General features: G+C 43.2%; 7 protein-coding genes, 4 long non-coding RNA genes and 2 pseudogenes across 28 annotated transcripts; 7 read left to right on the top strand and 6 right to left on the bottom strand.

Moving 5' to 3' along the window:
• The first annotated feature begins 17,776 nt into the window (after positions 1–17,776).
• Positions 17,777–18,448, top strand: LOC146232679 (zinc finger BED domain-containing protein 5-like). Its single transcript, XM_084690007.1, has one exon. The coding sequence runs from the start codon at positions 17,777–17,779 to the stop codon at positions 18,446–18,448; it is 672 nt and encodes a 223-aa protein (XP_084546133.1).
• A 26,001-nt stretch (positions 18,449–44,449) lies between these two features.
• On the bottom strand, positions 44,450–66,257 carry LOC146232678 (uncharacterized). The gene is made up of 4 exons (XR_014742305.1): positions 66,112–66,257; positions 65,783–65,871; positions 63,261–64,479; positions 44,450–44,539 (listed from the first exon to the last, which is right to left on the bottom strand). It is a non-coding gene; the product is annotated as an uncharacterized LOC146232678 (long non-coding RNA).
• An 11,249-nt stretch (positions 66,258–77,506) lies between these two features.
• On the bottom strand, positions 77,507–122,291 carry LOC146232677 (TNF receptor-associated factor 2-like). Of its 3 annotated transcripts, none has more exons than XM_084690101.1 (8): positions 122,163–122,291; positions 79,926–80,087; positions 79,763–79,837; positions 79,576–79,650; positions 78,943–79,419; positions 78,648–78,825; positions 78,407–78,555; positions 77,507–78,258 (listed from the first exon to the last, which is right to left on the bottom strand). In XM_084690101.1, the coding sequence occupies exons 2-8, from the start codon at positions 80,058–80,060 to the stop codon at positions 78,040–78,042; spliced, it is 1,308 nt and encodes a 435-aa protein (XP_084546227.1). In that variant the 5' UTR covers positions 80,061–80,087; positions 122,163–122,291; the 3' UTR covers positions 77,507–78,039. The 3 variants fall into 3 exon arrangements, with proteins under 3 accessions (XP_084546227.1, XP_084546225.1, XP_084546228.1); XM_084690102.1 differs by lacking the exon at positions 122,163–122,291 and having other exon boundaries at positions 78,125–78,258; positions 78,407–78,449; positions 78,544–78,555; positions 79,926–80,602; XM_084690099.1 differs by lacking the exon at positions 122,163–122,291 and having other exon boundaries at positions 79,926–80,594.
• Positions 122,292–123,988: 1,697 nt separating this feature from the next.
• On the bottom strand, positions 123,989–125,840 carry LOC146232676 (uncharacterized). The gene is made up of 3 exons (XR_014742228.1): positions 125,611–125,840; positions 124,208–124,286; positions 123,989–124,087 (listed from the first exon to the last, which is right to left on the bottom strand). It is a non-coding gene; the product is annotated as an uncharacterized LOC146232676 (long non-coding RNA).
• On the top strand, positions 125,066–153,528 carry rabl6b (RAB, member RAS oncogene family-like 6b). 11 transcript variants are annotated; one of them, XM_084690090.1, is made up of 18 exons: positions 125,066–125,231; positions 125,872–125,937; positions 126,126–126,281; positions 126,445–126,579; positions 127,019–127,066; positions 128,232–128,261; positions 128,990–129,042; positions 129,164–129,252; positions 133,135–133,275; positions 133,371–133,476; positions 133,714–133,817; positions 133,926–134,335; positions 135,697–135,841; positions 150,145–150,345; positions 150,441–150,717; positions 150,832–151,018; positions 151,231–151,286; positions 151,376–153,528. In XM_084690090.1, exons 3-18 carry the CDS (start codon positions 126,152–126,154, stop codon positions 151,565–151,567), a joined length of 2,304 nt encoding a protein of 767 aa, XP_084546216.1. In that variant the 5' UTR covers positions 125,066–125,231; positions 125,872–125,937; positions 126,126–126,151; the 3' UTR covers positions 151,568–153,528. The 11 variants fall into 11 exon arrangements, with proteins under 11 accessions (XP_084546216.1, XP_084546220.1, XP_084546217.1 ...); XM_084690094.1 differs by having other exon boundaries at positions 125,067–125,231; positions 126,162–126,281; XM_084690091.1 differs by having other exon boundaries at positions 125,067–125,231; positions 126,152–126,281.
• LOC146232675 (E3 SUMO-protein ligase ZBED1-like) lies at positions 142,805–143,936 on the top strand (annotated as a pseudogene).
• An 85-nt stretch (positions 153,529–153,613) lies between the features above and the next one.
• Positions 153,614–155,389, bottom strand: LOC146232673 (uncharacterized). Its single transcript, XM_084690103.1, has 3 exons — positions 154,812–155,389; positions 153,813–154,414; positions 153,614–153,646 (listed from the first exon to the last, which is right to left on the bottom strand). Exons 1-2 carry the CDS (start codon positions 154,874–154,876, stop codon positions 153,868–153,870), a joined length of 612 nt encoding a protein of 203 aa, XP_084546229.1. The 5' UTR covers positions 154,877–155,389; the 3' UTR covers positions 153,614–153,646; positions 153,813–153,867.
• A 2,439-nt stretch (positions 155,390–157,828) lies between these two features.
• On the top strand, positions 157,829–255,581 carry cfap77 (cilia and flagella associated protein 77). Of its 4 annotated transcripts, none has more exons than XM_084690410.1 (7): positions 157,829–158,029; positions 158,953–159,034; positions 171,040–171,139; positions 174,073–174,313; positions 204,386–204,482; positions 205,429–205,530; positions 255,010–255,581. In XM_084690410.1, the coding sequence occupies exons 2-7, from the start codon at positions 158,972–158,974 to the stop codon at positions 255,136–255,138; spliced, it is 732 nt and encodes a 243-aa protein (XP_084546536.1). In that variant the 5' UTR covers positions 157,829–158,029; positions 158,953–158,971; the 3' UTR covers positions 255,139–255,581. The 4 variants fall into 4 exon arrangements, with proteins under 4 accessions (XP_084546536.1, XP_084546538.1, XP_084546535.1 ...); XM_084690411.1 differs by lacking the exon at positions 157,829–158,029 and adding an exon at positions 158,771–158,833; XM_084690412.1 differs by lacking the exon at positions 157,829–158,029 and having other exon boundaries at positions 158,696–159,034; positions 205,429–205,537.
• On the top strand, positions 186,754–188,793 carry LOC146232672 (zinc finger MYM-type protein 1-like; annotated as a pseudogene).
• LOC146232671 (uncharacterized) lies at positions 191,704–197,222 on the bottom strand. 2 transcript variants are annotated; one of them, XM_084690413.1, is made up of 8 exons: positions 196,348–197,222; positions 196,072–196,199; positions 195,814–195,930; positions 195,670–195,711; positions 195,270–195,336; positions 194,946–195,076; positions 194,366–194,570; positions 191,705–192,472 (listed from the first exon to the last, which is right to left on the bottom strand). In XM_084690413.1, the coding sequence occupies exons 4-8, from the start codon at positions 195,670–195,672 to the stop codon at positions 192,369–192,371; spliced, it is 510 nt and encodes a 169-aa protein (XP_084546539.1). In that variant the 5' UTR covers positions 195,673–195,711; positions 195,814–195,930; positions 196,072–196,199; positions 196,348–197,222; the 3' UTR covers positions 191,705–192,368. The 2 variants fall into 2 exon arrangements, with proteins under 2 accessions (XP_084546540.1, XP_084546539.1); XM_084690414.1 differs by having other exon boundaries at positions 191,704–192,472; positions 195,270–195,333; positions 196,072–197,222.
• LOC146232670 (uncharacterized) lies at positions 199,809–201,044 on the top strand. Its single transcript, XM_084690415.1, has 2 exons — positions 199,809–200,354; positions 200,514–201,044. Exon 1 carries the CDS (start codon positions 199,942–199,944, stop codon positions 200,350–200,352), a length of 411 nt encoding a protein of 136 aa, XP_084546541.1. The 5' UTR covers positions 199,809–199,941; the 3' UTR covers positions 200,353–200,354; positions 200,514–201,044.
• A 19,695-nt stretch (positions 255,582–275,276) lies between the features above and the next one.
• LOC146232668 (uncharacterized) lies at positions 275,277–277,546 on the bottom strand. Its single transcript, XR_014742311.1, has 2 exons — positions 277,388–277,546; positions 275,277–275,993 (listed from the first exon to the last, which is right to left on the bottom strand). It is a non-coding gene; the product is annotated as an uncharacterized LOC146232668 (long non-coding RNA).
• Positions 277,547–277,780: 234 nt separating this feature from the next.
• Positions 277,781–281,344, top strand: LOC146232667 (uncharacterized). 2 transcript variants are annotated; one of them, XR_014742312.1, is made up of 4 exons: positions 277,781–278,761; positions 279,531–279,685; positions 279,904–280,032; positions 280,138–281,344. It is a non-coding gene; the product is annotated as an uncharacterized LOC146232667 (long non-coding RNA). The 2 variants fall into 2 exon arrangements; XR_014742313.1 differs by having other exon boundaries at positions 277,786–278,761; positions 280,979–281,344.
• Positions 281,345–288,358: the final 7,014 nt, after the last annotated feature.

Below are 288,358 nucleotides of genomic sequence, written 5' to 3'. Positions count from 1 at the left end.
GTTCTATGGGCGTATGTGGAGCCCTCTGTGACATGCTTGCGTGTAAAAAGGGCTATACAAATAAATTTTATTTGATTTGATGGACAACATAGCCTACATGGACAGGCTGGCCGACCTTGTTGAAAACAAAGATTTAATTCACCATATATGATATTTGGATAAACAAACATGTTATAAAGATTTTACTACGTTAGTTGTGGGCTATCACTTAACACCCAACTTCACTACGCTGACCGGCCAACCATGTGTTTACCCCGATAAAAACGTAAACATTTAAAAATAAAAAATCCTTGTTGATTGTCAAACCAACATATTTGTCCTGTGTGTAAGAGCGAGATAGACAATCTGGCATATAGCCCCCAATCAAGCAGAAGAGAAATTTGTGAAGATTGACGACACAAAGTTAATCATCGAAGATGAAAAGTAGCTTAGTCCTAAATGGAGTTGTATGCCCAATAGCACATATTTTACAAAGACTTCGGCAACAAAAGCCAAACGTTGCCACGTTATGTTGGGAATGGGATGCCGTTGCGACGGTTATTGTTGGAGCAACAAGTTGCCTAAATAGCCTGTAGCCTATGCCATGTTTATGTACATGTCAGCTTTACATGTAGAAAATAAAATCTCAGAGAAGGTGAAAGGCTTGGTGACCGGCGTGGAGAAATGCGCGTCTAGTGTGAACAGCATCGCACCATTCGTAGTATATTGTGGCGCTCCAGGGCGCTTCGCAGCCAGTGTGTCCCAGGCGTTAGCTAGATTGAATCTATGGCTCTGGATTGATTGCAATGTCTGAACATCAGTTTCCACGCCTACTGGCCTCCTCTCATTATCATATTGGGAACAATGAATGAATGAATGAATGAATGAATGAATAAATAAATGAATAAATAAATGAATATATAAATGAATGAATGAATCAATAAATCAATACATAAATGAATACAAAATAAATAAATACATAAATGTAAAATATATGTAACTATTGATTGACAATTGTGCATTAATTAATATATATATTCGTTTATTTCTGTCTAAATGCATGGATGTGGACATTTATTTATTCATTCATTCATTCATTTGTAAATATGGCAGGTTTAGTCCTCCATACTACTGAGCACTTCATAGAAATGAATGGGGACACCATCTTAAAAAAGCAGGCTTGCTGGTCTTTGTATTTAACCCATAGACTTCTATACAGCAGGGCTCCAGACTAACTTTTACCCTTGGTTGCACTGGTGCACCAAACCTTTTTATTTAGGTGCACCAGCACAAAATGTAGGCGTACCCACATTTTTCCTTGCGTCGCCACAATTTCAAGGTCACCTTTTTGTCAGGCTGCATATACATTCATATATATTATGTAAATGATCGTAAACAAGAATAAGGTGTAGGTAAATCGTTTTTTTATTTGAAGCACAATTATACTATATATACAAATATTAATATTTTAAGTGCTTCACTGGGCTGCCAAACTAAAACATTTTAAGCAAAATAAAACATTTCAAAATAGAAAGTGCTACTGTTTAAGTGTGCTTCCCTGAACTAAGATCCTAACATTTCATGGCTCAAAGTATTATAGCGGGTCTCCCCTTGCTGTTGCATGCCCGTCAGATGGCCAACACCTGTGATTTGGCCTTCATGCCCTTTGGCCTTGGCTAAACCAGCTAGCCACACTCTCCCTAGCATCAAAATCCCAGCTCCATGGGTTAGCTCCACAGCTCCATAACTCAGGGGTGGGCAATTAATTTTTACAAGGGGCCACGTAAGAAACCTGAAATGTGTTGGAGGGCCGCTTCAATGATAACGAACTTAATTCTCCCATTGAAAAAAGCAGTAAAGTTTATATTTTGATTAGCTGCTACTGGTTATCAGAAGAATAAGGATATTCTGTAAATATTTATATAAATATTGTACATTTTGGTGTAGGTCAAATAGGAAAAGACTATAGAAGTAACAGTAAAAACAAAAACATTCATTACATCAGTGTTTCATTTGATTTGTAACCAGTTAATCTTCACAAACACTGAAAAGTTGTTTTGCAGAATGTTAAAGGTATGCAATTGATAAACTTTATACAAAAAGAAATACTTTTTTCAGTTCATTTTGTTCTGTAAGAGAAATCCAGTGGGCTTGAACCAGTGCATCAAAATCTGGCTGAATGTCTGAGGTGGATATGCGAAGGACTTGGACAGCAGACAGGTGATGATCAAGGTCTGCAGTTTAACTAGCAAACCATCAGCGGCCCGCGCCCACTGAATCAGCCAAGTTCTTATTATGTCCGCGTTCGTTTTTTTCTTTAGTCCCTTAGTGCCGATTCAAATTATAATCCTTCAACACAGCGACCTGTTCTCCACAAACTAAGAACACAGGTTTGACTTTGACCTCAGTAAACATATACTTACAATCCATGTCTTGTTTAAAACTCTACATTCTGTATCAACCTTTTGTTTTTCATTTTTCATTTTCGAGGGCTTACCAACAGCTAACTCTTCTGTCGGTAAGGTTGTGCAAGCGCTCATATGTAAATCGCCTGATCACTGTAGTCTTTCAGGACTACATATTTACTACCGCTCATCACATTTATTTTTATTTTTTTATTTACCTCACGCGGGCCGGATTGTGACAGGCCGTAGGCTGGTTGAGGCCCGCGGGCTGTACAATGCCTAGGTCTGCCGTAACTGATTATCTGGTGCTCAGGTCGTGATTTCTATCACACAGCATGGAGCATGTCAACAGCTCTGTAATATTTTAGTTCTCAGATGTCTTGATCCATGTAAAGGATGGCCACACGCTATGGCCTCAGTCACAAAAACCAGAGGTCTTCAGCAAAGCACCACCACCCATGCTACAATCCATCTTCACTTTAGTTTCTACCATGCATGATCCTCTTGTAAACAGATTACAAGGACATTCTGGAGTCTATCAAATACAGAGGCAGGCTGTTCTGCATGACCTGTCTTGAAACAATTACTGCATGTAATTCAAACACAGATGCTTTGGCACTTACTGAACCCATACGGGAAGTCAAGTTGTAGAAAATAAGATAATGGTGTAAAATTCCTGATTTAATCTGTTTTATCACTCAGTGTAATTACCTTACTGTTGTGCTACCCATCTCCCACTGTGGTAGGCACTGTAGGCAGTAGGAATGCTTTTGATTAATGAGTCGTGTTTTTAAGGTTAGGTGATAAAGTGGTCAATTTCCTGTCAAGCCAGACTATACTAACAGTGTGTTGGCCACCTTCCAGATTAGAAATGAATTCCAATGAGTGCAGTGACATCGTCCACATACAGTAAGTGTGTTTCAAATAAAAATAACAATCTATAGCACTGCAACAATAGTGCCTCTGTGATTTTAAAGGAACCATCATTTCCAATGAAAAGTCACTGGCAGCGTCTGCTTCTGAAGTATGATTATAAACATATCAGAGATGCTTGGACCAGTACTTTTGGTGTTTTCTCTCATGGATGTCTGATCTTATGCTACTGAAAAATGTATGCGAATGGCCACATGGTAAGAAAAGGAGGACACGAGAAATATCAAAAACATCCTTCTTCAATTGACTTATAATTCAAGATGTGCCTATTGACCAAACCCCTCTTCCTTGTCACAATTTCTTCTATATATTTCATGCACACCTATTTGCTCTTTCATATACACAGCCTTTCCCTTCTCCATTTGCAACACACAGACACATACTGTACGTCTAACTTTTTCTGTGTTTCTCTCTCCACCTCTGTTTTCAGATGGTTTCCTCATTAGCTGCCCACCTGCTAGAGAGAGCAAATAAGAGTTCACCCATCAAACTCGAGGTAAACTACAGGAGGAAGTGTGGTGGCCCTGGGGGAGCCTTCATCCTCAAGTTTCCTCCACAGGAGCAGGTAAAACAGAACTCTCTGTTCGAAACCAAAGGCTGTTTGAAGCCAGCAGTGCTATGGGAGAAATATCCCCCAGGCCTGCCTGCGTCCAGCCCTGCTTACTCTTACTTATGTATGCATTCTAAATGTTGCTTATTCACTGTTCCCAGTATATTTTTCTTCCAACTATCCATCCGGTGCAATACTCCTTGGAGTGGATTAAGTAAGTTGCCTTGTGGTTGTTTGAAGGCGTTGTAAAGATACTGCAGATTCCATTCATGCAGTGTGATTTAAACCCCAGTAATCCTGAGGCCCCAGTTCCCAGGAGACAAATATTAATTGGCTTGAGTCTCACCTGGCACCAATGTTAACTCTAAACTATGCGCCTGCGCGACCGCGCAGACCAGTTGAAGGACCCGCGCGCTAGATTTTCCACACAAAATATAATCTGTATTTTTTTTAATAAAACTATAACTTAGGTTTGCATAGGGTCCATAGGGACTAGTCACAACCAAAGTTAGGGAAAGATACAATCGTCCCCACAAATATTTTGTTACATTTTCGAAAAAAATATTTTGCACAATATATTTGCAAAACTCATTCGTATTATTATCTTTACTATCTTCGTCCCCCAGAAAAGTGAAAAATACATTTCCAAGTTAAACAATGCGCCCTCGAGCCTGCGAGACAAGATTATGTCATTTGAAGTGGCAGGCAGAATCAGAAACACTTAGTGAATCATGACTTGCAGAAAGAGAGCTGGCAGTACGCCAGGAAATAATAAAGCCTCATTTTAGTATTTCGTTTGGTCTCAGCATTGATATTTTTGACCGTTGTGTGCTTTATACATAGGAAAATGTCACCCAAAAAGAAGAGAGATATCAGAAGTTTTTTCACCACCTAGAGAGTAAGTAGCTATCAAGAAGGTTGTTGTTAGTTAGCTAGTAGGAAAACTACACACACAGTACAGACCTGCTAGCCTTACACTGATACCCATTCTACAATGGAAACATGTTTTGAAAGTTGTAAACTAGTGTAGTAGAGCATGTAACTTTTGCTTGTATTAAATATATCCCTAGCGTCTGCAATCTATCGACCAGTGTGTTAGCAGCAGCGTGTCTTGTTGAAGCCAGAAGGATAAAGCTAACCTACCCACATAATGGGACCATGCTAGTTTAACCTAGTACCAGCAGGCTAGCAACTCAAAAGTGATATTAACTGGTAATAAGTAGGCCTATATGATCCCTTGACATAGCCACGGGAACATATTTTATCAAGGGCGTGCTGGGGGGGGGCTTAATGTTTTGGGGCGGCAGGGACGTACTGGGAGTAAAAATAGGGCCTGGACTTTGATCCAGACCGGCCCACCAGAACTGGCCCCCACATACGCCACCACAGCTGGCCTGCTAATGCAAGCATATTCGGTGTTCGATGTGATGCAAGTTTGGGAGTTCTCTCCTTAATGCAAGCGCGCATAGCGCGCAAGGCCATTTTTTGGGCCTTTATTTAAGCACAAAATATTTGAGCTTTATGTAAGATAAACATAACCGTTTTTCAATTGGTAAAACCTTGTCTAGTGAAGGTGATTTCTTTGTCTCTTAATTTTTCAGCCCCAACCTACGTTTCTTAGCCTGGTTTTCCATCGTTATTCTTCTCCCGGTGCTTCCGATGGCCAGTCCGCTACTGCGGAGCTGTGCCACGGTGGTGGATTTTTAAGTGATATCAATTTAAATGCTCGTGCTGTAAGGGGGTGCTGCAGCACCCTCAGCACCCCTAGTTCCCTCGGCTATGTCCCTTGGATAGTAATAGGCCTATCCCTGTAATCTCGACCAATGTCAGCAGTCAACTAAGCATGGTTAGCGTCTTACTACTGTGCAGGAAAAACAGCACCCTGAAGATACAGATGTAGAGCAGGTTGGTGATGAATCAGCATCAGGGGTTAAGGTGAGAAGTTGAATTTTCCATTTTGGTAAATATTGCATTAAATTGCAGTTTTATAAGGGATGTTTAGACAATGTTACCCATGAATGTTATCATTCACAGTTATACTTTTAGATATTAAAAAGGTGCTATAAATTGGGATGCCCAAATGTATGCATCATATATGATTTAATTGCTCAGAAGTCCAGTACAGATGATGTAACTGCTAGACCTAGTACAGCTCTATAAAACCTGAACCAATTACCTACCTTAAAAAAAAAAAATTCTGAACAAACAAGTGTCCCTAACAAAGCTGAGACCAAACCTGTCCTTGTTACAGGTGCCCCAAAAAAAGGGGAAATTTTACATTTAAACACGAATGGCTTGATGAAAATGTTCAAACGGACACAAGCGATGGTCCAGGTAGGCTGGTGAAGCTTTCTGATATATTTAGCTACGAAGGAGCTAGCGGAGTTCTCTGCAAACTGGTGGAGTACTGAGGTTTGTGCTCAGAAAGATTTTCTATTTGCTCAGTGCGGAATTTTTTTTAAGGGAACATTGCCTGGCACCCTATTTATGTGTGACTATCTATTCTTATGTGTTCCTTTTTCAACCTATTTGAACTGATAAAGAATAGGAAGTGAGAGACATGTTCTGTCTCTTTACAGTGTTATATTTGGTGGCCAAGCCGCGAAGCGGCGAAGCCACATAAGAGTTTCTACCTTTTCTTATAATTATTATTATTATAATTATTATTATACATCTGCCATGGGAGTCTATGGCAGTCCCTAGAACCACATGCTCAGAAGTTGTGAAATTTGGCACACTCTTTGGGACCTGTCCCCTCATCACTTTCACCAAGTTTCATGTCTCCCATTTCAACCCTCTAGCGCCACCAATGGGTCAAAGTTGAAGGTGTGTTTACACACGTTACCTTTGAACCATATGCCGCATTTTCCAAAATGAGGTATCATTGGATTCCCTGGATCAAGACAAGTTCAACGCACTCTATGACGTCATACCCAGTCATATAGATTCTCCGCCATTTTGAATGTTAACGAAAAGCGTTTTTTCGCTACTCCTCCTACAATTCTTGACGAAGCCTCACAAAAGTTATCCCCTGGAGCTTTGATTTTCGCAACCGTTTGTTAGTTACAGCCAATCAAATTCAGCAACTGATCCGGAAAAAGGGAAGTGAGGTCATATCTTAGTGAATCTTTGATGCATTGACTCCAAACTTGGTGTATGGATTCATGACCCTGTTATTAAGAGGTCCGTAAAAGGTAGGGTCATTTGAGCTCTAGGGGGCACTACAATAAGCAAAACTGTGTTTTGACCAATAACTGTTGATTTGTTTGTCGTATGTAAGTGATTCCTATGTCTCGTGATATCTTAGGAGATCCCGTGTCTTGCGCATGTTAACGCATGATACCAGACGAATTGATGAGGCCGCCATTTTGAATGAATGAATGAAACTTTTTTCCCTACTCCTACACAATGTATCCAATATTCACCAGATTTGGCACAGACTATCTTCAGACCACAATCACCTTGACATGTCAAAATAGGACTAAATTACAGCTGTTGGGGCAACAATCTGGGCCAAATCTGACCACGCGTGCCACAGGAGAAACAGCTTACTTTTTGTACACAGTAACTGTACACAGCAATTCCCAGCGCTGAAAATGGCTCACTGGGATAAGACGGCTCCTTTGAAGTGCAAGGTCGTAGGTTCGAATCCAGCCAAAGTCTTAAGCATGTCATGATACTGGTTTATCTGTTTAGTGATGCCAGGTATGCGACAGTAGCTGTCGAGCAGTATAATCATAATGGTCACGATAATGGTTCATTCTCAGGGGATTTATACTCAGAGTCAGATATATTGTGCTTTGTCGATATAGTGATGCTACATCTAGCCAGTGCATCGGATTTCTTGCATCATAACTTCTAAACAGATTTGTCATAAATCACAAGATTGGTCTCTTCTGATTCTATGTGGCATACTAAGTCAAAATATATCACACTGTCCCGTGTCTGCCATTTTGGGTGTCATCCATTTGGAATTTTCATAAAAACAAACTCCTCGTTCGCCGTTGCTCCTATTTTCATGGACATGTAATCAAATCATTTTCAGACCACAATCACCTTGACATGTCAAAATAGGACTGAATTACAGCTTTTTATACTTGGGTCAAATCTGACAACGCTTCCCACAGGAGAAACTGCTTACTTTTTTTTATACAGTAACTGAACACAGCATATCCCTGCAGTGAGAATAGCTCACTGGGATAAGACGGGTTCCTCTGAAGTGTAAGGTCATAGGTTCGAACCCAGCCTCAGGCATGTCATGACACTGGTTTATCTGTTTAGTGAAGCCTGGTATGCCACAGTAGCTGTCTAACAGTATAATGGTAATGATCATGTTTCATTCTCAGGGGATCTATACTCAAGAAGAGTCAGATTTATTGTGCTTTGTAGATATGTGTCCTCTAACCTCTAGGGGGTCGATCCCGTGTCTGACACATGTTAACTTGTGATACCAGCCGAATTGATGCTGCCATTTTGAATGAATTAATAAAACTTTTTTGTTCACTCCTCCTACAAAATGTTAGCCTGACATTGTCATACTCATAATTCTAGTCAGAATATGAGTCTGAGAACTCTCCGTTGGGCTGTGACTATGGGGCATGTTTCAAACAAACCTGGAAAACAAATGCCTCTTCGCTCAATTGGATAGATCTACAACCAATCAGAGCAACATAGTATGTTAACTTTGACCAAATCCCGTAGGAAGGACGGCAAGAACATATTTTCCATCGACAAATGCCTTGATTGCGTTTCTCTGTTCCTCTTTCAAAATTAATGCGCTGTCGATGTCTTCTAAAACAGACTCGATGGCAGAATCATAATTGGTGGCCAAGCCGCGAAGCGGCGAAGCCACATAAGGGTTTCTACCTTTTCTTATAATTGGTGGCCAAGCCGCGAAGCGGTGAAGCCACCTTAAGGGTTTCTACGTATTCTTATTATTATTATTATTATTACACATCTGTCATTGGAGTCTATGGCAGCCCCAACCACATGGTCAGAAGTTGTGAAAATTGGCACATTCTTTGGGATCAGTCCCCTCATCAATTTCACTAAGTTTCATGTCTCCCATTCCAACCATCTAGCGCTACCAATGGGTCAAAGTTGAAGGTGTGTTTACACATGTTACTTTTGAACCATATGCCCCATTGTCCAAAATGAGGTATCGTTGGATTCCCTGGATCAAGACGAGTTCAACGCACTCTATGACATCATACCCAGTTCCATAGATTCTCCGCCATTTTGAATGTAAAGAAAAAGCTTTTTTTCGCTACTCCTCCTACAATTCTTGTTGAATTTTCTTCAAAATTGCCACAGATGATATTCAGACCAAGCCTCACCAAAATTATCCCCTGGAGCTTTAATTTTCGCAACCGTTTGTTAGTTACAGCCACATCAAATTTATGTGGCTGAATTGATATGGCCGCCATTTGGAATATACCGTTTTTTCGCTACCTCTCCTATAAGGTTTGTCCAATCTTCACCAAATTTGGCACAGATCATCTTCAGACCAAGCCTCACAAGTTTTTTTGATTATCTAAACCTATTGACTGGAACAGCATATCAAAGTCGTCAGCCAATCAAAGTCATCAACCAAGCCACCATAAAAGAAATGAGGTCATATCTCAGCACCTTTTTACTGCATTGACACCAAATTTGGTATAGGGACTAGGGACACTGTTCTAAAGAGGTCCAAAATAGGTCATGCCATTTCACCTCTAGGTGGCGCTGCAATAAGTAAAAATTTTGCACCATTTATCTTCAGATCAAGCCTCACAAAAGACATCACGTTTTTTTGATTTTCTACACTTTTGACTGGAACAGCCAATCAAAGTCGTCAGCCAATCAAAGTCGTCAACCAAGCCACCATAAAAGAAGTGAGGTCATATCTCAGCACCTCTTTACTGCATTGACACCAAATTTGGTATAGGGACTAGGGACACTGTTCTAAAGAGGTCCAAATAGATCATGCCATTTCACCTCTAGGTGGCGCTGCAATAAGCAAAAAATTGTCATTTATCTTCTGATCAAGCCTCACAAACACTTTCACATTTCGGTAAAGCTGATCAAATTCGGCGATGAAGCCGCCAAAACAGGACGTGAGATCATATCTCAGGAAATATTTGCTGAAACGACATCAAACTTGGTACAGGTGCTCAGGACCGTGTTCCAAAGACGTCCACAAAAGGTTGTGTCATCTAACTGCTAGGGGGCGATCCTGTGTTTGACACATGTTAAATTGTGATACCAGCTGAATTGATGTGGCCGCCATTTTAAATGAATGAACTGTTTTTGGTAAATATCATATATTCACCTCATTTGGCACAGATTATCTTCAGACCACAATCACCTTTACATGTCAAAATAGAACTGAATTACAGCTGTTTAAACTTTGGACAAATCACATTTTTACCCAGTAACTGAAATCCGTGATTTCCAGCACTGAGAATAGCTCACTAGGATAAGTTGGTGTCCTGGCAATGTCAACGTCAGAGGTTCGAATCCAGCCAAAGTTGACAAGCTTGTCATGTCTCTGATTCTCTGTTTAGCAAGACTGTAAGCCACTGCAAAGGAAGCCAGGTACAACGCAGTCACTAGATGTTGAAAGTTCCTTCTGGGTCATCTGACCTGCTTGGCCACCACATTGCTGCTTGCAGCTATATTTTCTTATATTTTTGCCAGGGTTACATAACAGGTTCTGAGTCAAACTGAAAACTAGCTCTGTGAAAATTTTTCTAGAGTCCAAATATTATCAACAGCAGAAATTATTATATTTTGTTGCTTGATTGTACCTCACTAAATTGCATCTACCGTCATGTACAGTAGACAAAAGTGAAATGTACTATACTGAACTGTATATCACTCTATTTAAATGAAAATGCCTGCCTGAACACGGAATGCATCTGAACTGATTGTGTGTCTTCTGATTTGAATATTTTTAGTGGTAGCAAACAGAGATAAATGTTTCTTTATTGAGGGTTTTAAGCAAACGTTGAATGTCATTCCACTTAAATGTATTTTTAGCTCTCCAGATTTTTCTCCTTCCCAGTCTGTAATCAGGCTGTCTTGGTGAGCAAGTATGTGCCCCTGTGTAGCCGCAACATTATGGAATGAGTCATGATAGCTAAATTCAAAAGGCTGCCTGTTCTGAGCTGAATGCTATACACACGTCTATAGTGTCCCGGGGGATAGCAGTCCGAGTTCTTACTCTCAGACTCCAGGAGAGGTAAACTTTACATCAGTCTCTTTCAACTAGATAGGATCTCCTTTCAGCTGCAGCACTGATCACCTTTATCCAACAGCAAAACATAACCATGCAGCTTCACTACTTTAAATGCATTAATGTTCCTGAAAAGTCAAGCAACCATATATCCCTCTCAGGGGTTTGAATGTGATTTATCTCTGGTTTCAGTGCTTTTTCCACAAAATTCCTTTGAACAACTAAACTAAAAATCCATTTTTGGGTACAGTATGTGTGCTCAAAATGTATTTTTGTCAAGGATTCTTGAAAGTCCTCTAATCCTGAAGATTGGAGAGTTTCAAAGCCACATATCTGAATTAAACCTTCATTTAGCATTCAGATATACTGTTGAAGGGATGGATTAACATAACCCGATTAGCTTCAGAATGGTCCCACATCTGTGCGAAAGGATATGTTAATACACCCTTTTACACAAGTCAAAGTTTCCAGTTGACTTTGTACAGCTGTTGAATGTTATTCTATATTCCCATAAATTATTCACTAATAGTAGACTGTGAAAATTAACTTGGTTCATTATTCATTTCCATCTTTAAATAACATGGTTAAAAAATAGACAACAATTTTGTATACTTAAAGACTGTACAATTTGTAGATTGATGCATGCATTATTTTTCGTGTCACAGGAATATTGCAAAATACATTACATTCCAAATATGCCATGCAAGCAGCTTGTTACATTTTGAACAGTATTATAGATACAGTATTACACATTGTATTTAATATCTACTGAAATACTGCATTGGCTGCTAATGTTGATGAGGTAAAGTGCATGAAAAGCCTGGCTACTTAGTGTTGTCAGCCAAGTCAGCAGATAGATTCATAAACCAGATGTTTAGGTGGAGAATCCACCACTATATGTCAGTTAAATGTTCAATTAGTGAGGCCAATGCAAAATGAACTGAGACAGCCTTTCATTCATCATCAGAGCACAAACAAGGGCTTCTCATAACTCATTAGTCCACACTGGTAACAGGATCTGGTAGGAGAGACTGATAGTGGACATGTAGGCACTTTTTCATCTCTTCACGAGAATTACATGAAAGGACTGAGATGAGTTGAAGGACTGGATGAACTGAGAGACACCGTTACCATGACAACTGCAGAGTAGGTTTGTTCATTTCTAGAGGAATGTTACAATGATGAGTTTGTTGCTTAAATCAGACCAAAAAGGGAAATCCTGAAACTGAGCCAATTGTAATACAATGTATGATAACAAAGACTAATTTGTAATTTGCTCAGCACCAACACCCACCCACCAAAGCCCCCTTCAGAAAAAAAATACTTGGCAGAGATCAGAAGAGAACTGGTGAGACCCTCACAATGTAAAATGGAGAGTAATTGGATGAGGTATGCATGGGATCCATTGTCTTTTGAACAGTCTCAGCAGGATCCCTCTTGAGAATTTTCATTAGAAGCGTGAGGGCGCAGCAGTGGCAGTAGGGAAAGAGGCCCAGACTGTAGCGTTTCTTTACAATTGTTTATTGAACTGGCTCCAGGGAATGACCAAATTTCATTGTGATCCCCAGTGAGGCTCAGTATCTCTATAGACTGCCACTGCCTCCTGCCTTCCCTCATGCCCACATCAAGTCTCTCCCAAAAGTTTGGATTTCTTGATCCACCCACTCAAAAACGAGGAAGAATGGACTTAGTGTGTTATAATTATGGACTGATAATCTATGGGTCTAATGAAAGAAAACAGAGCAGGAGAGGAGTGTCATGGGAGAGCAGAAACACTACAACTTCATCTGGGTATCAGGAGGCGTGAAGAATGCCAAACGACAAAGGCATAGTCTGGTGGAGGATAGGAATGAGTCGATAGTAAAAAAACACATTGGATTGAGGGAGCACTGATCTCCATGAGTGTCTGACACCATGAGGGAATCACATCAGGTTGGCAGAAAGTGCAGTATGAAGAGCAGAACTCATGTCTATCACAGTAATTGTCCCTCTGTTCAAAATCATTGCAATTTGTTGAATCACAAGTGTCTAAGATGAGGACGTTCTATGTGCTTGCCTCTGGATATCCCACAATTATCCCCTACCAGGTTCAAATGCAAAATCTAAACCATTGTCTTCATGGAGAGATTGTTGTTGGTGCCAGAACCTTCATTGAAATTAGTTAAAAATCTTCCAAATGTCTAGCATCCGAAACATAAATACGTTTTTGATGTGTTCTTATATCTTGGCTGCAAAGTATGTGTGAGTGGAGGAGGGTGTCCTTATCGCTTCCCTTAAAGGTGTGTATTTATAAAAGACAACAGCTGGTGTACAAAAGCAGGTCGGGAAATCACTATTTTCTGATAACTAAAATCCCATTAGACATAGTTCTGTGGCTTGCAATTTGACGTGTCAGGTTGTTGCTGCAAGAGGATCACAAACTGTCAACACCATTGTCCAACAGATGAATCTTCCCTCTACTGCACTGACTACGGCAGTGACAAGCCTCATCAAACAGGCAATCAAATATGGTCTTCCACCAGGGGAATGGCACAGAAACAATTAAGAAATGGACTGCCATGAAGCTTATTACACCCACTATTAAAATAAGGTAAAAAGGATCACACAATACTGTTGGCTGGAGGTGTAGACAACCAACTCAACTGTGTGATTGTAACGTATGTAATTTAAAAGCGCTGTACGAGCAACTGTTCTGGATATTCTGTATGCAAACAGTGTTTATGTAGTCAACAAGATACACACAGTACAAGTTACATACTCCAAATGGATGGTCACCTTCAGCCATTGTCTCAACAGCACAAGAGACACTTACATAACTCTTAAGACATGAGAGAGGGCTCTGACCCCCTCGTTCACAAGGGAGGAGTCAGCTCCAGACATACAATGCCTATAAAAAATAACTCACCCCCCTTGGATGTTTTCCCCTTTTGTTGCTTTTATACATGAAATGATGGTCCATATAATTAGTTTTTTTTGGACAGGAATTAAAAAAAAAAAAAGCTTCTTTCATGTCAAAGGGAAAACCGATTTTTACAACCTAATGTCAATTATAAAAAATATACAGTGTAAAATAAGTGTTTGTTTTAAAGTGACTGACCTAATTCAACAGAAGTCCTGCTAGTTGATGCAAACAGTGTCACAATTAGGGAAATGGAGATCACCTGAGTGCAGTTGATGTGTGTCAAGTGATTGTAGTATAAAAACACCTGTGTCTGAGCGGTCCAGTCTCTGGTTCATCAGTATTCCTACTACAATTACAACATGAAGACAAAAGAACACTCAAAGCAACTCAACTCAATGGACATCCCACGGAGTTCAGTTAAATCCATCATTAAGAAATAGAGGGAGTATGGCATCTGCCTAGAGCTGGCCGTCCACACAAACTGAGTGACCGGGCAAGAAGAAAACTGGTGAGGGAGGCCACCAAGACACCCACGAACACTCTGAAGGAGTAAGGGCCAATCCCAATACTCCCCCTTACCCTTAGTTTACCCCTAGCCCTTGGCCCTCGAAACTGAGTGGTAAGGGCTACCGTACCTAGCGTACCAAACTAGCAATTTTTTGAAACGTTTCACTTAGGAAAATGGTTGCAAATATATGTACAGGACTGTGTATACCACAAAACAAGACTGTCTTAATTTTTTTATCAATGACATTAAGCCGAAAATATTACATTTATCGGACTCTGGATGATCTGGCCGCCATTGTTGCCTGTCGCGCAGTATTCACATAGCCCTAGGTTTCAAGTAAGCTCCCGATCTTACTTGGTTTTAAGGGGTGTATACCCCTTCGTTTTAGCCCTACCCCTAGCTCAAAAAGAGTATTAGGACACCACTAGCTTAAGGGGGAGTATTGGGATTCGGCCTTAAAAGCTTAAGTGGCTCCGATGGGAGAGACTGTACATACAACAACTGTTGCCCGGGTTCTTCACCAGTCAAAGCTTTATGGGAGAGGGGCAAAGAGAAAGCCACTCTTGAAAAAAGCTCATTTGAAATCTTGCCTGAAATTTGCCCAAAGGCATGTGGTAGACTCAAAGGTCAATTGGCAGAAGGTTCTTGGGTCTGATAAAACACAAATTTAGCTTTTTGTCCATCAGACTAGATGCTATGTTTGGCAAAGACCAAACACTGCACATCACTACAAACACACAATCTCCACCTTGAAGCATGGTGGTGGCAGAATCATGCTCTGGGTATGCTTCTCAGCAGCAGGCCCTGGAAGGCTTGTAAAGGTAGAGGGGAATATGAATGTAGGACAATATCACCAAATCTTGGAGGATAATCGGACTCAGTCTGCAAGAGAACTACGACCTGGGAAAATAGTTATTTTCCAGCAAGACAACAATCCTCACCATACGGCAAAAGCTACACAGAAATGGTTCAAAGACCACAAGGTGTTCTGGAGTGGCCAAGTCAAAGCCCAGATCTAAGTCCAATCGAGAATTTGTGGCTGGACTTGAAAAGAGCTGTTCACTCCCGATCCCCGAGCAACCTGACTGAGCTTGAGGTGTTTCGCAAGGAAGAATGGAGAAAAATTGCAGTGTCCAGATGTGCCAGCCTGATTGAGACATATCCACACAGACTCTGCTGTGATTGCAGCCAAAGGTCTACTAAATACTCACCTGAAGGGGGTGAATATTTATGCAATCATCTACTTTACCTTATATTTTTAATTAATTTATATTATTTTGTAAAAAATCATTTTTCACTTTGATATTAAAGTTTTTTTCTTCAAATTGTTGTCAAAAAGCCAAATCATATTGACTATGATTTCATGTATAAAAGCAACAAATGTTGAAACATCCAAGGAGGGGTGAATACTTTTTATAGGCATTGTACATGGTGTACCGTACTTACGGCTCGGTAGCTGCAGCCAGCCAGGGTTGAGATGTCGGCCAGGTGTCTAGAGGCAAGGCAGGGGACATGATTTACGCAGATCTGGTCTAATCGCTGGACCAGACCTCAACCGGGCTACGGTCCAGGGACATCCCACGGTTTGAGGCAAAAGCCAAGCAATGCAACCTGTACGTGTGTGGGTCCTGGAACATCAACATCCTTTCTGTAGTTTCCATTCATTGGTAAGCAATGTTTCTTTTTCTTACAGGATGGATAATAATGTATAGCACACTATCAAGATGTTAAATTACATTTTCCCTCAAATTCCAATGTTCTGCTCTGACATATCCTCAATATACAGCTAATCCTTTATTTAAGACTAGGTCACAAACCATTAGTAAACGGAGCAGTTGTTGTGCCCTCCTCCTCTCTATAAGTTCATAAATACAATTCTAACTGTGCATGATGAAACACTGAGTCACTTCTTTAAGAGGCTAAGGGAGTGAATTGAGGTCTCGGTACCGTTGCATTTGGAAAATAGTGCCATGTTCCAGACTGGGCCAACTTCAGACCCCCAACCTTCGGCTTCTATTATTTTAAAGGGATCATTGATAACTAAACCGATTTTACCTTGTCATAGTTGAATAACGACAGTTCAGTGGATAACATGGACATGCAGTGAACCTCAAAGTTCATTGACACCTCTTTCCTATCTAAATTTCACAACTTGAAACTGCAGCTTTAATACGACCGATTTCGAAAAAGCGGAATTTGTGTTGTCACGAATTCCGCATCACCTTTATCACACCCCAACATTTACATACAGACCAGCCCTCTGGTGTTCTGGCCCAGGATCTCAGATACTAGTTTAGCTGCGCGCTGCTTTGTGTAGGCCCTACTTCCACGCAAACAAAAAAGAAGAAGGTTTGAAAGTTATTGAAGTATATTGAAAATTGACCATTGTAAATGCAGTGTTCCAGAAAGAAAAAATCGGCCTTGGTGGTGGCACATACAGCGTACAAGTAAATTAACTTCTCTTCGTCTGTCGGGAGAAGTTGGCTAATGCTAACATGGTGCCAAGTAAATAGAAGAGGCACTTGGAAACCAAACATCCCTTTCATGTTGAGAGAAACTTGGCCTTCTTTAAAAGAGCGAGGGATCTGAACCAGAGGCAGCAAGACCGTTTGTTTTTATTGTTTAAAAGTGTCTGATAAGGCTATGGAGGCAAGTTATATGATAACGGAGCTTATTGCAAAGCGGAAAAAAACACACACAATAGCGGAGACGCTCATCCTCCCCGCTTATTTTTTTTCAGGTGTCATGCTGGGTCCAGATGCCGCAAATGCCTTATCAAAAGTGCCTTCGTCAGATAATACAGTCAAAAGAAGGATTGACGACATGTCAGATGACATAGAACAACGGTTGAGGAGAAACTACAGGTCAGCGGCACATTTTCTCACAGGTAGACGAGTCAACTGACATAAGTGGGGCTGCCCAACTTCTGGCAAACATCAGATATGTTGATGGTGATTCAATCATAGACTTTTTTATTCTGTAAAGAAATGGAAAGCCACACAACAGGGGAAGAGATATTTAGGGTAACTAATGACTATTTAAAAGAGAAAAGTCTGACCTGGGAAATGTGCGTCAGTCTTTGTACAGATGGTGTGGCATGCATGATGGGGAGAGTGAGAGGTTTTATTGCCAAGGTGAAAGAAATAAAACCCAAATATTGTGACAAAGCACTGTATTTTACATCGAGAGTCATTAATTGCCAAAACCATGCTCTGTGCAGGTGGTGAATTACATCAAATCAAGGCCACTAAAGTCTCGGCTATTCTCCCAACTGTGCGCTGAGATGGGAGCTGACCACCAAAGCCTACTCATCCACACCGAGGTACGTTGGCTGTCACGGGGGAAAGTCCTGTCCCGTCTTTATGAGCTGCAAGAAGAGGTTTTGGAGTTTTCGAAAGAACACCCTGTCCCTCATAAGGACAAGCTCGCGGATCAGAGATGGTGCCCCAAGCTGACTTACCTTGCAGATATATTTGGGCATTTCAACGAGTTAAACACCAAGCTTCAGGGCAGGAATGAGAACATTCTATCGTCCACAGACAAGATTCAGGGGTTTATGGGCAAGCTTATCCTATGGCAGGAGGCTTTGGAACAGGGTTCCATGGAGATATTCCCACTGGCATCAGCCGCGCCACAGGCAGCTAGGGAGCGCGCTTTATTTGCTGAACACCTTCAGACATTAAAAGAGAGGTTTGAGCGCTACTTTCCACTTGTGGCCGACATCGAGGACTTTGACTGGATTCGAGCCCCATTCAATCAGGAAACCTCAACAGAAAAGCTCATTTTGAGGGAAAGAGAGGAATGTGCAGAGCTCCAGATGGACCGCTCAATGAAACTCAAATTCAGTGAGCTCCCACTGGATCAGTTTTGGTTGTTTTCTGCATCAGAGTACCCAACCATCTCCCGCCACGCGATTGAACAACTTCTTCTTTTTCCCCACTACCTGCCTGTGTGAATTGGCATTCTCTACTCTAGTTTACATGAAGAGCAACAGGAGGTCACGCCTCTCCGTTGAACAGGACTCGCGAGTGGCCCTCTCTTCAGTACCACCAAGAATTTTAAAAATCTGCGAGCAATTTCTGGCACATGTTTCTCACTAGCTTGTAAGCAGGAAAAATAGCAAAGGTTAAAAAGCACATGTACAATATAAAATGTTTAAATTAATCATTGAATTATTTTGTCAGTAAATATTTAATAAGTAGTAATATAGTTTTTTGACAAATTGTATTTGGCATTAGATGTTAAAAAAAGGCCATAATAAATTGTTAAGTTGCCTAGTTAAGGTGTGTCTATTTAAATGACCATATATGGAAATCACGTTGGTCACATGACTCCACTCCATGTAGCTCTTTGTATTGAAGTATTTAATACAAAGAGTTATCATTCTACTGGATATCCAAGTCTCCCTTTTTTTCTTCATTCTAATTGGACCCTCAGCGATTGTACCTTTCCCTATAACATCAGTAAATAAAAATAAACGTTTACAGAGTGATAACACGTTATAGAGGCGCTTTTCACAGATATGAATACAGGTGTGCCTTGAGATTTTGACTTGCCTTTTGGTGTGCTTTGGGCACAAAAAGTTTGAAAACCACTGGTCTAGCCTATTGCTAACGCCTGTCTAGATTATCTATTTGAAAACACTGGAGAAAGGCAGGTGGTAGATACAGAATACATTAGCATTGCTAATACCTGTTACCAACACAATCACACTACAGCTTGCGGTTGTGATGAACATAAGGTCGGAACGCACCTCTTTTTAGCAACAGCTTCACAGCAAATCCTGCTTTACATTGTCCCAGGTTTTCAAAACCTGGTGAAATGGTTCGCGCAAATGTGTCGAGGGTCGAACTGCACACGGATCTTCTACGCTACGATATAGACAAGCATCCATGCCTGTTGAGTCAATGTTAGCTATAGACTCTAGCTCATCTGCTTTTTATTAACGCTGATTTGCAAGAAATGCAAGAACAGCTACATAGCGAAAACCAGGGCTGGCGCGAGTACCTTTGCCACCCTAGGCAAGCACCCCCCCCAACACCACCCCCCCGGGAGCGCAAATCGGAGAGACGCCCACCCCGCCTCGGCGCCCTCTGCTGGTGGTGTGGGACGGTTACTTCATGGACGCGCTTCGGTATTTGGCGCCCCCCTCTTCATGGCGCCCTAAGTGGCTGCCTCATTCGCCTGTAGCAAACGCCGGCCCTGGCAAAAACACTGTATAGGTGGTGGGCCGAAGCTCAAAATTGGGCATTTGAGCGATCCCTGGCGATGGAGGAGCTGGCTTTTTCTGTATCGCTATAAAAACGTTTCTACAACCCTTAAAAAATGTGTTGACATGTCCAGTTCTTGCACATTTTTCAAGGAACAAACATTTTGCTTCTTTATCGACACAGGCATGTTTTCCGGACAACTATGGTCCACATCCAATAAGAGTTCATATACCTGACACCTTCATAAAATCCACCAATCGTATATGTTGGGAAAATTGAAGATGTAACACATTTATCCTGTATATGAATGATTCTGTGTTCAGCATTCCTTGTGTGTAGAGAGAGGCCTACCCCCAAATCTGAACTTTGGGGAACACGAGGCATATGTAAACAAGGTGACCTGGGCTGACCACTCTCTTACTGGAGAGGCCATAAAAGATGTCTGGCCTTATCTGTGTTGGGTGAATCATGTGGTCAAGCTTACAGGGGTCAAAAGGCACACACACTCTAACACGCACGCACACACGCGCGCCAGGTCTGCAAGGAGCCAATGAAGAAGAGCAATGGAACATTTGCATGCCTTTGTCTTAACCAATGACTGTAAAGAGCAGTTCTGCTTAAATAGCTAGCTAGCGCAACAATCTAGCGGCCAAACTTTGTAGCACAATGGCGTGTGATGTTTTTGTCTCCTTGTGGGCCGGCCGCAAGCAATAAAGCTTTCTTAAAATTGTTCATCGACTGACTGTGCAATGCTTGATAGATTAATATTTCTGACACAATGGTCCTTCGAGCCGGATTCCAACATCCATTTCACCATCCAGAACCCAAGAACCAAGAATTAAAAATTGTGCAGACTTGCATGACGATGGAGAACCTCGCAGCAAATATGGCTGTTTAAAAAGAGGCCAATTTTTTTGGGGGGGGAGGGGATGGTGGAAAGGTGACAGAATTCTGGACTAGCTAAGAGGCACAGCTTTTGATGGACAAGGTAAGAATACATTGTATATATATAGTCAACTTTGTTTTATTTTAGGCCTATGTTGAGAAAAATTACATAGTGTAGTCGTTAAAGGTGCACTCTGGTCCCTATCAGCTAAGATCTGGTTAAAGCCCAGTGCAGCGAGTAGGGCGTCATATTTACTGAGATCCGTGATCTGTGACGTAGTAGGAGCAGAAAGATCGGTGAAGTAAATAGACTGTAGGTTTTGCTAAGAATATGGCGCCGGGAGATCCGGGAAACAGAATCAGTTACGGCCTGACCGACCAGAACTGAGATATTTGAAACATATCTGAGTTTGGTGGTAGTTAAATACCTAACCAAATGGAAAGATTATTGCTGATTTATGTGGGAATGCCATTGCAGTAAAACTGAGGGATGAAATACTACGCTGTGAAGTTGTACACTAAAACTCTAAATGGATCCTGACCTGTAAATGTATATTGGTTGAATTTGACACATAATAACTGATTGTTATTGCTGATGAATTGGGAATTGTAATTTACACATGGTAAAGGCGTTTGACATGCCATTAGAGAGTGGAGTTCTGCATTAGTGCGTTTATTGTTGCTGAGATGTAATTGTTTTGATAGATCTGGGTCTGGTGGTAGACACGTGCCTTACAAACATGTGTTATTAAATCCTAGCCAAACGAACAGGTTGAGGCCTGGGCGACCAGGACTCAGATATATGTGTGAACAAAAGATAGGACTTTTCAGTGTACATTGCAGAATTTGAACTCTCGATTTTTAAGTTAAAGTTAAATTAGACGTGCAGTTCTATCACCTACATTTGCTTAATTCAGATCCAGTTGTGAGAGAGTGAAGACTAATCACAGAGTCATACTCGCTAAGATGTGGTGCCGGAGTCCGGGAAGCAGCGTTAGTAACCTATTTTACTAAGTTCTGTAGAATACCAGTGAAGCGGGTAGGCTGTCCACAGCCTGTGAGAAGGCTACAGGTAAAAGATATCTCCGTGCGCCCGTAAAAAAGATCCAGTCTGAAGGACTGAAGTGTATACAAGGGGAAATAATTCGCGATTGTTGTTAAGGCCTAATTTTTATGTTGTTATTAAAATAGAGTTGATAGAATTGTAAATATCGAGGTTCTATATAAATATAACCATGGTTACTTGTTTTAAAAGTTGTACAGTGGAAGTGTGAATTGCTTAGAAATATGGAAACCAAAAATCGGGTTCAATGGTGAAATTGAAGTTTGAATTCCGTTTTTGGGGTTAAAGAGTGAGGATAATGTGGTAATTTGTCTCAAATGAATCACAAAGAGGGCTGACATGATTCTAGGAATTTGCCAGTCCGGTGCCTGTTGAATAATGTCAGAAAAAATTGCCAGAAAGACAGCGCTTGGATCGGAAAGATCAAGGCTGTGGTTTTGTGAGTGTCCAGAGAGACAGGAAAAATGGCAAAGGTCTTGTCATAGTTTACAGACAGAATCAACAGCGATGGCGGCGGGTACAGGCTAGTAAAGGAATTGCAGCTTGACATATGAGATCAAAGATGAGTAACCGCATGACGCACGCGCAGAGAAATTGAGAGATTGAAAAGACGCAAATTTAGAGAAATAGGCGAATTTGATATTAATTTGGTGATTTTTAAAACATGTTACGTGATGAGTATTTTGAAATATTTGCTAACAAGGTTTTTGGTTGTTTGAGTACATTTTCTGGGGACATCGGGGGGGGTCCCTTCTATCTCTGGGGCCGAGGTCGCCGAGGTGGTTGAAAAGCTCCGCGGTGGCAGGGCCCCTGGGGTGGACGAGGTCCGCCCGGAGTTCCTTAAGGCTCTGGATGTTGTAGGGCTGTCTTGGTTGACACGACTCTGCAACATCGCGTGGACATCGGGGACAGTGCCTCTGGACTGGCAGACCGGGGTGGTGGTTCCCCTCTTTAAAAAGGGGGACCGGAGGGTGTGCTCCAACTTTAGGGGGATCACACTCCTCAGCCTCCCTGGGAAAGTCTATTCAGGGGTCCTGGAGAGGAGGGTCCGCCGGATTGTCGAACCTCGGATTCAGGAGGAGCAATGTGGTTTTCGTCCTGGCCGTGGAACAGTGGACCAGCTCTATACCTTCCGCGGAGTCCTGGAGGGTACATGGGAGTTCGCCCAACCAGTCTACACATGTTTTGTGGATTTGGAAAAGGCGTTCGACCGTGTCCCTCGGGGGCTCATGTGGGGGGTGCTCCGAGAGTACGGGGTACCGGATTCCCTGATCGGGGCTGTCCGGTCCCTGTACGACCGGTGCCAGAGTTTGGTCCGCATTGCCGGTAGTAAGTCAAACTTGTTTCCGGTGAGGGTTGGACTCCGCCAGGGCTGCCCTATGTCACCGATTCTGTTCATTACCTATATGGACAGGATTTCTAGGCGCAGCCAGGGTGTTGAGGGGGTCCGGTTTGGTGACCTCAGGATCGGGTCGCTGCTTTTTGCAGATGATGTGGTCCTGTTGGCTTCATCGGGCCGTGACCTTCAGCTCTCACTGGAGCGGTTCGCAACCGAATGTGAAGCGGCTGGGATGCGAATCAGCACCTCCAAATCTGAGGCCATGGTTATCGACCGGAAAAGGGTGGAGTGCCATCTCCGGGTCGGGGAGGAGATCCTGAACCAAGTGGAGGAGTTCAAGTATCTCGGGGTCTTGTTCACGAGTGAGGGAAGAATGGAGCGTGAGGTCGACAGGCGGATCGGTGCGGCGTCCGCAGTGATGCGGGCTCTGCATCGGTCCGTCGTGCTGAAGAAGGAGCTGAGTCGAAAGGCGAAGCTCTCTATTTACCAGTCGATCTACGTTCCTACCCTCACCTATGGTCACGAACTATGGGTAGTGACCGAAAGAACGAGATTGCGAATACAAGCGGCCGAAATGAGCTTTCTCCGCAGGGTGTCCGGGCTCTCCCTTAGAGATAGGGTGAGAAGCTCGGTCATCCGGGAGGGGCTCAGAGTAGAACCGCTGCTCCTCCGCGTCGAGAGGAGCCAGCTGAGGTGGCTCGGGCATCTGATTAGGATGCCTCCTGGACGCCTCCCTGGTGAGGTGTTCCGGGCACGTCCCACTGGGAAGAGGCCCCGGGGAAGACCCAGGACACGCTGGAGGGACTATGTCACTCGGCTGGCCTGGGAACGCCTCGGGGTCCCCCAGGAAGAGGTGGTGGAAGTGGCTGGGGAGAGGGAAGCCTGGGCCTCCCTGCTCCCGCGACCCGATCCCCGGACAAGCGGTAGATGACGACGACGACGACGACGAGTACATTTAACATGAGTTTCAGAAATTCAGAGGAAAGGTGACTCCAGAGGGTAATTCTGCATAATTATGTGAGTATTAATGCTGAAAGATGTGTTCGTTGGATGAATTCGAAGTTTGGTGGTTAACAAATGCGTGATCAACATTTGCTGTAATTCCTAGCCAAACAGGGAGGTTTTTGAAACCTTTCCGACCAGAACTTGTATTTATAAGCGGCATATCTGTGTGAAGGTATTCAATAAGAATGCAGAAATTACACCCCTGGTTTAAAAATGGGTTCTAATACATACAATCAGAAGAGTTATAGAGCAAAATTAAGTGAATAGAAGGTAAACGCCAACCATCTGTGTTGTTCAAAGAAAAATATGTTTTTGCTTTGTTCCAGAGCGCGCTGTTTGTTTGATTCGAGTTTGAAGCGGGCGCTGATGGAAAAGATTTGAGTTATTAAAAATTAAGAGTAATTGAGAAAGTAACAAGAGTGTTGCATTAAATCATAATACAAACTATAAAATATTAAAATTAAATATTTTCATTTAGGGTTTTTGGTCCGCAAAATTGAGATTTGAAGAATTGTCCGTGCATTACGCATGCCGAGGGCACAATGGCTGGTAAATATAGGAATATTCAAAGGCGTATTCTGTATTACATGCTTTGATAAGACTTTTGAGAAGTTATAGAATAAGGTTATGTTTTACATGCTTATGTTACTCTTGTTAAATTGTGAATTTAAAGGTTTAAAACAGAAACAGTTGACGTGATTACGAAGTGTAATACTGGCATGAGTGACTTAGGTCTGGGAGCAGTTTTAACTGTCCGAACATTGATTTGGTGACAACATTATGATAACGATAGTAGCAAATTGAAATGTGACTCAGAGAATTAGTAGAAGGCTAATTTTGAAATCAAACGGTGAGATTTAGCCAATAATGGCAGCCTTGGGTGTTATGGGAACTTATGGGAAGTTTGTGTTTACACAGTGGTTGTTTTTATTTGGCAAAGGAATGCGTTTTGTTTAAAGATTTGATTTAATTTGTAATTGTAACTCTATTATCTGATTTTAATAACCACGTGCACCACAAATCAATTGGAATCAATTGATGGCACTTTTTCAGTTGGGTTATTTTGAAGCTGTGTTTTTACAAATATTTTATTTGGTTTAAGGAAATTTGAGTAAAAAAGCAATTAGAAAGTTACATAAAAGATTGGTTTAAGAGGATCATGGAAGGTTATGAAATGAAACAAGAGAACGTTTTGTGGTTGTGAAGAGATGATTGGTTTAAACACTTTGATGTTCTGAAAAGGGAACTATCGCATATACTTTAGGTATATGGGAAAACATTTTAAGTCAAAATAGTCAAATCTAGGGTTTTTAAGAGTTTTGATAATGCAGTTTGGTTATAAATGAGAAAGAGAAAATTACTAAAATATACTTTTATTTAGAGTTTGATTGTAATTTGGCTTTAAGTTTTATTTTGATGTTTTGTCAAGAGCATGACACAATGGTTGGGATAAACAGTTAGACTGTGGTGAGATTGTATTAATGAATGGTATTAGTGCATAAGGAGGGTTATTATAACCTTTGTTCTGAAATAATTTGGGAAGACTCATTAAGTCTGATAAATTGTGGTTATGATGGTTCGTGCTTATTAGCTTGTTTTGGACTGCAGCCAAAGCACGTTATGAAGTTCTACCTATCTGACCTTTATAGAAAATATAGTTGGGAAAAAATGTTTGGTTAATAGCTACATTAAGAACATTATGTGGTTTATATTTTCATTTGAGAAACATACATAATAAATTCTGGTTTGGGATGACGATGGTTTTTATCATATCTTCGACAAAAAGAGGTGTGATTTGGTTAAACAGAGAATCTAAAATGATATAGGTCTTAAACTTAACAGGTTTTAAACAAAGAAAGGTTTTTGGAGTGAAAGAAATTAGACTAACAGTTGATTTTGTTTAAAAGGGAACAAAGAAACAGATTTCTAGAAATAAGTAATAGGAGTTGAATATCAAATGACGTGTTATTGTCTTGTCATATATGTTTGCTCAACAATGGATAAATAGGGCAATGATCACTTGGAAAGATAAGAATTCTGAAGAACTTGTGTTGGTTTTACTAGAACTAGTCCAAATTCCTGAAGAGGTGGATCAAAAAGTTAACCGATTGTATACAAAATGCTAACTAGAAAAAATATATCTTCTGCTAAATTCTGTTCCAGGTGAAGCAGTAAACCAAAGCGTGGACGAGTCAAACCAGTAGATTGGGTATTGATTAAAGTTATTAAAAGAAAGAACTGGTCCAGCCCAGGTGGGAGGGACCATAACAGGTACTGCTCACCACACCCACTGCAGTCAAAATAGCAGAGAGGACACTTTGGAGATGCTTGTCACATTGTAAGAAAGTAAGGGACATTGATACAGGGACTGATTAGTTACGCACCACAGTCTTGAGGCACAAGTCTGACTACAAAGGGGAGTCATTCTCTTAAAGAAAGGCGCGTCTCAACCTCAGTGAAGAAACGGCCAACAGAGACATAGGGTGTAGACTAAATAGGCTAAAAAGATAGGAGACAGTAAGCAGGGAAAGGTAGAAAAGATCACCCATTTCCTTGTCCGTAGTATTGTGACATCCGTGCTACCATATTTAGCTTACTGTTGCTAATATTCATAATAGTCTTCCCTATACTATGGTTTGAAAAAGTGATTGCTCCTGTATGATGCCCCTAGTGGAAACAATAGGACAGATAAAGACAACACCGCTGAGACGAGCAGAACACACTAGTATTAAGAACTGGATTTACTGACAGAAAATTAGTGGTTGGAATGGATAAAGTTTAAACTTGCAAAAAGGGAAGTCCAACTGTCTTGCATGCACCAAGCTAGACCTCAACTAGGCACAGTGCTATTCCGGCTGATTCAACAGATTACACAGGGTATAATGTGTGCTTCAACATTATGACAATAGTTTTATGTTTACTGAACAATGAAATAGCATCTCATTACTGTTCGCTATGGTTAAAAGATGCAATGTTTTAACCTCAGTGACTATCTACAAGGAAAGATATTGATTATGAAGAATTTGTTTGCTCAACTAGAAGTTCATACTGATAACATTGATTTTATTTTTCTGGGAATGCTAAAACATGTGTGGCAGCGAAAGAGGCAGCCATACAAGTCTGTCTGTCTTGACATTAGAAAAGGTATAATGGGGATGAGACTGTCTTGAGAGATATGCAAGAATTGTCACCAAAATGAGGGGTTGTGTAAATCCACAGGAGGAACTTATGTTACTGAAGAATCTATTTTGTTATGCTATAATATTGAGCCATGAGATTCATCATGTCTCAACAGGAGGGAGTGATAACGAAAGAGTGTTCACAGCATATGGATTTGCAAACTATTCAAGAAAAACTTTAAGAAAAAACTTTTTTAGCATACCCGATTTGAGTGAGAACAAGATATGCATGAACTTTATTGAGTTAAAGAAATGTTGTAAAGGTTCAGGAATGAGCCGATGATGAGTCAGTTGCTTTCAACTGACCTCTGTGAGAATGTAATTTTAATTGCTGTGTAGTCCACTTCTTCTGAAATTCCAGACAGGAGAGAGATGCTGTCTAAATCCAGGGAGAGGTCCCTGACCTAAGGAGACTGGATTGTGGTGACGGATTTGACACGTTAAGTCCTGGAAAATGACCCAAGGTGAACAAGGAGATCACTTCGGGGGAGGGGGAGAAGCTTTTGCCACCTATAAAATGGAGATAAGGTTGACTGGAGGAGTACATTTGGAGACAAAATCTGGGGTGACTTAAGGGTCAAACAGGTTTTTGTTTGGGTAACTGAGGTTTATGACTCCCTGACCTGGAGAGAAATGCATATCACCTAACCTGGAGAGGAAGAGCACAATCAGGGCCTGTCTTAGAAAAACCTGACTGACAGTGTACTGAATGTTTGATGGTTTTAGAGATGATCATGTTGACAACAAGTAGGCATGCTCTTATATCCTGATAATTTCTGTATTGATTTCTTTGTTGCAATCTTTGTTTCTATTTTGATTTTGTGTGAAGGAGATCTGAGATGACGTCCAGGTCTGTTGGTGACTGCAACAGACGTCAAATGATCACTGTTGAGTGATGACGGGTTTTTTATTGAAATTTACACATTTTTGATTTTTATGAATTATTTTATTTTATGTATTTTTATTTTATTGACTGTGTGTAGGCGTGGTTTTGGAATAATACATTTTATTCAGGATAAACAGGAGGGATATGTTGGGAAAATTGAAGATGTAACACATTTATCCTGTATAAGAATGACTGTGTTCAGCATTCCTTGTGTGTAGAGAGAGGCCTACCCCCAAATCTGAACTTTGGGGAACACGAGGCATATGTAAACAAGGTGACCTGGGCTGACCACTCTCTTACTGGAGAGGCCATAAAAGATGTCTGGCCTTATCTGTGTTGGGTGAATCATGTGGTCAAGCTTACAGGGGTCAAAAGGCACACACACTCTAACACGCACGCACACACGCGCGCCAGGTCTGCAAGGAGCAAATGAAGAAGAACAATGGAACATTTGCATGCCTTTGTCTTAACCAATTACTGTAAAGAGCGGTTCTGCTTAAATAGCTAGCTAGCGCAACAATCTAGCGGACAAACTTTGTAGCACAATGGCGTGTGATGTTTTTGTCTCCTTGTGGGCCGGCCGCAAGCAATAAAGCTTTCTTAAACTTGTTCATCGACTGACTGTGCAATGCTTGATAGATTAATATTTCTGACAGTATACCCCGATATTCAAGGCGAGTAAACAAGGAAGTAAACATTCACATGTGCATTTTGGTGAGCCGGTATATATTTAGTGTTTCATCTAATTTGCAATATATTTTGTATGTCAATTAGGTATTACATTATATAATTACAAGTATTTATTTATTTTATTTTGGCCCCTATAATCCTCCATACTGTACATCTTGCCATACAAAATACAGAAAACCTTCTCCAGACCTGTATTTTTACTCTTGCATGCGTTAGCTATATTTGTTGTGGCGGTGAAGTTACTGTAACAACCCTGTGAAATCCAGCATTATCTAGCATAGTGGTTCCCAACCATGGTCCTCAGGGCACCCCTGTCCTGCAAGTTTTAGATGCAGGGGGGGGGGGGGGTGCTTTTTTGTTTTCTGCTATTTTTCTACACAGGGTGACCACTGGCTAAGAAATTGTGAATGACAAGTCATGTTCCTTAGTATGTGCAAACTTATTTTAAGTCGCAGACACGGTCAGTCATAGACAACGGTCGGTCAGCTGTAACAGTTGCTCCCGGCAACGTTGTGGTAAGTTTGAGTGCACGGGCAGCGGCTCTATGACATGACGAGCAAGCACTTTCTTACCGCTGCTGGCATATAGTAGCTTCCTCGAGCAAAACGTGCAGAAACAAGCACCAGGCTCTCTCAGTTTCTTGCACCAACTGCCAAATGGCTCGCCGTCTCTACCTTCTTTTATCCATGTGTTTACCTGCTCCAACACACCTGATTCAAACGACTGGTCATAAGCAGGCTTCTGCAGAGCTGTCAATATGTATTGATAAGTGTTAGGCTACTGAAGTGGTACACCTATTCTTGGCTAATTATAATTACCTATGTCATTGATTCATGTCATTATTAAATGTTTAGGCAACACACACATAAAACAATACTGTACATATATTTGAACAATGTTCTGCACATGTCATTATCACTTGACTGTTAACTTGCTCTGATGACTAATAGCAGCGCAATAATATAACAAATATGCTAGTTTAAGTGGAATGTTATAATGTTTATTTTTCCATACATTTGGAGCCCAGTCGACCACTGACAATATAAATGTTACATGTATTTGTGTGTATATATATATATACGTTTTACTGTGTTCACATTTATTTATTTATCCTTACATTATTTATTTATCCTTACATTTATCCACAGTGTAACGTGCAGCAAAATAAATCCGTTGTCCGCCGTCACCAAGTCAGGGGACAGGTAACCCTCTGATTGGTGAATGAACAGTCCTACACACCAGGCAGGCTCAAATAGTCGATCAAGCTCTCTTCAATCTAGAGGGATCCTCTATTGCCTCACTCTGCAGCTGCTAGGGGTGTGTGATACAGCAAAATGTGGTATTCATCCGATACAAAGGAGTAAATAGGGGCCATACGGCGCCCCTGCCAATATTGCTGATTTGCAATATAACTTTTTACTTAGAAAAGTAGTTTATCTACTTTCGTGTTGAGGGCGCAATGCCTCATAATTTATGAAATGAATGCAACATCAATATGAAAATCTGAATTAAAATTTGAATTTTCATGATCTTTTAATGATTTTTCCTTTAATAACTTGTTCATGATTATGATCATGATAAAACACAGGACAAAGAGTTTTGTAAAAAATACTGTTAGTGTGTGACGCTGAGTCGTGTTACTGCACGTACACGCCAGCAACAACTCACAGCCTAGCAGGGGAGAAGCAAAGTGAGTTTGAGCAAAGTTAGACCGTGTTTGCACAAGTTATATCCACTATGATGTAAAGGGAATTTTGTACTGAATGGAGAGAACAGAAATTGAAAATTAAGTATCGATCATCTTGTCACGCCAGTATCAATCAATAGGCTACTGATATCAACGTTGGTATCAGGGTCGGACTGGGATCAAAAAACAGCCCGGGACTTTGAAACAAAGACCAGCCCACCCCCCCTCACTTTCTCCCTCACTTTCTTTTTCCATACTTGTCTTTGTTTCTGCATCTGCTATTTGATGTTGCAAAAGTACAATAATCAGTTAACTATATTCAATAATGACATTCAACAAATGAATTTCCATATAATAACCCTGTTAACAGACTAACTATATTGTGTACAGTTGCAGTGCTGCACCTGACATAGTCTCCACTGGACCCTGTCATCACAGCAGCCTCCATCTCTTGCCCTGTCCCACCTGTGGCTGCTATATTACACTGAACAGAAAATCAGGACAATTACATTTGAGCCACATTGCACACTTATTATTTAAAGTCCAAAAACATGTTGTGCATATTTAAAAGAGTGCCTTTTTCTCTTGGCCATTTATTTTACTTCATTTAAAATGTATAGCCTATATATTTACTCACAGTATTACCAAATGTATAATGTTTTTAGAAAAATTAAAACTAAGATTGATATTTGAATTTTGTAAATGTTGAAAATACAGCTGCTTACAGCTGCTTACAGCTGCTTGCACCTGGCGCCTCTTGTACAGCCTCATCGTCGGGCTGTAACCTCTCCTCCTCCGTCTTTTGACGGCCTAAACATTTATTCTATACTTCTACATTGTGCAGCATTTGCTTGCAGTGCCATTGTGTTTTTTTTAATCTCTAGCATTTCCAGCGCCACTTTTTTCTCATTTTCTTTTCCTTTCCATTTCTTTGCTAAAGAACCAGCTAAATTAGCTCCAACGAACTGTCTGTACCCGGAAAACGATTGATTTTTGACCAATCGTGATTTGTAAAATGGACGGACAAGTCCACCGTTCAAGTTTACACGGGGGTAATGCCCACCCCGACCTTTGGATTTGCTCCAGTTAAACAGTTGCCTGGATATAGGCCGTCCTCAAGTGAGCGTAAACTATTAGGATTTTTTTTCTTGAATAGTGCCGTGGCCGTAGCGGCCGTTTGTTTGACCGGCCGTTCGGGAAATCTCCCGAGTCTCCCGATGGCCAGTCCGACCCTGGTTGGTATCGATACTAGTGAGATCGATTCGCCCACCCCTATGCTGTACCATCTCGCCGAGGATCGTGAGCAAATTTTCAATGATGTCTGTGTCAGTCAGGGCCGATATCATTGTTATAATTTCAGCGAAGCTCTCAATATGATGTAAAAAAAAAAAAGTGAATTGGCAGTTGCCTCCATCTCTTCATCTACCGACAACATTTCGACCACTGTAGCATGCAATATTTAATTCATTGAATCCGCACCAGGTGCCGCCATCTTGAATGGGTCAAAAGCAGTCGATTCAAGTTGAACCACCAATCAAGACACTTTAACCTGCTCCCTGACTTGGTGAACGCGGGCGATTTATTTTGCTGCAGCAAGTTACACTGTGGTAGCCTGACGTTGTCATACTCATAATTCTAGTCAGAATATGACGGTGCTTTCACACCTGACATGTTTAGTCCGTTTCAATCGGACCATGGTCCGTTTTCTCTGAAAGTACGGTTAGTTTGGAGAGGTGAGAACACACATTCGAACTCTAGTGCGGATCAAACAACCGAACCATGGTCCCCCTAAAAAGATGGGACTCGGTCCGGTTCCAAGTGAACCATGGTTCGGTTCGCTTTACGTCTGAACGAAATTGGACTTAATATTGACCTATTCTAGGAAGCAAACCTAAATGTAGTGCATTGTGGGTTGAAAAAGGAATTTACACTTGGCGGAGACAGCCGTGCCACTCATTAACAGCGAAATGAGTTGAGGGAAAACGTGGGGGAATGATGAAGTGAAGGAACGGCAAATATGGGCTGATGATCATATTGCAGAGATACTTGTGGAGACACATTAGAGTAGCGAGGTATTTAAATTATTTAGTGATATACTGAAATAAAGCGTCATTATTGCACAGTGGACCAATGTTGGTTGAAAGTTAAAAACGTAGACAGCTAAAAGTGCTTGATGTTCTATGGAAAAGTGGTAGCTCGTCAGACGAAAACATATAGTTCCCATGGTTTGATAACCTGGATATAATCCTGAGTAAAAGACCAACGAGCTACCCAAAAACTGTGGTCGTGCAACACCAAATCATAACAATTAAAGATAGTATTGCAATCGCTGCTGTCCATTGTTGTTCGTGACAAGGAAGGGATTTTCCCTCACACATTTTCTGTCCAATAGATTAACAACCTGTATGACCGCGTGTCATTGTTTTTTTTAAATGTCAGTTTTTTTTTTTCAAACGTTGGTTCGCTTAAAACGGGACCGTGTGAACACTAACCGGACCTTATGAAAAATGCAACAAAGTAGCAACTCATCCACTGATTCAGACCAAGCAAACTGACTAATAGGTGTGAAAGCACCCTGAGTCTGAAAACTCTCCGTTGGGCTGTGACTACGGGGCGTGTTTCAACCGAACTCGTAAAACAAATGCCTCTTCGCTCAATTGGATAGACCTACAACCAATCAGAGCAACATAATGTGTTTTTTGTTGAAAACAATTTCAACCCAAGGGCTCTTTCGTGACGTTGTTGATTACGTTACTGTTGATCATCTGTCCATCATCGTATAAAGCCCGGCCTGGCAATTTCATTGATCCGTCCTGATCCTGGTTTTATGTAGTTGTTCCCAATACGAGACCCTCCAGATCCAACTTCCCGACCAAATTTTTGTGGGCGGGGAGAAGTTGGGCTGGCAGCCAGGCTAACACTGTGGATAAGTATAAATAAATAAATGTGAACACATTAAAACGTAAATATATATATTCAAGCGATTACAATATTTAATCACGATTAATTGCATTATTTCATATGATTAATCGCATTTAATCGCAAAATTATTAAATCTATTTAATCTGTTAAAATGTTACCCCAATAAATTATTTTTTTGTGGAAATAACATCAAAAGGGTGTACCTAACTTCAGATAGGCCTAACTGGATGATAATGTCAATATAACAATTTCAGATGGAACACAACAATTGTGAGGGAGTTTTATTCACTCACAAACTGTATAATACACATCCACAAATGTATAATAAACATCCGGCTGTATAATAAACATCCACAAAATTTGACTTATTCTGGAATATAAAATACATTTAAGACATGTTGTCCCATAGCCTACGATATCCTGCTCCATAATATTCAAATCTCAGTTAAACATACTTCATATTTAAGCAACCACAGATTGACCTTAATATTGAACAATACAGTTTCTATCTTGTTGAACCCAGTCAGCTGCTCGGTTATTTTACAAGTGTTGTCTGCCATATATTACCGGAGCGAACGCTACTGCTGCTACCGCTAATGCTGCTGTTAGCTGTGTGCTTTGCTTGCATGTGATAGTTTAGGCTGGAAGTACTCCGGTGATAACTAAACTCTGCCTGACAATCAGTCAACCGAACCGTCTCGGAACTTTTTGAAGAGGAACTTCCCATCTAAAATCCCTTTCTCCATCTGCTACCGTCGGCAGTTGAAATCAAGTGACGATAGGTGATTCCCAGGGTCAAAAAGAAACCTGCGTTTCCATGAGAATTTTTGTGGGCGGGGAGAAGTTGGGCTGGCAGCCAGGCTACCGAGCCAGTACCAAAAACTGCGCCAAGTCTTAAGAAAAATTGAAGATTAAGAGATAATTTGAAAGTCAACGAGTGATTTGATGATTTACGTGTGTGTACTGGCTTCAGGTGGCTGAACAAGAGGACTTTGAAGGATGCTCACCCTCTGCCGCATCAAGCCAATTGCTTGGCAGCACTTGGTGGTAATTCACTGTTCAGCAACATGGATTTGACTTCAGGGTTTTATAACATGCCCTTACATGAGGACGATAGGAAGTATTCAGCATTCACTACACCTATGGGGCTCTACAAATACAACAGGCTGCCAGAGGGGCTCTGTAACAGTCCAGGGAGCTTTATGAGAATAATGACTTCCATTTTTGGTGATCAAAATTATCAAAGTCTGTTATGCTATCTAGATGATATTTTGGTTTTGGCTCCTGATGAAAGTTCTGCCCTTGCACGTCTTGAGATGGTGTTCAACAGACTCCGTGCCCACAACTTGAAATTGGCTCCTAAGAAATGCTACTTTTTGAGGAAGTCTGTCAAATTCCTTCGTCACATCGTGGAGCATGGAGTTTCCACTGACCCAGGCAAAGTTGAGAGCATAAGCAGTATGGCTGTGACTGATTTGATGGAGGCTGATGGAGTGACGCCGTCTGAGGAACGTGTGCGGTCCTTTCTTGGCATTCTGAAGTTTTATCAGTAGTTCATCTCAGGATACTCAGCTATTGCGAAGCCCCTGTTCTCGCTGCTGGCTGGTCAGAGACAGAAGAAAGGCAGAAAGCCGAAGTGTGCTGTGGTGGGTCGCAAACTAAAGTTGACCGACTGGGTCACTGACCATGACTGGGCATTTGCTGAACTTAAACAGGCCCTCATCGATTCCGTTGTTTTTTGCTCACCCAGACTTTAGTCAACCATTTTTGCTGTCCACGGACACCTCATTAGATGGCCTCGGGGCCGTTTTAGCTCAAGTGCATGAAGGTGACTCCGTGGCTAGACCAATTGCATTTGTCTACACAGGAGGTCACTGCTGTTATTCAGTCACACACTGAATGGGCCTCTGGAGCAAGAACTCGTACAATACTTTGCTGTTGGAGATCTCTGTGAGGCGCAGTCTAGAGATAGTACGTTGTCTCGCATCCGTTTTTTTGTGGGGAGATCCCGGAGACCATCCAGACGGGAAAGAGCACAGGAGTCAAGTCTTGAGGCTTCTGAAACATTGGGAAAAGTTTGTTCTGAGTGATGACGTCTCATACAGAGTGTCTCGTGATCAGATTTCAAAGACGAGACGCCAACAGCTTGTCGGTCCTGATTGCCTGAAGGCTAAAGTCTTGAACGGAGTGCATGACAGTGTGGGTCATCAAGGTCAGTCAAGGACCCTGAGCATTGCCAGACAGAGATTTTTTTGGCTGCACTTGGATAGAGCTGTTAGGGAGTACGTTCGCCATTGTCAGCGTTGTATAGTGAGCAAGATGGCCAAGCCTGTAGGAAGAACGATAGTTAATGGCGGTACCTCCAGTTCTATGAGTGGAGCGGAGCCCCATAGGGGAGCTCTGCTCCTATTGGTTTACCCGCTGCCTAGTGCAGCCAATGACTGAAGATCAAAATGTATACACACCTGTCCCTCACACAGGTGCCCTATATAAGGGGGTGACAGCCGTCACTCATCCTCCCAAAAGTATTAAATACAGCCGGGTTGAATAAATCGAGCTGGGCCTGCAGCCCTATGGGGCTCCGCTCCACTCATAGAACTGGAGTTACCTCCATTAACTATCGTTCTATTTCTTGGAGCTCCGCCCCATACGGGAGCTCTGCTCCTATTGGTTTAGACAGAGCGAACAAGGCCAAATATACCCCCAGCGAGACCAGATCTAACAGACACATAATCTCACAAGGCACCGAAGACAGACCTGCTGATGTAAATAATACACAGGGTCTGTCCTCCCGGTCAGGCCACTACTGTGACACAGAGAGCCGTCCAGGGTGAAAACGGGAGAGTTTACTCAAAAACTCATGTCGTTCCTCTCATCTGCACAACAGCTAAGCTGGAGGGGCAACAGAACACATCCAGTATAGGCATCTCAACTGAGAATGTCTGACTGTCCCACATTTGGCGATATAACCAACAAACAACTCGCATCTTGGGCCCACAAGAACTTCGCGAGTTGTCATCTCGCAACACCTGATCCACCAGCCATGCTGAGGACAGAACGCGCAAAAGATGAGGAGGAAACGTCCAACAGATAATATTGCACAAATGGTGAAGGCGTTGGTGAACGTGGTGGACGTGGTGAACGTCCAAGACGCTGCTTCACAAATCTCCTCCACTCCTCCACCCCTGAGGATGGTGGCTGATGCCGCCACTCCTCGGGTGGAATGAGCCCGAATGCCAGGTGGCACGGGACATCTCATAGACTCGTACGCGAGACCAATAGCCTCGCAGAGCCAGTGAGAAAGTCTCTGTTTGGAGAGTGGCAAGCCAGCCCTCGATCCACCGTAGCAGATCAGTAACTGGGGAGAAGATCTGATGCTTACTGTGCATTCCAGATAGCGCGAGAGAGCGCGCACTGGGCACAGACTATGTGAGCGTCTTTCCTCCTCTCCGCTGTGCGGAGGTGGGAAAAAAGCTCTCTGTTCGCAGCTGTGTGCCCTGAACGCTCGGCCAATCACCTTGGGGATAAAGGCAGGGTTAGGACGCAACACAGCTCTTGTTCGATCACCCGAGATGATCAAACAATCTGCGCGAGTTGACAAAGCGCACAAGCCGCTCACTCACTTAGCTGTAGTCAAAACGAGGAGCAGACTTGTTTTGAGAGAAAGCAGACGTAACTAGAGAGGGTACAATTTCTGGGGAAATTGTAGGGTGTGCTTTCTTGCTTCAGATGCAGGTGGGTCCGTTTTCCCCTTCTAGTGATATTTTCAAGCATTTAGCCTACTCATATTGCATGATTCATTAAGAACAGCCTTTGAAACAAGCTACTGTAACAACGTTGTCACTGGCAGTATATCAGATAGAATTGCGATTCAAATAGTACCGTCTGCTAACTGAAAATAAGCCACACAAAACAAGTTCAATATTAATTTAGGGGGTAAATTCAAAAGCAGTTTGCTAGAGGCAAGCTAGCTGCCGTTCCTATCCACACTCCAATGATTGTTTGAAAGCGCAGGAAATTAGAATGTTTCTTTTGTAAGGGATAATTAAGCAATAAGCCCCAAGAGGCCGTGGTTTGCGCTGATTTTTGAACAGGTAACGAAAGTTGTTGGGCACGACGCAAAGCGGAGTTTTCGCCAGTTTTGTTTCGCCATGTAGGGGCTTATTTCCCAGATAATGACCGGCGTTCTATACATTATCCCGCTTATTGCACGGCTACTTAACACAGTGTGTCTTTTTACAATGTATTTGTTACCATTCATATTGATGATCAGCAGAGAAATAGTTCGCCAAAGACGTTGAACTTCATAGACTTTGAGCATTATTTTGGCTTCAAATCAGCTGACGTCGCTAAGCAACAGAGTACGCTGTCGTCAATGGAGGCTGACAGGCTCTCACGAAGCAAACAAATCAACGTTTTTACAGCAATCTATATTAAAATCTCACCACCTGGCTGTTTTCACAATAGTCATATTGTCATAAAATTTCCCTCTCAGTTTTTTTGTGTAAAATTAAACTATGAAATTAGCTACAAAAAATACAACTATGATGCTTTCTAGCATGGCGGCCGCCTAAAAGACGAGGCGGTCTCACGGGCGACCTGCACTCGCTCAAATTTCAAAGACTGTCACAACCTAAAACAAAAATGCGAGATTACAGTTCCACTCAAAATCGCTTTCTCTACAAACTCAAATGTTTGGGATTTTTTGGGGGTGGTATTTTTTCACTAATCCAAGCTCCAATTTGCGAGCTAGAAAGTCTCTATCACGTTGTATCCATGCGTCGTTGCTAACGTGTGTTGACGTGGTGACGTAGCTAGCACAGGTTACCCTTCGTCGACAAAAGGCACTTTGTCCCCACAAAAATGTTGTAACCTCCTAAACTGTGCAACGTAACGTAAATCCAAATAGAAGCAACGCAATCGAGACCAACTATTGGACTATGTAGTCCAAATATTGACTGAGCCTTAGGGGCGCAAAAATGAACAATAATAAATAATAATAATAATATATATGTGAGATAACAATGGTTTTTGCTTGCCGAAGGCAAGCACACCCCAATGAGAAAAAATTGGTTGAGTCAAGAAGTGGAAGTGCAACAAACCACACACACATAGGATTAAGAAAAGTAATGTGACACATTACTTATATGCAAGTCTTAAATTACTTATAAGGAATTACAAAGAAGAATGTTTTGATTTATAACAAGGATATAAAAAATGGACCACGGTTGTAAATGCTGTGTTCCAGGCTGTACAGGGAAGGCTAACACTCACAGTCTTCCCAAGGAGCCAAACATTCAACAGGCATGGTTGCTGTTGTCTATGAGAAGATCCCGGCGAAGTTCGACACTCAATCATTCATTTGCCCTGAACATTTCACCCAAGACAGTTTTGACAACCTTGGACAATTGCAAGCAGGATTTGCTAGGAAGCTGAACCTGGAAAGAGGTGCTGTTCCGACCGTATGCTCATTGCAACCGCAAGCTATAAGAACAGTATGATGTTGTGCTAACAGTTATTAGCAATGCTAACGTTTCCTGTATATAGCATACCAGGTAGAATGCTAAATGCGTTTCTACACACATCAAATGACTCTAGCTAGACTAGCTGTAGTTGGCATTAGAAGGGAAGCTTCCGAAAAATAGCCAGAAAACAAACAGCAGTCTGGCTTATTGCTAACGCCTGTCTAGATAATCTATTTGAAAGAACTGGAGAAAGGCAGGTTCTAGATACAGGATACGTTAGCATTGCTAGTAACTGTTGCTAGTAACACCTAGACTGTAAGCATGTTAACAAGTTTAGCTTGCTAGTTAACGCAAGACCATAGGTAGAATGTGTGATAATTTAGCCTAGTTTATTGGCAATGGGGCTAACGTTGATTCATGTTCCTGACTGTGTTTCATTCAAATAAATAACCTGTGTAATGAAAATCTCCAATTCACGATGCATGTTTGTCCAGATCTTTGTCATGTTATTTTACAGCAAGATTTCTAGAGCTAGCCTAGCTAGCTAACTGAAGCAGAGTAGAATCACTATATGGTTTTGGTTGCTAAGCTGTAGCCTAACGTTCTACCCACCTAAGTCAATCCAGTTTGCTTCAACAACAGAAGTGGAAACAAGTAATGTTATCATTTCAAATGATATATAGTCAATCTGTTGAAAACAGTGTTGTGTAGACACAATAGATTTATTTGCGCGTTTTTATTTCAAGTCTCCAACTTCGGTGTTTCAGGGAGTGCTGCTGTTGGCTGTGTTGCGTTTTTGCTCCCAGCTTCACTCGTTGATAACTAACCAATCAGCGCGCAGCTTATCTAAATATTAATGAGCGTACCATAAAAGGAGAAAAGCTAATGTTTTTTCCAGGGAACATTTCAGAGGATCTGTCAGAGGGCATAGAACAGCACCCGGGCCATTTTCAACCCAACCAATGTTACATACCCTATTCGGAGACCTTAAGGAACAGTGTGAAATACCCCCCAAAAAGGGTCAATTGCCCCTTTAATGTAAAGGTGTTCTTTTCCCAGACAAGCTGTCAATAAAAATCCACCCGTTTAATTTGTGTTATATTGAGAATTTTGTTTAAAGTAGGCGAATCTAATCACAATATCTGATTGTCCATGTGCAACTGATATACTTTTCCAGACTTCCCACCTCAGCAAACCAGACAGCAGAGGTCTCACACACAGGTAAACACAATAGGACACATTTCAAAAGCATTGAAGTGTATGACTGCAGTTCCAAGACCAATATGTTCCCTGGATAATATATATTTGTAAAATTACATATATTACTCAGCTGGAGGAGTGGTGTTAGCCTGCTGGTTGGTTGGAAGACAAGGAGGCCGAATGAAGAGGCAGCGCTCAGGAGGAAACTTAGAAAGTAAATTCTAATCAGATTTTAAACAACTTGTTGGTTGCCGAACATGAGAAAGACAGCCTGCTTCTTCAACGACTAATTAGTCCTCTCAAGGGAAAATGATTCAAAAATGAACACCCATCTTTGCTGTATTGAAAGGGTCCCGTGTAAGCTATGGGACGTATATTGCATTTGTCTATTTGTAGGACCGTGTTTCTCAAGTGGTGGGTCCCGACCCAAAAGTGGATCGCAAGCTGGTGTAGGTCATGTTGATTCATAAAAGCATTTTAATACATATGTTTTATGTTATTTAAAAGCAAGCTCAGAAACGTATGAATGTAAAAGGCATCTTTGTAAACCACTCTGATCTGTTGTAATGTGTAGGCCTGTAACTATGTAAACCGAACATTTAACTTACTTGACTGTAAAGAATGACTTTGTATTCTAGCTTACCAACAGCGCAAAGACAACAAAGCTGACTAGATGTAAAAAATAAATAAATGTATATACATATCTGGCTACTACAGTAGCTGGACGAATTGTCAAGTAACCCCCAAAGCGTTCTGGAATGGAAGACGAAAGGTAGAAAATTAGCTGTTGGATTAACTAATTTGTCGTTATACCTGCCACTCGTATTGTACAGTAACGTAGGCTACCTCCCCAGGCTGAAGCGATCTGGAACGGAAGACTACAAGGTCGCAAATGAGCTCTAGCTCTAACTTATGGTCTAACACTTTTGGTAACAGATAGTAGCAGAGATGTGCTGGGGAAACAGCTAGAGCCAACTCCTCTGTGAAAATAGGAGACCGTTTAGCGTTACTGTACACTGTTTACAAAAGTAGAGCTAGACTAGCTAGCCTAGCTATAATCATCAGATTACACGTTTCACAAGTGTTTCATATCACACTTTTCTTTTGCTAGTCAAATGGTTTACTAATGAAATAATAAATCGTTTACTAATTAAATAATAAATCCAAAAACGAAAATGTATTTGTGAGGAATGTTTAATTAAAGATTGAAAACAGATGTAGAGTTATGTTGTATGTATGTGCCCTGTGTCGCCCGGGCAACAGAAGCTATGTCAAGACTCATGAAGCTAACACCTCAGTGGCAGACTATTGTTTCCGAAAATAGATGTACTAGCTTAAAACAATGCGTACATCATATTGTACACTACATTTAATAATTTTGAGTAAATAGTTATCACCCTGGTCTCTTTGCTTGTGGCGTTTCTAGTTAGCCTATCATCTCCCAGAAGTTAACGAGCTGCTAAACTGATGTTCTGCTACAGGTAGTCAAGCATGTTTTCGTGACGTTAGCAACGTCAGTGACTGTGGCTAGCAAGTTAACCACCGTTGGCTTCACTTTTCGCCACAAAAACGTAATTTCTACTTAAACCGTGCAACAGAACGTAAATCCCAATACAAGCATCTCAATCGCTACCAAGACGAAACGTTTGACACCTAGGTTGTCTATGTAGTCCAAATATTAACAAAGTTTTAGGGAGGTAAAAGAATAATAATATTAATATATATGTGAGATAACAATGGTTTGTGCTCGCCAAAGGCAAGCACACCCCAATGACACATTGTCTATGGGCTCGAAAGGTGGTCCAATAAGAGCGTCTAACACCAGAGATAAATCCCATGTAGGGGTTGACGCTTTTGGAGGTGGCCTGAGCCTACACACCCCAGCCAGAAAAAGCTTGACCAGCGGGTGGTTGAACAATGTTGTCTTGGCAAACCCTTAGTGACATGCCGAAATGGCAGCCGCGTAAACACGGACCGTGCTCAAGGCTAAGCCCTCGTCAAACAACGATTGTAAGAAACACAAGAACATTTCGACCGGACATGAGACCAGGTCAAGGTTCTGTTTTCCACACCATTGTGCAAAGGCTCGCCAGCCCGACGCGTACCCTCTTGCAGTAGATTGTGCGCGCGCACCTTGAATGGTCTGAATGACAGCATCAGACAGACCCCTGCGCTCTAAGAGCTCCCAGTAGCCAAGCCATAAGTGGGCCTCCGATCACTGGAGGGCTCTTCACCAGGCCTCCGGCCTGAGAGAGCGCATCCGTCTGCTGAGGTATGGGCCAAGGTCCGCCTACCAGCATCCCCATCATCTCCGGGAACCACGGGGCGATCGGGGGCTATCAGAATGACCGACAGCCCGTCCGACCACACCCGAGCCAGCAAGGGAAGGATGGAGACCAGAGGTGGAAATGCGTACAGTAGACCTCATGGCCAGGAACGGTGCGTGAACGCATTGACTCCCAGCGGACGTCTGTCCTGTGCGCGCAGAGAGAACCATAGATGACACTGTGTGTTGGCTCGTGACGCCAACAGATCCACCTGTGCTCGGCCAAAGCGCGCCCAAGGAAACGATGGACGGTTTCAACCTCCACTCGTCCTCTCTCGGGCCGCCCCTTGACATCAGGTCCGCTCCCTCATTGAGCAGACCTGGAATGTGCTGAGCTTTGAGGGAGCATAGGTGCGTGAAACCCCAAGTCCACACTTCCTCCGCTAAGCAATGAAGTGATGGAGAGCGCACCCCACCCTGTCTGTTGATGTAAGCCACCGTCGCCCTGTTGTCGGATCTGACGAGACCGTCTTGATCCTTCAACACAGGCGCGAAATGGCACAGAGTCAGTTGAACCGCTTCGAGCTCCAGGAGGTTGATGTGACGTGTCTCTGACGGTTCCCATCTCCCTCCTATCGAGCCCGCCTTACATACTCCACCCCACCCGGTCAAGGACGCGTCTGTAAAGACCGGGTAGAGAGATGTCACTCTGCCCATGTCGACTCCGCGCGTCAAGACACGCGGGTCTCTCCAATGGTTCAGATCGGCTTTGACTGATCTCGGTCCAAATGGATACCTAGGTAGGTAAACTGTTGAGCGGGCCATGGAGCGCTCTTCTCCCAGTTGACAGCGAAACCCAACTGGCTGAGCTGACTCACCAGTGAGGTCGCGTCCTGGATAGCTCTGTCCAAAGACTGAGCCAGAACTAACAGGTCATTGAGGAATGCCAGAATGCATATACCCCTCCGCCGTAACGGTTCTAGAGCTGCTTCCACGCACTTGGGGAAAGTTCGAGGAGCCAGCGCGTACCCAAACGGCAGGCGCGTACTCGTACTTTTTCCCCCTTGAAGGCAAAACGTCGAAATCTCCTGTGCTTCAGTTTGATAGGCACATGGAAATACGCGTCCCTCAGATCTATGCTGATCCCAAAGTTGTTCCGCTGTACACAAGTCAGCAAACGTTTTATCGTCAGCATGTGAAAGGGCCGTTTGGCCACACTCTTGTTGAGCACCCTCAGGTCTAGAATCGGTCTCATCCCCCCGTTTTTCTTGTGAACCAAAAAATAAGGGGAGTAGAGACCCGAGTTCTCCTGATCTCTGGGGACAGGGATCACCGTCCCTTTGGTCAGCAAACTCACTATCTCTTTCCGGAAAGCGAGTGCTTTCAGCGGGCAGGACAAGCGTGTCTCCCTCACTCCTCTGAAGGGAGGGGGAGTCTGCATGAACTGGATGGCATAACCCTCTCTCAGTATCCTGTCTAGCCAGCTTGGCAGTGAGCATGACTTTTGCCACTCTGCATAACGCAGAGAGAGCGGCCGTGCATTCAGCTGCGGAGCCGCAGACAGGAAACGGCCGTACTCTCGTCTGACCCCATTTATCGGCGACACAGCCCAAGGTGGGGTCAACTCGAAAGGGCTGGAGCAGCGTCTCAAGGCCAAAAGAGGTCTGAGTGCTGTCCTCATTATGAGCCTTGAGAGGACTCACAGCACGACCAGAGATCTGTGCGTACTGTTGCAGCGGTGGCTCATGTAACGTGATAACACACGCTCTGTTATGGTGAATGGGGATGGCTAGCAGTTTGGCCACGCGCTTGCTAGCTGGGCCAGACTCCGCTATGTACGTGCTTGATGGTTCGGCATCGTTAGTTGTGGAAAACCCGTGAACCGAAACCAACTCATTACTCCGCTCGACAACAGTACGAGTGCTCAGCTCAGTAACTGTCGAGATTGTAAGAGGTACTGGATGGAACATTTGTCTTTCTAGGAAAGAGTAAAGCGGAGGTCCAAGCCTCTTTATTTCATCCCTACACACAGGGTTGGGAACCGAAGCCTCGGTCCCCGCCGCCAGTCATGCCCTCCTCTTCTTCCCACCTCCGCCACCACGCCAGCTGGGTTTAGGTGGACGGCTGTAACCCGCTCTCTCGGGGGGAACAGCCAAAGGTGGAACAGGCCGCGAGAGGAGCATCCTGCGTCGCAGTGGCCGCTCGTGCCACCGGACGGCGAGCTTGTTTCCTCCTGCTTTGTGTGGCACCTGCAGGAACAGAGAAGAGAGCAGCGTTAGCCTTCTTTTGGCATATGCCCCAGCAGGTGCTTCCTCTCCTCGTCCAGGCGCGAGAAGCGTTCGGATGCAGCAGCCACAGCCGGTCCGAACAGGCCCTCGCCTGTCACTGGAGCATTCAGCAGGGCGGACTTGTCCGCCTCTCTCATGGCCGTCAGGGACAGCCACAGGTGGCGATGAATGACAAGGCTGTTGCCCATTGCTCTGCCAGCGCAAATAGCCGCCCCCTGATTCAAGTGGAGCGCCGCAGACGCCATCCTGGCCACCCACGACGTCTCCTCCGGCGACAGGCCCTCAGATTTCTTCATTGAAAGTTTGGAGACCGCCGCCGTCAAAAGGGCGGCGTTGCGGCAGGCCGCCGCTGCCTGCGCACCCCAGACATAAGCCTTGTCTGCCAGAGAGGCAGTAAGCTTGTCATGGGAGGACGGCAGGGTTGACTTCTTAGCCGTCATCCATGCGCTGGCCAGGTACGCCGCGAGGGACGGTTCTAAGGGCGGGGGGCCGGCCCTTACCGCCTCTCCCAGCCCGGTCACCCTCGTAAAAAGGAAGCAGCGCTTTGACTAGCGCGTTAGCCATCAAAGGCGCTTCCCAGGAGCCCTGCACGTACTCAGCCAGCTTTGGCATGGTGGGGCACAAGGGTTTTCGAGGTCTTCATGCGTTTCGCATGGGGGCCAACCTCCATATGGGTCCTCTTCCTCCATAGGAGGAGAGACCGGCAGGGGAACGCCCATGATCTCCACTGCTTTCTTAATGACAATAAAGGCTATAGAGTGAAGAGATTAAAAAACATAATCTTTAGATGTTTAAGAACAGAGGGTTAGACGAGTCAGCTCAGGATCCCATCACCAGCCAGCTCAGTCTACCATCTCAAGTCAGCTCACTGTAACGGATTAAGAACCGTGAAACTTTTACAGGGTTTTTAGGGATCACTTGCACCCTAGGTCAGCCAGTGTCGATTTTAAGAGGAAGATCTAAAACTACATAAACACTTTCAACACGCTACATTTTATGGTATTCGTTGTATAAAAACGTCTCAATAATGTTCTCATATTTCTTTGTGTTTTTGGGCTATCCTGAGCACAGCCAGATAAGTCTCCAGGTCAGTGAGTGCCCAAGAGTTTTAATCACCGCCACTGATTTAAATAAATGAACAAAATAAGGTACATTTAAAAAGCAAGTATTTAATTAAAGCTCACCGAGCTACCATTGTGGTGCCGAGACTTGTAGGCTTACTAGGCTAACTACTTGACGCATGGTCACCTAGGTTGTTTTTACTATCAGCTGATCCTGTTACGAACCATTCGATTAGCTAAAAAGATGATACACGAGTTCTGGTTGGTTGGAGACTTAGGTAGTTAAGACAATTGCCTGATAAAGTTGTTAACTTTGAATTAACCTACAGAAAAATGTGCAAGAATTGGCTATGCCAACAAACAAAAATGTTTTAAGAAAAAAACAATGTTGATAATATCAAAAATCCAGCTCCTCCATCGACGGTGACAGGTCATTTAAGAAACTAAAGCAGATACGCGGGCTCGGCCCACCACCTAGTAGGCATGTGAACCAGTTAAGCTTGCTAACAGAAGAGCATAGGTAGAATGTGTGATGATTTAGCCTAGTTTATTGGCAATGGGGATAACGTTATTTCATGTTCCTGACTGTGTTTCATTCAAATAAATAACCTGAGTTGAATCCCAATAGTTTGTTTGCTAAGGAGCTGTAGAGCTAAGTTAGCCACCTAAGGCGATCCTGTTTGCTTCCACAACAGAAGTGAAAACAACTTACGTAATCATTTCAAATAAAACCGGTGATATCAACTTTACTTGTAGGTCTAGGTGCTACACAGTAGCTAAAGTAAAAGTTACTTCTTAGTAACTTAACTGTAGATAGAAATGAGATCAACAGTTACTATGCATTTACCGGTAGTCTAGGTACCAGCGGTAGCTGACGCATAAATAACCTTCATGTTTAGACTGCAGCACAGTAGCCTAACTGTGCTTTAGGTGTGGGGTGGGTTAATTTATAGTTTTAGCCATAAACTCGGCTATGTAAGGGATGATGCCCGATGAGGTGTCCAATATCACCTGATAATGAACAATGCGAAGGTGTCCAATATCAGGTGATATTGGACACATCGAAGGGCATTATCCCGCTTATACCATGTATCACTTGTACCGCTTATACCATGGTCACTCATAGAACCAACACTGGCTTTCCCTTGTCTGAGCTATTAGCACGAATGGTATAACATCTTGATCTTTGTTCGTGAACATTTTGATATTGATTTTGGGAGTGACATGGCTGGTTAGCACTACAAATATTATTGTGAAACATACTGTAAAATTATATTTATTGTTTGTCAACCGTACACAATGTTATTGCCTCTGAATCTTGCTAGCATGGACTCTGCTGGGCGTCGGACAGTTCACGCCTCCGCATCGTCCCTTTATCAGGTGATATTGGACACCTCGTCGGGCATTATCTGTTACATAATGGCCACCACTGCAGCCAATCAGAATCAAGTATTCACCCAGACCATGGTATACACAAGTTTATGCGCCAAAACCAGGGGGGCGCCATAACTCTACACGTATGCAATTCATTTCTACAGGAAGTGATTTGCACAGCGTCTGCCGGTGTAAACACAGCGATTTGTCTATGCTAGCTTGGGATCACGGTTCTACTACTTTGACATACTTGTCGTTTGACATTTACTACTGGATAAGTTGCCAACGTTGTCACATGTACTTGTGGATAATGTTGTCGCCATACTTTTAAGTACATTTTACAGTAGATTTATAGTTATAAAGCTTTTGCCAGTCCATCATTTTGGAGCTTTTAACATGGAGCAAAGGCAATGCCAGAAGATGACTTTAGTCGGTGATTCATTAGAACATTTGTTGTCGAGCTCTTCAATCTCTCAGCTGTAGCATAATGTTCTTTATTTATTGCCAGGACACGGTCCAAGTAGCCTAAGCATACGTAACATTGAAAGCTAATTCGTTTGGAATTTCTAGGCTATACTTGATGTTACATGTTGATGTTCAGCCTATTCAATTTAACAACTTAAGAAAGACAAGACAGGCAGTACACTGTTATTATGTGGCTTATTATGTGGCTTGTCACTGCCTGAAGTGCCTACGTAGTGCCTATCTATTCTTCCTATGAACCTTTCGCTTCCTATGACTGCTTTAAACAAGTACCGGTTGGCTACACACCTCATGCCGAGCTTATACAGATGTGTGTATTGGCACTTTGAAAGGTTTGAATTATTATATCCACATATCAATGTATAATTATTAAATCCACTGCAACAATAGGACAAAGGAACACCAACAAAATGTGAATAGCCTACAAACAATAAGCATACTACTGTTGTATAATGTAACAGGCTAGAGGCTATTCTAGAGGCGATTCTAGGTTTTAGAACTGGTCGTAGCACTTTCTATCCAAGCACTCGTTCAGGTGCTTTCTCGAGTGTTTGCAACCGACTACCGCACACGTCGTTCCCAAACCACTTTTCTTCATGTTGTAAATTTGATATCCTCTTTGTCACTGCGATATCAGTGCTTTGTCGGCACAACAGAGTTAGCTAGCAAAACAAACCTAGCCCGCTAAAACGGAAGTGGATTGCATATAGGGGAGCAGTTCAGGAAGTAGAGTGGAAACGGCTCAAAAACTTGTCAGAGAAGTCAGAGAATGTCTAGTAAAGGGAGAACTCCCACTCTCTGGAAACTTCGGCTTCTGAACTGGTTGCAGTTCCACTCAAGTTCCATATGAGGGCTCTAACGGTCGAGTGCAGAATGAATGGCGGTCTATGGAGCTAAATCCATCAAAATCCACTTTTCTAAGGATATAATTTTGTGTCTAGTAATTTTTAATTCTGAATTCTAAGGGGGAGGCAAAAAAAATACCCACCGCTGGGTGTTAGATTTTTTTAAAGTCGCTTTTCCGTTCTAAAAAGCCTTTGAAAATGTAATTGACATCAAACACATTGTACGACCAGAGCTACTGCTTGACGGCAAGCTCTGGTTACTTCCACTTTTCTCTCGAGGCATCGACAACACAGTTGACAGGTTAGGCTCTCCCTGTCAATACACATGCTAGAAAGAGTTTTGGCTTGCTAATGTTGTTGCTAATGTTGCTAATGCTCTGACATTCTGGTTCTGCTTCGAATGCCATCAAGCGGGATCGCTGGCATTCGTTAGCAGAATGTTAGTGTAGTATCCTGGAGTAACCACTAGGGGTTGTTTTGGGTATCACTGAGGTTGTGTTCTGGCTAAACAAGTTAGTTGAAGAAGACGTGCCATGCGAAGGTTTGCAGAGTTCTGTCTGCTACTGTAATGTTGAAACAGTAAAGTCAATTCAACTCACTTCATGTAGTGGTCTGATTAATCTGAAGATACTACATTTTTGGCGACGAGGATAAGGCAGAAACCCTGAGAACACCAGTGAATCCAAAGGGTTGAAAGGAGGACAGGAATCATGGCTACAGGGGCTATAGGCTCGCTAGTAGCATTTGATGCAAAAGCTCAAACGTGGGAAGAGTATTCAGAAATACTTGAGCAATTTTTCGTGGCTAATGAAATTGTGGATGAGGGTAAGCAAAGAGCCTTTCTGATAAGTGTTGTGGGACCACAAACTTACAGTGTGATGCGAAATATTCTTAGCCCTACGAAACCAACTGAAAAGACTTATGAACAACTCGTTGAAATGCTCAAAAATCATTTCAATCCTAAACCCAGTGAGATTGTGCAGAGATTTTAATTTGATTCCAGAACAAAGAAGCCGACAGAGACTGTGACAGAGTATGTAGCAGAGTTACGTCGTTTAGCACAAGACTGTAATTACGGAGCAACTTTGGACCAAATGCTGAGGGATCGACTTGTTTGTGGCATAGATGATGATCGGATGCAGAGACGGTTGCTTTCGGAAGCAAATCTGACATTTGAGACTGCTTTTAAAATTGCAGTAGCCACTGAAGACGCCAGCAGAAATGTGCTTGATTTGCAAAACAGAGCTAGCGTACAGGCAAGTAGCAACGTCATGTTTGTAACGCGAAAACCTGGTCAAGAAAGAAAGGGGACACTGGTGAACAAACAGAATACAGAGAATGCTATAGATGCAGGGGGAAGAATCACATAGCTAATGACTGTAGATTTAAGACGGATAAATGTTATGAGTGCGGGAAGATAGGCCATATCTCTAGGGCCTGTCGCAACAAACAGAGGGGACGCGCGATACCTGAAAAAAGTAGAAAAGGAGTGCGCCCGCACCGAGCGTTCCATGTCAGTGAAACTGTTGAGAGTGATGAATCTGAAGAAACATTCACTTTGGCGTGTGTAAAAACTGATGCCTGGAAGAAAGTGAAACCCCTCACTGTTGAGTTACATGTTAATGGTAGACTTGTAAACTTTGAAATTGATACGGGATCTAATGTCAGCCTTATGAATGAGGGCATGTACAAGGGCATCTGGAAAGGCTCAGAAGCTCCCAAACTGAGACTCACAAAAATCAAGTTGAGAACTTATACAGGAGAGCCATTAGAGATAGTGGGTGTGGCGGATGTTTATGTCTAATACCAGCAGCAGGAAAGGACAATGCCACTTGTCATAGTGAGAGGAACAGGACCGTGCTTACTAGGCAGAGCTTGGCTTGACGAGATTCAACTACAATGGCAGGAGATAAAACTGGTACAGTCGGAGATGATGACATTGCAACAGGTGGTCGCCCAGCATGAGGAGGTGTTCAAGGAGGAGCTGGGGACGTTAAGAGGCACTACTGCTACTCTTCATGTGCCATCTGATGCCACACCAAGGTTTTTCAGACCTAGGTCTGTGCCATATGCCCTGAAAGCAAAAGTGGAGGGGGAAATTGATCAACTGCTGCGGGACAAAATCATCTCACCTGTCAAGTATTCCGAGTGGGCAGCTCCTGTTGTTCCTATCTTGAAACCGGATGGCAGTATAAGATTATTCGGTGACTACAAACTCACGGTCAACACAGTGTCGACATTGGAGCAGTATCCAATACCAAGAGTGGAAGATCTTTTAGCTCTGTTGGATGGAGGAAAGCAGTTTACAAAACTGGACATGAGTCACGCATACCAACAAATCATCATAGATGAGAGCTCCAAGAAATACTTGACAGTGAATACACTAAAAGAGTTATTCACATATAATCGTCTGCCGTTTGGAGTTGCTTCAGCTCCTGCAATCTTCCAGAGAACAATGGAGGGATTATTGCAAGGTATTCCTGGAGTAGTTGTTTATCTGGATGATATATTGGTGACTGGCGTAGACCAAGAAAGTCACTTGAAGGCAGTGGATGAAGTATTGTCTAGACTGAAAGAAGCTGGATTGAGACTGAAACGCCTGTTCCTGGCAGATGAAGTGGAATATTTAGGCCACAGAGTGGACGCACAGGGTCTCCATCCTCTAGAAACAAAAGTGAAAGCCATTGAAGAAGCACCAGCACCAAGGAATGTCACTGAGCTTAAAGCATACCTGGGGTTGCTAAACTATTATAATAAGTTCCTTCCAAACCTGGCAACACTGCTAGCCCCTCTACATCTGCTGCTGAGAAAAGATCTTCAGTGGGTGTGGAAAAAGCCCAAACAAGAAGCTTTTGAGGAATCGAAAGCTCTACTAAAGTCAGCAGAGGTGCTAGTGCATTACTCATCAGATTCGGAACTGACTCGCCCTACGGGGTTGGTGCAGTGCTCTCGCAGCGCAGAAAAGGAGAGAGTGTAGAGAAACCCCTTGGGTTCATGTCAAGGACGCTAACAACTTCAGAAAAGTGTTATTCACAGTTGGACAAGGAAGGCTAGGTTGTGATTTTTGGCATCCGTAGATTTCACAAGTACTTGTATGGTCGTGCATTCACAATTTGCACCGATCATAAGCCCTTGATCAGTTTGTTCAATGAAGCGAAGGCAGTTCCTCAAATGGGATCACCCAGAGTGCAACGATGGGCTGTGATGTTGCAAGCATATCAGTACAACATTGTGTACAAGCCAGGAAGGTACCATCAAAATGCTGATGCGCTCAGTAGACTCCCAGTGCCAGGAGAGGGAGAACCTGATGACACTGAAGAGCATGTGCTGATGATGGATTTAATGGATGACTCGCCTGTAAGTGCAAAATAAATTAAGAAGTGGACTTTGCATGATATAACGCTCTCTGGGGTACATGAGTACATCTTAAAGGGTTGGCCTGAGAAAGTGGAACCACTACTGTTACCGTACTATCACAGGAGAGATGCTTTGAGTGTCAAAGATGGTTGTGTGACATGGGGAGCGAGAATCATCATACCATCACAAGGTCGAGCGGCTGTGTTGGAACAGTTACATCAGACCCACTCTGGCATGTCCCGTATGAAGGGATTGGCCCGATCGTATATGTGGTGGCCTGGTATGGATCAGGAGGTAGAGAGAGTGGTTCAGAATTGTGAGGTGTGTCAAAGTTTCAGAAAGGCACCTGCTTAAGCTCCTTTGCACCCATGGGAGTGGCCGGCTACGCCCTGGGAAAGACTTCATGTGGACTACGCAGGGCCCTTCTTAGGAAAGATGTTCCTCGTTCTGGTAGACTCTCATTCAAAGTGGATGGACGTTTATCCTGTCACAAATGCCACTTCTCAAATTACAATTGAGAAACTGAGAATGTGTTTCAGTATACATGGATTACCTAAAATGTTGGTGTCTGACAATGGAACATGCTTTACCAGTGAAGAGTTTGAAACTTTCATGAAGAGAAATGGCATTCTGCATGTCATGTCGGCTCCTTATCATCCTTCGTCGAACGGCCTGGCTGACCGTGCTGTTCAAACTTTCAAGGAGGGGATGAAAAAGATGAAGGGTGACACCGTGGAGACAAGAGTAGCTAGATTCTTGTTTACTTATAGAATCACTCATGCAACAACTGGGTTGTCACCTGCTCAAATGTTAATGTCAAGGAAGTTGAGGTCCACATTTGACTTACTCATTCCTGAGGTGAAGACTAGAGTTCTAAAAAAGCAACAGAAACAAAAAGAAGACCATGACAAAAGTTGCAAACTCAGAAGTTTTGAAGATGGAGATTCAGTGTACGTGAGGAACTATGGGAGTGGACCCAAATGGGTTCCTGCCGTGGTGGAATGTTGTACAGGACCTCTTTCATACAAGACGACTCTAGGGCATGGACAAACTGTGAAGAGACATGTGGACCAAATAAGACATCGCAGTACGGGCCAGACGCTTGAGACTGTACTTCCCACAAAGAATGACCAGGATGGTGACACTTCTGCGTTGTCTAGTGCAGATGTTGTCAATGCACCTACAGAGGAGAGGTCTGCCCTTGAGAATAGACAGTCGCTGGACTTGACGGTTGGTGAAACGGACACTTAACAACCTACAAATCTGAGCCGGTCTGCAAGAGAGAGTTGTTCTCCGGCTCATTTGAAGGACTATGTTTCATAAACCGAGTCTGACACAGATGCATTGGCTGCTCTTCACTTAGATCTTTAGAATGTGTTGTTGAGTTAAAGTGTTATATGCTGTCTGTAATGTTATTGGTATTTCATTTGTGAAAGGGTGATGTAATAATACTGATATTAATTTAAGCAATAAGCCCCAAGAGGCCGTGGTTTACGCTGATTTTAGAACAGGTAAGGGGAGTTGTTAAGCACGATGCGAAGCGGAGTGCCGAAAACCCCCTTACCTGTTCTAAAATCAGCGTAAACCACGGACTCGCGGGGCTTATTGCTTTTCTAAAACTGTCACTACAAATATTTGATATGGTTTCATCAATAAAAATAGTTAGAAAAAAATAGTTTAATAATAAACCGTCATTCTTCTGCTACTACAAAGTATAGTTCCTACATAAATCGTTGCCACGCAACAGCCAGATGGACATCTTTGCCGTCTTTTTCAATTTAAAATATTCGATGCGCAGTGATATGGAATGTTAAAGAATGTTATGAGGACAACCTGTGAGGTTATGCTGGATTTTACAACGGCATGGAACGAGATATAGCCAATCACAATCAAGGATGGGAACAACCAGTTTTAGACAGAAAAAGTAAGACACCCAAGTAATATTTTTTTTTTATAATACTAGAAAAAGACGGCAACACAAATTGTTTAGCTTAAGTGGGAGGGGATGTAGTATCCTGGAGTAACCACTAGGGGTTGTTTTGGGTATCACTGAGGTTGTGTTCTGGCCGAGAAATTTTGCCGTTAAGCTCCATAGACTCCCATTCATTTTGCACTCGACCGTGACCACTTCCGGTGGAACTGCAACTAAATTCGGTACAATGGGGCTTAATAGGGAGTGGGCAGGCTCTCCTTAAACAGGCTCTGGTATAAGTTGCTGTAAAGAATGTTTTCTTCCTTACATTGATTGCTACGGTCTTGCTACAAACTTTGATGGAATCCTTAAGAGATAAGGAAAAAACCTTGAAATGCTCAACATTTTATAGCCAATTCTCTGACCTGAATACTCATTATCATATTGGGAACAATGAATGAATGAATAGATAAATGAATTAATAAATAAAGTAATAAATAAATGAATGAATAAATCAATCAATAAATGAATGAATAAAAAAAATACATACATACATTTAAAATATATGTAAATATTGATTGACAATTGTGCATTAATTATTATAACCTTTATTTAACCAGGAGAGACCCATTGAGATTAAGAATCTATTTTTCAAGGGAGACCTGGCCAAGATAGCCAGCAGCATACATACAAATATAGTTACAAAAATACAAAAGGAGACAAAATATAGGAGTTAGTGTCGTAGCCAGGTGAATTAAAAACATTACATTTTGAGGAATCTGTCTCTAGCTCTTACATTTTTTATTTAAAAGCATTAAGCGAGATTAATTCCTTTCGTTTCAAGACATTTTGCAACATATTCCATGCAGAGGGTGCGGAGTACAGAAAAGCCCTCTTTCCAATTTCCGTACGGGCATGAGGTATAGATACAGATAGCATGACACAGTCCTGCGAACGCAGAGAGTATTTTCTGTTACTCTTCTGTTTTTTAAGGACACACAAATAGTATGGGAGCAGACCAAGAATGGCCTTATATATAAAGGCATACCAATGACAGAGCCTACGGGTGGTCAGAGCTTTGCAGTTTGTAATGAACCTCAAGGAAGCATGGTATGCTGTGTCAACCTTATGAAGACACTGAGCAGAGGAGTGCATATACAACAGATCTCCAGATTAATACATACATCTGTTTGTTTCTGTGTAAATGCATGGATGTGGACATTTATTCATTCATTCAGTTGTAAATATGGCAGGTTTGGTCCTCCATAAAATACGTCCACTGCAAACATTTATCATACTCTCATGTATATGTTAGTGCATGTAAACCACCAGATAATATTTTAAAAGAATAACTCCTGCGTTCAAATAATGCATTATGATAGTTTGTATGATTCGAAATGGTAATTTTTTTTATCACAGTAACATTTAAATATCACGGCAAACATTTACACTGCTCTGAACTGTAATTGTAAATGTAACGTGAAAATAACAAAACCAGTCAGTAGGCTATGACTTGTGAACAAAAATCATTCACGTCTTACTATATACTAAACACAGCGGTCATGCGAAAGGGAATGAGGTATCTGTTTCCTCTACTAAACCTATGCAGGTCACGTGAAAAATGATCCCAAGACTCGTACCCGAAGACCCAGTCGGGAAATGAACAAATTATTTCTGTTTCCTCGACTGAGCCTATGCAACAGTCCCAATGCGTGGCCACGAGAAAATGAACGAATCACTCTTTGAGAGGACTCCAGAATAATTTAGATGGGTGTTGAGGCTTCTTCTCACAGTTGAACCCTTTCAGCCCTACCGGCGGGGAGCCAAGTGGGAGCTCCTTATGGCGTCAGGTGTGTCATCACCTGTTTTCATCACCTTGTGTCTCCACAGGGACAAAAGCATTCCACTGGTGGGCCGTTCCACCGAGGCTGACCGTAGCTATAAAGAGATAAGATTGACCCCCTCTTCAGAAACCACAGACATGAACATTATTAGCTGGATTGATTTGGGGACCTGGTGTAATGTGATCGTCAGTTCAGTTTAATATTGACTGTTGCTTTTCAAACTGCCGATCGTAGCAGCTTCACTGTGCAACACTCGCATCGAGCTCTTTCCCTGTGTACCTGTGTTCAATTCAAAATGGCCGCAAGTGCATTTTTCCCTCCAAAATGAAGGAATCGTTCACGAACGACATCACTACAACATAGCCAAACATGCATCGTGAATTGTACATTTACATGACAACACAGCTTATGTATTCGAATGAAACACAGTCAGGTAATTGAAATAATGTTAGCCCCATTGCCAATAAACTAAATCATCACACTTTCTACCTATGCTAGAGACTGGATACGTTAGCATTGCTAATAACCGTTAGCAACTAAATCATACTTACAGCTTGTGGTTGTGATGAGCATACGGTCGGATGTGTATGTACATTTTGTGGTGTGACAAAGGTAGAGACCAGAGCCAAAAAAGGTGGAGCCACCAATCTGACATTAATTCTGTGACTTTTTGGAAACCGCCCATTTTACAGCGGCAGTTTCAAATTGTGAGATTTGCATAGGAAAGAGGTGTCAGTGGACCTTGAGGTTCACTGTATATCCATTTTACCTAGCGAACTGTTGTTATTCAACTATGACAAGGTAAACTCGGTTTTGCAGTCAATGACCCCGTGTTTTGTGCAACCGGCCCCTGGTCTTCTACTTATTCCATACAGTCTGGACAGTTTTCTGACAGGGCTAGAGGTCTATTAATGACTTAGCTGGAGGGTTCCTTTATCAAGAAATGAAAATGTGTAAAAGAGTATGCTTGGAGCTATGGATTCCTTTCTAAAGTACGTGAGAGTAAGTTTAGGGACAAGGTCTGCTGTGCCACTATGAAGAGAAAGCAAAGTTGAAGGGTAATCGATAAACCTGATCTCCTAGTTCTCCCAGACGTACAGCAAGAGGGCGGTCTAATTATGCTTCCTGGGAATTCTCCCCAACTTCACACTGAGTCAATAGTGTTCTCTCATTTACAGATTGATGAGAATCTTGTTCTGGTCCATATCCTACTGTCTAGCTATGCACATTTCAGTAATTGTCGAACCAGGTAATTATGTTGTTAGTCATTGTTTCATATAATAGGTGTATATAACATATAACATCAACCTCGAACAGCAGCTTGGGAGTTGCTTCACAAACATTCTGGAGCAGTAATTAGCTGATAACAATTGTGTTTAAATATCAAATGTTTCTGTAAAAACTGTATAATATTTTTGGGTATAAGTCCTGTAACACTGAATGGTTCAGGTGTGCAAGGCATGACTAGGACTTTTGAATTTAATGGAGACCCAACCAGAAAGTATGATTTCTCCAAGCAACAAATATTTTACATGTTGAGAGACACAAAACTGTCGGTTATGGTAATTTATAAGGTTTATTAGGTTACAAGGTAAGTATTTAAAATTCTGAATAACCAGCTAAGCATATTTGTTCAATAATGTCAGATGGGCTGACATTGTGCTTTTTAAAGATTTGTGAGTTACGACAACCTTACCAATCAGTGACTAAGAAACCAAACAAAATAACATATTTTGATTCTGATTTAAAGCTCTGTACAAGCTTTTTATTTAAAACATTTTTTATCAAGTTTGTTCATTTTTTGTTGTTAAGAGTTTTTGTTATCCTTAGCTCTGCAGATGTTCCTACAGCAATAATTTTTGTTTTTCTAGCAGGCTATAAAGTCAAGTCTCAATTTCAGAAATGCTCAAAATACAATTGCAGATGAACATCCATGGTCAGATCTGGTTTCAGACACAGATAAGACACCCCTGGTTAGATCCCTGCAGGGATGACCTCTGGAGCTGGGAAAACACATGACATCACACTTAATTGGCCTTCCAGAGCCTCATTAAATCACTTATCTGGTCATTAGCAAGTTGAGAAAATGTATCAGGAGGTAATAATACAGACCAAATCTGAGGCAGGGCCAAAAGTTGGCCACTGAAGGTTTCTTAAGACTTCTAAACTTTAAAGACAGAAACCAGCTCACTGCTCAGCCACACTAAGTTTGGGCTTCAGTTTGATAAATGATGGCAATTAAACAGATGAAAAAGACTGCAGGAGTAATACATTAATCAGGGTTTACAGCATTGGGGAGGCTTGAAAAACATCCCAGTGGCCGGCACTCCTAATTTAACAGAATAAATCACCGAAAGAACCAGAATTTTAAATCAGGGCTTTGGTCCAATTATTCCACTATTTACCAGACACAACAACAACTGAAACTGACTACATGTGTTCTCCTATACACAAAGGCAAAGTCATAACAACTAATGCTGAAGTAAAAAGAATGTGTCAAAAGAGAAGTCTTTCCGTTTCAGATCATCCTTCTACCATGTTTCATCTTGTGGCTCGCCTTACTTGCAGGTCACTTCACATGGCACCTATCCAAGAATTCAGTAGTTGAGAGGAAAACTGCTTTCGTCCGAATGAATGGGTCCACTAGGGCAACCACTCAGAGATTCCAATGTGTAACCATGACCTAAACTGAATAGCAGCTGTGGCTGGTGACGCAACGTATCCTGATATTGAGAGATCCCACTTAGTGTTGACATAATGAGACCCCATATCTTAAAAGATCGGAAACATGCTTTAATCTCTTGCTATTGAAGACAAAACTTGAAATATTTAGTAGCTCTCCTGCTAAATCTTCAAACCAAGGTTAAACAAACAAAATGATGCCCTCATACACTCAACTTTTCATACTTCCCAGTTGTGTACCTAAGTCATGACTTGCCCCATTAATAATAACAACTTTGCTAGACTTAATTTTTGCCAGTGACCCCAGTGGACTTGGGAATGCAGATCTCAATGGATTCATTGTCTACTTAAGTTGACCATTCACTGGGAGTGTGCTTCATGTCATAGTTCACGGTTTATGGTTCACAGTTACAGGCAGGAGGTGCTGTGTTTGTCTTGACCAGCTACACACAAATATGTACAAGACACTGGATACAGGGGTGCCCTTCCACCCCCACCGTGACCCCTGAGCACCCATGGCTTCCAGCAGGCGCCCTATAAAGAAGTCATTCTTTTCTGGAAGAAGAGAGGATACTCAGGAACAGAGGGGTCTTTGTACGCTCTCATAGTGGTGACCTCCTGAGCCTGTGGTCTGCAGCAGAACTGATGGATAGCACCACTGGTAACTTGAGGGGAGCTCACCCTCAGTGCCCTTCACTGTATGTTTATGTAGAGCAATGTGCCATGACACCGCTTCTCAGACCCATAGATATCAGCGGCCTGACACCTCTTTCATCTGACAATTGTTACAATAAAGTTATTTATAACATGCCAAGTGTGAAGACTATGAATACTTTTATAAAGACTAAACGGTTGCATTATCAGAAAACTGGGAAATATGCAGTACCAATTTACAGTACAGTATATAATAAATAATAATACAGGTACAAAGATGAAACTGCAGAATTTAAGAAACAAAGAATATGGCATTGCATAAAGGGTTGTAGACTCAAAGAATTAAGGCATATTTCATTTTTGGTATATACAGCACTAAAGGAAGGGATATTTGTTTTGTTTGGTGTGTTGTCAGAGCCATTTGTCTCTCAAATCTCTGGTATCATGAGGTTGTATTGGTCAGTATTTCAGGCTTATCCTGGATCCGCGAAGAAGAATCCAATCACTTTTTCCCTAGCCTTAAATGGACCTCTTACCCAGGCAACAGCGCCAATTGTTACGTCATGTTCAGATATCCCCATTCCACTTTAACTCCCACCCTCAAAACAGCAGTGGACAGAAATAATAGCTATCATCATTTCTGCCACAAAGTCTCACCTTTAAAGTCCAGGTGCTCAGAGTCTCAACAGTCTTTGAAACTGTAAGATATAGATGATCAAAGACAAAAAAGGGAGGTTTCAACCCCACCAAAAGTACACATCTTCTCATGATGTAAGGGTCAAACAAGAGTCTATATTGAGCTACTGTATTATAGTACACAGTATATCTCCAATGAAAGCATAACCCTTTGTGAATAGTTCACATTAGCTCCAGTGAATGACCACTCAACCCTAGGACTTTTGAAGTATTTGCTTGTCTAGATATATCTTCTTCCGGGCTAGAGATTGTGGTTTGGACAAGATGGGGCATCTTCAGATTTGTGGTTCTCAGCTGTAGCATTCCCTTTGCTCAACCACAAATCTCCATCTCTGCCATGGACGATCTGTCTCCAGACCGGCTTTGGGGACGAAAACCAGCACTATTAATCTGTCACCTTCTTCATGGCCTTCTTCTCCAGTAATTCAGACAAACCACAATAAGCACAACAATGAAAAACACAATTGTAGCTCCAAATATTGCCTGGGACGTGCAACCAATGCCACAATGTCCCATTTTCTTCCTTCCATCAGGTAATTTAATTTTTAAATAGTAACACATCTGCAGGATGTGAAACACACAGACCGCATGCAGGAGGACAGGCATAGGAAAAAAGGTTAAAAGTTTAATTTGACAATTATCCACATCAAATGCTTAACATTTATGACTATATCAGTCTTCAGGCATTCACTCATATTTTTTTTTATATCTGTGTAGCAGTCTGCTCAAAGAGGGACGAAGAGCCAAGCATACATGTCATGAATTGATATTTAATGTGTGGAATAATGACAGGAGTGGCAAGCGCCTCTGAGTCAGCCAGGCTCCATCAGCGAGAATGTAAGCTCTCAGAAAGAAAACAGTAACCGTGGACAAACATGGCCCCCATGAGAGGCCCTTGGTGCTTCATAGGAACACGGCAGCCTGGAATGAAAATAAAGACATCATGTCCAGAGGGCTGAGAGACAGCCCACTCCACATCTAACCGAACAACCATCAGGGAGAGAGTAATGTTCTAGCGGTTATAAAACTACCAAAGAATAGTACCATTGAAAGAGCATCTATAGGGACCCCACCAGAGACAGAATGTGTACATTCTGTTTTTCATATAGCCTCTCCATGGAGCAGTTCAGTGACTACCTGGAGAGTCAAAGTTTAATGTATTTTCTACCCCATGCCAAGCAACCACGTGACTGTATCACAGGCAGTCCTTTGTTGAATCAAATTGACATGCAATTTTGACACTGTTTATATAAAAATTGTAGAAAGGTGAATGAAGGCTTGGTTAAATCTTGAAAAAGTGCACACCATCAAGTTGAATCTGCTAAGATTATCAACCAAGCCACTGGAACATGCTAAACCTCTTCTCTAGGAGATATATTTTGCACCATGTATTCCTTGATTCCTATCAATCAAACCCACTGAAGAAAGGCACATTTGAAAGCCTATTATGTAAAAGTGTGGCCATGTTTCCTTTCAGACATATAGAACCAACACTGAGAACTCTAGAGACCCATTCTTTAGTGTAACTGGTCTTATTGCTATTTTGCGTGAGCATATACTTGGGATTTCCATGCTTGGCTTAGCGTTTTAATAAATGCCCCATTCATAGTTTATAGTTGAATTGTGTCAGTGCATTACTGGGGACCTTAAACAATTTTGCGTTGACACATTTTAGTTTGACTTCAATACATCTTTTTTGTAAACCTATTCCGGAACCATACAAAGTTGTGGTCTGCATGTCACTTTTAATAAAGTGCATGCTATACGGTCCACTCAGTCTCATGGCTGTATTCAGGAGGGAAGTGTGTGGAGTGACTTGTGCTACTTTGTGTTGAATGGCAGATAGATTCAACAGGTCTCAGTGGCCTATATGGTGTTATAACACACACCAAACAAGGGAAAACAAACCGGTCAGATTGTTATCTGTGTCAGATTCCTATAAGTGTTTTGCTGTACATAGAAAACATTATTTTCCTCTTTGACAGGTATAACACAGATATTGTAACTCCTATTCATGGCATTCATATTATGTGTGACATGTGAAACTGAGGTATTCCTACCACACATGGACCATTTGGACAAGGACAATTCATGAATTATATGTTGGGGTGTCACTTTTACTGGTTTATAACATTAGTATTATGCTTAGTACATATGCTTATTATCCAAAATGCATTAATAGGCCTACATCCCCAATTTGACAATAGCATGTGAAATTAATTGGGGTGTGCTTGCCTTCGGCGAGCACAAACCATTGTTCTCTCACATATATATTATTTATAATTTTTATTATTTATTTTCCCACCCCTAAGGATCCCTCAATATTTGGACTACTCAGACAACGTTGGTGTCAAAAGGTTTGTCTTGTTAGTTATTGCGTTGCTTCTATTGGGATTTACTTTCTAGTAGCACGGTTTAGGAGTTTACAGTTTAATTTTTGTTGCAAAAAATGCCTTGTGTGCATCAAGGGACCTCACTGCTAGCCTAACATCACAACGTTAGCAACGACGCATAGAAACACCGTTCTAGTAAGAAAGACAGCGATATCAGCGAGCCTTCAGCATTAGTACAGTTGCTAAAAGTCTAGGAAAGTTGAGGCACCTACGAACATGTCTTAATCTGCTACACAAGTGGGTTCCCCTTTGTTCTTTGGGTGAGCAGTCTCACAAGCTACATCTCTACCTACAGTTGGCAGCTGTGCTCCATTTTCTCCTAGATTCAGACCTAGCCCCGGTACTACTACACTTCTGTTGTGTGGGAATCGCAGCAGCTACCCAGTCAAAGGGCGTAGAACAATACAGGAGCACACCCCACAATTTCTCCAGAAATTGTTAGCTACCCTCTCTAGTTCACTTTTGTTCCAACTAAAATGAGAAACACTTGCACTCTTGGGGGTCCTTGACTTGTTATTACGTGAAAAAAAGCTTAGGGGGATATAGACAATGTACAGTATTTCCCCAACACTCAGACAGCCACTCTATCACCAGCAAGAACCAATTGAGATGAGGTGACTCCCTATTCAACACCACAGACAACATACAGCCATCCGTGTATAGTCCCACAGCCCACAATAACCTGCCCTATCCAAGCAAGGCTTGAAAAATAGACAGACCCTGGCCACCTGTGGTCAGCATTTTAAGTCTCCATGGCAGCAATATGGCCTATCTTGCAAGCCATAGTTGTCATTGGATAGCCGCGTTCCCAGAAAGCTGAACTTTGTCTGTCTCTGATCAATCTAGAAGGCCAGGAGGTGAACCCTGACAGTGACCGGAGGTTAACCTTCCACCATCTGTTTCTGTCGCCAACACTGACCGGCTAGCTGGCTGATGAGGCACAAAAGTCCAGGACCAGACAGGACACTTGCCCAGTCAGTAGAGGCTGAGGGACACACTACAATTTAACCACCAAATGGAACCATGCTAATATGCCTTTCCAAGAAAAACTCAGATTTGATGTGAAGAAAAGACACAACAACAACAACAAATCTTTTGAAGAGCATTGGTGTAGTCATGGAAGCCAGAGCAGAATAATGCAACTAAGCCGTTTAGGTGTGAAAGAAAGTGAATGCAGGTCGCAGTCTCTGTTTGTTCCATACCCAGAGGCTATTACCTTTTGTGTGCATCTGTTTGAGAGTGTTTGCCTCAGCCTAATTATGGACATTAGGAGTGTGTGTTCTCACCACATGAGAACACCAGCCACATGATGAGTTTTGGAAGTGAGTTCAGGTCATGAGAATGTGTCTGAAACTGTTAAATACCACATGAAAGGACTTACCAGGATTTTGTGGGGAATCCCTGCCTTCCTCTCCAAGGGTTTTCCAGTCATAGGCTAGTCTTAATCAGAGTTGAAAGAAGTCTGTGAACACGGGCAGCCTAGCAACGCAAACATACACATCCCCACTTGGCTTTTGCGTCTTCAAAACCAGAACTGTTTTTTGTTATTATGTTATACCATAGATTAAATACATATTTAATAAATGTTTATATTGTTTGGTAATACAGTGGTTATATACAGAGTACGAAGAAAATGGGGATCTTTGTGACAAAACACAGATCACAGTGAAGTATTCTTTCAGATCTACTGCATAAATTTGCTAGAACCCCATGGTGAAGAAAAAATTAGAAATGCTTGCTGACTTTGAGCAGTCACAATTTTTCCACCTCAGCAGATAAAAAATGAGTTTCTGGTCACACACACGTTAAATCTGTGAAGAAGCAGGAGGAGGGGGGCCTTGTGAATGAGTAGGGGCGTATCCGCCTCCCTCGGCAGGTAACCCAGCAGCAGAACGGTGAACTCCCAGCAGGTAGACAACCTGTGAGCTCCACAGCCTCTACAATGTGCCAGTCAGTTTCCCTAGAGCAATAAAACAGTATCTTCCAGAAGTAAAGAAGGCAAGAGACATATGTTGTGGTTTCTTCATAACTGTCTAAGAGTCACGCCATTACCTTGTGGATAAACGGTCAGTGATCTTAAACAAAGAAAATGGTGACAGCATGATGTCCCAATACTATCTGTCACCCGTAGAATAAATGACCTCAACCGTACTCTACAGGCAAAAAAAGACAGTTTACTTTTAGCATTGAGAAGGTTGTCTATGCTTTGAGGAGAAACCTGAAAATCGTTCCTCAAGACCTTCTCTGGCCTGTGGGTAACCAGGAAACAAAACAGTGTCAGGCATTCTAGACTGAGCACGAGTGAGATAAAATGGGTTGTGACAAAGATAAAATAAATGTATATAATCTTGAAGCACAAGATTCTGAGCGCCTTTTCCTTCTTTCCACTGTATATCAATACAAGCCTGCCCTCTGTTGAAGAACATGGGGCAGTGACCTTCACGTTCATATTTCACAGTTCATCACAAGTGCTCTCATACAAAGATTTGTATTTAACAATGAATGCATCATGAAAATACCAGTTATTACTACAGACTATTGGTTGAATGAAGTCTTTGCGGAAACCCAAGGTCAGGATGCAATATGTGACTGTCTTCTCACTGTAAAAAAAGAAACATACTTAATGCATACAAATTAATTTACAAGCTTAATTCATCGTGTCCTTGCTTATTCTGTTGATACTGTGTGGTGTTCTGTTATTTTAGGTTATGGTATGGTAACTTAAAAGAATAAAGCTTAAAATAAATGTTTTATCTTGAATAAACACCTCATGCTTTAAGTATTTTAAATAAATAATTATCTTTCTACAGAATACACTATAATGACCATTTTACTGGCTGTGGTTGATTGATTCACATTGTTTAGATTATTTTGCAGAGAGATCAGATGCATTTTCAAAAACAACTTTATTTACAAAAAAAAAAAACTTTATCACAAAAACCCACATTACTGTTTTTGGGCCCTGGCACAAAATGACTAGCTAACATCATTTCACAAACCATGTCATTAGCACATGGGAAAGTGTGAACAAGTACAGGCAAAATCAGAAAGGGAGTCAAATGGCTCAGGGAGTCAGGTAGATAGGTTAGGGATTCGGGCTAGTAATCATAAGGTTGCCGGTTCAATTCCCGGCTATGCAAAATGACGTTGTGACCTTGGGCAAGGCACTTCACCCTACTTGCCTCGGTGGAATGTCCCTGTACTTACCGTAAGTCGCTCTGGATAAGAGCATCTGCTAAATGACTAAACGTAATGTAAAGGTAAATTCACTATCATTTTGATTACATTATACGAGCAGACTGAGGAACTCATTACATTTATTTCATGTTATTGCCAATAAAATCCTTCAAAATCTATGAAATGCTTTTCATTGCTTTCTGGTATACCTTAGACATTTGTGAATAATCTACAAATACTGAAGCCGCAAACTTTGCAAAACACAAATTGAAGTAATTGCCTATACTTTTGGCCATGACTGTATGTAATACAATACCCTCTCCTATATTCCATACACAATGCCATTGTTGTAGACTCTTAATCCCCAAATTAATCCATTTCTCCCATCTTGGGCTCAATGATGACTGATGGCATTATATAGACTACAATTGCCCTGTCTACTATTTTCAAAACAAACATCAAACTCTGTAATGAATCTATTGCTAGTGATTACATATATTATTCCATAGATTTAAAAGGTAACTCTTTCATTTGTTTCATTTGTATTCCGAAACACGAAAACCCCTCATTAGCACACAGGATAAGGCCTAGTACAATATCTACATTCAATGATTTTGAATGCTTATGCTAACAAAGTCAAGTGGCGAGCACCTCTCAAAGATGCTCTTCTGCGGACTACCATGGGCTCATTCATGTGGATGTGAGGTAATGTTTTCCCATCCTTACCTTGAACTATCCATTCTTGAGTACTTGTTAGTGGTCATTTCCTCAGATCCCAGGGGTGCCAGCTCAAAAGCAATTTCCAAACTTTGAAGCTAAGCATTCAAAAAAGCATTACTGAACCTCTGAACCCAACCTGAGAAAACGTTTTTTTTTCCCCAAACAGTATTTATATGGGTTTATAGCTTCAGGATTGATCTATTTTGTTAGATTAAACTGATGAGCTAAACAAGTATTTTAATTTTGAGTCCATCGATTCATATCATCCCTAACTGGAAGAACTGTAAAATGTTCAAAACATTCATAAATAACATTCACATATTGCTGGTACTTACATGGGAAAGTCTATTAAGACCATGGTAGATCTTTCCCAGATGTCGGGAGACATTACTCTCTCCACAGCCTCAATGGGTCCCACTGTTAGCTGTTCTCTTCAATGACAACCCATGATGTACACACAGCAGCAGTGAGGTGGTATAATCATAAGTCTAAATATGTCATATTTGGGATGTGATGAACAAGGGTTCCTTTGTGTGTGAAAGGAAACACACATAATTCACACACACATAATTTTGTATGGAGAAGAAACCTACAAAAGACAGACCCAAACCACGCTAGTTGAGGAGAGTTCTGGGAAAGACATGGGGAAAGTGCATGGGGAGACTTCCTCTGTTATGTCTGAGGGGTTGGGGGAGGGTTTAGGGTGGAGGGGGGTGAAAGAGCTGAGAGACATGAGTCCTCTGTAGGTTTTGATTACCTTGGTTTAGCCAATTGTGTTACTTAAAATATGATATGCCATACATTTCCCTGCATCTTTGACAATCAACGGACCAACGGACACCAATTGAATTGCAGGAGAACCAATACTATGGGTAAATTAATTGTAGTGAGATGAGAGTGCCTCCATGTGGCAAAAACATGTCACATCTATGACATGATACAATTGCTATTTTGTGTCATATAAAAGGTAATGAAGATCCACTTAATATAGGTCTGAGGTTTTCCAGTGTCATCTAACCAAATAATATGAAGCTGAAGCAAAGATATTCACAATGTTCACCTGTTCAGATGCATTCTAGGAAAGGTATGGCTCAGTAGTAAAGCAACAGAATACAGATTCAGTTCAGCCCCTGTCATTTAGGATAAGTGTCTGCAAAAACATTCTTAACTAATATTATTTTCAAAGAGAAAATATAGTTCAGAAATACAGTTCCTTTTTCTATTCAATGACAGCATTTAAAATAACCCTTCGGATGTAAAAACGGTGTATTTTGACGAGACTTGTGACAAGGAAGCCTCTGATGAGCTACATACTTTGCTAACTGGTAAGTGTCTCATCAAGGGCTCATCAATTGTGTTGCATTTTTCCAAAGCATATTGATCAACTCAAGATAACAACATGATGCCAATTTCTGCATATTTCTCTTCACAGAATAACAAGTATATATTCGAGGATGTAATGTAAAAGGTCTTGTCCACCCGACAGTACAGTACAAAATGTCACTTTTGAATACAAAGAAATGTTAGAGAAACTAGCTTATTGTACATCAATTAATGATCAATAAAAATAAATATAGCTGCAAGCAGCGATGCGGGTTCCTCCTCAAAATGGCAAAATATTATAAAAATGTACAATGTAGAAGCAAAACGATTTCATGTTTGGCCAACAACAATAGGCTGAATGGGGATTTGAACTCATGAGCGTAAGGATACAAGTCAGTCTCTCTATCCTCTCTGCTACACACCAACTGTTGGGAACCATGAGTGATGTCTGAGAGGTCTTGTGCAGTTGTCCCACGTTGGCAACAGATCAAACTAAACGTACTATATTTAACCATGTTGGTTAAAGAGTACTAACTAGTTCATTCACTGTGTTAATGAAATGCACTCCACGGCTACAAGCTAGCTAACGCTGTACACGAGTCATTAACTTAATCATGCAAGCCCAGGTAACGAAACAATTGAGACCCATTCCCTCTACCTCTAGTCCCAATACCTCTGCTGTTAAGACCGTTTAAGAAATGTTGCAAAAGGCTACAGTCTGAATCACGGATATAACTCTATGACATAAGTTACAATCAGGGGGTAAATTGGGGTTTGATATATCGGGGGGCTCTGTGGTTTCTGGGTTTCGATGGCACATGTGTATGCAATGCCTACTAAACAGGTATCCTACTCAGTTTAATGACTAACGCAGACTACCTAACTCACTACCCTTCGAATAAATTTGTATAGTACTACTATGTGCCTCTTTCAATTATATCTTTAACATATGAAACGTTGAGATTGTATCATCTTGCCGAAACAACATGAAAAACTGAAACTAGCAACAGCTAGGCTAGGCTAGCTCATAACGTTCAGTTCTCGTTCTCGCCAAACAACGGTTAGGGTCTACTGAAATTATTACCAAACTTAACTTTACGCTAGTAGCCTAACAAACTCATTCACTGTTGACTATATATATATATAAATAATATTTAAGTTGTATGCATAATTTGTGATGACTTACTTTGATTTAGTAGCTGATTCTCTTAGATGCTTGTTTGCCTTCATACCTCGTGGCAGAAAATAACCGGAAATGACCAGGCTTCACACCTGTTTTTAGGTCACTTAATGATTCAATCATAGACATTCTTTATTATGTCTATATATTTAATGGCCAGACATGGTAAAACAACAAAACTTTATTATTCATCAAATGCATACATTACATTTTTCTTTGGCATGTGGCAGCACAGTAAGAAAAAAGGCAGTAAACACATAACTGACAGCACACAAGCCTATAATACCAACAGTAGACTACATAGTAAATGGCAAACCAAAAGGGTAGACAAGCAACAAGTGAAACCAACGATCAATTGTGTTGACATTCTATAGAGCAAGCAAATCATGACTTTTATAGTTGTTAATTACGAAAGGCAATTCACCTTTATATTAACTATAAAATAAACAATTAAACTAAACATTTAAGTCAATTGCATACCTTTGAAAAGACTGACTTATTGTCTGTTCTAAACAAGAAATGTTAATCTTTCAAGAAATGTTAACCTGTTTTAGTAAATATATATAATTTAGTGACTTTCTAGAGAGTTTCTGAGAAAACTGTAGCCTTGTGTTTTGATACTTTGTGCTAATAATATTAGCACAAAGTATCAAAGGAAGCAAAAGTCTGCCACCCTCTCCACACTGATCCGGCTGATAGTCAATGGTGTGATCTCGGTCTTCTATCTCCTGTAGTCTATTAAGAGTTATTTTGTCTTTGCAGTGTTAAGGAGAAGGTTGTTGGCCGTGCTCCAATTCGACAGCCGCTCCACTTCTTCTCTGTAGGCGGGCTCATCCCCCCCAGAGATAAACCCCGCCACTGTGGTGTAATCTGCAAACTTTACAATGGTGTTACTGTGATGGACAGGGGTGCAGTCGTGTGTGTAGAGCAGGGGACTGAGCACACAGCCCCGGGGGGAGCTAGTGCTGAGGCTAAGGGCTGTGGATGTGTGATGGCCCACTGACTGTCTGCGGCCAGAGAGGAAGCCGCTGATCCACCTGCATGTGGTATAAGAGAGCCCAAGGTCCCCCAGCTTAATCACTAGCTTGTGTGGGAGGATGGTGTTGAATGCAGAGCTGTAATCCACAAAGAGCATTCGCACATAGCTCCCCTGCTGCTCCAGGTGTGACAGAGCGGCATGGAGTGCTGCCGCCACTGCGTCTCCTGTGGATCTGTTCGCTCTGTAGGCAAACTGGTGGGGGTGAAGGCTTCGGGGCATCCTCTGTTACACTCCTTATTTTTTGTTGAGCAGGCCTCTGCATGACCCTCCACACCTGTAAAAGTGAAGAAAAGATCCATGTCATTTGTGAAAAATGAAGCTTTTTACATCTACACTTGACATAAACTACAGTTTTGACTGTGAAATGCAATGGCATTACTTGAACTTAAATCCAAATGTGTTGAACTGATGGAGACCCCGCCATGCAAAGTCACTCCAAACATTTGGCTCGATTCCAGGCTCTGGCAAGAGTATTTAGCTTTAAACTGGTCAATATACACATCTGACCAAAGACCAACAACTTGCCCTTTGCCTGTTAACAGTGATTCTGACTGTCAGAGACCTTTAAATACTCTGACCGAGTGAAACTAGCCTGGCTAACGTAGGTCGCTTTCTCAGGAAAATGACAAATGAAATAGGCTTGTTTTGAAAGATCTTATATACTGACTATCTTCAGCAGACTACTGTCTACAAAAAGCAGCCCTCCCTGACGTTTTAGGACTAGAATTTAGTGAATTACGATATTGTTTACACTGCCAGTGAGTGAGTGAGCGAGCCGAGTCCGTCACTGAGGCTAAGTCAAAACAATGTACCCCCGGGACGCAGTCTCACTTTCCACAAATCACAAAAATTATCGGAGCATCTGGCTAAAAGCACAATTCCCACATCTCCTAAAGGCTGCCCTCCTCGACATTTTTGGTGTCGACCGAACTGTGAAATGGTGAACTTATGAACATGACGCGACCAAAACATGGCTGCCGCCTAAGCCTATGCGGTCTCCCTGGCGCATAGGCTTATTACAAAGACTTTCACGAGCCAAATCAAAATTCTGAGCCGACAGGTCTGTGGGGAATCGCTTGTTCTCCTAAAAGCTGCCCTCCTCTTGCTTTTTGATGAATTCGCCGAGATGCTAACCTACATGATTCAGTACTGTATTTACACAGAGGGAAAAAGCTAGCTACTTATCGAGTTCGGTTTTCCGTCACTTCAAACTGATCTAAAGGTCTCAAAGTGCTCAAACCTTCACAATAATTTAAGAGTAGTGTACTTTCACGAACTCAATCATTGATTCTATCTTAAAATGTGTAAAAATAGGACTTACCGAACGTGGCTGCCTCAGACACGGCTTTCAGGTGATTCCAGTTGAAAACAACAATGGCCGCCAAAAAATAATTTATATTCGTAACGGCGAGCTGCGATTGGAATCGAAATGAGGGTGAGGGTGGGGCTTGGTCAGCACACCATTTCCAGAAAGGATGTGTGTGCGTCTCGCCAAGCTCGCGCGTGTGTCAAGTAAGTTGACCACCTGTCCCTCTTTCGCTGTAGCACAGCATTTCAATATGCGACGTGCGGAACAAGGGGTGAAAATGCTGTGCGACACAACGCAAAGCGGGACGGGTGGTCACCCTAGTGTCAAGGGGCAGGATGAGTCTGTGAGAATTTGGAGCTCGCGCACTGTGGAGCAATTCAATTGAATTCAATCATATATTGACATACCAAGGTGAAATTGTTTATGGTACTTCAGAGTGATGTCGTCTTGAACCCTATTAGGTTTGCAAGACAATCAGTCAAAATTATATTTGATTTATTAACACAAACATATTGAGGCAATTTGGACATTTACATAAATACACTTCTTTCAGCCATTTTGTATTGTATTTCTTATTCCATGTCACCCTATGTAAAGACATATATTCTACGCATCTGTAACAAATTTCAAGTCGATTGGATCTATGGTTCATGCGGAGAAGGGTTTTGAAAGTTGTACCAAATTTGGACAGTACAGCAAAATCTATCATGGCGGACCTTATGGGTTCTTGAGGCTTTTTTGTTCCCCATGAGAAAAAAGGCATGTATACCAATTTTCAGGCATTTTGGAATAATGGGGCGCTGGGGAAATCACGTAGACTTTGGGCGTGTTTTATAGCGCCACTTATGGGCGTACATGGGCCACTAGCCGTCTGGGAGTAATGAGTGACCTGTTGAATCATTGGGCCAAATTGGAAAAAATCGGATCCAGGACTTTTTGAGCTATTGGACCATTAAGCGGAGAAATATAATAATAAGAATAATAAGAATACTAACAAAAACAATAGGATTTCTCCTACCGGAGGAACCCTAATAAGACTGAATGAACATAAAGCTTAGACAATGTATTTGCATTTGCATGCAATGCATTTGCCCTCACAAAAGGACACATGCAGTGGCGGCTGGTCAATAGAGGGCGCTAGGGCGCCGCCCTCCCTGGTGAAAAGTGTTTTAGATTTTTGTTTTTCATGTAAAATATTTTCTAAACAATAACTACTCATTTTAAGCATGACTGTGTCAAAAATACAAAATAAAGTGTTGTGTATATATATATACTAAAATTCTGTTTTGGGATAAATTTACTTCATGCTCGACATCTGGGGCGCTAGAAAAAGCGCCCATCGAAACGCCTACCAACCGGCTGGCGATAGGTGAATTGCTGACCGTTGCTAACAAGAAACATATTTAGCCAATCAGCGTCCTCAAAAATGATGCCTAAAGGGTGCTGGAATTAGCGCCCCAAACAGAATTAGAGAGTGTAGAAGTGATTTTGCGACCGTACGGCCTACTTAATGTTATTGAAAATGATTGACTCCGGACCGGACTTCAGACATTCTCATTTCTCAAATTCTGTCAGATATCCTCTCCAAAATCCTTTTGAGAGGAGAACTTTGGTGGAGGAAATAAAATTAAAAGAGTTTGGCCCAACCTGACATCAAAATTACACAACAGTCGAGCTAAAAGGATAGAGGTAAATCATACACAGAGGTTTCTCCCACAATTGGCAAGCTACAACAGAAAGGCCTGGCTAGCTGGATGCAGACATGTCAATGCCTTATTTTGCTTCCCGTGCTTGCTTTTAAAACATTTGGAACAGATACAGCATGGACTGTTACAGGAGTTAAGGACATTAAACATTTATTTGAGAAAACAAAACAAGTGCACAAAGGCACACATGGAGAATACAATCAAGCTAGCCTTAAGGCTAGCAATTGCTAGGCAGAGACAATCACTATGCAACTGGACGAAGGTCACCGGATTGAGGTGAGGAGAAACAACGAAGAAGTGGATAATTACAGGAACGTTCTATCAAAGATAATTGATTGTGTTAAATTCATTTATAAATCCTTAATATTTAGTTTTACAGTAATAGTTGTGTTGTGTTTCCTAATAATAGGGAGAGTGGCACAAGTGCCCAGGGGCCCGTTCGTTGAAGCTAAGTTAATCAATTGACAATTAATATGTTATATATGTAATATAGTAATTTATTATCAATTTTAATTTTAAACACAGTTGCTTATACAGCCATATAACATTTAAACTGCATTAAACAAACATGTTCATATGTGCAATAATAAAAAAAAATAATCCTGAAGCCCAGACTCATCACTGTTCCATATATATGTGACGGTGTGCCCTCAATACCCAGCTCGACCAAAAGGCTCTCATACTGGTTAAACCACTGGCTAACCACCTCTTTGTTGAGTCCAGCAGCCCATGCTGCAGACAGGACCTCTGGCTTGCGCATCCCAAGCTTTGGGTTGCGCTTTAGAAAATTCTTAAACCAGTAAAATCCAGCCCTCCCTGCTGTCTTGGAGAAACCAGATATGTTGTTCTTGGCTGCAAAATCAAAGGCCACTTGCTGGACATCCCGTTTTGTGAAGGGAAACCCCCTCTGCGCCAATGTGTTGAGGGTGGCAGCAAGCTCCTTTTCCACCTCCTGTGGAAGGTAGGGCTTCCGCCCTGACACATGTTCACTGCCACTCACCTTTCCACTGATGCGTCTTTGCAGTGTGGATTGCGGCACACCCCATGCTCTTGATAAGAGGTGCACACTCACTGTAATTCCTTTGTTCTCTCCCTCCATGTATTCATCTAAGGCCCCCTTTATCCTCTCCTCTTTCCACAGATTGTAATTGTTTGGCCTTCCTTTCCATCCCTGTTTTATCTTTGTATCCTTTCCTCTCTGGTCCTTGCTCCTCCTTTCTTTTCTCTCCCTTTCCTTCTCTCCTCTCCTCTCGCTTCCTTCTCGTTCGCCATACTCACTGTACATAAAATATCTACAACCATTATTACTGTTGGGGGGGTCATGGTATGACACAAAAACACACCCTCACACACACACTCACACTCCAACACATGTGTATGTGTGTTTGTGAGGGACACAGATGATGGCTCATTTTACCTCAGTGGGTTAAGGTAAATTGGGCCACCAAGAAAAACATCACTTTTGCAAAAAATATGTTAACATACCAAACTAACAACATTATTTCTGATTGATGCCATCAAGACAGATATTATGCATCGTTTTTTTATAGATGCATAGATTTATCATCCTTATAATAGTTAAGTTAGATTTGGTATGCCAGGCTACTTACCATGCAGCTTTCTGGTGCAGTCTTGTTTTAATTATTGGACCGCCCACCATAGCAAACATAAAGCAATCAAATCCCCTGTTACTTGTCAGGGCTGGGACCCCCAAACCTTAAATGGCCCATTTTACCTGATGGCCCATTTTACCTGATATCATATTTGTATATGCATGTAGGCCTATGTGTAAATCCCTCTTTGATTTCATTGACTGGGACATGTCCAGGGAATATAAATTGATTCCTCAGCTGTTTAAGCGCCCATAGTCTACACTTTTCTTACAGCAACGCATGCTGCGGCTTTACCAATGTTTTCTGCATCGCCTATACTGTATAATGTAGCCTACCTGACGCAAAAAACCTCAAGGCTATGCATAGAATCTGAAGCACAGTAAAAGTTTCAAGTAGCTTTATTGTCAATTTCTTCACGTCAAGACATAAAAAGGAATCGATATGACATTTCCCACTCTCCCACAGTGAAACATAAAAAGCACAGGCACAACAGAAGACATTTCTTAAAACATATTGTTACATATTCACATACAGCAGCATAAGCTCATAATGCATAGCTTGCTGCGGCGTGTGATATTTGCAATGTACAGCCCGAGAAGGTCTTGCAAATAAATGAGTCCTTTTCAGCTGAATCGATACCGCTCAAACAAGAACTCATCCGTGTGAAATAAAGGATCTTTGCGATCGCGAAGAACTCTATTGGTATGGAAAGCTAATCGAACTATATATCTCCTTGGTCAGCTGTGGGTCTCTCAAAAAGGGAGTTGCCAATTATTTTCCGGGGGTGTGGCAAGCTTATCCAGCTACACTTACGTTAGCCTGCTCTCGAGCAGGTTAGTGCTAATTGATGTTACTATGGTGATTTATTTAAACTTGCTTCCACGAACCAAAAAGAGGGGCGTGTTTTATCTTAGCCTGAAAATTAGCTCGCTAAACTGCTTAGCGAGCTACGACGAATACCCCCCAGATGTCCGTGGTTTGCAATATTTCTGAACTGAGTGTAATGATATTTATAGTCAGGGGTGCACATAACTTTTTCAGTGGGTTACGGTGAGTACCAGGTGAGTACCAGGAGATGGTGTCTGGTACGCAGCCCCTAAAATTCAGCAGACTGCAACTTGGCACATAACTCCCCGCTGATTGTGTGAGCGATGCTCTGATCCGTGTGCCCCCTTCACGTGGATGATATACATATGCACCTCCGACATTTACTCCTAGCTGCTTCAATAAAGTAATATATTCAGAATAGGAAGACATGGGACGTGCGTGTTTAGCTTTAAGGAAGGCGAGGAGAAAAATATTAAACAGAGTCTCGCCATCTGGCAAGTGGGCGACTAGACATTTCTCGGCTAGCTTGTTTAATAGCGATGGCTTGCGCCACAGTCGTGTGCTGCTTGCTATTTTCATTTTTATAAAATAAAGGATGGTTAAAAAGGACCTGTTTTGTTTGCTAGATGTGGATTTGAGCCGCAAATCTTGCACCACATTTCAGTGCGCTCATGATCGTTAGCTTAAAGCCGCTGCACATCTTGGAGCTGCACATCTTGGATTTTTTTCGGCTCTGGCTCCAGTTGCCGTTTCTTTGTAGATGGCGAAACGCCAAGGAAACTGCTGAATGTCTATAGATTTTTGGACATCTCTGACCATAGTTGACAACCAACATGTCATGTGTAAGGTTAGATGTTATCAAGCAAGTACGCAAAGGCGCGCCGTAATACAAGTGGCATTACGCATTCCTGGTTTTTGTCGCGCATGCGTACCTGCGTACCACTTATGTGCACCCCTGTTTATAGTCCACAAATGTGGACATTTGCCTATAGCTGTGTGCATTAATTACATAATTACTATTTCACAGAGAACTCGTATCATGCAGTTTGTGTTCAATTGTATTAGGATGGTTACCGAATTGACTGAATATTTCACAGCCCCACCTAGAATAATTTTCACCAGCCACCACTGGACACATGCAAAACACACCAGTAATATAAATGTAATATTTTTGAAACACAAAATGCTGAACTAATAATATATTTAAAGCCCAATTTATACTTAGATCGCAGACACTTTTGAAAAGGTCGCCGACAGAAATGACGTCACGGTCGACACTTTTAACCGTCGCTTGGAAGTGACAACTAGGAGAAATTTCTACTGGCGTTGATGTCGTCACATAGTGAACATTTAAAATTGTTAGTTTCTCCGATCGATCACCTAGGCTTCAAAGCGTTATCAATGTAACCATGGCTATGAATGTAACGGTAAATTGATTCTGTTTACGTCACGCAAACCTTGAGCACAGGCGACTGTTTGCCGAAGTATAAATGCAGCAGCCTGAGCGACACTTTTTTTTTTTGTCTGCGACCATTTCAAAAGTGTCGGCGACATGAGTATAAATTAGGCTTAAGTCTTTATTACAAAAATAACTAGAAGGAATATGTAAACAGCTGACCATTCCTTGGTTGGACAGCTGGCCATATTACGCAATGGAATACTTTTCTCAGTTTTGTTAATAGACTGTGAAAGCCTACTTTTAGACATTAAATTAACCCAAACATAGTTCAAACCATCTCAACATATAGTCAAATATATGATCAATAAATAAATACAATCTATGAACTATACAATTAAGATTAATAACATAATTCCATTCTCAGTATGCATCAAGTGGATTGAGTTGAATCACACATGTATCCACTATATAGGCTATTATAAATAACAAATAGATACAAAATAAATTCTGGTCTACAATGTAAACCTATCTTTAATGATATGTATCTTTATTGAAACATCTTGTGCACAGAGAAGTTTTGATATTTGTTGAGGCTGGTTGGAAAACATGTTAGGCAAATTTGATGCATTGAGGCCAATAATTGCTTGTTTAGAATGACGTTAAGGCGATAACTATATAACCTGAAATTAAGTTATATTCCTAGTAACCTACATCTGTTTTATTTATGAGCATTCTAGTACATTAGTAGGCCTATGTCACAGTTTCAAGGTAGAATACTGTCAGATCTAAAAAAGCTAATCTCAAGTTTTTTACTTTGATCCATGAAATTTACAGTAAAGAACATACACAGCTCCAATAACTCATTTAACAGTCCCACAAGAAAAATGGTGCAGGCACTTATTGCAAAAATCTAGGTCACATTTTGATCTGCCATCAGTGAACAGCTTGAAGCTGTGAAGAAAGCCAAAATAGAGAAATACAGATGGCCCTTTCCCATGAAAGTACTACAACTTTTCTCATGCACTAAAGCCCCTGCTGTCAGAAACTACTAACATTACCGGTAGTCTTGATGTCAACAATCTTAGCCTGGGCCCTTGGATTTACATTTCAACTGCTGGTGCTACTGTTGAGGTTGTTAGACAACCCTGAATGTGCACAAACTACAGTTTATCTTCCACAGATCCAACATGCAAGCTAATTCAGAAAAAAAAAATCTAGAAAATACACATTAAAAAACTCAAATACTGCACCTAGAATTCATGGAATTCAAGCAATGTCCACTACTACAAATATTTACCAATCATGAACACAGGACTTGAGATCAGAGGCAAAATAATGTTTAGAAAATTCACAAACTTTATTAAAAAAAGTAAATGTCTACTCATGACGATACTGGAATAGTGAGCCAAGCTGCCCAATAGCCAAAAGGCAAACTTATGGGCACTGACCGATATTGTTGGGACTCGCATAAGTCTATGTGAGGTGCATAAAAACAACTGAATGATTCACTTGTTATCAAGCACCAAACATGTTAGCTATACACACAAGCACCTAGCACCAGGATAATGAGATAATTACAGCTCTGTTTAATATCTAAAAATGTAAAGTGCCAGTAGTTGATAAAGTAGCATAATTACCACAGCAAACAGTTATCCAACAAACTTGAGCAAAAACACCACACTTAGCTAGTTCATATTTCCTAAGAAACACACCATTAGTCATATTAAGATTAGTGTTCAGTGCTGTTTGTGGTGTTCTCTTAAATGACAATCCACAACTCAACAAAATACCTAGAATGGCAGGGCATAGCTAAAAAAGCTGAAAATCTTACCCCACACTGATTGATAGTGACCGCTAAAATTCCAATTACAGCCCAGTAAGGTCTACGATAGCCTTGATGAATATGGTGTCATCACGGATGTACGAGTTTTTGGAGTCCAGTTTGGAGAGTGGGCAGAAAAGTGGGCAGCCACTGGCAATGTTCATGTCACTGACCGGCCTCTGGAAGGAGGATGAGGAGATGTCGGGCCTGAAGGCATCAATGATGTGTTCTCGGTTGTTCTGGTCCAGTAGCATTAGGGTTACCTTGACGCAAAATCAGATCCGGTCATCAGAATATGTTGACCACAATCCAATCTGTATGAACGTCCAGTTAGCTAATAAGGAGCCGTATAAACTTTTGAGGAACAATAGAGAATTCCAAGCTGACCATGGTGTACTAGGTTAGCCTCACCTTCTGGTTGAAGGGCCACTTGAGGAGAGCATCACTGTGTCCCCTCATCACCACAAAGAACAGAGATAAGTGACTACTTCGGCCTGTCCCATCTCCATTCAGATAGATGCGCAGACACATCTTGTAGCCATACTTACTGGTGTAGAACGCTGAAACGTGTTTGTTTATCAACTTTATGACATGGTCATGAAGACCTAAAGCATAATAAGGAACATAATCATGACGGGGGTGTCTGTGTTACCTGGAGAGAACATGGCCGGGGCCCGTCCAGCCACAGCATCCTGTCTCTTCTTAGTGAAGTCAGAGATCTTCCAGACAAAAATACCATCAAAAGTGGCTGCGGACATCTCCCTTATCTTCCCCTCCATCTCCACAATGGACAGGTCCCTCAAGCCTACCGTCCTCTCCAGCTGACGCACCTGGAACAGATGTTGTTTGCTATAACACAACTGGAAACAGTTTCCCATAGTATATTTCGTGTATGTTGGTGAACGTGTGGCTAAAATGATTTCATATCACTGATGATGAGCGATCACCTTGTTGTTGAGGATCTCGATCTTGTCCTGGTCCAAGCGATGTTGACGATTGTAGGCCTCCATGTTGGTGCAGGAGCGCTCCATCTCTCGGTCGAGGACGCACACGATGTTCTCAAAGGTGCCCACCTTCAGCTCCAACTCCTGGCACCTCCTGCTGAGCTCTGCCACCTTGGTCTTCTCACTGTGGAGCTGTAACTCCAGTGCTGCACCCACAGTGCTAGGCAGCGGAGTAAATGAGGTGCCCAGGGCAGGGGCGCAGGCTCCCTGCACAGGGTTGCCCCCACTCAGCTCACCCAGCTTGGACTCAAGTTCCCTTAGAGACTCGTGCAGCTCATGGAGCTTGTGACTGGCCACCTCTAGGGTCTGAGGCTGCAAGCTCTCCAGACTAATCTTGATGCCCATGATGAAGTGCAAGAGCATGTTCAAGTGTTCGTAAGAACATGCACGTTCGTGGTCGTGGATCTTCTCCTTTTCCATCTTCGGAAAAGGACAAACAACATTCAGTTTTTAAACAAAATGTTTAAAAACATTTAACATTTGGTTACATTATTCAATGTCTCTGTGTAGTAATGTGGATGGCATCTACAGCATGGTTAAGGATAATAATAATGATGATTTTAAAAAGTAACTTACAGACATATCGCAGCCAACAACATGAAATCTGCAAGGTGCTCTGAATTTACTGCAGAACTTAATATGGTCCATGTACTACAAGAAAATTAAGCGATGACTAGTGAACAAGCACCAAATGCTCATAGTTATATGTCAATCCTGTATAATGAATGTTTCAGTCAAGATCATTGTATCATTGCATGCTTGCCTTTTCTCTGGGTATCTTTTTCTTTGCGCAGCCTTCACAAATCATGGGGTACTTTGGACAAATTTCATCATGAGCCTAGAAAACACATCTAAATCAGTCTATATGATATGACAATATCCACTTCATACAAAATATAAAACGATGCACCATAGCTTCCTTTTACCTTTATGTTTTTGAAATGAAAAGGTTCCTTGCAGTACTTGCAGTTGAGAGTCCTCTCTGGACATTCGCGGTCATTGTGGCGCTCCAGTTCATTAGACCTCATGAGCTCTTTACATGAGTGACAGAGGATGATCATGAAGTCACACTTACCCTCATGGTTCAGCTACAGAAGATACAATCACAAATATCGTTCATGAGACATAGTATGGAGGACCAAACCTGCCATATTGAGAAATGAATGAATTAATATATAAATGTCGACATCAATGCATAAATAAAAAGAATACATGCATCAATTAAAACCTAAGTAATGTAATGTATTGATTTATGAGTGAGGAAATATTAAACAATTATAGATAAATAGTTCACTTTACAACCAATATTTATATATTCATTCATTTATTTCTGTATTTATTCATTTATTTCTGTATTTATTCATCCCAATATGTTAATGAGATGTGCCAATCAAATAGGCGGTATTTGACACACCATCACTTTTAACATGTTGTATACGATTATATAAGCGTTATATCCAAGAAAATAAACATATTGCTGTCATGGACGGAATAAAGAGAACAACTGCCAGAGTCTCCAAGAGACTGCAGACCTCTCTCCTCAGGCTCCTCTCATGCAGGTGTTATCGTCCGTGCTGGTCAAAGGATGTATTGTTTAGCATAAATCAATAGTGTTTAACATCATTAGAATTGCATCATTATGTAAGGAGAACATTATCACAAAATATTGTATTATTAAATGATCAAAGTAGTTGGGCCAGACCCACATTTATGCCATAATCAAGAGAGAGAAAAAGAGAGATAATTTCTCATTTTAATTTTGCGGACATTTAGATTAGGTAATTCCTCATTATCCCCAGGAATAGCTATTTGACCATATTCCAGAAAAATCAACCACCATTCAAACTCCAGAAGCGTATCACTCATGTTCGAATCCCATTGCTTAATGGAATATACCAATCGTGAAAGCCACGCCCCAAAACGGCTTTGACCAATCCTATTATAGCTACCGGTCACTACTTGAAGGTCGTTAAGGCGCAAAATTCCATACGGAACATACAAATCCGATAGCAAGTAGGCTACCACAGAAGCCAGTTGTTCAAAAAGTTTAATCTAGATTTTAATGATCTAGATTTTTAAATCCCATTTTTTGCTATGCAGGATCAGGTAATCCATTTTACATTTGTACTGGTTTTTCAAAGCAACATTGGATTGGATCACCATCAAGATACAAACTTTTCAAGATTACCAAATTCGGATTCCCAGTGTTGTAAATGGGACTACATATAACAATGTAGGCCATTGTAATAGGCGAGCCAAGTAAAGAAGACGTTCAATAGCCAGCATGGGGTCACTTAAGTGTTTTAATTTGAAGAGACAGAAAAAGGTCAAATAAAACAATCCAAACAGTCAGAGACATCATTTGACCCACAAACAAATATACATTCTTCACAAATACAATGATAATATTGTACAAAAAACACGTGTTTCAAAATCAGAAATTTGCCCTTTCAGAGTTTGTCTTAAGCAGGAGAGACCAGCTTTTTGAAGCTCTCCTTTTAGCAGGCGGATCTCAAGTCTGGCTTTGGTTTGCAAGTTTGGAAAGTGTGAAATGTTCCTCTGCAAGACAAATCTGTACTTCTGCTCTTTCAGTTTCTCTTTTAAGAAGACTTCTAGGCATCATCATAAATCATATTTGTTTGGTAAAAAACCTTTCCAGCCTATTTTATGACCTTCTGTGCCAATTACTAGTGGCTCCACTGCTGAAAATCCATCCTCTTCATCAATAACAGGGCTGAAATCCAGAATAATTTCAGTTTCCTCTGTATTAGGAAGAACTGGCTTGCTTCCCTCTGGAATGGGCTCACCGTCCACTACAACCCCTTGAATCACATCCCAACCTTGGAGTTTTCACCTCAAATTGTCCAGAATCACATCTGTGTAATCGACTCTTATAAAGGGCTTGTGCCTGTTTGTATGCTTTTTGCTTCAGTATGGTCCTTTGTAGCCCTTGCCTTCAGATTCTTCCATCGAAATCTCACTTGGCCCTCTTCTGGCCAAACCCCGTGGCATTAACATTCTGGGTGATTTGGACCCAAATGTCTTATTTCCCCCTTCCTTGAGTCACCACCTTACCGCGGTGGAGGGGTTTGCGTGTCCTAGTGATCCTGGAAGCTATGTTGTCGGGGGCTTTATGCCCCTGGTAGGGTCACCCAAGGCAAACAGGTTCCAGGTGAAAGACCAGACAAAGCGTGGCTCAAAAAAAAAACAACCATGAAGAAAAACATTGTTTCTCAGTTGCCCCTGCCCGGAAGCGGGTCACTGGGGCCCCCCTCTGGAGCCAGGCCCGGGGCGAGGTGGGCTGGTGGCCGGGCCTTTTCCCATGGGGCCCGGTCGGGCACAGCCCGAAGAGACAACGTGGGACCCTCTTCCAGTGGGCTCACCATCCGCAGGAGGGGTCATGGGGGTCGGGTGCAGTGTGAGACGGGCGGCAGCCGAAGGCGGGGGCCTTGGCGGTCCGATCCTCGGCTGCAGAAGCTAGCTTTAGGGACGTGGAATGTCACCTCGCTGGCGGGAAAGGAGCCTGAGCTGGTGCGCGAGGTGGAGTTTCCGGCTAGATATAGTCGGCCTCGCCTCGACGCACAGCACAGGCTCCGGAACCAGTCTCCTTGAGAGGGGCTGGACTCTTTTTTTCACTCTGGAGTTACCCTTGGTGAGAGGCGTTGAGCTGGGGTGGGAATACTTGTTTCCCCTCGGATCGGCGCCTGTACATTGGGGTTCACCCCGGTGGACGAGAGGGTAGCCTCCCTCCGCTTTCGGGTGGGGAGACGGGTCCTCACTGTCGTTTGTGCTTATGCACCAAACGGCAGCTCAGAGTACCCACCCTTTTTGGAGTCTCTGGGGGGGGGGTGCTGGAAAGCGCTCCTCGCGGGGATTCCCTCGTCCTCCTGGGGGACTTCAATGCTCATGTGGGCAATGACAGTGAGACCTGGAGGGGCGTGATTGGGAGGAACGGCCCCCCCGATCTGAACCCGAGTGGTGTTTTGTTGTTGGACTTCTGTGCTAGACACGGCTTGTCCATAACGAACACCATGTTCAAGCATAAGGGTGTTCATATGTGCACCTGGCACCAGGACACCCGAGGTCTCAGTTCGATGATCGACTTTGTAGTCGTGTCGTCGGACTTGAGGCCGCATGTCTTGGACACTCGGGTGAAGAGAGGGGCGGAGCTGTCAACTGATCACCACCTGGTGGTGAGTTGGCTTCAATGGTGGGGGAAGACGCCGGTCAGGCCTGGCAGGCCCAAACGTAATGTGAGGGTCTGCTGGGAACGGCTGGTGGAACCCTCTGTCAGAAGGAGCTTCAACTCCCACCTCCGGGAGAGCTTCGATCATGTCTCAGGGTGAGCCGGGGACATTGAGTCCGAATGGGCCATGTTCCGGGCCTCTATTGTTGAAGCGGCTGACCGGAGCTGCGGCCGCAAGGCGGTCGGTGCATGTCGCGGCGGTAACCCTCGGACCCGGTGGTGGACTCCGGAGGTGAGGGATGCCGTCAAGTTGAAGGAGGAGGCCTATCGGACTTTATTGGCTGGTAGGACTCCTGAGGCAGCTGATGTGTACCGGCAGGCCAAGCGGTATGCGGCTTTGGCGGTCGCTGAGGCAAAAACCCGGGCATGGGAGGAGTTCGGCGAGGCCATGGAGAATGACTTCCGAACGGCTTCAAAAAGGTTCTGGACCACCATCCGGCGGCTCAGGAGGGGGAAGCAGTGCTCTGTCAACACTGTATACGGTGGGGATGGTGCGCTGCTGACCTCGACAGGGGACGTCCTGGATCGGTGGAAGGAATACTTCGAAGACCTCCTTAATTCCACCAACACGCTTTCCGACGTGGAGGCAGAGTCTGGGGACATCGGGGGGGGCCCTTCTATCTCTGGGGCTGAGGTCACCGAGGTGGTTAAAAAGCTCAGCGGTGGCAGGGCCCCTGGGGTGGATGAGGTCCGCCCGGAGTTCCTTAAGGCTCTGGATGTTGTAGGGCTGTCTTGGTTGACACGACTCTGCAACATCGCGTGGACATCGGGGACAGTGCTTCTGGACTGGCAGACCGGGGTGGTGGTTCCCCTCTTTAAAAAGGGGGACCGGAGGATGTGCTCCAACTTTAGGGGGATTACACTCCTCAGCCTCCTTGGGAAAGTCTATTCAGGGGTCCTGGAGAGGAGGGTCTGTCGGATTGTCGAACCTCGGATTCAGGAGGAGCAATGTGGTTTTCGTCCTGGCCGTGGAACAGTGGACCAGCTCTATACCCTCCGCGGAGTCCTGGAGGGTGCATGGGAGTTCGCCCAACCAGTCTACACATGTTTTGTGGATTTGGAAAAGGCGTTTGACCGTGTCCCTCGGGGGCTCATGTGGGGGGTGCTCCGAGAGTACGGGGTACCGGATTCCCTGATCGGGGCTGTCCGGTCCCTGTACAACCGGTGCCAGAGTTTGGTCCGCATTGCCGGTAGTAAGTCAAACTTGTTTCCGGTGAGGGTTGGACTCCGCCAGGGCTGCCCTATGTCACCGATTCTGTTCATTACCTATATGGACAGAATTTCTAGGCGTAGCCAGGGTGTTGAGGGGGTCCGGTTTGGTGACCTCAGGATTGGGTCGCTGCTTTTTGCAGATGATGTGGTCCTGTTGGCTTCATCGGGCCGCAACCTTCAGCTCTCACTGGAGCGGTTTGCAACCGAATGTGAAGCGGCTGGGATACAAATCAGCACCTCTGAATCTGAGGCCATGGAAATCGACCGGAAAAGGGTGGAGTGCCATCTCCGGGTCGGGAAGGAGATCCTGAACCAAGCGGAGGAGTTCAAGTATCTCAGGGTCTTTTTCACGAGTGAGGGAAGAATGGAGCGCGAGGTCGACAGGCGGATCGGTGCGGCGTCCTTAGTGATGCGGGCTCTGCATCGGTCCGTCGTGGTGAAGAAGGAGCTGAGTCGAAAGGCGAAGCTCTCTATTTACCAGTCGATCTACGTTCTTACCCTCATCTATGGTCACGAACTATGGGTAGTGACCGAAAGAACCAGATCGCGAATACAAGCGGCCGAAATGAGCTTTCTCCGCAGGGTGTCCGGGCTCTCCCTTAGAGATAGGGTGAGAAGCTCGGTCATCCGGGAGGGGCTCAGAGTTGAACCGCTGCTCCTCCGCGTCGAGAGGAGCCAGCTGAGGTGGCTCGGGCATCTGATTAGGATGCCTCCTGGACGCCTCCCTGGTGAGGTGTTCCGGGCATGTCCCACTGGGAAGAGGCCCCGGGGAAGACCCAGGACACGCTGGAGGGACTCTGTCTTTCGGCTGGCCTGGGAACGCCTCCGGGTCCCCCAGGAAGAGCTGGTGGAAGTGGCTGGGGAGAGGGAAGTCTGGGCCTCCCTGCTTAGGTCGCTGCCCCCGCGACCCGATCCCCGGACAAGCGGCAGATGATGGATGGATGGACGTCTTATTTCCTTTTTTTAGTGAGCTCCCCACCGTAGAATTGAAACGTCCTGTTATTGAGGAATAATGGCACCTAACACCCTCCAGCAGTGCGTGGGTTACCGCAACAGTGAAATTTGTTCCTTTTGAGTCCATGATTCTACCTTCGTCAGGATGGGGGGGGGGGGGCAGGGGTGGCCATGGCCCCCCTGAGAAAATTAGCCTATAGAAACCACAGTCTATGATTTAAACATTTCGTCATAGAATTCCACGTATCCCCACACTCTGATCTTGACACCCCTCCCCCCACAATAGGTTGCACTGGGCCAGGTGAGAGTGCAGTCTATAGCCTAATGGTACATAGAACTTCAGGGAGCGTATCGTTGATGAAGGCTAGCCCAGTTGGATGCTGCTAAGTGGAGATACCAAGTTAAAGAAAAAAGTAGGCCAAGTACAAATATTCAATAAACCGTTTTTGGATTTTAAATTACCTATTTACAGTAGGCAACCTATCTTACGTTGGTTAGCTATAGTAGTTAATCGCTGCACGATTAATCGAAATTTAATCACGATCTCGATTTCGGCTTCCCACGATCAAATTCGCGTGATCGAGCGATATTTAAAATGCGTCATTCCGTTCATACAACGCTCCATATCAATTTTTTTTTTTTTGGCAAGGCCAATCTAGCGTTCCGTAAACCAATAGGTGCATTCGACATAGGCTGTGGCTGCATGAAATGACCAGCGAGAGTTGCCGCTTGCTGTCGGGGAGGAGTTATAAACGTCTCCTTAAGTCGGAAAATGTGTCATTTAATGTATTGGGCTATGGTAAACTCTTTCTCCAATCTGCAGGCTGCAGCCGGCTGCGGCGCTGCATGGAGTCGAATACACCTAAAGTCTGATCACGTGCCTCCATGAGCCAGTCAGAGTTGTTCCCTGCACAATACAGCTCAGTTTCTAGATGTAGACGGTTACAGACAAGAGTAACGTGAGGAAATTCTGCAACAGATAGCAGTCAGTCATAAGGCTACTATCTTAACAAAGAAAACAAAAAACTACCTGTGACCTGCCTTCGCTAATCCCTAAAGCCTTATTTTAGATACAGTATGAGTTTAGATAGCTTGCAAATACAGAGGATAGATCGAAGTTGAGTTAGCCAATGTCGTTAGCGATGCTAGCTAACGTTGGTTTGCTAGCTGTATAATATTTAACTGGGTCTTGCAGCGCTGCTTGATTTACTGAAATTATTCTGAAATGTCTACTACTTCTACTAGCCATTAGCCTACTTGAGCGAGGCACAGTTTTCCAATTCCTCTTTCAAGTAATAAGTCCCCGTTCAATTGTTGAGCATTAAATTAGCTGCAAGGTCTGTAGAGATCTTGGGACTAAGCCACTCGAGCGAACACAGATCTGTGTTTTGCAAATGCAGAATTCAGTCAAATAAAATCGGTAAAATAAATGTAATGAGTGGAACATAACATGAAGTAACGTGGAATTTTATTTTGTGTGAGTTTTAAATTGTCCAGTGGGGCAACTACATTTCTCTTCCACTTGCCCTACAAAAAAATCCACTTGTCCCGGACAAGCGAACAAGCCTTAATGTCGAGCCCTATGTATTAGTTTTTTATTGATGGTATATTTTGAGTTTTATTCACATCCATTATGCAGGTACAATGCATTGGTACAATAACATTTGATTAGGTTAAAATCAACAAATAATCGTGATAATTAATCGTGATCTCAATAATGATCAAAATAATCGTGATTATCATTTTGGCCATAATCGTGCAGCCCTAGTAGTTAGTCTAATTAGCTAGTAAAATTTTTTATTTTGGGAGGGCTGTCTTAGCTTGCTAGCTATACAAACGAAAGGTTACTTCAATATAGAGAGTAGCTATTGCTAACTTTGGCAAATCGGGCCGATCACACCGAGAGCGTATTTTTAAAACATTGAACTTAAAACCCCATTGTTTGTAAATTGAGCATTTGACTTGACATGGCTTGAAAATCTTGCTAGCTATGTAAAAATAAAAGGTAATTATATACTAACTTATATATTATATAATTTTAAAGTGTTATATATGTTATATATACGTTTAAGGTGTTAACTAAACAAAACATAACAAATCTCAATTTTGACAGAAAACAGATATTCAATATTTATTTTAATAGCTTATAGGCAAAAATGAGCGGCCACAACATCCAACGGGTTCTTGCAGACTGCCACACATGCGTTTTTTTTTTGTTGGCTTTTACATATACATACCGTTTTTTTGAGGCAGACACTTTTCAAAATTATTGTTAGGCTATGTGTTTTGATTTTGGTGCCCTACCCCAAGATTTTCCCTTGCCCCATCTGGCCACCCCTATGAAAAATGTCTGGGAGCGCGACTCATTTCAAGTCGATCAAACTCATTTTCACAGAGGACCACATCAGCATTACGGTTGCCCTTAAAGGGCCAGTTGTAACTACAATGTAACAATGTTTATGATGTAAAAACATCGTTTTTAGCTATAGCCTTTTTGAACATTCTGTGGTGATTGCAGTCCGCCTTTTAATTCTTGGCCAACCTGCTGTTTTTCTTGGAGGCTAAATTTGGCATATTTATCTCTGTGTTTGGTGTCAAAATGCCACCTTGAAGCACAAACATGTATTTATTTTCCTATCTTTCTTGAAACTGCCTTTCATCCAGATGCAGCCTGCTTTGACTGGTGGTGCATTGAAAATATTTCTTATATTATTATTATTAAAATATTTTGCTTCTATGGAAGCAAATCATAGACAAAATGTTTTGAATTTTAAAAAGGCATTGAATACTTAATATTGAAATATTAACAACACCGACTTCTGCAATTAATATATTTAAATGTAAATTAAATTCAGGTAGCAAAAATTTGAGCCTAAATATAGGCTAGGTAGAGCAATCGAGCCTCAATGCAAGATTTGATCACATCGGAATCACTGAAGCATGGTTGTTTTCCCTGGTAGTCATCATAAACTTTCTCTTCTCTATTGGTCAATTGCTCTACCTATTCGTGGTATCCCACATGTTGCAATCAGATGTTTTTTGCCACAAATTCTTTTGTCTCAAATTTGCAACTCAAAAATTTTAAGTTTGAAATGTTTTGCCTCGAAAGCCACTGGCGAAAAACATTGCAACCTAAATTTCCGAGCATTGAGTTTTTGGATCAGATTTTTTTTACAAAGAAATATATATTTATATGTGAATTCGATGTTGTTTCAATTTAAATATTAAAGGGGTCATTTACTGATTTTATAGGGTCTTTCACACTGTTTGTTAAGGTCTCTGAACAGGGTTTCAGAATCAGAATTTGGTTTAATTCACCAAATGTACACAAACACGGAATTCACTGTGGCCGGAAGGTGCAAACAATAAACATATACAGATCTTCAATCAAAGTATGAAAGTACAGTAGTCTAACTCAGTGGTTTTCAAACTTTTTGTGCCCAAAGCACACCAAAAGGCAAATCAAAATCTCAAGGCACACCTGTATTCATATCTGTGCAGAGCGCCTCTATAACATGTGTTATCACTCTGTAAATGTTTATTTTTATTTGATATGCGCAGCTAGTTCTGGCAGGGCAATCGGGCAGCGCGCGTCAGTCAGTCATCGGGGACGTAAGGCATCTTACTCCACCTTCCTTTACTCCACCCACTACCACACCCATGTTAGCAGCGCATATCCATTGGGCCACTTCCGATAAGGCGTCTTTAAAATACGCGCGGATATGCACACACTCACCCCGGTCGTTGTATGATCAGTGCTGCTGCCACTCTCCACCGTCCCCTTCTCCCCCATGCTGTCTGTATGTCTATCCATCAGGGGGATTATATCTCTATTGCTCCCCGCCTCATATGTCATTTATGTATGTGTTGCATCGAGGAGGCAGGGAGTGCTTCCCTTAGATCATCCACTCCGCCAAAGTTAAATCTACGTGTCCATGTCATGTAACAATAAATGCTCAAATCTAATACGCGATTGTCTTGACTGAACTGATGATATAGGGACAGGTGCAATCACTGAGGGTCCAATTAGAATGAAGAAAAGAAGGGAGACTTGGATATCCAGTAAATTATAACTCTTTGTATTAAATACTTCAATACAAAGAGCTACAAGCTGCCACTCCATCCGAATGTGCCGTAAAGTAAACCAAAAACATTTGTAACGTGCGGAGTGGAGTCATGTGACCAACGTGATTTCCATATATAGTCATTTAAATAGACACTTTGACAGTTTGTAAACTTACAACTAATGTATATTTGAATCAGCATTTAAACATTTTATATTGTACATTTGCTTTTTAACCTTTGCTATTTTTCCTACTTACAAGCTTGTGACAAACATGTGCCAGTTGTTGCGCGCAGATTTTTTAAATTCTTGGTGGTGAGGGCCACTCGCAAATCCTGTTCAATGGAGAGGCATGACCTCCTGTTGCTCTTCATGTAAACTACAGTAGAGAATACCAACTCACACAGGAAGGTAGTGGAGAAAAAGAAGAAGTTGTTCAATCGCGTGGCGGGAGATGGTTGGGTACTCTGATGCAGAAGCCAACCAAAACTGATCCAGTGGGAGCTCACTGAATTTGAGTTTGTGCAGTCCATCCGGAGCTCTGCACATTCCTCTCTTTCCCTCAAAATGAGCTTTTCTGTTGAGGATTCCTGATTGAATGGGGCTCGAATCCAGTCAAAGTCCTCGATGTCGGCCACACGTGGAAAGTAGCGCTCAAACTTTTAATGTCTGAAGGTGTTCAGCAAATAAAGCGCGCTCCCTAGCTGCCTGTGGCGCGGCTGATGCCAGTGGGAACATCTCCATGGAACCCTGTTCCAAAGCCTCCTGCCATAGGATAAGCTTGCCCATAAACCCCTGAATCTTGTCTGTGGACAATAGAATGTTCTCATTCCTGCCCTGAAGCTTGGTGTTTAACTCGTTGAGATGCCCAAATATATCTGCAAGGTAAGCCAGCTTGGCGCACCACCTCTGATCCGCGAGCTTGTCCTTATGAGGGACAGGGTGTTCTTTCGAAAACTCCAAAACCTCTTCTCGCAGCTCATAAAGACGGGACAGGACTTTCCCCCGTGACAGCCAACGTACCTCGGTGTGGATGAGTAGGCTTTGGTGGTCAGCTCCCATCTCAGCGCACAGTTGGGGGAATAGCCAAGACTTTAGTGGCCTTGATTTGATGTAATTCACCACATGCACAGAGCATGGTTTTGGCAATTAATGACTCTCGATGTAAAATACAGTGCTTTGTCACAATATTTGGATTTTGTTCTTTCACCTTGGCAATAAAACCTCTCACTCTCCCCATCATGCATGCCCCACCATTTGTACAAAGACTGACGCACATTTCCCAGGTCAGACTTTTCTCTTTTAAATAGTCATTAGTTACCCTAAATATCTCTTCCCCTGTTGTGTGGCTTTCCATTTCTTTGCAGAATTAAAAAAGTATCTGATTGAATCACCATCAACATATCTGACGTTTGCCAGAAGTTGGGCAGCCCCACTTATGTCAGTTGACTCGTCTACCTGTGAGAAAATGTGCCGCTGACCTGCAGTTTCTCCTCAACCGTTGTTCTATGTCATCTGACATGTCGTCAATCCTTCTTTTGACTGTATTATCTGACGAAGGCACTTTTGATAAGGCATTTGCGGCATCTGGACCCAGCATGACACCTGCAAAAAAATAAGCGGGGAGGATGAGCGTCTCCGCTATTGTGTGTGTTTTTTTCCGCTTTGCAATAAGCTCCGTTATCATATAACTTGCCTCCATAGCCTTATCAGACACTTTTAAACAATAAAAACAAACGGTCTTGCTGCCTCTGGTTCAGATCCCTCGCTCTTTTAAAGAAGGCCAAGTTTCTCTCAACATGAAAGGGATGTTTGGTTCCCAAGTGCCTCTTCTATTTACTTGGCACCATGTTAGCATTAGCCAACTTCTCCCGACAGACGACGCACTCGGGATGGGGGCAGTTGACATCCCCGGTCCAGGTGAAGCCATAAGACAGGTCGCTTTCATGATACTGTCTGCTGACAGTTTTTCTTTTCTTCTCTTTAGATGGTTCTTCTACGCTGACTATCTGTGGTTTACTCCTCACAATAAAGCGATCCATGTTGTTTCTTATAATGAAGTGTGAGCAAAACTAGTTAACCGCAAGCCGTTATTGTTGTTTGACAGGACATTCGGAGGTAACATTCTTTGCGCGTCTGTGTGTTGCGGCTCTCGCTCTCTGCGCGAGAGCGGTTCCAACAAGCCACCAAGTTCATTTACTTGTACGCTGTATATGCCACCACCAAGGCCGATATTTTGTTACAAATCTAACTGGCACTAAGCCATCAATTTTGATAATATTTTGGCAACATTTGAATGGCTGTCACAAAATCCCACGGCACACCTGGCCTTGCCTCACGGCACACCACACACCACCACACTGTTTGGGAACCATTGGTCTAAGTCGTCCTAGGAAATACCAATAAAAAAAATCTACAATTTAAAATGTAAATTATAAAATATATATAAAAATAAGAGTTTGAATATGAATGGGCAATAGTGCAAATAAGTTGGCTTGTGCGTGGTGCAAAAGGTGTTGGATGGACTAATAATAGATTATAGTTAAATGTCAGTGGGAGTCCTTGGCATTGTTGAAGAGGCCAGTAGGGGATGGAAAGAAAATGTTCTTGTGGCGTGAGGTTTTGGTCCTGATGGACCGCAGCCTTCTGCCGGAAGGGAGTAGCCGAAACAAAGTTTCCAGGGTGGGAGGAGTTGGACAAAATCTTCCTCACTTGCCTCAGGGTCCTCGAGGTGTGCAGGTCCTCAAGGGTAGGAAGATTGCAGCCAATCACCTTCTCAGCAGCGCGCATGATACGCTGCAGTCTGCTCTTGTCCTTGGCAGTGGCAGCAGCGTACCAGATGGTGATGGAGGAGGTGAGGATGGACTCAATGATGGCTGTGTAAAAGTGCACCATCATTGTCTTTGGCAGGTTGAATTTCTTCAGCTGCCGTAGGAAGTACATTCTCTATTGTACTTTCTTGGTAAGGGAACTGATGTTCAGTTCCCACTTGAGGTCCTGGGAGAGGATAGTGCCAAGGAAGCGGAAGGACTCAGTCCTTGACAGTGTTGACTGGGGAGCCACACAGGGGTGATGGGGGTGAGTGGGGCTGTGTTCTTTCTTTAGTCCACAACCATCTCCACTGTCTTAAGAGCATTGAGCTCTAAGTTGTTTTGGCTGCACCAGGTTACCAGGTTGTCAGCTTCCCACCTGTAATCAGACTTGTAATCAGACCCAATGAAGATGGTGATCTCCGCAAACTTCAAGAGTTTGACGGATGGATGACTGGAGGTGCAGCTGTTGGTGTACAGGGAGAAGAGCAGTGGGGAAAGGACGCAGCCCTGAGGAGATTCGGTGCTGATGCACCGGGAGTGAGAGACGCGTGTTCCCAGTTTAACGCACTGCTTCCTGTCAGACAGGAAGTCTGTGATCCACCTGCAGGTGGAGTCGGGCACGTTCAGCTGGGAGAGCTTGTCCTGAAGCAGGGCGGGGATGATGGTGTTGAAGGTAGAGCTGAAGTCCACAAACAGGATCCTGGCGTAGGATGCTGGTTGAAGTGGAGGGCCATGTTAACCACAAACTTCTTGGCTCTGTAGGAAAACTGCTGGGGGTCCAGAAGGGGTTCTGTGATGGATTTGAGGTGAGCCAGCACCAGCCACTCAAAAGACTTCATTACAACAGAGGTCAGGGCGACGGGTCTGTAGTCCTTATGTCCTGTTGACCTTGGCTTTTTGGGCACAGGGATAATGGTGGAGGACTTGAGACAGGCTGGCACACAGCATGTCTCCAAGGAGGTGTTGAAGATGGTGGTGAACACCGGAGACAGCTGGTCAGTCCAGTGCTTGAGGGTGGCTGGAGAGACAGAGTCTGGCCTAGCTGTTTGCAGTGATTCTGTCTCTTGAAAAGTCTGTTGACTTCTCTCTCCTGAATGGAAAGAGTTGTCCTCCTTGAATCTGTCTCTATCCCCACTCCTAAACGCTGGCTCCTTCACCAACCTCAACCTTCTGAGATTTTCAAAGAACCAGGGCTTGTCGTTGTTGAAGTTCACCCTGGTGCGTGTTGGAATACAGCAGTCCTCACATAAGCTGATGTACGATGTCACAGTATCTGAGTTCATCCAGTATTGGTGGCAGTCGTGAACATAACCCAGTCAGTCCAAGCATGCCCGCAGATCCTCCATAGCCTCAGTGGTTCACTGTTTTGATGTCCTCACAGCAGGTTTACAGAGCTTTAGTTTCTGCCTGGACGCAGGAATCAGGTGGACCATGGCATGATAAGAGTGTCCCAGGGATCTAGTTTTCCCTTCTCTGGTAGGGCATTTGATGAATTGTCTGTATTTGGGTAGTTTGTGGCTGAGATTACTTTTGTTAATGTCGCCGAGTACGCTAACCAAAGAATCCGGATTTGCTCGCTTCATACTCAAGTGCAAGTACAGTCCTACCAGAATGAGGGACGCAAACTCTCATCCAGATCAGGGGAAGAGTGTTGCAGAATCACTGTCACATCTACACACCAGCCACTGTTAATGTAAAAAGAAATACCACCTCCTTTTGTTTTGCCGGAGAGTGCTGATCAGCTCTCAGGAGTTGAAAGCCTGGCAGTTGTAACGCAGTGTCCGGGATCAAATCACACAGCCATGTCTCCCACAGCCATTTGAAGCACAAAACCGAAGATGAAAGAAAGTCTCTGTTTTCACCATCAGGAGCTGAAGTTTGTCCATTTTGTTGCACAGTGAACGTACGTTGGAGAGGAAAAAACTTGTATCACTTGAATCACTGTTTGGATACCACTTCTTTTATCCCCCCAAACTTGGCAGAACACTGAATTAACAGACAAAACAAGATGCACCGGTCAGCAGCCATCAGCGGCGCCATCTTGGATCAAGAGTGTAACATTGGTTGGGCTGAAAATGGCCCATGTGCTGTTCTATGCGCCTTAATGCCCCCTGTGAAATAGCCCTGGAATAAAACAAGGTTTTGTCTTTTATGGTATACTCATAAATATATAGATGAGCTGCGTGCTGATTGGTTGGTTTACAACGAGCGAAGCTACGGATCAAAGACACAACACAGCCAACAGCACTCACTGAAACATCGAAGGTGGAGACTTGAAATAAAAACTTACAAATAAATCTATTGTGTCTGCACAACGCTGTTTTCAATTGTTTGCTTAGATATCATTTGAAATGATAACGTTAGTTGTTTCCACTTCTGTTGTTGAAGCAAACAGGATCAACTTAGGTGGGTAACGTTACAGCTTAGCAAACAAACTATTGTGATTTAACTCCGCTTCAGTTAGCTATATTGCAGAAACATGCATCTAGCTTGGCTGAGTATTCTAACTAAGGTCGAGAGCGATACCAACTTGGGTTGAATGCCCAAGGACCATGGCTGACAAAGGCGCATGGGGTACGTTTGCAGAACTGGTTGCATTGGAGTGCTGTCACTCAAACCATGCTCGCCTACACCCACAGTTAAACTTGAACTTTGCGTTAAACACTGATGTGTATATACAAAGCTTTCTAGAGGCGGGATGTTGTCACTTTGCCATAACATAATCGAAATGCATTGTGAGAAATGTAGTTTAGGTCAATGCACGCTGTACACCATTAAAGCTCCACATAAAATGATGTGGCGGGCCTTGAGTTTGACACGTGACCTAGAGTTCATAGGCCTTGGCGTTGATTGTTTTAATTGATTACAACCTAAGCTCATCAGCATTTGATGTTTAATGTGTTTGAAAGGACCAATTACACAGCCATCTTATTCAGCATTGACATGGCAAGTATTTAAGGTTTTCTCTTATACTTAAGGATTCCCTTAAAGTTAGTTAAAGTTCTTCACACCACAATAGAATGTCTTGTTAACTACCCAACCAAAAACAGACAAGTATGTTAAATTAGTCTTTAGATTGTGGAAAAAATCATCCGTCTTCTCTGCTTGATACTAGGGGGGCATGTCGCATGAAGGAGCTGAAGCTCTGGCCCCTCAAGTTTTTTGAATTTAGCAACAACTAGCTAAATCAATTGCAGATATCAGAACAGACCTACCTGCAGTCTCTGAGTGTTTTATGTCTTAATTACTTTGTACTTTGCATCGTACCAGCAGAGTAACAGAATGCAGATTATATAAACCGTCTGTGATCTGACGTAGATAGGTGGCTGTGACGTAGATAGGTTGGGTTTTGCCTCGCCTGTCGTGTATCTACAATGAAGATATTATACTCCGAAACAGGTTATTTGATATTTTCCACTTTTACTGCTAACGCAGTAAAATGAACTGAGCTCATTACACAATGTACCGTCAGTATGTAAAAAGAAAGGAGAGAAGAAGAAGAGAGCACTCAAGGATTACGCACAAGCATTAATACAGTTCTGTCTATCCAATCAACATGCTAGGTCAGATGTCATGGAATACACATCAATACAAAATAAAACAATAATTATTCCTGTGTGTATCCATGCACTACACTCCTCCCCTGAAATCTGAACCTAATACAATTACAGTATCATATTTTCTTTTCACAAATCTAATCTATCAGACGGCTTCACATTCTGGGGCCTCTGATTTTTGAATACTCTCTGAACTTAGAACAGTAGAAACTATATCACCAGAACTTTGTTGCTCAACTCTCTCAAGGGATTCTGGATCATTTACAGGAATTGCAACACATGTATGATGAGACACATTTGGTACCACACCCACATCACTTACATCCCCATTAGATTAATCTGATACATTTCTCATCTCCATATCAGTAGTGATCATTGGTGGCCAAGCCGCGAAGCGGCTTCTCACCATTCTCACTATTGCTTTTCAACTTCTCAGTTCTTCTGCTGTTTTTTGGCCTTTAACTAGTCCTGCATACTTTCACCGATTCCTACAATTTTTGTATCAACGTTCAGCTCCTTCACGGGATGTTGGCTATGACTTTTGGTATTTCTCACTTTTATACTTTTTAAGACATTAAGGTTTTTGTGCAAATTATTATCCCATTAAAAGTAATGGTAAATCCTTTCAAATCATTAAAAAGCGTCCTCCTCTTTCAAACGTAACTACTTCAGCATACTTTCAGCAAGAGACTCCATTCAACCTTTAAAATGTTCACAAGTCATTCAGCTATACCCAAATGATTCAGCTTTTTCAAATATGTTTAGCCAATTTTGAATTGTGACAGTTTAATACATGAAAAATGTAGCTCCTTCTTGATTTTTATGATTGAGCAGCCAGCAGAGTGGCTTTTTTTCAGATATTCAATTAAATTGTCAAACAAATTCCTCTGACGTTCATATAGTCTAACTTACAGAAACAAGTTATACCTTAAAATGTAGGAAAACTTGTCCTCTTTCAGGCAATGTAACTACGAAGGAGCTCACATTTACAGATTTTCAGCTTTGAGCCTTGAAGTGGGAGCAGCCTTTCAAATTCTCCTACTAACTTCAATGGAGAGGTGAGTAAACTTCGTCAGAGAAGGCCGAAAGGAAGACGATTTTAAAACTGCCGGTAGAGTCGTATTTCTGACCGCACAGACCCAGATAGCACACATACGTCGGCCCGACGTCGTATGGACATCATTTGCACATTGGCGACACGTCGCCGAGACGTCGGCAATTGATCAAAACCACCAGACGATGTCTGGACGATGAATCAAAACTGTACCAACCGGCCGATATTTCCTCTTAACTCTACAATTATTTATTTAGTTCGGATCTCTCAGACAGCAAATAGCCTATTTCACTATCTATCTGAAATGTCACTTAGCTAATGAACGTACAATGGGCAATTATAGCAGTAGATACTTGATTCAACCTGGATTTACTGTGTGTGGGTAATGAAGAGACACAATTCAAATTAACAATCTTTTATTATCCGACTGGAAGTTGATGTCATCAACCTCTTAAAAGAACTCCAACACAGAAAAGAGAGATCAACGGAACAGAGAAACATAAATATACAGCTTTTCCTAAAGTTCTGCGTCTTCCATTGGTCTCCCCCGCCCTCTGACTGTCTTCACTACCATGGTTACAGTAGCTAACTGCCGAAATTTGAAGAAAAAAAATCCGACATATTACTGTTAAACCAGAATGTATTAGCCTTTGTGTATGTAGGCCTAAGTTACTTATTACAATACAACACTTTGACATAACATGTATATGTATGTTTATTTTGTTCTAGTTAGTAGCTAAATTTTTGTAAAATGTCTGAGCAGTGTCGAACTAGCCGACCCGGTTGGGGTCCCTTTGCGCTAGCTCTGTAGCATAACGTTCACTCACAGTAACTTTACACATTGTTGTAGGCATAGGCTACTTATCGCAAAACGTTTTGATAGTTTTCTACTTTCATTTACTTACCTAAAAACGACTGCTCCTTCTTTGAGAAGATAAATGACGGTTTAAAAAGTGAACGCCTCTGACTCGCGAGTCTCTGGCTCTAGATAGGCCAAACAATACATCACGGAATTAGCATAATGGAACATTCTTCCTGAAACAGTCAGTGATGAGCCAACGTATCTGCGACGTTTGAAATAGAGCACTAGAGAGATTAGAAGAAATCCGACCATTTGCCAACCATTTGCGATGCTTATCCGACGTTATGAATAGAACACAACGTTTGTATGTGTGCTATCTGGGGACATATAAACGACATCTCTGGTTTCGGCAGAGTCTTGGGTCTTGGAAAATATCCTAATTTTTTGGATTGGACGTATAGTTTTGCGTCAAGGTTTGAGGTGTGGATTCCAGCTAAATTTGTTATTCTCTCTGCCCAGCTCGTTAGCGATCACAGCTGCGCCATCACCGTGGAAACCAAACAGACACGCACCATGAAAGCAAAATTGGGTGACGTTTTGGAAACTGCCAAAAGAGTTGTATTTCTGACCGCACAGACACATAAAGGATATCAATGGCTTCGGCAGAGTCTTGGGTCTCAGAAAATATCCTTATTTTTTGGATTGGACGTACAGTTTTGCGTCTAGGTTAACTTGTTAGAGGTGTGGATTCTAGTTACATTTCTCAATCGAGCTTGCGCGATGGTTCTCCATATCTAAAAACGGTTCGACTTTTTTCCACAATCGACCAAATTGGCCAAACAAGGTATGTACATTGAGCTTAAAGTGTACATAATCTAGCTAGATAATTTTTATTTTAGCAAGTTTCACAGAAATCTGCAAAAATCGAGGCTCGACTGTCATAGCTGACCGTCACGAACAGCCAAACCAGGGCTGGGGTAAGTGTTTGCTGCAGCTGGCGTTAATCTTACGAACAAACGCTTCATAACTGGAAAGTTTTTACTTTTAATTGACGATATTGAACACAGGTTATAAATGTTGCCAGTCAGTTGCCAATGACCCAGCTGACAAAATGACGTCCCCAGGACATCCCCTGAACGTCCCCGAATGTTATCAGGACATCGCAAGGGAAAGTCCCCATGACGTCCCCGGGACTTTCAGGGGACCCTACAAAAAAACGTCACGTCATGTCCATGTAACTTCCTCATAACATTTAGGGGACATTCAGGGGACGTTTGTCTGCGACGTCATGGGGACGTTCCCTTGCAACATCCTGATAACTTTCGCATACCAAATGCAAAATCAATTTCTCAACCTTAATTTATAGTCACATTTATGCATTTAATGGATATTTTTGTATACAAAGTATAAAATGCATATTAGCCTATAGTGCAAAACTAAACTGAATGTGTTCAATTAAACTCAACAAGGTAATTTAACTTTATTTTTAAAAATCAACTTTAAGTATAACAGGCTGCTGCTAAGTATTGTGTATTGTAACTTATTATGTGTATGCTTGTAGAAGAAAAAACACAATTTACAGTATAAACAAACAGTTTATTCAAATGCATTTTAAAAGCCTGAATTACTTTTCTTATATTTTAATTGTGTCAACCCCTTCTCATCCTCTCCCTACTCCTCCTCGTCCTCCACCAGTTCATCCGGAATCAACACCTGCAACATGAATTAGCTACAGTTAGACAGCAGTTCAAATGCAAAGAACATTAAGTGGAAGTGTATTTTATCCATATACTCCTGGAGTTATTTTTAGGACCGTAACAAGTGAAACGGAAAGTTTCCCTGACCTTCAGTATCCAGATATGTATAACCATCTAGCTAGTGCTAATCAACTTTCCTTCATACTCATCGTGAAAATTTGTCCGACGTAGCAACGTAGCATATCATTATGCTACTTTTCTTGCAAAACGTCTTGGTTTATTGTAGCTTTAGTCTAGAGATAACTGTCCAAAAGTAGCTTGCTACTCTACAATAGAGCTAACGCTACTTGACTTGCTAGAGCTGTAGCCTTCACCTGTCCAAGTAGCTTCGGCTGTTTTGTATTTTCTGTATCCTTAAAGAGACGACACCACTAGTGTGTAGGCATCGGATTTCAAGCTAGCAGTTAGCTAATGTTATCGAGAACATTGTTAACTACTGTACAAATTAAGATGATACTGTACAACATCTCAATTTAACCGACTTAGAAAACTAGTGCCAACTCAAATTGGCTAGAAATTAATATACATTCATCTTCGATATGGCTATTTCACGTTGGATAAACATACAAATACATAGATAGTAGAGCTAAAGTTTGTATTAAAACATATTTACCTCAAATTTTGTCCTTCGGGTGGCCCACCTTCACAAGAGTGCGCTAAATTACTAGCCAACTACACAACAAACACTATTAAAAACACAAAAAGAAAGAACTAAACTATCAACACTAAAACTTAAGTTGAAGATATATTTACACGAATTGATTATCAAACGGTATTATAGCTATAAATGAAGGATGCGGGATCAAAAAGTTTTGCTGTCTCTCAACAACTTCTTCACTCAACAACAAAGCTCACGTCACGAGCGGTGACATCTGTGAGAGATGTGCTGTAATAGGCTAGTATGGAACATTTCTAGAGACACAGCTGGTGCTTGGATAGGCTGGATCCAGCTTAGATGTTTTTTTTCAGTACATCCCCAAATTATTTATGACTATAATGTATAACTTCGCTCAAATGCAAGTTATTGGTACCATACAGAAACAATTGACTTAATACTGTACAGTTTCCAGAGTGACAGTAGGCTATAGCTCGAGCAATTCACATCACAGAATGACACACAAACGAAAATATCAGTTCGGAATTTAGATGGTTACGTTATGACCAACGAATGACGGTCTGGAACCCCCCGAAAGTTTTAAACATAATGTCATATCATCATGTCAACCAACTGAATGTCCCTGGATTTTTTTAACATAACGTCGTATGAAATATTTGCGTGTCGAATTTCATAAAACTGAAATATTTTGCTGTTGAATATATAATATCTGAATTATTTGTAGGCCAAATTTAGTAAAACTGAATTATTTTGATCCAAAAATACAAATTTCTAAAATTCAGATTGCAGGAATTCAGATTGTTGAAATTCAGATTTCTGGAATTCAGATTCTTGAAATTCAGATTGCTGAAATTCAGATTCTTGAAATTCAGATTTCGGAAATTCAGATTGCGGAAATTCAGATTGCGGAAATTCAGATTCATATTTTGTCTGAACTAGGCCAAAGGTGAAACAGCTTGCCTTTACAGGGAAAAGTAGACGATTTCAGAACGACCGAATATAGACATTCTCTGACCGAATTTTACCCCAGAACAAAAGCCAAGAGTTACTCGTTGGAAGAAGAGTATGGAGCAAGTGCTTATGAAACTTGTAAAAACTTGTGTCTTCTCCTCTGCCAAAATCGGCATTTACTGTTACCAAGTGAGTCAAGATAGAGTCAGAGGGCGGCTGAGACCAATGGAAGACGCGGAACAACTGGCAAAGCTATTGCCTATATATTTATGTTCCGTTGTTCTCTTTTCTGTGTTGGAGTTCTTTTAAGAGCTTGATGGCATCAACATCCAGCCTGATATAAAATCATGAACTTCAATTGTGTCTCTTAATTATAATACCCACACAGAAAATCCAGGTTGAATCAAGTCACGCTAGCTAGCTACTGTATTACTAATAGCCCATTTTGGATGGTCAAGCATATTTTTCATTGTCTCCTTATTCCTATCAAAGTCAATGTTCAGCCTATGGGCTATGTTCATTTCCTAAGTGACATTTCAGATTGGTTATGGATAGTGAAATATTTGCTGTCTGAGAGATCGGACATAGTATTTAACAGCATAGATATAAGGAGTTATCTATGGTTAACAGGATATATCTGTAGTGCGGCCGGGTGTGATTGGATTCATTGTCCACACGTCGTCTGGAAGTCAGTTTCGATCAAATGCCAACGATCTCCATACTAGATCTTCCCGACGTATCTTCTACACATCGGGACGTATGTGTGCTATCCCAGATACTTATGTGTGATCTGGGTATTCAGATTCAGATTCCCCCTCCTTGAGTCACCACCTTACCGCGGTGGAGGGGTTTGCGTGTCCTAGTGATCCTGGAAGCTATGTTGTCGGGGGCTTTATGCCCCTGGTAGGGTCTCCCAAGGCAAACAGGTTCCAGGTGAAAGACCAGACAAAGCGTGGCTCAAAAAACCAACCATGAAGAAATACAACAATGGTTCTCAGTTGCCCCTGCCCGGAAGCGGGTCACCGGGGCCCCCCCCTGGAGCCAGGCCCGGGGGTGGGGCTCGATGGCGAGCGCCTGGTGGCCGGGCCTTTTCCCATGGGGCCCGGTCGGGCACAGCCCGAAGAGACAACGTGGGACCCTCTTCCAGTGGGCTCACCATCCGCAGGAGGGGTCATGGGGGTCGGGTGCAGTGTGAGACGGGCGGCGGCCGAAGGCGGGGGCCTTGGCGGTCCGATCCTCGGCTGCAGAAGCTAGCTTTAGGGACGTGGAACGTCACCTCGCTGGCGGGAAAGGAGCCTGAGCTGGTGCGCGAGGTGGAGAGTTTCCGGCTAGATATAGTCGGCCTCGCCTCGACGCACAGCACAGGCTCCGGAACCAGTCTCCTTAAGAGGGCTGGACTCTCTTCCACTCTGGAGTTGCCCTTGGTGAGAGGCGTTGAGCTGGGGTGGGAATACTTGTTTCCCCTCGGTTCGACGCCTGTACATTGGGGTTCACCCCGGTGGATGAGAGGGTAGCCTCCCTCCGCCTTCGGGTGGGGGGACGGGTCCTCACTGTCGTTTGTGCTTATGCACCAAACGGCAGCTCAGAGTACCCACCCTTTTTGGAGTCTCTGGAGGGGGTGCTGGAAAGCGCTCCTCCCGGGGATTCCCTCGTCCTCCCGGGGATTCCCTCGTCCTCCTCGACTTCAATGCTCATGTGGGCAATGACAGTGAGACCTGGAGGGGCGTGATTGGGAGGAACGGCCCCCCCGATCTGAACCCGAGTGGTGTTCTGTTGTTGGACTTCTGTGCTAAACACGGCTTGTCCATAACAAACACCATGTTCAAGCATAAGGGTGTCCATATGTGCACCTGGCACCAGGACACCCGAGGTCTCAGTTCGATGATCGACTTCGTAGTCGTGTCGTCGGACTTGATGCCGCATGTCTTGGACACTCGGGTGAGGAGAGGGGCGGAGCTGTCAACTGATCACCACCTGGTGGTGAGTTAGCTCCGATGGTGGGGGAGGACGCCGGTCAGGCCTGGCAGGCCCAAACGTAATGTGAGGGTCTGCTGGGAACGGCTGGCGGAACCCTCTGTCAGAAGGAGCTTCAACTCCCACCTCCGGGAGAGCTTCGATCATGTCTCGGGGGGGGCCGGGGACATTGAGTCCGAATGGGCCATGTTCCGGGCCTCCATTGTTGAAGCGGCTGACCGGAGCTGCGGCCGCAAGGCGGTCGGTGCATGTCGCGGCGGAAACCCTCGGACCCGGTGGTGGACTCCGGAGGTGAGGGATGCCGTCAAGCTGAAGAAGGAGGCCTATCGGGCTTTATTGGCTGGTAGGACTCCTGAGGCAGCTGATGTGTACCGGCAGGTCAAGCGGAACGCGGCTTTGGCGGTCGCGGAGGCAAATACCCGGGCATGGGAGGAGTTCGGCGAGGCCATGGAGAATGACTTCCGAACGGCTTCAAAAAGGTTCTGGACCACCATCCGGCGACTCAGGAGGGGGAAGCAGTGCTCTGTCAACACTGTATACGGTGGGGACGGTGCGCTGCTAACTTCGACGGGGGACGTCCTGGATCGGTGGAAGGAATACTTTGAAGACCTCCTTAATTCCACCAACACGCTTTCCGACGTGGAGGCAGAGTCTGGGGACATCGGGGGGGGCCCTTCTATCTCTGGGGCCGAGGTCGCCGAAGTGGTTGAAAAGCTCCGCGGTGGCAGGGCCCCTGGGGTGGACGAGGTCCGCCCGGAGTTCCTTAAGGCTCTGGATGTTGTAGGGCTGTCTTGGTTGACACGACTCTGCAACATCGCGTGGACATCGGGGACAGTGCCTCTGGACTGGCAGACCGGGGTGGTGGTTCCCCTCTTTAAAAAGGGGGACCGGAGGGTGTGCTCCAACTTTAGGGGGATCACACTCCTCAGCCTCCCTGGGAAAGTCTATTCAGGGGTCCTGGAGAGGAGGGTCCGCCGGATTGTCGAACCTCGGATTCAGGAGGAGCTATGTGGTTTTCGTCCTGGCCGTGGAACAGTGGACCAGCTCTTTACCCTCCGCGGGGTCCTGGAGGGTACATGGGGGTTCGCCCAACCAGTCTACACATGTTTTGTGGATTTGGAAAAGGCGTTCGACCGTGTCCCTCGGGGGCTCATGTGGGGGGTGCTCCGAGAGTATGGGGTACCGGATTCCCTGATCGGGGCTGTCCGGTCCCTGTACGACCGGTGCCAGAGTTTGGTCCGCATTGCCGGTAGTAAGTCGAACTTGTTTCCGGTGAGGGTTGGACTCCGCCAGGGCTGCCCTATGTCACCGATTCTGTTCATTACCTATATGGACAGGATTTCTAGGCGCAGCCAGGGTGTTGAGGGGGTCCGGTTTGGTGACCTCAGGATCGGGTCGCTGCTTTTTGCAGATGATGTGGTCCTGTTGACTTCATCGGGCCGTGACCTTCAGCTCTCACTGGAGCGGTTCGCAACCGAATGTGAAGCGGCTGGGATGCGAATCAGCACCTCCAAATCTGAGGCCATGGTTATCGACCGGAAAAGGGTGGAGTGCCATCTCCGGGTCGGGGAGGAGATCCTGAACCAAGTGGAGGAGTTCAAGTATCTCGGGGTCTTGTTCACGAGTGAGGGAAGAATGGAGCGCGAGATCGACAGGCGGATCGGTGCGGCGTCTGCAGTGATGCAGGCTCTGCATTGGTCCGTCATGGTGAAGAAGGAGCTGAGTCGAAAGGCGAAGTTCTCTATTTACCAGTCGATCTACGTTCCTACCCTCACCTATGGTCACGAACTATGGGTAGTGACTGAAAGAACGAGATCGCGAATACAAGCGGCCGAAATGAGCTTTCTTCGCAGGGTGTCCGGGCTCTCCCTTAGAGATAGGGTGAGAAGCTCGGTCATCCGGGAGAGGCTCAGAGTAGAACCGCTGCTCCTCTGCGTCGAGAGGAGCCAGCTGAGGTGGCTCGGGCATCTGATTAGGATGCCTCCTGGTGAGGTGTTCACTGGGAAGAGGCCCCGGGGAAGACCCAGGACACGCTGGAGGGACTATGTCACTCGGCCGGCCTGGGAACGCCTCGGGGTCCCCCAGGAAGAGGTGGTGGAAGTGGCCGGGGAGAGGGAAGCCTGGGCCTCCCTGCTTAGGTCGTTGCCCCCGCCACCCAATCCCCGGACAAGCGGCAGATGACGACGACGGCGACGGCTGGGTATTCCTCCAACTAGCAACTCAGTTTGTTCTGAGGTAAAGTTCGGTCGTTCTGAAATCGTCTACTTTTTCCTGTGAAAGCAAGCTGTTTCACCTTTGGCGTAGTTCAGACAAAATCTGAATCTGAATTTCCGCAATCTGAATTTCCGCAATTTGAATTTCAGCAATCTGAATTTCAAGAATTTGAATTACTGCAATCTGAATTTTAGAAATTTGTATTTTTGGATCACAATAATTCAGTTTTATTAAATTCGGCATACAAATAATTCAGATATTATATATTCAACAGGAAAATATTTCAGTTTTATGAAATTCGACACACAAATATTTCAGATCTTTCATATTCAAATTCAGATACTTTTGTCAGCTTTCTAGCTCCATATTACTACGTTTTTCCAGCAAGTTCAAGTAATTCCAGTGTTGTCCTTTTTACCTTCAAATTCGTTCAGCCAGACTTCAGCAATTGGTTTTCTATGGAAGCAAATCGTGACCAAAATTCAAATGAAAATGCATTTCCAGAAATGCATTTTCATTTTAAGAATGTGGCTGCATTACTTGACTCATAAATGAAATTAATAATCAATCATCCTATTTGCATTTTAATTTTCTTCTTTAAGACTGCTCATTCTTTCCCTTAATTAAAATGAAAACGAAAAAAGACATTTGAAATTTAATTTTCAAAATATGCCCCAGCAAATAGATACCAAAATTCAATTTGAAATGTAAAATTTGAAAATTTTCATTTTAAGAACGTGGCTGCAAAATCGTGACCACAATTCAAATTCAAATGCATTTCCAGAAATCCATTTTCATTTTCAAGAACGTGGCCGCAAAATCGTGACCACAATTCAAATTCAAATGCATTTCCAGAATTGCATTTTCATTTTAAGAACGTGGCTGCAAAATCGTGACCACAATTCAAATTCAAATGCATTTCCAGAAATGCATTTTCATTTTAAGAATGTGGCTGCATAATTTGACTCATAAATACAATTAGTAATCAATCATCCTATTTGCCTTTTCTTCCTCAAGACTGCATGTTAGACCATAATTTAAAAGAAAACAGAGCTGAAATTGCATTTTCATTTTCTGCCCGCAAAGAACTGCCCATAAGCAGCAGAGTGACGTCAGTAGCCGCTCTTCTTCAGCTCCCTGCTGACCGAGCTACCCATCTTGTTCGGTAGGGGGCGGTGTGCACATACGCATTGCATGGCAAATGTGCCGGGAAATTGATTGAATTGCCGGGTCTTTAGAGGACGCATCACAGATCATGGAGCTCCCTCAAATTGTGCAGACACTGAAAGAATTAGCTGAGCTGGTAGAAACTAATAATATATCTGAGTCTGATGCCCGTGACCGAGTAGAACAAGTCACAGAGAGCTTGGCTGCATACTCTCAGTTTAGGAGGTTACAATGTTTTTGTGGGGACAAAGTGCCTTTTGTCGACGAAGGGTAACCTGTGCGAGCTACGTCACCACGTCAACACACGTTAGCAACGACGCATGGATACAACGTGATAGAGACTTTCTAGCTCGCAAATTGGAGCTTGGATTACAAGTGAAAAATAATACCCCCAAAAAACCATTTGGCTGTGTAGAGAAAGCGATTTCGAGTGGAACTGCAATCTCGCATTTTTGATTTTGGTCGTGACAGTCTTTCAAATTTGAGCGAGTGCTGGTCGCCCGTGAGACCGCCTCGTCTTTTAGGTGGCAGCCATGCTAGAAAGCGTCATAGTAGTATTTTTTGTAGCTAATGTTATAGTTACATTTTAGTCAAAAAAACTGTAAGAGGAAAATGATATGACGATATGACTATTGTGAAAACAGCCAGGTAGTGAGATTTTAATATAGATTGCTGTAAAAACTTTGATTTGTTGGCTACGCAAGAGCCTGTCAGCCTCCATTCACGATTGCGGCAGGAACAACAGTGTTGTCAACAGTGTTGACACTCAGTCAACTGTCAATCTGCGTCTGGTGAGTATTTTCTTAATTTCGTACCAGGGTCAATTCTACATCTAAATGGACAGCAGTGTTTTAAAGATATGGCGATTGCGAAGACAGCCAGCGGGTCAGCATAGTTTGTTATTTGTGTAAAACTTGGAATTTGAGTGAGACTGCGTCTTGTTTTGACGTTAGCCACAGAGTCACAGGCTGTGTCTACTACCGCGCACTTTACGAAGTACACTGCATTACAGTGCACTGCAAAACAGTGCACTTACATATTCAGTGCACTCCGTCGCTGATAAGTGCTGTCTCAAATGGAACACTTGCGTTAAACACTTGGCGAAGTGACGGACGCAAATCTGCTCGCGACACCCGCGAAACCTGCCTAAATGAACGCGCTTCTCCACCCCAAGTGGAAAAAGCTGCCGAAAGGGCTCCTCTTGCGCTACGTAGCCAAGAACTGCCCGTTTAGGGCGAGTAGTGTTCATCGTTGTATACTGTTTTTTTGGACCAATACTTTCAGTGCACTGAATTCTGCTGGTTTTGTGAGTGATGCGCCCTAAGCACTGAAAGTCAGTGCTCGAAGTGCACAAGTGCGCGGTAGTAGACACAGCTACAGACTCGGCTCGCCCACTGGCAGTGTAGTAGGCTACAGTACTGTCTTCAATGCCACAGCTATAGCTAAACTTTATTATGTCTTATTACACGGCTGTTCTTAATGCTGTAGAATGCTCCATTCACTTGAATAGGGCTTCCCAACATTCTGCTGTGAAAAATTTTCTCATATTTGACCGTTGCTATGCATATTTGACCGCTGTCAAGGGAAGTGGCCTTTTTGCTTCGGATTCACGTCTTTCGTAGCACTCCGCAAATAGACCGGTAACTTTTCAACCCCAGGGTACTCTGTTGCTTAGCGACGTCAGCTGATTTGAAGCCTAAATAATGTTTAATGTCTATGAAGTTCAACGTCTTTGGCGAGCTATTTCTCTGCTGATCAACAATACGAATGGTAACAAATACATTGTAAAAATACACTGTGTTAAGTTATTTTTGTTGGCAAGTAGCCGTGAATAAGCGGGATAATTTATAGAACGCTGGTCATTATCGGGGAAATAAGCCTCTTCAGGGCGAAACAAAACCCCTCCGCTTCGTGCTGCTCGCCCTGTCGGGTCTATATCCCTTACAAAAGAAACATTCTAATTTCCTGCACTTTCAAACAATCAGTGGTGTGGATAGCAACGGCAGCTAGCTTACCTCTAGCAAACTGCTTTTGAATTAGCCATGTCCCCCTAAATTAATATCGAACTTATTTACGTTTTGGGGGGCTTATTTTCAGTTAGCAGACGGTACTATTTGAATCGCAATTCCATCTGAAATACTTCCAGTGACAACGTTGTTACAGTAGCTAAATTCTTGATTGAAATATAAAAATATCACTAGAAGGGAAAACGGACCCACCTGCAACTGAACCAAGCAAGCACACCCTACAATTTCTCCAGAAAATTGTACCCTCTCTAGTTATTATTATTACACATCTACTATGGGAGTCTACGGCAGCCCCGAGAACCACATGGTCAGAAGTTGTGAAATTTGGCACACTCTTTGGGACCTGTACCTTCATCACTTTCACCAATTTTTATGTCTCCCATTCCAACCCTCTAGCACCACCAATGGGTCAAAGTTGAAGGTGTGTTTACACACGTTACCTTTGAACCATTTGCCGCATTTTCCAAAATGAGGTATCATTGGATTCCCTGGAATGACGTCATACCCAGTCATATAGATTCTCCAACATTTGGAATGTTATGGAGAAACGTTTTTTCGCTACTCCTCCTACAATTGTTGTCGAATCTTCTTCAAAATTGCCACAGATGATCTTCAGACCAAGCCTCACAAAAGTTATCCCCTGGAGCTTTGAATTTTGCAACCGTTTGTTAGCTCCAGCCAATCAAATTCAGCAACTGATCCGGAAAAAGGGAAGAGAGCTCATATCTTAGCGAATCTTTGATGCATTGACTCCAAACTAGGTGTATGGGTTCATGACCCTGTTATTAAGAGGTCTGAAAAAGGTAGGGTCATTTGAGCTCTAGGGGGCGCTACAACAGGCAAAATTGTGTTTTGACCAATAACTGTTGATTTGTTTGTCGTATATCAGTGATTCCTATGTCTCGTGATATCTTAGGAAATCCCAAGTCTGAAGCATGTTAATGCTAGATACCAGACAAATTGATAAGGCCACAATTTTGAATGAATGACTAAAACTTTTTTCCTTACTCCTACACAATGTATCCAATATTCACCAGATTTGGCACAGATTATCTTCAGACCACAATCACATCAATTTTCATAAAAACATACTTTTTTGAAATCTTTGTTCGCCGTTGCTCCTATTTCATGGACATGTGATCCAATCATTTTCAGACTACAATCACCTTGATTTGTCAAAATATGACTGAATTACATCTTTTTATACTTGGGTCAAATCTGACAACGCTTCCCACAGGAGAAACGGCTTACTTTTTTTAATACAGTAACTGAGCACAGTCATTCCTAGCACTGAGAATAACTCACTGGGATAAGATGAGTTCCTCTGATGTGCAAGGTCATAGGTTCGAATCCAGCCACAGTCATCACGCATGTCATGACTCATCTGTTTAGTGAAGCCAGGTATGCCACAGTAGCTGTCTAACAGTATAATGGTAATGATAATGTTTCAGTCTCAGGGGATCTATACTCAAGAAGAGTCAGATTTATTGTGCTTTACCATGTACCATGTGTACCATGTGTCCTTTAACATCTAGGGGGGCGATCCCGTGTGACACATGTTAACTTGTGATACCAGCCAAATTGATGCCGCCATGAATTAATAAAACGTTTTTGTCCTACTCCTCCTACAAAATGTATCAAATATTCACCAACTTTAACACAGATTATCTTCAGACCACAATCACATTGACATATCAAAATAGGACTGAATTACAGCTGTTTAAACTTGGGACCAATCTGACAACCGCTTGCCACAGGAAAAATTCCTTAGATTTTTACGCAGTCACTGAAATCTGATTTCCAGCACTGAGAATAGCTCACTAGGATAAATTGGTGTCCTGGCAACGTCAACGTCAGAGGTTCAAATCCAGCCAAAGCTTACAAGCTTGTCATGTCTCTGATTCTCTGTTTAGCGAGACTATAACCCTTACAAAAAATAAGTATACTTCAAGTTTATTTTGTAAGTATACTTAGTAAAAAAAGTATACTATTATCATGTTACTTAAAGTATACTAGCAGTGTACTTATTTATATACTTTTTTTGGACTAAATAAACTGAATTGGCCCACTTTTTAGGTCATTTAGTACACTTTAAAGTACACTTGTAGTGTATTTTAAGGTTTACTTTTGAATACTGCAAAGTAGCCTGTGTAGTGCACTTTCAGTTCATCAAGTATACTTCCTCAAGTACTTCAAAGTATACTTTGGAATACTCTAAAGTAGCCTGTGTAGTGCACTTTCAGTTCATCAAGTATACTTCCTAAAGTACTTCAAAGTATACTTTGGAATACTCTAAAGTAACCTGTGTAGTGCACTTTGAGTTCATCAAGTATACTTCCTAAAGAACCTCAAAGTATACTTTACAATACTTTCAAGTGCACTTTCATTTAATGTATGTACGTCAACAAGTAAACTTCTAAATGTAATTTTACTATTATTTACTAATGTTAAAATGTTTATGGGCCCCTCAAACGCCACAGATCTTCAGTCACTTGGCGAGAACGGGGCCCTCATAACAATTTACTGCAGATTCGTAGCTCTTCACTACGTACTCAATAACGTTAGTAGAATCCAGCTGTTCTTATCAAATGTAACATCACATCGTCATTTAACTCATGGTTACAATGGTAAACCAGCACAACAATGACAATTACCACGCAACAAAACTCTACATTCTAAGCAGACACATTTAAAAAACGAAATTCATGAAGTTACATTTGTATTTCGAACAAACTGCAAACTTACCGGCAAATTTTAACACTATTTACCGCCTTGCATCATGGGAATTGACTAGCCAATGAGCCACACTATCTTCATTATTTCATGTCGTTATTTCGTTCTTCAGTAAGTTTGACAGTATAACCTTCAAATTCTCAAGTAGCTTTTTCGTTTTTTTCCATTAATACACCAATTGATAATTATTAGTATAAGAGTGTACGGTTTCAGAATGTTTTAGCAGTAATTAAGGTTACAGCTTCAGTAACAAAAAAAGATTCAATGTGCAATGCATTAGATTTTCATAGACATGAATAATTAGAATGAGATGGATCTAAAAAATGTAACCTGTAATGTACTTTAAAATTATTTTGACTGTTTTTGCTGTATAATAATAGAAAACATACATCCTACTCCAGAAAAAAATGTATACCATTTTCTGTTTCTAAGCATACTTCTTAAAAGTACGTTATTGAGTACGTAGTGAAGAGCTACGAATCTGCAGTGAACTATTATGAGGGCCCCGTTCTCGCCAAATGACTCAAGATCTGAGGCGTTTGAGGGGCCCATAAACATTTTAATACATTAGTAAATAATAGTAAAATTACATTTAGAAGTTTACTTGTTGACGTACTTACATTAAATGAAAGTGCACTTGAAAGTATTGCAAAGTATACTTTGAGGTTCTTTAGGAAGTATACTTGATGAACTCAAAGTGCACTACACAGGTTACTTTAGAGTATTCCAAAGTATACTTTGAAGTACTTTAGGAAGTATACTTGATGAACTGAAAGTGCACTACACAGGCTCTTTTAGAGTATTCCAAAGTATACTTTGAAGTACTTTAGGAAGTGTACTTGATGAACTGAAAGTGCACTACACAGGCTACTTTGCAGTATTCAAAAGTGAACTATTTTCAAAGCATACTTAAAAGTATATTAAGAGGAAACTGTTTTAAGTATACTTCTTAAAAGTATATTAAAAGTGAACTATTTTCTAAGCATACTTCTTAAAAGTATATCAAAAGTGAACTAAAAGTGTACTATCCATATTTTAGTATCCTTATAGTATACTTTAATATACTTGTAAGGGAAGCCACTGCAAAGAAGCCAGGTAAACCGCAGTCACTCCATGTCAAAAGTTTCTTCTGGGTCATCTGACCTGCTTGGCCACCACATTGCTGCTTGTGGCTATATTTATACATCTTCTGCCATGGGAGTCTATGGCAGCCCCTAGAACCACATGGTCAGAAGTTGTGAAATATGGCACACTCTTTGGGACCAATCCTCTCATCAATTTCACCAAGTTTCATGTCTCCCATTCAAACCATCTAGCACCACCAATAAGTCAAAGTTGAAGGTGTGTTTACACATGCTACTTTTGAACCATATTCCCCATTGTCCAAAATGAGGTATTGTTGGGTTCTGTGGATCAAGACAAGTTCAACGCACTCTATGACATCATACCCAGTTCTATAGATTCCCCGCCATTTTGAATGTAAAGGAAAAGCGTTTTTTCGCTACTCCTCCTACAATTCTTGTCGAATCTTCTTCAAAATTGTCACAGATGATCTTCAGACCAAGCCAAAAAACAAAAGTTATCACATGGATTTTTGAAATTGTTTTTTAGTTACAGCCACATCAAATTTATGTGGCTGAATTGATGTGGCCGCCATTTTGAATATAACGTTTTTTCGCTACCTCTACAATAAGGTTTGTCCAATCTTCACCAAATTTGGCACAGATCATCTTCAGACCAAGCCTCACAAAAGACATCACATGTTTTTTTTATTTTATTATCTAAACCTTTTGACTGGAACAGCCAAACAAAGTCGTCAACCAAGCCACCATAAAAGAAGTGAGGTAATATCTCAGCACCTCTTTACTGCATTGACACCAAATTTGGTATAGGGACAGGGACCCTGTTCTAAAGAAGTCCAAAATATGTCATGCCATTTCACCTCTAGTTGGCGCTGCATTAAGCAAAAATGTTGCACCAATTATCTTCAAATAAAGCCTCACAAACGTTTTCACAGGGTTTTTGGTTTTCAAAACTGTTTTTCCGGTAAAGCTGATCAAAGTCGGCGATGAAGCCACCAAAACAGGAAGTGAGATCATATCTCAGGAAATATTTGCTGAATTGACATCAAACTTGGTACAGGTGTTCGGGACCCTGTTCCAAAGAGGTCCAAAAAAGGTTGTGTCATCTAACCGCTAGGGGGCGATCCCGTGTCTGACATGTTAAATAGTGATACCAGCTGAATTGATGTAGCCGCCATTCTGAATGAATTAATAAAACGTTTTTGGTGAATATCAAAAATTCACATAATTTGGCACAGATTATCTTCAGACCACAATTACTGTGACATGTCAAAATATAACTGAATTACAGCTGTTTAAACTTGGGCCAAATCTGACCACGCTTGCCACAGGAAAAACTGCTAATATTTTTACCCAGTAACTGAAATATGTGATTTCCAGCACTGAGAATAGCTCACTAGGATAAATTGGTGTCCTGGAAATGTAAACGTCAGAGGTTCGAATCCAGCCAAAGCTGACAAGCTTTTCATGTCTCTGTTTCTCTGTTTAGCGAGACTGTAAGCCACTGCAAAGGAAGCCAGGTAAACCGCAGTCACTAGATGTCAAAAGTTTCTTCTGGGTCATCTGACCTGCTTGGCCACCACATTGCTGCTTGCAGCTATATTTTGTCTTTTGTACACTTTTCCATACACTTTAACCAGGTAAGTGACAGGACCGAGCACCTTCACAATAGTACCAGGTACCCTTTTGACACCTTCCCCTCCCCTGTGGTTACGAACCAACACCTTCTGTTTCGGCAGGAAGCAAGGCGTGCTTCTGTCACAAAACAGAAAATTGTGGACACAGTGCTGTAATGTCATGTTGCCATTCTTTCCCTTTTCCACAACTGTTTGGAGATTCTGTACCAAACGCTCTGCAGCTCCATTAGAAGCTGGGTGATGAGGAGAACTCTTAATATGCTAATATACTTAACACCATTGTTTCTCAGAAATGTCTGAAATTCAGAAGATATACACTGTGGTTCATTATCACCACACCAGTTCATCCTGAAGACCCCAAGTAGAGAAGTATCCCCTCAAGACCTCTATAGTCTTCTCAGTTGTCGTGTTACTCATTAAAGCTATTTCTGGCCAACATGAACAGCTATCAGTCACAACAAGAAAGTTATGCTTTCCTTTTTGTGCAAAGTCTATGTGTATCCTCTGCCAAGGTTGGTTTGGCCTACTCCTGTTGTGCACAGGAGCTGTGACAGGTTAGTTTCTGTTCTATTGACATATCTGACAGTGACTTACTAGAGATTCTATGTCGGAATCAAGGTTCGGCCACCAAAAATGACTACGGGCTAAAGCTTTCATCTTTACCATTCCTTGATGGTTTTCATGCAATTCCCGCAACAATTGCAACCTTAATACCTGGGGTATGACCACGCAAAAACCCCACATCACATAGTCAGATTTGACAGTCAGCTCTGTGTTTGTAATCTAAAATGGCCTTAATTCCTCCTCATTCAAATACTTTGGCCAGCCATTCAATAAGAAATGCTTCGCTCTCTGTAGTACTGAATCCGTTTTTGTCTGCTTTGCTATTTCTAGTGAAGAAACTGGCGCCTTGTCCAAAAATTAGACCCTAAACATAATCATACGAGGAGTCTGTATCCTGAGTGTAGAGGTAAGCACGATAAAGCATCCGCATTGGCATGTTGTGTTGACGGTTTGTAGCGGATGTCATACTGATAGGCAGACAAAGTTAACGACCACCTTGTAGCCGGGCTGCTGCCAAGACAGGCACTCCAGTCTTGGGCCCTAAGATCTTCAGGAGTGGTTTGTGGTCTGTAAACAAAGTAAATTTCCACACCATATAAGTAATCATTAAACTTGGTCACTCCAAATATGATACCAAGTGCTTCTTTCTCTATTTGAGAGTAATCGACTTGAGTTTTGGTGAGCGTTCTCGACACGTATGCTATAGGTTTTTATCTGAAAACTGATGTGAAATCACTGCACCTATGCCATAAAGAGAAACATCGCATGCCAACATTACATTACATTAAACTGGGAGTCAGATGGCTGAACGGTTAGGGAATCGGGCTAGTAATCAGAAGGATGCAGGTTCAATTCCCGTCCATATCAAATAACGATGTGTCCTTGGGCAAGGCATTTCACCCTACTTGCCTCGGGGGGAATGTCCCTGTACTCACTGTAAGCCGCTCTGGATAAGAGCGTCTGCTAAATGACTAAATGTAAACTGTAATTTCATGTGCTCTTGGGGGCCCTCTGGTAGCCACGGGGGCCTTAAGCAGCTGCTTAGTTCGCTTATGCCTTGGGCCGGCCCTGCCTACAGTCTAGGTGTTTTCGCTATATAGCTTTTCTTGCATTCCTTGCAAATCAGCGTTCATAAAAAGCAGATGAGCTAGAATCTAGCTAACATTGACTCGACGGGCATGGCTGATGTTTGTTTATACCGTAGCTCTAGCGTAGAAGATCCCTGTGCAGTTCGACCCTCAATTACACATTTACTCGAACCATTTCACGAAGGACGGTTTTGAAAACCTGGGACAATGTAAAGCAGGATTTTCTATGAAGCTGTCGCTGAAAAGAGGTGGGTTCCGACCTTATGTTCATCCCAACCAGAAGCTGTAGTATGATTTTGTCGCTAAGTAAGTAAGTAAGACTTGATTTATGTAGCACTTTTCATACCAGAATTGCAGGTCAAAGTGCTTTACATAAAATCAACAAAAACAATAATACAAGTGAATAGATCTAAAACATATAACAAACCAAACTAGCCACACTATCTGCGGTCTCTCTAATCCGTCTTAGATCCAAACTGCCACTTGCAGTTTCTAATACACAAACATGACGGGGGTAGAGAGGACGGGAAGGTTAAATTTCAGCATAACATGAGAATAAAAAAAAAAGGCAATGCTCCTAGAGGAGTACAGTGTGGGAACAGGCAAAAAACACCTCAGCTCATAAGCACATACATTGTACAACATTACAGAACCACATGACTTGCAACGGGGAGGGTGGGAGGGGTATGGACAAGCAGTATCTGGACCTGCAGCCATACTACACGCTGGTCACAGACTCGCCAGCCACACTGGGGGAACAAGCAGGCGAAGGCGTTGGATGGGGGAAGGGGTGTGATAGCATATCTGTAGTAGATGAAAGTTAGTGTACAAGTGCCTGGGATGGCGCCTTTGCCTAGGCCACAATCAGTCCGATTCTCAGGGACTCATTTACTAACATTGCAACCGCAGCTTAATCTGCGCCTTTGCCAAAACGCAAATAGCGCACGGTGTATATCCGCATTTTGCGTGGTATTTATCAAACCAGATCTTCGTCGGGCAATCAGAACCCATTAGTGTTAATTAGCACGCCGTTAAAAGTTGGGGAAAATCGCCTGCATGTTACTGCCACCATGGGTGATTCAAGGAAAAGAAAAGAAAAAGTTCAGCGAACAGGAGCTAGAAATATACACACCCACTTTCCCTTATACCCTCCCAGCAGCAGTAATCTGCGTTTTTACTCAAGTGCGATGTCTTTGTAAATACGGTGTTATGTCTTGACCCGCTATTTCACGCCTGAAATGGGCACAATCCTGTTAGTAAATGAGGCCCTTTCTTGTTGTGCCCTCAGCCCGCAGATAGTATTGCCATGGAAACATCCTTGGTCATGGCCCAATCCACAGGTGTCTGTGGGAGGGGGAAGGGAAGAGACTACAGAGAGTCTCACTGCAGCGCTCTCCAGGGGAGTTGTTGTTCCAGCAACGGCCTTGGCCAAGGCCTGAGCTGGTTACGGGGCCGAAAGCAAATAAGATTGGGGTAGTTGTTTGGTCGAGTAGACGCCTTCAATTTCATGTCTACTCATCATTATGGCTTCCATGTCAGTTCACTTCCTTTGCAGAGCCGCTAGCTTCTCCATGATGTTATCCAAATTGCATTGAACGCGTTGTACTGTCACAGTCTGAGGGCCACCAGCTCTGCCCACAGCATCAATCATGTCGGGCAGACTTACGGGGCTTTGACAGCTGCAGCCGTTTCTTTAAATTTTCAGATATACCAGGCCAGCGCTCAATCCAATCCGCAGAAAGCCTGTAATCATGGTTTCAAATAGAAAGATTTCAATGTCCTCCACGGAAAGCACCGCTTGGCGCACAACACGCCACTTATCCCCCGCGTCCATCGAGTGCCCAACTGCGAACGTCCCGTCAGGACAGTTAGGTTCCCCCGAACCCGAGTTTCTCTTCGAGAAGATGGTGTCAATTGCGTTGAGAGACCAGCTAATCAATTCCATGCTTCTTGCTACGGAGAGTGATGCAGAGAGAGTCTCTCGAGTATATACAAGACAAGACAATACGATAGAAGCCACGCAGGGAAGGTCAGGGGAGGAAGAGAAAAAATGCGACTGCCTTTGTCGAGAGCCAAAGAAAAAAAACAGTTATTAGCGATGCTAACGTATCCTGTATCTAGGACCCGTCTTTCTCCAGTTCTTTCAAATAAATAATCTAGACAGGCGTTAGCAAAAGGGTAGACTGGTATTTGTTTTCTGGCAATTTTTCGGAAGCTTCTCTTCTAATGCAGACTACAGCTAGTCTAGCTAGAGTCATTTGGTAAGTAAGGTATGTGGATGTGTTATGAAACGTATTTAGCATTCTACCTATGCTAGATACAGGAGATGTTAGGATTGCTAAAACAGTTTGTGATGAGCATATGGTTTGAACAGCACCTCTCAGCAACAGCAGCTTAGCAAATCCTTCTTTAAATTGTCCAAGGTTTTCATTCAAAAGTGTCTTTGGTGAAATGGTTCGAGCAAATGAATAAATGAGTGTCGAACTTCACAGGGATCTTCTCATATAAAAACATCAGCCATGCCCGTCGAGTGTCAGGTTCGTTGGGAAGATTATGAAAAGTGTCAGCATTCCCAGTACAGCCTGGAACACTGCATTTACGATGGTCTATTTTCAATATACTTTCAAAACTTTCAAACTTTCTCCTTTGTTGTTCACGTGGAAGTACACAGAGCAGCGTGCAGCTAAACTAGTGTCTGAGATCCTGGGCCAGAACATCAGCGGGCTGGTCGGTATGTAAATGTTGGGGCAAGACAAATGTGATCCGCTTTTTCGAAACCGATCGTTTTGTAGCTGCAGTTTCAAGTTGTGAGATTTAGATAGGGAAGAGGTGTCAATGGACTTTGAGGTTCACTGTATGTCCATTTTACCCAACAAACTGTCGTTAATCAACTATGACAAGGTAAAATGGTCGGTTTTGCAATCAATGACCCCTTTAAAGTGTTGCACGAAAGACCTTTCCGACGCAACCTCCGCTCCCTATCCCCCTCCCATTTCTCCTCTATTGTAACATCCTCCCTCCCTCCCATTGTCGACTTCTCGTCCCACCTCACTAACACTGCCACCGACACCCTGTTAACCACTTTAACTGCATCCCTTGACTCTCTCTGTCCCCTGTCAACCAGGCCTGCACGATCTTCTCCCTCCTGCCCGTGGCTTACGGATGTTATTCGTGAAGAACGGTCCATCCTTAGAGCAGCTGAGAGGAGATGGCGCAAGTCCAAAGACGGTCTGGACCTTGATAAGTATCACTCCCTTCTTAAATCCTTCTCTTCTCACATAACTGGTGCTAAAAGCCTCTACTTTCTTAACAAAATTAACTCTGCTTCAAACCCCCACAAACTTTTATCTACCTTCTCCACCCTTCTTAACCCACCTCCCCCACCCCCTCCCTCCACCGTGACAGCAGACGACTTCTCCTTCTTTGAGAAGAAAGCTTAGCAGTCGAAACATTAGCAGTCGGTTCCCTAAACCCACCTTTCCTACCCCCTCACCCTCCATGACTGACCCAACTAAATGTCTAAACTCTTTCTCTCCCCTGTCCGAGGCAGAGCTCTCTGACCTAATTCTCTCTCATCGCCCCACCTCCTGTCCCTTGATCCTGTCCCCTCCCCTCTTTTTCAAACCATCTCCCCCTCCATCATAACTTTTCTGCTCCATGTCCTAAACTCCTCTTTTAAACTCCTTTCAGTCACCACTGCCCTCCAGTCTGCCAGAGCGGCTTCAAGGTCATCCGTCATCATTCTCCTGGACTTTTCTGCAGCGTTTGATATGGTTAACCACCAGATCCTGCTCTACAGACTTTCTGAGATGGGCATCACTGGCACCGCACTCCAGTGGATCTCATCCTACCTGACGGGAAGATCCTACCAGGTCTCCTGGGGAGGCAAACTGTCAGACCCTCACCAGCTCTCCACTGGTGTCCCACAGGGCTCCGTCCTTGGACCCCTCCTCTTCTCTCTGTACACCGCCTCACTTGGACCAATCAACACCTCCCATGGCTTCTCCTACCACTGCTACGATGACGACATGCAGCTGTACCTGTCGTTCTCCCCGACCGATCCGGGGATCTCAGCTAGGATTGAGGCCTACCTCGCAGACATCTCCACCTAGATGACCGAGCACCACCTCCAGCTGAACCTCGCCAAAACAGAACTTCTCATCATCCCGGCCAAACCCTCCATCTCCCATGACCTCTCAATCACCCTGGGAAGTGCGACGGTGACGTTCTCATCCTCTGCCGAGAACCTTGGGGTTACCAAGGTTCACATTGCTGTGGTCCCCGGTCATGTAGATTCACCCTCTACAACATCCAGAAGATCAGGAGATACCTGTCTGAGCACTCCACCCAGCTACTTATCCAAGCACTTGTCCTCTCCAAGTTGGATTACTGCAACTCGCTGCTTGCCGGTCTCCCAGCATGCGCAACCCGCCCTCTTCAGAGGATTCAGAACGCAGCGGCACGCCTGGTCTACAACCTACCCAGACGCTCCCACTCCGCTCCTAATCTCCCTCCACTGGCTACCCATCACGGCCCGCATCAGTTTCAAGACCCTGGTACTGACCTTCCGAGCAGTGAACTGGACTGCACCCGACTACATCAAGTCTCTCCTGTAGCCTTACACCCCCACCCACCGCCTATGGTCTTCTTCAGACAACCGCCTGGTGGTCCCACCGCTCAAGACCGCCCGGTCCCAACACAAGCTCTTCTCCTGCCTGGCCCCCCTGTGATGGAATCAACTCCCCACCTCCATCAGAGACACAGACTGTCTCTACACCTTCAAGAGAAGGCTCAAGACACGCTTGTTCCGGGAGTACAACGGTACTTAGGAATGGTTTGCTGAACCCAATGCTAGTTTCCTCAAGGATCACAATGACTCTTGCTTAGAGACTTGTGGCTCTTGTTGGTTAGTGGCAACTGATTTAAACTGTTGTATTCGCTGCAAAATATTCTAATTTAGTTAATCTTATTTTTATTTTTACTGTTGCTGCTTTTTCTACAGGTACACTTGCACGTAGAGATTCATGTTGTTTACGTGTAACTACATACTCTTATGGTTCTTCCCTTTGGCACTTATTTTTTGGTTGTTAACAATGTGTGCTTCTTGTTTTGGCTACCCGCAATGCTTTGGGGCTATCTTGTTGTCATTATCAGTGACCTATGCACTTTGTAAAGCTCTCTCTTGGAAGTCGCTTTGGATAAAAGTGTCTGCTAAATGAATAAATGTAAAATGTAAATGTACCTCTGACTTAATTTTTACCGCAACATGGTCCAGTTTATGGAGATAAAAGTACTCATCCCACACCTATAGCACTGTTAGGCTACTGTGCTGCAGTCTAACCATGAAACTCTAAGGCATTTTCCGCAAATTTCTGACTATTATCTTGGAGAATATCTGAGTTTTGTTCTCAGAACTTTATATATATATATACATATACATACACATATACATGTGTATATATATATATACATATATATATATATATATATATATATACATATATATATGTATATATAGAGAGAGATTAGGGCTGTCAAGCGATTAAAATATTTAATTGCGATTAATCACATTATTTCACATGATTAATCTATCTATTAATTATTATCTATTAATCTGATTAAACTATTTAATCTGTTGCAATGTTACCCCAAAATGATTTTAAAAATCAAAATATTAAAAGGGTGTACTTAAAAACTTCAAATAAGCCTAACTGGATGATCATGTCTATAAGTTCAGATGGAACACAATTTATATTGTGAGGGAGTTATATTCTCTCACAGACTATACTGCTGTAGATAAAAACATCTACAAAATTTGACTTCTGGAAAATAAAATACATGTAAGACATGTCTCATAGCCTACTACAATATCCTGGTCCATAATATTCAAATCTCACTCAAACATATTTCAGATATTTAAGCAACCACAGATTGACCTTAATATTGAACAAGACAGTTTCTATTTTGTTGAACTCAGTCAGCTGCTCCCTTCTTTTGCGAGTGTTGTCTGCCATTTGTTACAGGAGCGAACGCTGCTGCTGCTACTGCTACAGTGCTAACGCTGCTGCTGCTAGCTGTGTGCTTTGATTGCATGCAATAGTCAGACCCAAACGTAATACGCAGATTTTCAAATTTTCTGCGGTTATTCAGAGTGAAAATCTGCGTAATTCCGCTAGCCTTCCTGTTCTTATGTCGGACCGACCAAAGATGTTCAACAACAGTTTGAATATAGTCGATTGAATGTTGACAGACTTTGCAAAAAAGTATTGATCCATCCTCATAAAGATCGGCTGTAACCTGCAGGCCCTGTCTCTTGCTGTAATTTGGGTAACTTAAAAAGTGTTTCCTTTTCAATTCTAAGCATTTTTGGCTAACGTTTTAATAATATAGACGTAATACGAGTTGAAAAGTGTAGTTACATTTTGCCTCAGACCAATGCGTTCTACTTGAAGATCCGCGGGTTTTCGTTGGAATTCTGCGCCCGCGTATTCCGTTTGGGCCTGGCGATAGTTTAGGCTGGAAGTACTACGGTGATAACTAAACTCAGCCTGACAATCAGTACACAAAGCCTTAGTTTTGTCAACCGAGCCATCTGGCAACTTCTTGAAATGGAACTTCCCATCTAAAAGCCCTTTCTCCATCATTCACCTACCGTCGGCAGTCGAAGTCTTGTGACGACAGGCGATTCCCAGGGTCAAAAAGAAACCTGCGTAAACGGAACTATTTTCTTTTGTCGCGTTAAAGTGAGATTGCGTTAACGCGTTATTAACACGATTAAAATATTTAATCGCAATTAATCGCATTATTTCACATGATTAATCGCAAACTATTTAATCTGTTCAAATGTTACCCCAATTCCCAGGGTCAAAAACACTGTTATTAACACGTTAACTTTGACAGCCCTAATATAGATACATAGATAGATATCTATATAGATACATATAGATATATATATAGAGAGAGATATATCTATGTATATCAGTAGCGAACCGTGACTCTTAAACCGGCCCTTTGATCCCAATTACTTGTTGGAAAAAAACACGATACAGCGCATACACAGCATTAGGCCTACATGAAATTGTGTTGGTCATTACGCACTATTTGAGCCAGCCCTTGCGGCACTATTTACGGTAATTGTGCATGACGTTGCGTTGGTACATTTAGCCTACAGATTGACTGGTCATTCTGCACGACACTATAACATAGGCTAGGCTAGGGCTACAAAACAGTGGCAGCCGGATTGAAATCAGTACGTTTGCGAGTTTATTAGCTTGTGATCGAGTTCCCCACAGCAGAAAAGTGGGGAACAACATAAAGTTAGCAATAACAAAGCCCACCCATATAGAGGGAAGATATGATTGGTCAATTTTACTGTCAGTGGAAATTACTATTAATCGGCCCTCTGTAAATTCATAGCTGGACCACCAATCACAGTGCTGCATAGCATTTTCCTCCCAACAAGGAGGCAGCAAAATTCTGATAGTAAGTAAGTAAGACTTTATTTATATAGCACATTTCATACAAGAATTGTAGCTCAAAGTGCTTTACATAAAATCAATAAAAACAATAATACAAGTGATAAAAGTCATAATTAAAATAGCTACAATAATATAACTAATAAAAGTAGTAAAACCCTTCTGAGATAAAATTACTTAAATGCTTCGGTAAAAAGGTAGGTTTTAAGCTGTCTTTTAAAAATGTCTAGCGTGTTTGCTTCCCTAATATTTATGGCAATTTGTTCCATAGTTTTGGGGCGTAATTAGCAAAGGCCGAATGACCAATCTTCTTATGACTGCTTCTGGTGACCTCTAATAGGCCTGCATTTGATGATCGCAGTGTTCGAGCTGGTGTGTAGTTTATAAGGGAGTTAGCAATGTAGCTAGGTCCTTGTCCGTGTAGAGCTTTGTATGTGAGGAAAAGGACCTTAAAGTCAATTCTGAAAGTGACAGGGAGCCAGTGTAAAATAGCTAGGACAGGACTAATGCGTTCTCTCCTTTTAGTTTTGGTTAATAATCTAGATGCAGAATTTTGAATGAGCTTTAGTCTTTCAGTGGTTTTCTTGGGAAGACCAGTGAAAAGTGCGTTACAGTAGTCCAGCCGGCTGGATATAAAAGCATGAATTAACTTCTCTGTATCATTTTGGTTTATGAATGGTCGTACCTATGCTATATTCCTCAGGTGAAAGAAAGCTGTTTTGATCACTTTATTTAAGTGTGATAGGGTGACAAAATTTGATTTTTTTCATTTAACTCTTCACATTCTAACACAAACTGAATAAGCAGGATTGAAGGGTTTATTATGAATTGATAAAATACACTTTGAATAGATTACTTTTAAAATATATAATTTTTGAATATATATATATATACAGACAGTTCCCCACTGATTAGCAACAATGGCCCTAAAATGTCTAAGAAACAAGTTAGAGTAGTACTAGTTACATTGTAGCAAGCGGCATTAATAGACACAATAACGTACCTCATATTCTTTAATGTTGCCTGTCCAAGTGCATCCCTCGTTTGGACAAACAGCTGACAGGGCCTCGACTTCTCTGCGAGCTGCATTATCTGGAAAAGCCTATGAGAAAAGAACCATGAAGTATAGGCTATGTAGCCAGATATTTTTAGTGACTGTAAAATAAGGAGCTGAATCAATAAGTTTCTATCTGATCAGTCCCTTACACATTCAGCTACTTACACCGCCTTGCTTGAGTATGGATGTTGTATCCTCAAACAAGTCTTCCTTTAAGCAAGAATTGCATACCTGTGGTCCAGAACTAGAAATAGACCGGAAACATGCTTAGTGCCTGGTACACCTGCCATTACACCTGCCTCTTTCATCATCTTATTATGAAAGTTAGCCTACTCGGCTATGAAGGATTGTATGTGTTGAGTGAACAGGTCCAGGTGTAACGAGTCATTGTTAGCCACAAACTAAACTAATCAAATTAGATTAGGCTTAAATCAGAACTGAATACGAATTACAACCTAATGTCAAAAGATAGGCAGCGAATCCAAATGCACCCATCACCATGCCAAGCTAGAGGGGTTTACTCACCTCACAATTGTATTGAAACAATATAAACAATAGCGATGACCGCATTGGGCTTGCAAAGGCCTTCTCAATATTTTAAGACAGGAATTACACAAATGCTTATCTTCGAGATTGTTTGCCAATATTTTTTTGGGGAACCCTGGTTTGTTGCCTTCCAACGAAGATGGTGGAGATGTCTCCTGTGCAGCCATTATTCAAGCAACAGACAAGCGAATTCCCCGAACATGCACGAATAACGGGGCGCTCTGTTGGGGTACAGTACCTTAGGCTATATTAAACACAGATAACGTTAGTTGAGTAGAACTAAAACAAAAAACAACAACCACAGCTTACATACAGTGGCATGGTGAGCTTAATTTTATTTTTTAAATGTTTTCAATCAACAAAATACAATATTCCAATCGCCGGACCATAACTCCTGCGCTACGTTCGTACAACGACAGTAGGCTACGTAGGTTATATCAATCAAACGTCTGTCCAACAGAGGACGTCGAGAAAGAGAGAGAGACGGAGAGAGAGACGTAGAGAGAGAGAGAGAGGGAGAGAGACGGAGAGATATGCATCAGATTCAGGAAGCAAGAGGTTTCAAGCGTAGGAATGTTACTGTTTAAAGATGATGAGGTGATTTTACAATGATTTAAAGACATGGATCTTAGAAATCTGTCAAGTGAGTATGTTTGTTTTACAGTGCAATATACTGTAAATATAGCATTTTAAGTGAAATAACTTGAGTAGACTATCGTTGGCTATGACTGATGTTGCTGAACCTAGTAGCTAAAAGTAGTTAGCCAGCTATTGCTAACATTAGCTAGCCTATCAAGCTAGTAGCTAACTAACTATCTTCTAGCTCCGTGACTTGCTGGTTGCCTTATTTAAGGCGACCGTCAAGGCTGTGGATTGTTGTTCGCTCCTACTAGCCAAGAAAGTAAGCTAGTCGGTACTGGACTCTGATTATTTTAGCCAGATAGCTGTTTTTTCCTCAGCTAACTGTATGATGTAGCATCACTGGTAAAGCCACGCTAGCTGTAGCATACTTTCTTACTTACTTATAATGGTCAGCTGGTCAAACGTAGACGTCAACTGATAATTTTACTGGTTATTGACTATTCACCCAGACTACGTAGGCCTACATCTTGGCCAAATAATCTTGACAGTTCTTCACGATTACTTGAGGAAGTATGACAGTTGACTTAAATGTTCCACTGCAAATTAACAAGATTATCATAATTTATATCTAGGAATATGCATTATATCGTGTTTTGTCCAAATGCATTAGTAATGTCATATTAAGTTATGTTTCTTTACAGATAAAAGACATCATGATTGAAAGTATCACTAAGGATGCTGTTGGATTGGTCTGCTTGTGAGAGAATGTCAGTTGAGCACTTTTTCATTCTCCAAGAAATGTTTTATGTCAGTAAACACACAAAATATTCCTGGAAATGCATCTATATTATGCAATATAGTGCGCACCACTGTGCATCGTTGTAGAACATTCAGAAAATTATAACTGACTGCTTTTAGTCAGCAGTCATCAAACTTGACACTTTTCCCCTCGAAGGGTAGTTTTATTGACGATCTGTCAAGATGTTTTCAGCTCTGAAGAAGCTAGTTGGTTCTGAACCAGGACAGCTGAAAGACAAGAACATTCCCCCTGGTCTGCAGTCCATGAACCAGAGTTTACAGAGACGCTTTGCGAAAGGGGTTCAGTATAATAGTAAGTCTATATGCTCATTCACTTTGAATCCTGATCATAGAAACAAGGAATGAGATATACAATTGATGATTTTATACAATACGTATCCAACTGAATCAATTTGATTATGACATACATAGTGGATGTATTTTGTAACCCACTTACCCATCTTGCACCCACCCAGTGAAAATAGTTATCAGAGGAGATCGAAATACTGGCAAAAGTACTTTATGGCATCGATTGCAGGGAAAGAAGTTCTTGGAGGACTACATACCAACTCAGGAAATCCAAGCCACCAGTATTCACTGGAACTACAAAAGTAAGCTCTTTTGTTATATTGTTTCAAAATATGAATTGGTTGAGGCTACATCAACTTCAGAATTGTTTACTTACAAGCTAACCAACTTTCTCTCATGTAAACATTTTGACAACATTTTGCTTCTGTTGTTATTTACTTCAGTGAGCCCCTATCAAGGTAACTTTTCAGATTTCCACTAGCATTGAGAGGTAGTTAAGTGCCCTGTTGTTGATAGTTGTTGACATATCCATAACCCCTTTATAGCAACATCAGTCTTGTATCAGTTAGATTTTTAAATGTATTAATTAAATGTGTCTACTCAAAACAGCGGCAACATTTGCCTTCTGTTTTTTGTATTGTATCAAATCATCCCAATGCCTTTGGGATCAACGTGAAATATTTCAATTTGAGCTATAGTGAAAATTCTGTCAGAGTATAACAGTACTTCTGTCCCTTCCAGCTACTGATGATGTGGTCAAGGTGGAGGTTTGGGATGTGGTGGATAAAGGTGAGTGTGGTGACTCACTTTTTTCAGCTGAGTGGATGTGACTAGTTGTTTGTCTTACTGTATTTTTTGAGTCCCAATGAGTCCCAATTCTCTTTTTGTTGTAGTTTTTTTTTTTTTACTGTTTTCATTTTCTTGCATGTTACAAAAGTTAAAGTGTTGAAGAAGCCACTCAATATAATAAGTAACAAGTTTAGGATCACTAAATACTCATAATTTGTTCTTATTTAACAAAGCTTCAAGTTTAGTTGTCGGTGCGTCATGCATGAGGTGATTTGCATCACAGTGCAGCTGGGTTTCCCCTGGGTTACTTATGGTAGTGTGGTGGTACTAGCTGTAATGTTTTGTATGTAGGCTGTGTTTGTCTGTACAAAGTATGACCCCATCCCCCCACCCTTAAATATAACGTTTCACTAGTAGTTTTGTCAACTTTCTAGCATCTATCTGTGTTCGGCGTACATTTTTGTCTTCGTTTTAGCCTACATTCACAAACTAAATAGAAGAAACAGGCTCTGGCATTGCACTGTGCACAGGATAACATGTTCTTAGTTTGACCTGGTTAACCACGAATAGGCCACATCTTTCAGGCAGTTTTCGGAAGATGTCATTTGCACCAACAATTTAACACATAATTTGAGCCATAATCGGGGCAGGTACAGTGCAATGTAGTCAGTGCTAAAATACTGGGTGATAAAACACACTTATGTAGGATCAAGTGCAAACATTTTTTTTTTTTTTGCGGCCGGTGCTCAACGCTTCTAATGATTAACACAAAACGACCAAACCTCTCCGAAGGCATAAAAATGTCAAAAATATTTGATGCCTATTATTTGGGATAGAGCTTTCCAGGTTTAACACAATTCAGATGCGTGTATCTTCTTCAACTATTTTCAGATTATGTGTATGACACATAATTTGAAATCTTACAATCTGCACTTTCACAATCTGTAAAAACTGAGAAATTACCTCGCTGACAACGTTCCCTTTTGACTGGACTATGTCACAATTTCTTTCCTCAGACCAACATCACCTTTCCAAGAATACACGCCATGAGATATTGAGACATTTATGTAATATATAGAGATGTATCCTTGTCTCATTTTTGTTTTAGGCTGGCTTGTTCTCAGTGTTAATGTTGTTTCTTGCTCCTCTCTTGCACTTGCTTCAGGCCAAAAATATCCTCTTCCTGAAGGTGTAGGTGAGCGTCACTGTAGACTGTAGAGGTCAGACTTGTGTGCAGTGGGTTTGCCCCTAATGTGGTTTTGTATTTGAATGTAAACATACCTAATGCTGGGTACACACCACAAGATAATTGGGTTGATTTTGGCAATGTCCCAATTATCTACAGATTTTATCAGATTTTCCCTTGGTGTAAGGTGTGTTAAGAGTGACCGAACTTGCTCGGAATGACGTCGGAGCCGCCCCGATCGCGAATCGTAAATATTCAATATTTACGATCTGAAATCCTGATGTGTGGGGGAAACCCCGAGGACAAACACGACACACTATAGGAGCAAAACAGTTAAATCTAGGATTTTTTTGTCCTCATGTTTGTGGTCTCTCACATTTATCTTTTAGTGTGTACCCAGCATTAGATTTGCTGGCATAGATTGCTTTGGGTCAAAAAATAATAAAAAAGATAAATATATACGGTATGCTTGTCAAAAAGTGCCTGACTGGATATCAACAGGGAGATAAAATAATATTAAAAAGAAAACCTTTCTGTATAATAAAGAGTGTAAGGTATGTTACCCACAACATTGTTTTGTTGCTGCTGTGTTTGAAATATCCCTTATTATGCCCTGTTTTGTAACTCTTTTATTATTCACTTTTTGACGATTCAAACAGGTCAGTGTTTTAAATGCTATAATGCTTTGGCAATGCAAATCAAATTAAAATGCACTCTAATTTCTATTTGTGTTACAGGAAAGGGTAAAAAACTAGGAGAGAATTTAAAACTGGAGAATGAGCCCCAACAGGTATCAACACTGTGTAATAGAACAATGCATTGGTCTTACTATTTAAATTAAATATGTCCTGTCTCCAAAAATTCAGAAGATTTCTGTTTGACAGTTTTCATAACTGTTGTTCCTTTTGCAGTCTGATGAGGTGGCCTTGGACGCAGAGTTCCTTGATGTTTACAAGAACTGCAACGGAGTCATCATGATGTTTGACATCACTAAACAATGGTAGGAGTGATCCCACACTGTTTCTGGCCTTTGTTTGTGGTCTGTAGTATAGTTTAGCTCCCTTGCACTGATCAGTGATCACTAAGGGTGCTCCAATTGATCAGCCGCCGATCAGTGTTCGCAAATAGAGTTTTAAAATCTATTTGCGAGTAACGTTTTCTACAATCAGCTAAATTCGCTTCCTCAGCAGTATGGCAGTTCTGTCAGGTGTCGGAAAAGGACAAAAAAGTAGCTGTATGCAACGAGTGTGCCAAGGAAATCCCACGAGGTGGACAGCACCAAAAACAGATCGGAGCAAGTTATTCCACGGGGCAGAGAGCCGCTTGTTTTTGGGAGGGATATTAAAAGCCACTTTCTCAGCTCTTGTACAAGCAGCACGAACCTACCTCTTTGCACAGCAGGGAATATTGTAGACGAGAAGAGGAACAAGCTTTCAAAAATGCAGTGATGCTTATATATTTGAAGAAAAACCTGCCAAGGATGCTTAACAATTAAGCTTTTTTTCTCTCTACAAGTGGCATTGACATTATCCATATAGGATAGGTAAAGATATAAAGTCAAGTATATTTTTCTTGATGTGCACTTTATTCTTTTATTTCTGAAATGCAGAGAAAATTTAAGGGGTTAACTGATTTGAAGTACAAACCCGATTACATAAAAATTTGGACACTGTACAAATTGTGAATAAAAAAGGAATGCAATAATTTACAAATCTCATAAACTTAAATTGTATCCACAATAGAATATAGATAACATATCAAATGTTGAAAGTGAGACATTTTGAAATGTCATGCCAAATATTGGCTCATTTTGCATTTCATGAGAGCTACACATTCCAAAAAGGTTAGGACAGGTAGCTATAAGAGGCCGGAAAAGTTGAACGTACTTATAAGGAACAGCTGGAGGACCAATTTGCTACTTATTAGGTCAATTGGCAACATGATTGGGTATAAAAAGAGCCTCTCAGAGTATTTGTCTCTCTCAGAAGTCAAGATGGGCAGAGGATCACCAATTCCCCCGATGCTGCGGCGAAAAATAGTAGAGCAATATCAGTACAGAGTTTCTCAGATAAAAATTGCAAAGAGAGGAAGTTATCATCATCCACAGTGCATAATATCATCCGAAAATTCAGAGAATCTGGAACAGTCTCTGTGTGTAAGGGTCAAGGCAGGAAAACCATATGGATGCCTGTGATCTTCGGGCCATTAGATGGCACGGCATTACATACAGGAATGCTACTGTAATGGAAATCACAACATGGGCTCAGGAATACTTCCAGAAAACATTGTCGGTGAACACAATCCACAGTGCCATTCGCCGTTGACGGCTAAAACTCTATAGGTCAAAAAAGAAGCCATATCTAAACATGATCCAGAAGCGCAGGCGTTTTCTCTGGGCTCATTAACATGGACTGTGGCAAAGTGGAAAACTGTTCTGTAGTCAGACAAATCTAAATTTGAAGTTCTTTTTGGAAAACTGGGACACCATGTCATCTGGACTAAAGAGGACAAGGACAACCCAAGTTGTTATCAGTGCTCAGTTCAGAAGCCTGCATCTCTGAAGGTATGGGGTTGCATGAGCGTGTGGCATGGGCAGCTTACACACCTGGAAAGGCACCATCAATACTGAAAGGTATATCCAAGTTCTACAAAAACATACTGTATGCTCCCATCCAGACGTCATCTCTTTCAGGGAAGACCTTGCATTTTCCAACAGGACAATGCCAGACCACATACTGCATCAATTACAACATCATAGCTGCATAGAAGAAGGATCCGGATACTGAAATGGCCAGCCTGCAGGCCAGGGGTCTCATTTATAAAACTGTGCGTTGGATTCATACTAAAAGTGTACGTACGCCCAAAAGCCAAAAATGGCATACGCACACAAAAATTCAGATTTATAAAACCGTGCGTACGCACACCTGTACGCAATGTTCCCTTTATAAATCTCAGATTACCCACAAGTGTGCGTACGTGAACCAGCATTGTACCCCGCCCTGAACACGCCCATTTTTTTCCTTAAATAGTCAATGCAAAGCACCTCATGAATGCTAATCTAGTATCTCATCATGACCCTGGCATACGATTGTTCTTTACGGTGAATCATAGCGCATGACAACTTCTCAGACACTGATAGCCTATTGGTGGAGCCCGATAACTCCGGAAATGTGGTGGCCGGTAGATCACCAATTTAAAAAAAAACTGGCAGTCAACTGTGGCAGTGATACTGCAGGTCGAGATACAATTTGAAAACAAAAGCGTTTTGTTATGAACAGTAATCTATTAAATTCTGGACTGATAACGAGGACGTAGAGTGTAGCGATTGCACGGGAGCTTGACGACTGTAATTCCAGTTTTTGACATATGAGGATATTTGCACAGTATTAAATAAATATATTCAGTTATACACTGTGTTCTGCAGTTATCTAAAGGTAGGATATGTGATCCTGTTATCCTGTATTCCATGCAGTCGGGGAATCTCCCCCTCCTGAACTCCCATAGTGGACAATCTGATGGTGAGGAAGCGCTGAATAAAAAATAAAAAAAATAATTGAGTTGGATTGTACAAGGTGTTTATGGAACAAGAATCACTCAGTACAAGCGCAAATAACACTGCTGGATGTAATCTTCATGATAATCATGAAATTGAATGAAAAAAAAGTCTTTCAGGAAAAACAAAATATATAAATATTACGAGTAATGTTCTTTCCACATTTTATTTCTGCAGTCAGACTACAGTACAGTCATCTGCGTCGCCAATTCCAACTGTTTTCAAAATGTGCGTAGGCCTACGGGAGGGTCAGAGTTTGCGTAGAGGACCGCACATTCTCCCGTCAAGTTAGTTTTTTATAAATCACAACCTTTGCGTGGAAAGTGGCGTACGCAAATTTTTAGCCCCGTTTTGTGCGTACGCAAGCTTTATAAATGAGACCCCAGATCTTTCACCCATAGAAAACATTTGGCACGTCATAAAGAAGAAGTGGCGACAAAGAAGACCTAAGGCAGTTGAGCAACTAGAAGGCTGAATTAGACAAGAATGGGACAACATTCCTATTCCTAAACTTGAGCAACTTGTTTCCTCAGTCCCCAGACGTTTGCAGACTGTCATAAAAAGAAGAGGGTATGCCAGACAGTGGTAAACATGGTCTTGTCCCAACTTTTGTGAGATGTGTTGATGCCATGAAATGTAAAATCAACTTAATTTTCCCTTAAAATGATAAATTTCTCAGTCTAAACATTTGTTATGTCATCTATGTTGTATTCTGAATAAAATATTGAAATTTGAAACTTCCACATCATTGCATTCTGTTTTTATTCACAATTTGTACAGTATCCCAACTTTTTTGGAATTGGGTTTGTACTTTCATTCTTACAGGAAAGATAATTAATATATTTGTTAAGCTCTAAGCTGTTTGTTAATAATAGGTTTCAGTTGTCACTGAGAGGAAGTGGTATATGTTGCTTCTTGGCAATAAATAGTTATTTATTAATGATTATTTATGATCTGTTAATTGTAATAGTTAATATACATTGTTAAAAATGAATAAATAATGTTTTATGTGATCGGTATTGGCCGACTGGCCTACTGCTTCCAGCGATTGTCCCCAGAAAACCTGATCGGAGCACCCCTAGTGACCACCCCTGAAAGGAGGTACATAACGATTAGGTTGCAGTAAGCTTGTCTGGGGCCATAAGTCACTTTTTTTAGCTTCAAAGACCGAACAATGTGAATAGGATTAACACCAATATGTCTCTGAACTCTCTCTCACACCCACCCCCACACATTTATGCACACATGGACTTACAAACAAATCTCACCCACGCAAAATTAACATAATCTATCATTTTTTTCGAAATCATATTTTTTTTTACCTTTCAGGACATTTGATTACATCTCAAGGGAACTTCCCAAGGTGCCCACTCATGTGCCAGTTTGTGTCCTGGGTAACCACAGGGACATGGGCGAGCATCGCATCATCTTGCCCGATGACATCAGAGACTTTATTGACGGTCTCAACAGGTGGAAGCTTTCATGCCCTGTGCTTTTCCTCACCATTAAGCTGCTCTGAGCTCCTATGTAGAGCATAACCGTATGAAATCTGTGTTCTTTTACAGACCCCTTGGCGCCTCTTACATTCACTATGCCGAGTCGTCAATGAAAAACGGATTTGGCTTGAAATATCTGCACCGATTTTTCAATATTCCTTTCCTACAGCTTCAGGTTTGTTTATTTTTAATAAACAATAAATTTTCATAGTTTTTTAAACTATGATACGGCATCGGATTATTATTTTTTTAATGGGCAAGGGTGGTCAGCAGATTGGCCGGCCACATACAGCCCTGCACAGTGGGCTGTGAGAGAGTGTACAGTATGTGATTGTGAGGATGAACCTTGGCATTCAACGTAAAAATGCCAGGGTACTAGACCAGTCACTTCCAGGCTGCTTGATGTGTACAGAGGGAGACACTACTGAGGCAGCTGGAGACCAACCAGCTGGACATGGATGCCACTCTGGAGGAGCTCTCTGTACAGCAGGAGACAGAAGACCAAAACTATGATATGTAGCTATGACCTGTTCTACTACCAAGCTGTCTTTTCTGTCAGTGTAAATAAATACATCTGTATTGTTCGCTCATAGCAGTAATTACAGTTTATTTTCTGTTTCTCAGTTTCCTGGATAACATAGAATCCCGCAGCAGAGGTTATGGTTCTCCAGGTCCTGCTAACGGACAGAGCCCCTCATCGGGCTCTCAGTCCCCCGTTGTCCCCCCCAGCAGGGCCTCTACTGGAAGCTCCAGCCCTGGGACTCCCCAGCCACCCATTCCCCCCCAGGTCCTGCAGTCCCCATCTCCGTGTCCCTCCCCTCCACCCGCCGCCACGGCTAGCATCACTGCCTTGCCTGTCACCGAACCACAGTCCCCCAAGCATCCAGAATACTCCGCCTCCCCTCCACCTTCCGCACTCCCTCCACCTTCCGCCCCCACTGCTTCTGCTCCTGCCCCCCAGAAACGTGGCTTCATCTCCCGCCTCTTCGGCTCTTCCACCGCACCAGAGGTCCCGGCAGCAGCCGCTGTGTCAGGTGGGTGTGCCGTCCTTTACAGGGTTGGATATGTGTTACTTAATACTTTTTAGAACACACACTCTTCCAGTTTTTCATTTACATTTTGTTAAAGTCCAGTGAATATCATGAAATGCCACAAAGGTAAGCTTCTTTACTGCCAGAGGTAAAAAAAAAAAAAAAGTCTAATGTTTATGTTACTAAAAACATAAAAATCATGTACATTTCAGAGTTATACAAAAAGGCCTTTTCAGGGAACAAGTAATGGGTTAGGGTCAACAACTTACAGTTGTTCTGCAGCAATGGAAGTAAATTAAGCATTGAAAGTTGATAATAATTCCTTCAGGTGTCCAAACTTTTGTTAATTACGTACAAACTGTCTGTATAAAAGCAGTGTTGGAACAGACTGTGTTACTACACCTGTAAAGCATTATTTGGACAGTATTTTCCTGCAGAAGTAGTATATTGCTCGCATAATGCAGAGAAAAAGGCAATTAACAAAGGAAGACAGACAGACCCTAACCCTTAAAAGTGTACCGTAATTTTCGTAAATTTTTTGTTAAAAATGAATAAATTATGTTTTATGTGATCAGTATCGGCCAACTGGCCTATTGCTTCCAGCGATCGTCCCCAGAAAACCTGAACCTGATAGACTCTTACCGTTACCAGACACTGATTATTTTCCCGCTTCTATGACCTTTGTTTCCATTGTTCCAATTGTTCATTTTGTTATCCAACTCTAATACTCAACCAATAACAAATCTATTACAGTTCATTATATTTGCCTTTACTTCAATAGATCATTGTGTATAATGTTTTTAATTTGTTCCCTCTTGTTATCTGATCTGCTCTACGAATTATTTGCTACAGAATACTGATTATTGCATATTTACTATACGTTTTCTTGGTCTCCTGAAACCAGTATCAAGGTGGTACCCCAATAAGTCAATACTTGATTATAGGTGTATATATATTCTTAAATGGCCACACCCTGCTACCAAGTGTAACACATTTGTGGGAACTTCTGCAACAGTTTTGGGAAGAACTATCCAAACAATATTTGATTTCCATTGTAGAAAGAATGCCATGAGTGTGTTTGCCTTTTATATCTGAGAAAGGTGGCCACTTGGATGAGTCAAAAATGTTGATTATTTTGATATTTTGTTAAACAAAACTTCCATGTTTTCTTTTTGATCTCCAATTGTATTTGTTCTATGCTTTTATTTCAGAGAACACTGAGATATTAAACTTACATTTCTGTAAAAACTGGAAATTTGTGGGTGTTCTAAAACGTTTTACCTATAGTGTGTATATAAACTTATATTAATGAAGTAGTGTATAGTAGGAGACTATTAAGTACTGTTGCAATGCTGTTTTTCCAGAATCACCAGTCCCTCACTGCCCTGCCAAGGTTGTGAGTGTGGATGACTTTGTGCCTGATGAAGGTCTAGATAAAACCTTCCTGGAAGATAGTCTACCCTCAAAGGCCAAGATCCCTCAACCATCCACTGCAGTAGACAGTGATAGGTAAGTCCCTTGCATTGCATGCCTTAAATGGTATGAGAGCTTGGTGTTAAATTAACATTGGGTCCTATCAGGAGTAGTGTTGCACGGTATACCGGTACTGGCTTTTTAAGAACAATACTAGCATTAAGAAAAAACTGTACTTTTATGCTCTGAAACAGGCAGTTGAGTTAAAAGCTGTAGACTACTGTGTCTTCAAGAAAAGCGGACCTGCATGTGATGTAATGCCCATGCCCTGCTGCATGAGGCGGTATTTGGAGAATTCAGTTCTCCTCTTCCCCCTTAAGCGCAAGTGTGCACAATTATGTTTTTTCCTGTTGCTAGGTTAAGCTGTTTGCGATTGTATCATTGCATGTGTTAGCTTATAGTATACCTACTGTAGTGGCTAAAATTCCCTTTCTGGCTATTGGTAAGTATTTCTCTATATATTCATTCACTTAACCACTCTTAAAGGGAAAGAACAAGTCTCTACGTGTGTTTAGTGTATAACACGGTATATAAGACGTTAGAAAACAGTGTTCGCTCCGTCTTTACTGAATCCTGAACAATGAAACAAATCACACCGTTTTATACTCTCCATCAATGCGCAAGCTCACTACTGCACGCACTCCAAAGCAACTTTGGCTATTCTAAACAATACAATGCATGTACACTAAACATATACTAAACTGAAATGCAAAACTATAAAATACAATTATTCAATGCAATGAATGATTGAATAATGAATAATAATAATAATATAATAATTAAATCTGAGTCCAAATTACAACATGGAGAATGGAACCATCACATTTCTGGTCCCTAATTGCTCATAATGGGGATGATAATTACCTAACTAAAACAAACAAAAAAGCTTTTTACATTCTAAACCCCTTCTGTAATATTTTACTAAGGTCTAAGCCAACATAAATAATCTACACTAGTCTAGGTGAGGCCTACAAGATAGACAACTGTAGAAAATAATAAAGTCCATGAGATTCTTCCAGCAGGCGGGTTGAAGATCCAAGTGACTCCTCTTTGCAGTAGAGCCTCAGAGATCTGGGACTGGTTTCATTCTTTCATTGCCCGGCGGATCTCGTGTTCTGTAGTTACCAGGTTTGTTCCGTTATCGGATCTCATAACCACGACTTGTCCTCTTCTGGCTATAAAACGTCTCACTGTGTTTATACGAGTCGGTGCTGAGAGAGGGGTGGGTGATTTCTATGTGGACTGCTCTGACTGTAAGGCAAGTAAACAAGACTCCATAATGCTTTACTTCCACGCGTCCACGCTTTGCTTCAAAGGGGCTGAAGTAATCTACACTGACGTTAGTGAATGGTGGATGGTCAGGCAGTAGACGATCAGGTGGTAGATTTGCCATCTTCTGTTCATTCACGGCAGCTCTTAAGGCATTTCACACACTTTGAAAGCACACTTCTCACCTCTGCATTTCCTTTGTTCAGGAGGTCTTACATGAAGGTCTTGTAATCATCGTGGAAGCTGGAGTTCTTGGCGAGTTTCCTTTTCAGGTTTGATGCCCGTTGCTCGGCAACACATTTGTTGTTTGGCATCGCCACATTTTTGTTTCTGAGAGGCATCCCAATGCTGTAGTGCCCATTGACTTTGTTGATGTCACAGACTTCATGAACTGAACTTCTTTTTGCAATATTTCTGACTTCTCTTCGCAGGCTTGCTCCGGAAAGTCGTGGTTGTATTGCTGCAGCAGCATGCCACTGACTGAGATTCTGTTGACTGAAGGCCTTTGACTGCAGTGGCTTGACTTGACTTGTCTTGACCTGTGTCTTGTCACGTTTCTTGAGAGGGCCATTAACGACCCATCTAAGAGTCGTCTTTACCGCGTAAGCCGCCATCTTGGCTGTGGATTATCTTCCACGGCTCCATCGCAGACTTAGCCTGGCTCTGCCCTCCTACGTACTTCCGCTCAATTTGGATTTTGCTTCTGTACTAGGTCTGGGAGTTTGACTTTGGAGTCGGTTTTCAGAAACAATTTTTTTGTAGGTCCAATCAGCGAACAGAGGGAGTGGCTGAGAACAATGACGTTAATGTCGTGCACTAGTTTGAGTAGTTCAGTAATGGCGGCGGAGAAAGATGCGAGCGAAGTTATTCTGTGAGCTTGTGGCAATGCTGCCGAATATCCATAAGTTAAAGCCGTAGCAAGAACATTCCTTGCTGAGTTTTGTAGGTGGCCATGATGTTGTAGCCCTCCTCCCCACGAGGTTCGGGAAAAGTTTGATTTTCCAGCTACGGCAGCTAGCTCCGTTACAGTAGTGGTGAAGGAGTTGGCTAAGACGAATGCTTGCGATTGGTTATGGCAGATCAGAGTGGCTCTGGGCAGATCCAATAGTTTTAAACTTAACAGAGGACCCACTGTCAAGGAAGTTAACACTTGTCAATGGGGCGATCCCAGACCCTCTGTACAAATGAAATGTACGAGGGTCTGGTTAGTAACAGGCTATTGCAGACTGAGCGTTCATTCCAATTAGTATTTCAACATCTGCGCCAATCTGTGGAAATCGTACTTCTTAACACAGATACGGCCATCCTTCCAAGTCCTTCTCAACAGGAACATTTGTCCTTCGTTACAGGTACCGTATGTCTGTGTGGGTGTAGACATCTGGCAGGCTTATGTACTTATTCTCTGTCAGACCGCACACTTCTAGATCTGAGAGCACATAGCAGGACACGGGCTTCTCCTGGCCCATAGAATGGAGTAGCACTAGAGTCTTCTTACCATGGACGCCAAGCTGTCTCATCAACCTTTCGGAGCAAAACGTAGTGGAACTTCTTGAGTCCATGAACGTATACGTCTCTATTCTGCCGTGCAAAGGCAAAAGACCGTAACTTGAATTTTGTCGAAAAAGATTTTTTTTCATTTTCGGAACAGTTAAGGTCTGCTTTATCATGTGGCCAAATATCTTAAATGAACTCGTCTGTTTTTCAGAGAAAATAAGGTTGTTGTCTTCACCGTACCTTCCAAAAGCCTGCTTTGGCTTTAGAAATCCAATGCAGAATGCCGTAACATCAGTTACGGTTCTTTGCCTTTGTTTTGCGGCACTCAAACGTTCAAATGGAGTTATGGTTTCAATTGAACTAATACGTAACCTAGCAACAATAAACACGTCTAGCATTAGCTTAGCCTACTCGCTGGCATTCAACACCAAACATCCCAAACATGAGTCGTTTGTAAGTATCTTACCCTGGCAGTTAAATCAAAAACACTCTTGTCTTGTGAGTCTTGTGACAGGTATCCACGTGTATGTTACATTGGCTTATAAAATACAGAGTTTATATCGTGATAAGCAACTAAGTGAGCGAAGAAACGGAAGTTACTGTATTTTGCCTTGGCATGACCACTTACGATAGACTATGGTATACTACTGTAACTTCAAAATATGGGTCAAAAGTGCAGTTTAAGATCAACAATTTCAAAAATGTCTAGTTTAGATAATGTGTAATCACTAAAACATCAAACTGCTAGATTTCCAATGTCCTACCTAAAATGCATTTGGCAGGACAACTACTTTGAAAGTGCAAAAACTTTGAAGTCGTTTTTCTCAGTTCTACACTTCGGCGAGTTACGGTCTTTTGGCTTTGTAGGGCTGTATTGTTGTGTTGCTCCTTTTAGAGTTGATGCGCACGGGCATGATAGACAGGATACAGTCATTGCCTCCTGCCCCGGTGACTGCTGTGACTTCACTCTTGGCTGGCGCATCTTCTTGTGAAGCTGAGTTTCCGCTGGTAGAGCTTTGACCTTTCTCAGGCTTGGTGTTCTCTTGGTCGGTGTTCTCGTGTTCACCTTTTGCTGTGAAGCAGGCTTGGGTGTTTCTTGCTGCAGATTTCACACGTGGCTCTCCTTTTACAGTCTTCTCCCATGTGCCCTTGGGTCGGACACCCGAAGCAAAGTCCTTTACCTTAAATGAACTTGATTCTCTCTTTGTTTGGCAAACTTCTTATTTTGTTACATGTGCTCAGGGTTTGTGTTTTGTTGCAGTACAGGCATGGCTCTTGAAACGCTTCGCTTGTCTGCTTGTTCTTTCTTAGTTCTTAGGCATCCCCTTCATCTGGCTTATCACTTGTAGCACAGCCAGTGGTTGTTTTTGGTCCGCCTCCCTTGGCATATTTAATGCTTGACTTGCCTTTTTCTTTTGCTTCGGAGGACTCTTTGACATCACGTAACAGTGGGTCCGAAGCTATCTTAGCTTGTCTGTTGATGTATGTCATGAGAACTTTGCTCTTCTTCCTTCCCTTTCTTGTATGTTGAAAGATATGACTCTCCATCTTTCACAAAGTCTGAATGGCAACTTTGAGACGACGATCCAAAGGTTGCTTGGGCTGTTCATCTCCTCAAGGTATTCCATGTTCTTCATGACATTGTTACATCCGGTGAGAAAGATGGAGAAGCTGTGAAATGACTTGGCATCTTCTGCTTTGACTTGAGGCCGTTTGACAGCCTTGTCAACGTAGGCCGCAGCTATTTTTTTGCTCATTGCCATAGTGATAGGTCAAGAGCTTTCTTACTTCACTGTAGCCTTGTTGTGCGCTCATGTGTTGGCAACTTCTCACAAGTTCTCTTGGTTCACTGCTGGTGAATTGCTCTAGATACTACAAGCGATCTTCATTGTTGTCTGTACGGCTGTGGATGATGTGCTCAAAAGCCTTCAGGAATTGCAGGAACATGAAAGGATCACCACGAAATACACGGACGTCTCGTTGAGGTAAGTTGATGTTGTGTGACTAACATCTCTGTGTAGGGTTGGTAATGAGTAATCGATGATCAATTAATTGTCATTAAGAATTTATTTGAATAAAAATCCAAGGCTAATTAATAATCCTACAGCAAACGAGCAAAGATGAAGCGGGCTTGGAGAAGTGCAGTGTGGGACCATTTCTCAAGAAAAGATGATTAAGTCCACTGCAGTTACAGTGACGCTGTATTTACTTACATAGTACAACGTCTCCTCTAATATATCCATCCATCCATCATCTACCGCTTGTCCGGGGATCGGGTCGCGGGGGCAGCAACCTAAGCAGGGAGGCGTTCCCAGGCCAGCCGAGAGACATAGTCCCTCCAGCGTGTCCTGGGTCTTCCCCGGGGCCTCTTCCCAGTGGGACGTGCCCGGAACACCTCACCAGGGAGGCGTCCAGGAGGCATCCTAATCAGATGCCCGAGCCACTTTAGCTGGCTCCTCTCGACGCGGAGGAGCAGCGGTTCTACTCTGAGCCCCTCCCGGATGACCGAGCTTCTCACCATATCTCTAAGGGAGAGCCCGGACACCCTGCGGTGAAAGCTCATTTCGGTCGCTTGTATTCGCGATCTCGTTCTTTCGGTCACTACCCATAGTTCGTGACCATAGGTGAGGGTAGGAACGTAGATCGACTGGTAAATAGAGAGCTTCACCTTTCGACTCAGCTCCTTCTTCACCACGACGGACCGATGCAGAGCCCGCATCACTGCGGACGCCGCACCGATCCGCCTGTCGACCTCGCGCTCCATTCTTCCCTCACTCGTGAACAAGACCCCGAGATACTTGAACTCCTCCGCTTGGTTCAGGATCTCCTCCCCGACCCGGAGATGGCACTCCACCCTTTTCCGGTCAATAACCATCGCCTCAGATTTGGAGGTGCTGATTCGCATCCCAGCCGCTTCACATTCGGTTGCAAACCGCTCCAGTGAGAGCTGAAGGTCAACAGGACCACATCATCCGCAAAAAGCAGCGATCCGATCCTGAGGTCACCAAACCGGACCCCCTCAACACCCTGGCTACGCCTAGAAATTCTGTCCATATAGGTAATGAACAGAATCGGTGACATAGAGCAGCCCTGGCGGAGTCCAACCCTCACCGGAAACAAGGACGACTTACTACCGGCAATGCGGACCAAACTCTGGCACCGGTCGTACAGGGACCGGACAGCCCCGATCAGGGAATCCGGTACCCCATACTCTCGGAGCACCCCCCACATGAGCCCCCGAGGGACACGGTCGAACGCCTTTTCCAAATCCACAAAACATTTGTAGACTGGTTGGGCGAACTCCCATGTACCTTCCAGGACTCCGCGGAGGGTATAGAGCTGGTCCACTGTTCCACGGCCAGGACGAAAACCACATTGCTCCTCCTGAATCCGAGGTTCGACAATCCGACGGACCCTCCTCTCCAGGACCCCTGAATAGACTTTCCCAGGGAGGCTGAGGAGTGTGATCCCCTTAAAGTTGGAGCACACCCTCCGGTCCCCCTTTTTAAAGAGGGGAACCACCACCCCGGTCTGCCAGTCCAGAGGCACTGTCCCCGATGTCCACGCGATGTTGCAGAGTCGTGTCAGCCAAGACAGCCCTACAACATCCAGAGCCTTAAGGAACTCCGGGCGGACCTCATCCACCCCAGGGGCCCTGCCACCGCGGAGCTTTTTAACCACCTCGGCAACCTCAGCCCCAGAGATAGAAGGGCCCCCCCCGATGTCCCCAAACTCTGCCTCCACGTCGGAAAGCGTGTTGGTGGAATTAAGGTGGTCTTCGAAGTATTCCTTCCACCGATCCAGGACGTCCCCTGTCGAGGTCAGCAGCGCACCATCCGCACCGTATACAGTGTTGACAGAGCACTGCTTCCCCCTCCTGAGCCGCCGGATGGTGGTCCAGAACCTTTTTGAAGCCGTTCGGAAGTCATTCTCCATGGCCTCGCCGAACTCCTCCCATGCCCGGGTTTTTGCCTCCGCGACCGCCAGAGCCGCATACCGCTTGGCCTGCCAGTACACATCAGCTGCCTCAGGAGTCCTACCAGCCAATAAAGTCCGATAGGCCTCCTTCTTCAGCTTGACGGCATCCCTCACCTCCGGGGTCCACCACCAGGTCCTAGGGTTACCGCCGCAACATGCACCGACCGCCTTGCGGCCGCAGCTCCGGTCAGCCGCTTCAACAATGGAGGCCCGGAACATGGCCCATTCGGACTCAATGTCCCCGGCTCCCCCCAAGACATGATCGAAGCTCTCCCAGGGGTGGGATATATATCATTTAACAAATATACATCCGAACGTAAATTTCAGCGAAGCCAGCACTAGCGGAGGTCTCCAGCAGCAAACCATTCAGGCTACACTAGCTGGGAGGACTTGTGATGACAGCGAACTAACAAAATTACCTAACGCATAGTTAATATGATTGTCAAAGACCTGTTGTCTTTAAGTCTGGCTGACGGCGAGGGTTTCAGAGAACTAATGAGATTTATTCAACCAGGATATCGTATTCCATCCAGAAAAATATTGACCAACTGTTTGGAGCAACAGTTTGCTGAGAAGAAGGCTAGTTAAAAAGAAAACTAGCTACTGTTGACGTCGTTTTAACAACTGACTGCTGGACTGCCTTGACTACGGAGAGCTACATTACAGTGACATGCCACTACATTGAGCAAGTGAAATTGGCAGTCCATCTCACACAGTTTTTCAGAAAGACACACTCCCGACAATTTGGCTGATAAACAAAAGGAACCCGTGGATGATTGGGGGCTAGCTGGCCGAGTTGTTGCTTGCGTGTATGATAACGCCAGGAATATAGGAATATTTCAACCACAGCACACCTGCTACCAAAGCATTGGATTAGAAGCAAGGACAACTACAACCGTCAAAGCACTGCCTGATCCAGTCATGCAAAACGCGTTGGAATTCGGTCTGTGAGAGGATAATGGAACAACGCTGTCACAGCAGTGCTGTCTGATCGTACAGTGACTAAAATCCAAAATGCCAGAACTCTTGAGATGAAAGATGAACACTGGCAGCTAATGGAAGACTCCTTACCAGTGTTGAAGGCACTTAATCTTTGGGTGTGGTAGAAAATTCAAGCTGGTCTGTATAAATATGAATAGTCGAAGGTGGAAGTTTCAATACAATTTATTAAGACTATACAATTTCATATGATTAAACAAAGCTTTGTTGATCAGTCTCTACGAAGGAGGTGCTATTCACATAGATCGTTCGTAGGAGTGATAGCAACTATCACACATGCTCAACCTTATATAAACTTTATATCAATGGCATTCTGTAAAGTCAATCAATCAATGTAGCAAACTCTGTGATTGGCTAACTCTTCTTTGATGTGGCATTTCTCTGCAGGGCAGTAGATAATAAACCCTAGGAGTGGTAAGCCAAATGGTCAACTGTCCTTTGTGTGGTCATCTTCAAACAATACTTTTAATTAACACAAACAATGAAACAGGACACAGTCCTTCTCTAGCCAAATTTCAGAGCAACTGTCTCATTGAACCCTTACAGTGACCAGAGGACAGAAGGCCAAATAAGATGCTTCACCCATCCCCCAGGGCAAGCTGCCCACAGAGCCATCAGCACCTCACATTCCCTTGAACTCAACCTAATTATCTTCCCTTCCTGTCTCTTACCAATGAACATAGAAGATTATAGATTTCATACACATACATATATGCATATGACCGAAATGTCTACAACACGGGTCATTCTGACCCATCAGTCATTGTGACCTACCTTCGTATTGCGACAACTTTACCGCATACAAAAACAAAGTGAAGCATTTTCTTTTAACTGTTGGGCTGTCTCAGACCCCCCACATTGCAAAGGTTAAAAGAAAATAATTTTTATTTGTTTTTGTCTCTCGTCATCTACCGCTTATCCGGGGGTCGGGTCGCAGGGGCAGCAACCTAAGCAGGGAGGCCCAGACTTTCCTCTCCCTGGTCACTTCCACCAGCTCTTCCTGGGGGACCCCGAAGCGTTCCCCGGCCACCTGAGGGATTTCTCAAGCCTTCACAAAGGTTGACTTTGAAGAATACATTACTAGATATCGTGGCCACCACTACTTTTGAACATATTAATGCAACTGAGAGCACAGGAGCACTGCCGTGGAGAAGTGCTACTGCAAGTGCCCATAGCTGTGCTTTTGGGTGACAATTACGCGGCTCGTCCAAATGATATAGATGCAGAATTGGATAGCTACCTCAATGACCAGCCACCTCCCCTGGATTCAAATCCCACAGACTGGTGGAAAAAAAATGCAGAGAGATACCCAAGAAATTGGCACAGTGCAATCTATGTACACCTGCGACCTCCGTTCCGTCTGAACACGTTTTTTCAGCTGCCGGACTGAATCGACTGCGTACACGTGTGATAGGTAATGTATGCCCAGGCAGTCCATGCAGGCAGTTGTTTAATAGCCTGTTGTTTGTTAGCCTTTTCTCAGAGCCTACAGTGGGCTAGCCTGTAAGGTAGCTATAGCCTACATCTTGCTAATAAGCTGCCTCGACTGTCAGTTTAATACAATGATCTAATATGGCATTGAACCATGTTTTGTTATTATTCTTGTGCATTTGTGTCCAGTCTGATGACCAGTCAACTTCGCTCATAGCCTAGGCAACTTAACGTAAAACTAAGTTAAAACTCAATTGTCGAATAATTAGGCTTCCGCCAGCGTCGAGAAGCCTGACCTTTAAAAGGATGGATGTATGTCATTAGACCTTGTTTATTTATTTTGTAAATTATTTTCCAATGTTTTTATTATGTATTCATTTTTCAAATGTCTATGCTGTAGCCAGGCAGTGATGCGTTGCAATCGCCATCTGTTAAAATCAGTCAGATGGCCTAATGTGCTGTGAACTAAACAAGACTACAAAATGACGTATAAAGCATTTTTTTTTTTTTCAGTCCTGCTGTGTGCGTGTTTGACCTTAATGCATGTGGGGGTAATTGGTGGGGGAAAAAACATGGGGGGGGGGGAACGTCATGCCTTAGCAAATAATCGATTCATTGTTCAATAACGTTATTAATACTCCAACATGAAAACTCCTGTAAAGTCCCACCCCTATGATATCCTCTGTGATGCTTTCAGTTGTGCTTCCATTTGAGCCTCTTCCAACTGCAGTGCCTGTTTCTTCTTAAGTGCGGCTACGCGTGTGAGTAGGGCTGCACGGTTAGCTTCCTCTTTTCTATGCATAGACGAAGCATGAGATGACACTGGATGAATTTGAGTGTCTACTGCGTACACTTCGTACGGTGACTGAACTATATTTCTCTTGTACAGCGGATGCACTGTTGTCTGGATCCACATCTTCAGCAGACTCACCTTGCTGTGTCGTCGCTCCAGTCTTTGGAGTCACATATTCAGTAGCAGCCTGTTCGTTAGCGGCATTGGCGTGCTGTCTTGCTTCTATTATGCACTGCTCAAATTTGGTCAAAAAGTTCTCATGCTTTGTAAGGTTTGACTCACTCCAATACTGCTGGTCAGCTTTCCTTTCATCATCTGATAACAGTTAACTAACTGCATTGTTCACTTCAGTCAAGTCATTCAAAAATGTTGAGTAATCACTGAGATGATCATTTTCCACTTGAAGTGCATTGGAATTATTTATCATAAGGTTTTCTATTTCGTCTGCTTTGGAGACAAGGCGTGCTTATACACGTTTCCTGAGATTCATATGTTCATCAAGTTTCTTTTCTAGGGCCTTTGTGGTCAACTTGATCTTTCTTTTTATGTCTAGCTCGACATTGCCTTCCATCCTGGTTTCACCCAAATCAGACATTTCAATTGGCTCTTATTATAGCAAATTCTTGCAAACTTCTGAAATCCAGATCATCAGTCCTTAACCTCAAAGCATGTAGATGCTTGCCAGAAAAATATTTCCAGCTGCTTCTGGGCAAATATGACAAGCTAGCAATAGCACTTTTCTCAAATGTCCTGTGTGGCCAATGGCTAGTAGCACATCTTGAAATTTATAATATTTTTTACTTAGCCTCTTTACTTGGCTACGTTAATTACAATGATAAAATTATCCTTATTTTGCCATGACCAGCAAGATCTGTAACTATGGCTTATCAGTTCTTTCAATTCAGTTCTTTGTGAACTCATCCATCATCGTAGAAGTTGTCTGGAAATCCGGTCGGGTGCACAGCGTTGTCACCACAGCTAACTATTTCTTCAGCTGGCTATCTTCCTTCGTCAACTTGTGTCCAGCGCAGCACATCCTTCCTTGGCTCCCGATGATCTTGGCGCCCTCTGCGACAGTTTTCTACTTAATGTAGTGGCTAAAATTCCCTTTCTGGCTATTGGTAAGTATTTCTGAATATATTCATTCACTTAACCACTCTTAGACGGAAAGAACGAGTTTCTACGCGTGTTAAGTGTTTAACATTGGTAGAAAACAGTGTGTTCGCTCCGTCTCGGCTCTCAAGTCTCACTCACACATTTCAACCAATTCACACGCTCTCACACAACACCTTGTATTTCTCACATTGCTCACACCGATAAAATAGCCTACTGTAATTTACAGTAAAGTATCCCAATTAGAACCGACAATGCCTTGTTCTTCAGGAGCCTTTTCTTGTCCAGACTGTCGTTTATATTTTATTTTATTGCAGTGGCGATTTTAGCCAGAAATTTCTGGTGGGGCAATTTTGTATGACGTCATGTCACCGTCACAAAAATAGGGGTAGCTGATTATTATTACAGTAGGCCTATATAGACCAGTCAGATATAATATGGGCTGCATTTTGTGTGTCAGCAGGGAGCAGAAATCCTTTTTCAAATACATTTCACATTCTTAAGCGCTCAGCACGACACAAAGATGTTGCCTTTAATAATAATAATAATAATATTGCATCATATTTTTAACGCACTCTTCATTCCAAAGAATCTCAGAGTGCCAACATAGTAGGCACTATAATACAGCATTAAAGTAAAATGATTGCAACAAAGTAAAAAGATTAGACAGACACAGTTTAAATAACTTGCTTAATATATTAAACAAAACTTTGTAAAAAAGACGATGTACTTCAGCTCCAAAAAAAAAAAAAAAAAGTTTGGTCTCACCAATGCCGATCACTTAAAAAGGAAGGTGGCGCGGTTGTTTGCTTGAGCAAACCTCTCAATCACTTTGCTGTTAAAATCCAGCAGTCCATTAATGAATGGGTTTTCAATAGAAAGCATTCTTTCAGTCTCTTCTGTCCCATTGTGTTCCTTGTCAGCCTTTTCAACGTTGAAAAGTTCCTCTCAGACTCCGCAGACGTCATGGGGGTTGTGATGATGATGCTGAGCAGAGTGCAGGTTTCAGACAAGGCCTCTTGTAGGTTGTTTTCCCAAATGGCCTGGAACAGCAACAGTGCTGATTTTCCTGTGTGCAGCTCAGTGTGTCCGTATAAAAGAGCCAGCTCAGTTTGCAGATTCCCCTCGTTCATAAGAGCTGTGGGCCAGAGCTTGATAGCACAGGCGAGTTGGGACTCCAAGAATGACTTCACAAACTTTGGGAACAGTGTGCAGTCCACCAGTATTGTGGTAATAAGATGCTCACTTTTGGAGAACTGGTCCTCCACTTGCATAATCATGGTATCACAGGCCTCCATCACGGCAGGCGTATTTGTTTTCCTGCGCTTTACTGTGCCCGGCTCCTCACTCGCTTGGTTACCAATCCCATCTGCTCTCTCTCTGATTTCTTTCACGTGCACTTTGAAATTCTCCACTCCACGATTCACCCCACATGCGTCGATCTCTCTTTTCTGTAGAATGCCATACAAAACATCCACTTCTGGCATAACTTTAGCAAAGAACTCCAGCAGAAACGTTTAAAAAATGCACCTAAAAATGCCTGGGTTTACTGAATCGGCTGACTCGTCGTGACCACGCAGACCCAGTTCACACTTCCCACATAGCTTTAGACACGATATCAGCCTCCCCAGTACATATCGAATCTCCTCCGCCTGCTTGTTGTGCTCTAAAATGTTCCGCTGATAAGCACTATCCAGCGGTGCCATGAAGTTGACCTTTCCCAATAATCCCAATTTCATGGCGCAGTTGATATGACATTTATTACTCTCATGTTTCACCGTTCTTTCTGCCAGATGCTTCAGGTCTTTATATCCATCAGTTGTCCAAACTGAGTCCGCATTAGTTATATTTCCAAAAAGAAGGCATGGAAAACAGAACAGTGCTCTTTTTGTTGTGCTCGCAGTTAGCCATGTTTTTCTTTCAAACCACTCCATCTCGAAAGTTTGATTCGCTTTCTCACCAGGCTGTTGCAGGGTCACGTCGTCTGGTCTGGGGCGCCAAACTTTTTATTTCAAATTTTTCTTCCAGGGGCAATGTGCTAAATTCCACCCTCAATTAATAATCCACGTTATTCATATTACTTAAAAACCTCTTCCAAAGTTGTCAAAATCTAGCGATTGCTAACTAACCCGTAACTGGCATTGATCTGACTGTATGTTTAGTTACTGTATGTTCAATCTAGTTGCTAGGCAGATTACGTGGGGAACATTTGAAAGTGCCCCACCGCTCAATGTTAACTTTGGCCTGTGTGGCCATGCTGATTGGTGTTTCTATGGTAACCGGAAAGGGAGAGACAGCAGAGAGCAGCATTTCACAGAGCAAGCAGACAGACAGAAAAACACAAATTAAATTACTCCAAAAAAAGACTATAATGCTTGGGAGTCACGTTTTCACACACATATTCACGCTACTTTGCATAACAAAAATATATATATTTTGCTGCGAAGTACGAATGTATTGAGCTTTCTGTACAACAGCGTCATCTGGATCTGGTGGGGCAGTGCTCCACCTGCCCCTAATGTAAAAACGCCACTGTTTCATTGTTATTAATGTTATTGTATGTGTGTCGTTTTTAACAACTGTGTTCTGTTTCAGGCACAAATAAACTATTGCCAAATGATACGCTGGCTAGTCGTTGTCATTATTTTAGGCTATTCATCTCAGTTACGCACTAGGATTTACTCCTGAGAAGCCCACCTCAAAAAGTAGTTTCTTTCATTTTGTTATCATTTTGTATAACAGGTTTAATCTTTACAACTGTCTCTTACATTGACATTTAGTCATGTAGCAGACGTTCTTATCCAGAGCGACTTACAGTAAGTACAGGGACATTCCCCCCGAGGCAAGTAGGGTGAAGTGCCTTGCCCAAGTACACAACGTCATTTTGCACAGCCGGGAATTGAACTGGCAACCTTTAGATTACTATCCCAATTCTCTAACCACTCAGCCACTTGACTCCCTCCCTACTCTTAACATGGCGCACAGGAGGACCCGGGGTCTACCACCTGGGGATCCATTTTATTTATTATTTATATTTCAATACAAATTGTAAGAAGTTCCAATTGAAAAAAATAAATAATAATAATTTCAGTATCGAGTTCCACTATACTACACTTGGTATCATTATCGAAGTCCAAATTTTGGTATTGTGACAACACTAATCAGGAGTGTAAACCTGAATGATAGGTTTTTGGCTGGCTTGCTGATGATTGTCTACTATTCGATCCAACACTGATTTGTCTTTCAACCCTATATGTTGTAGTGATGGAGAGGACAGAGGGAACCCCATGGTTGCGTGTGACCAGGATGAGCTGGACCTGGATGACAAGGAGCCCCCTCTCCCCCAGCCTAACCCCCTCAAGCCCAGGAATAACCTCACTCTCTCCAGTGACGAAGGGGAGGCTGAGCCTGCTCCTGCTGTTACACAGGACGAAGACTTGGATAGCGATGCCAAACTGATTGTGTAAGCACTTCTTCAAAACTGCCTGACTTTGAATGGGTGTAGTAAGACTGGATCATGTTGATTCCCATAAGACAATGTTTTCACCATCCTTTTAGGTCCATGGTTCAGTCAGACACACCTCAGATGGTGGTGGATGCCCTAGAGCTGAGCCCTCCCTCCCAGCTCCATGTGACTCCTGTCCACCAGAAAGTAGCGCCACTGACCCTTACGCAGCCCTCCGACCGACCCATAAGGACAAAACAGGAAGGAGCTGCACAGGCGGATGATTCCGACACCGACCCAGAGTCCCCGATAGCCAAGCAGATGCTCTCCTTTGTCCTGGATGACCCTGACTTTGATTCTGAGTGCTCTGACACCCCTAAGATTGAGAAGGTTTTGACCCCTTTTCTGATTTTAGACAAGTGGTCAGTTTCTTCCAATTTTCGATTACAATGTTTTTTTGTTTCTCCAATTAACCGTTGCCCCTGTCCCCCTCCCTCCCGTCAGGATTTGTTTCCAGTAAGAGATGTACTGCTGTCTGACCTATCAGACGATGACAGGGCATCTCTCAAGGTTCCAGAGCCTCCGAATCTGGCGGTGTTGTCCTTCAAACAGAAGAACGACTCAGACCTGTTCGGCCTGGGCATTCAGGAAGAGCCTACGCGAGCCAAGAAGAGCTGCGAGGAGCAGGAAGGCAAGTTCTGCATGCCCTTACGAACCATTCAAAACCAAACCCTGTCAGTAAACTGTTTTGTGACAATGTTGCCCTGGTCTCTCAAAGTTTTTGTCAGCTGTTTTGTGAAATATGTTGCCCTGGTCTCTCAAAGTTTTTGTAAGTTTTCAGAAAGCAGGCTACAGAGGTTACCATGACTGTGTTCATTAAATGTATGTGTATTTGCTTTGCAGAGAAAGAAGGAAAAAACTCCTCAAAAGAAAAGAAGAAAAAGAAGAAAAGCAAAGAGGTAATGATGAATAGTACTCAGAGCAGAGATACACCTTTGTAAGTCCGTTTGGACATTCGTCACATCAAATCATCCTTCATTTTCTTCAGGAGGAGGACAAGAGCAGCAAGAAGAAGCATAAACATAAAAAAAAAGAGAAGGAAGAGACCGAAGCAGGAGACGAGAAAGAGAAGAAGAAGAAATCCCGGCCTAAGAGAACTACGGTGGATAACTTGGAGGACTTTTTGGGAGGAGGGGAGGGGTCAGCGAACCGAGAGGGCGGAGATTACGAAGAACTCTAAACTCCACTGTCCCGTTTCAAACTGGGCTGTGAGGAACTGTTGGGCCCAGGTGGAACCGTTTGGTTCTGTTAATTAAACCATATAAGTTTTGCACAAACAGAATCCACCAGTCATACACAAGGTTCCCTATAGTCTGGCAAGCTCCATTAGACTGTGGTGCCTGTATGTTGCAGTTGTTATCTTTTGTGATGGGGGGGTGGAGTATATGAAATTTGTTTCCCTTTCTTTTTCTGTACGTATAGTTGCCCACCATTTATCTTCTGTTATAATCCAGTATGCTTTGAATGTAGACCACTGCAAATTGGATTGGTAGGAAGTCGCTTTTGTTGTATGTTTGTTGTAATGTTTTCTGGAAAGTGTGCTCTTTTGAAGAATGACTGTAGGGATTGCATAGCATAGCTATTAAGAGTGACTGCAGATGTGTGTATTTCTGAGTTAAGATTGTCTTCTTGTGTTTGGCCTACAGATATCTTATTTGGGGATTGGCATAAGTTGTACAGCTTTATTTAGCAAGGTTGTATTGACTGAACATAAATGATCCTTATTGTAATTTTGTGCAAAGACAAAAAATCCTGCAATGCACTATTTACAGGAACTTTGACTACTGTTGAACTTTTTTCCGCTTAATATTTTACATCAGGTGCCTTAAAATAAGTCACTTGTAAAAGAAAGCTTGCGCCAGTCATCTTTTTCAATGTCAAATGGATAGACTGTATCATGTGCATTAAGCTGGACAGTTGTATTTAAAAGTGGATGACATGGATGTTTTGAAGGTCCTGAGGTCATGCCAGTACTGCTTTCAAATCATGCTAGGGGTCAACAAGGTAACATCAAGGCACTGACAGTGAAAAATTGTTTTCTCTTACATTTAGTTTTAGTCTATATTCCATAACACACATTGAACTTCCTTCCTCTGACTTGTCGCTAACACTACTACTACTGCACCTTTGTTGAAATAGCCTCTTCTAAGCATGGACAGTGGTTCCCAACCCTGGTCCTCAGGGACCCCCTGTACTGCACGGTTTAGATGTTTCCCTGCTCCAACACATCTGATTCAAATGAATGGGTCGTTATCCAGCTCTGCAGAAGCCTTTTAACGACCATTCATTTGAATCAGGTGTGTTGGAGCAGGGAAACATCTAAAACATGCAGGACAGGGGGTCCCGAGGACCAGGGTTGGGAACCACTAGACTAAACGGTCCTATTTTCCAGCAAGTATGTTAAGTCAAACTGGCAAGATGTAGTATATAGTTACAGCATTCCTAGACTGTCACACTCACCCAAAAAATTCCAGTTCCAAGTTGTTCATTGGACTTGTAGATAAGGGGTTGATGTGTTGGCTTACAGCGTGGTTATCTTTCCCACACAGATGTGTTTTGTGATCCGATGTGATTGTTATGGAATGTTATGCCTCTCATTTCCTCCAGATTTCCAGAGATTACTTATGTACGCTAACTAGCTACTTCAAGTTAACTTGATGCATTGCGTCTAGTAAAAGCTTATTTACCACTATATGTTGAACAAAGACAAGGACTACCACACTACTCTGTTGTAAATGATACCCTTGAATTTACTTTGTTTAAGCTGTCTGCTTAAACATGAACAGGTCAAAATGCATATTCATATTCAGGAACAAACAGAATTTATTTAATCATCAATACTACATAAAAACTATTCTGAGTGTAATGTCCAAAGCAGCAAGTTCATGAATCTGCTTTGGACATTACACTCAGAATTTTTTTATATGAGATTGTATAATTGGATGTTTTCAGGAAACTATGCATTGATCTTAAACACTGTATGATCTGTCTGCACTTCCCATGTAAAGCATGAGACTTATAATGTACAGTAAGAAATGAATGCAAACAATAGAATTACATATTTCCAATTACATATTTCATTCTTCATACTTTATTTAAGTAAGATTGTGTTTGGTTGGTCCAATAAAAGCAAGAAAATTATTTCTTCACTGATGCTTTTATTTTTTGTAATGGCTTATCAAAATCTTTTTTTTGTGAATTTTCATTACAGTTTGTTCCCAAACTGGTTTGTTCCAATAACAATGTCTGAGTGTTGACCCTAATGAAGAAAAGGGAAAGCAGAATTAGGGCAAGTTCTCTTGAATTGTCTCAGTGACAGTGTTGATGTAGAGGTTGAGAACAATAAATTAAAAATATTTGTTGGTCATCTCATGAGTCTTAAAACACGTGACTTTTGAGTAAAATGTTTTAATGGAATACTTTACCATGCTTTTGCATTGTACTGGAGGGAGAAAAAAACAAACTGAAGATTTGTCACATTTATAATCTTTTGGTAGTATTCCGCATTATAATAACAGTAATAATAACAGTGCCACAACAAAGACCACTGAGGAATAGTAACTTACTGTTTAAGTACAAGTGAAAGATGACGACAACAATAGGAAGCAGAGGTAGAAAAATCCCGCGCAGAATATGCCACGGACAACATGCTGGGAATAGCGACATATTGAGGTATATTGGCATACTGTATAATGTGCTATGGTCAAAGGGAATACATCTTGAACAACCCATGTGATTTGACTTACAGCTACGGAAGTATCCTTCAGCCAGCTTGATAATGGTCTGATTCATGCCAAGCACACCACACCAGTACAATCCACTTCCATGGACCAGGTCATGGACATGCACAGTAAAGGCGCCGGAATCCTGTAGCACCTCCAGCCGGCCACCATCCAGCCACTGCGCCTCTCTGTGAAATGCGACTCCTGTACAACACGTCTCTGAGCTCTGCTTGCACCAAACCTTAGGAAGGCCCTTATGCTCCAGATTAATAGGACAAGTCAGTCTCTGCAGCAGACTGTCACATCTTCCTGTGGAAGAGAATTATGCTCTGATCCTCAAAATAAGCTCTTGAAGAGGTTTACAATTCATTTCATCTCCACTGTGGGTGAGCTGTTAGAATGAGCGGTTTGACACAGCTTCCTGTTTTGAGGTAAATGTCTCAACATAATAGCAGATATAAAGAGCCTTCAGTTTTAGAAAGATTATACTATCAACTGCTCTACATGTACTTTACTTTTTGTGGATATGTAATTATACACATAAATTACAGTATATCATGGTGATGGAAGTTAAACTAATATTAACTGCATACAAGAAGTAAGTTGATCAAAAAGATATGCACAGCATTATCTCACATTTAGCATGGAAGACTATTGTATAGTCTTAAGAACACATCTGTAACATTAAAACTATTGGTGTACTCACTTGCCATCCAAAACAGTACTGAAATAGATACAAACACTGTTTCGATCACTGGAAATGTCATGTTGATGTCAGGCTAGTGACAAATAAGGAAGAGGAAGAAAGGCTCTGAATGTAAGAGTGCAGGACAGCAAGAACTTGCACTTAACTATAGCCTCCCGGAAATGAGTCTCTGCAGGTTGGGATGTCTGCTTTTGAATTAGCCATTTCCCCCTAAATTAATGTCAAACTTATTTACATTTTGGGGGGCATATTTTCAATTAGCAGATAGTACTGTTTGAATCGCGATTCCATCTAAAATACTGCCGGTGACAACGTTGTTACAGTAACTTGTTTCAAAGGGGGTTCTTGAGTAGGCTAAATGCTTGAAAATATCACTAGATGGGAAAAACTTGAAGCCCTCAGCATGTAGCTAAAAGTCTAGGAAAGTTGAGGATACTTTTCGCTAGGTACCTACATTTACATTTATCCATTCCGCTTTTATCCAAAGCGACTTCCAAGAGAGAGCTTTACAAAAGAGCATAGGTCACTGATCATAACAACGAGGTTGTCCCAAACACTGCAAGCAGCCAGAACATGAAGCATACAATGGGACAAACTAAACAAGTGCCAAAGGGAAGACCCATAAGAGCATGCAGTTATACAAGTTACAAATTGAAACAACATGAACCCCAAAAAGTGCAAGACTGTACCTGTAGAAGAACAATCAACAGTAAAATATTTCAAAGCGAGTACAAGAGTTCAAGAGTTAACTTTGTTATAACTAACCAACAAGAGCAACAAGTCTCTCAATAAGAGTCATTGTGATCCTGGAGGAAACTAACATCAGGTCCAATCAAGCAAGCATTCCTAAGTGTCGTTGTACTCCTGGAACAAGTGGATTTTGAGGCTTTTATTGAAGGTGGGGAGACAGTCAGTTTCCCTGATGTAGGTGGGGAGCTTGTTCCACCACTGGGGAGCCAGGCAGGAGAAGAGCTTGTGTTGAGACCGGGCGGTCTTCAGCGGTGGAACCACCAGGCGGTTGTCTGAAGAAGACCGTAGGTGACGGGTGGGGGTGTAAGGCTGCAGGAGAGACTTGATGTAGTCGAATGCAGTCCCATTCAATGCTCGGAAGGTCAGTACCAGGGTCTTGAATCTGATACGGGCGTTGAGATGAGGAGCGGGGTAACACGGGAGCGTCTGGGTAGATTGTAGACAAAGCGGGCCGCTGCATTCTGAATCCTCTGAAGAGGGCGGGTTGCACATGCTGGGAGACCAGCGAGCAGCGAGTTGCAGTAGTCCAACTTGGAGAGGACCAGTGCTTGGACTAGCAGCTGGGTGGAGTGCTCAGACAGGTATCTCCTGATCTTCCGGATGTTGTAGAGGGTGAATCCACAAGACCGGGAGACTGCCGCAATGTGGGCCGTGAGGGATAACTCGTCATCCATGGTAACCCCAAGGTTCCTGGCAAAGGATGAAGGGGTCACAGTCACAGATCCCAGGGTAATTGACAGATCGTGGGAGATGGAGGGTTTAGCCGGGATGATGAGAAGTTCAGTTTTGGCTAGGTTCAGCTGGAGGTAGTGCTCGGTCATCCAGACGGAATAATGAAACTTAAATATGTGGACTAACTATACAAAAGGAGCAAAGTCTAGCTAATACTAAGGGGAGTCTAGCAAATAATAAGGGGAATAAAAAATAATATATAAGTATTCATAATTTACAATCTAACCTAAAAAAAACTGATAGTGCAAGAGAACGATACAATACTGCAAATTGCAATGTGCAGGGTGTCATAGTGCAGCTGCTGATTTAAAGTCAGTGTGAGTCCTTGGCCTTATTAAAGTGGCCAACAGGAGATGGGAAGTAACTGTTCTTGTGGCGTGAGGTTTTGGTCTAAATGGACCGCAGCCTTCTGCCGGAGGGGAGTAGCTGAAACAGGGAGTGTCCAGGGTGGGAGGGGTCGGCCACAATCTTCTTCGCTTGCTTCAGGGACCTCGAGGTGTGCAGATCCTCAAGGGAAGGCAGATTGCAGCCGATCACCTTCTCAGCAGTGCGGATGATACGCTTCAGTCTACTCTTGTCCTTGGCAGTGGCAGCAGCGTACCAGATGGTGATAGAAGAAGTGAGGATGGACATAATGATGGCTGTGTAGAAGTGCACCAACATTGTCTTTGGCAGGTTGAATTTCTTCAGCTGCCATAGGAAGTACATCCTCTGTTGTGCTTTTTTGGTGACGGAGCTGGTGTTCAGTTCCCACTTGAGGTCCTGGGAGAGGATGGTGCCTTAGTATAAAAAGTATACTATTATCATGTTACTTTAAGTATACTAGTAGTGTACTGATTTATATACTTTTTTTGTACCAAGTAAACTGAATTGGCCCACTTTTTTTAGTACACTTTAAAGTACACAAGTGTATTTCAAGGTTTACTTTTGAATACTGCAAAGTAGACTGTGTACTGCACTTTCAGTTCATCAAGTATCCTTCCTCAAGTACTTCAAAGTATACTTGAGAATATACTAAAGTAACCTGTGTAGTGCACTTTCAGTTCATGAAGTTCACTTCCTAAAAAACTTTAAAGCATACTTTGCTATATTTTCAAGTGCATTTTCATTTAGTGTAAATATGTCATGAAGTTAAGTTATTTCTGTAATTGTACTATTATTTCTAAAAGTATTAATGTGTTTAACGCCCCTCCTACGTTTCAAATCGTTATTCACTTGACGAGCACGGATCCCTCGCACTATTTCACTGCAGCTCCTTTTCAAAGTAAACTATTCACCTTTCACGTGTATTAATATCAATTTGGGAATCCAGCTGTTCTTATGAAATGTAACAGTCATTTAACTCATGGTTACAATGGTAAACCAACACAACAATGTTAATTACCACGCAAAAAACACTACATTCTAAGCAGACACATTTAAAAAACGAAATTCATGAAGTTACATTTGTATTTCGAGCAAACTTATCAGCAAATGTTAACACTATTTACCGCCTTGCATCATGGGAATTGACTAGCCAATGAGCCACACTATCTTCATTATTTCACGTCGTTTTTCGTTCTTCAGTTTGACAATATAACCTTCAAATGCATAATGCAACCCTACTGTATCTCTGACCGCATAGTAGGCTATACTTTAATATGCTTCTTTTTTGTAAGGGACTGCTTGACGACAAGCTCTGGTTACTTCCACTTTTGCTTTTCTCTCGAGGCATCGACAGCACAGCTGACAGGTTAGGCTCTCCCTGTCAATACACATGCTAGAAAGAGTTTTGGCTTGCTAATGTTTGCTAATGTTGCTAATGCTCAGACATTCTGGTTCAGCTTCGGATGCCATCAAGCGGGATCTCTGGTCGTAGTCAGTCCTTCACTAACCAATCACCATTCGTTAGCCGAATGCTAGCGTGTTATGGGCAACAACGATTTACTCAGCACAATTCGGTACAATGGGGCTTCATGGAGAGTGGCAAGGCTGTCCTTAAACAGACTCTGATAGCGCTTATGGCCGTACTCGCCATGGCTTTTGGGTTGACAGTTCCAGGAATGATGTCGGACGTAGCAACAGTAACTAAGGGGGCGTGGCCCTGGGGAACGGTCAATTCACTGTTTCAAGTCAGCCGCCTGCAGCCGGCTGCAGCGCTGCATGAAGTCAGTCCATGTCGAATGCACCTAATGTTTTACACATTCACAAACCTTGTTTAAACTAGGTTAACTAATCCAGGGTTAAAATTAACATGTACAACACATCTCTGATTAGTTATAAACCAGTTTAAACGTAGATTTACTAACCCTAGATTAACTCTAAACCAGTATTAATTTAATCCATGTTGGTGCAACCCAGTCTAGGACTCTTTTCATGCAACTGGTCACAACACCGGCGTTGCATTTTATATACGTCCGAACATGTTTTGTTTTTTAGAGTCTCGTTGACTTGACAACCAGAGATCAAATAGCGACACAGTTCTGTGAAGTGGGTACGGCAAATACGTCACTGCTCAAAATTTAAGAAACGAAGTGCTTTCACCTGAGATGTTTAAGTAACACTGATCTTTTTTAATGATCAAAATCCAGAACTCTCATTGGTTCAGTTTGGTCGTGTGCTGGGTTGATTCCAGATTATTGAACGTAACTCGTTTGTCCACAATTATTTACCCAGGTGACGTCTGAGAAAAGAGATGCAAGCTCACATTGGGGTGGTTCGGGACGCCATGCTACCAGCTAACCCACTGTTAACCAAGGTAAGAAATAAATGTGCAGTAGTGTTAGGCTAACTGCGGAGTAGATGTTGACAATTATACTGCTCCTATTTAGTTATAAAATTATGTCCAAACTAGAGATGGTACGATTTCTGGGTAAATTGTGAGGTGTGCTTGCGTCGGTTGCAGATTGGTCCGTTTTTTTAACTTAAATTTGACCCTAGTCAAAAAGCCCAATTGGATGCCAAAAGAAAAATCCAATAAGATTTTGGAACCAGTCCAATTGGATATATTCCTCTAGGATATAAATCGTATAAGAAGAATCCTAAAGGAGTCCAATAGGACAGCTCAACTGAAAGACCAAATTAATCTACGCTACTTGTGTTTTTGAGATTACATCTCTATTTTCATACTGCTGGTATGGCTTTGCCAAAACTGAGACTTCAAACATACCTTAATCTCATGCTGATGCCTTTATCCTCCTGGTTAACTTTTCCTCATTTGTGTATTTTTGAGCTATGTTTTCTCACTCCTGCTTTGGAGATTCCAGATTTGGCATTCATGAATTCTGTAAAAAATTACACAAAACAACAGGTGAACAGTCTTTATATGACAAAAAACGTTGAGAGTGAAATTGTACTGTATTTATAGTTTCATCACAGTGTTACTGATAAGGACACACTATTAACATCAAGCTAAGATAACATTTCAAAGCAGAATTCCTTTTAATTTGATTTGGTGATATCAAGAGGGCTTTTACATTAAGTAAGCAAAACATATTACCTTTATTTTCAATACTGTTTTGAAGACAAGCCACTTGGGCTTGCAGGTCTAGAATAATATTTTTTAATTCTTGTAATTCTGAGTTCACTGCAGAATTTTTCTTCCACCCATCCTGCAGTTTCACAAGGTTGTTGTCAACTTGGCTGTAGGTATCCTACAGAGTGATACTTGAGTAACATTTTACAAACTGCATTGACAATCCATTGTCTCACCACGCACACACACCCCTCTAACTTATATCCAACTTACAAATATGTATACATATGGTTGAGCTTCTCTTTGAATTTTTGAAGGAAGGATTTGGCTCTTGCATTGCTGGACTTTGACTTATTTCTTCTAACATGTACATTGGACTAAAATAGTCTCTTTTTATTTATTGTTTTTGTTAGTATTCTTATTAGGGTTCCTCCTACTGGAGGGAACCTATTGTTTTTGTTAGTATTCCTATTATTATTATAGTTCTACGCTAAATGGCCCAACAGCTCAAAAAGTCCTGGACCCGATTTTTTACAATTTGGCCCAATGATACAACAGGTCCCTCACGACTTTATGTAAATGTCCAATTGCCTCAATATTTTTTTTGTTAATAAATCAAATATAATTTTGACTGATTGTTTTTCAAACCTAATAGGGTCCAAGACAACATCAGTCTCTAGTACCATAAACAATTTCACCTTGGTATGTCAATATATGATTTAATTCAATTGAATTGCTCCATAGTGCGCGCGCTCCAAATTCTCACAGACTCATCCTGCCCCTTGACACTAGGGTGACCACATGTCCCGCTTTGCGTTGTGTCGCACAGCATTTTCACCCCTTGTTCCGCACGTCGCATATTGAAAATGCTGTGCTATACAGCGCAAAGAGGGACAGATGGTCAACCTACTTGACACACGCAAAAGCTTGGCGAGACGCACACACATCCTTTCTGTAAATGGTGTGCTGTCCAAGCCCCAAACTCACCCTCATTTTGCATCCAATCCCAGCTTGCCGTTACGAATATAAATTCCTTTTCATTGTTGTTTTCAACTGGAATCTGATAGCCGGTTTGGAGGCAGCCATGTTCGGTAAGTCCTATTTTTACAAATTTTAAGCTAGAATCAATGATTGGTTTCATGAAAGTACACTACTCTTGAATTATGGTGAAGGTTAGAGCACTTTGAGACCTTTAGATCGTGAGTTTGAAGTGTCGGAAAACCAAACTCGAAAAGTAGCTAGCCCTTTCCCTCTGTGTAATTACTGAATGATGTAGCATCTCGGCGAATTCATAAAAAAGGTAGAGGAGGGCAGCTTTTAGGAGAACAAGCGATTCCCCACTGACCTGTCGGTTCAGAATTTTGATTTGGCTCATGAAAGTCTGTGTAATAAGCCTATGCGCCAGGGAGACCGCAAAGGCTGAGTCCATGTTTTGGTCGCGCCATGTTCATAAGTTCACCATTTTACAGTTTGGTCGACACCAAAAATGTCGAGGAGGGCAGCATTTAGGAGATGTGGGAATTGTGCTTGTAGCCAGATGCTCCGATTATTTTTGTGATTTGTTGAAAACTTGGCAAGTGGAGTGACACTGCGTCCCGGTGGTACATTGTTTTGACTTAGCCATAGACAGACTCGGCTCGCTCGCAGACTTATAGACAGACTCGGCTCGCTCACTGGCAGTGTGTAAACAACTCAGTTCAACTCCTAATATGTCACAAAGGGCTGCTTTTTGTAGACAAGAGCCTGCTGAAGATAGTCAGTATATAGGATCTTTCAAAACAAGCCTATTTCATTCGTCATTTGCCTGAGAAAGCGACCTACGTTAGCCAGGCTAGTTTCACTCGGTCAGCCTATTTAAAGGTCTCTGACAGTCAGAATCACAGTTTACAGGCAAAGGTCGAGCTGGTCTTTGGTCAGATGTGCATATATTATCCAGTTTAGCGTTAAATACTCTTGCTACAGCCTGTGTTTTGAGTGACTTTGCTTGGGTTTCCAACACGTTTGGATTGAAGTTCAAGTATTGCCACTGCATTTCAGTCAAAACTGAAGTCTGTGTCAAGTGTAGATGGGAAAAGCTTTATTTTTCACCACTGACATGGGCCCTTTTTTAACTTTTCCAGGTCATGCAGAGGCCTGCTCAAAAGAGTGCAACAGAGCATAATGAGAGCAGCAAGAGAGGATGCTGAGTGTAACAGAGGATGCAATAGAGAATGATGAGGGCAACGCATACCACTTGTTGGACTACCCCTCTCTACCTGGACAGCTTCTCTTCAGCCCTGCCCCCAAGACAGCTTCATCCAACTAGCCTGCCCTGCCTGCCTGCCCCTGCCTTGATATCTCAGAAAATCAAAAAATTACAGCTGTTTAAACTTCAGCCAAATCTTATTAAGCTTGCCTCAGAACAAATAGCTGACTTTTCTATACAGTAACTGACCACAATGGTTGTCAACACTGAGAATAGCTCAGTTGGCTAAGACAGTGTACTGCTAGGAGCATGGTCACAGGTTCAAATCCAGCTGCAGTCTTTTGGCCAGTCATAATTTTGATTATCTGTTAAGTTAAACAGGATGACATCATTCTGATATACCATGTTCAAAATCACCTTGAAATGTCAACCGTTTCTTAACCTTTGTCCCAAAGCTGACAAAAGCTAATACTCAAATCAGAGTTGGAGCACAGCTAGATAATCAGCGTCAGCGCCCCTTGGGTACCCAGCATGCAGTGCGGTATGTCAAATAGGCAAAGACTTGTGGAAAATAGTGTGGTTACAACAGCCGTGCGGGGGATTTCAGTTGTTGTGTTTGTTCAGTTAGATGTTTGTAATATTATTTTTTCAGTTAATATAATCTTGTTGGTCATCCTGATTGTGCATGTTGTGTATTTTAATAGGACCAGAGAGTCGGCTGCTGTATTGCCTTAGGCTATTCTCACAAGGAGCTGAGCATGAGCTCTGCCGTAGCCCGGTTGCCCACATGACTATTGTTAATTGTGCATTGACTGAGATTCTGGAAAGAGATAAACTCAAGAAGAGTTAGACTATCTGAAGTTTTTCAGCCATCTTGGGAAAAATGTGTCAATTGTGGGAGGCATGTTTTTGGACTACCCCTAAACCTCATGTGGCCGCTGCAGCATTTCTGCCTCGGCATGACCTGTGCTGGGAGAGAGGTAAACAGCATGGATGGAAATTGTGTGGGCAGATGTGTCTTTGTATAGGGTGAAATGGAATATGAATGCAATACAAAATGGCTGAAAGGGTTGTATTTATGTAAATGTCCTCATTGCCTCAATATCTTTGTGTCAATAAATACAATACAATTTTGACTGATGGTTTTTCAAACCTTATTGGCTTTGAGATTACATCATTCTGAAGTAGTACAATGTGCAATGTCATGCAATTTGACATTGAAATGTAGACAGTTTCGAGAGACTGACTTGTAACATTTTGCTCATGAGTTCAAATCCCCATTCAGCCTATTGTTGTTGGCCAAACATGAAGTATGTTTCCTCAAGGATCACAATGACTCTTGCTTAGAGACTTGTTGCTCTTGTTGGTTAGTGGTAACTGATTTAAACTGTTGTATTTGCTGCGAAATATTCTATTTTAGTTAATCTTATTTTTATTTTACTGCTGCTTGCTTTTCTACAGGTACACTTGCACTTTCATGTTGTTTAATTGTGACTTGCTTAACTACATGCTGTTATGGTTCTCTCCTTTGGCACTTATTTTTTGGTTGTTCACAATGTGTGCTTCTTCTTTTGGCTACCCGCAATGCTTTGGGGCTATCTTGTTGTTATTATCAGTGACCTATGCACTTTGTAAAGCTCTCTCTTGGAAGTTGCTTTGGATAAAAGCGTCTGCTAAATGTAAATGTAAGTAGTTTTGCTTCTACATTGTACATTTTTTTTATATTTTGCCATTTTGCGAAGGAACCCGCATTGCTGCTTGCAGCTGTATTACATTTACATTTATTCATTTAGCAGGCGCTTTTATCCAAAGCGACTTCCAAGAGAGAGCTTTACAAAGTGCATAGGTCACTGATAATAACAACAAGATAACCCCAAAGCATTGCGGGTAGCCAAAAACAAGAAGTACACATTGTGAACAACCAAAAAATAAGTGCTAAAGGGAGGAAACCATAAGAGCATGTAGTTAAACAAGTTACAATTAAACAACATGAATCTCTAAGTGCAAGTGTACCTGTAGGAAAGCAATAGAAATAGGATTAACTAAAAATAGAAAACCGTTAAAATGAAAACTTTAAATAGTAGAGTCGAATAAACTGGTTTAAATAAGCCTAAATACAACTCTTCCTACCTAGTAACCCGCATAGCAACCATGACAGTTTCCTGCTAGCACGCGTACACATCTCAGGAATTTAAGGTAGGCATAGCGACGGACGCGTCCTTGCTTCGGAACGGCATTGTGACGTCAGGTAGGACACTATTTGGCCCTAGGACACTATTAAGGCCTGACAGAGCCCCTCACCTAGTGGGACCACCACTTTTGGACTGAAGGGTCACACCTCTACTCTTCTTATCATAGTATCTTTTCCCCTTGGCACTCGACTGTTGGCTGTTTGCACTTGCGATCCTATATGCCTCCCATCTTTCCCGCCAATTTTTCGGCATATCCTTTTGAGGATTCAGCTTCTTTGTCTGCTATGAGACCAAAAAGGAGGTCAACTTGGAGACGTGGATGACGGCCATAAAACAAATAGTAGGGGGAAAAGCCTGTGGCTTCGTGCAGTTGTATGCGTGTATCACATGAGGTAGATGGTCCTTCCAGTTCTCTTTTCTTTTCCCCTTAGGGTGTGAAGCATTTGTAACAAGGTACAATTGAACCTTTCAGCAGGATTACCCTGGGGGTGATACGGAGAGGTTCTAGAGTGTCCAACACTGGATAATTGTCTAAAGGTTCTGAACAATTCGTTTTCAAACTCCCGGCCCTGATCATGGTGGAGTTTGGTTGGGTATCCAAATCTGGGGATGAAATCACTGAAGATCCGGTCAACAGCTGTCTTGCCAGCTTTATTCCTAGTGTGGTAGGCTTGGGCGAACCTAGCAAAGTGGTTTATCACTACGATGATATACTCACATCCACCCCGACAGGCTTCTAGGTGGAGGAAATCAATGCACACGAGTTCAAGGGGCGAATTTGATATAATACTTCCCATTGGTGCTCTTTCATGAGCTCTTTCTGCTTAATGCAGGAGCACTTCCTTGTGATGTAATCTTCAATGTCTCTCTTCATGAAGGCCAGTATAATTACTCCCTTGCTAGGCTCAATACCTACATGGCCCATGTCGTTATGTAGATGAGTGAGGGCTATTTGCTTGTAGGTGGCTGGCAGGACCAGTTGTCGCCGACCTATTGTTTTTCTGTAACACTGTTGGTATAACAATTCTTGAACCCTTAAATAGGATTCCATTTCAGTTCAGATATGTAACCTGTCCAATTCTCTTAAGAGCCTCCTTATGCATGTGTGAACTTTTTCCCGGTCTTCTTTCAGTAGTGGTGTGTTGTTCTCCTTTAACTCCATGACTTTTTATTGACTCCTGACATGACTCCTATTGCAGTGTCTGTTCTTTGTTCTCTTATTAATTCATCATGACTGATGGTCTGAAGAAGCTCCATGACAGGTTGGGTTTGGGATGCTATGTTGAGGGCTGCCACCCAGGCAATGTCTCCCAGCTGGGATCTCCGGATTCCTTCCCATATAGCACATACTGCTTCCTCTGATAGCTCCTCAGCACACTCTGTCATAAAGGTGTCGATATCAAGGGGGGCAGTGGGATAGCGCATCAGCATCGATGTTGGTCTTATCTGATGTCGAAGCGGAAATCCGCTAGCTATCCCACCCAGCGATGGCCCACGGCATTGAGTTTGACCGCACTTAAGACGTATGTTAGTGGGTTATTGTCTGTAAAGATTGTGAAATTGGGGGCGTAGAATAAGTGATCTCTAAATTTGTCGCACACGGCCCATTTCAGTGCCAGGAACTCAAGTTTTCCCCTGTGTAGGTCGTAATTCTGTTCTGCCAATGTCAATGTGCGCTACCCGTAGCCAATCACTCTCATCCTCCCATCCTGATTCTGGTAAAGGACTGCACCGATGCCTTTTTGAGAAGATTCGGTATGGAGTGCGAAAGGGCGATCAAAATCTGGGTACGCCAGCACTGGAGGTTCGGTAAGCTTGTCTACCATACATCCCAGGATCTGCTGGTGTTCTTCCTTCCACTCTACTGGGGTTTGGGATGACTGCTGAGGGCTTTTTGTCCTTCCTTGTGGCGGTGTGGGCTGCAGTGTGTGTGGTTTTACCTTGAGCAGGTCATACAGGGGTTTAGCTATATGTGAGAAGTCCTGCACGTATGTTCGATAGTAGCTCAGAAAACCAAGCAGTTGTCTGACCTGCCCATCTGACCTTTGTGGAGTTCTGTTTCAGTACCTGTACTGCTTGGAGGTCTTTTGGATCCACCTTCACCCCTTCTGCCGACATTAACCGTCGAACATATCGGACCTCTTTGTGAAACAACTCGCACTTCTCCGGTTTCAGTTTTACCCCATGATGCTGTAGGGCTTGAAGGACTCTACGAAGCACTTGTAAATGTTCTTCAAAGGACTTGGAAAAACATAGCACGTCATTGAGATAGGGGATGCAGGATTCATCTCTTAGGGTGTCGAGCATCTCCTCCATACTCCTTTGAAACGCTGCTGGTGCGTTTGACAATCCAAATGGTATTCTGACCCACTCGTACAACCCCCAGGGAGTGGTGAATGCCGTCAGGAACCTCGATCATTCGGCCATAAAGCCTTGGTGGTAGGCCTTGCCCTGGTCTAGGATTGAAAACCAGTTGTATCCTCCTAGTGAGTCAGTGAGGTCTTGGATTTGTGGAAGGGGGCACAGTTTTGTTTTTCAGGAGCCTGTAGTCGATACATAGGTGCTAAGAGCCATCTTTCTTTCTCACACATAACAGGGGCAGCATATGGTGATCGAGACTTCACAATCCATCCTTTCACCAACCTGAACGTATTCTTTGACCTCCCTGTATAGTGGTTTTGGAATAGATGCATAAGCCTTTTGCACCGGAGTGACTTCCTTGAGTCTAATCTCCATCTGCAGGGAAGGGATACAGCCGTGTCACCACTGTTCTGAGAAAAAGCCCCCGGACTCCTCGTATAGGACTTCCTCCACTAGCTATTGTTGTTCAGGGTTTAGATGACTGATGTCGACAGGCGGTAGCCAGGGCCCTGTGGGGGGGTCACTGGAGGAGGCAACATTGTTATTTATTGTTGTTATTGTTTTGCTCGAGTACACTCAGCCTGTTGTGATACATCTGTCTCAAGGATCTTGGTGACATGTTGGATCTTACCTAGAGGTGTCCTTTTTGGTAGGGTGATCTCATGCTTGGAGTGGTTGGAGATGGGCACCTTTACTTATGGCCATCGAGTGTTGTTGATTTCCAGGAGGCCTTCTCCTACACTCAGCTGTCCTACAGAGATGTTCCCATCCTAGGGTTCATATAAAACTAAGGGATCCGAGATGTCAAAGTTTGGGGGAATTTTACACCGCACTTGTACTGCCTTTCCCGCTGGGATGAATATGTTGTCTTTGCCCACTCTTACTGTGGCCGGGTCGCAGTATGTCCTCTGTGAAACTTGGATGAAATTAACCATGGCCACCACTTGCTCTTCTTCCATTCCAAATGCACTTCGTAGAAGGATGGTGACTGTAGCAGCCGCATCACCAGAGGATTCTTGTCTCCTAATAATCTCTTCCAGTACATTGGCTCCTAAAAGAGGCTGGGGTAATGACAACTGACTAACCAGGAAAGAGGCTTGTATGGTGAGATTGGGGTTGTCATTCCCTGTGAGGTTGACAGTGAGCTCAACCCATCCATCGTAAGGGATAGTCTGGCCATTGACTGTGAGACATCCAGGTTTTCCTCAAGAAGCTCCTGTAGAGGTCTCATTGTATAGTTGGGAATGTGGGTCTCGGCCCATCCTTTGTCGATGATACTCACTTGTGAGCCAGTGTCAAATAGAACTGTTGCCGGGTACCCACTGATCAAACACAATAAGTGGTGCTTTTTATCTTGTTACTCTGACAAGCAGATGTGCGTGACTGTTTCTTCTGTTGGAGTGGCTTAGTTAGTTTTTCAGGGGCAGGGTTCACTGATTGGGACTGGGGCTGTACATTGATCTCTGGCTGTCCCTCGGCAGAGACCGGGTCCCGTTTCCCTGAAACTTGGTGCGCTTCAAACATCCCACTGCCCGGTGTCCTATGTCTTCACACACAAAGCAGTGGTTGCACTCCTGCTGGTTCTGTTCAGTACATTTTTGACAAGTTGTCCTTCTCCTTACTTGGGCAGGGGTTTGACTCTGCAGAGGTTGGGGATATGTGTTAGGAGGTGGCTGGAAGGGAGTACGTTGTAGGGGATAAGGTGATAGTTGTGCTGGTTGTGTCAATGAGTGACCGACCTGGGCATTTACTACCTGTTGATCAATCAACGTGGTCACAACGTAGTCATGTGTGTTAGGGCCTCCACCTGAGCACTGAGCTGTTGTATGGTCTGGAGATTCCTATTGTCTTCCACTGAGGCTTTTGGTTTGTCATTCCTCTGCCAGTCTCCTGTTTCCACCTTGGCACTGTGTGCATGTGTTGTCTTTTGACGGAGGGTTTGGCTGAGTCTGCGCTGGTGCTCATTCTCATCACTTATCATTTTCATTACCTGGCATAGGATTTCCTCATCGGTGACTAGGATTTTCGAGATGAGAGGTCTCAGCGTCTGTCGAATATCGGTGTGATTTGTCCCAAGGCCATGGTAGATTGTATGGCGAAAAACCTCTTGGATGGTCCTTGGATCGAAGGAGATGTCTGCGTTGGCCTGCCTTGACTGAAAATTAAGTTTCTGTTTTAGTCCAATCATGCGGTCCAGAAACTGCTGGGGTGACTCTTGTTCAATTTGTCTAGCACACATTAGCTCCTGAAACATCTCTGTCGTTGCCTTTTCTCCTAGGTGAGACCTGAGGAACTCAGAACTCTGGTCTCCAATTTGACCGCCATATACTTTGTATTCTCTGCACTGGATGTAGGGAAGATCCTTTAAAGGGACCGTCCTCTGTGACATTGGGTGTGGCATTGATGTCCCCTGGTGGTTACATACACTGACTGGTAGAGTATTTGTAGCTTCACATGGTTTTAGTTGTTCACCCAACTCTTCATATAGTTTTCTCAGTTATCTTGCTGACTGTGTGCTTGTGTTGGGATGTGTGCAGGGCTGGTGTTGTTTCTGTGTTGTTGTGCTGTTGGAGGGTGAGTGTGGTGAACTGGGACTATCATGTGTGACAACTTCACAAGCTCCATCATCAGACAGATCACCAACAATGCAAGGATTCAAAATTCTACTTATTAAATCAGACGACATCATCATCGCTCTCTCGTAAGGAGTCAGACTGTATGTAGGAAACAGCACAGTCCATGGAGCTTTCCTCATGGTCTGGGCTCAGCTTGGCTGTGTCCTTGTTGTCAGCCGCAATGTCCCTTGCAAGCTTGTGAATGTCAGCGCTCGAGAGTTTGAACAAACTCTTTTTGATGTCCCACACCAGGGGCCTCATGTATAAAGGATTGCACAGATTTCATACCAGAAGATGGCGTACGGCCAAAACTCAAAGTACCTACGTACAGAAATATTCAGATGTATAAAACCGGTCGTACGCCAGGTTCTGCGCACCTTTCCTTTATAAATCACAATCAACGTGAGATTGACCGCACGTGAACGAGCCACTGACCCCGCCTTGCCTCCTCCCATAAATGAATATGCAGATGGGCTATAAATGCGCTCCTGAGGTAATTTCTTTGTCTCAATTACCGTATTCCCTCGAATAAATGCTGCACCAAAAATGAATGTTAAACGCTGCATCGTTTATTCAAAGTTTATACTCAAATATACTCCGATCATACACTCCACGTTCCATTATGTATTTAAGCTTACATTTAGCATTAAAGAATAGAATTAAAGAATTCTGTTTTCATGCTTAATTTGAATTGTCATTTGTTTGCAATGAGAAGTGATTTATTTTAATTATAAAAAAATACATTGTAAATACAACAAGGCCACCCTGGTGGCCGAGGCCTTGGGCAACTGCCCAACTTACCCAATGGGATGCACCGCCCCTGGCTAGAGATAGCTGTTAGTTGGCATTAGAAGGGAAGCTTATGAAAAAATTGCCAGAAAATGAATAGCAATCTAGCCTATTGCTAATGCCTGTCTAGATTATCTATTGAAAGAACTGAGAGAGGCAGGTGCTATTGCGTTAGCAAGCTAAACTAGTTTACGTGTCTAGTATGTAGGTGTTTCCGCTATCTAGCTGTTCTTGCATTCCTTGCAAATCAGCATTAATGAAAAGCAGTCATCTAGTCTAGCTAACATTTGCTTGTTGCTTAATCAGTGATTTAGAAGACCGCACTGTTCACACTAGCTAAGAACATTTAATGTAGCAAACTAACAAGCTTGTCTAAAGACATGTTAGCATGCTAGCGCAGCTACCCTAGAATACCGTATAAACGCCGCCCTCAAATAAATGCCACCCTCAAATAAACGCTGCACCAAAAGTGAACATTGCGTAATAAATGCTGCAAAGTTTATTCGAAGAAATATGATACCAACAATTACAATAGGTTTCCTCTTGACGGAGGAATCCTAATAATCATTGTTCGATTTCTATTTGTATGCAATAAAGAAGGCCTTAAGTATTAAAGTTCAATGATTTGTCTTTATTTTGGTGCCAAAATGCATTTAGTAAGTTTGGAGTGCATGTTAGTGACGTAAGGCCAAGATAATACAATTTGGTTCGAGGCCACTGACCCAGGAAAGGACACCCCATGTCTGCCAACTGTACCAGAGTTTAAGGAAAACCTGCCAGCGAGCAGGTTAGGTTCACAGATTCAGTTACCATGGACACTGACCCACAGTTTGCACTACCCCTCTTTCTGGAACTCACTCTTCTCAGGGTTAACCATCTCAGGGTTTTCACTAAATCCGCTTTCTGGAATCCCCCCTGTATGTCAGTTTGGAAAAAAGTTATAAATACATTTAGTCATTTAGCAGACGCTCTTATTCAGAGCGAAATAAACATATTATCATTGTTATTATGCTAATCCTGCTTTTAAAGCTCTCTCTTTAACTGACTGAGGTGTTCCACCATCAGGTATCTGAAGATTTCCTGGTTGAGTAGCTAACAAGTAATAACTTCATATCTCTTTGACAATGTGTGTGCATGTTTTCCTAGCCATCACTGGGAAAGACCAAGGCCAGAGGGTTGCTGTATCAAGGACCAGACTTTGTGTATGGAACATCCACAAACATCCAAGATGGAGGAGTATCAGAGGGTAAGGCTCTCTAGCATCAACAAAAGGGCAGCAAGATGAGCTGGTCCAGATTAGAGAAGAGCATGCCTGTGTGTGTGTGTGTGTGTGTGTGTGTCCATGCTGGTCCTCTTTATCAGTAATCAGTGATATAAAATGGTAAGAAACATCCACTCAGGTATTTGACCTATTGCTAAAGCCACTCCCCAAAATGGCTTTGACTAATCCTACCTTAGCTATTGGTCACTACTTGAAAAAGGTCCGTCAAGCTTTCGAACGTTTAGGTGATACATACCATACGGAACATACAACTCTGATAGCAAGTATCCCAGGAGTTTAGAAGGGAAACTAATTTTTCCCCTTTCACATCCCAAAATCCAAGAGTAAAATAGTGTGGTATGCCCCATTCTCAGCTGAATATCTCAAAGATCAACAAACACACTTTTTTCTGTTTCAACGTAGCTATGGTACTCCCTCTGAAGCCGACTATAGTCCTAGCTGTATGTAGCTCTACGAGCTGCCTAATCTGTTGTCCTTGTCTAGCTAGATAGATTACTAGCCAGCTACAGTACTATAGTATAAGTATAGCACTAGCTATAATTACTAGAGCTAAATATAACTGTGCTGGAAACTTGACGGAGCCTAAGTTTTGGAATCGTGTAATCATTGTGTGCTTTTGCTTCAATTATTGTTATGTCCCCTTCCTTGTTGATTTGAATATTCTGAATATATCCACTGCATATTGCAATCTGTATTCCCTCTATCTGGAGAATATCAAGAAGGTATCATTCCAAAAAGAATAAGTTACACTGATCGGTACAGTATGCTACTTTTGGCAGTTTACAGAAGTACCCGCTAAACAAAGAAGCAAAGCTTGACAAGCTAAGATGGGCAGGGCTTTTGCAAAAGGTCAATTGCATTTCTATGTTACTCTCGACTCCCCTCTGCTCTATTGTATACACTATGATTGGTCGAAGGGACTTTACCTGCTAGTTCTACATCTCCAGAGAAAGACAAGCGCTGTGATTCTCAACTGAGGGGGTCACAACCACGCCTCATACTTATCGTTACTGAAGGGTCTAAACACTCCTCTTCAGCTACCTCACTCCCTCTTATCTGTCACTATTCACTTATGAAGCGATTCAGAGACAGGGAGAGACTGACTCCCTCGGTATGTGATAGCATGCAATGGCCGGAAGCCAGCCGGGCCCAGTTGATGTATCCGCCAGCAATGGAGAGGACAGCGATGCCTGAGGACGCAAAGAACAGCTTAAACAACACCAATACCACTGACCACCAGTTATGCTCACCGAAAGCCATCAAGGCCGCAGCGATCTTTCGGCATCGATGATAGCAGCAACCTGAGGGCGTACTTCAGATCAACAAAAGATCAAACGCATTAGAATGAGTGGCAGACTCTCCACTCCTCAGAAACAACAATAAGAAAGAACAATCTTAGATAGTTGATATAGAGAGAGAACAACCACGTCTCAGCACCGAAAGCATAGTTTGTAAAATAGACATTATGATGTGGAGTCTAATATCCACCGTAGGGGAAAAGGACAAACAAAAGCACAAATAACAATATGGTTACAGGTTCAGGCAGCAGCGCCAGAGTCACGGACTAGGCATAGGTTACAAAGCAAAATTATACTTGCGGATCGGAGCAGCTGTAGGCAGAAACCCCCTTGCATTTACGACAGAACCTCTGTTATAATGGTCTGCATGCGTTACAATTCATGAATTTGCATAGCACCAGTCCAGAACCCGAGGACTCTTTACAAGTGCATGACAACAATACATAAAACAACCATTACATTTGAAAATCAAAGAGCAACCAGACACAAAATTGCTTATACTGAGAAATTGCAACAAAAAGAATTGCAAAATTGCAAATACTGTCACTGAGAAATGTGTGTTGCATCAGATTAAGACAAGAAACAGATACATTTTTTTATTGGGATTTGAACTTGAAGATGGATGTGATGCTGCAAAGAAGCAGAGGGAGTGGGTTCCAGATGTTAGGTGCAGCTACACTTAAACTGAACTGATAATTCTGTAACAGAATGATCAGGTAACCCAACGAGGAGAGCATTGCAACAGTCAAGACGTGAGGACATAAATGCACGAACCGGTGAGAAGGATTGGTCCCAAGAAAAGAAAACAAACTGGTTGATGATGAGGTGGAAGGTGTTTTAATCCTGAAATAACAAATGAGAAGCGGTAATTACTGAACATCAACAAATACAAAAGTGCAATATCAACCATCAATACCACCAGAGCAGGAACAGCGAGGCATGAGAAGCGGCCAGCCGCCGAGGACGCTGAAGCCCGGACACGCCACAGACACCAAGGCTGGGACATCCATGCCGAATGCGTCAAGTTCCAATCCGACAGACACGAGAGACGACGAAGGGCCAGCAAACAATCCAAAGCAACAACGAAAAGCCCCAACAAACGAATGGCAAGAGTGGAGCGCACGAGGCAGCATGGATTTTGCGCACATTGGTAGGATGGATAAACTAAGCAGGGCGAGAAACATTTAAAGGCAAGGCAGCAGTACAATAGGCTAGCGGAGGAGGGAGGTCACCGTGCTAATTAATGGAAGAAAGCAGCTTATTGTACATAGAATTCCCGATGACAACCACGGCATTGAGGTAGAGGGAAAGGAGAGAGTGTGCGCAGTGGGGGGAGTGTGAAGTGAGACATAATGGTGTATGGTGCAGAGTTCGGTCTTGCCTGACTGAACATGCGCTAAGCTTCATTTGGAGCAGACACTACCTATGGGAAAAGTCATGCATGTCTATGCTCAACGGGGGATGCATGACACACACATGAGAAATAAATCACTTCTTTGTGCCTGTGTAATATCATTATAATTTCAAAGTATATTTTGGTTTTAAGAATTTATTGGATTGAAGATTGAAGAGTTAAAATGCTCTCTTCTGTTCTGGCAGCCCTATCCCGCTGGCATGTCCACTCTCTACCCAGTGGAAATTCAAAGACCCATGTCCACAGGATGGGTTTGGACATTGTTGAGCTAAACCGGGAGGGGGTGAAGTTGGGTCTGGTGACGGCAAAGGAGCATTACCATTACCGGGCCACCCAGTTCTGCAGGCGGTGTGTGACAGCACCTGGCCCCCGGAGGCCCCCACTCACCCGCTTCCCCCTTGACACCACCTTTGGCATCTCCACACGGTGAGCAGGAACCCCCTGATAAAGTAAGACATCGGTTTTCAAACTGGTGTAACTCTTTTAAGGGGGTACGCAGGAAAAATCTGTAATGGCGCACACTATAATTTGCCGATCTAATAAATGTTTAATCCCTCTTTTCAATAAACGTCAGATAGGTTGATGATTGTTTCAATTGCAAGCTGATATTGTACCATATATATATTATATAATATGACTATATCAGATGGGGTACGTGGTGGACAGAACTACAGCAAATACAATTTCTGGGGAAATTGTGATGTCTGCTTGCAGCTAGATGTATTACACTTCCAAACCTATTGCTTAAATTAATATAAAATGTCCAAATATTTTGAGAAATACAAGAGTTTCCATAGGGTGTACTTATATTGTCATGTGACTAAGGACAAATACAGGCCGCCTAAATCTTTTCAAGGTACAAGGTATAACCCTGGTAAGGGACATTGCATTTTATTTAGCCTTACATGACTATCCTGTACTATACAGGATGGGTGGCAACCCTACCTATGCTGTACAGTAGTTGACGTTAGCTCTATCTAGCTAAACTTAACAGTGGGGCACATTAATCTGCTGGTAATAGTAATAGATAGGTACTAGTAAGGAAATATAAGTAATCACACTATTTAATAGTAACCTTTTTTCTATCCAGTTTTGTGAATGTTTTCATATCTAATACAGCATTAGCAGTGGCAATAGATTAGCTATCTACTGGACAGTACAGACAAAGGTTTGAGTTGGTCGGCTGCAGGAGAGACTTGATGTAGTCGGGTGCAGTCCCGTTCACTGCACGGAAGGTCAGTACCAGGGTTTTGAATCTGATGCGGGCCGTTATGGGTAGCCAGTGGAGGGAGATGAGGAGCGGGGTAACGTGGGAGCGTCTGGGTAGATTGTAGACCAGGCGGGCCGCTGCATTCTGAATCCTCTGAAGAGGGTGAGTTGCCCATGCTGGGAGACCAGCGAGCAGACAAAGGTTTGAGTTGGTCACCAAATGTTTATATATATTTAACCCTTGTGTTATCTTTACGTTTACTGTTACATTGTGACCTGAAGGCAGCACAAGGGTTAAGGTATTTAGCTGAGAATGGGGCCTCCCTCAAATCAAATCAAATGTATTTGTTTAGCCCTTTTTACAAACAATACCACATAGGGCTTCACATACGCCCATAGAACTTTCAACGTCAACCCTCAAGGAAGACAAGGAAAACTACCAGAAAAACTAATTAGAGGAGAACATTTTTAAGAAACCTTGGGAGGAGCAATTCAGTGAGGGATCACCTCCACAGACCATTGGTGAAGGAGAGGTGCAGAACACAGGCTAAACACAGTCATACATCAATAAAAGTGCCAATGGGTGTTGAAACACAAAAATCCAGTGTTGAACTTGGGTCAGAGTTGGTAAATGTCAGCTTAAGCAGTGGCTGCCGCGGCATCACAGGCAGGTGGATAGATGGACAGTAAGGGAAGATACCAGGATGTCCGTCAGGGAGACCGATGTCCACTTGGCAACTCGATCCAGCTTTGGCAGACTGTCACAGACTGATGACCAGGTCCAACATTGGCAGACCGGCAACCAGGCTGATGCTGACAGCTCAAACACCCCACACCACAGGGAAGGTGTGGAGGGGTTTGTGGAAGGGAGACAGAGAGAAGAGAGCAGGAATTACAGAATGCAGGGAGCAACTAAGTTACAATAATAGTAAGAATGAGGTCCCCACTGGTCAAGTGTGAACTAGTACAGCAATTTAGTAGACCAAAAATTGTATTTGATGCAGCCCTAGACACTAAGACAGCGCCAGCCCCTTTCGATTGGAACATTAAATCTGTTCCAGGGAAGAGAAACTCTAAAATAAGAATAAGCATGCCCTGTCCCCCGTCATCTCCTATTAGCAACAGAAACCATAACAGTAACAATATACATACAGTAACAGGTTTACTTTATTTGTAAATTCAAGTTATATGATACCTATGCCGACATACATAGACGTAGTTGTAATTTAAAAGTTATACGATACAGACAAACACAATTCAGATTTGCATAATTTTTGTATGAAGTTTTAAACTAACATACAAGTACACACACATTTTAGCAGCCGTAAAATTGACTAAATAGAACGTTTTTTTACCTAGCTTTGAATGTCGAAACAGTGTCAGCCTCATTAACCTTTAGATGTGTGAGTTCAAAATATTTCCGACAGTCCCGACAGCTCAAGTTATTTTTCCAAAACAGTAGCAAGCTAGCTTTATAATACTAAAGTGTTTGTTGCATAGTCTATTAGAAAATATTCAATTGATGAAGGTTCAAAATCACATATTTGTGATGTTACGCTGTGGGACCCACATTCGAACAATCACATATTTGTGACGCTATTCCTTAACGGGTTAATTGAGACAGGTAATTTGTTCCAGAGAAAAGGTGCTCTATATGAGAACTCCATGCCTCCAGCAGTTTTCTTGTTGATTTGGGGAACCACCAGATAGCCTGCATCTTGGGATCAAGTGTCCTTATTGGGTGATAGGGTGCAAGGATACCAGAGAGGTAAGGCGGTGCTAATCCATGGAGAGATTTGAAGGTTAATAGTAGGACTTTGAAATCAAATCTGGCTTGGATTGGGAGCCAGTGTAGGAAGGCAAGAGTAGATGTTATATGGTCGTATTTTCTGTAGTCTTGCACCAGTTATAATTTTTTTTAGGTACTTGGGAGGCCATAGAATAATACATTGCAGTAGTCCAATCGGGATGCAACAAATGCATGTATTCATTTTTCATATTTCTTATTTTAGTGATGTTTCGTGATGGAAAAATCCAGTTTTGGTAATGTGCTTAATATGGTGCTTGAACAAAAGGTCTGGGTCCATTGTGACTCTTTGGGAAACTTTGATGCTGTTTAGGTCCAGGGTGAGATTGGAAAAATCATTTCTGATTTAGGACAAATAATGTGCCCCTCCTGTTTTATCCGAGTTAAACAGCAGAACATTTGCTGTCCTCCATGTTCTTATTCTAGAAACACATGTTTCTAGAGTGTGTGTTAGTTCTCCAGGCTTTAGAGATATGTATAGCTGGGTGTCATCTGCATAGCAGAGAAAAATGACTAACTAATTATGTTTCCTAGAGGCAGCATGTAGAGAGAAAATAGCAGATGGCCTAGGACAGAACCCTGCGGTACTCCGTATTTTACAATGGAGCTCCTGGATGAGCGGCCGTCATAGTGGATAAATTGTGACCTGTCAGATAGATAAGATTTAAACCACTGGAGTGCCATACTACATTTACATTTACATGTATTCATTTAGCAGACGCTTTTATCCAAAGCAACTTCCAAGAGAGAGCTTTACAAAGTGCATAGGTCACTGATAATAACAACAACAAGATAGCCCCATAGCATTGCGGGTAGCCAAAAACAAGAAGTACATATTGTGAACAACCCAAAAATAAGTGCTAAAGGGAAGAAACCATAAGAGCATGTAGTTACGCAAGTTACAATTAAACAACATGAATCTCTAAGTGCAAGTGTACCTGTAGGAAAGCAATAAAAAAATAGGATTAACTAAAATAGAATACAACAGTTTAAATCAGCTACCACCAACCAACAAGAGCAACAGTCTAAGCAAGTCATTCAGATCCTTGCGGAAACTAGCATTGGGTTGAGCAAACCATTCCTAAGTACCGTTGTACTCCCGAAACAAGTGCGTCTTGAGCCTTCTCTTGAAGGTGGAGAGACAGTCTGTGTCTCTGATGGAGGTGGGGAGTTGATTCCACCACTGGGGGGCCAGCCAGGACAAGAGCTTATGTTGGGACCGGGCGGTCTTGAGCTGTGAGACCACCAGGCGGTTGTCTGAAGAAGACCGTAGGTGGCAGGTGGGGGTGTAAGGCTGCAGGAGAGACTTGATGTAGTCGGGTGCAGTCCCGTTCACTGCACGGAAGGTCAGTACCAGGGTTTTGAATCTGATGCGGGCCGTTATGGGTAGCCAGTGGAGGGAGATGAGGAGCGGGGTAACGTGGGAGCGTCTGGGTAGATTGTAGACCAGGCGGGCCGCTGCATTCTGAATCCTCTGAAGAGGGTGAGTTGCCCATGCTGGGAGACCAGCGAGCAGCGAGTTGCAGTAGTCCAACTTGGAGAGGACAAGTGCTTGGACAAGCAGCTGGGTGGAGTGCTCAGACAGGTATCTCCTGTTCTTCCGGATGTTGTAGAGGGTGAATCTACAAGACCGGGAGACCGCAGCAATGTGGGCCGTGAGGGAGAGCTCGTCATCCATGGTAACTCCAAGGTTCCTGGCAGAGGATGAGGGGGTCACCGTCGCAGATCCCAGGGTGATTGAGAGGTCGTGGGAGATGGAGGGTTTAGCTGGGATGATGAGAAGTTCAGTTTTGGCAAGGTTCAGCTGGAGGTGGTGCTCGGTCATCCAGGCGGAGATGTCTGCGAGGCAGGCCTCAATCCTAGCTGATATCCCCGGATCGGTCGGGGGGAACGTGGCTTCTCCTACCACTGCTACGCAGTGGTAGGAGAAGCCATGGGAGGTGTTGATTGGTCCAAGTGAGGTGGTGTACAGAGAGGAGGGGTCCAAGGACGGAGCCCTGTGGGACACCCGTGGAGAGCTGGCGAGGGTCTGACAGTTTGCCTCCCCAGGAGACCTGGTAGGATCTTCCCGACAGGTAGGATGAGATCCACTGGAGTGCAGTGCCAGTGATGCCCATCTCACAAAGTCTGGAGAGCAGGATCTGGTGGTTAACCGTATCAAACGCCGCAGAAAGGTCCAGCAGAATGATGACGGATGACCTCGAAGCCGCTCTGATAGACTGGAGGGCAGTGGTGACTGAAAGGAGGGCAGTCTCTGTGGAGTGCCCGGTCTTGAAGCCCGATTGGTTGGGGTCAAGCAGGTTGTTCTGAGAAAGAAAGTTAGACAGTTGGTTAGATACAGCATGTTCAATTGTTTTAGAGAAGAAAGGTAACAGTGATACCGGTCTGTAGTTCTGGAGGACGGCAGGGTTAAGGGAGGGTTTTTTGAGTAGAGGGGTAACTCTGGCCTGTTTGAAGGCAGAGGGGAAGGTGCCAGAGGTAAGAGAGGAGTTTAGGACATGGAGCAGAAAAGTTATGATAGAGGGGGAGATGGTTTGAAAGAGAGGGGAGGGGACAGGATCAAGGGGACAGGAGGTGGGGCGATGAGAGAGAATGAGGTCAGAGAGCTCTGCCTCGGACAGGGGAGAGAAAGAGTTTAGACATTTAGTTGGGTCAGTCATGGAGGGTGAGGGGGTAGGAAAGGTGGGTTTAGGGAACCAACTGCTAATGTCGGCAACTTTTTTCTCAAAGAAGGAGAAGTCGTCTGCTGTCAGGGTGGAGGGAGGGGGTGGGGGAGGTGGTTTAAGAAGGGTGGAGAAGGTACAGAAAAGTTTGTGGGGGTTTGAGGCAGAGTTAATTTTGTTAAGAAAGTGGAAGGTTTTAGCACCAGTTATGTGAGAAGAGAAGGATTTAAGGAGGGAGTGATACTTATCAAGGTCCAGACTGTCTTTGGACCTGCGCCATCTCCTCTCAGCTGCTCGAAGGGTGGACCGTTCTTCACGAAATAACATCTGTAAGCCACGGGCAGGAGGGAGAAGATTGTGCAGGCCTGGTTGACAGGGGACAGAGAGTGTCAAGTGATGCAGTTAAAGTGGTTAACAGGGTGTCGGTAGCAGTGTTAGTGGGGTGGGACGAGAACTCGTCAATGGGAGGGAGGGAGTTTTGAGTTTCATGTTGTTTAACTGTATTGTATTATTCCAACACAATTTTAATATTATTTTAGCAATATCCCAATAACATTACTTTTTGTAAATTAATCAATTTTAATGTTTGTTTATACATTTCAAATGAATATTTCATGACCATTAACTACTTTTATTATATGGCAACGACGGTACGAGCTTTCTGATTGGCTAATGGGGAGTCATGCCAGACGCGTATTGCCCTCCTCAGCGGTCAATAAGGCTCCGTATTGCCCTCTGACGTCATATTCAAAATGAACGAGTCAGCTACTGAGTTTTACTATCCAGATGATGCTGAAAAGACTTGTCATCGAAAGTGAGGATGAAGACTAGACTCTTTTAAACACTTGTGTCGTTATTTTGTGTTGAAATTAAAGCCATTTTAGCAGAACCATGTTGTCCGCTTTCTATCAAAAGTAATGAGTTGCTAGGCAACACATGAAACACAGCGTGAGAAGACTTGAGAGCTAGCTACAATTAGCCTTGAGGTACCATTTATTTTAGTTTACAAAATGAAAAGAAGCTAAAAATGCCGTTCGGTCGAGGTTAGCTTTGCCTTTGCTTTGTTCCAGCCTCAGTTTGATATTTCCCGGCATGACCTCACTCTCGGTTAGTAAGTAGTTAGTATTGTCATAAAAAAACTGAGACAGTTATATTCTAAATATTTATTTCACAAACTGGACCAGTGTGTCCCAAATGGCAAAAAACATGCCAAAGACGTCCCCTTGTATTGCAATTGAATAGTACAAATTGAATTTGTCTAAAACTGTTGTAAATCCACACAAAAAAAAACAGTAAAACACAGACTTGTGGTAAGAAAACTATAGAATACATGTATTCTCTACAGGAACCTTACTGTGACTTGTGTTAAGAAAACCATGAAATACATAAACACGTCATCTCAGAAGCAGAGAGAGAGGAGAGAGGAGAGAGGAGAGAGAGAATTGAGTATAGCACTACTCAAGTCATCTTCTGATGTAGAAAAAAAACATTTATACAACTGATATTTCTCTATATTTTATATTAAAATGCATACTTATTATTTATAAAGATTAAATAGATTTAAAAGCATACATTTGTTGCTGCTCATTTACAACTCAAAATACTGAGAATGAAGTGTAGAATTTCAAGGGAAAGGTTCGCAAGAGGGAATGGTGATCAGCTATTTAGCAGCCTCATAGTTGAATCAAAACAAATACATTGTCCAGTCCGGTGTAAAAATTGTCCTTATCTCTATGACACTACTCATAGTCAACTCATATTGCATTCCAGTGCCGGAACATTAGATAGCAGCACACAACAGAAAGATTTCCCCTCTAGCTACATAAGTTACAGGTGGAAAGCTATGTAAGAAAATTGGCATACAGGAGCCTTCATAAGCAAAAATGACATGGCTCCACAATGAATTATTCCACTTATTCATTACTTACATTAATCCAATGTTGTGTGATGTAAAATAGCTAAACAGGACTATGTCTAACAACAACATAAAGACGGGGGCAGCATATAAGTCAATACCAGAAGCATTTATTGACTGAAGTATTGGCTTACAAATGCTAAATAAGTTATCACAGTGATATATACAAATAATCAAGGGTGTTATTTCACATTCCTCAACATTGTATAAAGAATCTGGATTTACATAAACAAATGATGTAAAAAGCAATGTAATCAGCTGAAAATACAGCATCTTAGTATTTTTTCAGATTGCAGGATCAGCAAGAGCTTTACCACCTTTACAACATGTCAAAGGTAGTGCAGCCCAATAATCTTTTAGAGTAAAAGGAAGTGCACACTTTAAACAAGGGGTTTTCAACCGGGGGTCTGCGGCCCCCTGGTGGTCTGCGGCAGCATTGTAGGGGGTCCGCGACAAGCCTTTGTTGATCAGTCCACCATTGATTTAAAAACATATATACATTTGCTACACAGATTTTTCTAGATTTGTTTGAGATTTTTAATTTATATTTTATTGATGTTAAGAATCTCACACACATATTTCAATTTTTCAGATTCTATTCTTTGAGGTTTTTAAGTAGATATATCTAGATTTGACGTTTCTAAAATAAAAGAAACATGGAAAACCAAATGTTAAAACTGTCTTCTATCCACATGCATGCACACACACATAAACGTAAGCACACACACATAGACACACGCACACACACGTAGGCACGCACGCAGGTACATCAGTGGGCCGCGGATTACTTTCTAGTAAGAATGTTGGTCCCTGGGACAAAACCAGTTGAAAACCCCTGCTTTAAACAACTAGAGAGCATACAATTTCTGGGGAAATTGTGAGGGTGTGCTTGTGGCTGCCCCAGCTTTCCATACACTCCTGGTGTTTACATATTTCAAAAAGCATTTAAGTGTATGACTACAGTTCTGACCATTGTGTTCCCTTGATAATAAGTTTGTAAAAATGACATGCATCACTCAGATGGAGGAGAGGTGATACTGGTTGGTTGGAAGAGAAGGAGGCCAAATGTAGCTCATGAAGATGCAGCACTAGATAACTTATTAAATTGTAATCAGATATAAACAACTTGTTGGTTGCCCTATTATGTCCTATTATCCTCCTATCATTGCCCTATTATGTAATTTGAACGCCCTGAACGGCATCATTTGAGTAATGAGGGCAAGCGTAGGCTTATTGATTACTTAAAAAACGTTAAGTTTCATTATGCATCATAGAGGAGCCTAGTTAGAGAAGGATTTAGCAGTTTAATATTAGAAGCCTATTTTATTAATAATTTTCAGAGTAACCTCAAACCTTTCTTTTGTTTCTTTGACCTTACATTTTCTTTGAGGGCTTAGTGGTCTCGGTTTAACATCATTATTTATAGCGACATAATTACCGGACACTGTTAGCTCGCAATGTAGACAAAGAATGCCCCTGCAACAAAGTTGTAACTTGGTAACAAGTAGCCAGCTAGAAACCGAGCAGAAGTTTGTAGCCATATAAAGGCCTATAAATATAGGCTACTTGATTTGGCTGCAAGATTCGCTGATTTTGAGTGTCCAAGATATGATGGATTCTGATCTGGATCAACAGTCTAGCCATGTAGCTAAGGCTTGTCCGGGAAGAGTACATTTTTTTTTACGGCAAGTCTGGAAGATCAATTTAGGCTAGTGCTACTTGCCCCGATGCACTGGACAAGTTATTAAAACTCAAACAAAATCAAATGCAATGTTAGGCCTACTTCACGTTATGTGCCACTCGTTACGTCTATCGATTTTATTTGAGCGAATTCTGCATCAGTAAAACCACCAACCCAAGATCTCTACAGACCAGCTAATTTCCTGCTCAACACTTCAACGGGGGCTTATTACTTGAAAGATGAATTAGGCTATTTACGGTCGTCTCAGTTACACCATGAGGGGTGGGAAATACTGTGATTTGCTTAAGAAGGCAAATGGCTAGTAAAACATAACATTTCATAATAATTTCAATAAATCAAGCAGCGCAGCAAGACCCAGTAAAATGTATATCCTACAGCTAAGCAAGGCTGAAGCAGGCTGACATTAATTATTTTCATGAACAGACAAAGTTTTGACATTGACAAAGTTTAGGCTGTGGCAATGAAGTTCAGGTTAGTAGTCAGATACTTTCACCTATTGAAAAACTTTTGAGTAAGGGGAAAGCCAAACATGTTCCGTCGCCGTTTGACTTTCTAAACATCTCTAAAGAGATGTTTTTGTTAGCTACTCATTAGTGTCTCGGGTAGGCTACAGCGTTGCAGTGAGCCGCCACACTGATTTGAAACCACAGGTAATGGTCATTTCACCAACAAATCGTTTATTAATGTCAAAATAAATCCTACAACAAAAACGTATTTGTGAGGAATGTTTATTTTAACGATTGAAAACAGATGCATCATGACCACTGTAGTATGTGTTGCCCAAGCAACAGAGGCTAATGTCATGATGCTAATGCTTCAGTGAAAAAGTAGACTACCGTTTCCGAAAGTAGATGTGGGCCTACTTACTTAATAATATCAGCTAATATTGTACATTACATTTCACAATTATGTTTCACACCACAAAGTAAAATGATTAAATATCACCCTGGCCTCTTTGCTTGTGGCGTTTCTGCAGCTGCCTTGCAGATTAGTATCCCCCAAGTTAACAGATGGGAAACTAATGTTCTGCTAGAGATAGTCACGCGAGTTTTCACTTATAGCTTCACTTTTTGCCACAAAAACGTAATTTCTACTTAAACCGTGCAATGGAACATAAATCCCAATACAACCAACGCAATCGCTACCGAGACGAACCTTTTGACATCGCCGTTGTCTATGTAGTCCAAATATTGAGGCATCCTTAGGGGGGCGAAAAGAAACAATAAATAATAAATAATATATATGTGAGATAACAATGGTTTGTGCTCGCCGAAGGCAAGCACACCCCAATAAATAGTAACAACAGTATCTGAAGTCTCTTTCCCAAAATTCAGCCTTGGTGCTGAATTACAGCAACTATGAGCAGTCCCACAATGAGCTTTCCTTAGGACGTGCCATTTCTGTGTCTGTAGCTTTAAATGCTATGAGGAAGAAAGAGGCGGGCTAACTGCCATGCTTCGGTCGTTTGCAAGCCATAATGTCTCTCGAGGAAAAACCATATCGCGCTCGCACGGTCGTAGCTCATTTTCTCATTGGAGGGCAACATTCTCTGTGACTTGACGTGACGTCGGCGCCGGAGATATAGGTGCCATAGCTCAGTGTCCTTCTCAACTTTTCATCTTTATAATGTTATTTTTCACATGTATTAACAACATGTCAAACGCTAACCACGTACGACAGAGAGGCTTTACTGAATATCAGGCTGAATTGACAAATTATAAACGCATCTTGGGACTTTCACTCCATTGGTTACTAGAATTAATTACATGGCTGTTTACCCTGGATACCTGTGAAAAGAAAGGGATTTAGGAAGGGATCAAAAAGGGATTTATTTTATTCACCATGAAAGTTTGCACAGACAAGGAATTTGCTTTGGCAGGAAGGTGCATACAATGAACATATAGAAATCTTACATTTAAATATGTGGTGTAACTATACTAAGGATACATAAACTAGCAATACTAAGTGGAATAAAATAACATATACAATAAAATATAAGTTGCCATAAAATCAATTTTAAGTTGCCAATTTACAATATAAAATACAATATAAAATACAAATATTACAGGACTTGAATGTAGTGCAAAATGCAAATAGTTTTAAGACATGAAGTCATTAAAGTCAGTGTGAACTTTTGGCCTTGTTGAGGAGGCCAACAGCGGAAGGGAAGAAACTGTTTGTGTGGCGTGAGGTTTTGGTCCTGATGGACCACAGCCTTCTGCCGGAAGGGAGTGACTGAAACAGGGTGTGTCCAGGGTGGGAGGAGTCCGCTGCAATCTTCTTCGCTCGCCTCAGGGACCCCGAAGTATGCAGGTCCTCAAGGGAAGGCAAACCTAGTATCCTACTTGCTAAAGTCTAGTAACTTGACAACAAGCTGGATGAATTATGAGCCAAGTTGGCATTTCAAAGGGATATTAAGGACTACAATGTGTTTGTATTTATCGAGACATGGCTGGACCCCTCAATTTCAGACTCTGTCATTCTACCCAGTGGCCTCTCCATTCATCGGCAGGACAGAACAGTTGATTCGGGCAAGAATAGAGGAGGTGGTGTGTGTATCCTGATTAACAACCAGTGCCCCTGCCCTGCCTTTGACATACGGATCATTCCTCTGTTCTCCTACTACCATGCTATAGGCAGAAGCTGAAACGTGAAAAGCCTGTGATTCGCTCAATACAGCGTTGGACAGAGCAGTCAGATGAGGCACTACGTGACTATTTTCAAACAACAGACTGGGGAATTTTTCGGGATGCCGCTGTTAACATCCATGAATACACTGAGTTTGTATTAGGCTATATATGTAAGTGCATTGATGACGTTGTACAGCGAATGAATGTCAGAACTTTTCCACACTAGAAGCCATGGGTGAATGGAGAAGTGTCTTCAGCACTCAAAGCCCGTACAGCAGTCTGGAGACCTATTTGAGTACAAAATAGCCTGATATGAACTCAGAAAAACGATCAGGCTGGCAAAGAGACAGTACAGAGAGAAAGTCAAGTCTTATTACACAAGATCCAACACCATAGATGTGGAGTGGGTTGAAGACTATCACAGATTATAAAGGACAGAGCCATCAAGCAGAGGTCTCTGTTTCTCTTACAGAAGAGCTGAACACCTTTTTATGCTCGATTTGAGTCTCACACCAGGTCAGAGCTACTGCTGGAGCAAGACAGCTGCCCTCTCCAGGTATCTGTGACTGATGTGTGCAAGTCATTCAGGAGAGTGAATATGCATAAAGCTCCATGACAAGGGCAAAAACCACTGGTCAAAAGGTAGATGGAAACATTAGTGACCTGGGGGAAAAGCATTGTGGCCCAAAACTGGTTAACTTGTCACAATATCCCCAGCACAACTTTGGGTTGAAAAAGAGGTATTTTAATTCCAACTGGTTTGAAATGTTTCTCTGGTTGGAATATTCAGTATCTACAGATGCAGCTTTTTATTTTTCTTGTAGGTTGTTTGGTAAAAACATGAAACACGACACCTTTGTTATCACTGGCCTAACAAATTGGAAAAAAGCTCTGGATCTCTTTTAGAGAGCATGAAAAAACACCGACTCATAAAGCAAGCATGCTTTCTTGGCACAGCTTTAAAGCCATTGCTGCTCATGGTAGTGTAGTTGAACAATTGCACTCAGCAAATGAGGCAGAAATAAAAGAAAGACAGGAGTACTTCACCCGTATTGTTGCTGTGACACAATTCTTGACAAAGCAAAATATTCACTTCCGTGGCCATGATGGAGGCTCCAGACACAACCAGGGGAATTTTCTGGAGTGTGTGAAACTCCTTAAACAGGTTGACCCTTTTTTGAAATCCTATTCAGCCCCTTCACACAGCACTTACTTATAACTTGCATCTCAAAATGAGATTATTGAGTGCTGTGCTAAAGAGGTTACAGCAAATATTGTCAGGAAGGTAAAAGAGGCAGGGATATTTTCAGTAATGGCAGATTAAGCCAGAGATGGCAATATTGAACAGTTGGCCATTTGTGTTTGTTATGTTGCAGAAAATACAGTGAAAGTCCTTCTTGTAATGACAACACTGTAATAATTTGATGCAGAATACATTACTGCTACTATAGAAGAGCAGCTAGTGCATCATGGCCTTGATCAGCTCAAGTGTGTAGCACAATCATATGATGACCCGGCAGTTATGAGTGGGGTTGTAGGTGGTGTACAAGCGAGATTTAAATAAAACCATCCAGAGGCCACTGCTATGCACATCAGCTTAACTTTGTTTTATGCCACACCTGTCAGGCCATACCAGAGGCCAGGGACCACTTTGACCTGCTACAGAGTGTGTACTCATTTTTCGTGTTTCACTTGTAAACCATCACAAATTCAAAGATGTTCAAAATCAGCTGGGGTTTAAGCCATCTGAACTTGTGCAGCTTTCAAAGACCCAATGCTAAAGCCAGTTGAGGTCTGTAAATGCCATCTTGGAGAATCTCCCACAGTTCTTCAGTGTCTCCAACATTAACAACTCCATGGCAGTAGGACTACATGCCACACTTAGCAGATTCTCGACAGTATACCTATTGATCATGTTCAAAACCTTTCTGTCCGTGACTGAGAACCTGCACAAATATCTGCAAAGTGAAATAGTAGACCTTGCTAGGGCTTCTGAGTACAAAGGAGCTGGGTGTGACACTTTAAAACAGATGCGCACAGATGAGAAGGTTACTATGCTGTATGATACTGCCAAGACCCTTTGTGCAGCAAATCAGATCCCAGTGCCAAGTGCTGCTACCACACATAGGCAGAAGCAGAAATGCATGGAGGCTTGTGTAGTAGACTCTAGTTGTGGAGCAGTAAGTGACGTCAGTGATGCAGAGAAGCTGAAAAGAAACCTGTTCCTACCTTTCCTTGACAGAATGGTTGCTGAGATGGATCAACGTTTTTCATCTCTTAACAGCCAAATTCTGAGAGGTGTTCAGGCCTGTGATCCTGGCTGGCATAGCCAAGGTCTGGCAGACCATTATAAGGTTGATCTAAAATCAGAGATTTAGCCAAAAACAGTCTCACAAAAAGGAAAGCCTTCAAGTTAAGGACATACAGTATGTTTTAAACCTGCTTGATCAAGTCATGTTCCCAACTTTGACACAGATACTCAAGATCTCTTTGACAAATTCCAGTAAATAGCTGTAGCTGTGAACGCTCATTCAGTGTGTTGAGACGGCTCCATACATGGCTGAGGTGCACAATGGGGCAAGACATGCTTCACAATCTTGCTGTTCTATCAGTTGAGAGGGAACAACTTTGTAACTTGAGTACGAATAAAGTAATTGACCGTTTTGCCAAAGCAAAGCGCAGGCGGTAGTTTAATGTAAAAAAAAATGAACAAACTCAGTATGGACTTGATGGACAATACTTTTCTTTACAGTTTTGTTTTTTGAATACGTTTTCTTTATGAATCAGAATCAGAATTGGTGTTTATTCGCCATGAAAGTTTGCACAGACAAGAAATTTACTTTGGCAGGAGAGCCTACCTAGGCAGCCATTTTCGGCGCCAATTATGAGGAGGAGAGAAAAAGGCAGCCCCCAGACAATGCTCCTAGAGGAGAACACAATAACGAGTGGTCTTACTGGGGCCGGTGACCATAACTGCAAATGTTCCATAGTACCTGTGCAAGTCAAATCCAAGAAAGGACATAAGACCGTGCATACTTATAGGAGCCATGCATATCATGTACTTAGGAGCCAGGTATACTTACGTTTGTTTATGGTTTGTGTTACCTATACGTCAATATAGGATGTCACAGGGGTGGTCAGCAGTGTTGGGTAACGTTACTTTTTAAAGTAACTAATTACAGTTACTAGTTACATTCCTTGTAAAGTAACTAGTTACGTTACTTAGTTACTTGCTGTGGAGAGTAAGGCATTAAGTTACTTTTGCGTTACATTAAGAAAAGTCTTTTATTTCTAAAACAATTCACCTTGGTCACTCTTATGCCCAGAAAATACATTTAATGGGTTGACCTCAGCAATAGCACATATTGTACTGAATATTCAGTGTCACTCGCATTTAACATGATCAATCCTCATTATACAGCAAGACGTATCAAGGTAATAATCCACTATAATGAAAAGCAATATTTGCATGAAGTTCTTCAATCAAGAAATTCTTTAATCAATAAATAATGTTGTAAAATGGCAGGCAGAAGTCTAGTAGGTAGGTTAGCTAGCTCTACAAGGGCTAGGTTTTAATCTAGGAGCAAAACGAAGCTAAACTATAGCTAGGTATATGGTAGCAAAATGGTGTTCACTTATGTACTGAACCAGACTATTTTACTTACTGTAATATAATACTAAAACGAAACCACTGAACAATACAGCAACACATCACACAAGCTTGAGTTCAATACATTATTTAATGTGAAATTACTCGGCTTGTAGGCTACATGCAAGTCTTAAATAACTATTTAACGCTAGCTGGTTGGCTCCATGACGCCGGGTAAATTGGGTTTGCGAGACGGCGCACCAAAAGAACGAAGGGGGACCCACCTGTCTAGCAGATTAAGACGTTTTTGTAGGTACCTAGCGAAAAGTAGCTTAAACTTTCCTAGACTTTTAGCTACATGCTGAGTGCTCTCGACCAAAAGACTAAATTAAGTAACACGTTACTTGTTTGAACAAGGAACGAGTAAGTTACTCGTTACCTAACAAAAGTAGTCTGACTACTGTAACGCGTTCACAATCAGTAGCAATTTAAACACTGTGCCCCTGCATGGTGGGAGAGAAGGGGTGAGTTTGGGTTTCGCATTTTTTGTTGACCGCAGTGCAACTAGATTTTGTTTCAAATTGTTTTATTTTCAATTCCAACGGACAATAAATACTCGAACGCATATACCTCTGAGTGGAACTGACTTATTGAAGAGCGTCATACAAAGGATGTGCCCTGACTCAGCCTCTTGGCGGCTTATGGAGGTCACAAAGAAGCCGCTATCGTTTTTTGCAGCGCGTTTCTATATTTGCAGGGCGTTTGCTGAATGCTGCGCATGTGTTGTCAAATTAATTAAGATGGTTTCTTAATTTGCTTGTGTTTTGTCTATTTGCATGTGTTTTCTTAAGTTGCAGGGCATTTGCACATGGCGGCCACCGTAGAAATAGCCTGTTGAGAACAATATTCAAAACAAATTAACAAGTATTATCTTAATTATGTACCAGAGCTTTCAGTTCCCTGAGGTATACATCCTGTAGGATCTCTCCAACCACATTTGTGAGTAACCACATTTAGAATGGTAATTATTTGAATCAGGTGTGAAGAATCAGGGTTAAAGAGAACCTATAGCAGTGGTTCTCAAGCCTCTCCTCGGGCCTCCACAGACATGCCATTTTCTGTGCTTGAGTGCGCTGTCTCTTTGGCAACTCTCAGAGTACCTTCTGATTTTTTCATTCTGTGATAGTTGAAATAAAAGAAACATTTTAACAAAATAAAATTATGAAACTTGAAACTCAACATTGTTATGGCATTGGCAGCATCATCTAAGGATACAGTTAGTGTATGTTGCTTTGCTAATATCTAAGCTATTAGATAGACAATGAATGACAGTACAGTACCTCAGTCATGCCTATTTAATAAGCTACAGTACAGTATTAGCTGAGTCCACTAGTCAGATAACTGTGCTGTTTACTTTGCCCATAATTATGCATGGGCTGGGGGAGACTGCTCAGTCCACACAATTTGTTAGAGTGAGGACAAAAGCACACGCAACCCACCCAGCCATCTCTCTCTGGCATGACAGAGTAACTGTAAACTAGCTAGCTAGCTAACTTTATCAGATGTGGCTAGCTAATATTACTCTACTGCTGAGCTAAAGTTAGCTAACTACAGTTACCTAAAAATTATAACTGCATAACTCAATGTAATCTAAATGAATCAGTCAATAATAATCTAGCTATTAATTATAAAAAGACAGTTAATACCGTAACTAATGTTAGAGTTAGAGTTTGGCGTTTCGTGTACCCTGGTAAAGGGTGTTGCAGGAGAAGTCATAATATTTTTCCATTATAGTCAATCCTGAGACAAATACGTTTTTTTTTTTCTTATTTTCAACTTTAAAACTTTTAGAATTGTTATGAGACTTACTTCAGAAATGTAATAGATCTTACATTGTTCTTAAATGTAGCTAAACCCGAGGTTGTTTCTTAGGAGCTACCCAGGTAAAAAAAAAAATGCTAAGTATACTAAATCTTAGCATACTTGAGTATACTTAAAGAGTGATTATTCATCAGTATACTTCAAGTTATTGAATGATTAGTTAATTTGAAGTGTGCTATTTTGGAACAACTTATTTTGTACTTAATATACTTGAAGTTGAAATTAAATTGTACTAAAGCACAATTTAAAGTATATTAAGTGCACTTTTACGTGCTAAAGTGGAACAACTTCCAAGTATACTTAGAACACTTTAAGTATATGCACAAAGCCATATACTTAAAGTGTATTAAGTATACTTGAAGTTGAAATTAAATTGTACTTCAGCACAATTTAGAGTGTATTAAGTGTACTTTTATATACGTAAGTGGAACAACTTCAAGTATACTTCGTATACTTTAAGTATATGCACATAGCCATATACTTAAAGTGTATTAAGTATACTTGAAGTTGAAATTAAATTGTACTAAAGCACAATTTAAAGTGTTTTAAGTGTTCATTTATGTGCTAAATTAAAACAACTTCGAGTATACTTAGTGGACTAAGTACACTTGAAGTTGAAATGAAATTGTACTTAAGCACAATTTAAAGTGTATTAAGTGTACTTTTATATATTAAAGTGGAACAACTTTAAGTATACTTAGTACACTTTAAGTATATGGCCTACATTGCAATTACATTAACAATGAATTGTACTATATCCTTAAATATATGAAAAGTTTACAAACATTTTCCTTTTTAATATTTTTCACAATACAACTTTGAACATATTTAACACAAACTGACATATCTCATTCCTTATAACAGTGTGAAACACAATAAAATAACAACATTCCTGTTCATTGTCCACTACAGCGGAGCGGGCGGCGCGTTGGCTTCCAATTCTTTTTAAATTAAACCGGGCGTTGACGCTCCCACAATGCTCTACGCGAACGTCAACGCCCTGTTTCATTGAAAATGAATTGTAAGCCAACGCATCGCCCGTTCCACTGTAGTGGACACGCACTGTAAAAAACATGTACTACATTTTACTTTTCTTTTTTTTGGCTGAACTGCTCATTATTACACTTGAGTCTGATGGCCGCCCGTACATCAGAGGCACTTGTCTGAGGAAACTCCAGAAGAACAGCATCTGCAGAACAGACAAGAGGTAAGGTCAACATTTTCTAGACATTATCAAAGTTATTTTTTGCAAAGCCAATCTAGCGCTCCGTAAACCAATAGGTACGTTCGACATCGGCTGCGGCTACATGCAATGACCAGCGAGTTGCCGCTTGCAGTCGGGTAGGAGTTATAAACGGCTCCGTAAAGTCGGAACATTTGTCATTTTATGTATAGGGCTATAATAAACTCTTTCTCCAATCTGTAGGCCGCAGCCGGCTACGGCGCTGCATGGAGTCGAGTAAATGTAAAAACGCACACATGTCTGCGTTTGTACCTCCCGTTCACACTAATACGGCGTAATCGGACACTGAAAACTGAGCTTTTCGAATACGCTCTCCTAGCCGGAGACATTTGAAAACGCCGGGTTTCGTAGTAGGCTAGTGTGGACACCCCGGAGCTTTTCAGATACTATGACGTTCAGTTGCTATGGCATTGGGGGTAGCTTTAGCTAATGTCAAGATGAACATGGAAGGTGAAAGAAATATGCTGCTCCATCTCTATAATTTATTTACCAGTTTTGTAAGTGTAGGCAACTTCAGGTAAAAGTATTAGCTTATCGTTTAATAGATAGCCTATGCGTTACTCCTACGCAGAAGGTGATTTTTGTAGACTGCTCGGTGTGCCTGAACGATAGGGGGACAAGGCAGAGGAGACGGTTTAAACCAAACATAGAGCAACGATTCTGGGTGAGACCTGGCTGAACAGCTAGCTGGTGGGGCAATTTTAAAACACAAAATAGTATTGCCAGAGGAGTATGTAAACAGGGCAGCGTGGCGGGAGGGAAGGAAAGGTCAGGAGTGGCGTAACCATGACAACGATTGTCATGTACCGTGTTAGTGTGGACGGTAAACATTTGGAAAATTATATGAAAACGCTAGTGTGGACGGAGATCGTTTGTTTTTTATTGATTGTATATTTTGAGTTTTATTTACATCCATTCTGCGGGTAGAATACATTGTGACAATCAAATTTGATTAGGTTAAAATCAACAAATAATCGTGATAATTGATCCTGATCTCAATATTGATCAAAATAATCGTGATTATCATTTTGGCCATAATCGTGCAGCTACAGTATGGCATGCAAATATTGCCACCAGTACTTAGCAAAACATATATTTAACAATTACTGGTGGTTTGCTACAAAAACTGCTGCTTAAGAAAAAAAATCACAGAAGCTTTGTCAGTAGACTATATGTATACTCATGCAATACTCAAGGAAAGTTGGTAATATGTCTGTTATACAAACTAAAAAAAAAGAGGACTGTTTTGAATTCTGTTAAAAATAATATTTATTCTATTAAGAACCCATTCATGTTACTTTATATTAAACTTTGTAAGACAAAGACAAGATTGACAGAGTAGAAACTAACAGGATGATAGCCTCATGAGAAAGTTTAGATTACCTGCTTCTACACATGTCATTCTAGGGGTAAAGCAATAAACGTTGTAGGGCTTCTCTATTTAGGTTATTTAGGGGGGAGCATACTGTCACGAGATTTGGATTTTTGACACTTCTCTGGATTGTGTTTAGATAAGAACCGGGTCTACAACAGGGTTTACTACAACCCCCCATGCCTAGAGTTAAACTAACAACAGCATCCTGTTATCTGACGAACAGATGCGCAAGGTCTGATGGGTGGCATCTTGTATTGTCTTATGAAGAAACTTGAAGCCTGTCTGACTGTGTCACAGACCGAGAATGTACGTGGCCGATTCTTGATTTTAGGTCTTGTGTGACTGAGATCAGACCAGCTCCGGAACTACAAACTTTGGAAATGTTTAATAAACTCTCCATCACAAAACTGAACCCCATGACTTTGTGCACTTCTTGATAAAGATTTTCTCAACAGGTAATTTACCTATTATGGCCCGCACTTTGGCAACGTCCAGCTGTCCTTTTGGCGCTCCCCCTTTCCCAGACTTCCCAGTCAGAGTGGACTGTGCAAGGACCTCTTTTGTGAACACCAGGACAGCCAGCTCCTGGGCAAAAATGGTCATGCGAGTTCGGCTTAGCCGCAGGAAGGCCCTCTTTGAAAATGTCACTGTGCTGCCAGCCAAGTGGTGCTGTATGAAAGAGAGGGAGGGGGAAAGAGAGAATCAATTGAACAAATGAATATATAGTTGGGAGATACCCTTAAGAAATAAATAAACATTATTCAAATAATACTGTGCTTAAATCAATCTTTACTTTGGAAAACACTTGGTAGTCTGTATATCCCACTATCGAGTGATTTGACCAGTGGTTTGAAGGTTCCCACTTACAGCAAGATTATTGTATAACACATGTAACCTATTCAATTCATCATTTATTACTGACACATTTTACCAAAAACCCTAGACAAAAGTTACTTTGCGCAAATTTTGCATTCGAAACAACCATGAATGAACTATGGCTGTTAAGTAATAAACATATACATTCATCCCTTAATTGTAACATACCATTTCAATGCCACTTTCCACAGAAAGAGATGACGATGACATCGCAGATGAAGGGGTGCCCCCGGCCAAGGGCATTAATGCCTTGACACACTCCACAGACTCCTTCATTAATTTAATCATTTCAGGGAGGTCTAGGGGAATGTGATGATAATTTGAAAAACAGAACAAATGGATCAAATATAAAAGTTGGCCAGTAGTAGATGGATAATACTACTTAGGTTCAGTACTGTGCAATCATGCCTTATACGGAAACACCATGAATCTTAGTTAATGAACACTGTGTTTTGAAATGTCAACCCCTTCAATCCCAATCTGAACACCTACCACGAAGGGATGCCATGATTTCATCCACTCGGGGTGCCACGCCATGACTATTATCATCCATCAGCTGCTACAATGAAGAATGGAATATCAGGCATTTTGGACAAAAAGATTTGATTAAAGTTGCATTAAACCATCATTTACATTGTCATTTAAAACATGTTTCCTACAGTAGGACTGATGATTCATAAGATGTTTTCAACATAACATCTTCAAGGTTGTAAAATTGCATTGTAAAAGTTGCATTGTAAAAGTGATGCAAATCTTTACAATGAAAATAATCTAAATTCTGTAAGAGTGACAACATTACATTGGAGACAACAGGTGAGGTTGAATTATGGCTTGAGTGAAGCACTTTTGTGATTGTGACAATTGTGTCATTTTATGTAATGAATGAACTCACCATTTTCTGAGTGGAGGATAAACCGAACTCAAAGTCGTTGCCCTGAAACATTAAGAAGTAAAAAAGAATAGAACATTAAAGCAATTAAAAAGAGAAAGAATTTGGGTCAGAGATACAAACAGCTAAGATATAAGCATGACTTACAAAGTTATGTTGTTGTGGACTCCCTATGTATGTGGAGTCATCAGAACTGGTGAGATGATTTGGATTGGATGCCTGAGGTAACAAAACACGTCTGGCTGTCTTCTTTGCATGCTTTGCCTGGAAGTGTATATGGTAAAAGTAGAAAAATAGTTCAAATCAAGACATGTTAATTAAGCACTTTGTAGTGTTGGAAACACCACAGTTTTTGCTGTTGTGTAGCAATGTAGCCAGCTGCTCAGGAAAAAAAGCATGCCTTACACTATGAAAATGTTGTGGAGATTCATCCTTAGAACTGGTGTGGTGATCTTGTAGGGCCCTCTTCTGAGACAGGACAGTCTTTAGGTTGTGTATTACCTGGCTGCCTCTTTAATCTTGGTTTGCTTTGCCTGCCCAAATGTGTGTTACAACTGTTTATAATACGGGTGGTTTAAATCAAGCATTGTGATTGGTTGAGAGTGAGTCACGGGGTGTGCTTTATTGAGCATAAAGTATTGTACGCCCAGAGAATGCTCTGGTATGCCTTATTACATTTACCTTAAAACGGGAGCGTCCCATATTAGTGCGCACTCAAAATAACTAAAATGTTGCCGAACAAAAAGACTGTCTACAAGTAACTATTGGCATGCAGCAATGTATTGGTTAGCAAGCTATACTAGCAACATTCGGTTAATTTTTTAGCAATAATATTGCACTGTCCCGTGCTATCAGTGCTAACTAGCTGGTCTAGCTACTGAAACGTTGGACGGAAGCTCAGGTCTATAGTTGCTAACTAGACTCCACTTATTTAATTTGAGTTTCGTAGCCACGCAATTACATGACCTGGACTTGGCTTCTTAAAACAACGTTTTAAGAACGGATGCACAATTAATGGAGATATCCAAATCAACATAAGCTAACCTTAACAACAGCCCAATGTTCGTCTATCGAGTTCCAAGTCACTCGTAACTTGTTTACAGCATATGGTTAGTAGGCTAGCTAGCTACCATATACCCAGTGCCTACGAAACATTAATGATTGATTTAGAATGTTTAGGCCTACTGTTTAAATGAAATATTATTTTATTGAAAGTGTCCCATTGTCATTGTTATTTTAACGGCAGCTTTTATAAAATGAGCATTGAATGAATGAGATGATGCGAGATCTAGCTAGGCTAACAAACGTGCAGTTCACAATGCTGTTTGTCCGTTGCATAGCAACAGCCACTGTTTACAGGGACTATTTTCTCTCGGCTACTGAAATGCGATACACAATGTTTGTTGTCTATAACTATTTTGTGCTGAAAGGCAGCTTACTATTTATTTACTATTTACAATTTCGCTGGCAACCGTATTATAAAAGCAATAAGGTACTCAAGGCAGTACTTTATCGCCAATAAAGTACGTGTTCCAGGGTCGTTGTATCACCCGATGCATGACTCTCTGGATTGGCACCCCCTCGCGGGAGCGCGCGCGATTCAAAGAGTGAAAGATTTCGTCTTGATATTGCATCCAAAAGATCCCATGAAACATCCCATGGAAAACCTGCCATGAAATGCTCTCCCCTTGCATACGTTTCTATCCTTCTACGCCAGCATTATGTACATTTAATAGCATAAATTGAATACCAATACATGTGTATGTATAGGGTGGACAGGTCTGAAAACAGAATAGTCCATGGTAGGTGAGGGATTATTATGTTTTATTTTTTCATTTATTTCATTTATTTAAACAATAAGAATAATATTTCCTATCTTAAAAAAGGATTCGATGGTTCTTTTGATGTTGATACATGGTTGATACATTGTTTTTAGTACTTGTCTTTTGTAGGCTAGGCATGTGAACCTTTGGTCCCTTTTCAGGACAGCTGATTCTGCATCAGAAGGCTGTTGTTTTCGACCTGTCTGAGTAACCCAGCCTACGCACAGGCTAACTGCATTAAAATCGCATGCCTTTGAACCTATACATTAGTATGAAGAGCTATGCCATGTGAAATACTTTGAACCTGCAACACAAAATACATTTTGTGTAGCAATAATCATGATCATACTGGGGTATATTTCCTCAGAATGCGATGTCGTGGAGCAAGAATGTTGGTTCGCGTATACCGTTTGAATGACACATTTTAAGGATTTTGTGTTGAAAATAGCATCTGATATTTACACAGATAACAGACATCCTTCTCTTGAATTCAACAACAAAGACGGTATAATGTGAGACTTCTGTCTCCCCTTCTTTTGGATGCAATATCAAGACGAAATCTTTCACTCTTTGAATCGCGCGCGCTCCCGCGAGGGGGTGCCAATCCAGAGAGTCATGCATCGGGTGATACAACACCGGCCCGACGCGTAAACACCCTTGAACACGTACTTTATTGGCGATAAAGTACTGCCTCTCGTACCTTATTGCCTAAGTAAAAAATTGCATATTGGAACGCTATTGTGTGCTCCAAACCTGCATCCACGTGAGTAACCAAGGATGCAATCAGGGTTGCCAAGTCTGTGTGACAAAACCAGCCCAATGGGCAATAAAACCAGCCCAATATCAGAACTCAAAATATGCCCCTGCCAAACCATATACACTGCTTTTTTTAAAGTCGAACAGCATTGCTATCATTGCCAAACAAATGTATTGTAATATTTACAAAGTAACACCAAATGTTTAGTATGCCAGCATTAAATGCAGTTTTCAGGAGATTTTCTAGGAGACTGAGAGCATTAGGCACATGTGCACACGCACAGTGCGTGTGTGAATGTGTGCATGCCCCATGTCCATGTGTGTATGTGCTGATTTAAAGATATTCATGTAATTTGCATGCAAAATAGGTCTACCCGAACCAGCGTACAAAAAATTCACCCGGCAACACTTCAAAAGTAGCCCAATTCCGCGGGAAAACCGCGGACCTGGCAAAGCTGGCAATGAAGGAGTCCGTCTGCATCTCTGATTGGCTGGAAGTGAGCGCCAAAACTGCTAGGCTTGATTGGTCAGAGACGGCGCCGATATTCAAAACATAGAACAGACTGTTTTGTACTGTAAAAAGAGAGTTTTATAGCTACAGTCTGTGATTCAAAATAATCATGACATCAAAACGAAAATTTAAAGGACATTTGAATTCCGATGAGACTCAACCTGGGACGCCAAGAACAACAAAATACAGAAAACTTCAAGAGAAAAAGGTAAACCAAAACATAACTGGTGAAATGCTGTGGGCTAATATAATGTGAATAGTTTTACCATTCGCCAGAAAAATATAAAAGGCATCAGTATCACGTTAGTTATACAGTCAATGGTTACAATGGTCACATTTAAATAAATATTACATTATTAACATTTTACTTTTTATTATGTAATCAGTTTGAATGTTGTAAACATAAACATTTAAATATATCTAGTTTATAACGATTAACTTCTTATAATAACATGGCAGCAGTAGCTTCTTTCATACTGACAGACTTCATAAAGTTACACACAAAAAATATATATATATCAAGTTATATTCCCTCTACATAAAAACTCACAGATATAAGGCCACAGATATAGGCCTTTGATGGATAGGATTTTGTAAGAGATCATTTCACTCAATATTATCAATCTCCATTTGATTTGATAATATCATATAACTTTTTGCCCAGACAGAACCCTATTTACATAGGATTCCTAAAACCTTGGCTCAAATTAAAAAGGTTAATCATGAAAACATCACTGGTGCCAGAGACTATATATATATATATATATATATATATATATATATATATATAAAAAATATTGCTCATGTAGAGGAGTAAATGTATTTATTTTATATTCCAATGTTCAACCAAATGTTAGAGACTTGATGGTCTTAGGCTATTTGCCAAATAGCCAGCCTTACAATTATAGCCTCACACAGTTCTGTGCACCAGACTGGGTTGGCGGCCTGTTTATCCAATGACTTTAGGATTACATTACATTTGACCTATATCTAAAGACTGCTTGTTTTGTAAGACTGAATGCACTTAATGGCTTTACATTTCTCTCAGATTGGTCTCTCAGATCATAGTAATGCAGATACCAACCCAGAATTGGAGCAAGATAGTGATAAAAATGAACAGCGAGAGATGGTGACATGGAGACAATATGTGACATCAGGAAAAGAGAGAAGTTTTGAGGAGAGATTATGGAAATAGACAAGAGGACAGAGCGGAAGATGATGGAGGTGGACAAGAAAAAAGAGGAGAAGAAGAGGATGGAAGTGGACAAGAGGACAGAGAGGAAGAGGATGGATGTGGACAAGAAGAAGAAGGAGAGGATGGAAGTGGACAAGAGGACAGAGAGGAGGAGGATGGATGTGGACAAGAAGAAGAAGGAGAAGAAGAGGATGGAAGTGGACAAGAGGACAGAGAGGAAGAAGATGGATGTGGACAAGAAGAAGAAGGAGAGGCTGAGGATGGAAGTAGACAAGAGGACAGAGAGGAAGGGGATGGAAATGTACAAGACGAAGGAAGAGTGGAAGAGGATGGAAGTGGACAAGAACAGAGAGCAGGAGAAGAGAGAATCCAAGACGGAAATCAAGATTCAAACAGATTGAAGGTACAACCATGTAGTTACAGATGATCTGTGCACTCTCTTTGTTTACGTTAAATGTGTATGTCGTCTGTCTTAATAGAACAACATTGTCATTGCTATTTCTGCTTTTGTTTCATATTGTGTTTTAGGTGTGAATGTAATCAATCTTATCTTGTATTACAGGAACGCCATGATGACGATCCCATTTACTCTGGTGCTCCCCTCACTAAAGGACAGAGTCTGCTGTTACTCATGTCATATGTACTGAGGCACAATTTGACCGGAGTAGCTCTTCAGGATCTTCTTACACTGTTCAGTGAACATTTCCCTGGCTTAGTGCCAGCAACGTCATATCTTTTTCATAAAGCCTATGGACAGTTTGGCCAGTATGTGCCCCATTTCTGTTGTATTGACTGTGAAAGCTACATGGGACCCAGTGAGACAGCTTCAAAAAACTGTTATGGTTGTAAAGTTGAATTTGACATTGAGAAAAACATAAGGGTTGGATCTAACTTTCTGGTACTTTGTCTATCAACCCAAATAGTGGATGTTTTGCAAAAACATCCACTATTTGGTGCAAAAACATCCACTACTAGGGAGTCAGATGGCTGAGCGGTGAGGGAGTCGGGCTAGTAATCAGAAGGTTGCTGGATCGATTCCCCGCCGTGCCAAATAACGTTGTGTCCTTGGGCAAGGCACTTCACCCTACTTGCCTCGGGGGGAATGTCCCTGTACTTACTGTAAGTCGCTCTGGATAAGAGCGTCTGCTAAATGACTAAATGTAAATGTAAAAACCAGACATACATTTAAATAAAAGGGAATCAATTCTAGGCATTGTTTCAGATACTCGGTGTGGGGCAGAATATGAAAGACTCAAGCAGAGTGGACAAGTAGGGGCTGACGCAATATCGATCATGTGGAACTGTGATGGAATTCCAGTTTTCAATAGTAGCAACATTCAGATATGGCCAATTCAGTGTCAAATCATAGAGCTGTCACCAAAAGATCTTCAAGGCAACATATGCATACCATGCTTATGGTTTGGTCACAGCAAGCCAAATATGATTACATTTTTAACTGCTTTTGTGTCACAGCTCAAAGAACTGGAAGAGGATGGAATAAAATGGAGGGACTCTGAAAACATAGAGCATACAAGCAAAGTTCATTCAGTGCTCAGCTCCTCAGATTCAGTTGCCCGCCCCCTCCTTAGAAACACAAAACAGTTCAATGGCAAATACGGGTGTGACTTCTGCCTCCACACAGGCGGTGGCCCATACGTCTGGGAAACCCCAGAACCACCTTTAAGGATGGAGACAGATCATTTTCAGCATGCTATGCTGGCAACACCTGCTAATCCAGTAATGGGAGTGAAAGGCCCTTCCCCTTTGATGGAACTTAAGAGCTTCAACATGATCACTGGATTTGTTCCAGAGTACCAGCACAGTGTCTGTCTGGGTGTCACTAAACAGATGACATCTCTGTGGCTAGACAGTAAGCACCATAGTGAAGACTGGTACCTGGGTTCCAAGGTCAGTGACATAGACCAGGAATTGCTGTCCATTTATCCACCTGTGGAGGTCACAAGGACATCAAGATCAGTGAAAGCATCTGAGTGGAGGTCATTTTTGTTGTTTTATGCATTGCCTGTTTTGAATGGCATTTTGAAAAAGAAGTATTGGAATCATCTATTTTTATTAGTTTTTGCAATGCACACTCTTCTTCAGGATTCCATCAAAGTGAGCCATGTGGATGTGGCAGAACAAGCTCTGCGAAAGTTTGTGATGAACTTTGAGAAACTATATGGTGCAGCTAATGCTTCTTTCAATGTGCATTTGTTAATGCACTTGGCAGCAAGTGTGCGCAACTTGGGACCACTGTGGGCCACATCCACATTTCCATTTGAATCATTCAATGGGACTTTGCTTAAGTTTTTTAATGGAACAACACATGTGCCAACACACATAGTAAAGACATTCCTTAGGTGGAGGGGTCTCTCAATGAAAGCAGGGACTACAATGGCAAATGCTAATGACAGTATAAGGGAATTATTTGACAAACTACAAAGTAGCTCTGGCTTAAGAATGAAGTCAAGGGAGTTTCAAGATAATGTCAGAGGTTTTGGCTGCCCGAAGAAAGGTAGCACATCTGTGTGGCAGAGGATGGCTATTAAACATTTCACAGGAGTGACAGTTCATTCAGGGTTTTTTTTTGACCGTTTCATTTGTAGCAGTGTTTTTTTTCATTCATATAACAACACTACACCTAAAAAGAGAAATAATTCTGTTGTACAGTTAAGTGATGGAACTTATGTGAAATTATGACCCTGGGGCTTTTACCTCTGACGATGGGACCTCTTCTGCATCCACCACAAATGGCTTCTGTGTTTTAGTTAAAGAGCTTGCCAAGAGCGGAGGAAAGGTTTGTAGAGATGTACAGCTTAATATATCCTCCACATTTATAAATGAAGTGTCTCATACCAACAATGTATTTGCCGTGCATCCTCAATCACTCAAACGTAAATGTATAATGGTTAAGTCCAAGGACAAAATGTATGTCATTCCATTTCCTAACACCATAGAACGTGACTTAAAATGTATATGTTCTTAGGGAGCTACTTCAACAGCTTAATTTCTAGATGACGCTACAACAACTTCCCTTAATTTGGCCTGTACCCATGAAGACCCACATGGTCTTTTAGTGTTATTTGCATTAGGCCTGCTTTTTTCCTCCATTAAAAAAAGTAATGTTCTTATCTTTGTGACACTGGTTAGGATCAACGTAACTTTTTTTTGCATGCAATTTAGTCACCATTTAGTTTTCTAATGTAGGGTGAGGGATGCCACCTGAAAAATCACTATGTAGTGGCAGCACCAACTTTGAACAACTTACTGTTCAGCAAAACACTCAGAATTTATTGTGTGCACCCGTACTTTTGATGTGTGCTTTCAGTGTTTTGTTTGACATGGCGTTAGTGTGTAAGATGTATTGTGACATGATACTTATTTGCCATATCAACTTATTAAACATTACATTGTAAGAGTAGCTATTTGTGTACTTTACTTTTTTGAAAAATTGAATGAATGGGCTTTCAGTTCATTTCTGCATTAATACATGTTAACACTTACCAAACGAAATGTACAAATAATGTACTGAAATACAAGCATGAATAAGTTAACTTAATAATTACACTCAAAGGTAACTCAAAGTATTAACGTTAAAATTGGAAAAAGCATGATGGTAGTATACTTTTTATATATTCACAGATAATACACTTTTTAAAAGTATATTTAAAATGTACTATTGAAAATGTTTTTTCATCAGAAAAAAAAGAGAACTTAACCAGACTTTTCCTTTCCTATGGGAGCTTCTTTATCCTCTCTTCTACACATCAGCTGTTTTTATTTTTATATAGAAAGGGGAGACGATTAGCTTTGGGACAAAGTTTAAGCAGCTGTAATTCAGTCATCTTTTGACATATCAAGGTGAAATAGCGCATAATACTTCAGAATGATGCCATCTGGAATCCTATTTGGTTTGAAAAACCATCAGTCAAGATGATAATTGACCTCCTTCAGAATGAAACAGCGTTACCATTATGATTGTGCAGCTAGACAGCTACTGTGGTGTACCTGGATTCCTGTTTAATTAAATATATAATCAGTATCATGACAGGCTCGATAGCTGTGGCTGGATTTGAATCTATGACCCAGCACTTTGCAGTACACTGTCTCAGCCAATTGAGCAATTCTCAGTGTTGAGAAATATTGTGGTCAGTTACTATAAAAAACAAGTAAGCCGTTTCTCCTGTGGCAAGCATTGTTCGATTTAGCCAAAGTTTAAGCAGCTGTAATTCAGTCATCTTTTGACAAATCAAGGTGAAATTGTGCATGGTACCTCAGACTTATGTAATCAGGAAGCCTATAAGATTTGAAATATCATTAGTCAAAAGCAAATTTGCGTTATTGACACATAGACAATATGGACATAGAATTCAGCCATATTGTCTCTTATTCATTTTTACTAAATATTACTTTTGTCTGTGTGTGTGTCACCAGTCCATCAACCCCCATCGGTGTATTGCTGGAGCACCAGCACGGGCAGGCGGAGCAGCATGTCAAGCAGAGATCCCTTCAGGGACAGTACCTAAACCAGGTTAGATAAGAGAATGAGTAGAAGGTAATAAAGTGAAGTGAGAGTTGTCACAGCAGGCAAAGAAAATAGTTGGAGAGGATAGTGGGAAAGACGGGTGCCACAAACAAGGAACCTCAATGGCTCCACGTTACCAGTTAACGTTCTGGTGTATTTTGCAACGCTATTGTCTTAACGCTCGCAAAATGACAAGAATTTGGTATCTTGCTAACACAATTCATCTGAAAGAATGTCAATAATTACTCAATAATTCAAAAGAAATCTATAATTACATAATTGAGTAAGGGGCTCGTGCCTATAAACAATCAAAGGTCAGATTCACTCTAAATGAATCCAACATTTACATGCACACTAATATTCATCATTCAGAATATGATAATATTCCAAATATGATAGGGTCATGTAAACAGAATATTCAGTTTGGATATTCTGAATTAGGCCATATTCAGACTGTAGCATTTTAAGACGAAGGATATGACCCACATGTTTATGTAGGAGCATTCTTTTTATGTGGTACACAGCACCTTTGGAATATGCATCTCTGTGGGGTTTTTTCCACGGTTGCACTACATGGCCAGCCATGCATGGCTGCATGTAAAGGGGAATATTTATTGTTATTAGAAAATAAAACACTGATTTGAGCCCATCTGGCCTCAAATCAGAGGAGCGGCATTGCTCTAATGCACCGCTGTTACTCCTTACGACTCTTCCCAACACTCCCAGAATATTCTACTCCTACTTTGTGTCACATTTTGAGTCTATGCAAAGGCACTTTTTGGCATGGAAAAATATAAAATGCTCAGAATGTTACATATTTGACCACTGCGTTAGACAAGCACGACTGAGTTTCTATGAGAGAGGAGGAGAGTAGGTGAAGTGAAGGAATGTAGAGAGAAAATCTGAGTCTGTCTGAATCTACATCTGTTTATCTATCTGTCCCTTGATCCAGGCCAAGCTATGCTGTATTCAGGACACCAGGACTTCTCTGCTGAGGAAGAACCGGCCTCTTCCTGAAACCATGCCCCTCTGGAAACTCCCCCACCTCCAAAAGGTACGAGGTAGGATGGAGTCAAGTCGTACGTTTCGCCAGACTGGAACATGCAACTGTAGTGCTTTGTAGCTAACCTAGGATTGCACAAATTGGGGTGGTTGGCACTTGATATCTGGTGACTTATGGTTAGTTATAATACGGGTGGTTTAAATCAAGCATTGTGATTGGTTGAGAGTGAGTCACGGGGTGTGCTTTATTGAGCATAAAGTACTGTACACCCAGAGAATGCTCTAGTATGCCTTATCACGTTTACCTTAAAACGGGAGCGTTCCATATTAGTGCGCACTCAAAATAACTAAAATGTTGCCGAACAAAAAGACTGTCTACAAGTAATTACTGGCATGCAGCAATTTATTGGTTAGCAAGCTATACTAGCAACATTCGGTTAATTTTTGAGCAATAATATTGCACTGTCCCGTGCTATCAGTGCTAACTAGCTGGTCTAGCTACTGAAATGTTGGACGGAAGCTCAGGTTTATAGTTGTTAACTAGACTACACTTATTTAATTTGAGCTTCGTAGCCACGCAATTACATGACCTGGACTTGGCTTCTTAAAACCCTGTTTTCCACGGATGCACAATTAATGGAGATATCCAAATCAACATAAGCTAACCTTAACAACAACCTAAGCTAACCTTAAGAACAACTAACCTTGTTCGTCTATCGAGTCCCAAGTCACTCGTAACTTGTTTACAGCATATAGGTTAGTAGGCTAGCTAGCTACCATATACCCAGTGCCTACGAAACATTTATGATTGATTTAGAATGTTTAGGCCTAGTGTTTAAATTAAATATTATTTTATTGAAAGTGTCCCATTGTCGTTGTTATTTTAAAGGTAGCTTTTATAAAATGAGCATTGAATGAATGAGATGGTGCGAGATCTAGCTAGGCTAACAAACGTGCAGTTCACAATGCTGTTTGTCCGTTGCATAGCAACAGCCACTGTTTACAGGGACTATTTTCTCTCGGCTACTGAAATGCGATACACAATGTTTGTTGTGAGACATTTCCGAGTTTTAGGGGTGGGAAAATTAATAACAAAAATAATATTAATAAATATATAATAATACATTTGATTTAAAGGCGCCTTTCTTGACACTCAAGGACACCGTACAAATTACATTTAAAACAGCAAAAATAAAGAATACAACAACATTAAAAACAGCAGAAATAGGTAGAGTAATTGACATTTAAATGGAATATGCAGTTTTAAACAGATGGGTTTTGAGTTCCAATTTGAAATGGGGGAATGAGTCAATATTTCTGAGTTGGTGTGGTAGTGCATTGCAGACACGGGGAGCAGAGCGGCTGAATGCTCTACTCCCCATGGTAGTGAGGTGGGCAGAGGGGACAGACATGGGTAGGGAAGAAGAGGATCTGAGGGAGCGGGAGGTAGTGGGACCCTGGAGGAGATAATATAATATATGAGAAATAATATAGGTTATTCCATGCCTAAGCAAGCAAACCCAATAATAATGGGCCTCATTTACCAATATCTTCCCAAGTTATTTCTTAAATTTGTTCTTAAGAAAGTTCCTAAGAAAAATCTATGTGTGATTCATGAAGTGTTCTTAAACTGCAGAATTGTTTGCAGGTGTGTTCTTAGAATGATGAATCACAATATTTCATAAATTGAAAGCTTGTGCCCCGTTGCTCCTATTTAGCATAAGTAAACGCCCCGTTATTTCCCATAAAAAGGCATGATATGGCAGGGCCGTGTGCACACTCAGAGAAATGTCAAAATGACGTGGTACGTGATGGACGCCTCAACAAAAGACAGAAAAAATTATATTTAATAGCAATACAAAGCAGTAAATAAAACCGATGCATGGATTAGCAGTGAACGCTGTATGTGGAGAAGTGCCCAGAACTGATGAAGTGAAAAAATTTATGGTTTAACTTTAATCTTGGTTTGGTATGGTTTGGGAATCTGAAACTGGCTATAAGAACAGGCTTGATCGGCTTGTCAGAGTAGCCAATAAAGTCATTGGGGTAAACCAAGTCCAGCTCTCTGAGCTTTATGTTCGGCAGGTCGCAAGGAAGACCCAGTCCATATTGGCTACTGACCATCCCCTGAAGGGGAAGTTTGTGCTCTTGCCTTCAGGAAGAAGGTATAGAGCTCCCACCCACAGAACAAAACGATTTGGGGACTCTTTTGTTTGTTTTGCTATTGGGAGGCTAAATGTGCATAAATGAATGGCATTAAGTATTTATGGGGTGGCGGTCTTGAGCTGTGGGACCAGCAGGCGGTTGTCTGAAGAAGACCGTAGGTGGTGGGTGGGGGTGTAAGGCTGCAGGAGAGACTTGATGTAGTCGGGTGCAGTCCCGTTCACTGCACGGAAGGTCAGTACCAGGGTCTTGAATGTGATGCGGGCCGTGATGGGTAGCCAGTAGAGGGAGATGAGGAGCGGGGTAACGTGGAAGCGTCTGGGTAGATTGTAGACCAGGCGGGCCGCTGCATTCTGAATCCTCTGAAGAGGGTGGGTTGCGCATGCTGGGAGACCAGCGAGCAGCGAGTTGCAGTAGTCCAACTTGGAGAGGACAAGTGCTTGGACTAGCAGCTGGATGGAGTGCTCAGATGGGAATCTCCAAATCTTCCAGATGTTGTAGATGGGTGAATCTACATGACCGCGAGACTGCAGCAATGTGGGCCGTGAGGGAGAGATCATCATCCATGGTAACCCCAAGGTTCCTGGCAGAGGATGAAGGTGTCACCGTCGCAGATCCCAGGGTGATTGAAAGATTGTGGGAGATGGAGGGTTTGGCCAAGATGATGAGAAGTTCTGTTTTGGCGAGGTTCAGCTGGAGGTGGAGCTTGGTCATCCAGGTGGAGATCTCTGTAAGGCAGACCTCAATCCTAGCTGAGATCCCCGGATCGGTCGGGGGGAACGACAGGTACAGCTGCGTGTCGTCAGCGTAGCAGTGGTAGGAGAAGCCATGGGAGGTGATGATTGGTCCAAGTGAGGTGGTGTACAGAGAGAAGAGGAGGGGTCCAAGAACGGAGCCCTATGGGACACCAGTAAACAGCTGGTAAGGGTCTGACAGTTTGCCTCCCCAAGAGACCTGTTACGATCTTCCTGACAGGTAGGATGAGATCCACTGGAGTGCAGTGCCAGTGATGCCCATCTCAGAAAGTCTGGAGAGCAGGATCTGGTGGTTAACCGTATCAAACGCTGCAGAAAGGTCCAGCATAATGATGACGGATGACCTTGAAGCCGCCCTGGCAGACTGAAGGGCAGTGGTGACTGAAAGGAGGGCAGTCTCTGTGAAGTGGCCAGTCTTGAAGACTGATTGGTTGAGGTCAAGCAGGTTGTTCTGAGAGAGAAAGTTTGACAGTTGGTTAGATACAGCACGATCACTTGTTTTTGAAAAGAAGGGTAACAGTGATACCGGTCTGTAGTTCTGGAGGATGGCAGGGTTAAGGCAGGGTTTTTTGAGTAAAGGGGTAACTCTGGCCTGTTTGAAGGCAGAGGGGAAGGTGCCGGAGGTAAGAGAGGAGTTTTGGACATGGAGAAGAAAAGTTATGATGGAGGGGGAGATGGTTTGAAAGAGAGGGGAGGGGACAGGATCAAGGGGACAGGGGGTGGGGCGGGCGACGAGAGAGAATGAAGTCAGAGATCTCTGCCTCAAACAGGGCAGAGAAAAGGTTTAGACATTTGGTTGGGTCAGTCATGGAGGGTGAGAGGGTAGGAAGGGTGGGTTTAGGGAACAGACTGCTAATGTTGGCAACTTTTTTCTTAAAGGAGGGGAACTTGTCTGCTGTCAGGGGAAAGGGGTGGGGGATGTGGGTTAAGAAGGTAGAAAAACTTTGTTTTTTCCATATACAAATATACAAATCTTTTACTTGTAATCTAATGTCATAATAAATCCTAAAACTAACATTTATTTGTGAAGAATGTTTATTTTAACGATTGAAAACAGATGTATCACATACTGCTGTCGTATGTGTCGGGTAACAGAGGCTAATTTCATGATGCTCCCGCCTCAGTGAAATAGCAGACTACTGTTTCAAAAGTACATGTAATAGCTTAATAATATCAGTGTTTATCATATTGTACACTAGAGAGGGTACCATTTCTGGGAAAATTGTAGGATGTGCTTGCTTGCGTCGGTTGCACAGGGGTTTGTTTTTTAATAACTCCCTACCGTCCCACTCGGAAGAGGCCCCGGGGAAGACCCAGGACACGCTGGAGGGACTATGTCTCTCGGCTGGCCAGGGATCGCCTCAGGGTCCCCCAGGAAAAGCTGGTGGAAGTGGCCAGGGAGAGGGAAGTCTGGGCCTCCCTGCTTAGGTCGCTGCCCCCGCGACCCGATCCCTGGACAAGCGGCAGATGATGGATGGATGGATATTTCTGTAGGCTATATTTTATATAAAAAATGCATAGCCTACTTATTATTTATAAAGATTACATAGATTTAAAAGCATAATTTTTTTCTGCTCATTTGCAACTCAAAATACTAAAAGTGAAGAGTAGAATGAAATAGTTGTTGTCTCATTTCCCCTGCAAGAGGGAGCAGCCTCATAGTTGAATCAAAACGAATACATTTGACAGACCAGTGTAAAACTGGACCTAATCTCTATGATTTAAATGTAATTTTAAGTTTTTCCCTTCTCGTGATATTTTCAAACATTTAGCCTATCCATATTGTATTCATTCATTAATAAAGAACCCCCTTTGAAGCTTATTGTAACAACAACGTAAGAGGGCATATAGTTATCTCAGATGGGATCACAATTCAAATAGTACCATCTGCTAACTGAAAAATATGCCCCCATAAACGTAAATAAGATTGACATTATTTAGGGGAAAATCCCTCATTCATAAAAAGCTCAGTGGTAGCGATCATTGTCAGTAACAACGTAAAATAGCCCTGTATGGAGAAGCTGGTAAATTTTACTACTACAGTGCAGTACTAGACTGTGTTTGTCTCGGTAGCGATTGCGTTGGTTGAATTCAATTTAATGTTACGTCTTACGTTTTAGGCTGAAATTTATTATTTTTAGGAACAGATTGTTCAAGTTTAGACTGTGGCAATGGAGTTTAGGTTAGAAGTCACTCGTCAGATAGTTTCACCTATTGAAAGACTTTTGATTTAAGTAAGGGTAGTGCCGATTATGTGCCGCCGTTTGACTTCCTGTAAACAGTGTCGTAAATGATTTTTGCAAGTTCCCGTGTATAGTGAAAATAAATCAGAGTGTCGAAGTGAAGAAAATCCGAAGTCCGTACATGTCAAAAATAAACTAAGTCCAAAGGTTGAAAATGATTCTAAGTGTTGACAAGTGGAAAATAAACTAAGTCCAAACGATGAAAATTATTCTAAGTGTTGACCCGTCAAAAATCAGGCTAAGTCCCAACGTTGAAAATTATTCTAAGTCCAAACCAGTCAAAAATCAGGCTAAGTCCAAACAGATGCACTGAAACTCAGAGTATTGATGCAAAAGTTTATTCCAACACAGGGTAAAAAAGGTATCCTAGTGAGTAAGCTCCGAAGAGCAGACAGCAAGTTCTCTCCAAACATCCTCTTATATACTGTATTTTCTGCCTATTATTTGTGTCATTTTTTGCTATTGATACAATACTGTTGGTCACAGATACATTATGCATCCTCACATTATTGGTACCTTTCTGTTGATGACCATTTCTACGCTTTGTCACCCAATTGGCCCCTATACTAGGGTTTCTGATTACAGAAGCTGGGTCACGTTGGCATCTCTGTCCTTACATAAATCTGACCATGTCCAGGCTCGTGTTGGGTGCACACACATCTTAGGCTGTTTTCTAGTTGGTATGGGATGCTCGTGCTTTATAAACATAGGAAACCCCTAGACACAGACCTAGGCCTGACCTGGGTGACAGCTTCAGACTTGGTTGGTAGTTTTCCTGCAGCTTGGCCATATGTGTACGTTCTAATTTACGGCTAGGCCTCTGCATTCCATGGAGTGGTACTTCCCTACCCTCCTTTGCTAAAACCAACGTTTCACACTTCTATTTGGTTTTACTCAGTCACAGCTTAGCATCAAATTTCCCATAATACAACTTAGAGTATAATATAAGGAATAACTGAGACATTCACTTTTCAATCGGATAGTTCCATAAATGTAACCCATCTCCATCATTTTCAGCAGGGTGACGTAATTTTCTTCATCAACAGCTGTGCCTGTACTGTACAGTAAAGATGTTTTTGTTAGCTACAAGACTAGGCTACGTGAGCTACAATGGTTTGAAACCACAGCTAATTATAATTTTACCCACAAATTGTTTACCTGTAATCTAATGTCATAATAAATCTTGTCTCGTCATCTTCCGCTTGTCCGGGGATCGGGTCGCGGGGGCAACGACCTAAGCAGGGAGGCCCAGGCTTCCCTCTCCCCGGCCACTTCCACCACCTCTTCCTGGGGGACCCCGAGGCGTTCCCAGGCCAGCCGAGTGACATAGTCCCTCCAGCGTGTCCTGGGTCTTCCCCGGGGCCTCTTCCCAGTGGGACGTGCCCGGAACACCTCACCAGGGAGGCGTCCAGGAGGCATCCTAATCAGATGCCCGAGCCACCTCAGCTGGCTCCTCTCGACGCGGAGGAGCAGCGGTTCTACTCTGAGCCCCTCCCGGATGACCGAGCTTCTCACCCTATCTCTAAGGGAGAGCCCGGACACCCTGCGGAGGAAGCTCATTTCGGCCGCTTGTATTCGCGATCTCGTTCTTTCGGTCACTACCCATAGTTCGTGACCATAGGTGAGGGTAGGAACGTAGATCGACTGGTAAATAGAGAGCTTCACCTTTCGACTCAGCTCCTTCTTCACCACGACGGACCGATGCAGAGCCCGCATCACTGCGGACGCCGCACCGATCCGCCTGTCGACCTCGCGCTCCATTCTTCCCTCACTCGTGAACAAGACCCCGAGATACTTGAACTCCTCCACTTGGTTCAGGATCTCCTCCCCGACCCGGAGATGGCACTCCACCCTTTTCCGGTCGATAACCATGGCCTCAGATTTGGAGGTGCTGATTCGCATCCCAGCCGCTTCACATTCGGTTGCGAACCGCTCCAGTGAGAGCTGAAGGTCACGGCCCGATGAAGCCAACAGGACCACATCATCTGCAAAAAGCAGCAACCCGATCCTGAGGTCACCAAACCGGACCCCCTCAACACCCTGGCTGCGCCTAGAAATCCTGTCCATATAGGTAATGAACAGAATCGGTGACATAGGGCAGCCCTGGCGGAGTCCAACCCTCACCGGAAACAAGTTCGACTTACTACCGGCAATGCGGACCAAACTCTGGCACCGGTCGTACAGGGACCGGACAGCCCCGATCAGGGAATCCGGTACCCCGTACTCTCGGAGCACCCCCCACATGAGCCCCCGAGGGACACGGTCGAACGCCTTTTCCAAATCCACAAAACATGTGTAGACTGGTTGGGCGAACTCCCATGTACCCTCCAGGACTCCGCGGAGGGTATAGAGCTGGTCCACTGTTCCACGGCCAGGACGAAAACCACATTGCTCCTCCTGAATCCGAGGTTCGACAATCCGGCGGACCCTCCTCTCCAGGACCCCCGAATAGACTTTCCCAGGGAGGCTGAGGAGTGTGATCCCCCTAAAGTTGGAGCACACCCTCCGGTCCCCCTTTTTAAAGAGGGGAACCACCACCCCGGTCTGCCAGTCCAGAGGCACTGTCCCCGATGTCCACGCGATGTTGCAGAGTCGTGTCAACCAAGACAGCCCTACAACATCCAGAGCCTTAAGGAACTCCGGGCGGACCTCGTCCACCCCAGGGGCCCTGCCACCGCGGAGCTTTTCAACCACCTCGGCGACCTCGGCCCCAGAGATAGAAGGGCCCCCCCCGATGTCCCCAGACTCTGCCTCCACGTCGGAAAGCGTGTTGGTGGAATTAAGGAGGTCTTCAAAGTATTCCTTCCACCGATCCAGGACGTCCCCCGTCGAAGTCAGCAGCGCACCGTCCCTACCGTATACAGTGTTGACAGAGCACTGCTTCCCCCTCCTGAGTCGCCGGATGGTGGTCCAGAACCTTTTTGAAGCCGTTCGGAAGTCATTCTCCATGGCCTCGCCGAACTCCTCCCATGCCCGGGTTTTTGCCTCCGCGACCGCCAGAGCCGCGTTCCGCTTGGCCTGCCGGTACACATCAGCTGCCTCAGGAGTCCTACCAGCCAATAAAGCCCGATAGGCCTCCTTCTTCAGCTTGACGGCATCCGTCACCTCCGGAGTCCACCACCGGGTCCGAGGGTTACCGCCGCGACATGCACCGACCGCCTTGCGGCCGCAGCTCCGGTCAGCCGCTTCAACAATGGAGGCCCGGAACATGGCCCATTCGGACTCAATATCCCCGGCCCCCCCCGAGACATGATCAAAGCTCTCCCGGAGGTGGGAGTTGAAGCTCCTTCTGACAGAGGGTTCCGCCAGCCGTTCCCAGCAGACCCTCACATTACGTTTGGGCCTGCCAGGCCTGACCTGCGTCCTCCCCCACCATCGGAGCCAACTCACCACCAGGTGGTGATCAGTTGACAGCTCCGCCCCTCTCCTCACCCGAGTGTCCAAGACATGCGGCCTCAAGTCCGACGACACGACTACAAAGTCGATCATCGAACTGAGACCTCGGGTGTCCTGGTGCCAGGTGCACATATGGACACCCTTATGCTTGAACATGGTGTTCGTTATGGACAAGCCGTGTTTAGCACAGAAGTCCAACAACAGAACACCACTCGGGTTCAGATCGGGGGGGCCGTTCCTCCCAATCACGCCCCTCCAGGTCTCACTGTCATTGCCCACATGAGCATTGAAGTCCCCCAGGAGGACGAGGGAATCCCCGGGAGGAGCGCTTTCCAGCACCCCCTCCAGAGACTCCAAAAAGGGTGGGTACTCTGAGCTGCCGTTTGGTGCATAAGCACAAACGACAGTGAGGACCCGTCCCCCCACCCGAAGGCGGAGGGAGGCTACCCTCTCATCCACCGGGGTGAACCCCAATGTACAGGCACCGAACCGAGGGGAAACAAGTATTCCCACCCCAGCTCGACGCCTCTCACCAAGGGCAACTCCAGAGTGGAAGAGAGTCCAGCCCCTCTCAAGGAGACTGGTTCCGGAGCCCGTGCTGTGCGTCGAGGCGAGGCCGACTATATCTAGCCGGAAACTGTCTACCTCGCGCACCAGCTCAGGCTCCTTTCCCGCCAGCGGGGTGACGTTCCACGTCCCTAAAGCTAGCTTCTGCAGCCGAGGATCGGACCGCCAAGGCCCCCGCCTTCGGCCGCCGCCCGTCTCACACTGCACCCGACCCCCATGACCCTTCCTGCGGATGGTGAGCCCACTGGAAGAGGGTCCCACGTTGTCTCTTCGGGCTGTGCCCGACCGGGCCCCATGGGAAAAGGCCCGGCCACCAGGCGCTCGCCATCGAGCTCCACCCCCGGGCCTGGCTCCAGGGGGGGGGCCCCGGTGACCCGCTTCCGGGCAGGGGCAACTGGGAACCATTGTTGTGTTTCTTCATGGTTGGTTTTTTGAGCCACGCTTTGTCTGGTCTTTCACCTGGAACCTGTTTGCCTTGGGAGACCCTACCAGGGGCATAAAGCCCCCGACAACATAGCTTCCAGGATCACTAGGACACGCAAACCCCTCCACCGCGGTAAGGTGGTGACTCACGGAGGGGTATCATAATAAATCCTACAACGAAAATGTATTTGTGAGTAATGTTTATTTTAACGATTGAAAACAGATGCATCATGGACCGCTGTTGTATGTGTTGCCTGGGCAACAGAGGCTAATGTCATGATGCAAATTCTTCAGTGAAATAGTAGACTACTATTTCCGAAAGTAGATGTACTTCCTTAATAATATCAGCTTATATTGTACATTACACATCACAATTGTGTATCATATCACAAAGTAAAATAAGCTAATAGTTATCACCCTGGCCTTTTTGCTTGTGATGTTTCTGCAGCTGCCTTGCAGTAAAGCAATTAGCCTAGCTATCTCCCAGAAGTTAACGAACTGCTAAATTAATGTTCTGCTAGAGATAGTCACGCGAGTTTTTGTGACGTTAGTAGTTTTGCCACAAAAACTGAATTAAAACCTAAAGCGTGCAACGGAACATAAATCCCAATAGAACCAACGCAATTGTGACCAAGACGAACCTTTTGACATTGACGTTGACTATGTAGTCCAAATATTGACTGAGCCTTAGGGTCGCGAAAATAAACAATAATAATAACTAGGAAAGGCTGTTCCTGCGAAACAGCAGTGAGAATGCCGAAAACCTGAATGGGTATAGCTCACCATGCTAAAAAAGCTGAAAATCGTGAACATTTTGTAGAAAGTTATAAGCTGAAGCTTCAAAGTGCCCGAAAGGTATTTTAAATAGGGTCTGGAGCTGGATGAAGGCATAAAACTACAGAAAAGATAAGAAAAATGCAAAACAAAAAGTGAAAAAAATCAGAAAGAAGAGAAACAATGCATGAAAATGTGAAAATTCAGCAGAAAAATATTTGCTGGAGTTTCAAAAGGCCTGAAATGTATGTTAGAAAGGACCTGCAGCAAGATGAAGGCAGAAAAGTACTGAAAAGATAAGAAAAATGCATAAGTACTGGCAGTTGGAAGGTACTGCAAAACAAAAAGGAAACATTTCAGAATGATGAGCTGCAGGAAAATGTGAAAATTGAGCAGAAAACCAGTTGCTGAAGTCTGGGTTAAACAAATTTGAAGGTAAAAGGACAACACTGGAATGACTTGAACTTGCTGGAAAAACATAGCAACCGTTGGTCATTGACATCAGACTGGCAACATTCCTAACCTAGTATCTAGGTTTCAGGTTCAAGACGTAGTAGAAACTAATCATGCGTGCATACCCATCGCCCCGAAATGCTTGTGCCCCCCCACTTGAGGCACAGATCTTTTAAAAAAAAATATATATATATATATATATATTAGCCTATATTATCATAGTAGCTACTAATGTGTTGATAATTACTAATGTTGCATTCTTTATCATTAAAAAATATAAAAAAACAATGGTGTGATTTTGTTTGATTGATGGGAATCTATCTGCACTGCAACAGCCTGCCTATCACGAGCCATAGTTAGGCTACGTAGGCCTACGTAACTACGTCAACGTAGCCGCTAACGGTTACCGCGCATTTTTGAAAAGTGAAGCTATATGAGTTTTTCGCCTTACGTGTCAATGGTTTTTGCCAGCTTACTTTAATTTCCTCATGGATATTCGTAAGTGGTTGAAAAGTCCACCCTCTGCCAAATCGGATACAATACCGACGTCTCCTGATGTTGTTGGAGGAGACCCTGGACGACAATCTGAGCCTGAGCCCGTTGCTAGTAGCTCCGTGGAGCCGGATCCTGGGTCTGGCAGGACCAGCAGCGGCCACGGCACGGAGGCTACCAGCAGCCGGTCAAGTGCAACCGCGACTGGGGCAGTATTTGAGCCACAACTGCCTGTTGGATCAGTGGGTGTGAGTGACCTCGGCACGGACAAACCTAAACAGGTTGTGTTGAAGAAATATCCAGTCAAAATGTTTGGTGCAAAAAAACGATCATTTTCCTCTAGCTGGTATTTAAACAGGGACTGGCTTGAGTACTCGCATTTTGTTAGCCTGCAGGAAATTAAAATCTGTATCATCGGACGCGACCTTCTCCATTAAGGGATTTAATGATTGGAAACATGCAATTGAAACAGGCAAGGGCTTAAATAAGCATGCAGCTTCAAAAGAACATTTAGCCTGTGAAGCAATGTGGAGAGATTCAGAAAAACGTAGAGAGACAGGGAAAGAGATTTCCTCTCTCTTAAATTCAGAGCAACTGGCGTGCAACAGATACTACATCTCAGCCGTAATTGATATGCTGGAGTTTTTAGTGGTGAATCAATTGCCGTTACGTGGAGATAATGCTGGTTTTGCCAGTGTGCTAGATGAAAATAGTTCCATGGGGCTGTTCTTGTCTCTCTTCGAGTACACAATGCGCAAAGATCCAGAACTGACAAGGATAACAAAAACAATCCCACAGAATGCACGCTACACCAGCCCACAGATACAAAACGAGATGATTGAAATGATGAGCAAACTTGTGACAGAGGAGATAGTGCGACAAGTCGGCGATAGCTGGTATTCAATTAAAGTGGATGGCACACGGGATCTTTTGGGCCAAGAAAATATATCTGTAGTTGTGCGTTTTGTTGACGAAAACTATAGTGTATGTGAGCGCCTCTTGGTAATGGCAACATCTGAGAAAGGTGATGCAGAGGCCCTGACAGGTGTCATCATTGATGAGCTCACCAGAGCCGGACTCAGCACGGACAAAATCCTGAGTCAGGTTTATGATGGCGCATCACTCATGTCTGGCAGGCATGGTGGTGTGCAGAAATTGCTACAAAACAAGCTGGATCGTGACATACCATATATTCATTGCTTTAATCACCAACTTCATCTGGTTGTGATTCATGCCATGTCCAGTGAAGCAGCTGTCGAGGATTTTTTCAGACTATGCAACATGCTGTACAACTTCATCAGGAAGCCAACCGTGGCTGTTCTGTACAAAGGCGAGACCCTTAAACGTCTCTTGGACCAGAGATGGACTGGCCACTTGGCAACGATCAAAGTTGTGGTGAAGAGTTTTCACGACATATCCACATTACTGACCGATGTGGAAAACACACGGGGCTTTGGAGCCGAGGTTCGCGTCGAGGCTACGGGGCTGCTTCGTGCCATTATGCAGCGCATTTTTCTTTTCATTGCGCACCTTGTTAAGAAACTGTTGTCACTTTTTGAGCCGCCGAACAGACTGCTACAAGCTGAAGATATGGACTTGTTCACTGCGGTGACACTTGTGAACAGCGCTTCTGACTGCGTGAAGAAACTGCGCACAGAAAACGAGTTTTCTGCACTGTGGGACCTCTGCGCTCCTCCAGCCGCGGCCACCGATGCTTTACCGGTGGCCGACCCCGGTCCAAGCAAGAGAAGACGCACAGTGAACAAGAACCTCCGCGGATTTTCAGTTGAGGAAACAGTTGGCCAGTCACAAGGTGACATAAATGAAAAGACTGAGTTCAAGAGGATATGTTTCAGTGTTATTGATGCTGTGCAGGGAGAGATGGGTGCACGTTTTGGAGAGCGCAGTAGCGAGCTGATTGGCGCACTGGCTGCTTTGAACCCAGAGGCCGAGGATCATTTCCTGGACCCATCAAAGGTAACCCCTCTCCTGCTATTAGCTGGAACTGATGTGGCTGAATCTGAATATACCGTGGCTCGTGAGTTCCTGGTTATAAAAATGTCTGAAACCCCGATTCCCCCCGAAGACGGAAAATGGACAATAGCCAACATCCTTAGCACATTCAACTGTGCACTCCAGGCTATGCCGACTGTTCTCACAGCCTACACCCTTGCCCTAACTTTAGGAGCTTCCACAGCAATGTGTGAAAACTAATTTTCCACGCTGAAAAACGTCTTCTCAGAGCATCGGCGCAGTATGCTGCACAGACGCAAGGCCCAGCTGATTCAGCTTGCTTTTGAAAAGGATCTGACTCACAAGTTTAAGTCTGAGTGGAAGGATATTTTGATGAGGAGGTTCAGCTCGGAGAAACGCCGCCTCCCGCTGTACTGACAGGAGGGAGGGAGGGAGGACAGCGCTGACCCCACTCAAAGTAAGCTACCGTGTGTGTGTGTGTGTGTGTGTGTGCGTCTGTGTGTCTAATGGCGATGCATATCCCTCTGTTGACTGCTTTAAAATGCAATGTTTGAGAGATGCTTCTGGTGTTACATCTAATATGTAGTATAGTCAAGTGTTTTATGGATATTCATAACATTGCTTCTGTATTGCTTTAAATTATGAGAAATGATGTGATGTTATCGGCTATAGGCTACCGGGTCATAGGCTATTGCTGTTGGTTATGTTTAACGTGATGATTATGTGCTGCGCGCATGGACTATAGGATTATTAAAAATATACGTATAGGCTAAAAATAATTGTGCCCCCCTATGCATTTCATATGCCCCCCTTAAGACTGAGGTCTGGCGACGGGTCTGCATGCGTGCCTGCACACCCAGTCCTGTTCAGACACTTAATTTAAGATTACATCAAAATAATAATTCATAGTGCAGGGTTGCCAATGTTGTTGTTGTCCCTGGTGAGTTTTTTATATGTAAATAACAAGATCATGCTACATCTAACGAGCGGATAATTTCTTGCAAGTGTGTAAAAGTGGTAGGGTGAGTTCAGGTAATGTGGGACTTCAGACAAAGTGGGACAGTTATGCATTTTGATGATTTAATATGTGCAAAACCGACATCCAATCACCAGAGCTGATCTTGACTCGTGAATACAACACTTTTAGTCTCTATGCAGTGGTCTTTATTTTTCTGACATCATCAGAGTAGGAGTGATCTGGCTTGACAAGAGGTTGATACAGGAAAAACGCATCAAAAGCTCAGCGGCATATTACATTATATTTCTCAATGATAAGGCTGGCAAAGGAATTTAAATTAAGTTACAATGATTACTATTGCAGCATATTGAAGGGGTTTAATCACTGACTGAAACACACACAAAAATGTGTAAAATAATGCTTTGTTAGAAGAAAATAAACGTTTTATGTGACTGTCCCACATTACCTGATTATGTCAGTTCATGTGGGACAGCATTTTTCAGGTAAAGTGGGACATCTAGTAATGCTGTATTTGTGCAATAAAAGTAATTTAATTCGACAGTTCTCAAATGTTTAATACCAATGCATCAAACAGCACTTAAGTTCACAACTAAATAACAACTTACACTGTCATCGAACCAGCACTTTCAGACTTGTAAGCGCGACCGCTAACGCTAGTTTAACAACATTCTAACGCAGCGGGACTAGCTGGCACATAGACTGCAGATCACTAAGGGTTATATCAGTTACACTTTATGCCTATTGTATAAGTCAAACCCCACAACTAAATAAATCTTGCCACACCCTTGCACCTAGCCTTGTTGTATATAAACTAATTATTATTATATTAGCAGACTAGTCTGAGAGACAGACTGTCCCACTTCACCAGACAAGTTGTCCCACATTACCTGAAAATGCTGCCTGAGTGAGAGAGGGGGTCATGTTATGTTTGAAAGTGTGTAGCTTCTAAAATATTGTGTATTCCAACATGAAAACGTTCCTTAGCCCTAAAACGATCATAAACTGGTACTGCCGTTTGGTTAAAAACATACACACACACCGAGGTACAGGTTAAAAACTTAACTCACCCTAATGACAAGACCCTCCCCCGGGGTCTGAGCTTGGGCACTGGCCGGTAAGGGGAGTGACAACAGCCACCTCTCCAGCGCTCGTAGGTCCCCGCGAGTGACGTCAGCGGGAAACCTCTTGCTGAGAAGCAGCCAACGCACTCCTATTTCCCCGCCTTAGCTATCAGTCACCCCACTAGCGTATCTTCACCGCCAGCAGCTCTAAACAGCATGCGAACAGCACCCACCCTGTCTCCTTGAGTGCAGCTCGACATGAGCCATCTAGCACCGCTTCCCAGACCGCTCACCTGTCGCTGTCATCGTCCTTTATCCCTGTTCACTCGCTCACTATCCCATACCAGGTGTAGCTCATTAATTAACACCCCCAGCTCTTCCCTTAGATCCCTCCCCCCCTACAAGATTCATGTCACAGTATTGCCCTCACAACATAATTTCATCACACTATTAACACCGTAGGCTTGAATAATAACCGAAGGCGTGAAGCTAGAGAGAGGATGCAATGGAAGATTTCCTACATAAGATAGATCTACTACTTCAAATTGAAAACGGAGAAGATATTTAGAGTAAAGACAAGGTACTTAACATCTGTGTTCAATATCGTCAATTAAAAGTAAAACATTTCCATTTACGAAGCGTTTGTTCGTAGGATTAACGCCAGCTGCAGCAAACACTTACCCCAGCCCCAGTTTGGCTGTTCGTGACGGTCAGCTATGACAGTCGAGCCTCGATTTTTGCAGATTTCTGTGAAACTTGCTAAAATAAAAACGATCTAGCTAGATTATGTACACATAAAGCTCAATGTACATACCTTGTTTGGCCAATTTGGTCGATTGTGGGGAAAAAAATTTGAACCGTTTTTAGTTGTGGAGAGCTATCGCGCTAGCTCGATTATGAGAAATGTAGCTAGAATCCACACCTCAAACAAGTTAACCTAGACGCAAAACTGTACGTCAAATCCAAAAAATAAGGATATTTTCCGAGATCCAAGACTCTGCCGAAACCAGAGATGTCCTTTGTATGTCTGTGTGGTCAGAAATACGACTCTATCGTCAGTTTCAAAATCTTGTTCCTTTCGGCTTTTTCTGACAAATTTTACCCACCTCTCCATTGAAGTTAGTGAGAGAATTTGAAAGGCTGCTCTCGCTTCAAGGCTCATAGCTGAAAATCTGTAAATGTGAGCTCTTTAGTAGTTAAATTGGCTGAAAGAGGAAAAGTTTTCCTACATTTTAAGGTATAACTTGTTTCTGTAAGTTAAACTATATGAACGGTAGAGGAATTTGTTTGACAATTTAGTTGAATATCAGAAAAAGAGCAGCCAGCAGGCTGAATATTTGAAAAAGCTGAATCATTTGGGAATAGCTGAATGTCTTGTGAACATTTTAAAGGTTGAATGGTGTCTCCATCTGAAAGTATGCTGAAGTAGTTAAATTTGAAAGAGGAGGAAGCTTTTTTAATAATTGAAAGGATTTACCATGACTTTCAATGCGAGAATAATTTGCACAAAAACCTTAATTCTTTAAAAAGTATAAAAGTGAGAAATACCAAAAGTCATAGCCATCCTCTCCTGTAGGAGCTGAACGATTTGATACAAAAATTGTAGGAATCGGTGAAAGTATGCAGGACTATTTAAAGGCCAAAAAACGACGCAAGAATTTAGAATATGGAACTACAGAGGATACAATTTCTGGGGAAATTGTGAGGGTGTGCTTGCGGCTGCCCCAGCTGCCCATAGTTTCCTGGTGTTAACTGGTATCAACCATTCAGTGTGTTTTTACATTGGTGTTAGACAGTAAAGAGCATTTGTGTAGGTTATTTGTCAACTCGTCCCGTTATCTGGTTACTAATTCCTGGAAAGCAACCATTAGTTGATGTGTAATTATGTTAACTTTTAATTAACCAAAACCCAACATTTTTTCCAGTTGATAAGCAACATATATATACAAATTACTCATCCAAAGCGACAGAAAGATAGCCTTGAGTAACCAAAAGGATATGGGAATGTTGTTTAAAGAACATGTTTTACCTTATTACATGACATTTGTGTTAAATTTCAAAAAATAAAATTCCTTCAAAACTTTAGTCCAATTTTCCAGTTTAGGTTTTCCAGCAACAAGTCTATTTAAAGTGTGTGTGTGTGTGTGTGTGGGGGGGGGGGGTAGGTGGTAGGTGGTCAAACATGAACTGTGGCACAGTGAAAGTCAACAGATAGTAAAAATGCTATCTGAAAGGCTGTTGAGTGGCTGGTGGGTTTTGTGGCGTGACACCTTGGCTTAACAAGGAGTCACCCTCTATTAGGGCCCCCTGTCTCCTATCATCAAGGTGTCATTAGAAAATACACCAGAGTTAGGTCTGTCAGTGCCGCACAGGCCCACTTGATCAGACAACGTGAAATGGAGGGATGGAGGCGTACAATCCAGATGATGACAAGTGCTGGTTGGTTTCCGTTTGGTGGTGAGTTGCTTTGTTGGTCCTTTTGTCATGGAGTGAAAAAATTGCTGCTGTGCTGTGATCTTGCGTTGATTCGGAAGGTTGTTGATTGGCTGGTTGGTTTGAAACGTAACACAAATAACATGATCTATAAAAAATTGAACACTAACAGATTGTAAAAATGTTTTTGGTGTGTGTGTGTGGGGGGGGGGTGGGGGCTAGTGAGGGGGTTAAAACCTTAACACTACCAACATAAAGATGTCAAGTCAAATTTATTAATGAAGCACATTTAAAAACACTCTGTTGACCAAAGTGCTGTACAGTAAAAACTAGACATATTTATAGGACATGACTAACATCTAAACAAATGCTACCTAATTTGCAGACTAGAATGTTTAAGAAAAAAGATTGGTCTTAAGGTGGGAAAAATACAGTCAGACACGCTGGTTTGTTGCCTTTAGCTGCTCCGTTTTTGGGTTGGTCCATTGTCATGGCTTGGTGGATTGCTGGTTATAGTGTAACATCTTGGCTTAACAAGGAGTCACTCTGTATTAGGGCCCCCTGTCTCATATCACCAAGATGTCATCAAAAAATACACCAGAGTTAGGTCTGTCAGTGCCGCACAGGCCCACTTGATCAGACAACGTGGAGGGTTGGAGGCGTACAATCTGTATGATGACAAGTGCTGGTTGGTTGTCGTTTTATGGTTAGTGGCTTTGTTGGTCCTTTGTCATGGTGTGACAAATTGCTGCTGTACGGTGATCTTGCGTTGATTTGGAAGGCTTGAACCGTTGGCTTTTAAATCCCGCTCAACGGCCAAGGTAGAACGTGAGATCCTGTGAATCCTCTGCTTGAACCGTTGGTATCCTGCGTTGGTTTGGAAGGCTGTGTGGACTTGCTGGTGTGTGGTGTGACATACTTACTTCTGCTGTGCCGAGAATACAATATACAAGATTATGATAGCTGTAGGAAGTTTGCAATTATCCTGATAGTCTTGTGCTCTGGAGATGTAAACATTGTTCAACAGTGTTCTTCTCCGTGGTGGCTTCTCTGACCAGTTGTGTATATCCTCTTGACTGAAGAAGGTTGGATATTGGCTTTTTTCCACTGGACAGTAAATCTTCGTTGAAATCTCAACAAAGTACGATAGGTTGGCAATCCATAACTTCTAAAGATTCCAAGAGGCTTTGCAGGTTTGAAAGAAAGTGGCCAAAATTGTAATCCGGTGGTCTATACCAGTGGTTTTCAAACTTTTTTTTCAGCGACCCACATTTTCAAATGACAAACCATCGCGACCCAAATGATATGAAAAGGGGTGTTTGCAAATGTACAATTTTCCTACCGTTATTATTATTTGGTCAAGTTTTAACATAAAAATTACCCACCCGTGGGTCGCGACCCAGACTTTGAAAAACACTGGTCTATACACAACAGCCATCAAAGCTTTGACAGGGGACTCCAGTTTGACGACCAAAAACTCCAAGTCTGTAACATTTTGAAGGTACTGCTTTTCACAGGCAGGGTAATGGTTTCGGACATACATAGCGACACCACCTCCGCTTCTACTTACAATGTGAGGATGGTTGGTGTAAGAGAGGTGTCTGTTGCGTTTGAACATGTTGTAGCCCTCCAGCTGTAGACTTTCAGCAACAAAAGATCCTGATAGATGAGTTTCGGTAAAACATAATACGTCTCCAAGTGTCAACTGGTGATGAGATTTGATATCGGCAATGTGAGCGGGGGGGTATTCGTCGTAGCTCGCTAAGCAGTTTAGCGAGCTAATTTTCAGGCTAAGATAAAACACGCCCCTCTTTTTGGTTCGTGGAAGCAAGTTTAGATAAATCACCCTAGTAACATATCAATTAGCACTAACCTGCTCGAGAGCAGGCTAACGTAAGTGTAGCTGGATAAGCTTGCCACACCCCTGGAAAACAATTGGCAGCTCCCTTTTTGAGAGACCCAGCTGACCAAGGAGATATATAGTTCGATTAGCTTTCCATACCTATAGAGTTCTTTGCGATCGCCAAGATCCTTTATTTCACACGGATGAGTTCTTGTTTGAGCGATATCGATTCAGCCGACAAGGACTCATTTATTTGCAAGACCAGCAAGCTATGCATGAGCTTATGCTGCTGTATGTGAATATGTAACTCTATGTTTCAAGAAATGTCTTATCTGTTGTGCCTGTGCTTTTTATGTTTCACTGTGGGAGAGTGGGAAACGTCATATCGATTCCTTTTTATGTCTTGACGTGAAGAAATTGACAATAAAGCGACTTGAAACTTTTACTGTGCTTCAGATTCTATGCATAGCCTTGAGGTTTTTCGCGTCAGGTAGGCTACATTTTTATACAGTATAGGCGATACAGAAAACATTGGCAAAGCCGCAGCATGTGTTGCTGTAAGAAAAGTGTAGGCTATTGGCGCCTAAACAGCTGAGGAATCAATTCATATTCCCTGGCCATGTCCCAGTCAATGAAATCTAAGAGGGATTTACACATAGGCCTACATGCATATACACATATGATATCAGGTCAAATGGGCCATCAGGTAAAATGGGCCATTTAAAGTTTGGGGGTCCCAGCCCTGACAAGTAATAGGGGATTTGATTGCTTTATGGTTGCTATGGTGGGCGGGCCAATAATTCAAACAAGACTGCACCAGAAAGCTGCATGGTAAGTATAGCCTGGCATACCAAATCTAACTTAACTATTATAAGGATGAATAATCTATGAAATAAAAAAAACATGCACATAAAAAAACAATGCATAATATCTGTCTTGATGGCATCAATCAGAAATAATGTTGTTAGTTTGGTATGTTAACATATTTTTTGCAAAAGTGATGTTTTTCTTGGTGGCCCAATTTACCTTAACCCACTGAGGTAAAATGAGCCATCATCTGTGTCCCTCACAAACACACATACACATGTGTTGGAGTGTGAGTGTGTGTGTGTGTGAGGGTGTGTTTTTGTGTCACACCATGACCCCCCCCAACAGTAATAATGGTCGTCGTCGTCGTCATCTACCGCTTGTCCGGGGATCGGGTCGCGGGGGCAACGACCTAAGCAGGGAGGCCCAGGCTTCCCTCTCCCCGGCCACTTCCACCACCTCTTCCTGGGGGACCCCGAGGCGTTCCCAGGCCAGCCGAGTGACATAGTCCCTCCAGCGTGTCCTGGGTCTTCCCCGGGGCCTCTTCCCAGTGGGACGTGCCCGGAACACCTCACCAGGGAGGCGTCCAGGAGGCATCCTAATCAGATGCCCGAGCCACCTCAGCTGGCTCCTCTCGACGCGGAGGAGCAGCGGTTCTACTCTGAGCCCCTCCCGGATGACCGAGCTTCTCACCCTATCTCTAAGGGAGAGCCCGGACACCCTGCGGAGAAAGCTCATTTCGGCCGCTTGTATTCGCGATCTCGTTCTTTCGGTCACTACCCATAGTTCGTGACCATAGGTGAGGGTAGGAACGTAGATCGACTGGTAAATAGAGAGCTTCGCCTTTCGACTCAGCTCCTTCTTCACCACGACGGACCGATGCAGAGCCCGCATCACTGCGGACGCCGCACCGATCCGCCTGTCGACCTCGCGCTCCATTCTTCCCTCACTCGTGAACAAGACCCCGAGATACTTGAACTCCTCCACTTGGTTCAGGATCTCCTCCCCGACCCGGAGATGGCACTCCACCCTTTTCCGGTCGATAACCATGGCCTCAGATTTGGAGGTGCTGATTCGCATCCCAGCCGCTTCACATTCGGTTGCGAACCGCTCCAGTGAGAGCTGAAGGTCACGGCCCGATGAAGCCAACAGGACCACATCATCTGCAAAAAGCAGCGACCCGATCTTGAGGTCACCAAACCGGACCCCCTCAACACCCTGGCTGCGCCTAGAAATCCTGTCCATATAGGTAATGAACAGAATCGGTGACATAGGGCAGCCCTGGCGGAGTCCAACCCTCACCGGAAACAAGTTCGACTTACTACCGGCAATGCGGACCAAACTCTGGCACCGGTCGTACAGGGACCGGACAGCCCCGATCAGGGAATCCGGTACCCCGTACTCTCGGAGCACCCCCCACATGAGCCCCCGAGGGACACGGTCGAACGCCTTTTCCAAATCCACAAAACATGTGTAGACTGGTTGGGCAAACTCCCACGTACCCTCCAGGACTCCGCGGAGGGTATAGAGCTGGTCCACTGTTCCACGGCCAGGACGAAAACCACATTGCTCCTCCTGAATCCGAGGTTCGACAATCCGGCGGACCCTCCTCTCCAGGACCCCCGAATAGACTTTCCCAGGGAGGCTGAGGAGTGTGATCCCCCTAAAGTTGGAGCACACCCTCCGGTCCCCCTTTTTAAAGAGGGGAACCACCACCCCGGTCTGCCAGTCCAGAGGCACTGTCCCCGATGTCCACGCGATGTTGCAGAGTCGTGTCAACCAAGACAGCCCTACAACATCCAGAGCCTTAAGGAACTCCGGACGGACCTCGTCCACCCCAGGGGCCCTGCCACCGCGGAGCTTTTCAACCACCTCGGCGACCTCGGCCCCAGAGATAGGAGGGCCCCCCCCGATGTCCCCAGACTCTGTCTCCACGTCGGAAAACGTGTTGGTGGAATTAAGGAGGTCTTCAAAGTATTCCTTCTACCGATCCAGGACGTCCCCCGTCGAAGTCAGCAGCGCACCATCCCCACCGTATACAGTGTTGACAGAGCACTGCTTCCCCCTCCTGAGTCGCCGGATGGTGGTCCAGAACCTTTTTGAAGCCGTTCGGAAGTCATTCTCCATGGCCTCGCCGAACTCCTCCCATGCCCGGGTTTTTGCCTCCGCGACCGCCAGAGCCGCGTTCCGCCTGGCCTACCGGTACACATCAGCTGCCTCAGGAGTCCTACCAGCCAATAAAGCCCGATAGGCCTCCTTCTTCAGCTTGACGGCATCCCTCACCTCCGGAGTCCACCACCGGGTCCGAGGGTTACCGCCGCGACATGCACCGACCGCCTTGCGGCCGCAGCTCCGGTCAGCCGCTTCAACAATGGAGGCCCGGAACATGGCCCATTCGGACTCAATGTCCCCGGCCCCCCCCGAGACATGATCGAAGCTCTCCCGGAGGTGGGAGTTGAAGCTCCTTCTGACAGAGGGTTCCGCCAGCCGTTCCCAGCAGACCCTCACATTACGTTTGGGCCTGCCAGGCCTGACCGGCGTCCTCCCCCACCATCGGAGCCAACTCACCACCAGGTGGTGATCAGTTGACAGCTCCGCCCCTCTCCTCACCCGAGTGTCCAAGACATGCGGCCTCAAGTCCGACGACACGACTACGAAGTCGATCATCGAACTGAGACCTCGGGTGTCCTGGTGCCAGGTGCACATATGGACACCCTTATGCTTGAACATGGTGTTCGTTATGGACAAGCCGTGTTTAGCACAGAAGTCCAACAACAGAACACCACTCGGGTTCAGATCGGGGGGGCCGTTCCTCCCAATCACGCCCCTCCAGGTCTCACTGTCATTGCCCACATGAGCATTGAAGTCCCCCAGGAGGACGAGGGAATCCCCGGGAGGAGCGCTTTCCAGCACCCCCTCCAGAGACTCCAAAAAGGGTGGGTACTCTGAGCTGCCGTTTGGTGCATAAGCACAAACGACAGTGAGGACCCGTCCCCCCACCCGAAGGCGGAGGGAGGCTACCCTCTCATCCACCGGGGTGAACCCCAATGTACAGGCACCGAACAGAGGGGAAACAAGTATTCCCACCCCAGCTCGACGCCTCTCACCAAGGGCAACTCCAGAGTGGAAGAGAGTCCAGCCCCTCTCAAGGAGACTGGTTCCGGAGCCCGTGCTGTGCGTCGAGGCGAGGCCGACTATATCTAGCCGGAAACTCTCTACCTCGCGCACCAGCTCAGGCTCCTTTCCCGCCAGCGAGGTGACGTTCCACGTCCCTAAAGCTAGCTTCTGCAGCCGAGGATCAGACCGCCAAGGCCCCCGCCTTCGGCCGCCGCCCGTCTCACACTGCACCCGACCCCCATGACCCCTCCTGCGGATGGTGAGCCCACTGGAAGAGGGTCCCACGTTGTCTCTTCGGGCTGTGCCCGACCGGGCCCCATGGGAAAAGGCCCGGCCACCAGGCGCTCGCCATCGAGCCCCACCCCCGGGCCTGGCTCCAGGGGGGGGCCCCGGTGACCCGCTTCCGGGCAGGGGCAACTGGGAACCATTGTTGTGTTTCTTCATGGTTGTTTTTTTGAGCCACGCTTTGTCTGGTCTTTCACCTGGAACCTGTTTGCCTTGGGAGACCCTACCAGGGGCATAAAGCCCCCGACAACATAGCTTCCAGGATCACTAGGACACGCAAACCCCTCCACCGCGGTAAGGTGGTGACTCACGGAGGAGACCATCCGTGCAACCATCTCATTCAAATGTGTGAAAGTAAGCATAACCGCCTTTCCATTTCTGTCAGGTAGTCCATCTGCATTTCGACAATGAGAATCAAACAGTCCATATCTTCCAGACTTGTCTCTGAACAAAGCAATGCAATATGGTGATATGATAAGGAGGGCATGAGTAACGCCTGCAGAGAGACACTGAAGTCATGTGGAGGGATCAAGAAACCAAGCCTGGTTGTGACCGTCTCCCCTGGCTCTCACGCATTTTAAACGGACATTTAAGAACATTGTACTCATTTTGGTCAGTGTTGATTCTGAGTGGTAGTTCCTCCATGGTCAAGTGTTGGCTTTTATATTTTTTTCCTCGCTTTAGCTGTTTTATAGATTTGTCATACAATCTGTTGCCCGTGTCCAGTATCTTGTCGAGATCAGCCTTCCTCAGGTCATCAACCTCATTGTGATATGCCAAAAATGTTAGACCCATGCATGTACACTGCTTGTTCCTTGACTTTACATAGCCAATACGACCCTGATAAGTTCACGCCTGCACTGATATCTGCCTTTGTAGGATGCATTGTTCTTGAATATTGTCATTTTCAGAAGAGGGAATCACACTTCCATTGTGCTCTTGAACAGTAAACTGAGCTGTGCATGAGGATGACACCACAGGTTGACTACACACTTGTTCACAGTCACTGTCGCTTCTATGTGGCTCTGCACTCTGTAAGCGTGGGTCTGAAAGGTCCAATCTAGACCAGCGCAGCTTTGCAGCCTGAGATTTCTTTCCCTTTCGTGGCATAACTGTATTGACACTGCTGAAATGGCTGAAATTCTGATTAATGTGTAACAGTAATTACAAACCTGTAAGCTTTGCTGGGATGAAAAAGTGAAGTCGAATCTCAGGATCATTATACAGAGTTAAAAAAAAAAGAAGCTATTTACATACCTCAAACGCTGGCTACTGTAGCCTGTACTTATTACCAACCTTTAACCAGAAGCAGTCTGAACTGTAGAGGAAGGAACCTTGGAGATGTGGGCACAGATCTGGAACGACTAGAAAATAAAAACAATTTCAAACTTTTGTGTTATTGGAAAGTAATTTATGACCGACTGTGATACCTTGAAGTATATGGCATGAAAATATACTGTGTCTTATGAGGGTTGATTCAGTGGGACTATTTAAGTAAATTAATATAACAAGGTCTAAGCTTATATAATTATTAAAACTCATGTGATTCTACAGTAATTTACCTTTATTTATTTTTGACAGAATTTACATTTATTCATTTAGCAGACGCTTTTATCCAAAGCGACTTCCAAGAGAGAGCTTTATAAAGTGCATAGGTCACTGATAATAACAACAAGATAGCCCCAAAGCATTGCGGGTAGTCAAAAACAAGTACACATTGTGAACAACCAAAAAAATAAGTGCTAAAGGGAAGAAACCATAAGAGCATGTAGTTAAGCAAGTTACAATTAAACAACATGAATCTCTAAGTGCAAGTGTACCTGTAGGAAAGCAATAAAAAAAATAGGATTAACTAAAATAGAATACAACAGTTTAAATCAGCTACCACCAACCAACAAGAGCAACAGTCTAAGCAAGTCATTCAGATCCTTGCGGAAACTAGCATTGGGTTGAGCAAACCATTCCTAAGTACCGTTGTACTCCCGAAACAAGTGCGTCTTGAGCCTTCTCTTAAAGGTGGAGAGACAGTCTGTGTCTCTGATGGAGGTGGGGAGTTGATTCCACCACTGGGGGGCCAGCCAGGACAAGAGCTTATGTTGGGACCGGGCGGTCTTGAGCTGTGGGACCACCAGGCGGTTGTCTGAAGAAGACCGTAGGTGGCGGGTGGGGGTGTAAGGCTGCAGGAGAGACTTTAAGTAGTCGGGCGCAGTCTCGTTCACTGCTTGGAAGGTCAGTACCAGGAGCTCGTCATCCATGGTAACCCCAAGGTTGAAGGCAGAGGATGAGGGGGTCACTGTCGCATATCCCAGGGTGATTGAGAGGTCAAGGGAGATGGAGGGTTTGCCGGGATGATGAGAAGTTCTGTTTTGGCAATGTTCAGCTGGAGGTGGTGCTCAGTCAGAATTGTAAGAACATTAAAAACGGATGCAGTTGTGTGTGTTGGCTGCATGACTTCACTTTCGTGAGGCGCTTCATTCTCAGCACAGTAGGGATGGGAAGATTCACCGATTCGCATCGGTGCATCGGCATAAAAGCTCACGATGCGATGGCCCGGATCAGAAAAGTGTGCACCGGATACAATGTTGGATGAAATCGCAATGCATCGTTTCTAACATCTTTGCATCTGTGTAACCCGATGTATTTATATATAATGATGTGTATGCGAACACCTTTAGTATTTAGAAATTTGACAAATGATTTGTGACCAATAATTAATATTTAGAAAGTTTCTTAAGCGCGCTCTCATTCTCCACTGCTGTCAGTGGCCCTTCTCGTGAAGTCTCTCGGCCAAGTGTAGCGCGAGTTGGAGGCGTGTTCGGGCGAGTGTTATCATGGCGGAGGAAGAGCTATACTCGCTATAAAGTACACAGGCAGCACAGCTAATTTAGGTAGTCACCTGAAGAGGCTACATGGTATTTATGTGGAGATGTCTGCCTCCCCCTCGGATTCAGCTATGCCTACAGTCAGTGGCTAGCCTCACCGGTACCCCTAGCAAGAATAGGAAGCTATTCTCCGAGAAACAAATCCCTGTTGTGTACGACAAAGACGAGAGATAGCTGAGTAAGTGAAAAAAGTAGGTCCTTAAAGTCGGACGTATGAGTTAAATTTAGTGTGTGGCGTTATGACAGTGTTTACAGCAGCTTGTGACTGCCAGTAATAGTTTACCCATTTTTACATTCAGAGAACACATACAACAGGAAAGAAGGACTGGTTTAAGGAAAGGTCCAGGCCTGATGTTATTTTATCTATTGTCAGAGACTTTGTTTAATATGTGAAATAAAACTTTCACTTGTTTAGTTCATTGATGATTTGCAGTCTGTCAAAGAAATAAATCATAATGTAGCCTACCATATTAAATTCCATAGCATCATATTACCTTTGCATCGCATCTCATTGAATCGTATCGCGTTGAATCGCACTGCATCGCAATAGGGGTGAATCGTATCGCATTAGTGGTTGGTTTTATGTATCTTTAATGTATCGGATCGTTGGCAGTGCATCGTCCTCAGTGATGGAGATGCACATCCCTACAGCACAGATATGAAAGGTAAAGCGTTCCGTCTTGTGTGCTTACTGGTAAAAAAAAATTGTCTCCCTAACAGGTATTCAACACACACAGTGGCACATAAAATAATTGTAGTGTTCCTAAATTAGGTGGGGTAAATATTGTGTAAAATAAGTCAGATAAAAAACTGTAGTCTGCGATATAAAGCAATCTATTAACATGACCATGCAGTTATCTAGTGCATTGTAAACCGCACATGTTTGTGGGACGATTGGATGTAGTACAATCAAATTTATACTATGAGTTTATGATGTGCAGGTTATATAATTTACAACGTGAATTTGTATACAATTGCATACAACTGTTGGGATGTAATTGTTTATCCTTGCTATATAATTCTCAGTAAAGCCATGAAAAGTGAAGCATCGTGTCTTGTATTATTGTTAAACGTTGTTCCTTACAGAAGTATTACAAGTACAGTTAGGAGAAATAAAGATTTAACTTCACAAATGTCACTGGGCAACAGGGCTCAGGTTGGCCTTCTGGAGATGCAGAGCACAGATTAGGAACTATTCGAAATAAATAAAAACGTAATTTGCACATAGACCCAAAAATGCAATGAAAAGTCATGAGAACGTTTTATGACCAGGTATACCGAAAATACATTTAAGATGGCAAAGCATGCTCAACACGACAAAGGCCAGAATTCTCACTGTATTGCCTTAAGTGCTGGATATTTCAGTCTTGACATGAAATTCAGTTAATATTCGTTTTTCTATTCAACTACTGTACTGATAAACCAATTAAATCAAATAATTTGTATTCGTAAGCAAATGACCATAAGCACCGAGACCGCTAAAATGTTTCTTTGACAACCACTCGAAATATGTACACTATAAAATCTGTGCAATCAATATTAGAATGTATGGCCGAAATACGTCTCAGTGATATTTGATTTCCATTTAAAGGGGCAATTGACTGTTTGTTTGGGGTATTTCACACTGTTCCTTAAGGTCTCCAAATAGGGTATGTAACATTGGTTGGGTTGAAAATGGGCCGGGTGCTGTTCTATTCCCACTGACAGATCCTCTGAAATGTTCCTGGGAAAAAAACACTAGCTTTTCTCCTTTTATGGTATGCTCATTAATATTTAGATGAGCTGCGCGCTGATTGGTTGGTTTTCAACGAGTGAAGCTGGGGAGCAAAAACGCAACACGGCCAACAGCAGCAGTTGGAGACTTGAAATAAAAACGTGCAAATAAATATATGGTGTCTACACAACACTGTTTTCAACAGATTGACTATATATCATTTGAAATGATAACATTACTTGTTTCCACTTCTGTTGTTGAAGCAAACTGGATTGACTTGGGTGGGTAGAACGTTAGGCTACAGCTTAGCAACCAAACCATATCTTGATTCTACTTGGCTTCAGTTAGCTAGCTAGCTCTAAATAACTTGCTGAAAAATAACATAACCAAGATCTGGACAAACATGCATCTTGAATTGTAGATTTACATTACACAGGTTATTTATTTGAATGAAACACAGTCAGGAACATGAATCAACTTTAGCCCCATTGCCAATAAACTCGGCTAAATTATCACACATTCTACCTATGCTCTTGGGTTAGCAAGCTAAACTTGTTTACATGCCTACAGTCTAGGTGTTACTAGTAACGGTTACTAGCAATGCTACCGTATCCTGTATCAAGCACCTGCCTTTCTCCAGTTCTTTCAAATAGATTATCTAGACAGGCGTTAGCAATAAGCCAGACTGCTGTTCGTTTTCTGGCTATTTTTTGGAAGCTTCCCTTCTAATGCCGACTACAGCTAGTCTAGCTAGAGTCATTTGATGTGTGTAGAAACTTATTTAGCATTCTACCTGGTATGCTATTTTATACAGGAAACGTTATCATTGCTAATAACTGTTAGCACAACATCATACTGTCCTTATAGGCGGTTGCAATGAGCATACATTCGGAACAGCACCTCTTTCCAGGTTCAGCTTCCTAGCAAATCCTGCTTGCAATTGTCCAAGGTTGTCAAAACTGTCTTGGGTGAAATGTTCAGAGCAAATGAATGATTGAGTGTCGAACTTCGCCGGGATCTTCTCATAAGACAACAGCAGCCATGCCTGTTCCTTGGGAAGACTGTGAGTGTTAGCCTTCCCTGTAGGCTACAGCTTGGAACACAGAATTTACGACCGTGGTCCATTTTCAATATCCTTGTTATAATTCAAAATGTTCTTCTTTGTAATTCCTTATAAGTAGCTAACACAGAGCAGCGCGCAGCTAAACTAGTATCGGAGATAGACGCTACCTCGGGCTGGTCTGGATGTAAATTCTGGGGCGTGACAAAGATACAGACCAGAGCCAATAAGAGGGCAAATCACCGGTCCTACGTAGGACCGGTAGCTTTGTTGAAAACCTAGCGTTTTACAACCAAAGGTTTTTTTTGTTGAGATTTGAATAGGAAAGAGGTTTCAATGGACTTTGATATTCACGGTATGTTCATTTTACCCACCGAACTGTCGTTATTCAACTATGACAAGGTAAAATCGGTTTTGCAGTCAATTGCCCCTTTAATGTCATTTATATACATTATTTCATTGAAAATGCACGTATGAGAAAAGTCAGTTAGCGTTGGCAGTTTATTGAACATTTCAAAACGGCCGTTGGTGATAACCAATTTTCACGGCAAACTATAAATGTAACTGTTCTTGCATTTTAACTGTTCCTTTACTAGCTAAATATGTTAAAAGCCCAACTAGCCTGAGTGGCTAGATATAAGCGAACAATGCAAACTGTGGCAAATTAGTTAGCTAGAGCTAGCTCGCTCTAACTAGAAAAACGGCTCTGGTCTGGTTTCATTCGGGTTGCACTGTTACCGATCACAATGCTAGCTATCGCTACTGTACCCAGTTACATTTTCCTGTCAGATTTGTTGACGCTAGAATACATATATATTTTATTGTCTAACCTCTGTGACTGAGGATTGAAAAGCAAATAGTTGGCTTAATATGTCACTATATCAGCTAGCAACAATGCTAGGTAGCATTACCCAGTTAACTACATTTTTCTGTCAGAGTATTTTTTTACGCTAGAATATATATATTTTAATGTATTACCTTTGTGAGTGATGATTGAAAAGCAAATAGTTGGCGAAATATCAGTAGCACTGAAGATCAGGAACGTGAAGATAAAAGCGTTGGGGAAATCTCAACTGACAAGCCGTTTGATTTCGTCAAGGTTTGCAATGTAGGTAGCGTAGCTCGAAAGCCAAGTGATCAGATTGCGCCTAATACCTCAGTATATAGCATGGTCAGAGGGAATACTCGATTCTTATTGGTATTCGTAATCAGGTGATAATCAGAGCCATAGAAAAAGAGAGTTGCGACACTTCCATAGACTCCCACTGTTATTGAGGAATGCGGAAGTAAAGCGTGTCTCATGCGAGCTATAGTTCCAAACATTGTATTTTTCACCGTTGAACCCCATTCATTTTCAGTGTCTCCGAAGCAAGTTACCTGGTAAATTGATTAAAATCATGCATTTTTCCATATTTCAACCACCACATATCAATTGTTATGAGTAAAATTTCATATAGCCAACTTTAGATAAACATTTTCGTAAGATTACAGCTTGTTAGATTCTAAATGCAGTTAGCGCTAGACTGTGGGTCTAGTATCTAGAGCTAAGCAACACTTACTGTGGCAAGCTAGAGAGCACCTGTATCATAACCAGAAGTTCGTTGGTTTATAGTCTGTCAAATTAGTTCTAGTTATTGGTGTTCGTTGGCATACACAATTTACAGAATCTGCTCTTATTAGCCTATAGTACAACTGATTAGAGCTAGCAACAATGAATTGCAGATTAAAGCCTTGGGTCCCCTATCGTCCAGCAACGCTCGGCAGGAATTTCAGGTCCACTCAATAGCTAGCTAGTTAGCTCAACTAGATGCATCTACTACTGTGGTCTAAGGTTTGGGAAAAGCAGACATTTAGATCACCTGCTCACCGCAAACAAAAAGAGTGGAAGAACACTGGACATATTGTACAATAAAATGTTTTATTGAATTGCAGTTGGTTGCCTTGAATATTCTGTTCTATTTTTTTCTATTGAACAGTTGCTGGTGATCATGGTTAAATTCAACTTGCCTCAAGTACTACAAACATAAATGTTGTTAATGTGGTAAATTGTAAGATGGCTGATGAATTTAAGAAAAAGTTGAACAAGTCTCATTTAAACAGTCGAAGGTTAAACGTTAAGTGGAACAATATAGACTACTGCTAGCATAGCCATTTCTAGCTCTGCTTCACAATATTGCGTTATGTATTATAAGTTAATGTTATACATACATGTTAATAAAGTAGCAGACATACATGATACAACACACCGGTAACCAATTGACATTGTGTTAATATACCGAAAATATCCGTGAAATGAAATGGTGCTGCTGTCTGTCCCGCCGAAAACCATTCAAACAGGTTGACAGCAGTGGGGCTTTTTTAAATTACAGCGAGCTACCGGAACCACGTGACAAAAAAACTAGCTTTTTTCCTGCGTTTCACTGGCAGTGAGTGTTCAGTGTTGTAGTTCACTCCATATTACACCAAAAATATCAGGGAGGACTGCCTTATGTAGATACGAGTCAGCTGACGATAGCCATAATATCGGATTTCTTCAACCGAGCCTGTTTCATTCGTTATTTGCCTGAGAAAGCAACTTCCGTTGGCCAGCTCCATTGAAAACCATTCAAAAAAGTTGACAGCAGTGGGGGGTTTTGGAACTACAGCGAGCTACATGAACCACGTGATCACGTGTCGGCGAGATCAAAGCGTGTCGCAACTCTCTTTTTCTATGGCTGTGGTGATAATGAACACCGACAAAAGACAAAAGTCTTGAATGTGACACATTACTTACATGCAATTCTTAAATTGGCTTAATGTTATGGTGTTCTTTTCCCAGACAAGCTGTCAATAAAAATCCACCTGTTCAATTTGTGTTGTATAGATTTTTTTTTTTAAGTAGGCCAATCTAATCACAATATCTGATTGTCCATGTGCAACTGATATACTTTTCCAGAATTCCCACCTTAGCAAACCAGACAGCAGAGGTCTCACACAAAGGACATTGAAAAGCATTGATGTGTATGACTGCAGTTCCAAGACCATTATGTTCCCTTGATAATATATATATTTGTAAAATTACATCTGTTACTCAGCTGAGGAGTGGTGTTAGCCTACTGGTTGGTTGGAAGAGAAGGAGGCCAAATGAAGAGGCAGCGCTCAGGAGGAAACCTAGAAAGTAAATTCTAATCAGATTTAAACAACTTATTGGTTGCCCAACATGAGGAAGACAGCCTGCTTCTTCCATGACTTAGTCCTCTCAAGAGCACCTGTTGCACATGGTTAGAAACACATCGCATTTAATGCAATTTTATACAATACATAAATGATTACAAAATGAACACCCATCTTGCTGTATTGAAAGGGTCCCGTGTAAGCCATGGACGTTTATTGCATTTATCTATTTGTAGGACCGTGTTTCTCAAGTGGTGGGTCCTGACCCAAAAGTGGATCGCAAGCTGGTGTAGGTCATATTGATTCATAAAAGCATCTTAATACATATGTTTTATTTTATCCCTTGTGTTCTCTTTGGGTCATTCTGACCCATCAGTCATTGTGACCCACCGTCGTTTGCAACAACTTTACCGCATACAAAAACAAAATGAAGCATTTTCTTTTAACCGTTGGGCTGTCTCAGACCCCCCACATTGCGAAGGTTAAAATAAAATTATTTTTATTTGCTTTTGCATTGGGTAAAATTGGATAAACACAACGATGGTTCGTTGTGACCCAAAGGCAGCACAAGGGTTATTTAAAAGCAAGCTCAGAAACGTATGAATGTAAAAGGTATCTTTGTAAACCACTCTGATCTGTTGTAAGGTGTAGGCCTATAACTATGTAAACCGAACATTTAACTTACTTGGCTGTAAAGAATGACTTTGTATTCTAGCTGACCAACAGCGCAAAGACAACAAAGCTGACTAGATGTTTAAAAAAAAGTGGTGTGGAACGGAAGACAAAAGGTAGAAAATTAGCTGTCGTTATACCTGCCACTCGTATTGTACAGTACTGTAGGCATATTGTACAGTACTGTAGGCTACCTCCCCAGGCCGTAGCGATCTGGAACGGAAGACTACAAGGTCGCAAATTAGCTCTAGCTCTAACTTAAGGGCTAACACTCTTGGTAACAGATAGCAGCAGAGATGTGCCGGGGTAACAGCTAGAGCTAACTCCTCGGATAGGAGACCGTTTACTGTACACAGTTTACGAAAGTAGAGCTAGACTAGCTAGCTAGCTCTAGCTATAATCATCAGCATACACATTTCACAAGTGTTTCATATCACAATTTTAAATGAGTAAATGGCCTCCTGAATCACAATGGCCTCTTTGCTAGTCAAATCATTTACTTGTAATCTAATGAAATAATAAATCCAAAAACAAACATTTATTTGTGAGGAATGTTAAATTAACGATTGAAAACAGATTTAGCGTTATGTTGTATGTATGCCCTGTGTCGCCCGGGCAACAGAGGCTATGTCATGACTCATGATGCTAAAGCCTCAGCCGCAGACTGTTTCCAAAAATAGATGTACTAGCTTAATAACAATGCGTACATCATATTGTACACTAAATTTCATAATTTTGTTTTTATGACAATATTAAATGAGTAAATAGTTATCACCCTGGCCTCTTTGCTTGTGACGTTTCTAGTTAGCCTTTTATCTACCAGAAGGTAACAAGCTGCTAAACTGATGTTCTGCTACAGGTAGTCACGCGTGTTTTCGTGACGTTATTGACGTTAGCAACGTCAGTGACTGTGGCTAGCAAGTTAGCCACCGTTAGCTTCACTTTTCGCCACAAAAACTTAATGTATACTTAAACCGTGCAACGGAACATAAATCCCAATACAAGCAACTCAATCGCTACCAAGACGAAACGTTTGACACCTAGGTTGTCGATGTAGTCCAAATATTAACAAAGTTTTAGGGGGGCAAAAAGAATAATGACTAGAAAAGGCTGTTCCTGCGAAACAGCAGTGAGAATGCTGAAAACCTGAATGGGGATAGCTGACCATGCTAAAAAAGAACATTTTCAGAAAGTTATAAGCTTAAGCTTCAAAGCGACCGAAAGGTACTTTAAATAAGCGCTGGAGCTGGACGAAGGCATAAAACTACAGAAAAGAGAATATGCTAAACAAAGTGAAAAAAATCAGGAAGAAGAGAAACAAAGCATAACAATTTGAACATTTAACCAAAAAATATTTGCTGGAGTTTCAAAAGGCCTGAAATGTATTTTTGAAAGGACCTGGAGCAAGATGAAGGCAGAAAACGGATGAAAAAAAGAAGAAAAATGCAAAACAAAAAAGGGAACATTTCATGAGCTGCAGGAAAATGTGAAAATTGAGCAAAAAAACAGTTGCTCAAGTCTGGGTTGAACGAATTTGAAGGTAAAAGGACAACACTGGAATGACTGGAACTTGCTGGAAAAACGTAGCAACCGCTGGTCATTGGCAACAGACTGGCAACATTTCTAACCTAGAATCTCAAAACGGAGAAGAAACTAGTCATGCGTGCCTGCACACCCAGTCCTGTTCAGACACTTTAAGATGACATCAAAATAATAATTCATAGTGCAGGGTTGCCGATGTTGTCGTTGTCCCTGGTGAGTTTTTTGTAGTAAATAACAAGATCATGCTACATCTAACCACCGGATCATTTCTTGCAAGTGTGTCAAAGTGGTATGTATTAACACCGTAGGCTTGAATAATAACCAAAGGCGTGAAGCTAGAGAGAGGATTTCCTACATAAGTATATAAAGGATTGTGGGTGGCGCAATTCACATACTTGTTTCATGTTTAGTTAATGTTGTATGCATGTTTAGGTTGAGTGTTGTTGTTCTGTCAATTAGGTTTGTCAGTGGAAGATGTATGGATATTAGTAACTATAAGTTATCGTTGTTGCCATAACTGTGTATTGTATGTGACTTAATCACTTGTTGTTGGCATTTACATGTGATTGGTGGTGTAGTAATAAAACCTGTAGGTGAGCGGTGTATGGGACACAGGATAAAAAGGTCTTCTTCTCTGCGTCCGATCATTACGCATCCACTCCAATATAGACCCCTAGGGCCATCGTTACATTGGTGTCAGAAGTGGGATGGCGCAACCACGCAGGATGGAGGAAGAAATTGCAGATCTTGAAGAGACCATTGAGAGGACTCGGCTACACCTGTAGAAACGTAGGCTGAAGATGGAGCGTTCCAGGGCAAGAACGTCGTCCCACGCTGATGGGTCCAGTGTGCCACGGCCTCGTCGCCCCCTAGAGGCCGGGAGTGGAACCACAGAACCTACAGCCATAGATGGTGGATATTCAACCTGACCTACCTGGGGCGTCTCCACAGGTGGATGTTGGGGCCAACCTGCCCCATTCCACCGCCATGCCCAGAACACCAGCGAAGGTGCCCAAGTTCAATGGAGAGACACTCCTGGAGCCATATCTTGCCCAGTTCCAGTTGGCAGTGTGGCACGGTGGTTGGAGCAGCGAGGAAGCCGCCACTCATCTGGCCCTGGCGCTGGAGGGAAATGCGCTGCAGGTGCTCCTGGATCTGACCCCGGGAGAACAGCGGAACCTGGAGACCTTGACCGGGGCCTTGGAGAGGCGGTTCGGGCAGCAACCATTCCCTGACCAGAGTAGGGACAGGCTAGCCAACTGTCGCTGCCAGGAGGGAGGGAGTTTGGGCGCTTTCGCCGCGGATATCCAGCTCTACGCCCGCCATGGCTATCCAACGTTCGACGCCGCTGCAAGAGGGGAGCTGGCTCTCCATGCATTCCTCAAGGGGCTTATGCCAGAGCAGCTACGCCAGCATGTGCGTCTCACCATGCCCATAACCCTGGAGGGGGCTCTTCAAGAAGCGGTACGGGCAGAGGCAGTTTTCTGCACTTAGGCTGCCCCACGGCTGTCCCTTCCACACGTCCGGGCCATCGACTGTGAGGGTGAGGAGGCCGAGCCAGTTTGTCAGGTGCAGTTCCAGCGGCGGCAAGCCCCAGCTGGGAACCGTCGACCTCGATCTACTCTTCGGTGCTATCGTTGTGACGAACTTGGTCACATTGCCCGTGACTGCCCAGCACCAGTCGCCAGAGCACCACAGCAGACGGGAAACGACGGGGGGGTGGCGCAGTGAGGGGCCCGCCACCCCAATCTTTGACCCCTCCCTTGAGCCAAGAACTGTTGATTGGTCGTGTAGGCCACACTAGGGGACTGTATTTGGACTGCTGGCTTGTTGGCCAACCCTGCCAAGCTCTAGTAGACACTGGGTCTACCGTCTCACTGGTGCGTCCTGGCGTCCTTCCAGGAACCATGGGGACGCTCTCCGGAGCATGGGAAAAGTCGGACACGAACCTGGTGACGGTGGCAGGGGAGAAGGCTGCTACAAGGGAGAAGAAGCATCTGCGGATCTAGGCTGGGAACCAGGAGGCTGAGCACGAGTTCTGGCTTGCCAATATTCAGGACTCGTGCATTATCGACCTGGACCTGTTGTCCCATTGGGGTGCCTATGTTGATGTCCCAAGGGCAGCCATCACCCTTGGTGGGGAGACTGTGGCGCTCCAGGCCGGCCAAGACAAGAACACAAAGGTCAGAGACCGGCAAGCCAGCTGCCAAACAGCTGCCACCAGTGACTCCATGCCAGGTCAGCCTACCAACCATACATCGGCGGAGACTTCTGAGGCGGTGAGGGAACTCTGCCGCCGCAGCAGTGATGGCCTTGACCAACAGCAGTGCGGCCAGTTGAGGCACCTCCTAGAGGACTATGCAGATATATTTGCAGCAAACGATGAGGACTGTAGGCGGACGGGGTTGGTTCAGCATTCCATCGACACCGGTACCGCCCAACCCATCCGCCTGCGGCCTTACCGGCTGGCCCTCGGCAAGCGACAGGTGGCAGAAGACAAAGTTAGGGAGATGGCTGCTGCTGGGGTAATTGAGCCCTCTGACAGTCCCTGGGCCGCACCAGCTGTCCTGGTTAGAAAAAAGAAAGACAGCTGGCGGTTCTGCGTGGACTATCGACGTCTCAACGCGGTGACCAAGAAGGACTCTTACCCCCTCCCTCGCATAAATGACGCCCTCGACCATATCACAGGCTCCAGCTGGTTCAGTTCCCTTGATCTGCGAAGTGGCTACTGGCAGGTAGAGTTGGCCTCCGACGCACGACCAAAGACCGCCTTTACCATTGGACAGGGACTGTGGCAGTTTCGTTTTATGCCTTTTGGACTCTGTAACGCGCCAGCGACGTTAGAACGGCTGATGGAGAGGGTGCTGGCTGAAATACCACGGAGTCGTTGTGTGGTATACCTGGATGACCTGCTGGTGCATGCCAGCAACTTTGACCGAGCCCTGGGTAACCTGCAAGAGGTCTTTGAAGCCATTCGTCAGGCTGGGTTGCGGTTGAACTCTGCCAAGTGTTGCCTGCTGACAAGAGAAACGCAGTTCTTGGGCCATGTGGTCAGCGCGCACGGGGTAGCTAACGACCCCGCCAAGGTGGCCTCAGTCCAGAATTGGCCGCCCCCTACCAACGTCACCGAACTGCGGAGCTTCTTGGGCCTGGCGTCCTATTACCGGCGTTTCGTCCGGGGCTTTGCCACGATCGCCAAACCTCTCCATCGACTGACTGACAAGGGACAGCCCTTTGACTGGGACGACGTGTGTGCCGGAGCCTTCACCCAGCTCAAAACTGACCTTACCGAGGCTCCCACTTTGGCCTACCAAGATGCGGAACAGTCCTTCATCGTGGCCACTGATGCCAGCAACGTAGGGTTGGCGCCGTACTGTCCCAGACTGTTGAAGGGGTGGACCGCGCAGTAGCCTACTTTAGCCGCACTCTGAACCGAGCTGAAAGGAACTACTGTGTGACCCGGCGTGAGCTGCTGGTAGTGGTCCTGGCACTGCGACAATTCCGGCCGTACCTGCATGGCAGCCATTTCCTTGTGCGCACCGATCATGCTTCCCTTACCTGACTGTTGAACTTTAAGAACCCGGAGGGCCAGGTGGCTCGCTGGCTGGAGGCCCTACAGGAGTATGACTTTGAGATCCAGCATCGACCAGGGCGGTTGCATGCTAATGCTGACGCCCTCTCCCGCCGCCCCTGTGCAGTCTTGGAATGTCGGTATTGCCAACGACAAGAGGAGCGGGACCAACCACTGACGGTGGCAGCCATCCAGACCGCTGACTGCGAGGGGAGTTCTCCATGGACCTCCGCTCAGCTGCAACAATGCCAGGAGGGCGATGCAACCTTGGCGGTGGTAATCAACTGGCTGGCGACGGGGCGGCATCCCGAATGGACAGAAGTGTCTGCCCACGGACTGGAGGTTAAGGCTTACCAATCACAGATGGGCAACTTGGAGCTCCATGACGGGCTGGTGCACCGGAGGTGGAAAGCTCCTGGCCGGGGAAACGACCTCCTACAGCTGCTGGTACCCCGTGAACTCCGCCAACAGGTCCTTCAGACCGTCCATGGCTCGGTGGGGGCGGGGCACTACGGCATTGCCAAGACCCTTCGCCGCCTCAGGGGACGATTCTATTGGCCAGGTTGTCGACGGGACGTGGAGGTGTATGTGCACTACTGTGACCTTTGCACTGCTAAAAAAGGGCCAACGCAGCGCTCCCATGCCCCATTGCAGCAGTACCTGGTGGGGGCTCCGATGGAGCGAGTAGCGGTGGACATACTTGGGCCCTTTCCAGCAACTGATTCCGGCAACCGCTACGTCCTCGTGGCCGTGGATTACTTCACCAAATGGCCGGAGGCATATGCGGTGCCGGATCAGAGTGCCATCACAACTGCGGAAAGGCTGGTAGAGGAGACATTTGCCCGCTTCGGGGTCCCTGCGGAACTCCATAGTGACCAGGGGCGGAACTTTGAGTCCCAGGTCTTTAGCGAGGTCTGCGACGGCTGGGAGTATCCAAGACGAGGACGACGCCTCTCCACCCCCAGAGCGACGGGCTGGAGAAAAGAGCCTACGACACCCGGTGTCGGAAGCTGACCTATAAGCCCAGTGACAAGGTCTGGGTGTATTGCCCTACTTTTAAGAAGGGGGTGTCACCCAAGCTATGCAGTCACTGGCAGGGGCCCGGTGAGGTTATGGAACGTGTTTCTGAGGTGGTGTATCGGGTGCGCATGCCTGGTCGGGGGCATGTGGTGGTGCTGCACCAGGACAGACTATCACCATATCGCCCGCTTGCTCCAGAGATGGGTGGAGCAGAGAACGAAACCAGCGGCACCATTCCCAGTGGACAATGTAACCCCCCCCCCCCCATCGCACCTTCTACCAGTCCCAGGAGGCCAACTCAGCAGCGGTTACGGCCAGGACACTTAAGAGACTACCTGTTGGGTGATGGGGTTGTCAGGGACGACTGACCCCTCAGGTGGGGGCTATGTAGCGACCCACGGATTGGTCGCGTGTTAACTTGCGCTGTTGGCGCAAAGGATTGTGGGTGACGCAATTCACATACTTGTTTCATGTTTAGTTAATGTTGTATGCATGTTTAGGTTGAGTGTTGTTGTTCTGTCAATTAGGTTTGTCAGTGGAAGATGTATGGATATTAGTAACTATAAGTTATCGTTGTTGCCATAACTGTGAATTGTATGTGACTTAATGACTTGTTGTTGGCATTCACATGTGATTGGCGGTGTAGTAATAAAACCTGTAGTTGAGCGGTGTATGGGACACAGGATAAAAAGGTCTTCTTCTCTGTGTCCGATCATTACGCATCCACTCCAATATAGACCCCTAGTGCCATCGTTACAATATCTACTACTTCAAATTCAAAACGGAGAAGATATTTAGAGTAAAGACAAGTTACTTTACATCTGTGTTCAATATCGTCAATTAAAAGTACAAACTTTCCAGTTACGAAGCGTTTGTTCATAGGATAAACTCCAGCTGCAGCAAACACTTAGCGTTACTGTACCCCAGCCCTGGTTTGGCTGTTTGTGACGGTCAGGCCTCGATTTTTTGCAGATTTCTCTAAAACTTGCTAAAATAAAAACGATCTAGCTAGATTATGTACACTTTAAACTCAATGTACATACCTTGTTTGGCCAATTTGGTCGATTGTGGGAAAAAAGTCGAACCGTTATTAGCCTAGTTATGGAGAGGCATCACGCTAGCTCGATTATGAGAAATGTAACTAGAATCCACACCTCAAACAAGTTAACCTAGACACAAAACTGTACGTCCAATCAAAAAAATAAGGATATTTTCCGAGACCCAAGACTCTGCCAAAACCAGAGATATTCTTTATATGTCTGTACAGTCAGAAATAGACTCTACCTGCAGTTTCGAAAGACCCAAGACTCTTGCCTACAATGCGGGAGAAGCTGAAAGTTGAACTGTTAAACAGAAGAAGTAGGCTATAGTTGTAACAAGAATATTATAGTTTTAACAGCTGAAATTATAGTTGGGATAGTCATATCAGTAGCAGATGTAGCCTATCATTGAGTGTGTTTACTCGGCTTTCTCAGTAGGATTCAATAGGAAGACACGGCGACACTTTGTTGCAGAAGAATGATGGTGCAAGTTTTGTCCTTGGAGCACAACGATTCATAAAAAGAATCATGTAGACGTGTTTGAGTAATTGCATAACTAATTACACATGTAAACGGAGTAATCGTATTATTGGCATAAACTGACAATTGCTATCGGGTTTCTCATGGTCAAGAGAACGCACTCAGTGGCGTAGTAGAACAAAACAGTAGCATTAGCATAGTAGTTAGCGAAAGAGATATTAGCAGCATCTTCAGAATTAGTAGTTGTAGTGTGGCATAAGATATAGCAGTATCAGTAGTGGTAGTAGTTGTGTTGTGGTGCTCTTAGTCTTTTAATGAGATGAGTTGACTGAATCGCTTGTCTTGTGTCTCCACTAATCAGCTAATACCAATCACCTGTGTAAGAGACTGGCGCTTGTTTGTGTGGTTGCCACGGTGATGGTGCCACTCTGCACATTTGCATTGGACTCTATGGGGCGAGATTTGGACTTTCGTGGGGCTCTGAACAAATGTGTAAGTATTTTGGATTCCACAGACAACTGTCTACAACCAGCACAAAATTAGCTATCTATTGATCCAAAAACGAAGCATGAAGAGCGAAAACTGTGGCAATGCTGGCAAACTAGAAATATGTTTTCAACGACACCCGAAACTTCCCTCCGCTCTAAGCGATTCAGTCTGCACTCTGGGCTTTCTCGTAAACACCCATGTAAATCTCAGAAACGGTTTGAAAAAGTCATGAAACGTAATCAGTGATATTGAAAAAAGTTGAATAGATATCAAAAAGCTGAATAAAAAAAAAGAGTTTATGGTTTTGTCAATATTGATTTATATTAATTCAAGCATAAGAGGTACAAAGCTGAAAGGTGATAGCAGTCATAGCCTGAAACTGCTGAATTTTTTGATAGCTGAACGGTTTTAATAGCTGAAGATTTGAAGGTGCTGAAAGGTGGCGTGGAAGAAATAGAATAAGAAGAAGTAGAATAAAGATTCAAAGAACAATACTTACAATGCTGAAGCAGCATTCCAACAATAAAGAGAAACAGAAAAACAAAAGTGAGAATGATTCTCACAACTAGAAAAGGCTGTTCCTGCGAAACAGCAGTGAGAATGCTGAAAACATGAATGGGGATAGCTGACCATGCTAAAAAAGCTGAACATTTTGTAGAAAGTTATAAGCTGAAGCTTCAAAGTACCCGAAAGGTATTTTAAATAGGGGCTGGACGAAGGCATAAAACTACAAAAAAGAGAAGAATAATGCTAAAAGAAAAATAATTCATAAGAATTTGAAAATTTAGTAGAAAGTCATTTACTCAGGTTTCAAAAGGCCTGAAATGTTTGTTAGAAAGGACCTGCACCGAGATGAAGGCATAAAACTACAGAAAAGAGAAGAAAAATGCTAATCAAAGTGAAAAAAATCTGAAAGAAGACAAACAATGCATAGAAATGTGAACATTTAGCAAAAAAATATTTGCTGGAGTTTCAAAAGGCCTGAAATGTATGTTAGAAAGGACCTGCAGCAAGATGAAGGCAGAAAAGTCCAGAAAAGAGAAGAAAAATGCAAAAGTATTGGCAGTTGGAAGATACTGCTGTGAAATGTATTTTTGAAAAGACCTGGAGCAAGATGAAGGCAGAAAACGGAAGAAAATAAGAAGAAAATTGCAAAACAAAAAGGAGAACATTTCAGAAAGATGAGCTGCAGGAAAATGTGAATATTGAGCAGAAAACAAGTTGCTCAAGTCTGGGTTGAACAAATTTGAAGGTAAGAGGACAACACTGGAATGACTGGAACTTGCTGGAAAAACGTAGCAACCGCTGGTCATTGACAACAGACTGGCAACATTTCTAACCTAGAATCTCAAAACGGAGAAGAAACTAATCATGCGTGCCTGCACACCCAGTCCTGTTCAGACACTTAATTTAAGATGACATCAAAATAATAATTCATAGTGCAGGGTTGCCGATGTTGTCGTTGTCCATGGTGAGTTTTTTATAGTAAATAACAAGATCATGCTACATCTAACCACCGGATCATTTCTTGCAAGTGTGTCGAAGTGGAATGTAGATCTACTACTTCAAATTAAAAACGGAGAAGATATTTAGAGTAAAGACAAGTTACTTTACATCTGTGTTCAATATCGTCAATTAAAAGTAAAAGCTTTCCAGTTACGAAGCGTTTGTTCGTAGGATTAACCCCAGCTGCAGCAAACACTTAGCTAAGCTACCCCAGCCCTGGTTTGGCTGTTTGTGACGGTCAGCTATGACAGTCGCGCCTCGATTTTTGCATATTTCTCTAAACTTGCTAAAATAAAAACGATCCTGCTAGATAATGTACACTTTAAACTCAATGTACATACCTTGTTTGGCCAATTTGGTCGATTGTGGGGAAAAAAAAGTCAAACCATTTTTAGTTATGGAGAGAGCCATCGCACTAGCTCGATTATTAGAGATGTAGCCAGAATCCACACCTCAAACAAGTTAGCAAAACTGTACGTCCAATCCCAAAAATACGGATATTTTCCGAGCCCCAAGACTCTGCCGAAACCATTGATATCCTTTGTGTCTCTGCGGTCAGAAATACAACTCTTTTGGCAGTTTCCAAAACGTCACCCAATTCTGCTTTCATGGTGCGTGTCTGTTTGGTTGCCACGGTGATGGCGCAGCTGTGATCGCTAACAAGCTGGGTAGAGAGAATCACAAATTTAGGTGGAATCCACACCTCAAACAAGTTAACCTAGACGCAAAACTATACGTCCAATCCAAAAAATGAGGATATTTTCCGAGACCCAAGACTCTCCCGAAACCAGACATGTCCTTTATATGTCTGTGCGGTCAGAAATACGACTCTACCGGCAGTTTTAAAACACGTCTACTTTCAAAATTCTCTGACGAATTTTACCCACCTCTCCATTGAAGTTAGTGAGAGGATTTGAAAGGCTGCTCTCGCTTCAAGGCTGAAAGGTGAAAATCTGTAAATGTGAGCTCTTTAGTGGTTACATTGGCTGAAAGAGGACAGGTTTTCCTACATTTTAAGGTATAACTTGTTTCTGTAAGTTAAACTATATGAACGTCAGAGGAGTGTGCCACTCTGCTGGCTGCTCAACCATAAAAAATCAAGTAGGAGCTAAATGTATTTAAAACTGTCACGATTCAAAATTGGCTAAATATTTGAAAAAGATGAATCATTTGGGAATAGCTGAATGTCTTGTGAACATTTTAAAGTTTAAATGGTGTCTCTTGCTGAAAGTATGCTGAACTAGTTAAGTTTGAAAGAAGAGGAAGCGTTTTAATGATTTGAAAGGATTTACCATTACTTTTAATGGGAGAATAATTTGCAGAAAAACCTTAATTCTTTAAAAAGTATAAAAGTGAGAAATACCAGAAGTCATAGCCATCATCTCCTGAAAGAGCTGAACGTTTTGATACAAAAATTGTAGGAATCGGTGAAAGTATGCAGGACTAGTTAAAGGCCAAAAAACGGCGGAAGAATTGAGCAGTTGAAAAGCAATAGTGAGAATGCTTAACAGCATTCTCACAATAAAGAGAAACACAATAAATAATAATATATATGTGAGATAACAATGGTTTGTGCTCGCCAAAGGCAAGCACACCCCAATAATAATAAAGAGAAACAGGAAAACAATAAAGAGAAACAGGAAAACAATAGAATGCTTGAATGTTCCTGCGAAACAGCAGTGAGAATGCTGAAAACCTGAATGGGGATACATTTTAAAGGTTGAATTGTGTCTCCAGCTGAAAGTATGCTGAAGTAGTTAAATTTGAAAGAGGAGGAAGCTTTTTTAATGATTTGAAAGGATTTACCTTTACTTTTAATGGGACAATAATTTGCACAAAAACCTTAATATTTTTAAAAAGTATAAAAGTGAGAAAGTCATAGCACACATCTCCTGAAGGAGCTGAATGTTTTAATACCAAATTTGTAGGAATCGGTGAAAGTATACAGGACTAGTTAATGGGCGAAAAAATGGCGGAAGAACTCAAAAGTTGAAAACTTGAAATGCTTAACAGCATTCTCACAAATATATATGTGAGAGATTAATCGCGATTAATCACATTTTTCCCGAGCTCATTACCATCATGTAAAACTCTATTAACATCATGTAAAAAATCTATTAACATCAGTATATTTTAAATAGAACATTTTATGACATCTCGTGAACTGTAAACAGTCTCTACTGAACTACAGTATACAGAATAGTCATTCCCATCAAATATATGCAGCAACTTTATAAACAACAAAGTGTTTAAGCACACTCAAACAAAGCGAATATTTAAAGTTTAAACCCTTAAGGTTATCAAAATACTGGACGGGGCTCTACGCTACCTTTTTTTGCTGGAGCACAACATTTAGCGGCACAGTCAGTTTCTGTTTTTAAAAACTTTAAAGGGGCAATTGATTGCAAAACCGATTTTACCCTGTCATAGTTGAATAACAACAGTTCGGTGGGTAAAATGAACCTACAGTGAATATCAAAGTCCATTGACACCTCTTTCCTATGCAAATGTAAAAAAGAAAACATTTGGCTGTAAAACGCTAGCTTTTCAAACAAAGCCACCGGTGTGACGTAGGACCAGGGACCGACCTTTTTGGCTCTGTTCTGTATCTTTGTCACGCCCCAAAACGTACATCCAGACCAGCCCAAGGTAGCGTCTATCTCCGATACTAGTTTAGCTGCGCGCTGCTCTGTGTAGGCTACTTATAAGGAATTACAAAGAAGAACATTATAACAAGGATATTGAAAATGGACCATGGTCGTAAATGCTTTGTTCTAGGCTGTACAGGGAAGGCTAACACTCACAGTCTCCCCAAGGAGCCAAACATTCGACAGGCATGGCTGCTGTTGTTAATGAGAGATCCCGGCGAAGTTCGACACTCAATCATTTATTTGCTCTGAACATTTCACCCAAGACAGTTTTGACAACCTTGGACAATTTCAAGCAGGATTTGCTAGGAAGCTGAACCTGGAATGAGGTGCTGTTCTGACCGTATGCTCATTGCAACCGCAAGCTGTATGGACAATATGATGTTGTGCTAACAGTTATTAGCAATGGTAACGTGTCCTGTAAATAGCATAGGTAGAGTGCTAAATACGTTTCTACACACATCAAATGACTCTAGCTAGACTAGCTGTAGTCGGCATTAGAAGGGAAGCTTCCCAAAAAATAGCCAGAAAACGAACAGCAGTCTGACTTATTGCTAACGCCTATCGAGATAATCTATTTGAAAGAACTGGAGAAAGGCAGGTGCTACATAAAGGATATGTTAGCATTGCTAGTAGTTAACTGTTACTAATAACACCTAGACTGTAGTAGGCATGTAAACTAGTTTAGCTTGCTAACGCAACAGCATAGGTAGAATATGTGATCATTTAGCCTAGTTTATTGGCAATGGGGCTGACGTTGTTTCATGTTCCTGACTGTGTTTCATTCAAATAAATAACCTGTGTCATGTAAATCTACAATTAAAGATGCATGTTTGTCCAGATCTTTGTCAGGTTATTTTTCAGCAAGATATCTAGAGCTAGCTAACTGAAGCCGAGTTGAATTACAATATGGTTTGGTTGCTAAGCCTAACGTTCTACCCACCCAAGTCAATCCAGTTTGCTTCAACAACAGAAGTGGAAACAAGTAATGTTATCATTTCAAATGATATGTAGTCAATCTGTTGATAACAGTGTTGCGTAGACACAATACATTTATTTGCGCGTTTTTATTTCAAGTCTCCACCTTCACCTTTCACCTATGGTGAAATATTTACGATTGTGTTAACATTTTAAATGCGTTAGAACATGTTCATATTCATATCGAAGACAAGTTCATTCAGAATCAGCTACATATATTAGCAGGTCGACTGACTGATTTCCTTCTCATACATTCCTGTAGCGCCACTGTACATTTCCCTGTTTAAGCTCAGCTTCAATGGACTACAGTAGGCAGCTTTGAACAGTTGTTTTCAGTGCTTCGAAACTATACGGTCATTGGATAAATGCTGCGATTATGTCCCGCCCAATGGACGCTCAGCGTCTCTGGCGGTGAATGGAGGAGTGGGCTGGCCTGGACGCTGGGCTTCCGCATGATGATTGGAGGCTCCGTCGAAAGACTGCATCTCCTTTTGATTGACAGTAATTTTGTACTATAAAAAGTCACCGAAGCTATTCAAGCTCAGTCCTATAGCAAATTCTGTTAGTATAGTCGAAAGACAAACTACTGTACCCTATTTCTTGGTAGGGTATTTGCTTGGCTAAGTTGCTTGAAAATGTTCATCATACATTTTATACAATTATAGCTACACTATATGCATTATTGTATTACACTTTCTGGGGCCCAGCCGTGGTAGGGGGCCCAGCCGCGATGCCAAAAATAATCATGTTCGTCTTAAATATTTTTAGAAATTATACCAATTTATTTTGAACTGAAATACTCACCATTACTTAAAAAAACAAAAAAACATTGTATTGTTGCTTTAGTAAAATGTAGCCTGTTTCATAATGAACCCCCCCCCCCCCTCTCTCCTAAAAATGGTATGAGTTGTTTTTGTTTTGCGATGTCATTTATTGATCTAAGGTTAAGCTTATAATGCCTTGTTTCAGGTAACTTAATTCCCACATTTTCTTTGAGTTTAATATTGTTTCGTTGATCGTTCATTCATTCATTCATTCATTCATATACAGTAGACTAGGCTAGTGTTGTAGGGGTGAACTAGCCAGTGAACTAGACAATTAATGTAAAATATATATGATTTAGGCCAAAAATGAGCTTCCCCTATTTGAAAGACCAGCATCCGTCTGCGCTTATTCAAACTCATGTTGTTGCACTTATTGAGAACTTTGATCTCTATTTTCCAACAGAGAGGTAAGCCATTCTGAGTGATAAAAGGTGCATGCAAAATCCCTTTGAATTTCAGAGTCCTGGGCTTTGCTTGAGTTGACACTTAGTCCTGCAGAAGAAACCGAGTTGTTGCAGCTCAGCTGCGATTGCACTGACGCTATGGAGCTGTGACCTTATCATTCTGGATAAACATTTTTTCAGAATATCCTGTCCGCAGTAGGGACAGTATTTCTATGCTTATTCCTTTCACTATTAATTATGTGCGAATTGGGATTTTCTGTGCTTACAAAAATGAAGACAAAGCACAGAAACAGACTGAATGCTGCGCCTGATATGCGTGTTGCGCTCTCCTCCTGCACCACGGACTGAAACTCACTACAAAAACGCAGACAGGCTCACCTATCCCATTAGCATTGTTGAAATGGTACAACATATTTTGTATAATTTGTAATCTTCTTGTAATTATTCCATATTTTGTTCCAATATTTCTGGTTCAATTGAATGTTGAAAATAAGAAGAAATGGGCGATATGTTTTTTTTTATAGCCTACATTTAATGTCCAATTAGGCACTTATTGGATACCTTCTTTAAATATTGCTGGTCCAATTGTTCAGCTAGAAGTGATCACTCAGTCTGAGATAGCTTATTAACAATGGCAGTAGGCCTACAAGTTCTGAAAAAACAATAAAATATCCTCATTATTGTTCAATAATGGTCAAATCCACCTTAATTTTGTGATTTGCAAATAATGTATATTGGCTTGGGTCGCAAAGGCTTGTGACTTTTAAAATATGGGCCCCCAGAAAAAAAGTTTGGGAAACACATGTAAATGGCTAAGGCAAAGACTAGCCGTAGCCAAACCACTAGCGTGGTTATGGCAGATCCAATAGTTTTAAACTTCAACAGAGTACCCGCCTACAAGGAAGTCAACGCTTGTCAATGGAGCGAGCCCAGACTCTCTGTACAAATGAAATGTACGAGAGTCTGGTTAAGACCAGGCTAGTGAATCTTGTCCAGTCTCTTGCAATCAAACTTCTACATACACTAAGGTGTAACCTACAATTTACAATAATTGGCATCAAAACTTTAGCCATAGTTTACATCAGAACATCCCTCCAGAGTACACTGTTATATTGACAACATGACTAAGAAATTTGACTGTCTTATCCGTACACAATGACTTGTCATTCTGATGGCACTGACATGTTCATTGACACAGATATTTACTTTTGAGAGATGAACTAAGGATTTTGAGCAAAAGACCTGCTTTTGCAGGTAATCCATGGTGTTTTGCTATTGTTTTGAGAAATGCACTTACTGTTATGAAAATGTCGAGGATGATTCGAGAAATGTACCAAAGCGACTGAGAAAAAATTGCAACAGACAAGACAACAGAACGCACCGACCGGCCAAGGCTCCCATAATCGGCGTCATCTTGATGACAATAACATTTAATCTAGTCTAATCTAATGAGCCATGGTAACTGACTCAGAGAACTGCTCTTTTAAACCCAGAGTTTCCATCAACTGTAACATACTCCAAGTTTTTACTAAACCCGCTTTTACTAAACACCCCCAATGCCTTTCCAGAGGTGAGTTGAGAGGAGGGTGTCCTGTGGAAGATGGGTCACGTGTGTCTCTATATCTTCCCATTATGCTTTTTTACATATCTGTGAGTAAACAAATACTGTGTCTGTGTGTATATGAACAGAACAGAAGAAACCAGCACCATACATGTACGTTGTGTGTTCAAAAAATCGTATTTCGAACACCCAATCTTTTATTATTTTGTCCTCTCCCTCCAGGTGGGTCCAGCTCTGAGCACCTTTCGGGACACAGATACCACACAGAAGGCCTTCAACGCCCAGCTCTCAGGAGAGGGACCCTGGGCTGGGAACCTAAACAATAGTGTAGACCGTCACGCTCACAGCTAGGGTGGGGGGTGTAAGTTTAGGCACAAAATATACTCACATTCTCACATGAGAAAATTTACTTTCAAAATAAATTGGTAACATGATTATGAAATCTTACTGTGTTGGCAATATGTTACTGCTTGCGAGTTAAGAAGCAGACTGTTTCTCTTCCTTGTCACTACCAATACAACTGTGACCGTTCATTTTATTGTACCTTGTGATAGCAAATAAAATATTCCCAGTGACAAACAACCTTGTAAACTTTTAAACATAGATTATTTTATTAGCTTTCCTTTTCTTGACAAAGTATTTAAAGAAATGCAATCTGGAAACATTGTAGAGTAAGTAATGCTACTATAGTATCGCCTCCAAGAACATTGCTTTTTCCTCACATTATTTTGTCCTAGCTTATCCAAAGAATGTTTTCAACTATGAAATATTAAAGTATTTGAAGGAAAAAGTCACTTGAGAACTAATCATTTTATTTATAACCATATTCATGTGACTATAATAGGACTCTGCTGTTTTCATTATTATTATACTAACACAGAAATAATGAGCATATGAATATCTTACTTACAAGAAGGAGATGCGTGAGATAGATGAAGAAATCTGTGGTGGCTGGTGACTTAAAACATTGGGGAGGACAGGAGGATAACCAACCCATGGCATGTTTTACACTAGTTAGCTTTTTATCTTTACTTCCATATGTCAAAGGGATTTTTGTCACATGCACAGTAAACCATTCATTCATTTAGCAGATGCTTTTATCCAAAGCGTCTACAACCTTCCTAAAGAGAGCTTTACAAAAGTGCCTAGGCCAATAATCATAAACAACAAGATAGCCCCAAAAACATTGCGGGTAACCAAAACATGAAGCATACATTGTGAAAAGCAAATAAGTGCCAATAGGAATAAACATAAGAGCATGTAGTTAAACGAATTGCAAATTAAACAACATGAACCTCAAAAGTGCGAGAGTGTACCTGTAGGAAAGCAAGCAACAATAATGTAATTTACAGCGAGTACAAGTAGTTTAATCAGTTAAAAACTAACCAACGAGTGCAACAAGTCACTCAATAAGTGTCATTGTGTATGTGGAGGAAATAAACTAAACTAACATCAGATCCAGCAAATCTTTCTTAAGTACCGTTGTACTCCCTGAACAAGTGCGTCTTTAGCCTTTTGTTGAAGGCGGGGAGACAGTCGTGTCTCTGAAGGAGGTGGGGAGATGATTCCACCATTGAGGGGCCAGACAGGAGAAGAGCTTAGGTTGGAAGCGGGCGCTCTTGAGAGGTGGAGACCTACGAGCAGCGAGTTGCAGTAGTCCAACTTGGAGAGGACAAGTGCTTGGACTAGCAGCTGGGTGGAATGCTCAGACAGGTATTTCTTTATTTTCAGGATGTTGTAGAGGGTGAATCTACACGACCGGGAGACTGCAGCAATGTGGGCCATGAGAAGGGTTGGTTACCGAAACCCGGTTCCACTATGAAACCGGTTCCTACGCAACCGGTAGGAATCTAACCGGATTCGAACGCACATTTCATTTCTTCATTTCGGTTCCACTTAATGTGTCAACTGAAATATTTTCCCTCTGTCGCTCCAAAACGGACGTAAGATATCACACTTTCTCTGTAGTTTACCCTTAGCTAGCTACTGTAAATGTAGGCTACATATTACACTTGCTCTGCAGTGTAGTCTATCGTTATCTAGCTTTTAATGCATGAAGCGATCCAGAATCAGCTGTCCCGAAAAGGGACCAAAGGTTCACATGCCTAGCCTACAAAAGACAAGTACTAAAAACAATGTATCAACCATGTATCAACATTCAAAGAACCATCAAATCATTTTTTAAGATAGGAAAAATTATTCTTATTGGTTAAGTCAATGAAATAAATAAAACATAATAATCCCTCACCTACCATGGACTATTCTGTTTTCAGACCTATCCACCCTATACATACACATGTATTGGTATTCAATTTATGCTATTACATTTACATAATGCTGGCGTAGAAGTAGAGAAACGTATATTGGGGGAGAGCATTTAATGGCAGGTTTTCCGTGGGATGTAAGTGCCATGCACCCCCTGTTAACCCTGACTAGGACAGTGTGACATGCCTGAAACTTACTGTGCTTACTCATACTAGTGCCCTCAGTGTACAGTAAGAATCATTTGATGCTGGGATAAACAGAACAGACAATAGAGGGGGGGTGCATCTCACGACAGGCTTAATGTACCCCCTGCTAATCCTGACTAGGACAGTGTGACATGCCTGAAACTTACTGTGCTTACTCATACTAGTGCCCTCAGTGTACAGTAAGAATCATTTGATGCTGGGATATACAAAACTGCCTTGACATAAAGAAATACTTTGTGAAGATGTACCTCAATAAACATTAGTAACAAAGAAAATAACACAAAAAAGGAGTCACATATTTATCATACACTAGATTGTATTGATTATGCATATAACTACAACAGGACAGTGGTTGTCCTGTCAGCTCATTTGTACTGTTTCCCAAAATCAAAATACCTACCAGCAGGTAATATGGGACTGCAACTGCATTGCAAATAATAAAAGGTTTATATTATTTAATTGTATTCAATATCTTTAATTGTATAGTGTCTGTTATTCACAGAGTGTGTGCATTGCACAATATGGGGCTAGTTTGAGTAACCAAAATAAGTTTCAGGCATGTAACACTTTCTTAGTCAGGGTTAGCAGGGGGTGCATTAAGCCTGTCCTGAGATGCACCCCCCTCTATTGTCTGTTCTGTATATCCCAGCATCAAATGATTCTTACTGTACACTGAGGGCACTAGTATGAGAAAGCACAGTAAGTTTCAGGCATGTAACACTTTCCTAGTCAGGGTTAGCGGGGGGTGCATGGCACTTACATCTAATGGGAAACCTGCCATGAAATGCTCTGCCCCCGCATACGTTTCTATCATTCTACGCCAGCATTATGTACATTTAATAGCATAATTGAATACCAATACATGTGTATGTATAGGGTGGACAGGTCTGAAAACAGAATAGTCCATGGTAGGTGAGGGATTATTATGTTTTATTTATTTCATTGACTTAAACAATAATAATAATATTTTAAATAATAATATCTTATTAATAATATCTTTAAAAAGGATTTGATGGTTCTTTTGATGTTGATACATGGTTGATGTGACAATCAGGTCCCCCTGTCTCAGATCAGCATCACCAGAGTACTAAGAGGGTACTCCCTCTTCACACCTGCAAACAATGAAACCAATCAGTCCACTCCCTTCTGCTCTGTATTTAAGCCAGTCACTCCCTTCACTCTGTGTTGAGTCTTGTTAACAGTAGAGTAACATTCTAAGCAATATACGGATAGACCCTGTGATATACTGACCTTGTTTTTGCCCCCGACTTTGTATCTGCTTCATCTGAACTATTTCTAGACGCCGTGATCCAGACCCTTGCCTGTGCTGTGGAACTTGCCCATGCCTAGCCTTCATTGCCCAGTCCGCACCTGTTTGACCTACGCCTGTGACCTGACTACCCTTTTGGATTTCCTCTCTGACTGTGTATGACCCCTGCTTGTCCGACCACGCCTAAATAAATCTGCACTTGGATCTAGTACCTGTTGTCTTGGCAGTCTGTCCGTTACAGAAGACTCAGCCATTACCAACATGGATCAAGCGGAGTTGAAGAATGCCATGACATCTCATGGAACACTACTCGGAGATCACGACTCGCAGATTCGACACCTAGCTCAATCTCTGAGTGAACTCTCAATCCGGGTGGATCATACACGTCTACCCTCCCAGGAACCTTCACCGGGGTCTGACCACGTAAGACCCGTCCAGTTGGCTATCCCAGAGAAGTATGACGGCTCGCCCGATGGATGTGATGGCTTTCTAGTGCAATGTTCTCTCTATTGCACACCAACCAGCTGCGTTCTCGGACGATGCGGCACGGATAGCCTTTTTGATAACGCTCCTACGCGGAAGAGCGCTACAGTGGGCTTCAGCCATCTGGTCCCGTGGAGGAGAGCTGACACGTTCGTTTACGGACTTCACCAACCATTTCCGGGAGGTCTTTGATCATCCAGCTGAAGGACGGTCTGCGGGAGATCAGCTACTAGCGCTTTGGCAAGGATCGCAGTCAGCAGCCGACTACGCTATGCGCTTCCGCACCCTGGCAGCTGCCAGTAGATGGAACGATCCGGCCCTACTGGCGGTCTTCCGTCAAGGACTGTCTCGTGAGTTGCAATCCGAGCTTGCCTGTAGAGACCAAGATGCAGACCTAGAACATTTCATTCAGTTAGCCGTACGCCTTGATAACCTGGTACGGTCAAGAAGACACCCGCTGGTAATGCCCACTGTGCAGACGTACAGTTTTCAGACACACGCCTCCGCTCCCCAAGAACATATGCAAATCGGACGTAACCACCTTACCGTGGAAGAACGAGAGCGCCGGATGGCCAACCAGCTATGCCTGTATTGCGGAAGTCCCGGCCACTTTCGCAATCAATGCTCCGTGCGAACAAGGACCGCATCCCCGAGACCTCCCCTATCGGTGAGTATAATTCAATGCCCCTTAGTGTTTCTTAAGCAAATGAAGGTGTCCGGAGAAATCAAGTGGAAGGACACGTTACTCTCTATCTCCGCCCTAGTGGATTCCGGGTCTGCTGGCAACTTCATAGATGTCCACACTGCAGAACGTCTTGGTGTTCCCTTCCTGCCCTGTAAACCCCCTCTGCGGATCAGTTCAGTAGATAACCAACCAATTGGGACAGGACATATCTCTTATCGAACGGAAACCCTGTCACTCACAATAGGAGTCCTGCACCAGGAACCAATATCACTGATGGTTATCGATTCACCTCATCCTAGGGCTGCCTTGGCTCTCCTATCATGACCCGGTCATCTCCTGGAGCGATGGGGAACTGCAATCATGGGGGAACCGCTGTTTCTCTCGTTGCATACCTGCTGCCTGTGGTGCTACTCATGTGGAAAGTCCCGACTTGTCAGCGCCATCAGAATTCCCATCCAAATATAAGGATCTGAGAACTGTGTTCAGCAAGACCCAGCCTACACATCTGCCCCCACATCGCCCTTGGGATTGTGCCATTGACCTCCTCCCAGGAACCACACCGCCTAGAGGTCGTATATATCCCCTGTCCGTGGTAAAATCTGAGGCAATGGAGGTGTACATACAAGAGGCGCTGGAATTGGGTTTCATTCGCCCCTCCACATCGCCTGCCGCGGCAAGTTTCTTTTTTATTGAGAAGAAAGGAGGGGGCTTGAGACCCTGTGTGGATTATAGGGGCCTGAATGATCTGACTGTCAAATACCGCTACCCGTTACCGCTGGTTCCTGCTGCACTGGAACAAGTAAGAGGCCCGTTACTTCACCAAACTCGACCTGCGTAGTGCCTACAATCTGGTCCGCATACGAGAAGGTGATGAGTGGAAGACTGCATTCATCACCACCAGTGGGCACTATGAGTACTTGGTGATGCCTTATGGACTTGCCAATGCCCCTTCTGTCTTCCAGGCACTGGTAAATGAGGTCCTGCGTCCTTTTCTGAACCGGTTTGTTATAGCTTACATAGATGATATCCTCATATACTCACCTACATGGTCTGATCATGTCTCTCACATATGTCAAGTCCTTGCACGACTGCTTCAGCACCAGCTCTATGTCAAAGCGGAAAAATGTAAGTTCTACCAACTGAAGTCCGCTTCCTGGGCTACATTCTGGATGCCAAGGGCAGTCGCATGGATCAGGCCAAGATCACAGCAGTGATAGATTGGCCACGTCCGCAGTCGATAAAGGACCTGCAGCGCTTCCTAGGATTCGCAAACTTCTATCGGCGGTTTATACGCAACTTCAGCTCGGTCGCGGCACCTCTGACTTCACTGTTGGGAGGTGCAGCACGGAAGCTGTACTGGACAGACGCGGCTACCCAGGCCTTTGGCAAGCTGAAGACCCTGTTCACCTTGGCTCCGGTATTGAGACATCCCGACCCCGCGCTACCCTTTGTGGTGGAGGTAGATGCCTCAGAGGCCGGAGTTGGGGCCGTCCTCTCACAACGTCATGGTAAACCCCCGAAGCTGTTCCCATGTGCCTTCTTCTCTAAGAAACTTACTACAGCAGAGCGGAATTACGACATAGGGAACATGGAGCTGCTGGCTGTTAGCTAGCCTTTGAGGAGTGGAGGCACTGGTTTGAAGGTGCCAAGCATCCATTTTTAGTCCTGACTGACCACAAAAACCTGGAATACATCCGCACTGCCAAACGCCTGAATCCCCGTCAAGCCCGCTGGGCCCTATTTTTCACTCGCTTCCACTTCACTCTGTCTTACCGTCCGGGGTCCAAGAACACCAAGGCAGACTCATTATCCCGCCTGTTCGATGGCTATCAGGAACCCCCTGCCACTGAACCCATTCTGCCTCAGACAGTAATTGTCTCACCCATCCACTGGGAGATGGAGGACCAACTCCAAGCAGCCCTCAGCCAGGATCCTGCACCACCTGGATGCCCACCAGGACTGACATATGTTCCGGCCGCTATGAGACGCCAACTCGTCCTCTGGCTCCACTCCACTCCCGCATCAGGTCACCCGGGTATTCAATGCTCTATAGCCCTCACACAGACAAAATACTGGTGGCCCTCGTTGAGAGCCGATGTGAGAAACCTGGTCCGCTCCTGCCAGGTCTGTGCTCAGGCGAAGGCATCTCGCCAACTGCCAGCGGGTTTGCTGGAACCACTTCCCATTCCACAATGCCCCTGGTCCCATATAGCGGTGGACTTTGTTACAGACCTTCCCCGCTCACAGGGCCACACCACCATTCTAGTAGCAGTAGACCGGTTTTCAAAAGCCTGTCGCCTAGTGCCTTTGAAGGGACTACCCACAGCCCTAGAAACTGCAGAGGCACTCTTCACCTTTGTTTCGGTGTTACGGACTCCCGGAAGAAATAGTGTCGGACAGGGGTCCTCAGTTCACCTCTCGTGTCTGGGCATCTTTCTTTCATCTGCTGAATGTCACCATAAGCCTGAGCTCAGGGTATCATCCACAGTCCAATGGCCAAACCGAAAGGCTGAATCAGGAGATCGGACGCTTCTTGAGGTCATACTGCAGCAACCAACAGCAGGACTGGTGCCAATACTTACCATGGGCAGAGTACGCACAAAACTCGTTGGTGAGCATCTCCACCTGTCTTACACCGTTCTAATGTATGTTGGGATATCAGCCCCCGTTGTTTCCGTGGTCCGGAGAGACCACCAACCTGCCAGCCGTGGATGCCTGGATGAAGAAGAGTGAGGAGACGTGGCAAGCAGCCCATGTCAGACTACAGATAGCTGTTCGACGACAGAAAAAACAAGCCGACAAGCATCGTCGACCTGCACCCCAATACAGCCCAGGTCAAGAGGTATGGCTCTCGACCCGAGACATCAGACTCAGGCTTCCCTGTAGGAAACTCAGCCCGAGGTTCATCGGACCATTTAAGATCATCCGGCAGGTGAATCCGGTTTCCTACCGCCTGCAACTGCCTCCTCATTACCGTATCGCCCCCACGTTCCATGTCTCCCTGTTGAAGCCGGTGGTCCGTGCAGCAGGTTCTCAACCTGACCCTGGCTCCATCCCTGCTGCCACTCCACCTCCTCCATTGCTGCTGGAAGATGGGCCTGTATACGCGGTTCGGGCACTGCTTCGCTCCCGCCGTCATCGAGGTGGGTTGCAGTACTTCGTGGACTGGGAGGGCTACGGCCCGGAAGAGCGCTCCTGGGTTTCTGCTGCTGATATTCTGGACCCCTCACTCCTCACTGACTTCCATCGTGAGCATCCCAACGACCCCGCCCCCCGCCCTCGTGGGAGGCCCAGCCGTAGGGGCTCCTTGGCGTCGGGAGCCACCCGTGGGGACGGGGGTGATGTGACAATCAGGTCCCCCTGTCTCAGATCAGCATCACCAGAGTACTAAGAGGGTACTCCCTCTTCACACCTGCAAACAATGAAACCAATCAGTCCACTCCCTTCTGCTCTGTATTTAAGCCAGTCACTCCCTTCACTCTGTGCTGAGTCTTGTTAACAGTAGAGTAACATTCTAAGCAATATACGGATAGACCCTGTGATATACTGACCTTGTTTTTGCCCCCGACTTTGTATCTGCTTCATCTGAACTATTCCTAGACGCCGTGATCCAGACCCTTGCCTGGCCTGTGGAACTTGCCCAAGCCTTCATTGCCCAGTCCGCACCTGTTTGACCTACGCCTGTGACCTGACTACCCTTTTGGATTTCCTCTCTGACTGTGTGTGACCCCTGCTTGTCCGACCACGCCTAAATCAATCTGCACTTGGATCTAGTACCTGTTGTCTTGGGAGTCTGTCCGTTACAGCTGATACATTGTTTTTAGTACTAGTCTTTTGTAGGCTAGGCATGTGAACCTTTGGTCCCTTTTAGGACAGCTGATTCTGGATCAGAAGGCTGTTGTTTTCGACCTGTCTGAGTAACCCACCCTACGCACAGGCTAACTGCATTAAAATCGCATGCCTTTGAACCTATACATTAGTATGAAGAGCCATCGTCATCTGCCGCTTGTCCGGGGATCGGGTCGCGGGGGCAACGACCTAAGCAGGGAGGCCCAGGCTTCCCTCTCCCCGGCCACTTCCACCACCTCTTCCTGGGGGACCCCGAGGCGTTCCCAGGCCAGCCGAGTGACATAGTCCCTCCAGCGTGTCCTGGGTCTTCCCCGGGGCCTCTTCCCAGTGGGACGTGCCCGGAACACCTCACCAGGGAGGCGTCCAGGAGGCATCCTAATCAGATGCCCGAGCCACCTCAGCTGGCTCCTCTCGACGCGGAGGAGCAGCGGTTCTACTCTGAGCCCCTCCCGGATGACCGAGCTTCTCACCCTATCTCTAAGGGAGAGCCCGGACACCCTGCGGAGAAAGCTCATTTCGGCCGCTTGTATTCGTGATCTCGTTCTTTCGGTCACTACCCATAGTTCGTGACCATAGGTGAGGGTAGGAACGTAGATCGACTGGTAAATAGAGAGCTTCGCCTTTCGACTCCTTCTTCACCACGACGGACCGATGCAGAGCCCGCATCACTGCGGACGCCGCACCGATCCGCCTGTCGACCTCGCGCTCCATTCTTCCCTCACTCGTGAACAAGACCCCGAGATACTTGAACTCCTCCACTTGGTTCAGGATCTCCTCCCCGACCCAGAGATGGCACTCCACCCTTTTCCGGTCGATAACCATGGGCTCAGATTTGGAGGTGCTGATTCGCATCCCAGCCGCTTCACATTCGGTTGCGAACCGCTCCAGTGAGAGATGAAGGTCACGGCCCGATGAAGCCAACAGGACCACATCATCCGCAAAAAGCAGCGACCCGATCCTGAGGTCACCAAACCGGACTCCCTCAACACCCTGGCTGCGCCTAGAAATCCTGTCCATATAGGTAATGAACAGAATCGGTGACATAGGGCAGCCCTGGCGGAGTCCAACCCTCACCGGAAACAAGTTCGACTTACTACCGGCAATGCGGACCAAACTCTGGCACCGGTCGTACAGGGACCGGACAGCCCCGATCAGGGAATCCGGTACCCCGTACTCTCGGAGCATCCCCCACATGAGCCCCCGAGGGACACGGTCGAACGCCTTTTCCAAATCCACAAAACATGTGTAGACTGGTTGGGCGAACTCCCATGTACCCTCCAGGACTCCGCGGAGGGTATAGAGCTGGTCCACTGTTCCACGGCCAGGACGAAAACCACATTGTTCCACCTGAATCCGAGGTTCGACAATCCGGCGGACCCTCCTCTCCAGGACCCCTGAATAGACTTGAGGAGTGTGATCCCCCTAAAGTTGGAGCACACCCTCCGGTCCCCCTTTTTAAAGAGGGGAACCACCACCCCGGTCTGCCAGTCCAGAGGCACTGTCCCCGATGTCCACGCGATGTTGCAGAGTCGTGTCAACCAAGACAGCCCTACAACATCCAGAGCCTTAAGGAACTCCGGGCGGACCTCGTCCACCCCAGGGGCCCTGCCACCGCGGAGCTTTTCAACCACCTCGGCGACCTCGGCCCCAGAGATAGAAGGGCCCCCCCCGATGTCCCCAGACTCTGCCTCCACGTCGGAAAGCGTGTTGGTGGAATTAAGGAGGTCTTCAAAGTATTCCTTCCACCGATCCAGGACGTCCCCCGTCGAAGTTAGCAGCGCACCGTCCCCACCGTATACAGTGTTGACAGAGCACTGCTTCCCCCTCCTGAGTCGCCGGATGGTGGTCCAGAACCTTTTTGAAGCCGTTCGGAAGTCATTCTCCATGGCCTCGCCGAACTCCTCCCATGCCCGGGTTTTTGCCTCCGCGACCGCCAAAGCCGCGTTCCGCTTGACCTGCCGGTACACATCAGCTGCCTCAGGAGTCCTACCAGCCAATAAAGCCCGATAGGCCTCCTTCTTCAGCTTGACGGCATCCCTCACCTCCGGAGTCCACCACCGGGTCCGAGGGTTTCCGCCGCGACATGCACCGACCGCCTTGCGGCCGCAGCTCCGGTCAGCCGCTTCAACAATGGAGGCCCGGAACATGGCCCATTCGGACTCAATGTCCCCGGCCCCCCCCGAGACATGATCGAAGCTCTCCCGGAGGTGGGAGTTGAAGCTCCTTCTGACAGAGGGTTCCGCCAGCCGTTCCCAGCAGACCCTCACATTACGTTTGGGCCTGCCAGGCCTGACCGGCGTCCTCCCCCACCATCGGAGCCGACTCACCACCAGGTGGTGATCAGTTGACAGCTCCGCCCCTCTCCTCACCCGAGTGTCCAAGACATGCGGCCTCAAGTCCGACGACACAACTACGAAGTCGATCATCGAACTGAGACCTCGGGTGTCCTGGTGCCAGGTGCACATATGGACACCCTTATGCTTGAACATAGTGTTCGTCATGGACAAGCCGTGTTTAGCACAGAAGTCCAACAACAGAACACCACTCGGGTTCAGATCGGGGGGGCCGTTCCTCCCAATCACGCCCCTCCAGGTCTCACTGTCATTGCCCACATGAGCATTGAAGTCCCCCAGGAGGACGAGGGAATCCCCGGGAGGAGCGCTTTCCAGCACCCCCTCCAGAGACTCCAAAAAGGGTGGGTACTCTGAGCTGCCGTTTGGTGCATAAGCACAAACGACAGTGAGGACCCGTCCCCCCACCCGAAGGCGGAGGGAGGCTACCCTCTCATCCACCGGGGTGAACCCCAATGTACAGGCACCGAACCGAGGGGAAACAAGTATTCCCACCCCAGCTCGACAACTCTCACCAAGGGCAACTCCAGAGTGGAAGAGAGTCCAGCCCCTCTCAAGGAGACTGGTTCCGGAGCCTGTGCTGTGCGTCGAGGCGAGGCCGACTATATCTAGCCGGAAACTCTCTACCTCGCGCACCAGCTCAGGCTCCTTTCCCGCCAGCGAGGTGACGTTCCACGTCCCTAAAGCTAGCTTCTGCAGCCGAGGATCGGACCGCCAAGGCCCCCGCCTTCGGCCGCCGCCCGTCTCACACTGCACCCGACCCCCATGACCCCTCCTGCGGATGGTGAGCCCACTGGAAGAGGGTCCCACGTTGTCTCTTCGGGCTGTGCCCGACCGGGCCCCATGGGAAAAGGCCCGGCCACCAGGCGCTCGCCATCGAGCCCCACCCCCGGGCCTGGCTCCAGGGGGGGGCCCCGGTGACCCGAAGAGCCATGCCATGTGAAATACTTTGAACCAATAATCATGATCATACTGGGGGGGTATATTTCCTCAGAATGCGATGTCGTGGAGCAAGAATGTTGGTTCGCGTATACCGTTTGAATGACGAATTTTAAGGATTTTGTGTTGAAAATAGCATCTGATATTTACACAGATAACAGACATCCTTCTCTTGAATTCAACAACAAAGACGGTATAATGTGAGCCTTCCGTCTCCCCTTTTGGATGCAATATCAAGACGAAATCCTTCACTCTTTGGATCGCGAGCGCTCCCGCGAGGGGGTGCCAATCCAGAGAGTCATGCATCGGGTGATACAACACCGGCACCTTTTCTTGCATGCCGGTACGCTAGATTAGAAAAAGTTATCTAGACAGCGTCCACTGATGCCTGAGTAAAACAGACTTTTCACTGCTGCTTTCAAAACTAGAAACTAAACGACTTTTGTAAGTAATTGTTAGCCTGGCTTCAGAAGAGGCACTAAAAGAACGTGTGTGCCAGAGCCAGACACGTCAACGAGTCCAAGTCCAGAATTTCCATATGCTATGGAAAAATGTGTTTCCGGGTTGAGAACTTGGATGTCAGCAAATGTCCTTCTTAATTCGGATAAAACCGAGGTTCAAATTTTCGGCCCTAAAAAATACAGAAATAATTGATCCAATCTGACCTTTGACGGCGCCAAAGTATCTCAAAGCCAGCTGGTAAAAAATTTAGGAGTCACATTGGATCCAGACCTTTCGTTTGAGTACCATATTAAGCAAATTACCAGAACCACATTTTTTCATCTACGTAATATTACCAATCATCATCCTCTCAAAGGATGATGCTGAAAAACTAATACATGCTTTTGTTACGTCCCGATTGGACTACTGCTATGTGTTGTTCTCTGGCCTCCCAATTACCTACCTAAAAAATTTACAGCGGATGCAAAATGTTGCTGCTGGACTATTGACTAAAACAAGAAAGTTTGATCATATAACATCTACTCTTATCTCTTTACACTGGCTCCCTATCCAAACCAGAGCTGATTTCAAAGTTTTACTACTAACTTACAAATCTCTGCATGGATTGGCACCACTGTACCTCTCAGGTCTCCTTGCACCCTATTGCCCCGCAAGGACTCTAAGATCTCAAGATGCCGGCTATCTGATAATACCCCAAATTAGGAAAAAAACAGCTGGAGGTAGGGCGTTCTCATATAGAGCACCTCTTCTCTGGAACAAATTTCCTGTCTCAATTAAGGAGGCTGATACTGTTTCGACATTTAAAACTAGATTAAAAACCTTCTTGTTTAGCCAATCCTATGAGTGTTAAAGGTAAGTATATGTGTACTTTTTATGTAAACCTGGGGTGTGCGTTTGCCTGTGTGTATCACATGTAACTTTTGGATTGTAATTATAGCTTATGTTCACACTGCCCATCTAGATGTTACAAATAAAGTAAACCTGTTTCTGTATATTGTTACTATTTTAGTTCCGTTGCTGTATATTGTTATTGTATTTGGGGGGAAATGAGGCGGACACGCTGCCCAACCTACCGTCGACTTGTTATTTCAATATAAAGAAAAAAAAAAAAAAAAAAAAGATGGACAACCAAGATTTTTTTGTTTACAATGAGAGGTGAGAAAAACATTTATTGCTTTCGTTTATCTTATTATATTATTCTATTCTACTTCATTAAAGTACAAATGCCTCAGAACATCTTGATTTTTGTAATCTTTTACATGTTTTATTGACATACAGAGAATAAAGAGCCATTGCAACGGAGGTCAAAGAGAAAGTTATAAATGAGCCAAGTCTGACATCTAGTGGAGAAAAAAAGGTACATCACCCAAAATATCATTTTATATATATATATCATTTTTCTGATATATTTTGTCAATTTTTTTTCATGGGACAATTATGGATAAATAACAGTGCATGTGGATAGACCTGCTCTCTTTGTAAATAGCTTGATTATATCTCAACTTTACCTTTTTATGTTCACATATGCAACTTGTATGTATATGAAATGCTTGGTTGAGCATGTGTGTGTGTATTATAGTCAAAAAAACATAATTTTCCCACACGGAGCTTGTGTTTTTGTGTGTATTTGGGACCAGTATGTTGAAAAGTACGCCAAAGTGAAAAACCAAATTTAACAGGTCTTGTAGATGAGATTGTGCTGAAAAAAAAGACACCAAACATTGGTATGATAAACATTTCTTTATGTAGTATATCAAGGCCAAATCAAATTTACTCAAAAACGGCCAAAATAGCTCCAGACTCCAGGGAGTAAAGTATCGAACTCCCGAACTAGCATCACATCAAACACAGACTATGCATGCATTAGCAGGCAGCTGTGGTGGCGTAGCTAAACGGGGGCCGGTTCTGGTGGGCTGGTCTGGATAAAAGTCCAGGGCCTACTACTCAGTCCATCCCTGCCGGCCCGCAACATCATGCCACCCCCCTGATGAAATATGTTCCCGAGGCTATGCATTTATGTTGTTAATAAATAGGCTAACAATAAATTGTTGTTGTACCAGCAATCCAAGTTTTAGTTTAGTTTTTCACTGTAGAAATCTCAATTTTTTGCCAATGCAAGAGGGTACCGGCACCTTTTTTTCTCCACTTCAAGCACAGGTTAATAGTGTAACTGTTATTTATTGTTAAATTATTGTAGTTGTGTGTTAGGTGACTTAGGTTTACTTATTATATATTTAAGTAGGCTATGTTAATATAGGCCTATTGTTGAGGGTTTAGGTTTTATAAATATTGTTACATAAAAAAAAAAAACAATAAAAAAAGATATATAAAAGAGCCTTTCTTTGATTACTTCAATTTTTCAGTTTTTCAAGAATCGGTTTAAGAATCGTTTAGGAATCGGAATCGGTTCAGAATCGTATAAATCCAAACAATACCTAACCTTAGCCGTGAGTGAGAGATTGTCATCCATGAGAACCCCCAGGCAGAGGATGAAGGGGTCACCGTCGCAGATCCCAGGGTGATTGAGAGATCATGGGAGATGGAGGGTTTGGTCGTGATGATGAGGAGTACTGTTTTGGAGAGGTTCAGCTGCAGGTAGTGGTTGGTCATCTAGGCGGAGATGTCTGTGAGGCAGGCCACAAGGTCACCACAAGGTCATTCTGGACGATGACATTCTTCTGACATGGCAAGAACCAGCTTTGTACTATAACGTAACATATCTTCTGTTCGAATGTAGCAATATTCCAACTGGCCAATCTAATGCAAATTTACTATATAAATGGAGGGGGTACAATTTCTGGGAAATTGTGAAGTGTGTTTGCAGCTGATGAAGAAAGTGTTTTCTCTTCATTTTAACGGAGTGACTAAATTCAGTTGAGTTCTAGATTTTTCTTAGTATTATTAATCTGCAGATTGGGAGAGAAAACCAGACCTCTGATAATAAATGACAACACAATCAAATCAAAATGTATTTCTATAGCCCTTTTTACAAGCAATGTCACAGAGGGCTTCCCATACATAGGCCCATAAAACTGCCCCTCAATCAACCTAAACCCTCAAGGAAGATGAGGAAAAACGGTGCAGAACACAGGTTTAACAGTCATATAACAGGGAAGTGTCAATGGGTGTTGAAACACCAAAATCCAGTGTTCAACTTGGGTCAGTTGGTAAATGTCAGTATAAGCAGTGGTAGCCACAGGGCTTGGAACTGTGATCGGCGCAGCATCAGACTGGGGGGTGAGGAAAGGGACCAGGAACTCGCTGTCGTCCGTCATGCAGTCTGGTTTGCGGTTGGCGACTATAACCAGCTTTGGCAGACTGTCACAGATCGACGTCCACTGGCAACCAGGTCCAGCGTTGACCGAACCACGACCAGGCAGATGCTGACAGCTCAAACCCCCCACCACAGGGGATGTGTGGAAGGGGGAAATAGAGAGAAGAGCAGGAATTAGAGAATGCCAGGAGCAACTAACAGTAATACACAAAATGAGATCCCCACCGGTCAAGTGTGGACTAGTGCTGCAATTTAGCAAGGCAAAAAGGGTATTTGATGCAGCCCTAGACACGAAGATAGCGCCATCCCCCCTCGGTTGGAACATGAAATCTGTTCCTGGGAAGAGAAACTCTAAAATACGAATAAGAATGCCTTGTCCCCCGTCGTCTCCAATTAGCAACAGAAACAATAACAGTAACAATATACAGTAACAAGTTTACTTTATTTGTAAAATGGGGACGACAAACATATAGAAGCTTTATTTGTAATATAAAATATATATGATTCATATACAGACAAACACACACTTCAGGTTTACATTGAAAGTACATACACACACACTTAAGCAGTCGTAGAACTGACTAAACCTTTTAACCTAATTTTGAATGCCGAAACGGTATCAGCCTCCTTAATTGAGACAGGTAATTTGTTCCAGAGAAGAGGTGCTCTATATGAGAACGACTTGCCTCCAGCAGTTTTCTTAATTAATTTTGGGAACCACCAGATAGCCGGCATCTTGGGATCATCTTAGTGACCTTACGGGGTGATAGGGTCTAGTCAACAGTCTAGCAGCAGCATTTTGCCCCCGTTGTACATTTTTTAAGTACTTGGGAGGCCAGAGTACATTACATACAACATTGCAGTAGTCCAACAACATGTAACAAATGCATGTTTTAGTTTTTCAGTGTAGCACCCTGCTTAAGTGTTATATTGTTCCATTGTTTTATGTAAAAGGAAGAAAGATGTGGGCTGGTTCAGTTGTCCCTGGTGTTTAATAACTTTTCTTTGCTTCTGTATTGGGTGCGGTCATGTGTCAATTTTGTGAATAGCCAATCAGTGCCAATCAAGTTGGTAAGATATTGTTTTGTTGGGAGGGGGCGGAAATGAGAAGAACGAGAGGACAGATCGATTTTGAGATGAGAAAGAGAGACGCCGAGAGTCGGGAGCGAGTTCAATTTGTCTATTGGATTACAGTAGTGATGTTACGCTCGATACCGTGCTCACGAAGCGGTATTGCCCTTTCGAAACAATTTGTACCGATACAAACGTGTCGAGCGTAGCTTCAAATGGCCAAAAACCACGTGATCAGAGTCGAAGTGTCGAGGTGACGTCCGGACGTCACACGAGTATGGAAGGCCTAGTGGGCAAGTATTAAGACGCCCCTGTGTGTTAACCACGCGTAATTAACGCCGACTTGGCATGCAAAGCCGTCTCAACCACGCGTAAAAAACTCGCCTCGTCTTTTTCGCCTCGAATTGACGCGTGTCAAGTGACACATTGCCATTTACACACGTAAATTGCGTCTCAAATTTTGAGACGTGTCTAACAAACCACACGAAAATAACGCCTGGTTTGGCACAATCAGCGTCTGGTTTTCCAAAATTAAAGTCTGCTTGCTTGAATCTCCGATGGGAAATTTACAATTGTAACATCTAATACGTAAGTAAAGTAGGTATTAGGATGCTCGTGCGAGCTACTATCAAATACAATGTTGGTTATCTAGTTAGCTATTAGTTTGAAGTTGGGGATCACAATTGCAATACTATGATATAACAAGGGGTGCAGAGACAAATAAATGCAGCAATATCAGGCTGGCTGGCTGGCTGTCTGGCTTGGAGTTTTGTGAACTGCCCTTGCACTGCGATTGCGTTGCCTCAGTATTGTGCGCGATTTGGTTTCACTGCCAACATTCCTTAATGTAAGAGGCAATGTGCAAACTCAGTTGGTGGCAAAATACAACTGTTGTTACTATTCATGTCAAGTGTATTTTATTGTCATTTTTTATTACTTATGGTTGTACAAACGAAACAGAGTTTCCCCAGGACCATGATGCCATATTAAAAAACATGACAGTAAGGTACCAGGGTCAACGTATATGTAGCCAACAGTGACAGGGCAGTATGCACACTGACAGGAAAGTATGTACAGTGACAGGACAGTATGTACAGTGACAGGGAAGTATGTACAGTGATTGGAGGTAGCAGTTATGAAGTGATAGGTTCTCGTGCCAATATATTATGATGCCAATTTGTTGAGCGGTCATCTTTCTTGTATAGACTTAGAAAAGTGAAATACACACGGTGAGATAAATAAAGGTTCATGGGCTGTCCTTCACATTCACACACTGTTGTCTTTATACTTAACAGATCATCTATGATGTCCCAAAGGCCCAACTCATTTCAGGTCAACTTATGGCAGCAACCTTGCAGGTGGGTTTCACTGTGCAACCAGTCCAAACCAAGCTGCTGCTGGGCCAAGGGATGATTGTAATGGCACACTGGGACTTGTAGATGACCTGAAATAAATATTTGTCTTTCTGCTGTGTAAGATGTAGGCCTAGTGCTTTTAACTTGATTTGAATGCTGTTAAACACTGCCATGGTCATCAAACACTAGCTATGGCTCTACTTCAGAAAGGATACTGTTCACAGCTATATGAGTCAATAGGACATTACCATTACCTGAATGACTTGTAGTGACCGGGAGGCTATGCCTGTTGTGATGATAGTATATAAACCAGATTGTTGCCTTTATGTGCACTGTTTGGGTCTCCTTTCTCTGTCTTCTGTTGCTGTGTCTTTGGTTCTGTTGCAGGTTGGCAGGCAGGTAGAGGAGCTGTGATTGCTGCAGGGGCACAGCTGTGACCTGTGCCTCGGTCCTTAATAAGCTGTGCCCTAACAAGCTGGGTCTCCATTACAAGCAGGAACATCATTACTGTTTGCTTTTTAGTTTGTGATTCTTTACACTCAACACTTGCACTGATCCCACACCCATTCCCTACACTACTAATTTACCAACCGTTTCTTTGTAAGCACATTTTATTAAATAAATACATGTTTATTCTTATTACCGTGGCTTGTCACTTCCTGAAGTTCTTATCTAATCTTCTTATGAATCCAGTTATGACAGCATTAAACAAGCACGGGTTGGCTACACACCTCATGCCGGGCTTATACAGATGTGTGTATTGGCACTTTGAAAGGTTTAGTGTAGGCTACCATCTTGTGTAAATGAATACATTCAACATCTGTATAGTGACCTGTATCCATTTACGACATGTCTAGCACCTCTACTCTAAGGAAAATACTATATTTTGACTATCTTTCTGTCCCCCTGGTCCTCCCCCAGCACCAAGGGTGTTCCCAGAGGCCAACACCTGTGACATAACCCTGAGACTGCCCATACACACAACCCATGTACAACTGTACAAACAGTACATGAAGTCTGGTATAATACAGTCACCCACCTTTGGACAGGCATAATGTCACGGCCACAGCCGTGCCCCCGTTTTTGGTTTTGCCCTGCCCTACCGTGTCCTTGTGTCTGCCATTGTCTTCACCTGTGTCTCGTTGAGTGGTTTCAGTTCTTGTTTGTATTATCTTGTCCACCTGTGTCTTGTTTGGTTCTGTGTATTTTAGGTTCCTGTTTTGTGTCCAGTCTTTGTCTTGTCCTTACCCTTGTTAATGTGAGTACCCTGTCCAGTGCCGGTCTTTCCTATAGGCGACATAGGCAGCCGCCTAGGGCGGCATAAGAGTGGGTGCTGGTGAAAAATCTTGCCTAGGGCGCCAAATGTGCTAACACCGCTACTGACCCTGGCTGTTTCCCGTTTAAAAGAATAAACCCTTTGTTTGAGGCAATGTATGGCTACTCTCCTGCGTTTGGGTCCTACCCCACCACACACCATGACACGTAAGGCATAATTGAATTAATTAAAGACATCAAATTAAATTGTATAACCTTACTTTTAGAGTGCTTGATTTTAAAAAGGTTTCTTAGTAGCAATTGGCTTCTGAGTGTAGGTGGCAACCTACAGATATTACCGTTGGACTTACAAAAATGTCTATTATAATTCTTTAAACTTCTCTTTAATCAATGCATCTGCAGTCGTAATCCTGAATGGAAGCTTAGTTAAAATCTAGTATTTTTCACCCTTTACCAAGACACTGTAGCCTAATGATGGTACATTGTGTTAGTTTGGAGTATGTTATTAGGCTGAATGTAGGGGAAAGTGTATTACATGAGAAGGAAATGTAACAAAAGATTAGAGTATGATTTCCCAGATAATGAAAATGGTGTTACCCATATAGATGGTGTCACTAAAGGGTCAATTACCTGAGCGTCAGGTCACCTCATAAAAGTAGAGGACGCATTGCGTTATTTGTTATGGAAAATTATCCCTAGTGAGCGGGAACTGTGAAGATAAATGAAAGTTATCACAATTATTTTATTAGTAGCCTAACACTGCATTGCGAGAGCAGGTTTCTGCTCTTTTGTGTTTTTCTGCAGACATTGAGAACTTGGGTTGGACATCTTTGAACAGTGCTAGTTCATGACTATACCATATCAAGCTTGATTGTCTATTCGCCTACCATTTAGTTAGCTGACGATTAGCAGTGTACAATATTTTGTGTTAACCGGGTTCATAGAAAGATTAGATTGATACTTTATTGCTCCAGAAGTAAATGAAGGAAGTGGCAAGCCACATGAACATGGATAACAGCGTATTTATTCAATAGAAAGTGCTTGCAAAAAAACGGTTGTATGTGACGGTCATGTAAATTAGTAGTGTAGGGAATGGATGTGGGATCAGTGCAAGTATAGAGAATCATTACAAACTAAAAAGTAAACAGTGATGATGTTCCTGCTAGTAATGGAGAGACCCAGCTTGTTAGGGCACAGCTTATTAAGGACCAAGGCACAGGTCACAGCTGTGCCCCTGCAGCAATCACAGCTCCTCTACCTGCCTGCCAACCTGCAACAGAACCAAAGACACAGCAACAGAAGACAGAGAAAGGAGACCCAAACAGTGCACATAAAGGTAACAATCTAACATGGTTTATACTATCATCACAACAGGCATAGCCTCCCGGTCACTACAAGTCATTCAGGTAATGGTAATGTCCTATTGACTCATACAGCTGTGAACAGTATCCTTTCTGAAGTAGAGCCATGGCTAGTGTTTGCTGACCATGGCAGTGTTTAACGGCGTTCAACTCAAGTTAAAAGCAGTAGGCCTACATCTTACACAGCAGAAAGACTAATATTTACTTCAGGTTATCTACAAGTCCCAGTGTGCCATTAAAATCATCCCTTGACCCAGCAGCAGCTTGGGTAGGCCTGGTTGCACAGTGAAACCCACCTGCAAGGTTGCTGCCAGAAGTTGACCTGAAAATGAGTTGGGCCTTTGGGACATCATAGATGATCTGTTAAGTATAAAGAATGATCTGTTAAGTATATGTGAATGTGAAGGACAGCCGATGAACCTTTATCTCACTGTGGCTGTGTATTTCACTTTTCTAAGTCTATACAAGTTTACAATCTGCGAACTGAGAACTGTCTAATTGTGGCCTAGGCGATGGTGACAACCCAGGCCTACTCATACATTAACTTTCACCTGTGGATTGCGTCTCTGTCTTGGGTCATGACCAAGGATGTCTCCATGGCAATACTATCTGTGAACTGAGAATCTGACTGATTGTGGCTTAGGCGAAGGCGCCAACCCAGGCACACTCATACACACCCCTGTGCTGAGGTGTTTTTTGCCTGTTCCCACACTGTACTCCCCTAGGAGCATAGTCTGGGGGTTGTCTTTTTTTCTCCTCTCTCCTCATGTTATGCTGAATATTTCTTCCCGTCCTGTATACCCCCTTGTCATGTTTGTGTATTAGAAACTGCAAGTGGCAGCTCGGATCTAAGACGGATTCGAGAGACCGCAGATAGAGTGCGGCTAGTTAGATCAACACTTTTATTATTATTGTTGTTTTTGTTGATTTTATGTAAAGCACTTTGAGCTGCAATTCTTGTATGAAAAGTGCTATATAAATAAAGTCTTACTTACTATACAAGGAAGATGACCGCTCAACAAATTGGCATCACAATATATTGGCACGAGAACCTATCACTTCATAACTGCTACCTCCAATCACTGTACATACTGTCCTGTCACTGTACATACTGTCCTGTCACTGAACATACTGTCCTGTCACTGAACATACTGTCCTTTCACTGTACATACTGTCCTGTCACTGAATATACTGTCCTGTCACTGAACATACTGTCCTGTCACTGAACATATTGTCCTGGTACTTTACATACTGTCCTGTCACTGCATACTGCCCTGTCACTGTACATACTGCCCTGTCACTGTTGGCTACATATACGTTGACCCTGGCACCTTACTGTCATGTTTTTTAATATGGCATCATGGTCCTGGGGAAACTCCGTTTCGTTTGTACAACCATAGGTAATTGAAAATGACAATAAAATACATTTGACTTGAATAGTAACAACAGTTGTATATCGCCAACAACTGAGTTTGCGCATTGCCTCTTACATTAAGGAATGTTGGCGGTGAAACCTAATCGCGCACAATACTGAGGCAACGCAATCGCAGTACAAGGGCAGTTCACAAAACTCCAAGCCAAACAGCCAGCCAGCCAGCCTGATATTACTGCATTTATTTGTCTCTGCACCCCTTGTTATATCATAGTATTGCAATTGTGATCCCCAACTTCAAATTATTAGCTAACTAGCTAACCAACATTGTATTTGATAGTAGCCTAGCTCGCACGAGCATCCTAAGACCTACTTTACTTACGTATTAGATGTTACAATTGTTAATTTCCCATCGGAGATTCAAGCAAGCAGACTCTAATTTTGGAAAACCAGACGCTGATTGTGCCAAACCAGGCGTTAATTTCGTGTGGTTTGCTCGACACGTCTCAAAATTTGAGACGCAATTTAAGTGTGTAAATGGCAACGTGTCACGTGACACGTTCAATGCACACGTTTTTTTTGACGCGTGCTTTTGACACGTCTCAAAGTTTGAGACGTAATTAACGTGTGTAAATGGCAACGTGTCACTTGACACGCGTCAATTCGAGGCGAAAAAAGACGCCGACTTTGCATGCCAAGTCAGCGTTAATTACGCGTGGTTAACACACGGGGGCGTCTTAATACTTGCCCACTAGGCCTTCCATACACGAGCAGCTGAGACAAACGGCGTTTTTTTCTAACGCTTACAAGACATCAGACATCACTAATATTTGTAGTTATAAAGAGGAGACATAGGCCTATTTAAGGACACTACATTCAATGACAGAACCAGATATACAGGTAGATTGCCAGAGCTAGATAGACAGAGATAGATACAAATATGAGATAGTAGGTGTACATAATAAGCACATAGCCTACATCTTTCTCTAGTTTTACCAGCCTTCAAATGTGGCCATCCCTTTCCCGGTTGCAAAAGCATGTTCCAAAACCTTACCCGCTAGCTTACATTATCATCTAGTAATATATTCTTTTAGCATATACTTTTACTAAAAAGGGGTGAGGGGATGAAATCTCACTCCTTTCGAGTGAGGGGCTGCGCTCTTACCACGAGGCCATACACAGTTGAGTGATATGTGCAATTAATGTTATAAGAACCCTAAAAATAAATATCATAAATGTAAAGTAGCCTAGCAAAGACGTTACGTTGTTTATAATACAACAAGATATATGATAACATATTTTTGACACTTTAATTTATCAAGTTGTCAATGACGATTATGAGACTGACGTCTCGAGGACTTGACGTCACTTGAGTCCTTCCATCGCTCGATACAGTCGCCATACCATAAACTGACCAGCAGATGTCCCTATGGAGAAGATGTATCGAACGCTTCGAAAAAGCGATACTTTTTCGAGACAATTGTGTCAAATAGCTCGTTGCTTCGAAAAGCTTCGTTTCTCCCATCACTAGATTACAGTTGGAAAACTGAGTTTAATGTCTTTGGTGTGGCCCTGCTGAGGTGGGGGAGTGAACGGTGGTCGAGAGTGAGTTCACCTGGTAACGCTGGGTTCTGCTGAGAAGGAGCTAGCGGCGTGGCTGCAGGAGCTAGCGGCGTGGCTGCAGGTGGACTGTTGCTAACTTCCCGCTGAGGGTGGACGAGACTGCTAGCTAACGGCATTCTGGGTCCGAGAAACAGTGAGTAACAACATTTCTCTCAACAAAGCTCCAACAAGCGCGCCAACGTTGTGGTACCACACAGAGTAACAATAGAAAACCCCGGGTACATTTTGTTTTTTTCTCTGTTATAATACAATTGAAAAGGGTTCAAGCTGCCTGTCTCTGTAATAAACCTGTAAAATGTGTTAAATGTTGGTGATGTTAATGTTTCATGTGTCAAATAACTGTATAGCTATAACCAGGCCTCTCTGCACCCTAGGCCAGTGGTTCTCAATCCCGGTCCTCGGGACCCCCTGCCCTGCATGTTTTGGACGTTTCCCTCCTCAAACACACCTGATTCAAATTAATGGGTCGTTATCAGGACCATTTATTTGAATCAGGTGTGTTGGAGCAGGGAAATATCAAAAAGATGCAGGGCAGGGGGTCCCGAGGACCAGGATTGAGAACCACTGCCCTAGGCAGTCATTTGCCCGAATTTCGGCTATTGTAAATAATTAGTATTTGTACATTTTAGTTACCTTCACCAATTCCTCTCCTGTGCTGTGGAGCTAGAAGGGCGATTATAATTGAGTGAGAGGGCGACATCAGCATCATCCTTTGAGAGGAAATGATGTATTTTGGCTTTGTTACGTAGATGGCAAAAATGCAGTTCTGGTCATTTACTTATGGTAATCAAGCGAAAGGTGTAGGTCCATTGTGACTCCTAGATTTTTTCCCAGCTGGCTTTAGACTTTGATGTCGTTTAGGTCTAAGGTCAGATTGTATAATTTATTTCTGTATTTCTTAGGTCAAAAAATGTGCACCTCTGTTTTATCCGAATACTGCTGCTGTAAAACTGTCACGGCCACAACGTTCACTCTTCTAAGTGGCTCCAAAGATGCCAACCCAATCCTGGAGTTAAAGGACTGCCCTGACATCGATGTAGTTGACATAGTTTCTCTTGTAAGTGTAAACGCAGAATTTATTATAATTCAGTATACAATGGTAAACTCAATACCAGTCACACATTTGGAATCCCAGATATTTGTTGATGCTTCTAAATCAATGTAATGGCACTGTGGTAAATATAAGTACCAATGTCTATTAAACATGTTACATTCCTGGGTGATAAACTTTAGACCAGTACTGTATATTACTAACCGTACTCCATATAAAAACAGCTTGAAAGCCAGAATGCCCTTACAACCGCTGAAACAGAGGAAGTCAACAACTTGGCCATCAGCTGGGACCTGCCTACACTGACTGTGACAAACAGACGATAGTTGGCAGAAAGAATCCTCCATCATGAGGTATTTCGGTGAATAATGTAATCAATCTTACAGATGTTATTTACATGCGTGCTTGTTCAAATAGTTGAGATATGCAGATCAATGTTAGATATTTCTGGTGCCAAGGTGATAGGCCGACGTGAAAGGCAGATCGCACAAATAAGAAGTGGGCTGAAGGACACAGGGGTGCTACGGATGCTGAAAGGACGGCCCGAATTAGCAACTGTGATGTTTCCCAGATGTGCCGAGCTAGTGCTGGAACCAGAGATAGCGTACAGTTATGCCTAATACAATTTTATATTGAAAATACTTGCAGTATTGGCAATTATCTTTTCAAGATGACTATTAGTACTAACCAGTTATGAAAATGTGTATGGTTAATTATAATTTCAGTGGTAGAGCAAAGTACTTGAAATACTTGTAATAAATGCAGAAGGCCTACTTTCAGAATGTCTGTGCTAACATTTTATTTAAGAATGTTGTCTGTCAGATGATCCTTCAAAGAATAATTTGGCCAGAATCAGAGAGTGATGAAGAAGACAATTTAGAGGAGTTCTGTGAGGCCACATCATTCTTACGTGAATAGATTGGAACAGGTTAGAAATGCAAACTTGCAGTTGATGTCAAAAGCTCACATAAACTTGTAAATGACATTGCTATTTCAATGACATGTATCCCTGTTTTGTCAACAATTCAGAATGAAGGAAAATAAATGTTCAACATTAGAAGCAAAGTTCAATATACAACCTTGCCTTCGGTTCCATGCAAGATATGCCATCTAGTTATAATTTCATGTCAGTAAAAGCATCCCCTGTCTGAAGACTGCCCATTTGAGCTATAAGTTGGGGAAAAAACGTCATGGTGCTTCTTGTGTTTAATTAGAAAATGTTATTACACTTACAGGAAATTACTCAGTGAAAATAATGCACACAACCCAGCATACTTAAGGTGTTTCCATATTCCTTAGCCTCTTCCTCACAGCTTGACGAGTCGGTTCAGTTCTGGACTGGATGGTCAGTCCTGCCCAATCAGATGTATGTTGACATACAGCCAGATCTGATGTTCCCAGTGGCCTCAACCTGCTTCACCACCTTGAAAATTCCAGCAAGATGTGGGACTTTCTCTGAATTCATGGACAGAATGAGGGCAGCTGTCAGGTCCACAAAGTTTGGCTTTGGACGGGTTTAAGACCAAGTAACCACCAGTCGTCATTCACACACGTGTTCATATATACTTATAGATATATTATCTTTGAAATTGTCTGAAATTGAGACTTAAGTGCAAATGATTTGAGGCTGGTTTCCAAGTCATTTAGTTAATTTACCACTGTTTTAGAGTCATTGATGAGGTCATACAGTTATTGATGAGTTTATTAAATGAATGAGTGCACCTTTAGCTCTCCATACAAGTGCGAAATTAAACATTTCTGTGATAAAGAATTAACTGATTTCAGTGTTTCATTTTGAGAAATAAAATATTGAACAGTGGGTGCATTATCCATTCCATTTAGGCAATATTTTAAAATCTAATTTCTGTGCAGACAATGTATTGACAAACAAACATGCTGTTCTTGTACAAAAATAAATAGAAATTAGGTTTTAAGTGCTTCTTAAATATAAAATGAAATGAACTAGTACCGAAATATGTGTTCCAGTTGTTCTACTGTTGAAATGTAAACACCAAGTGCTTCGTTCAGAGGAACGTCTGGGTTGGGCAGTCCTACAAGGTCTTCCGGAGTAAGCACACGGGGTAACTGTACTGCAGGGATTTGGACTACATCCACTTCTACCAGCTCTGTGCCATCCATGTTTGCACCAAAAAGTTCATCAACTTAACAAAATATCTGAATTAGTCAATATTACTCTACAATTTAATGCCAATAACTAATTCCTGTTGAACACATTGATGTCAAATAGCCATCATAATGCACAACGATCAATTTACAGCATCATCAGCCTGATTGTCTTCCCAAATATCTTAAGTCAACCACTACATCTTTCAGTGTAACATCAGCTGTTTCTCCCAGTACCATGGTCCTAGTTTAGGCCATGTTATTAGTGTAAGCCTACTTCATTGTAGTTTTTTTTTGAGCCTCGCTTTGTCTGGTCCTTCACCTGGAACCTTTTTGCCCTGGGTGACCCTACCAGGGGCATAAAGCCCCCGACAACATAGCTTCCAGGATCACTAGAACATGCAAACCCCTCCACCGCGGTAAGGTGGTGACTCAGGGAGGGGTCATGGGCACTGCACTTGTAGGTTTTCTCCCTGGGTTTCCACCATTAAGTGTGCCACCTCAATGTTTTCCCCTCCCTTGTCGGATCTCACACGAGATGGGAAATCATACTGCCTGACAGCACCAAGGAAGGCATGAAGTACCGTTGCTGCACAGTTGTTGGTGGCAGCTGTCAGGTACACCACAAGGCGGCTGAAACCATCAATCCCACCGTGGATGACAAATCACCAGCTTATTTTGAGACAACAAATCATGTTAAAGCATCAGTTAACTGACACATGATTCAGGTTCAAGATTTAGAAAAATAGTTTAACATTGGGTATAGATTTTAACTAAAAGATTTAGGGTAAGGTTTACCGGATTAATTTGTGATTGCCATCTATGTGCCAAAGGCAATTTGGTGCAGGAACATTATAATGACGGCAATATAGTGTCCGGTTGGCAAGGGCTCGAAGTTCTGTGTGTCAGGGGTTGAGGGGTGACCTAGTGGTCACTGCATGTCATTGCAACGTTATTTCTATTTTCCTTCTCACCACCTGTTCCCTGTTTGCATTGATTACACCCCTTATAAATACCCTCTGTTTTCCCTCCTTCTTTGCCGAATAGTTTTGTTATGTTTGACACCAGTTCCTTTCCATACGCCCTTTGTTCCAGCCACGTCGAACCGCTGCCTTACCCTTTCCTGGACATACCGGATTTCCTTCCCGATCTCAGACCCTGCCTTCCCTGACTACGTTTTTCGGATCATCCCTTTTGAGTTGCCTTCTGCGGCTTGTTTTCTATTTTTGTTCCAGAGCTTTGCTTGTGAGATTTCGGTTATTTTTTAATAAACTTTCAGTTCCATACTCCGCTTTTGGGTCCTCCTTGCAGCCAGCCCTGACATAACTATTCGGCCAGACATGGACCCAGCGGAGACTTCTCCTGTTCGTTCTTCGCTGGAGCACCAGGGTGCAATCCTAGGCAGGCACGAGGAACAGCTAAACGCTTCTCGCCGCATGACGGAGGCCCTCGTTGATCGGGTCTCGGAGCTCACCACGGAGCTCCAGCGACTTCGGCAAGACCAGGACAACATGCAGGGGACCACCGCTGAACGTTGTCTGCGTACTCCGGAGCTCCGCATTAACAATCCACCGCCGTACGCGGGAGAGCCTGCCGCCTGTCGTGCTTTTCTCACTCAGTGCGAGGTCGTCTTCTCCCTCCAACCGGTCACATACGCGACGGGGCACACACGGGTGGCCTACGTAATTTCTCTCCTGACGGGTCGGGCTCGTGAATGGGGGACAGCCGTCTGGGAGGCTCATCATCGTTGTTGCGATGACTTTGACCTCTTCAAGACTGAGATGACCAGGGTCTTTGATAGATCGGTGTTCGGTAAAGAGGTATCCCGGCAGTTGGCCTCGCTTCGCCAGGGCCGTCGGACCGTAGCAGATTATGCCATAGAATTCAAGACCTTGGCTGCTACGAGCGAGTGGAATGCAGAGGCCCTGGTGGCACGGTTCTTGGACGGGCTGACGGCAGAAGTCCAAGACGAAATCTACGCCCGTGGTCCTCCCGATCTGCTCGATGACCCGGTTCGTCTTGCCATCTGCCTTGATCAACGCTTTGACCTTCGGCGCCGGGCCCGGAGCACCACCCAGGTACGAGCGGAGGACGTTATGATCCCTTCTCCACAAGAACCCTTCTTGTGTCTGCCTGTCCTTCTGTGCCTGTTTCTGTTCCTGTGTTGCAGGATGACACAGACCTTTCCGGGGTCCCAGCTGTGTACCATGATCTGCGAGTGGTTTTCAGTCGATCACGGGCCGCATCTCTCCCTCCTCACCGGCCCTACGATTGTGCCATTGACCTGCTCCCCGGCACTTCTCCTCCTCGGGGCCGTCTTTTCTCCCTGTCTGCCCCAGAGCGGGCGGCCATGGAGAAGTACTTGGATGATTCTCTGGCAGCGGGTATCATTCGTCCCTCCACGTCTCCGGCCGGGGCGGGGTTCTTCTTTGTGAAGAAAAAGGAGGGCTTGTTGCGCCCCTGTATAGACTATCGGGGGTTGAATGACATAACTATAAGGAACCGGTACCCCCTGCCGCTTATGTCATCTGCCTTCGATCTCTTGCAGGGGGCAAGGGTGTTCACAAAGCTGGATCTTCGCAATGCTTACCACCTGGTTCGGATACGTGAAGGGGACGAATGGAAGACGGCTTTTAACACTCCTGTGGGGCACTTTGAATACTTGGTTCTGCCCTTTGGGCTGACCAATGCTCCAGCCGTCTTCCAGGCGCTTGTCAATGACGTGCTAAGAGACATGATTAACAAGCATGTGTTTGTGTACCTGGATGATATTCTCATCTTTTCTCCATCTCTCCAGGCTCACATCCAGCACGTCAGGCAGGTGCTTCAGAGGCTGCTGGAGATTCAGCTTTATGTTAAAGCGGAGAAATGCGAGTTCCACGTCCAATCGGTTCCGTTCTTGGGGTCCATCGTCACGGTGGAGGGGATTCGCATGGATCCTGCTAAGGTGAAGGCTGTCACCGACTGGCCGCAACCTGGCTCTCGCAAGGCCCTTCAGCAGTTTTTGGGCTTTGCTAACTTTTACAGGCGATTCATACGCAACTACAGCCAGGTTGCAGGTCCGCTGACAGCGTTGACCTCCACAAAGGTTCCATTCCTGTGGTCTCCTTCAGCCCAAGCTGCATTTGGTATGCTCAAAGTCCGTTTTACTTCGGCTCCGATCCTCATAACACCCGATCCTGCACAGCAGTTTATAGTGGAGGTTGACGCGTCAGAAGTAGGTGTCGGTGCAGTCCTCTCCCAAAGATCTCTTCAGGACAACAAGATGCATCCCTGTGCTTACTTCTCCCACCGTCTGTCCCCCACAGAACGGAACTACGACATCGGCAACCGGGAGCTGCTGGCAGTACGCTTGGCCTTGGGGGAGTGGCGTCACTGGTTGGAGGGTGCGTCCATGCCTTTTTTGGTATGGACTGACCACAGGAACCTGGAGTACATCCAGTCAGCGACGCGCTTGAACTCCAGGCAGGCCCGCTGGGCGCTGTTCTTTGGGCGCTTCGACTTCACGCTCTTGTATCGACCTGGGTCTAAGAACGTCAAGCCCGACGCGCTGTCCCGCCAATTCACCGTCCCGGCTGACGACTCTCCACCAGACACCGTCTTGCCTACAAGCAGGGTGGTGGGGGCCGTTGTCTGAGATGTGGAGGCACGCGTCGGGCAGGCTCTAGCTGGAGTCGAGGTGCCCGAAGGGTGTCCGGAGGGTCTGCTCTTTGTTCCGGGGTTGGTGCGGGCAGATGTCCTCCAGTGGGGTCACTCTTCCAGGCTCACGTGCCATCCTGGGACGAGGAGGTCGTTGGCAGCCATCCGCCAGCGCTTTTGGTGGCCGACCATGGCCGAGGATGTCCGTCGGTTCGTGGGGGCATGCTCGGTTTGTGCTCAAAACAAAACCTCCAATTCGCCTCCCGCTGGTCTGTTACAACCCCTTCCTGTCCTTTCCCGTCCCTGGTCGCATATTGCCCTAGATTTCGTGACGGGTCTTCCTCCATCTAGTGGCAATACTGTGATTCTCACCGTGGTGGACCGCTTTTCTAAGGCGGTTCACTTCATTCCCCTTCCCAAGCTCCCCTCCGCAAAAGAGATGTCCCTTGTGGTCATCGACCACGTCTTCGTCAGGGTTCCATCCACAGACCAACGGCCAAACCGAGCGGGCAAACCAGGATCTCGGTCGGGCACTTCGATGTATGGTCTCCCACAACCCCTCTACCTGGTGTCAGCAGCTACCGTGGGTGGAGTATGCCCACAACTCTTTGCCGGTGTCTGCAACTGGGCTTTCTCCGTTTCACTGTTGTCTGGGTTACTCACCTCCTCTCTTTCAGTCCCAGGTGGCCGAATCAGCGGTTCCCTCAGTCCAGGCGTTTGTGCAACGGGCACGCCGTACCTGGAGGAGAGCCAGAGAGGCGTTGCTCCGTACCAGGGAACGCACCAAACAGATGGCGGCGGACTAAGGCTCCGTCTTACGTCAGTGGTCAGAAAGTGTGGCTCTCCACTAAAGACCTGCCGCTGCGCGCTCCCTCCCGCAAGCTGGCTCCCAAGTTTATTGGGCCTTATCCCATCACCAAGGTGGTCAGTCCGGCGGCGGTCAGGCTTCGGTTGCCCCATGGGCTGCATCGCATCCATCCTGTGTTCCACGTGTCCCGGGTCAAACCTGTGTTGCGCTCTCCCCACTCTCCTCATGTCTCTCCTGTCCCGCCGCCTCCTCTTATCGTGGATGGCGCGCCTGCCTATGTTGTGCGTAGGATCCTGTCCTCTAGGAAACGTGGACGGGGGTTCCAGTATCTGGTGGAATGGGCAGGTTATGGCCCGGAGGAGAGGTGTTGGGTGCCGGCCCGTGACATTCTGGACCGCTCGCTCATCAGGGACTTCCAACGTTGGAGTCAGGTACACCCCTCGGGGGCGCCGGGTGGCGCCCCTGCGGGGGGGGGGGTACTGTCAGGGGTTGAGGGGTGACCTAGTGGTCACTGCATGTCATTGCAAAGTTATTTCTATTTTCCTTCTCACCACCTGTTCCCTGTTTGCATTGATTACACCCCTTATAAATACCCTCTGTTTTCCCTCCTTCTTTGCCGAATAGTTTTGTTATGTTTGACACCAGTTCCTTTCCATACGCCCTTTGTTCCAGCCACGTCGAACCGCTGCCTTACCCTTTCCTGGACATACCGGATTGCCTTCCCGATCTCAGACCCTGCCTTCCCTGACCAAGTTTTTCGGATCATCCCTTTTGAGTTGCCTTCTGCGGCTTGTTTTCTATTTTTGTTCCAGAGCTTTGCTTGTGAGATTTCGGTTATTCTTTAATAAACTTTCAGTTCCATACTCCGCTTTTGGGTCCTCCTTGCAGCCAGCCCTGACACTGTGCCCTCTGGATCTACTCTTTGGAGTGATTTGCGCACTCTTGCAACTTCACATGGTAAAGGTAGGGTTAATGTTATAATTGTATGACAACATCTGAGATACGATTTGAATGGATAATAATATTAATATATGTGATGTATACAGAAATTCACCTTGAAATTATTGAAGAACAATCATTGTGGAAGGGCCAAGCTTAAACAAGTAGGCTACATGTAAAAACTTACTTGGCACCAGATGACCTCTTGTAGGGAGATAAGCTCTCATCATGCGGTATCCACTCTGTGGATGCTGTCTATGAAGTTCCAGCACCAGAGTATCCAGCTGTGCCTCTGTGACATCAGAAGACATGGCAGACACACTAATAGAGGAGAAAACAAGGTTCATGTTAATGCAAATTGTCTTTTATTACTAATTTATTTGATCAAGAGGGACAGTGTACATTCATAAACATTACAATGTAAATGCACCCAATTATAGCCAAAAAAGCTAATTTCCATTGGCAGTCCCTCTGCCAGAGGGAAAAAGGCTATACAACCTAAAAAAAGAGGCATTAACGTATATCAAACATAACATTGACAATAAATACAAAGTTCTACTGCTTACCCACTAGTGATCACATTTTTGGTTATTTATCAACCAAGCTTTGAAATTACTTTTAAAACAGTTGGATGAGGTTGATTCTCTAATGTTTTGAGGGAGATGGTTCCATTCCCGGGCTGACCTAATTGAGAAAACCGACTGTCCAAATACACTTTTTTTTAAAGGAATAACACAGTCTCCTCTTGCTGCCCCTCAAGTAGCACTGGTTGCTGGTGTTCTAAACTTGACTAGGCTGCATAGTGGTGGGGGGGCCAGGTTAAACCGGATTTTGAACATTAAACAGCAGTTCTTGAATGTGATCATGTTGTCCCAACTTAAAAGTCTGTATTTATGGAGGACTGAACAGTGATGGTGTGATTTAGGTTTTTTGTCAAGGATTTTGAGAGCCTGTTTGTACAGAGACATTACTTGTTTAAGGGTAGTGGAGTTGGCAGTAGACCAGGTGGGTAAGCAGTAGTTAATGAGATAAAAACAACGAGAACATGTACATTTTAGCAGCCTTGGTGGACATGTGATTTCTAAGATGCCTAAAGTTGGCTAAGGTGAATTTTAAATTTTTGCATATTTTTTAACATGTTTTTTAAAAGTAAGTTGATTATCAATCAA

Source organism: Hypomesus nipponensis, chromosome 24 (assembly GCF_054491055.1).
Source record: "Hypomesus nipponensis isolate SF chromosome 24, ASM5449105v1, whole genome shotgun sequence".
NCBI classification, from domain to species: domain Eukaryota; kingdom Metazoa; phylum Chordata; class Actinopteri; order Osmeriformes; family Osmeridae; genus Hypomesus; species Hypomesus nipponensis.
Note: the sequence above shows the minus strand (reverse complement) of the source record. Positions and strands in the feature narration are given on the sequence as shown.

Bases quoted from the DNA above. Each gene is read 5' to 3' on its own strand.
- LOC146232679 (XM_084690007.1), top strand. From the start codon at position 17,777: ATGGGAGCTGACCACCAAAGCCTACTCATCCACACCGAGGTACGTTGG.
- LOC146232677 (XM_084690101.1), bottom strand. From the start codon at position 80,060: ATGATCATCCTCTGTCACTCATGTAAAGAGCTCATGAGGTCTAATGAA. The intron at 79,651-79,762 runs GCAAGCATGCAA...ATTTTCTTGTAG, and splicing joins AAAAGATACCCAGAGAAAAG to TACATGGACCATATTAAGTT. The intron at 79,420-79,575 runs GTAAGTTACTTT...CCTTTTCCGAAG, and splicing joins TTGTTGGCTGCGATATGTCT to ATGGAAAAGGAGAAGATCCA.
- rabl6b (XM_084690090.1), top strand. From the start codon at position 126,152: ATGTTTTCAGCTCTGAAGAAGCTAGTTGGTTCTGAACCAGGACAGCTG. The intron at 127,067-128,231 runs GTGAGTGTGGTG...CACTTGCTTCAG, and splicing joins TTGGGATGTGGTGGATAAAG to GCCAAAAATATCCTCTTCCT. The intron at 134,336-135,696 runs GTGGGTGTGCCG...CTGTTTTTCCAG, and splicing joins GGCAGCAGCCGCTGTGTCAG to AATCACCAGTCCCTCACTGC.
- LOC146232673 (XM_084690103.1), bottom strand. From the start codon at position 154,876: ATGACATTTCCAGTGATCGAAACAGTGTTTGTATCTATTTCAGTACTG. The intron at 154,415-154,811 runs GTACACCAATAG...TTCCACAGGAAG, and splicing joins CTGTTTTGGATGGCAAGTGA to ATGTGACAGTCTGCTGCAGA.
- cfap77 (XM_084690410.1), top strand. From the start codon at position 158,972: ATGCAAGCTCACATTGGGGTGGTTCGGGACGCCATGCTACCAGCTAAC. The intron at 174,314-204,385 runs GTGAGCAGGAAC...GTGTGTCACCAG, and splicing joins ACCTTTGGCATCTCCACACG to TCCATCAACCCCCATCGGTG. The intron at 204,483-205,428 runs GTTAGATAAGAG...CCCTTGATCCAG, and splicing joins AGGGACAGTACCTAAACCAG to GCCAAGCTATGCTGTATTCA.
- LOC146232671 (XM_084690413.1), bottom strand. The intron at 195,077-195,269 runs GTAGGTGTTCAG...ACATTCCCCTAG, and splicing joins AATCATGGCATCCCTTCGTG to ACCTCCCTGAAATGATTAAA. The intron at 194,571-194,945 runs GTATGTTACAAT...TCTTTCATACAG, and splicing joins TGGAAAGTGGCATTGAAATG to CACCACTTGGCTGGCAGCAC.
- LOC146232670 (XM_084690415.1), top strand. From the start codon at position 199,942: ATGGAAATAGACAAGAGGACAGAGCGGAAGATGATGGAGGTGGACAAG.